Source organism: Lithobates pipiens, unplaced genomic scaffold, assembly GCF_037356315.1.
Source record: "Lithobates pipiens isolate NorthernLeopardFrog02 unplaced genomic scaffold, aLitPip1_a1.2 Scaffold_62, whole genome shotgun sequence".
NCBI classification, from domain to species: Eukaryota; Metazoa; Chordata; class Amphibia; order Anura; family Ranidae; genus Lithobates; species Lithobates pipiens.
Genome location: NW_027507884.1, coordinates 586397 through 874754, shown reverse-complemented (window position 1 = coordinate 874754; position 288358 = coordinate 586397). Strand labels below are relative to the sequence as shown.

General features: G+C 43.9%; 4 protein-coding genes across 4 annotated transcripts; all 4 read left to right on the top strand.

Annotated features, from left to right (window-relative positions):
• Positions 1-51334: 51334 nt before the first annotated feature.
• On the top strand, positions 51335-83657 carry LOC143958850 (Fc receptor-like protein 5). Its single transcript, XM_077467832.1, has 11 exons — positions 51335-51401; positions 60865-60885; positions 63675-63932; positions 66204-66212; positions 68432-68680; positions 69910-70188; positions 71694-71975; positions 72097-72387; positions 75972-76100; positions 80986-81020; positions 83559-83657. The coding sequence occupies exons 1-11, from the start codon at positions 51335-51337 to the stop codon at positions 83655-83657; spliced, it is 1719 nt and encodes a 572-aa protein (XP_077323958.1).
• A 23042-nt stretch (positions 83658-106699) lies between these two features.
• Positions 106700-128578, top strand: LOC143958849 (Fc receptor-like protein 3; the record flags this gene model as incomplete). Its single annotated transcript, XM_077467831.1, has 7 exons — positions 106700-106730; positions 110513-110770; positions 113085-113345; positions 117057-117338; positions 119004-119285; positions 121907-122185; positions 125149-128578. Coding segments are annotated over 7 exons (1491 nt in total), but the record flags the coding sequence as incomplete, so codon positions are not given.
• A 12627-nt stretch (positions 128579-141205) lies between these two features.
• Positions 141206-261378, top strand: LOC143958848 (Fc receptor-like protein 5). The gene is made up of 18 exons (XM_077467829.1): positions 141206-141233; positions 141955-141975; positions 151219-151473; positions 153428-153685; positions 156393-156549; positions 157523-157647; positions 159768-160049; positions 164417-164698; positions 167750-168031; positions 173971-174252; positions 179260-179538; positions 212660-212941; positions 250725-251006; positions 256360-256641; positions 258068-258358; positions 258646-258813; positions 260364-260435; positions 261359-261378. Exons 1-18 carry the CDS (start codon positions 141206-141208, stop codon positions 261376-261378), a joined length of 3648 nt encoding a protein of 1215 aa, XP_077323955.1.
• LOC143958873 (low affinity immunoglobulin gamma Fc region receptor III-A-like) lies at positions 235264-245083 on the top strand. Its single transcript, XM_077467855.1, has 4 exons — positions 235264-235408; positions 239424-239444; positions 241605-241859; positions 244866-245083. Exons 1-4 carry the CDS (start codon positions 235372-235374, stop codon positions 245081-245083), a joined length of 531 nt encoding a protein of 176 aa, XP_077323981.1. The 5' UTR covers positions 235264-235371.
• Positions 261379-288358: the final 26980 nt, after the last annotated feature.

Sequence of the window (288358 nt, the reverse complement as noted above, 5' to 3'; positions counted from 1 at the left end):
AATACCGCATGTGGTCAGAGGTGAGGGGGGACACCGGAGAGCCACAGAAATACTTGGGACAGCTTGGCTGAACTCGGTAAGGCTCGGAAATACTCCATTCCGAGTATTTCCGAACGCCTCTGAACGGCTCCAAACCATTCAAAGTGTTCCTGGCGCCCCCGCACCTCTGGCCAAATGCGGTACTGCCCTGTCCATTAGCTTGAATTCTGCTTGTTTTGCGAGACAACACTCACAAACCGAATCAGAATGAAAAAAAAAAAGTTTCTTGTCTTTCAAAACGCTCGTTAACCGCGTTGATCGTAAACCAAGGTTCCACTGCACTAAGATATCGCCCAGATCCCTTTTGGCTTAAAGTGTATCTAAACCAAAAAACAACAGTTGAATGCATTGCAGCTTACCTTTCCCTAGATGTGGTGGCTGTATTTGTTTAATTTTTTTTTTTTACACTTTTTTTCTTCTTTATTGTCACCTGGTAATCCTGCCAGGAACACACTTCCTGTCCCGGGGCTTGTGACATAGACATGTGCAGAACTGAATTTTTTTCCTCATTTCGGATAGATTCTTAATTTACTAATTTAGTTTAGTTATGGAATTCATTTTGTTTTCAGAAAAGTTTTGTTTAGTTTATACATTTTCTAACAAATTCCAACTTTTCAGAATGATTAGAATTTGTATTGGTCGAAAAACCATCGATTCGACCGCTTCAAATTCTGTGTGAAGAAACAGCTGGTTGTTAAGCAGCAGGCCAGGAAGCCGGCGGCTTCCACGTCCTTAACAACCATGACTTATCATCTGTCAGCAGGCTTCCCCACTGACAGATGAATGTAAAATAAAAACCAGTCCATGTCGTCAGAAGGGGGCAGTGCCACCAGGTGATGTAGACAGGTGGCCCCGCCCCTTCCCTATAAAAGAACTGTCAAATGGAGGAGCCTGCAGTAGGCACAGAGCCTCTGTGTCGGCAAGAGCAATTTTTTTGGGGGGGTCAGCGGGTGGCGTGATTAACTACAAATCTACATTGGGGAGACACTTTTTTATTTTTTAATAAAGGGTTTGTTAAAAACTGTGTCTGTGTTTTTTATGATTTTTTGACACTTTTTTGGTGAATGGATACGAGTACTATGTACCCGTACCCATTCGCATGGGGGGGGGGGGGGATCTGGGGGCCCCCTTGTTAAAGGGGATTTCCAGATTCTGATAAGCCTCCCACCCGCAGACCCCGACAACCACAGCCCAATGGTTGTCAGGAAGAGGCCCTTGTTCTGAAGGATACAGTGATCACAGAGCATGCTGTGCACGCCGCAGCGGCCGCTCAGGGGGCGTAATTCTGGGAGGGTGTTAACAGACACTCTCCCAGAACTGGATGACTTCGCTGTTATTTGGCTATAGCGTGGTGGCCTGGAAATGCCACCCAAGGCAAATGTCTTGTTTACGTAATGGCAGATACATCCCTGAATACTAGTAGAGGATTTCTGGAACTGAAAATTGCCAAGAGGAGGTCTGTCAACTGGAGTTCCAAAACAAGACCCCTTACCTCCATCCCTTCATAAATAAAGAGCAGTGAAAAATATAAAATTAATTATATACAGCTTTACCTATAGTATATAAGGTGAAGACCAGGAGTAAGTGTTCATGCTTGCTAGGCTGCTATCTTGGTACCTGTCCCCTCCGATTGGTACTTGCATAATATCAGTGGGATGGAAGCAGATAGTAGGAAGGGGTAGATCATTGTTAGACCTTGCTGTGATGCTAATTGAATCCATTTCAATGTTTCAGACTGGGTGATCCTGCAGGCTCCTCTCTACATTCATGAAAGTGACAATGTGACTCTGAGATGTCACCATTATCCCGGATATACTGGAAGAAAGAGTATATTTTACAAGGATAACAATCAAATAAGAAGCTGGGGATCTGATCCTGAATTACGTATTATAAACATAATCCTGCAAAGATCTGTTAAATATACTTGTACAAAAGAGGTCTTTAGCCATACAAGTTATGTGAAGTATTTAGGAGAAGCTTCTATTAATGTCAAAGGTAATACTTTCTAGATGTACAAGTAACAGAGAACAGCTTGATGTATATAATGTTATAAATGTGTGTTAATGTCTTAAAAACCTAGCTTTTACCAATATTTTGTAATTATATACAATCTGTACATGGGAAGAAGCCATATTTGCTCATTATATAGTCAGTGCCTATTACAATGGTTGTGCTTTATGACTCTGTTGTATCACAGCCTAGTCCTGTGCTGAAGAGCATGTCCTTCATGTATGCTGCCTGACATATGGGCATATAAGGCACCCCTGGGAGGCCACCAGCCTGGTCTAACGAGCACCACTAGTAGCCTATTCCATACATCCCCAGGCTTTATGGCAATAGTTGCCTCACCCAGCACAAGATTTGTTTTCAGAAGACGTCTTACAATGACATTAGGAGTAGAAAGAGTTCCCTTCCCCTCTCTCTTCCTTCCTTCCCCTTCCCAGGGGTCACATTCCGCCCTCACCTCCAGACCTACCTCCCTCAACCCAACGGCTCTTCCTTACATGTTTCCCACTTGTACCCCCTGTGATCACGCTAGACCTTAAAGGTAGTGCTTGTGCTGGTCACAAACACTTCCAAATTAGCCGATTCCCCTGTAACAAGATCAACCTACACTCTGCCAAATTTCGACACCTGATCATAGCCCTCTGGTGTAAGCTTCATTAGGAAAGAAATTAAGACATTGGCGGAAAAAAAAATTGCTGATTAATATATATTATATTGTGTGTAAGCCTCGATATCCATTTTTGCAACATGTTTTTTTGTCCAGGAAACAATGATACTGTTTCTTGTTTGATAGACCCCTTTGGACATATTTCCATTCCATTCCATTGTTCCATTCCATTCCATTGTTCCATTCCATTCCATTGTTCCATTCCATTTAACATGTTGATATACAACTTGTATATTACATATTATTTCAATCGTGTTACTAGTTAATATTTTTTTTCTTATATTATTGTCAATAAACTTTTGTTTGGAGTCCACCCAAAGACAGCCCTTTACCTCTTACTGAAACATGGTTGATTTACATATTCATGTTTTTTTCAGTCATCTCAACAATGAGGGGACATACCGTAGTTGCAAACAGAAAACAGCAGAGGGGAGGTGGAACAAGAAAAAGCCCATATTTTGGGGGATTTCCCAGAGCCCTACATCTGAGGCCAAAAGAATGTGCAAAGTCCCATAAATCCTGTACCTCTCTTTCCTTGCTTCTACCCTAAAGAGAAGCTCCAACTAGATGAAACCTCAAAGAAAACATCCTTGCACGGTTTGGTCCTTGCACTGCTTCCCATGATCAACTTCACTAGGTAGACTCTCTGAACTCTTTTTATCCAGAACACTTTCTCACTATCTATGGTACACCCCAATCTCTATTCTGGGGACCTCCAGTGGCTACCTAGGATCCCTACACTGCCTATTTTTAACTACAAGGTTCTCAACCCTCACCATGGCGTTGTCTAGTGGCCAATTTGGGGAACTACACCTGTGCCGCCACTATGTTACAGCTCCTTTCAACATTGCTAGACATATTAAAAGCATTGCACTTTCTGTGTTACCATCACAACATTCATTAGCTGCATAGAGCTGATAATGTGGCGAGTACTTGCCCAATCTGTGTGATCTTTGTGTTTTACAGAACTATTCAGAGCTCCTGAAATAAAGGTGACACCAAACCGGGTGCTGGAAGGAGATCACATGACCCTGACATGTGACACGAGTCTTAGCTCACACAGACAGACAGATCTTCAGTTCGCTTTCTATAGAGATCAACTGACTGTTCAGAAGTTCACTTTATCTAACCAATATGGAGTTCAACAGGCTCAGCTGGGGGATTCTGGGGGATATTATTGTGAAGCAAAAACTTTAAACGGTAATGTGAAAAAGAGAAGCAAACCGGTAAATATTCAAATAAATGGTAAGTATAATTCAAGGTTTGAGATACATGTATATGTGGATGGTAGATGTTAGAAATGTGCATGACGGAAACATTTATTTCATTTCGAATTCCTTTGTTAACCACTTCAATACAGGACACTTATACACCCTTCCTGCCGAGACCAATGCTCTCACACTTTGAATGCCAATGCCAAGTTTTTTTTGCAACATAAGTGAAAAAAGAGCAACAATTAAAAAAAAAAAAAAAAACTTTTTTTAGTTTCTGTGATAAAATTTTGCAAATATGTAATTTTTGTTCATAAATTTGGGCCAAAATGTATACCGCTTCATATCTTTGGTAAAAATAACCCAAATAAGTGTACATTATTTGGTCTGTGTGAAAGTTATAGAGTTTACAAGCTATGGTGCAAATCATTGAAAAGTGATCACACCCGATCGCACCTGATGCATCGACGGCATATCTCAATTCTTGAGGCCCTAAAATGTCAAGATAGTATAAATACCACACAAATTACCCTTTCTTGAAAAGTAGACAGTCCAAGGTATCTAGTAAGAGGCATAGCAAGTTTTTTGAAGTTGTAATTTTTTCCCACAATTCTTGGGAAATTTAAGAAATTATTATTATTATTTTACAAAATTGTCATAATAACAAGTTATTTCTCACACACAGCATATGCATACTTCCAATTACACCATAAGATACATTCAGCTTCTCCTCCTGAGTATGGCGATATCACATGTGTGAGAGTTTTTCACAGCATGGCCACATACAGAGGTCCAACATGCAGGGAGCACCATCAGGCGTTCTAGGAGCATAAATTCCACATACAATTTCCTAACAACCTATCACACTTTTGAAGGCCCTGGAGCACCAGGACAATGGAAACACCCACAAAATGGCATTGTTTTGAAAATAAAGCACCCCACCATATATTCTATGGGGCATGGGCTGGTGACAGGTACTCGAGTACTCTGATGTGCTGGTGACTGGTACTCGGGTACTCTGATGGGCTGGTGACAGGTACTTGGGTACTCTGATGAGCTGGAGATAGATACTCGTGTACTCTGATGGGATGGTGACAGGTACCGGGTACTCTGATTGGCTGGTGACAGGTATTCGGGTACTCTGATTGGATGGTGACAGGTAATCGGGTACTCTGATGAGCTAGTGACAGGTACTTGGGTACTCTGATGGGCTGGTCACCGGTACTCTGGTACTCTGATGGACTGGTGACACTCTGGTATTCTGATGGGTTTGTGATGGGTACTCTGTTGGGCTGATGACGGGTACTCTGATGGGCTGGTGACAGGTATTCGGGTACTCTGGATGGTGACAGGTACTCGGGTACTCTTATGAGCTGGTGACAGGTACTTGGGTACTCTAATGGGCTGGTCACCGGTACTCTGGTACTCTGGTGGACTGGTGACACTCTGGTATTCTGATGGGTTTGTGATGGGTACTCTGATGGGCTGGTGACAGGTACTCTGATGGGCTGGTGACAGGTACTCGGGTACTCTGATGATGACAGGTACTTAGGGTACTCTGATGAGCTGGAGATAGGTACTCGGGTAATCTGATGGGCTGGTGGCAGGTACCGGGTACTCTGAATGGCTGGTGACAGGTACTCTGGTACTCTGATGGGCTGGGGACAGGTACTCAGGGTACTCTTATGGCGACAGGTACTTGGGCACTCTGATGGTGACAGGTGCTCTGATGCGACAGGTACTCGGGTAGTCTGATGGTGACAGGTACTGTGATGGCAACAGGTACTCGCTTACTCTGATGGCAACAGGCACTCGGGTAATCTGATGGTGACAGGTACTCTGATGGTGACAGGTATTCTGGTACAGCAGAGCATGTTGTGATTGGCCAAAGCATGCAGGTCAGGTGCATGCTTTGGCCAATCATCAGGCGTCAATGCACCATGACCTCGCAGTGCATTATGGGGCATTCAGCGGCACTCCAATTTTTCGCGAATGCCCTATATGTTCAGTTTGTTTGCGAGCAAATTAATACCCAATGTTCGAGTCAAACTTACGGCTCATCCCTATACAAAACTAAACACATTTATCCATTCTGCATGTCTACTTTTGTTGGTATTTAGGGATGGGCCGAACGAACCCCTGTTCGGTTCGCACCAGAAATTTCTAACACGGCGAAAGTTCAAACCCAAATAACGAACCCCATTAAAGTCAATGGGACCTGAACGTCAAAAATCAAAAGGGCCCATTTTGAAGGCTTATATGTAAGTAATTGGGCATACAATGGTTATAGGGGTCCGGGTCCTGGCCTGGGGGACATGTATCAATAAAAAAAAAGTTTGTGAAAAACTTCATTTTTAAAGGAGCAGTGATTTTTTTTAGATTTTTAAAGAAATGAAAAATTCCTTCCAATATAGTGCCTGGGGGTCCCTTTAGTCTACCTGTAAAGTGGCAGATCTGTACCATGTCTAGAATCTGCTGCAGTGATAACTGCATTAATAAAGCCAAGAAAAAATGAAATTTTCCTCTATTTTGCTCAGAAACATTTGGGAGCCAGTGTGTATGATGAGGTCACAATGTAGTGCACTGGGAACAAGATTAGAGATATTTTGGATACATTCTGGTGTCACTTTGACTTTGGATAGAAGTAACAGGTGCATAAAAATTGGTCTTTGGGTGTCAGTGGTGCCTTCCCTCCCTAACCTTATAGAGGTAATCTTGATAAAAGCAAGAATTAGCCTTGTTGTATAAAATTGCAATGATATGACCCTGTCAAACAGGTGCTGAAAAATTGATCTTTGGTTGTTAATTGTGCCCATGAAACCTATACCAAAAACATTCTTCCAGATTAAATGATTGAAAACCCTCAAAGCTAGGCAGCCTCAAAGTCCTGCAGAGATTCCACATCCCAAAAAGGCTTGATCAGTGAAATCAGCTTCAGGGGTTTCATAGCTGGTAATACAGGACTGATTCATTTTTATAAAAGTCAAACGGTCCACGGAGTCTATGGACAGATGTGTTCTATGATCAGTAACAAAACCTCCTGCAGCACTGAATGCCCATTCTGAAAGCACGCTGGATAGCACAGGCAAACTCACTAAACAGAGGAAATGATGCCCTGCCTGAGGAGTGACCACCACGTCCACCTTTGCCTGTGGACATATTTGTTGCTGGCCCCCTTACAGTGCCAAGGGTACGTCTGCCTCTCCTTGTTGTCCTCCCAGGCATTATTGGGAGGGAGGGGGCGGTGCTTATAAGCAAATGTAAAGAAGAAGATGAAATGTAGATGCACTTCAATCAATGTAAAGAGGTGTTTGGTGCACTTTAAATTGAGTACTCACACTACAAAGACACACTCCACAGATACACTATAATATACTGCAATATATTGCGTGAAACGTACAGTGACATACAGAACTACATGGCGTTAAACTGGCAGTAACACACACGGAACTATATGACGTTAAACTGGCAGTAATGCACGTAAAACTATATGGCATTAAACTGGCAGTAACGCACACAGAACTATATGGCGTTAAACTGGCAGTAACACACACAGAAGTGGCGTTAAACTATCAGTAATGCACAAAACGAAATGGCATTAAACTGGCAGTAACAGACACAGAACTATATGGCGTTAAACTGGCAGTAACGCATGCAAAACTATATGGTGTTAAACTGGCAGTAACACACACAGAAGTAAGTGGCGTTAAACTGGCAGTAATGCACAAAACTATATGTTGTTAAACTGGCAGTAACGGACACAGAACTATATGTCATTAAACTGGCAATAATGCATGCAAAACTATATGTTGTTAAACTGGCAGTAACACACACAGAACTATATGGCGTTAAACTGGCAGTAACACACGCAGAACTGTATGTCGTTAAACTGGCAATAATGCACACAGAACTATATGGCATTAAACTGGCAGTAACGCATGCAAAACTATATGGCATCAAACTGGCAATAACGCACACAGAACTATATGGCGATAAACTGGCCGTAACACACAGAATTATATGGCATTAAACTGGCAGTAACGCACGCAAAACTATATGGTGTTAAACTGGCAGTAATGCACACAGAACTATATGGCGTTAAACTGGCAGTAATGCAATCAAATAGACGGTGTTCAACCGTCACTAAACTGACGCTGTCTGAACTGTCCCTACTCTAGCTGCACACTATGCAAAGCTAAATGATGGTCCTCCTCACTACACTCACACTATCCCTAGACTGACACTAAACTAATATTCTACACTGACAATTGAAGAAAAATTGCACAGTATAGCACACTAACTAACTAACAGCACTGAACAGAGCCCCGTTCTATCTCTCTCCACGCCAAAATCACACTGAAAATGGCTGCCATTGAAAGAATACTTTTATACTGTGGGGCGGGAATGAGCCATGATTGGATAAAGTCATGATGACAGTGTCCAAACATGACTCTGACAGTGCTCTGTGCCCTGATTGGCTAAAGCTTTCACTGCTTCAGCCAATCAAGGCTTGCAATGCACTGTTCAGTGCCACAATGCATTGTTGACGGTTCGGGCAGTTCCATTTGTTCGGCTGTTCGTCGAACTTCCGAACAGCGAAAGTTCAGGCCAAACGTATGCTCGAGCCGGACCGTTCGCCCATCCCTATTTGAAACCACTGGGTTTTTATTTTTTTATTTTATAAATGAAAAAAGACAGAGCATTTTAAATAAGAAAAATCATATTTTCTACTTTGTGTTAATAAACATGTCCAATAAAATCAAATTTCTTCATAAATTTAGGCCAAAATGTATTCTGCTACATGTCTGTGATAAAAACCAAACTTCGTTTTTGGTGACACTATACTAGTAATGGTGGTGATTAGTGATGGCCGAACGGTTCGCCCGGCGGTCGTTTCGCGGCGAATTTCGGTCGTTCGCGGTCCGCTCGTTCGGCGGACTATTGGCGTCATTCGCCCCGGCGGACTTACGTGTTTAATGTGTAAAAGAACTTTGACCTATGATGACACATCCATCATGGGGTACAGGACAGCCAATTGAGACATGACAGCACATGGACACTTGGACATTCCCCCTAACTTATAAATACACCCGATCCGGCGGGCATTTTACATTCTTTCTTCTGTCACTATAGGGAAAGGTTGCTGTTTGGAGCAGGGACAGATAAACCACTAGCTATTTGGTACACGAAAGTTCTTTTCAGGACTGGTATGGGTGTTAGGTGTATATAGGTTTGCTGTGCTACTGATTGTTGCAGCAGCCTGAGTGTCTTTTGTCAGTTTAGATAAAGGGACAGAGCGCTGTGTCTGCTGCTATTTTAGGGACAGCCAGATTAGTCATCATCATCATCATTAGCTGTTACTATCAGGTCCACAAAAGAGCTATTCGAGTAACCAATAATTGTTCCAGTCTCCTCTGTTTTGCCAGTTTGCATAGGGACAGGAAGGAAGCAGTGTGTCAGGCAGTGAGGGTCAGTTTAAAGAGTTGCTGTTACTATTAGTTCCACAAAGGTTCTTTTCAGGACTGGTATCAGTGGTACGGTAATAGGCTTGTACACGTATACTATTCTTTCTTCCAAATATAGAAAGAATATTATACTTGACTGCTGCCCTTCTGCTGCAGTCTGCTAATCATTCACAACTCACTTGTTCCACAAAGCTCTTTATCAGGACTGGTAACTTGGTCTGTGTAGGGTGCTACAGTACATAGGGTTGAGTGCGGTACAGTCTGCTGTTCTGTAAGGACCGCTATCGGTCCACAATACATAGGGTTGAGGTGCACCACTGCTGACCACTGCCCTATACTGCAGCAGTCTTTCAGCAGTATAGGGACTGACGTACAGTCTGCTAATCAGTCACACACAACCTACTTGGTCCACAAAGGTCCTTATAAGGACTGGTAACTTGGTTAAGGGTGTTACAGTACATAGGGTTGAGTGCGGTACAGTCTGCTGTTCTGTAAGGACCGCTATCGGTCCACAATACATAGGGTTGAGGTGCACCACTGCTGACCACTGCCCTATACTGCAGCAGTCCTTCATCGGTATAGGGACTAAGAGTTTTGTCACAGGGTGATTTAAAAAATGACAGGCAGAGGAAGAGGCAGGCCCTTCCGCAGGGGTGGTAGGGGTAGGGCAGGAGCATCAGCCTTGAGCCAAAGTGGGAAGTTGCAGAAGGTGCGTTCAATTACTTTAAAGGACGCACCAGACTTGGTTGAGTGGCTCACTCAGCCTTACTCTTCTGCACCCTCCTCATCCTCTCGATCTGCACCCTCTTCTTCACTCTCTGCTATGTGCACCCCCAAAGACACTACCACCAACAACACCACCACCACCACCACCACATACCTTCCGCTTGAGTCACAGGAATTATTTTCCGATCCATATCAAGAGGACATTTCTGATGCGCAGCCACTCTTGGTATTGGATCAGGAAGAGGAGGTAGCAACAACCGCTACTCAGCAGTCTGACGACAGTACCCAGATCAGCCCAAGGAGGAGGTTGGTCCCCGGTGTTGTTGCCTACTCAGAGATCTCTACTTATAGCGGTGGGGAAGGTGACGTTGATGATGACGTGTTTAGTGATGTCACATGGGTGCCCACAAGAGAGGAAGAGGAGGGGAGTTCAGAGGGAGATATGGACCAGCAGATAGGGAGGAGAAGCAGGAATAACTTACATTGCACAGGAGGGACAAAGCAGACTGCAAATGTATCAGGAGCGAGTCATCGACCATCTCCGGTCACATCTGGCGCTCCCAGGATACCGGCACATGGCTCCGCAGTGTGGGCTTTTTTTAACGTGTCCGCTGCTGACAATAGCGTTGCCATCTGCAATCTTTGCAGTCAACGCATTAGTCGCGGGAAGCCCAACACTCACCTAGGGACGGCTGCCTTAAGAAGGCACATGGGCAGCCATCACGAGCCGAGTGGGAGCAACGGAACACACAAAGCCACACTGCAGGCTCTCACCGTCCAGCCTCGTCTTCTACTTCTCCTTCTCCTCTCTCCTCACAATTGTCCTCCACTCCACCTTCCATCTCGCCAAGCTCACATTTTCCTGCAAAAAGGCAGGCTTCCGTGGGCCTAATGTTTGAGCGTAAAAAAATGATGACGCCGGATAACCCTCTTGCCCAACGATTGACGGCTGGCTTGTCAGAACTCATAGCCCGCCAACTACTGCCATATAAACTGGTGGACTCTGAGGCCTTTCGCAAATTTGTGGCCATTGGAACTTCACAATGGAAGGTCCCAGGAAGGAAGTATTTCTCAGAGAAGGGCATCCCAGAGCTATATGGCCATGTTCAGCGGCAAGTGAATGTATCTCTGGCACACAGTGTCGGTGCCAAGATACATCTGACCACAGACACGTGGTCTAGCAAACACGGGCAGGGAAGGTATATCACTTTTACTGCCCACTGGGTGAACCTTCTGACGGCCGTCAAGCATGTAACCCGTGGCACCCGCGTAGATTTGGTTTTACCGCCACGGATTGCATGCAGGCCTGACTCTTCTTCTCCTTCTCCTCCTACTCCATCCTCCTCCCTCTCCTCCTCAGCTGCCTCCTCCTTTTCCGCTGCTAGCGTCTCTTCCGCTGCACCGCCCAAGCTCCCCAGAACCTATTCCACATGCCAGGTGAGACGTTGCCATGCCGTGCTGCGTCTGTTGTGCCTGGAAGCCAAGAGCCACACTGGCCCGGCACTCCTTTCAGCTTTGCGTTCACAGGCTGACATTCAGCAGCGACACCATCTGCCGGTCAGACGTCTTATTTGCGATTGCCCGACTCAATGGAACTCAACCTTCTATATGCTTGATAGGCTGCTCCAGCAGAAACGTGCAGTTAACATCTACCTGTATGAACTCTGCGAAAGAAACGGTTCTGGGGAGCTGGGTTTTTTTTCACCGCACCAGTGGTTGCTCATGCGCGACACATGCAGACTTCTGCGGCAATTTGAGGAGATCACCAAACTGGTCAGTCGCAGCCATGGCGCCATCAGTGACATGGTACCTTATGCCTTCTTTATGGAGCGTGCATTGCGTCGTGTCATTGATCAAGCTGTGGAGGAGCAGGAGCGGGAAGATGAGGAAGTCGCAATGCTGGATGAATTCCCAGGGGGGGCTACTCTATCTGAGACAAGTCAACAACAGGAGTCTGATGAGGAGTCAGAGGAGGATGGTCCCGGGGCGGATGAGGAGGAGCAAGAAGAGCATGCTTTAAACCTTTCTGGGATCCCTGTTGTGCGTGGATGGGGAGAGGAGAATGAAGAGGACGACATTATCCTGGATGATGAGCAGGAGCCAGGCCACCACACCGCTTCCACTTTAGTGCAAATGGGGGCCTTCATGCTCCAGTGTTTTAATAGGGACCCCCGTATAAAAAGCATAAGGGTCAAGGACCAGTACTGGGTGGCAACGTACTTAGACCCCCGGTACAAACACAAAAATGGCGGAAATGTTACCGCCGTCGCAGAGGGCTGTCAGAATGCAGCACTTCCAGGCCTTGCTTCGAGAAATGCTGCATTCTGCTTTTGCGTGCGCTGGCAGAGGAGCAATTCCCACTCCCAAAGAAGGAGTTGCGGGTACCAATCCAACAGCGCCTGCAAGAAGAGGCCGGTTTGAAGATGTGTTGGTGACTTCAGATATGAGGTCATTCTTTCAGCCGACCCATCGACAGGTGTCATCCGGATCCAGCATCAGGGAACGCCTAGACCATCAGGTGTCCGACTACATTGAGTTAACGGCCGATGTGGACGCTCTGAGGAGTGATGAACCCCTGGACTACTGGGTGGGCAGGCTTGACCTCTGGCCAGAGCTTGCCCCATTTGCAATCGAACTGTGGGCTTGCCCCTCATCCAGTGTCCTGTCCGAAAGGACGTTCAGCGCAGCAGGGGGGATCGTGACCGATAAGCGTACTCGCCTAGCTCACGACAGTGTTAACTACCTCACATTTCTAAAAATGAATGAGGCATGGATCTCGGAGGAATTCAACACATGTGACCAGTAGACCATGTATATGTCTATAAACAATTTTTTTAATCAAGCACACAGACCTTCTTTCTTCATTTGGCTCACTTCCTTGTCCCAAAAAAGCACACCGTACTATATGCCCCTACCCTCCTCTTTGAAGAGGTTGAGCGGTGTCATATTTCTACTGGGGCTGCTTATGAGGGGATCACACCATCCCTGTGCTGTGCTGACTTCCTCCTGGGGGTTCTTATTATGAGGGGATCACACCATCCCTGTGCTGTACTGACTTCCTCCTGGGGGTTCTTATTATGAGGGGATCACACCATCCCTGTGCTGTGCTGACTTCCTCCTGGGGGTTCTTATTATGAGGGGATCACACCATCCCTGTGCTGTGCAGACTTACTCCTGGGCCTGCTTATTATGAGGGGATCACACCATCCCTGTGCTGTGCTGACTTACTCCTGAACCTGCTTATTATGAGGGGATCACACCATCCCTGTGCTGTGCTGAGTTTATCCTGGGCCTGCTTATTATGAGGGGATCACACCATCCCTGTGCTGTGCTGACTTACTCCTGGGCCTGCTTATTATGAGGGGATCACACCATCCCTGTGCTGTGCTGATTTTCACCTGGGGGTTCTTATTATGAGGGGATCACACCATCCCTGTGCTATGCTGACTTACTCCTGGGGGTTCTTATTATGAGGGGATCACACCATCCCTGTGCTGTGCTGACTTACTCCTGAACCTGCTTATTATGAGGGGATCACACCATCCCTGTGCTGTGCTGAGTTTATCCTGGGCCTGCTTATTATGAGGGGATCACACCATCCCTGTGCTGTGCTGACTTACTCCTGGGCCTGCTTATTATGAGGGGATCACACCATCCCTGTGCTGTGCTGATTTTCACCTGGGGGTTCTTATTATGAGGGGATCACACCATCCCTGTGCTGTGCTGACTTCCTCCTGGGGGTTCTTATTATGAGGGGATCACACCATCCCTGTGCTGTGCTGACTTCCTCCTGGGGCTGCTTACGGTGCTGCTGTCAGTGCTGTATATCACGGTGCTCGTGTGAGTGCTTAATGTCACGCTGCTGATGTCAGTGCTCTCTGTCACGGTGCTGCTGTCAGTGCTGTATATCACGGTGCTGATGTCAGTGCTGTATGTCACGCTTCTGATGTCAGTGCTCTCTATCACGGTGCTGCTGTCAGTGCTGTATATCACGGTGCTGATGTCAGTGCTGTATGTCACGCTTCTGATGTCAGTGCTCTCTATCACGGTGTTGCTGTCAATGCTGTATGTCACAGTGCTGGTGTTAATGCTTTATGTCACGCTGCTGATGTCAGTGCCCTCTATCACGGTGCTGTTGTCAGATGACTCTATCACGGTGCAGGTGTCATTGCTGTATGTCACGCTTCTGATGTCAGTGCTCTCTATCACGGTGCTGCTGTCAGTGCTGTATATCACGGTGCTGGTGATTTTCACCTGGGGGTTCTTATTATGAGGGGATCACACCATCCCTGTGCTGTGCTGACTTCCTCCTGGGGGTTCTTATTATGAGGGGATCACACCATCCCTGTGCTGTGCTGACTTCCTCCTGGGGCTGCTTACGGTGCTGCTGTCAGTGCTGTATATCACGGTGCTCGTGTGAGTGCTTAATGTCACGCTGCTGATGTCAGTGCTCTCTGTCACGGTGCTGCTGTCAGTGCTGTATATCACGGTGCTGATGTCAGTGCTGTATGTCACGCTTCTGATGTCAGTGCTCTCTATCACGGTGCTGCTGTCAGTGCTGTATATCACGGTGCTGATGTCAGTGCTGTATGTCACGCTTCTGATGTCAGTGCTCTCTATCACGGTGTTGCTGTCAATGCTGTATGTCACAGTGCTGGTGTTAATGCTTTATGTCACGCTGCTGATGTCAGTGCCCTCTATCACGGTGCTGTTGTCAGATGACTCTATCACGGTGCAGGTGTCATTGCTGTATGTCACGCTTCTGATGTCAGTGCTCTCTATCACGGTGCTGCTGTCAGTGCTGTATATCACGGTGCTGGTGTGAGTGATTTATGTCACGCTGCTGATGTCAGTGCTGTATGTCACGCTGCTGGTGATCATCTCCTGCACCCTCTTCTTTGCCTACCCTGGTCCCTGACCTTCCCTCTCCTCCATTGCCTTCATGCGCTCCACAGTCCTGAATTGTCAGAACAATTTCCCATATAAAAAAAGAATGCTTGTAGTTATCGATCCCAAATTCACCTCATACATGTGTTATGTGATTGGCCATGTGGTGGGACTATGTTTGCCCAGTTAATAATTATCTTGTGGCTGCAAATTTGACCTAAAGGTTTGCGAAGTTCGCCTCCCATTGAAGTCAATGGGGCCCGCCGCGAACGTTCGGTTTCGCGAACGGTCGGCCTCGTTCGCGGTCCGCGTTCGCGAAACGTCCCATCGGAAGTTCGTCCATCACTAGTGGTGATTAGGGATGAGCTTCGTGTTCGAGTCGAACGTACGTTCGACTCGAACATTGGCTGTTCGTCCGTTCGGCAAAATCCGAACATTTTGGTCAGTTCGCGTCAAATTTGTGTGCGATGGCGCAGTGCATTGCTGGCTCATGATTGGCCAAGCATGCACTGTGACCCCGCATGCTTGGCCAATCGCAGCGCCAGCAGCGAGGAGAGCCATGATTGGCCACAGGCAGGATGCCTGTGGCCAATCATAGCTCAGGCTGTGTAGTGCACGCCCCACACTATATAAGGCCGCCATCGCGGCGGCCTCGTGTAGTGTGTTGGCATCTGAAGCAGTGGGTGTTCTGTGTACCTTCAACACAGTACACACCGATCGTTTTCGGCCGATTTTCTATCTTGCTGTTGTGTAGTGGTTATTGTCTGTGTGCCCTGACCGCAGTATACACCGCTATATTCACCTCACCTATAAAGCTAGTGATCTATCTTTTATAATAGAGCTTGCAGTCAGTAGTGTTAGGAGATAGTGCGTGCTGAGTTAGAGTAGGATTTTGCAATATCAATCAATTGGATCGCTCTGCAAATGCTGTCTCATGTACCCCTTAAATGGACAAAGCCTACTTGATCTTTATGCGCAGCCACTGCGCCCATCAAGCGCAGCCACTGTGCCTATCAAGCGCAGCCACTGTGCCCATCAAACGCAAGTACTGTGCTCATTAAACACAGCTACTGGTGCCACTAGCGGCTGGTGCTCAAAATTTTTGGGGAGGCGCAAACAAACTGAAAAAAGAAAATCAATTGCGGCCATTGTGCCATCAAACTAAGCCACTGTGCCCATCAAGCCCAACCACTGTGCCCATCAAGCGTAGCCCCTGTGCCCAGCAAGTTCAGCCACTCTGCCCATCAAATGCAACCACTGTGCCCATCAACCACAGCCACTGTGCCCATCAATTGCCACCACCGTGCCCATCAAATGCAACCACTGTGTCTATCAAACGCAGCCACTGTGCTCATCAAGCGCAGCCACTGTGCCCATCAAATGCAACCACTGTGCCCATCAAACGCCGCCACTGTGCCCATCAAATGCAGCCACTGTGTCTATCAAACGCAAGCCACTGTGCCCATCAAATGCTGCCATTATGCCCATGAAACGCAGCCACTGTGCCCATCAAAGGCAGCTACTGTGCCCATCAAGAGCAGCCATTGTGCCAACTACCATACCTATCAATTGCTGCCAGTATGCCCATCAATTTCTGCCAGTGTACCCATCAATTGCCGCTCCTGTGCCCCATCAAATGCTGCCAGTGTGCCCATCATTTGCCGCTGCAACTGTGCCCCATCAAATGCTGGCAGTGTGTATCACCCCGGCACTTGCCTGTCTCGCAGCGGGTCAGTGGTGGTGTCCTGCGTGCTCCTTGATGTCTTCTTCTGTCCTCTCTATCAGGCGTCCAATCACAGCGTCTGATGTTTCAGCCAATCAGGTGACAGATAACAGACCCGAGCACCTGATTGGCTGAGAGGTGGTTCAGTGTTAGCAAAGTGAATTCCTTCGCTTTGCTAACAAACAATTGAGTGAGCAGCAAACGCACAGCATTGCACCCGCTGTTCACCTTTTTGGGTGCCTATTAGAGTCTACGGCTCTAATCAGGTGCTTCCAAAAAAAAAAAAACATCACTATAATTCAGGTGCCCAGCACCAGAAAAGGGGCCAGACACCTGAATAGGGGGTGTCAGCGGGTACTATAAATAGATTTATGCTAGGCATGAATCTATCTATGGTGATAGAGCAGTGACAGAAGAGAGGGGGCAGCGCTCCTGCGCCCTTTACGGACGCACTGCCACTGTATGTTATACTTTTCATTTAAAGCCCCTCTCAGAGATAAAATCCAAACCCCTGCCTGTTGTAGCCACTTCCTATTGGATGGGCTATGGTAAAAAAAAGGTGGACGTCAGCAGAGAGGATTGGAGGAGACTGGTGGTCCCCTGGGTCGGTGGTACTCCTTACAGTGGGGATGTGGGATCTAGTTTGGGGATTTACGTGGGTATATCTGGCTTCACACAGTAAGGGGGAAAAGGCCTAATAGAAAAAGATAGTGGGTATTTAAGTCAAATAATGAAGAGGTAGAGAAAACATTTTGGGAGCCCAATGGATCCAGCAAATTATGCATTCTAATTATTTTCCTATTGCATTCTTCTTTCTTTTCTCCAGTACCACTACATTAAACTCCCACTTAAATTAATATTTTATTGCTTCATAGGCAGAACAAATGTCATTTGTAATTATATGGCAGAGGTTGCAGTGTGGTGGCACCAGCACCAGTGCCTAAGGCCCAATTTTTCTGCCCCTGTTTAACAGGGGCGTTTAAGTACAATTTTGGATGCAATGCTTTGCAGCAGGGCTAATTCCTGCAATAAAACTAGAGTATATGGAAGAGGTTGCAGTGTCATGGCACCAGCAGCAGTGCCTAAGGCCAAATTTTTCTGCCCCTGTTTAACAGGGACATGTAATTACAATTCTTGATATAATATTTCACAGGAGGGCCCCTTCCTGTGCCCACCCAGAGTAACGGTGAGGACTTATAGTGTTGTGGCACCAGCACCACCACCACCAAAGGTCAATTTTTCTACCACTGTTCAACAATGGCATGTAATTACAATTCTTGATATAATCGTTCACAGCAGGGCGCTCCAGCGCCCACCAAGAGTCACTTTGAGGGCTTACAATGTTGTGGCAAAACCAACACCTTGTTCCGCCATTTCTGCAGAGCTTATAGGGCAGGCCCCTACTTTCAAACATCCAACTTACAAACATCTCCTACTTGCAAACGGAAGGAGACAACAGCAAGTGAGATGAAAAAAGATGGACGACAAAACAAATTATACAGGGGTGATAACCCTTCCCTATGTTTTCCAAAAAGCGTAAAAATTGTTTTTTGGACTGGAGCTACACTTTAAAAATGTACCAGTTGAAAATTACAAACAGATTCAACTTAACACAACAAACCTACACAGTCCCTGTCTTGTTTGCACCGCCTGTATACTGCTGTTCTGAGTATATAGGGCCTGGGGGCCATACGCATTTCCTTTTTTTAATATGGGTACAGGGTTCCCCTTAATATGCGTACAAGACCCAAATAGGCTGGTAATGGGCAGGGAGGGCTACCCATGCCATTTTTCTCAATGATTTTCAACCATATTGCAGGAACCAGATATAACATTAAAACCGCAAGCAGTTTTAAATGGTGTTATTTCAGTTTAATGTCATTTTGTGCAGGGACTGTTCTAAACACGGGAAAAACGTGGCACTTCACAGGCATACTACAGACACCCCCCAGGCACCATATTCAAAGGAATATTTCACTTTTTTTTTTTCACTTTAATCGTCATTAAAATCAGTGCTCCCGCCAAAACGGCTGTTTTTAAAACTTTTTTTTGCATTGACCCATGTCCCCTGAGGCAGGAGTCAGGTCCCCAAACCCTTTTTAGGACAGTATCTTGCATATTAGCCGTTAAAATTAGCACTTTTCATTTCGAACGTTCGAGTCCCATAGACTTCAATGGGGTTCTAACGTTCGTTCGAATTTGGGGTCCGTTCGAAAGTTCTGGTGCGAACCGAACCGGGGGGTATTCGGCTCATCCCTAGTGGTGATCAGGGACTTATTGTGTGACTGTGATAGTGTGACTAATTGACACTGGCTGGGAGGGACACTAATGGGGTTATTTACTAAAACTGGAAAGTGAAAAATCTGGTGCAGCTGTGCATGGTAGCCATGATTCAGCTTCTCTGGTTGGTTGGTTGGTTTCTATGCACAATTGCACCAGATTTTGTACTCTCTGGTTTTAGTAAATCAACTCCAAACTGATTGACACTGACATTGCTAGTGACACTAATACAGTAATCAGTGATAATACTGCAAATTGTCACTGTACTAATGACACTGGCTGGGTGACAGAACAATCAAAGGGTTAACTGTGAAGAGTAATAAAGGGGTGAAATGTGCCTTAGAAGTATATGTACTGCTTGTACTCACACAGAATCTGGATTTATTTTTTCCCTGAACGAAAAGAGCTCAGGGAGGAAGAAAATGGCCAGATCCTGTGTTTTCTGTTTTGGCTGTAACCTGCTGACAGACTTGAGCTGTGACCAATCACAGCACAGATCAGTGCGGGGAAGCATGCAGCATGCCCAAAAACCAGGAAGTAAGCCACAATGTACCCATATGTCGCTTAGTCTGGAGCTGTCGGGTGGCAAGTGGGTGGGTGGCAAGTGGTTAAGAATTGAAAACCTATACCATGATTGTTCAGAATGAATGGTTACATTTAAGAGACCTCAAAAATCATCTAAACCATGTTTGTGTTGTAAATTTCGCTGACCAGTATTTGTTAATTGAAAAATCAATCCCAAACCCAGTACTATAGATGAGTTTCGAGGTGTTCAGACATGGAGATGATTGGCCCAATACCGGTGACAGCTTCCTGGGGGGCCTGCACTCGTGGGTTCAGATCCTAGTCTAAACATACCCAGACTCATCTCTACCCAGGACATGGCACTCTACTTCCAATCCTTTAGGAAACATCAAACCAAGAATTTTATTTCTATTGCTCTCTTTCAGAACCCTTCACTGACCTGGAAATCAAAGGGCCCCCAAACCCAATAGCAGAAGGAGACAATATTACACTGACCTGTCTCGCTAGCCATAGTCAACTCGAATTAGCCACAGAAGTGGAGTTTGCTTTCCACAGAAATGGACAGAATGTTCAGGAATTTGGTTCTTCCAATAAATATGGAATCCTATTCGCTAAACTGGAGGATTCTGGGTATTATATCTGTGAGGGCAGAAGGTCATCCAATGGTTTACCTAAGAAGAGTAACGACATAAATGTCCAAATACAAGGTGAGAAGGACACGAAGGACACAATATAACAGGAAGAATAAGCTCTAGACCAGTGTTTCTCAACTCCAGTCCTCAAGGCGCCCCAACAGGTCATGTTTTCAGGCTTCCCATTATTTTGCACAGGTGATTTGATCAGTTCCACTGCTTCAGTAATTACCCCAGCTGTTTCATCTGAGGGAAATCCTGAAACCATGACCTGTTGGGGCGCCTTGAGGACTGGAGTTGAGAAACTGCTCTAGACTACTGCCGGCCATACACGGTTCGAATTTCAAAAGAATTTTCTTTGGAAAATCGTATCTAAGAATTTTCGTATGAATTTCGCACCATTAGAGGACTGTAGCAACAGCCAATTTTCGTGTGGAAATCAAATTTGAGAAATTGGACATGTTGGAAATTTTTTTGAAAAACTAACAATTTTCTAAACAATGATGGGAGAATCGGGTGAGAAATGTAATAAGAAAAGAAAATTTACAGAGAGAAAAGAAGATTCCCAGCCACGAAAATTCTTTTCTGTAGCAACATGAGGTGAAATTGAAGGCTTGGTCGGCCGAATTTCGAAAATCAATGGTGGCGCTATCGGATCACAAAAAAAACAAATTTTCTGATTTTGAAAAGAAAATTTGTTCGAAATTCGACCATGTATGGCCTGCATACTCCTCTGCAAAATTCATTCTATTTACCATTGTGTACTGATTTCGCTAAATTATATTAATGTCTACGCAGAGCTCTTCTCTCACCCGGAAATTGTAACAAACCCAGATTTCCCCAAAGAAGGCAACAGAATTATTCTAACATGTAACACGCGTATAAACACATTAAGAAACGACACTGAACTGCAGTTCACGTTCTACCAGAATGAAAAGAAGGTACAGAAATTGAATTCATCACATCAATACATAATCCCATTGGCTCAACTGGAGGATTCTGGAAATTATTCCTGTGAAGCAAGAACTCTATACAATGGGATGAAGAAAAGAAGTTCAGTAGTAAGTGTGGTCATTCAAGGTGAGCATAGTCAGTTATGAACATATCTAATGTCAGTAAAGAATAAGAAGGAATTTTAATGTGAAGCAGGTGTTTTTTTTATGTCAGGATAGATTCTGTGGGGTCTATATATCAATATTTTTACTAAAATTTCACCAAAAATTCACACATTCTCCATTTAAGATCAGAGCTGGATTAAACTGTGTGGAGGCCCGTATACGTAGTCGAATCCTTGGGGCTCCACTGGCAGGTTTATGGAGGTTTTTCGTGCATGAGCTCTAGTAGGATATCATTGAACTAGGTAGTATGCATGTTGGCCGCTAGATAGAGATGACCACCACTGCTGTACATTTCATGTTTGTAGGTTGACCCAAATTTTTTTTTTACAAACTGACAGCTGAAAGAAGATGAGATTTTTGCCCTGGTTCACACCGGTGCGTCTTTAAAATGGCACTGAAGTACATCAGTGCGATTCGCACTGTCAATTTCATTGCGGCTTGTGACTTAAAGTGGTTGTAAACCCTTACAACCAACTTTGACCTACAGGTAAGCCTAGATTAAGGCTTACATGTAGGTCCAAGAAATATCTCCTAAACCTACACGGTTTAGGAGATTTTTACCCGAAGACAGCCACCGCTGTCTACGGCGCACTGGGGCAGGACGCAGATCGCGGCGATATGCCGCGAGTGTCGGCTCCTGTGTGCATGCGCGGGAGTGACGTCATTGCGGCTCCGGCGAATCACAGCACTGGAGCAGCAAGACCCGGAAGTTGCTCCAGGATAAATGGCAGCGGCGAAGAGGAAGATGGAGGACCACTTCGGGGGCTTCGTTCTATGCTATGCATACTAGCTCATTATGCCTTTGCCTTACAGGGTGTGCTTCTTTTTTTTTTTTATTTGCCTTGACTTCCTCTTTAATTTAACAGAATTCTATGCAAGTCACAAGGATATTGGTAAAACGTAGTGCAGGAACGTTTTTCATTATTGCTGCGACATGAGTAATGACCAGTGGCAGCCCGTAATGCCACCCCCTTATCCATGCATCTGGCTCCCTAATCTACATGCGGGGCATGTAGATTATTTATTTTTTATTGTTTGTTTTTTTTAGAAGCAAGTGATTAGAGCCTGAGCCTTTAATATGCTTCAAATAAGGGTTGGCCAGGGGCACAGAGCAATGCACCCCGAGCCCACCCAGTTGTGTGACAATAGCGAATTAATATTAGCTATTGTCTTCCTTATACTCCTCCCCGACAATTAGGAAGCAGGTCCTGAGAACCGTCACCCAATTGGCTGAGAGGAGAAGTGATCCCTTTGGCCGCCGAGGAGAAGGAGGGAGGAGTCGCAGGGGGAGCTGCCATGAAACACCAAGAGGAGGAGACACCGCCCAGAGGAAGTGCTGCACGCGACCTAGATGTGGAAAGTGCAAGGCTGGTGACTGACCGACCGACCTCACCTAGGTGGATATACTCACCTAGGTGGAGGTGGCATCCGTTCCCACGCCACCTCTAATACTGAGAATGATCAGTCATCGGCTCTCTGCTCTGTCCCCCCAGTGCTTACTTGAGTGTGAGACTGTGCAGGAGGCGGGAGAGGCTGGATCAAGCTCTCAGCGGGTCCTTCAGAGGCTGAGCCAGATGGCAGTCAGGCATCTGGATGGATCCTGACAATATTGTCAGAATCCCTACAGAGCCTGGACCTGCTCTTTGATCAACAGCAGACAGCGGGCTTTAGCCCATAGTTCTGCACTCCTGTGACCCACAGGAGAAGTAGAGCCAAAAGAGTTTTGGCCCTTCTTTTCTTTTAATGTAAAAGTTTTATTTCTTCTTCATTTTTTCTATTTTTTTGTAATCAATTTAAGAAAATGTCATAGTAATTTTCTTTTGAGCTCAAATCAATATTATTTTAATCTGTTGTCGCCGGGCCCTTAAATGGTGCAGCACTGACTCTGCCTATTTGGTAATCCAGCACTGCCCAAGATTCAATAAGAAAAATGTGTGGATCATTGGGTAAATATCTTGAGCAAAAACATTAATAAATTTACCCCACATAGTCTATTCTGCCAAAAAGGTCTTTCCCTGGCTTCTAACAAATTTTGCCTAATTGTACACTGACAGCTATATGGTGTAAAATATTGGCATGCTATGAGCGGATGTTGGGAGGTGGGACAAAGTAAGCCCTGTACTCATGCAGGAGAGCTACATCATCCCTGGTTGGCCATTACAAAAAGAGTAAGGACCCATAAGAAAACCTAGATAAGATATCAGGGACAGAGCAGTAAGTGAGAACATGGACATCACACCACTAGATGCTCTTAGCAAAGGAAACTTTGAAAATAAGGTCCATCTACCTCAATGTGAAATTGTGTTCTCTTCTGTCTGTTGGTTTCCACATAGAAACGATGTAGATCAAAAATAGGGCTGTTCTGGCAACACCAGATGTATAATCAGGGCTTTTTTCTCAGAGAATAGATGCAGGAACTCAACCATGCCCGCCACACACATTACCTGCCAAATGGCATCAAATAGTAGCTCTTCCCTCTGCATACAACCCCTTCCCTCCACTACCCTCATTTCCCCCCCTCCTTAAAAGCTCCATATGTCAAATGTCTTACCTTTGTTGTAATATTAAGCTGAAACACCTATCTGGCTGCAGTACCTCCCAGCATACTATACTATACTACAGTCACTTGCAAGGGAGATGAATGAATGAATGAATGAATGACTTATATAGCGCTACCTATACGAACTGAATCGCCTCTGGGCACTTTTTCTTGCCACCGGTGTCCATCTGCAGCTATTTATGTGGTCCTTTAACCTGTAGAGTCCCGACACACTTACAACATTGACATACACATACACATATTATGGCCAATTCTTTTTTGGACAGGGTCTAATTAACCTACCAGCATGTCTTTGGAGTGTGGAAGGAAACCGGAGTACCCGGAGGAAACCTACGCAGGCACAGGGAGAACATGCAAACTCCAGGCAGATAGTGTTGTGGTCGGGATTTGAACCAGCAACCCTATTGCTGCTAGGTGAAAGTGCTAACCACTACACCACTGTGCTGCCCCTGTGAGATCATGCAGTAGGAGCATCAACAACTGGTCACCAGGGAAAAAATGGAGACCACATAGGGTGCAGCCTACCATGCACCCTCTCCTGCCAATGACAGCACTGAACCCTGGGTACCCATTCTGTATCTCCCTTGTCCCTGTCCGTCACTCAGTGGGATCTGCGCAGGAGATATGACCTGTGGTGGGAGCTACTGGGAGATAAGCTATCACTTCTAAATGCAGAAGCTGTTACCAAGTGATAGTGGTGAGCAGGGAGTAGAAGACCTGATCCAGAGGTGGTGGAACTGAGTTACCCTAGTTCCTGCTGAAAAAAAAGCTTCTTACAAGGATAGCCTGCCAGTAAGTGCACTTTCTGTTGCAAGGAAACAATACTAACCAACTTGTGAGCAAGGTGCAGCGTGGCATGGTGGGCACCGAACACACAGAGTCCAAGATAGACAATAGAGTTATATTGTAGGAAGGTTCAACACAACTTCATCAGGCCTGGTGGGTAGGCACATCCGTCAGGAGCTACTTGCGAACTATAATAGCGGTCTGAAGACTTGAATATTCTGACAGTGTCTGCAATGAGGACCGGAATGCGTGAGGCTTCCTAGAGAGAGAAGGTTGTAGTCATTGCACTGTCCTAACTCCTCCAAAACCTTTACCTACCTTTAAGTACTATCCCTGCCAGATGGGAAATCTGTCCCTACACTAGCCACTCACATAAAGTCTGCCAAGCCTGGGAGTCACAGTCTTCAGTAGACTCTGCCTGACTCTAGATGGTCCCTGGAGTCACATGGGAGAGATCTCCTTGTGACCGCAGGAAGTTATAGAGGAACCAAGTTCCTCACAACTTCCTTCCTCTTCTGCATTGCCGCTTTGGTTGAGCACCACCTGTAGTGGAGAATACAGACTGCACCTGCCTACAAACTGCCTCACAATTAGCAGCAGCATTGTCAGCTTGCATCCTAAAGTTGGCCATTGGGCTGTCTATTAGATCCACCAGCTGGGCAACCCAATGGGCAACTCAAGCTGCTTACATTGTAGGCTTACATTACTGCTGCTAATTTGTTTAAGAAAACTGTAAGCAGTGAGGCATGATGTCATTTATACTGAAAAATAGATTTAGGGTTTACCTAAACTTTAAAAAACACACTTTCCATAGAGAAGGCTACTTTGTACTCAAGAACTTGGTTTCACCCTTATGCTTACAACTATTATGTATCTAGTGTCACCAACCCAACACTTTAACAAACACACCTCTCATAAGGAAGTGTACTGTGTACCCAAGAACCTGGTTTCACCTTTATTCTACCATGTATATCTGATGTTACTGGCCCAACACTATTTTAATCTACTCTATTTCTATGTAGAAACCAACCAACAGCATAACGTTGAGATAGGTGGGCCTTATTTATTACGTATTCTTGACCTAAGAACTATAACTACATTCTTAAAGTGGAAGAAAACTCCCCTATCGTTTTCATCCATGGAAGCTGCCATCTTTAACTCTGTTTAATCTTTAGCGGCCACGGTGCTGCACATGTGATCAGTTATGACACCAGCTATTGGGTGGTTTGACAGTTTGGTTGAGAGCACAGCCAATATGCAGTTAGCATTCCCGGCATGCCATTTTTTTTTAAACTGTTTAAATCGATGGGTTTACTTCCACTTTAAGTTGCCAAGCCGATTCAAACTTTCAGAGTTCATCGGTCATTTTCTAGATTTTTTTGTGATGGTGGATCTGGGTTAAAAACAGAAGTTCTTAATGCTCACGCTAAAAATATATCAATTAGTTCATGTATAATTCATTTTTAATTTAATTTGAGAATTTAATCAAATTTAATACCAAATTTTTAATTTCCGGCTCCCTTATTCACCATTTATGGCCTTGTCCCAAGCTCCAAAGGTATTGAGTGGAGTTGGTGGGTACAAATAATGGGCTATTGGAGGTAAATCTTTCAGTTGAACCACTCACTTGTCTATTGAGCTACATTGACTCCTCCTCTTTGGACCCTCATTAACTGACTACTGTTTCACGTGCCTTATTTGTGGCCTGCAGACAAATTGCCCTTAGGTGGACTTTCCCACGTCCTCCTACCATACCTGACTGGATATCAGACCTCTTGTTGTATCTCATTTAAAACACATAGCTACTGTATTTCCTTAGAAACTCAATGAGAATGTTTGATGCAATCTGGCCACAATGGCTTGAGTTTATGTGCCCTGCCCTGGGGTAGGCTCCTTAATTGGTGGGTACAATCAATGGGCTATTGGAGGTAAATTTTTCAGTTGAACCACTCTATTGAGCTACATTGACTCCTCCTCTTTGGACCCTCATTAACCGACTACTGTTTCACGTGCCTTATTTGTGGCCTGCAGACAAATTCCCCTTAGGTGGACTTTCACACGTCCTCCTACCATACCTGACTGGATGTCAGACCTCTTGTTGTATCTTGTTCAAAACACATAGCTACTGTATTTCCTTAGAAACTCAATGAGAATGTTTGATGCAATCTGGCCACAATGACTTGAGTTTATGTGCCCTGCTCTGGGGTAGGTTCCTTAATGCTTAAGTGTAACTGTACAAGTTTTGGTATTTCTTATTGATATCTTTTTCTGGATATCGATGTTTTGGAAGTCAATATGATGTCACAGCAATCACTTAAGTGCCTCTTACTGTATAGGTATGCTCCATGGATATGTTTTCGTTTTTCTTCTTCAATGCCCTGTGTGGCATAATTTTTCAGTCTTGTTTGATAGTTCACGTATAAAAAAACTTTTCCAAATAAAATTTGATTTAAAAAAATAAATAAATAAATATAATGTAATATTTTGGCATGGGACAAAATTAGTTAAGAATGGGAAAATTAGCTAAAATTCTGCCAGGGTTGAACTTCTCTCAGTGATCTCTAAGCCTCTGAGAAGCCCTTAATGAGAAACCTACTTTATACAGGACAACTTCCTCAGTAATGATGGGGGAAATATATAATCAATACAAATATACATAATATATAAATCAATTTTACATTGATGTACTGTCTTTTCACAGGAACCATTAGCATATATCTTCTTATAATTTGCCCGGTAGCTCTTCTTCTCCTCATACTTGCTATCCTGGGGTTTCTCTACATTTTCCGTCAACGTCGTTCTTCTGTAAACAACCAAGACCCAATGAATGGTAATACAGTATAAATAATTTTATCTTGACGTATATGTGAACTTTACATTTTATAGTGGTGCTGGATATAATGTATAGAAAGAAAAGAAAAAATCGCGCTACAGTAATGTGATAAAAAAGATCAATTCAAGTCAGTGCTGCAGTTCTATTATATACCAAAGTATAAATTAGAGTGAAATAAAGCCAAAAGAACCGCGCTCTTCTCAAAAACACCCAATATATGAACACACACCTCACCCCTTGAGACCACAGTCCCAGCCGAGAGGCTATGTATATAATGTAAACATTAGGGATGAGCTTTGAGTTCGAGTCGAACAGTGAACAATTTGGGGTGTTCGCGGCAAATTCGAAAAGCCACGGAACACCCTGTACAAGTCTATGGGAGAAATCTAAAGTGCTAATTTTAAAGGCTAATATGCAAGTTACTGTCCTAAAAAGTGTTTGGGGACCCGGGTCCTGCCCCAGGGGGGTGTCTATAGTATGCCTGTAAAGGGGCGCATTTTTCCCGTGCTTAGAACTGTCCCTGCACAAAGTGTCATTTCTGCAGGAAAAAAAGTCATTTAAAATCACTCGCAGCTATAATGAATTGTCGGCTCCCGTAATACAGAGAACACTCATTGAAAGTCATTGATAAAAAAAAAAAAAAAAGCATGGGGTTCCCCCAAATTCAATTACCGGTCCCTTCAGGTCTGGTATGGATATTAAAAAAAAATTACATGGGGTTCCCCCTAAAAATCCATACCAGACCCTTTTATCCGAGCACGCAACCTGGCAGGAAAAGAGGGGGGACAAGAGCGCCCCCCCTCCTGAACCGTACCAGGCCACATGCCCTCAACATTGGGAGGATGCTTTGGGGTCCCCCCAAAGCACCATGTCCCCATGTTGATGAGGACAAGGGCCTCATCCCCACAACCCTGGCCGGTGGTTGTGGGGGTCTATGGGCGGGGGGCTTATCAGAATCTGGAAGCCCCCTTTAACAAGGGGACCCCCAGATCCTACCCCCCCGTTTGAAATGGTAAGGGGGTACAAAAGAAAGTGTAAAAAATAGTTAAATAAGACAAACACACTTTTGAAAAAGTTCTTTATTAAAAATAAAAAAAAATAAAAAAAGATTCCAGCGGTGGTAATCCACTCTTGCTATCCAGCGACGGATGATCATCTCTCCGGGGTCCAGCGATGGCTGATCTGATCCAGCGATGGATTTTTTTAATTATTATTATACACGATTTATATAGCACCAACAGTTGTATAGGGGGGGGACAAAAAAAAATCGAATTAAATACTGTTTGCATTTGCTGTTATTGGTGATTGTGGGAGGGGAGAAGCTGCATGAGGTTGCCAGTACGATTACTGAAGCAGAAAGTCAGCTGTCCATGGACTCACATAGACTTGACATTGGCTTCAGCTGGTACAGTGTATTTCACTGTAAACCAAACTATATGATCACCATAATTAGCTGGCATGGTGGTCATATGATTAGGAATCATGCTGATTGGTTCCCAGCTGTCAGTAAACTATTTCTTTAAACTGGTTGTAAACTCTGTACAACCATTTTTACCTACAGGTAAGCCTATATTAAGGCTTACCTATAGGTGCTGGAAATATCTCCGAAACCTCCATGGTTTAGGAGATATTTACAAAATATGCATGCGCCAACATCATCAGCGCATGCACACTTTAGAAAGGGCACGGTCATGTCCTTTCTAAAGGGATCATGCGTGGGAGTAACGTCATGCGATTCCGGCCAGTCACAGAGCCGGAGTCCGCGGAAGGAAGAGGGGTGAAGATGGATGCTTCCAGCTAGCGGGGACAGCGGCGACATCGCAGGCTTCGTTTTCAGGTGATGACACATAATGGGCTACTATGCGATGCATAATAGCCCATAATGCTTTACCTTAAACCCATCAGGGTTTACTTCTTCTTTAAACAAATACAAAAGTATTGTGACAACTGCCTTTACACTCACATGAACTTTAATAGCATCCCAGTCTTAGTCCGTAGGGTTCAATATTGCGTTGGCCCACGCTTTGCAGCTATAACAGTGTCAACTCTTCTGGGAAGGCCATCCGCAAGGTTAAGGAGTGTGTCTATGGGAATGTTTGAACATTCTTCCAGAAGCGCATTTGTGAGGTCAGGCCTTGATGTTGGACGAGAAGACCTGGCTTGCAGTCTCCACTCAAATTCATCCCAAAGGTGTTCTATCGGGTTGATGTCAGGACTCTATGCAGGCCAGTCAAGTTCCTCCACCCCAAACTCGCTCATCCATGTCTTTGTGGATCTTGCTTTATGCACTGGTGCGCAGTCATGTTGGAACAGGAAAGGGGCCTTCCCCAAACTGTTCCCACAAAGTTGGGAGCATGAAATTGTCCAAATTGTCTTGGTATGCTGACACCTTTAAGCCCAATACACACTATCAGTTTTTCTGCTGAGTTTTTCCTTCAGGTTTACCAAAACCATGTAGTAGAAGGGTCTGCCTGATTGCATACACATTGAAACTCCTAAGGTTTGACCTCATATTATATGGTTTTGGTAAATCTGAAGGAAAAACTCAGCAGAAAAACTGATAGTGTGTATGGGGCTTAAGAGTTCCCTTCACTGGAACTAAGGGAAAGCCCAACCCCTGAAAAACAACCCCACATCATAATACCCCCTCCACCAAATGATTTGGACCAGTGCACAAAGCAAGTTCCATAAAGACATGGGTGAGAGAATTTGGGGTGGAGGAACTTGACTGGCCTGCGCAAAGTCCTGACCTCAACCCAGTAGAACACCTTTGGGATAAATTAGGTTGGATTCACACCTATGAATTTTTAGTGCTTTTTGCCTTTTGCTGATTTGCACTACAGAACATGTTCCATAGGAAACCATGTAGTGCAAATCTGCAAAATGCAAAAAGCATTAAAATGCATAGGTTTGAATCAGGCCTTAGAGAGGAGACTGCGAGACAGTCCTTCTCCTCCAACATCAGTGCCTGACCTCACAAATGCGCTTCTGGAAGGATGGTCAAACATTCCCATAGACACACTCCTAAACCTTGTGGACAGCCTTCCCAGAAGAGTTGAAGCCGTTATAGCTGCAAAGGGCGGGCCAACTCAATTTTGAGCCCTATGAACTAAGACTGGGATGCCATTAAAGTTAGTGTGTGTAAAGGCAGGTGTCCCAATACTTTTGACAATATAGTTTCGATTAAATTATATTACATAGATTAAAGAGTTTTCTGCTCAGGGCTCGATACTAAGAAATGTTATTCTACAGCTGTGGTTGGGAACCGGTTAAAACAGATCCATTGAAAGCCATTGGGGTTTATTTGCTAAAACTGGAGCGTACAAAATCTGGTGCAGCTGTGCATGGTAGCCAATTGGTTTCCTTGCAGAGCTGCACCAGATTTTGCACTCTCCAGTTTAATTAAACCAGCCCCATTGTGTTAACTTGTTGCACAATTTGCCTAGTTGAGCAGAATTGATGAATACAGGTCAACGTACCACAAAGGCAGCTGTAAAAATGATTTTCCAATGCATCTGAAGGCAATGGTGGTTATTTGTGAATGAGCATGCCCCAGGTAACCCCCCCCCCCCCCCCCCCGTGTTTATCTGTCATTCGGGAATGACACTCTCCCAATGAAGGTAGATACGAGGGGCAGGGGTCATCTAGGCTACGTCACTGGGTAACCTCCACCCCTATTTTTTACCCATTAGATGGCTGGGTCGCTGGGGGGACCACCCAGACAGTTTTTTTTTCCAAATTTTTAATTGTTTCATATTATTTACATTTTAGCTGTCAGTGGGTTTCCCCGCTGACAGCTAAAATGTAAACTAAAGAATTTTTTTTTTAACTTTTTGCTATAATAAATGAAAAAATTTATAAAAAAAACTAATTTCTTTCTCAGTTTAGGCCGATGTGTATTCTTCTATTGGTAAAAAAAAATCGGAATAAGCATATATTGATTGGTTTGTGCAAAAGTTATAGTGTCTACAAACTAGGGGATAGTTTTATGGCATTTTTATTAAAAAAAATTCTTTTTTTATTAGTTATGGCGGCGATCTGCGATTTCTATCGTGACTGCGACATTATGGCGGACACATCGGACACTTTTAACACTATTTTGGGACCATTGTCATTTATACAGCGATCAGTGCTATAAAAATGCAACGATTACTGTGTAAATAACATTGGCAGGGAAGGGGTTAAACACTAGGGGGCGATCAAGGGGTTAAGTGTGTCCTAGGGAGTGATTCTAACTGTGTGGGGGCGGTGGGCTACCACTCACATGACAGAGATCACTGCTCCCGATCACAGGGAGCAGTGGATCTCTATCATGTCACTAGGCAGAACGGGGAAATGCCTCTTTTACAAAGGCATCTCCCCGTTCTTCCACTCTGTGATACGATCACAGGTACCTGGCGGACATTGAGTCTGCGGGACCGGAGCGCCTACAATGCCACGTCTTAAAGGGCACATACCTGTACGACCATTTGCCCAGCCGTGCCATAGTTCCCGACCGGCGCACACCGATGTATGTCGGCAGAATGGCACGGGCAGGCATATTGGCGTACAGGTACGTCCAATTTTAAATGCCTCCCTGCCTGCCGGTCGGGACCCCCGTGAGCCCGGTCGCGGGTCCCACAGACTCGATTGCCGCAGGCATACCCGTGATCGTCTCACGGGGCAGCTGAACTGGGAGATGCCGTTGTAAACAGCATCTCCCAGTTCTTCCTAGCAACAAGTGACGCTGATCTCTGCTCCATGTGATTGGAGCAGAGATCAGTGTTCACTAAAAGAAAGCACAACCCCCCCACAGTTAGTAACACACTTCTAGGAATACTTAACCCCTACACTGCCACCCACTGGTTAACCCCTTCACTGCCAGTGTCATTTACACAGGAATCAGTGCATTTGTATAGCAGTGATTACTGTATAAATGACAATGGTCCCAAAAATGTGTCAAAAATGTCCGATGTGTCCGCCATAATGTCGCAGTCACAATAAAAAAAAAAAATTATTAATAAAAATGTCATAAAACTATCCCCTATTTTACCAAAAATATGTAGAAGAATACGTATCGGCCTAAACTGAGGGTAACATTTTTTTTTTTATATATATTTTTGGGGGATATTTATTATAACAAAAAGTAAAAAATAATGCGTCTTTTTCAAAATTGTCGCTCTATTTTCGTTTATAGCGCAAAAAATAAAAACCGCAGAGGTGATCAAATACCACCAAAAGAAAGCTCTATTTGTGGGGAAAAAAGGAACTCAATTTTGTTTGGGAACCACGTCGCACGACCGCGCAAATGTCAGTTAAAGCGACGCAGTGCCGAATCGCAAAAAGTGGTCTGGTCTTTGGCCAGCAAAATGGTCCGGGGCTGAAGTGGTTAAAGATGCGGCGGCTGGTATTCTTCACACAGAATTCGGATTGGTTGATCATTTTTCGATCTACTTGAATTAGAATAATTCCAAAAATTTGGAATTGGTTTGAAAATAAACTAACCAAAACGAAATTAAACTAAACAAATTCCGAAATGAATCAGTGAAACAAAATTAGTAAAATAACGAATATACCCCAAAAAAAAGAAACATCTTTTTACGTCCTGCACATGTCTAGTAGGGATGACCTCAGGCATGTTCCGATCATAGTCTGAACCCACTTCAGCGATCTCGCCATGAAGCTGTCAATGTACTTGACCAATCATAAGCTGCCAAGACATTCCCTGCCGCACAACTGTACATACACATGCCCCTCCCATATGTGCAGTGTTGGGGTGGGTGTCTCCTTGGTAGGGATTAACAAATGCATGGTCATCCTGCAGTCCACCTCAAACCTATTACCACCGCTCCTATTGTTTTTTAAGGAAATTCCCAAGAGAAATACACATTATACTATTGGTGCCTTTTGGTTTCCTGTCTTTAATGCTGATCCTGCAGTTTCACTTGTGGCATATTAGCATTAAGTCAAATTGGAAAAACTGGATTTCAGGACTGGGCTTTGTTGTTGCGAAAATTCAAAACATCTCTTCACTCAACACCAGTATTGGTGCGTCAAGTATTGAATTCTTATAACTTGTTATTGCTGATCTTATAGGTGCTCCACCGAGGACAGATGAAGGAGAAGTAAATGTGAGTATTGCAAAGTGCCTTGAACAAGGTTGGTAGGTGTTGTCTTGTAGTGGTTGTGGGTGATGAGTGCCCCTTTAAATGTCATTAGTGTGTGACCCCCTAAAATGTTGGTGGTAAGTGGCAAGTGTCCCATTACTGCTGGGGGTGAATGGTATTTTTCTCCAAAACATTGGTGGTCAGTGTGCCCCCTTTATAGTCTATATACTCTGTACCCTCTTGATGCTCAGTGGTGGTCAGTGGCCCCCTTCTTGTTGCTCATATAGTCTATATACCCCAGCCATTCTCAACCTTTTCAACACAGAGGAACCCTTGAAATAGTTCTGCAGTCTCGGGGAACCCCTACTAAAAATTAGAAATCTACAATTCATAATACATTAGTGTGATGGTCAATGGGAAGAATGATCCTTACACTTTTGGTCATTGAGAAGAATGACCTCCTTACAGATAGCTAAAAAGATCAATGGTGTCAGTGGGAACTTATCTGAGAGGCAGAAATGGCCCAATGCTGAAGGAACCCCTAGCAACCTCTGGAGGAACCCTAGGGTTCCACAGAACCCTGGTTGAGAATTACTGATATACCCTGTACCCTCTGGATGTTCAGTGGTGGTCAGTGGGCCCCCCTCCTTGTTGCTCAATGTGCCCCCTTTATAAGTCTATATACCCTGTACCCTCTGGATGTTCAGTGGTGGTCAGTGGGCCCCCCCTCCTTGTTGCTCAATGTGCCCCCTTTATAGTCTATATACCCTGTACACTCTGGATGTTCAGTGGTGGTCAGTGGGCCCCCTTCCTTGTTGCTCAATGTGCTCCCTTTATAATCTATATACCCTGTACCCTCTGGATGTTCAGTGGTGGTCAGTGGGCCCCCTTCCTTGTTGCTCAATGTGCTCCCTTTATAGTCTATATACCCTGTACCCTCTGGATGTTCAGTGGTGGTCAGTGGGCCCCCCTCCTTGTTGCTCAATGTGCCCCCTTTATAGTCTATATACCCTGTACCCTCTGGGTGTTCAGTGGTGGTCAGTGGGCCCCCTTCCTTGTTGCTCAATGTGCCCCCTTTATAGTCTATATACCCTGTACCCTCTGGATGTTCAGTGGTGGTCAGTGGGCACCCCCTTCCTTGTTGCTCAATGTGCCCCCTTCCTTTGGTGGTCAGTAGGAGCAGTTTTACCCACAGGATCACAGGAGAAGAGGAATTCAGAAGATCATCAGAATCGGCAGCAGAGGAAGAAGGGGCAGGCTCTCATTTTTTTTCCCTTTATGTTTGCTGTGATTGGCCATCCCAACAAACCAAAAGGCAGAACCTTAATCAGATTGTCTCTGTACCTAATGGTTGCACTGGCCACCCGTACTTTATTTCTGCAGTGCCATTTAAAAACTGTCACCTTCCTGCCATTTTGATACAGTCCAGCAGAAGGGAGGTGTTTGCATTGTTTTATTATGACAGGTTTATTTATTTATTTATGTTTATTTTTTTTAGAATTTTACCTACTCTACTGTGAGGCCCAAATCTATGCGTCGTTTGGCGGCTGCCCAAGAAATGTCAGATGAGCTAGAAAGCATCTATCAGAACACCTAATCCTCTCCCGTCTTCTACTGGGCCTACCAACTACTAATGTAAATGGACTGACTTATAACAAGTTGGTTTCATGCCTTTTGTTTGACTTTGTGGTGTGTTTTGGATTTTTATAGGATTCATTGCAAAAAGTGGCAGTTGATGAAAGGGAAAACTGGCAGTTGATTGTCAGAGTACGGACAAACATCTGAGTTGTGAAGTTTAACAGCAGATTTGTGCAAGTATTCCGTTCTAAAAGACCACCCAGGAGTTGAATAAAAAAGAGCTGAATTGCACAAAGGAAGCCAATTAGGAGTTAGCTTTCGTTCTTAAGCTACAGTGGACTAAATGATGCTGTCAAGGCTTGAAATTTTCTTTAGTTTAAAGCCAGTTTAATATCATTGCACTTGTCTTTTGTTGTACAATACCTGCAGAAATTTTTTTGTGTTTTATGTCAATTTTAATGTTGTTTTTGGATATTTACAAGTCTATAAACTGATCTTCATTATTATCCCTTCCATCATGTAGGTGAAATGTGTACAAACTTTATTGGGTGGATTTACTAAAGGCAAATAAGACTGTGGCAGTTGCTCTAGAACTTAGTAAATGAGCAGAAGCTCTGCTGACTTCCATCATCCAATCATGTGCAAGAAAATGGTACAATAAATATTATTTTCCCGATGTATTAACTTGTCTATTCCCCTAGTTAGCTAGTCTGTTAAAACTCTGTTCACATGTTACTATTGATATCACAATAATGCAAGGTTAGCTGTGAAACCAAGCACACGGCTTAATAAAACAAAGTCTTATTTATTTCCCAAGAAAATAGGAAACACTAATATGAAAGTACTAACAGATAGTATTCCTCGGCATGGTCTCCTCGGCTGGACTCAAAATGGTGGATAGAGCCATGTGGCTCAGAGACAGAAAGATAGCCAAGTGGCTCAGGTATTTGCCCTGCTTGAACCAACAGCGAAAAAGGGGACGAATTCCTTCCTGTGTGCCCTTAAATACCCATTCATTCAGACCCATTAGTAACCACCCCCACTAGCCTCCTGCCCAATGCGGTATTGCCAAGAGGTAGTCCTTTTAATATCATCTCTGGGTGCCTGTTGATCCTTTCATCTTTGTCGCCCACTATCATCAATCATCCTGGCAGCCATGGCTCTCTTTGAAGATTGCATTATAGCAACAGCCAGTCCGGAGCCAAGAGCTGAGAAAAAACAATCCAGACTGCCCCCCAGGAAACCAAATGCTTGGTTGTAGCAACCAGAAAGAAACTCAAACCTCTACCCTTTAGAACCATGGAACTGCAAGGATAAGCATGGCTGATCTCTGGGAATAGGAAACAGATATGTAGAAACGCCAGAAATATGACATTAGACCATGTTGTCTTCCAATACACGTGATTGGGTATTCTTTGCAAAGTGATGGTTTACCTCATTAACTAAGTTCTGGAGCAACTGCACTTGTAGAGTGCAACTGTACTAGGCAAAGTGGACAGCCTATTTGTCTTTAGTAAATCAACCCATGTGTATAGAAGTGGAGACACCCGAGGCAGGTCTCAAATGGCATTGGAACTGCACATGACTGTGATAGCTGAAACACTGAAGCCCATAATTTATATCAGAGGTCAGGTCACCAAACTTTCTAAACAAGGGGCAAGTTTACTGTCCTTAAGATTTTATTGGGGCCAGACGGTGCCCAGTGGGAGTAAACAATGCTTTGGTATGGGGGGAGAAATAGTCCCCCATCATTGGTGTCAGTGGGAGGAATTATGCCCCATTTGTGGTGTCAGTGGCCAGAATAATGCCTCAAGGGCAAAATAAAGTCAAGTAAAAAGGCCTCATTCGATCCCAGGGCCACAGTTTGAAGACCACTGGTTTATTTTACCAAAAATGTTTACTGCCAGTTACAGTGCCTTGAAAAATTATTCATACCCCTTGAAAATTTCCACATTTTGTCATGTTACAAACAAAAACATAAATGTATTTTATTTAGATTTTATGTGATAGACCAACACAAAGTGGCACATAATTGTGACGCTGAAGAGAAATGATAAATGTTTTAAAAAATGTTTTAAAAGTAAACATGTGAAAAGTGGCAATACTTTGTAGAACCCCCTTTCACTGCAAATACAGCTGCAAGTCTTTTTGGAGATGTCTCTACCAGCTTTGCACATCTAGAGAGGGATCTTTTTGCCCATTCTTCTTTGCAAAATAGCTCAAGCTCTGTCATATTGGATGGAGAGAGTCTGTGAACAGCACATATCAAGTCTTGCCACAGATTTTCAATTGGATTTATGTCTGGTCTTTGACTGGGCCATTCTAATACATGAATATGCTTTGATCTAAACCATTCCATTGTAGCTCTGGGTGTATGTTTAGGGTTGTTGTCCTGCTGGAAGGTGAACCTCTACCCCAGTCTTAAAGGGGTTGTAAAGTGAATAAAAAAATAAATAAAATAACAAACATGTTATACTTACCTCCACTGTGCAGCTCGTTTTGCACAGAGTGTCCCCGAACCTGCTCTTCTGGGGTCCCTCGGCGGCTGTCTCTGCTTCCTCTCACAGGTGCTTCTCACGTTCATGTGAGCTCCCTCGCATGGTGAGAAGCATCTGCGGGCGCGCTCCCGGGATACAGCCGGTGGCTATAGCAGCTCGCTGTATCACACGGCCCCGCCCCCGGCGCTCCGCGTCAGTGGATGTGATTGACAGCAGCGCGAGCCAATGGCTGCGCTGCTTTCCATCCATTCACACCAGCCAATCAGTGGCCAGGCTGAACAGTGGAAAGGACGTCGGGAGACGAGCGAGGGGTGAGGTAAGTAAAAGGGGGGGCTGGGGGCACAGGCACTGTCAGATGTTTTTTCACCTTAATGCATAGAATGCATTAAGGTGAAAAAACATTTACCTTTACAACCCCTTTAAGTCTTTTGCAGACTCTAACAGGTTTTCCTCTAAGATAGCCTTGTATTTGGCTCCATCATTTTTCCCAGCAACTCTGACCAGCTTCCCTGTCCCTGCTGAAGAAAAGCATCCCCACAACATGATGCTGCCGCCACCATGTTTCACGGTAGGTGTGTTCGGGGTGATGTGCCGTGTTAGTTTTCCACCACACATAGCGATTTACTTTAAAGCCAAAAAGTTCAATTTTGGTCTCATCTGACCAGAGCACCTTCTTCCGCATGTTTACTGTGTCCCCCACATGGCTCCTCGCAAACTGCAAATGGAACTTCTTATGGCTTTTTTTTCAACAGTGTCTTTCTTCTTGCCACTCTTCCATAAAGGGCAGATTTGTGGAGAGCACGACTAATAGTTTTCCTGTGGACAGATTCTCCCGCCTGGGCTGTGGATCTCTGCAGCTCCTCCAGAGTTACCATGGGCCTCTTGGCTGCTTCTCTGATAAATGCTCTCCTTGCCCGGCCGGTCAGTTTAGGTGGACGGCCATGACTTGGTAGGTTTGCAGTTGTACCATACTCTTTCCGTTTTCAGATGATGGATTGAACAGAGATGTTCAAAGCTTAGGATATTTTTTTTATAACCTAACCCTGCTTTAAACATCTCCACAACTTTATCCATGACCTGTCTGGTGTGTTCCTTGGCCTTCATGATGCTGCTTGTTCACTAAGGTTATCTAACAATCCTCTGAGGGCTTCACAGAATAGCTCTATTTACACTGATATTCAATTACACACAGAAGAACTCTATTTACTAATTGAGTGACTTTTGAAGGCAATTGGTTCCACTAGATTTTAGTTAGTGGTATTAGAGCAAAGGGGGCTGAATACAAATGCATGCTACACTTTTCATATATTTATTTGGAAATAATTTGGAAAATATAATTTTCCTTCCATCTCACAATTATGGGACACTTTGAGTTGGTCTATCACATAAAATCCCAGTAAAATACATTTACGTTTTTTGGTTGTAACATGACAAAATGTGGAAAATTTCAAGGGGTGTGAATACTTTTTCAAGGCACTGTATCCTCATAGTATTTTACTGTACATACAAAATGTCTTTGCAAAGCACAATGCTGAAGACATCTGACACCGCTTGCTTCCTATACCCACAAACAGGCCTGACTGAGATCTAATCTATCATCACTGGTCACAACAAGACCGGCCTCTATACATCTTCCTTCCTGTTCCAGGTAGAATTCTGAGTCATTAGAAATCTTTGTACTAATCTCTATGCTATGTTATACTTAATTTATTTTTAAAAGCCAAATTCCAGATTAAACTTTTCTTTGGCAAACATGTGCGGTATGTTGTATAATAAATTAAAAGTAGAGTTTTCCTTTAATAATCCTGATTTTGTTTTTGTATTCTATTCCTTTGTGTTACGCTGTCAGTACATTTACCGGACTGGAAAATGTGCGCAAACCCCAAAGGTTAATAAATAAATGAGAGATGGGGCCACCACCTAAGTGTAGCCATTTATTAGTATAAATAGAACATAAAAACGTATATGCACTCACTATATCAATTGAAAAGTGGGCATATAATGACTATCATCCATGCAGACTATGTCCGGGAAGTGGCCAGGGATGGCAGAGTTCAGCTATCATTGCTCGTTGTTGGCTACGACACTGTGATGCGAACAAGGAGCTGGACAACATTATATACCAGTGATGGTGAACCTTGGCACCCCAGATGTTTTGGAACTACATTTCCCATGATGCTCCACTACACTGCAGAGTACATGAGCATCATGGGAAATGTAGTTCCAAAACATCTGGGGTGCCAAGGTTCGCCATCAATGTTACATACCATCTCATATATGTATCAAATGATTACCTTCGTCCATGATTACTATTTTCTGTAAATCTTTCAAAATTAGTAAATGTTTATATCTACTTTGGAGTATATGTCCACCCTAAACATTTTTATTTTTTATTTTTGGATAAAGTAGAGAAAAATTAGAACCACTGTTGGGTTTTTACTGCCGTGTGATTCCATTAGAGACATTTATTACCTACTGTGAAGCCTCGTACACATGGTCGGATTGTTGGCCAACAAAACTGTGGAATTTTGTCCGAAGGGCGTTGGTCCAAACTTGTCTTGCATACACACAGCCACACGATTGTTGGCCAACAATCACGAACATAGTGACGTACTGCGTTGTTTTTCAGCTCTTTAGCACCACCCTTTGGGCTCCTTCTGCTAATTTTGTGTTAGGTAGAAGTTTGGTGAGTGTTGATTTGTGCTTTTCCTTTCGCACTTTCCATTTCGCGCTTTTCAGTTAGTTTCTGAACGGCCGTTCGCCAACCAGCCATGTTGCGGAATCGGAGGAGATAACGTGTTATTTCTTATCGGCCTTGGAGTTATTGCTTTGACATTATTTTTTTGGTTGAATAATGATTTGATTTGGTATATTTTCTATATTTTTGGATGCATAGAATGCACTTTTTGGTTAAGTTCTATTGGCAGATAGCATGTCTAATTTTAATGTGTTTTCTTTTTTTTAATGCACAATAATAAAAATTGTGTAGAATAATACTTGGCTATGTGTTCTACTTCAGGTGACGGTTTGGGAGTAGGCAGCTACATTTAAAGAAATACAATGTAGAATTGACAAGACACACCAACATAGTTGTATATTTGATCTTAAAAACTACGGGATAATGGTGTTGTGGTAACTTGGCAAAAAAAAAAAAAAGCATAATAATATTATTCTTGATATCACTAGAAAAAAAAGCCTTTGAAAATATGTTTGCACTAACTCCATCAGTATCACCAGCAAAGCAGCTTCATTATTATCCCATTAAAGAAGAAGAGAATTGTGCGCTGCATTTCGAGATTTCATAATATGTCGCATCACGAATATTAATTCTCCATTGAACGCTAGTTTACAAAACCGACCGCTTCCGTCTCGTCCTTGCTTCCGAGCATGCATGTTTGTATTTTGGACTTTTATCCAACGGACTTGTGCGTACAAGATCGGAAAATCCCACAACACACATTTGTTGGTGGAAAATGTGAAAAACTGCTAGCCAACATTTGTTGGAGGAAAGTCCGACAACAATTGTCAAATGGAGCGTAAACACAGTCGGATTGTCCGCCAACAGCCTGATATCGAGAAATTTCCCATTACTCGTCTCGCATTACTCTTGACCAAAGTCTGATCCTGACACTTAACCAAATCCCTAAAATGTGCCCTGCTGGATACTTCAGCTGTGAGATCAACTATTTTTGTGTGTTTCAGCTCATAGTTTCATAGTTTCATAGTTAGTAAGGTTGAATAAAGACACCAGTCCATCCAGTTCAACCTGAGTGAGTGTCTACCCCTATCCCTGTACATTGCACACTCACATTGGTCCCTACCCTCAAGGAGCCCACAATCCAAGGTCCTCATTCATATACTAGGGCCAATTTTTGGACAGAAGCCAATTAACCTACCTGCATGTCTTTGGAGCTCCTCCTGTTACTTTTTCTAGAATACACATTAAACATTGATGGGGAGAAGTCATTATAATGGACAGAGATAGTGTTACTGACCTAGGAACTCAGAGCCTCACTAATAGATCTAGAACCTCACTAATAGAATCCAGAGAGATAGAAGAGACTGTCATATGGTTTAACTCTCCATCAACCCACAAACCTCTAAAACACAAAACCTCTAAACCAAACTCTAATCTCTAAACAAAATTATATAAGCCAATTAACCCATTTCCTATTGTATACTTACCTCATCCTCTGCTGGGAGCCTCTGTACTATCAGCATGTAGTGCTGCTCGAAAAGCAATGAAGCATTTTAGATCCATTATTATTATTTAAACGTTTTTAACACCTATTGTGAATCCCAAAAATGCTGTATGCTCAAAAAATGTATATCAATAAAATAAAAAAACCTTCTACATAGTTAAAAAGTCAAACAACTCCTCTGAATCCAATAGTGTAAGCGTAAGTATATGGTATGTTCCATTTATGTCTTGTTTATTTATTACTTATTTTTTATTATGCAATGAGTATTCGCATCCTTATATATATATATATATATAAAATTTCCCAACTTATAATATCTTCTTTTCTAACCTGAGAAAGTAGCCTATTCCAGTTAGCTAGGTGCTTAAAACACTAGAAGCAATGCATAACAATACCTCAAAACAGAACATTTCATATATAGCTCAAAAAAGTTAACTATGGGAGACTCTGAACCTTTTTCTTCCCACAATTCCCTTGGATCCCAGATTTTTTTCAGAGATACCTTGGTTCTGTACTATATAGTTATTAGCATTAGTAGTCTATCTATCCTAAGCCCTTGGTCGGAGAATCCGTCGGAATGTGTCCTATCGGACCGTGTCGTCGGGTAATCCGACTGTGTGTGGTATGCATCGGACTGATTCCGTCTGAATATCCGTCGGACCCAATTTTCCAACATGTTGGAAATATTTCCCGACCAACTGGTTCGATTGGACCTAATCCGATCATGTGTAGAGAATTTTGATCGTACCAAGTGCCACGCATGCTCAGATCAAATTCCTACATCAAAGCTATTGGCTACTAGCCTGAACGTAGTCCCATGTCATCACGTTTTGAATGATCGGATTTTTCGACAACTTAGTCCGGCCGTGTGTATGCAACAGTTTCAGACAAGATCCGACGGACAAAATCCGATGGATATTGTTGTCGAAATCTCCGACCGTGTGTACAGGGGCTAAAACATCATCATTTTTCTTGGGACAGATAGGGCTTATTTGGCAGCTGGCTTGGAGATATATATATATGTGTATATTATTATTTTCTAGGTTTTTGAAACCTCAAAGTGAAAATTCATGTTTTACTTAAGGAGATCTTTATTGCCACCTTCTTTAATTTAAAGTTTAAGATTTTATTAAAGGATTTTCATAGAGCAAAAGAATACATTTCACATCTGGTATAGTAGACATCAAGGTACATACATCATTCTGTGCAATAATATGGAAACTTTTTTTTATTAACATTAACTCTTTATTCAGAATATCACAGTAGTGTTACAGTATATGTGTTCATAGTAAGCCTTCTTGTAAGTCACCGAAGGATGTGTCTGCTGTGAGCGCCTATTTTGGAAGAGATCTAGCCTATAAAAGTCCCATGCTTTTCTCTCATGGAGATCATTCTGCCACATTCCGTAAACCTCCCTGGTGACATGGATGATATCATGAGCTGCTCATACTACATAGGCCAGCTGGTGGAATGGTCATGGGAAGAAGAAGATGAGCAAAGATGTTGGTATTGGAGCTGCCTAGTGATATTAATTAAATCATTTTGTTAAAGATGGTTATTAACCACTTCAATACCGGGCACTTTCGCCCCCCGTTCCTTCCCAGACCAATTTTCAGCTTTCATCACTCTAGCGCTTTCAGTGACAATTGCGCGGTCATGCTACACTGTACCCAAATGAAATTTTTATCATTTTGTTCGCACAAATAGAGCTTTATTTTGGTGTTATTTATTCACGATTCCGTTTTTTATTTTTTGCGATATAAGCGCAAAAAAAGCGGAAATTTGGAAAAAAAACAATATTTTCTTTTTTCTATTTTAAAAGAAATCCAATAAAATCTAATTTTGTCTAAAATTTAAGCCAAAATGTATTCTGCTACATGTTTTTGGTAAAAAAAATTCCGTTAAGTGTATAATAATTGGTTTGTGTGATCACGGACATATGTACGCAAATGATCATGTACATATGTGTGCAGGGGATCACGGACATATGTGTGCACATAATCATTGGGACATGTGATTTTAGTGGGACATATGTAGGGGACATGTTTTTATTATTAGGGACATGTGTTTTTATTATTTGGGGACATGTATGTTTTGGGGACATGTGTGTTATGGGGACATATGTGGGGACTGTGTTTATACTGTGTGGTGTGTTGTGTGTTTACACTAGACTGTTGATCAGTGAGTAAAAAGCTGTAAAAACAGCTCATACTCACTGATCACCAGCCGGCTGCAGTGATCTGCTCTCCTCTCCTCAGCGATGACTTCTGTGTGAGGAGAGGAGGAGCCGATTGCCTAGCAACCGGATGTTTGTTTACATCACATGACGGCCGTGATTGGACACGGCCGTCATGTGATCAGGAGGGCCAATCACAGAGCCCTCCTGCGGATCTGAGATGTGCCGTGTCCGGGTGACACGAGCACATCGGGATCGCGCTCCTTCTGAAGGACGTTCCTGAACGTCCTATCAGAAGTAGACGGCTCCCACCCAGCCTTATATATGCATTGGCCGGGTGGGAAGTGGTTAAGATGGGTGCTACCTGCGTCTTGTGGATGGGGATATGGCTTTGTTAAAAATTAGCTATTCCTCCTTTTTCCATCCACTGCCCACCAATTAGATGGAGAATTCAGATTAATTTTGAGTTCAACTGAACCTACTGAGGTTTATTTACTAAATTTGCGCAGCTCTGTGTAGAAACCAATCAGTTTCCATTATTTATTTTTTTGTCAAAGCTTAATTGAAAAAGCTGAATTAGAAACCTGAATGCCTACCATGCATAGCTGTACCAAATTTTGCTCTCTCCAGTTCAACCCCCCTGAGCTCTCTGGTCTGCCCCCAAACATATAAACACTCACTTCCAGATAGCACCCTAAGCACAATCTCTACTCTAGACATAATCCCCTCTCCTTAACTCTAGTCACCTCTTCATACATGTGTATATAAGCCCTTGTACACATGTTCGGAGATTCCGACAACCAAATCTGTCGGAGTAATTCTGACGGATTAATTCCAGAAGAGGTCCAGAAGTGATGTTGCATACACACGGTCGGACTAAGTTGTCGGAAAATCCGATTGTACATAACGTGATGACGTTATTTCGTTATGACGGGACTATGTTCAGGCTAGTAGCCAATAGCTTTTGACTAGGAATTTGATCTGAGCATGCATGGCATTTTGTCTGTCGGAGTAGGCTGCACATGATCGGAGTATGTCCGATCGGAGCATCTTGTCGGAAAATTTTACCGGCAAGTTGGAAAACTTGGTCCGTTGGCTATTCCGACGGAAACAGTCCGATGGAGACCACACACAGTCGGAATATCCGACAAAACGGTCCGATAGGAAACATTCCGTCGGAATCTCCGACCGTGTGTACAAGGGTCTAGACATCTTAGGTGCTTCTCCTCTCCTCCTGAATTTCCTTCCATTGTCTGTTACTCTTCAATCCTTGACATCTTCAGATGTATCCTTAGGCTCCATGTACATACAGCCTAGGTTGACCGCCGACCAGTGGTCAAAGCGCTCCTATCCTGAACACAATTCTTCTGTGTTCAGGAGGGTGGTTGAAGTTCCCCTAGGCGCAGTAGCTTCTAAATGCTGGTAAAGCCCATGTATACATGGACACATACGCTTTTATAGAGTTGAGTTTAGGAGCTTTGGCAAAAAAAAAGGCCAAAAGCTCCTAAACTCAAGTTAAGGAAGCTGTAATGTACATGAAGCCTTATAGTGGACCTGACAGTAATTTTACAAGTCTTCAGAAATACATTTCTCACATACCACTCAGTGGTGATGTTGGGTGATTGAGCTAGGTCACATAGGAGCAGGGAAGGAGTCCTTAGCGCTATGTCACCTAAAAGTCATGACCTGTAGCTTATCACAGGGCTTCCTTTTCCTTGCTTTCGGTTATGGTTATTTTTGATAGCAATGATAGTATGTGCCTCATCCGCAACAATTCCAACAGTCACATTGGAGAAGGGTATCTTTTTCACATGGTAGATGCTACTGTAGTATACCTAAAGCCGCGTACACACGGGTGGACTGTATGGCCAACTTAGTCCGTCGAAACACATTTCAGCGGACAGTCCGCTCGTGTGTGGGCTTCAGCGGACTTTTTCAGCGTGCAGTCTGGCGTACTAAGTATTTCGGAATTTCCGTAATACTGTCCGTCATACTTTGGTTTCAGCGGACAATCCGCTCGTCAGTAGGCTAGTTCGACGGACTAAGAATGGCGCATGCTCAGAAAGGATTTACACGGCGGAAGGTTGCATTGCTGTGTATTGGACTTCCTATTTCTAGTCCCGTCGTACGTGCTGTACACGTCATCGCGCAAGCTTTCGACGGACTGTTTGTGCATCCGTGTGTGGTCAAGTCCGTTCATTCGACAGTATGTGACGGACTGTCCGTCGGATTGTATGACGGACTAAGTAGGCCATACAATCCGCCCGTGTGTACGCGGCTTTAGAGTCCATCGCCTGTAGATTATGTATTTTGAAAGCATTGCTGTCAGCTTGCAGGTGTATTTCGATATGCATTTGCTGTCTTTTCAGCTTTTGACTGGAGCTAATGAGTCTTCCATATCCCAATTGTAGCAATATAAAAAAAAAAAAAAAAAAATGAGTTTCTTAGTTTTCCACTTTCAGAAAAGAACCACCTGTAGGCAATGTGTGTGGTTAGTCCAGCAGCCGGCTCAGTCTGAGGAAGGGGTTAAATATGTTTGGCTCAGTTCCCGGGCTTCTGGTTTTGGCAGACCCCCTGTGACATAAAGAGGGGGACAGCTAAGCCTGAAAGAAAGAGAGCCAGGAGCTCTGCCTGGTCCCATACATTGATGAGCACGCTCTGTGCAAGTATTACCCCATGTGCATGGGTGCAGTAGACCCCACAAACAACAAGGTGTAGTCAGCAAGGAGGCACTCCTCCTACACACTAACATGAACAAAAAGCAAACTATTGTTAGCATCAATCAAATTAGTCTGAAACGTATATTATAATCTCCCACAACCATGAGGCTGAAATAAATATGAAAAGAAATATCTCCAGAAGGTAAAACGTACAGATAACATGGGAAAAATAATAAATATAAACTACATTTAGCTCACACCTACATAAACTTGTTGGACATCCCATTCTAATACCATGGCTATTAATATAGAGCTGACCCCTCCTTCCCCAACTTTGAAGCTATAACAACCTCAACTTCTTTTTGCAAGATTTTGGAGGGTGTCTGAAGGGATTTGTGTCCATTCAGCCAAAAGAGCATTTTTGAGGTCAGGTATTGATGTTGGATTGATGTTGAACAAGAAGCCTTGATGTGCAATGGACTTTCTAGTTCATCCCCAAAGGTTTTCAGTAGGGTTGAGGCTAGGGTTCTGTGTAGGACACTTAAGTTCCTCCACACCAAACTGTTCCAACCATTTTTTTTATGAAGCTGACCACCATTTGTGATATCAGGTACTGATACTCGATGAGAAGGCCTGGCTTGCAATCGCTGTTTCAATTCATTCCAAAGGTGTTCAGTAGTGTTAAGGTCAGGGTTCTGTGAAGGACACATGAGATATTCCACACCAAACTGGTCAAACATGTCTTTATGGAACTGGCTTTGTACACGGCAAATCCATTCTGGAACAGAAAAGGGTCTTCACCAAACTGTTACCCATAAATGTGTGCAGCCTATTGCATTAGGGTGTGCACCCCAAAGCTCAAACACACGTGCCTTTCTCTGCAGCCTCAGTTGCAAGGGACAGTGAATGAATGGGAAGTTCTCTGTGCTGAGTGGCTCCCTGTTCATTCACGAACTGAAGCATAGTAAACAAAGTTTACTAAAATTACATGTTTACTAGCCCCTTCCCTTGCTCTCCTTCCTGGAACATCCCCTACAGCATCTTAGGCCGCGTACACACGCGGGGAATGTTCGCTCAACTTTGTCCGTCAAACAGTTTCAGCGGACAGTCCGCTCAAAATTAGCATGGACGGACTTGCCCACACACGACGAACGAACAGTCCGCTGAAACCGTGCGCGATGACGTGAACGGCACGTACGACGGGACTAGAAAACGACGTCCTATACACTGCAATGCAACCTTCGGCGTGTAAATTCTTTCTGAGCATGCGCGAGACTTAGTTTGACGAACAAGCCTACACACGAGGGGACTGTTCGCTGAAACAAAGTTTCAGCGGACAGTTTTTCGGAAATTCCGAAAAACTTTGTTCAGCAGACTGTTCGCTGAAACTGTCCGCTGAAAGCCCACACACGAGCGGACTGTCCGCCGAAACACTGTTCAGCGGACAAAGTTGAGCGAACAGTCCCCGCGTGTGTACGCGGCCTTAGTGGAGAGGAGAGGAGGGAAGCCAGCAGGACCAGGGGAGCCAACGGGGGGGGGGGGGGAGCTTGGGCAATCACGGAAATCGGCACATCACATAGTGATTAAAGTTGCCAACAGTCATGGTTTGGCCAGGACAGTCACGGAATTCAGACCCATGTCCAGGTCTAAAAATGTCCCGGCCAGAATCCCGGAAAACTGGCTTTGTCCTGGGAAGGAGTGGACTGGGCCAGGGTGTCTGATCCCCATAACAAAAGTCGCTCAGCTGTCACCCAGTGTCCTCCTGGCTCGCCCACATAGTAAGCTGGGTGGGCAGCTAGTCAGGACAGGGTGATGGAGGGAGAGATGTAGCAGACAACTTGAGTCAGCTACTGGCTGAGCAGGTATCAAGAGACGGGCTGCATTCCAGCCAATCGGTGCACTGTCTGGGATTTTTGTCCCAGCCAATGAGTGCACTGTTCCGGCTTTCTTCCCCAGCCAATGGGTGCGCTGGCACCATTATCGGCCATGTGCATGCAGCTGCTGTGGAGCCGTGTTACTGTCAGGTGAAGTGGTGAGGTGAACAGTACTGAAATCTGTAAAGAACAAAGTATAGTCGAACCTGTATGCAGCAGTGTCTCTCTCCCTCCTCTCTCTCCCTTTCTCTCTCTCACCATCTCTTCCTCTCTCCCATCTCTCTCTCTCTCTCTCTCACCCCCTCTCTCGCCCCCCTCTCTCTTCCTCACCCCCTATCTCTCTCCCTCTCCCCCCTCTCCCTCTCTCTCCCCTCTAACCCCCCTTTATCTCTCTCCATCTCTCCCCTCTTGCTCTCTCTCTCTCTATCTCTTTCCCTCTCTCCCTCTCTCTCCCCTCTCTATCTCTCCCCATCTCTCTCCCCTATCTCCCTATCCCTCTCTCTACCTCTCTCTCTCCACCTCCCTCTCTCTCTATCTCCCTTTACCTCTCTATCTCTCCCCCTCTCTCCCCCTTTTCCCCTCTCCCCCCTCTCTATCTCTCCCCATCGCTCTCTCTCCCTCCCCTCTCTCCCTATCCCTCTCCCTCCAATCTCTTTCATCTCTCTACCTCTCCCTCCCTTCTCTCTCTCCCTTTCTCTCCCTCTCCCCCCACACTCTCTCTCTCCCCCCATTCTCTCCCCTCCCTCTCTCTCCCTCCTTCTCTCCCTCTCCCCCCTCTCTCTCCCTCTCCCCCCTCTCTCTCCCACTGTTTCTCCCTCTCTCTCACCTCTCTACCTCTCTCTCCTCTCTTCCTCCCTCCACCTCTCTCCCACCCCCCCTCTCTCTCTCACGTTCTTCTCCTCTCTCTATTCCTCTCTCTCCCCCCTCCCCACTCACTCTTCTCCCTCTCCATTTATCTCTCCCCCTCTCTCTCTCCCTCTTCCCCCTCTCCCCCTCTACATCTCCCCGCTCTCTCTCCCTCTGCCCCTCTACATCTACCCCCTCTCTCTCCCCCCTCTACATCTCCCCCTCCCTCCCCCCTCCCCCCTCTCCCTCCCCTCTCTTTCTCCCTCCTCTCTCTCTAGCCATTTCCCTCTCTCACCCCCCCCTCTCTCTCCTACTTTCTCACGCCCCCTCCCTGTCTCATTCTCCCCCTCTCTCTCCCCCTCTTTCTCTATCTCCCCCTCTCTCTCCCTCCCTCTCTCTCTCTCTCCCCCTCTATCTCCCTCTCTCTCTCTTCCTCTCTCTACCCCCCACTCTTTCTCCCTCCTTTCTCTAGCCCTTTCCCCCTATCTCTCCCACTCCCCCTCCCTCTCTTTTGCTCCCCCTCTCCCCCTCTCTCCCTCTCTCTCCCCTCCCTCTCTCTCCCCCTATCCCTCTCTCCCTCCACCTCTCTCTCCACCCCCCTTGACTCCCTCTCTCTCTCCCCCCTCTCTCTCTCTGTCTCTCTCCCTCTCTCTCTCTCCCTCTATCTCCCCGATAAGACCCCCTGGACACTGCTAGGACACCCCTTAAAGCCAGGTTGTCATTTGGCCATGGGGTTTTCAAGCTTAAAAGTAATGCCAAGATAACTTCCAGTACACCCAAACTAGGTAGGCAACTGTCTGTGTTCTTGTAAAACTTCCAGCCTAACTGTTCCTCTTTCTCTCTTCCTCCATCCCTCTTTCTCTATTGGGACACATGCCTTTACATGAGAAGGCCTGGCTCACAGTCTCCGCTCTAATTCATCCCAAAGGTGTTCTATCGAGTTGAGGTCTCTGTGCAGGCCAGTCAAGTTCCTCCACCCCAAACTCGTTCATCCATGTGTTTATGGACCTTACTTTGTGCACTGGTCCAAATTATTTGGTGGAGGGGGGATTATGGTGTGGGGTTGCTTTTCATGGGTTGGGCTTGGCCCCTTAGTTCCAGATAAGAGAACTCCTAAGGTGTCAGCATACCAAGACATTTTGGACAATTTATGCTCCCAACTTTGTGGGAACAGTTTGGGGATGGCCCCTTCCTGTTCCAACATGACTGCGCACCAGTGCACAAAGCAAGGTCCATAAAGACATGAATGAGCCAGTTTGGGGTGGAGGAACTTTACTGGCCTGCACAGAGTCCTGACCTCAACCCGATAGAACACCTATGGGATGAATTTGATTGGAGACTGCGAGCCAGGCCTTCTCATCCACTATCAGTGCCTGACCTCACAAATACGATTCTGGAAGAATGGTCAAACATTTCCATAGACACACTCCTAAACCTTGTGGACGGCCTTCCCAGAAGATTTGAAGTTGTTATAGCTGTGAAGGGTGGGCCAACTCAATATTGAACCCTTCAGACTAAATCCTCGTACAGACGATCGGATTTTCGGCAGGGATTTGGTGATGAGAGACTGTTTGCCTAAAATCTGACCGTTAGTACGCTCCATCAGACAATTGTTGGCCAACATTCCGCCAACAAATGTTGGATAACAGGCTAGTAAATTTTCGGCAGGTGTCAGATTTTCCTATTGTGTGTTCACAAGTCCGTCACACAAAAGTCCAAAGTTCAAAGACGCATGCTCGGAAGCAGAAGCGGTCGGTCTTGTAAACTAGCGCTCGTAATGGAGAATTAACATTTGTGAAGCGGCAAATTATGAAATCTCGAAATACAGCGCACATTCTCTTCTTTAATGGGATAATAATGAGGCTGCTTTGCTGGTGATACTGAAAAACTAACTTTCAAAGGCTTTTTTTTTTTCTAGTGATATCAAGAATAATATTATTATGTTTTTTTACAAGATGTTCAACGCTTATGGGGAAGATAAGGCTTTAGTGGCCAACGAGCTCCGGACGTTATTACGCCATGGTGAGTTCAGGGGGCGGGCTGACCATTGGACCACTCAGGCACTGCCCGAGGGCCCTGATCCACTAGGGGGCCCCATCAGGGTTGTCAGCCTCCGTAAAACCAGGGACAGTATGTAAAAATCTGTGTTTTTTTTTACGTCTGTCTCTGAAATGTCCCTTACCGACATCCTTTTTGGCCTAAAAATGTTTGTGTATACTGTGTGGCCCCATAATCTCGGATTACCTGGGGTCCCCATAATCTCCTATTGCCTGGAGGCCCCATAATCTCCTATTGTCCGGGGGCCCCATGAGTTGTCAGTCCACCCCTGGGTGAGTTTTTCTTTTCTGGGTCACCTTTGATCGCCCCTGGAGTTCTTATTGCTCAGGAGAGCCTATTGAATTATTTTCTTTAATCGGTGGAGCGTGGTTCCCTGGCAGGGGCGGACTGTCCCCCTGTGTGCTCCCCACCCCCCACAGTGTCTTCCTGTGTGCTCCCCCCAGTGTCCCCCTGTGTGCTTCCCCCCGCTACAGTGTCCCCATGTGCCCTCTCCTCCTCCCCAGGGTCCCTCTGTGTGCTCCACCCACCCCCCCCCACAGAGTCCCCCTGTGTGCTCCACACCCCCCACAGTGTCCCCCTGTGTGCTCCACATCCCCCACAGTGTCCCCCTGTGTGCTCCACACCCCCCACAGTGTCCCCCTGTGTGCTTCACCCTCCCAGGGTCTCCCTGTGTGCTCCCCCCAGTGTCCCCCTGTGTGCTTCCCACCCTCACCCCCCACAGTGTCCCCCTTTGTGCTCCCCACCCCCCACAGTGTCCCCCTGTGTGCCCCCCACAGTGTCCCCCTGTGTGCTCCCCACCCCCCACAGTGTCCCCCTGTGTGCTCCCCACCCACCACAATGTCTTTCTGTGGGCTCCCCACCCCCCCACAGTGTCTTCCTGTGTGCTCCCCACCCCCCTCAGTGTCCCATTGTGTGATCCCCCCCCCCACAGTGTCCCCCTGTGTGTTGTGCTCCCCCCCCCCAATGTCACCCTGTGCAGGTGTGGCTTGGGACGCAGGGGGCCCCATGATCTTCTATTGCCCGGGAGCCCTATCAGTTGTCAGTCCGCCCCTGTTCCCTGGTGATATCTGCCCTGTCTTTGAGATAAGAGTCCAGGATTGGAGGCACCCGCTATACCTTTCAACTAAAGGCCCTGACCGGGTTTAGGTCACCAGCTCCATTTGCTTGCTAGTTGGTAAGCCTTTATTTCATATGGTGGTCACATATGGTGGTGGATCTGTCACTTTTTTTTTGTGAATATTTGATTTATGAACTTGGATGGTGGTCAAGGAAAGGAATAATTTATTTAGACTTTTCCACATTTAAGAACTTTTTTTTTTTTTTTCCATTTTTTCACTCATATGATTTGTTTAATATTTTTCTATTTTTACACATTTCTGATTTCATCAATTTTCATGAATTTTTATCAGTTTTTCACCTTTTTTTTAAATCTATTTATCAATTGTATTTATTATCAGTTTGATAAATGCATCATTATTATTTGTGGTATCACACTGTTTAAATCATATGGTTATCTTTGACATCTGTGGTATTTAAATATTTTCCAGCGCTGCTACAATTTTTCTTTATTTATTATATGTTCATGTGATTAATTAAGTAAATAAATCCTAATCCTTACATTTTAAAAACAATAAATCTGCAGGTTTTTAAAGCACGTTTCATACTTCCCCATAGCGATTTGACAGAGCACTTGACACCTCCTCCTTCTTCCTTCCTTCATACTACAGACACAACTTTTTATAATTAAATTGGTAAAAAAAAAAAAAAATCTTTTTGCACATTTTTCTGTCAACATGTGTCCGGAATTATCCGTAATATTGGTCTGTAAGTACAGCTCACTATATATACCATTTATATATACCAATCTATACCATTTTCTCGTGTTGTAGCATTACATACATACCTAATTATTAGGAACAAAAATATTCTAGCAATCAATTCATAGTTCTGTCCACACCAAGTTAGTCATAGCAAAAAAAAAAATACTGGTTATGTTTTTTCTATTTTTTTTATTTTTTTACAATTAAAGTAGATGTACGTCTTAATTGAATATCATTTAGCTTTTAGCATTTATTTAAAATAAAATATATGTTTTACCTGTTTATTTTTATTTTTTATCTTTTTATCTTATGTTGCTCAGTGCTGCTGATCTCCTGCAGCCTCTTCACTTAAGGGAGAGAGTGCAAAATCGGTTGCAGCTCTGCATAGTAACCAATCAGCTTTCAGTTTTTTTTTTTTAGTCAAAGCTTAAAAGAACAAGCTGAAGTTAGAATTTGATTGGCTACTGTGCACAGCTGCACTCTACCATTTTTAGTAAATCCACCCCCCCCCTATACTGTCTACCTGCATTCATATTAAGGAGCGTGCATGTATAAATATCCAAACGCACGTGACGTTTCTCAAGTCAGTGTTGAAGTCTGGCATTTGGGCTTAAAATATTGCAGAAATAAAACTCACTGGCCACTTTATTAGGCGCACCTTGCTAGTAAAGGGTTGGACCCCCATTTTGCCTTCAGAACAGGGGCGGACTGACCATTTGGGCACTCGGGCACTGCCCAAGGGCCCCGAGCCACTAGGGGGCCCCATCAGGGTTGCCAGCCTCAGTAAAACCAGTAAAATATGTGTTTTTTTTTACATCTGTCTCTGAAATTGCCCCTTACCAACATCATTTTGGTCTAAAAATCCTGAGATTATAGCTGCCCCACCTCTCCAGTACCTTCTCAGCCAATAGAAACATGTATGTGTATACTGTGTGTACATGTATGTGTATACTGTGTGATTGTATACTTTTTTGTGTGTGTTTGTTTATACTGTGTGGCCCCATAAAATCTGATTGCCTGGGGGCCCCATAATCTCCTATTGCCCGGGGGCCCCATAATCTCCTATTGCCCGGGGGCCCCATGAGTTATCAGTCCGCCCCTGCTTCAGAATGTTGATTACTGGGAATTACATTACTCCTGTCAATTTTAGCAGCAAGCTATGGGGTTTGGTTGTTGTATGTTCTTTGGGTTAGGCTAATAGTTTTTAGGTGTTATGCCTTACCTATTGTGTTGTATTGTTCAAGCCAGGGAATGCCCCAAGGCTCTGTTCTGTAATCTTGTCTTTTAAAACAAATAAAAAGAATTTATAAAAAAACAAAAAAACAAAAAAACAAAAAAAAAAGAACTGCCTTAAAGTGATTGTAAAGGCTCATTTATTGCTTTTTTTTTTAACCACTTCAGTCCCGAGCCTCTTTCTGAGATTTGGTGTTTACAAGTTAAAATAATTTTTTTTTTTGCTAGAAAAGTACTTTTTTTTTAGAACCCCCAAACATTATATATATATTTTTTTCTAACAGCCTAGAGCAGTGATGGCGACCCTCGGCACCCCAGATGTTTTGGAACTACATTTCCCATGATGCTCATGCACTCTGCAGTGTAGTTGAGCATCATTGGAAATGTAGTTCCAAACCATCTGGGGTGCCAAGGTTCGCCATCACTGCCCTAGAGAATAAAATGGCGGGTGTTGCAATACTTTTTGTCACACCGTATTTGCACAGCGGTCTTACAAGCGCACTTTTTTGGGGAAAAAAAAATACACTTTTTGAATTAAAAACAGTAAAGTTAGCCCAATTATATATTTTTTTTAATATTATGAAAGATAATGTTACGCCGAGTAAATTGATACCCAACATGTCACGCTTCAAAATTACGCCCACTCGTGGAATGGCGACAAACTTTGACCCCTAAAACTCTCCATAGGCGTTTAAAAAGTTCTACAGGTTACCAGTTTTCAGTTACAGAGGAGTTCTAGGGCTAGAATTATTGCTCTCACTCTACCGATAACAGTGATACCTCACACGTGTGGTTTGAACACCGTTTTCATATGCGGGCGCGTGAGTTCGCTTCTGTGCGCAAGCTCGTCGGGACGGGGCATGTTTAAAATTATTTAAATTTTTTTTCTTATTTATTTAATCTTTTTTTTTTTTTACAAAAGTTTTTTATTTTTTGAAGAAGGTAAAAAACAAACCAAAAAAATAAACAAAATCATACAATCATGTAACAGTGTATATCATATAAATGATATCTAAAGAATGACATAAAAAAGTGAAATAAAGAACAATCTGAAGCATACAGTAAAAATACCATAGAAAGGGTACATACAAAGGTATCAAGTCATTAAGACATAACAACAACCCTGAACTGCCGTTAGTCCTGTGCTAACAAAATGTGCCTATGAGTTTTCGAGGCGAGAGATGACCAAGGAGTGAATTCGAAGATTGGTGGTGTCGTTAGTTAAAAAAGGGCATATTCTGGAAATGTTGTGGAGGCTGCATTATTTGGATTATTTGGACAGGGATTATATGTGGGCCTGAAAGGACAGTTCAGAGTCTAAGGTTACCCCTAGCACCCTGGCATGTGAGGACGGACTGATAGATGTGCCACTCATCTTGACAGAGAAGTCAGGGCAGGGGGCACGTGGGGGAGGAAATATCATGAGCTCGGTTTTAGATAGATTCAGTTTGAGGAAGTGGTGTGACATCCAGGCTGATATGTCTGTTAGTAAATCAGTGATGCGTGAGGAGATTGATGGGGTGAGCTGAGGGGCAGAGAGATAGATTTGGGTGTCATCAGCATATAAATGGTAGCGGAAGTAATGGGAGGCTATCAGCTGACCCAGGGAGGACATGTGGATCAAGAATAGTAGAGGTCCAAGGACAGAACCTTGGGGGACCCAATGGTAAGAGGAGTTGGAGAGGAGAAACTGAAGGTGCGATGAGATAAGTAAGATTCAAACCAATGGAGAGTGCAGCCATGGAGACCAAGCAAATTGAGTTTTTTGAGGAGGAAGGGGTGGTCAACTGTATCAAAGGCAGCGGAAAGGTCCAAGAGTAAGAGTACGGGATAATGACCGTTGGTTTTGGCTGTTAGTAATTATTTGTGAGTTTTAGGAGGGCGAAATCCATACTGAAGGGGGATCAAGAAGGTTATTCTCAATGAGGTGGTCGCTCAGTCGGTTGTAAACTAAACGTTCAAGGAGTTTGGGGGGCAAAAGGGAGTAAAGAGATGGGTCTTAGGTTGTTAAGATTGGTGGGGTCTAGAGAAGTCTTTTTTGGTATGGGAGTGACTAGCGCATGTTTTAGAGGGTTGGGGAAGATGCCAGTAGAGAGTGAGAGGTTGAAGATATGAGTTAAGGAGTGTAGGATAGAGTCAGATGGTGACCATAGTATATGAGAAGGTACAGGGTCCAGGGTCAGGAGGTTAGATGAGCGTTAGAAAAAAAGTTTGGGTTCCTCCGTAGTAGCTGGGTTAAAAGAGGAAAGTATTGATTGTGCAGGAGGACAAGGAGTGTAAAGTGAGGGAGATATCTGTAGAGTGGAGATCTCGAGACTAATTGTCTCAATCTTATTTTTCAAGTGATTAGCAATCTCCTGGGCAGTGAGTAAGTTAGTGGGTGGAGGTATTGGAGGACGAAGTAGAGTGGTAAAGGTAGAAAAGAGTTGATGGGGACTGCATGAGAGGGTGTTGATGAGAATGATAAAGTAGGTCTGTTTGGCAGTGTGGAGGCAGGAATGGTATTTTTGGAGGGCAGATTTATATTGGCTGAAATCTTGCTGCGACTTTGTCTTATGCCACAGACACTCAAGAGCGTGGCTCTGTTTTTTGAGGCTTCTGGTATTGTCTGTCTGCCAGGGTTGTAGCGGTCGGGGACTGAAGCTGTGTGTAGTGAGGGGGCGAAGGTATCCAGGGTGGATGACAGTGAACTGTTGTAGACAGAAGTGGCCAAGTTGGGGCAGGACAAGGATGAGATTTTGTCGTAGAGACAATCTGTAGCACAAAAAAGAAGAGAAGGGTTAAGATGGCTAAAGGTTTCTACGGGTACTAGTTTGGCAAACAGAACAAGGGTGCACACACCGCTTCAGGCAAAAAATGGACACACCCGATCCAAGGTGCTAATCCCGGCTCATCACCGCAGGCAATATCAAGAAGAGAAGAAAAGGCTGGAGATGTTAAGTGATTTGTTTTAGCAATTTCTGAAGGTTTCTCTGTCAGTGTTGCCAGGTGTTGGGGGAAGGTCACTGTTGAGTACCTGGTGTTGAAGCCCGACTTGTAGAAGGACACCTTTCTTACAACGCTGGTTCAGGAGCCACTGGAATGGGAACAGCGGTCTCGAGAGCACAGTGGGTAGGAGTGCCTGCTGGAATAGGGCCGCTGGGACTGATAGCGAAGAAGAGATCCCTCTGGATGGCTGGACGGCTGGAAGTTGATAGAAGAGCTGAGAAATTCAAGCAGCAGCTACAGGAGCCAATGAGAGGAACCACAGGCACAGCAGAACACTGAACAGGCAGCAGGTTGGAGCAGGGTCGGACGGTCTGGGTCAGTAGGCGAGCAGACAGGTGATAGCAGCAGGCAAGGAAGCGTCGGTAAAACTGGCAGAGGTCGGCAACGGAAACACAGGCAGAAGTAGTAGCAAGGTCAGGCGGGCCGGGGTCGGGTTTGAAGAAGGCAGAGAAGTCAGACGAATCTGGGTCGGTAACAATAGCAGATGATCAGGTTCAGGTTCAGGTAGTCAGATACACAGGAGCTGAGACGAGAATGAGAATGAGACATTGCTGGTAAGTCCCTGACAGTCACCTTCCAGAGGTGTGGGTCTTTTTCCCAGTTGTCAGGGAAGTGGGGTAAGCAGACATCTCTGGGTGGGGGGTATAAAGAATCCCAGCTGGTGACTAGGACATGACATGTCTTTCCCCACCAGTAGCATCCGTCCCATCATGGCTACAGGACGGCACTCTTCTCCTCTTAAACTCGCTGAGCTCAGTTACTATTCCATGTTGCCAGTACAGACACTTCCCCATCCTGGGCTGTTCTCACCCCATGCTCCTCTCCATTCAGGAAAAGACTCACAGCTTTTCCCCAGGCAATGAGAACAGAGGGGTGTGGACCGTGGAAGGCAAAGTGGAAGCCCAGTATTGGAGTATGGCTGTGGGGCCCTTGGGCAGATTAGAGCTGGACTTTGTGGAGGATATGATAATATGACAGGGAGGCTGCAGGGGCCCCCTGGAGCTAGGGTTGCGATTGTGACCCCTGCAACCCCTTATGCTACTCCCATGACCCCAACATTTATATCCAGACAAGGAGTAGAGACACCTTCATCCAATCACCATTGTCTAGATGTCGATTGTCCAAGAACTGGATGGGGGGGTGTGAAAGTTATGGAACCGTCCTGTTCTAGTTACATAATCCCATCCTTGGTGTCAAGAAGGCTTTATATGTGTTAAAGTGGTTGTAAACCCTTGTGTTTTTTCACCTTAATGCATCCTATGCATTAACCACTTCAACCCCGGAAGGATTTACCCCCTTCCTGACCAGAGCACTTTTTGTGATACGGTGCTGCGTCGCTTTAACTGACAATTAAGGGATCGTGCGACATTGCACACAAACAAAAATTATGTCCTTTTTTTCCCACAAATAGAGCTTTTTACTGGTGGTATTTGATCACCTCTGCGTTTTTTATTTTTTGTGCTATCAACAAAAAAAGAGCGTCAATTTTGAAAAAAACACAACATCTTATACATTTTGCTAATATAAATATCTCCAATTTTTTTTTTTTTTAACTATTTTTTTCTTCAGTTTATATTGATATGTATTCTTATACATATTTTTGGTAAAAAAAATCGCAATAAGTGTTATTGATTGGTTTGCGCAAAAGTTATAGTGTCTACAAAATAGGGGATAGAGTTATGGCATTTTTATTATGTTTTTTTTTTTACTAGTAATGGCAGCGATCAGCAATTTTTATTGTGACTGCGACATTATGGCAGACACATCGGACACATTTGACGCATTTTTGGGATGATTGACAATTATACAACGATCAGTGCTATAAAAATGCACTGATTACTGTATAAATGTCACTGGCAGGGAAGGGGTTAACACTAGGAGGCGAGCAAGGGGTTAAGTGTGTTCCCTCGCTGTGTGTTCTAACTGTGGGGGGAGGGGACTGACTAGGGGAGATGACAGATCGGGGTTCCTAGCTATTAGGAACTCCTGATCTGCATCTCCTCTCAGAACAGAACAGGGATGTGTGTGTCTACACACACACGCATCCCTGTTCTGCCTCTCGTGGCCGGCGGTCATCGCGACCGGTGGTCACAAGCATTGGGTGCCAATGCTCGTGACCACCGGTTGCGATGACCCCTTCCCACGCCCGCAGTGCAGCGGCGTGTGCGCGCTCCTCCGGCAGCACACGTGCGTCTGCTATGCTGCTTAAAGAAGCCTACGTACAGCTATGACGGCTTGCGGAAACGTGTCAACCTGCCACAGTATAATGACAGTAGCTGGTCGGCGAGTGGTTAAGGTGAAAATACACATGGCAGAGCCCGCCCCCCCACCCAACATTTTACTTACCTGGAAGTGACCGCCCCGCCACCCACCATTTTACTTACCAAAGCCCCGTATATCTGTCAGCGGAGATGCGCTCTCCCTCTCTCCACAGGGTCCCAGCTCTTGATTGGATAGATTGATAGGAGGACCGACATTGGCTCCCTCTACTGTCAATCAAATTCAATGACGCGGGGGGGCGGGGCCGAGTCCGGCATTCGTGTCTATGGATGCAAATGCTGTACTCGGGAGCGCACCCGCAAGGTAACCCCCCCCCCCCCCTGGGAGAGCTCTTCTCCTAGGGGGTTATCTTACGCAGGGAGGAGCCACGAGAGCAGCCAGGGGACCCCAGAAGAGGAGGTTCGGGGGCCACTCTGTGCAAAACGAGCTGCACGGTAGAGGTAAGTATGATATGTTTGTTATTTTTAAAAAAGAGGGTTTACAATCCCTTTAATCCTTCAATGCCTGAGGTGTGAATTGTTAAAATGCAGGGTAGAGATGGTACAACGGCCTTACATATGGAAGACAGGTGGTGTAAAAGGCCCTCAACCCTGTTCAAGGGTGGTTGTTCCAGTTTGATGTAGATGGCCTCCTTCATGCTTCGTAAGAATGGTTGTCCTCTCTGTCCCTTCCTAATGCTTGTAAACCCACCTGAAAGCCAGGCATGTCTTTACAACACATTATACTAGTATTTCCTGTGGCCGCACACGCCCATGCATGTCTAATATGTAGTGATAATGGCACATCTATTTGTAGCTCTATATAGGAGCGTGCATAGAGGGTGACAATGCTGCCACATCAATCATAGAGTGCATGCAAAGACAGAGGTGTGAGGAAAACACTTTTATAAGAAGGTTTTTTCATTCCTGCACGAGCAGGAGGAAGAGTGGCAAAAAAAGTAGTTGAAAAAAAAGGTAATGCATATTTTTATTTTCAATATGAGGACCTAGACACTTCACTATCCTCTGTGAAAGAAATACTCTAATATTAATTAAAATAATGATATAGTTAGATAGTACAAAGTATACATTTTTTTTTTTACTAATCTCTTTTTGTCTCTTTTACAGTGCTGATTGTGGGGAAAACAGGTAAGTAGACATGATTTGCTGGGATCGTTTCTCCTCTGCCTAGTTCTCAGTGGTCCCTCATTTGGAGGGACTGTCCCGCTTTTTTTAACTAAATCCCTCTGTTTCCCTTTCATGTCTAAATGCCACTCTCTTTTCTCTGGCGTATAGCAATAGTTTTTCCTTTTGCTACAAACCTTTCAATCATTCTTTAGCCTTTCTCAATCTTTTTTTTTTTTCCCAAATGAACACCTAAAATTCATTTTAGGTCTCGAGGAAACTCTATTCAAACCAATTCATCAGCAGTCAGTGGAACAAATGGACCTAGTGTAGGCAGTTTGCCTACAGTATGTTAGTTAGGCAGTTGGCTGGTCCAGCATAGGAAGGGATTAAACTTGCTTCTGTGGTTCCCCAGTCTTTTCTGGGCTCTGCCCTCTCCCTTTCGCTGCAAATAAAAGGGGGGAGGACTCTGTACAGTGGGCTGCTGCTGCCTGCATGGCAGAAAGGCAGGACAAGCCCAAAGATGTGATCTTGAGCTACTCTCCGAAGTTCCCACTCAGGAGAATGTTACAACGTTTGCAGAGGAGGACTACTACGCCTTGCAGTCCGTCGGAAAGCACTGGGAGTTCAAAGATCTGCCAGATCCTGGAGAACACCAAAATAGGGACTACTACCTTAACCATTTTAATATTGGGCACTTTTGCCCCTTCCTGCCCAAAACAATTTTCAGCAAAGTCTGTCGCACTTTGAAGGACAGTTACATAGTTACATAGTTAGTAAGGTTGAATAAAGACACCAGTCCAACCTGAGTGAGAGTCTACAATCCTTGTACATTGCACACTCACATCAGTCCCTACCCTCAAGGAGCCCACAACCCAAGGTCCCCATTCGTATACTAGGGCCAATTTTGGACAGAAGCCACTTAACCTACCTGCACGCCTTTGGAGTGTGGGAGGAAACCCACACAGGCACAGGGAGAACATGCAAACTCCAAGCAGGTAGTGTCATGGTTGGGATTTGAACCAGCAACCCTTCTCACGGCTAGGTGAGAGTGCTACCCACTACACCACTGTGCCACCCGAGTTATGTGATCATGCAATACTAGACTATATAATTCTCTTCCCAAAAACAGAGCTTTCTTTTAGCGGTTTTTTTTGGAAAAAAAATTACGTTTTTCTTTGTTTCTGTCATACAATTTTGTTTTCTCCTTCACTGACGGGCACTGATGAGGCGGCACTGATGGGCACTAATAAAGGGTGACAATGCTGCCACATCACACAGTGCATGCAAAGACAACTGGAGGCACTAATATGTAGAACTGATGGGCACTGATAGACGGCACTGATTTGCCAAGTTGTGTTGGCTCCTGAACTGTGCAGGCCCCACCAAATGGGGGCACAGCTCACGGAACCCCTAGCATCCCGAGCAGGGACCCTGGTTGAGAATGGCTGCTTTCGATTCTTGCATTGGCTAATTCTATATGCAAATATAAAGGAAAATAAACAGTGAAAAAGCCTTGTGGGGTTTTAATGAACATTCTTGCACTTTAATTAGTCATCACGGCATTATCAGGGTACGGCACGAGGTGTGTCCTTTGCCCAAATTTTCTGTGGTTTTCCTTTTTCACATCTTAAAAGGTTGGGAGATATTCCTATTTACCACAAATGAGAAACCATTTGGGACCATCCATTGTCTATTTCATTATATATATATATATATATATATATATATATATATATATATGTATATATGTATATATATATATATATATATATATATATATATATATACATACACATACTTCTTGTCACTAAACTAAATAAATTCAATAAACCTTCTTTTAGGTTAGGTTTAGATGCCCATTGTACCTCCTGTTGTAAAACAGCCTGTGGTGTACAGAATTCAGTAGCTCAAGCTGAAGACATACAAGTAAAGTAGTCAGAGCAATGACTCATCTCCCTACCCCCTCACTTCCTTTAGACCAGGCTTTCTCAACCTTTTAACCCTAGAGGAACCCCAAAAATTATTTTCATGCCTCAAGGAACCCTTATTAAAACCAATTCATCAGGGCTCAAGAGGAACAATGCTTCTTATATTGGTAGTCAATAGGAAGAATGTCCCCCCTTAAAGTAGTGCTCAGAATGCCACCCTTAAAGACAGCTAAAAAGATATTTGGTGTCATGCTGCTGTCTTTGCTAAGTGATGCTGAACCTTGAACTCTGTAGGCACCATCAAATAGGTGGTTCATCAGCCACAGCTCAAGGAACCCCTAGAACCCTTAGCGACCTCTGGAGGAACCCCAGGGTTCCATGGAACCCTGGTTGAGAATGGCTGCTTTAGACATTTCTGGCAGTCAAAGCAAGGCTAAAAACGGTAGGATTCTGCTATGCTGTCTCTTTTTGTAACTCATAGTGCTCTTGGAATCCTTTGTCACGTATAAACAGCATCTATACTCCTAATAATATAATACAATTAAATCAAACACATTATTCTATTTTGGAGGTCATATAATTCCCTTTCGGTATTAGTCAGCTTGCCACCTCCACCCTTCAGCCACTTGTGGGGTTAATTGAACCCAATTCACAGACCCTGCAATAAACTCAGCCAAAAGCACGTTGGTTTAGAGAGCCTATTCAGTCTATACCTTTCCAAACTCATTAGACCAAAACAGATTTATATCATAAAGAGCACAGATGAAAGGATTGGCTGCAGAGAAAATATATTCTACAATCTTTTACAGATCTTTGATTGTATCTTTTTTTTTTCTGTACAGTCTCTTTATTAATTGTCATGTGCAATGTGCTACCTTGTAGGATCTTCGGTGACACCTGTGGTGACCTTCAACCCAAACTGGGTCAGGATCTTCACAACTGAGTCTCTAACAATGACCTGTAATGTGAGGTCACCTATTCCAGCAGGTATGAGCTATACCTGGTACAAGGATAATAACCAGATACACACAGGACAAAGCTTTGTTATCCGAAATGCAAAACAAGATAACGGTGGGAATTACCGGTGTGAAGGCCCCAACATGCAAATAAGTGACCCTGTCAGACTGGAGGTCAGCCATGGTGAGTAAATATTCTGTACAGGGAATTTGTTATGGTTTTGGTCAATGTATTTTCCGTTAAATTCACAAGTTCATAAAAGGATATTTATTTTCGCAATATTTATATACAACCTTAGCTTTACAAACGGGCAACTAATTAACCCAGTGAATCCATCACACTCACTTTGCAAAGCACTCCTGGATTTCTACAAAAAAAAAAAAAAAGTCCAGCACGGGCTGCGTGTTTAACCACTTCAGCCCCGGAAGTATTTACCCTCTTCCTGACCAGAGCACTTTTTTTGCGATTCGGCACTGCGTCGCTTTAACTGACAACGTGGCTCCCAAACAAAATTGACATCCTTTTTTTCCCCACAAATAGATCTTCCTTTTGGTGGTATTTGATCACCTCTGCGGTTTTTATTTTTCACGCTATAAACAAAAAAAAAGACCGTCAATTTTGAAAAAAAAGCTATATTTTTGACATTTTGCTATAATAAATATCCCCCCAAAATATATTAAAAAAACTAATTTTTTCCTCAGTTTAGGCCGATACATATTCTTCTACATTTTTTTGGTAAAAAAAAATATGGCAGTAAGCGTATATTAATTGGGTTGCGCAAAAGTCTACAAAACAGGGGATAGCTTTATGCCATTTGAATTTTTTTTTCTAGTAATGACGGCGATCTGCGATTTTTATCATGACTGTGACATTATGGTGGACACATTGGTCACTTTTTACACTATCTTGGGACCATTGGCATTTATACAGCCATCGGTGCTATAAAAATGCACCAATTACCGTATAAATGTCACTGGCAGGGAAGGGGTTAAACACTAGTGGGCGATCGAGGGGTTAAGTATGTTAAGTGTGTCCTAGTGAGTGATTCTAACTATGGGGGGGATGGGCTTCCACTCACATGACAGAGATCACTGCTCCCGATGACAGGGAGCCGTGATCTCTGTCATGTCACTAGGCAGAATGGGTGAAATGCCTTGTTTACATAAGCATCTCCCTGCTCTGCGACTCCGTAACACGATCGCCGGGAGACTGGCAGACATCGAGTCCAGGATCCACGGGCATGGTCACTCTGTTTGCGGTGGCGCGTGCGCCCGCTAACTCCGCCAATTAAAGGGGACGTACGGGTATGCCCATTTGCCCACCACTGCCATTGTGTCTACGTATATCGGCGTGCGGCGGTCGGCAAGTGGTTAAAGTGATCCTAAACACCCACTGATTCATTTACATTGTCCCTTCTATTTCTGTATGTGGATGATGGCACTGTAATTATTTTCCAAACCGATATTTTTCCCAAAAAAACAGTTTTAATCACTTACGCCCACCCCCTGTCAATATACAGTGGCTTTTTGAAGAGGAATACCGTTGTTATGGCAGCAGCTAGCTGAAAACCACCTTAGTGTGAAAGGGGTCATAATCCCCCCCGCGACCAAATGATTTGGACCAGTGTACAAAGGAAGGTCCATAAAGCCTTATGTCGGGGGGTCCCCACCAGACTCCAACCTTACGTCGGGGGGGGTCCCCACCGGACTCCAACCTTACGTCGGGGAGTCCCCACCGGACTCCACCGGGACCCCAACCTTACATTGGGGGGTCCCCACCGGACTCCAACCTTACATCGGGGGGGGTCCCCACCGGACTCCAACCTTAAGTTCGGGGAGTCCCCACCGGACTCCACCGGGACCCCAACCTTACATTGGGGGGTCCCCACCGGACTCCAACCTTACGTCGGGGGGGGTCCCCACCGGACTCCAACCTTACGTCGGGGGGTCCCCACCGGACTCCAACCTTACGTCGGGGGGTCCCCACCAGACTCCAACCTTACGTCGGGGGGGTCCCCACCGGAAGTGATGTCAAAACGTCACTTCCGCCCATAGCTCTTAAAGGGACATTCCTTTAGTCTAAATATGAGATCTGAGCTCTTTTTTGACCCCAGATCTCATATTTAAGAGGTCCTGTCATGCTTTTTTTCGATTACAAGTAGGGTTGCACTGATACTAGTATCGGTATCTGTATCGGTGCCGATACCGAGTATTTGCACAAGTATCGGTACTCGTGCAAAAGCACCAATACCTGAAACCGATACTTTCAGGCTCAGTTCTTTGAGCTGTCAGCGGGTCTCCCTGGTGTTAAAGAAGTCTGGTAATTGGAGCTGTCCAAAAAAAAAAAAAAAAAAGCAGCCGGCAATGTTTATTAACAACATTGCTCAGCCGCTGAAACACTAAAATAAAAAGAAACATGGTTTCTTTTTGAATCTTTCTGTTTCTTCATCTGCAGATCAAAGGGGTGAGCAAATGTTTCTCTGTTTAAACCCCTTATAAGCCCTTAATTTATTTTAATCAGCCTTAGTTAATTCCCCTTTCTCCTCCATTTAATAATTTTCCTGCTTTTTTTTATTTCTTTTGGTCATGTCTATTTTATAAACGTGATAAACAATTAAAACTTTTTTTTGTTTGCTTTGTTAGTGAATATGTTTATACATATATATTTACACATTTCACATTGAAAAAGCGCAAAAAAAAAAAAAAAAAAGATTTATTTAATTTGTAAATAACTAGGGCCGTGGAAATTAAAGATGAATTCCTCGATTAATCAATTAAACTTTTTGGTCGATTAAAATTCTTTTGAACGGTACTCACATCTCTGCCGGCTTCCGGGTCTTGAGGGAGTTCCGTCGGAGATCCGGTGACGTCACGGACATCGACGTCACCGGACTCCTCCCCCCTTCCCCAAGTGCCTCCATCTGCTAACGAAGGGAAGGGGGGAGGAGTCCAGTGACGTTGAAGTTCTGATTGAACGTAACGTGTACGGGGGGAGGAGCTACGCATGGTGTCACCCGCTGCTGCCCTAAGGAACTAACACGATTGTCAGCTTTACATGCAGTGTTTTTATCATCTTTATGTGTGTAATCTTATACTTAAGCAGTGAGCACTTAAATCTTTTCTTTCTACTCATGACCTGGCAACAGGCGAAAAACAAGCTCTGGACTGCCGCACTCTTCAGAAGACCACTTTCTTTTATTGGAATATCACATCACAGCTCAACAAACACAGCGAACAAGGAAAAATTACTGTAGTTTCGCACTAGCTGTAGTGCTTATTCATTCTTGCTATGAATAAGCACTACAGCTAGTGCGAAACGACAGCAATTTTTCCTTGTTCGCTGTGTTTGTTGAGCTGTGATGTGATATTCCAATAAAAGAAAGTGGTCTCTGGAAGAGTGCGGCAGTCCAGAGCTTGTTTTTCGTCTGTTGCTAGTGGTAATAGCCAGCACCTGTGGCTTCCCAGCCGAAGAGACAGTTTACAGCCTCCATGTGTGCTCCCGGAGCGATGAGATCCCTTCTCCTTCATACTCATGACCTGATGTCTTTGCTGAGATCTAAGGAGACATGAGAGAAGTTTATGGTCCGTGTTAACCCTTTTGATACCCACTTGCATGACCACCTGTTTGCACAGGGGTCCATGCCATAAGGTGAGAGTGATTAGTTAGACCGGAGGTGGAGGGATTGTCACGCTACTGTGGGGAAAAAAAAATACTTACGTCAGTGCTACAGTTTGAATTTATAACGTATTTGTGTGAACTGTGAAGTTGAGTCATGGATTGTGGGAACTAACTAGTTGCATAGTTAGTAAGGTTGAATAAAGACACCAGTCCATCAAGTTGAACCTGAGTGAGTGTCTACAATTGTCCCTATCCCTGTACATTGCACGCTCACATTGGTCCCTACACTCAAGGAGCCCACAATCCAAGGTCCCCATTCATATACTAGGGCCAATTTTTGGACAGAAGCTAATTAACCTCCCAGCATGTCTTTGGAGTGTGGGAGCAAACTGGAGTACCCAGAGGAAACCCACGCAGGCACAGGGAGAACATGCAAACTCCAGGCAGGTATTGTCATGGTTGGATACGAACCAGTGACCCTTTTTACTGCTAGGCAAAAGTGCTAACCACTACACCACTGTGCCGCCCTGCTTAGTGTCTAGTGTCGGGTGATTGTATATAGTGTATACCACATTTACCACTGACCAATGCAAAGTTGCAATGCAAGGAGATCAGCTAAAAGTAGTTGGATCTGTATGTGCGTTATAATTAATCGAAATTAATCGATTAGAAAAAAAAACGATTAATCGAACATGAAAATTTGAATCAGTAACAGCCCTAATAAATAACTTTTCAATGCTTTGTACCATCGCTAACAGCTGAAGTGACAACAAAACAGTTGCAGTAGGTATCGGTAATTGGTATCGGCGCGTACTAAAAAAAAAAAAAAAAAAAAAAAAAAGTATCGGTACTCGTACCCGTAATGGTATCGGTGCATCTCTAATTACAAGGGATGTTTACATTTCTTGTAATAGGAATAAAAGTGTTTTTTTTTTTTTTTTTTAAAAGGACAGTGTAAAAATAAAAAATAAAATCAGACGGATGGAAGGAGATATTGGGAAGAGGTAGATCATCGTTAGACAGACCTCGCTGTAATGTGATTTGGGTATATTGATATGTTTCAGACTGGGTGATCCTCCAGGCTCCTCTCTACATTCATGAAGGTGACGATGTGACTCTGAGATGTCACCATTATCCCGGATATTCTGCAGGAAGGACGATATTTTATAAGGATAACACTGCAATAAGAGACTGGGAATATGATTTTGTATTCCGTATTACAAACATAAGTATTGATAGATCTGGTAAATATACATGTAGAAAAGAAATCTCTGGAGGTCTGGAGGACTCAGAAGTATCTATTTCTGTCAAAGGTAAGTCCTTTTGGTTGGATTTGGGTGGGGGTGTCACAGTGTGTTATGTCCAAGATCTTCCACTAACTAGTTGATGTCCGGTTGGGCTCATCTTTGTGTCAGGTTAGCATTCTCACTGCACCTCCATATTGATTTACCATATTTTCTAATTGTATACAATATCATAGTTGCCAACACTTCCCCACATTTTTAAGGACACTTTTTTTTTCAGAAAGTCAGTGCAGGCCAGGGGCGGACTGACAACTCATGGGGCCCCCGGGCAATAGGAGATTATGGGCCCCCTGGGCAATAGGAGATTTTGGGCCCCCCGGGCAATAGGAGATTATGGGGCTCCCCAGGCAATTGGAGATTATGGGACCCCCGGGCAATAGGAAATTATGGGCTCCCCCAGGCAATTGGAGATTATGGGGCCCCCGGGCAATGGGAGATTATGGGCCCCCTCGGGCAATAGGAGATTATGGGCCCCCTCAGGCAATTGGAGATTATGGGACCCCTGGGCAATAGGTTATTATGGGGCCCCCGGGCAATAGGAGATTATGGGGCCCCCGGGCAATAGGAGATTATGGGGCCCCCGGGCAATAGGACATTATGGGGCCCCTGGGCAATAGGAGATTATAGGCAATCAGAGATTATGGGGCCCCCGCTCACTATCCGCGGGCTCAGCAAGCAGATCAAGGAAGAAGCCATGCTTTTAGCGGTTTACCAGAGCTTTACATCTCAGGCCAAAAGGATGGAAGTAGTCCCGTAAGTCCTGCACCTCTTTTTCCTTGCTTCTCCCCTAAAGAAAAGCTGCCAGAAAATGGAAAACCTCAGATTACATTCCTGTATGCCTCGGTCCTTGCATTGCTTCCCATGACCAGCATTAGTCGGTAGACTCTCACCAGACTCTTTATCCGGAGCTCTTCTTCACTATCTGTGGTACAACCCAGTGACTATTTTGTTGACCTCTAGTGTCTACCTAGACACATACACTGCTTGTTCACTACAAGGGTCCCAACCCTAACCATGGCGTCCTCTAGTGACCAGTTTGGGGAACTACACCTGTGCCACCACACTACAGCTCCTTCCTGCAATACTAGACATATTAAAACAATCTCTGTGTTACTATTACAATATGCATATCGTTAAAAATGTGGAGAATAGTTGCTCAATCTGATAAAACTCTTCTTTTCAGTGACCATCAAGTTAAATTGTTCATTGGTAAAATGCGTGATCTTTTTGTTCTACAGAACTATTCAGAGCTCCTGATATAAAAGTGAAGCCAAACCGGGTGCTGGAAGGAGATGACATGACCCTGACATGTGACACGAGTCTTACCCCACACAGACAGACAGATCTTCAGTTTGCTTTCTACAGAGATCTACTGACTGTTCAGAATTTCACTTCATCTAACCAATATGGAGTTGAAATGGCTCAGCCGGAGGATTCTGGGAAATATTATTGTGAAGCAAAAACTTTAAACAGTAATGTGAAAAAGAGAAGCGATGGGTTGAATATTGAAATAAATGGTAAGTATAATTCAAGATTTGAACTATATTTGGATAGTAGATGTGTATAGATTATTTTTGGAAATTAAGGCTATCATTTAGTGTCACTTTCAAGGTAAATCTCTCCAATGGGACACAGTTGGCAAAGAACGGGTGTTAGTGTTAAACTATTGCTTACACCACCCTGAACTGGAAAATGGCTTTAGATACACTCTAAGTGCTGAAGGTTGTGCCTTTCTATGACTTTGCTGATTTATCACCACCTTAAATGGCTTACTTCTTTCTTCCTTTCAGCTCTCAGCGTAGAGGCAGAGCCCCCTCAGCCCCGAGGGGGAGGGGGGGCCCTCTCTGGCTACACGATACAGCTTCCTCACTCCATCTTCCACCCGACTCCCCTGCTAGCAAGGCTTTACATTATTTAAGGGCTGATGCCCTCCTGCCTGAAAATTGGCCAGATTACCATGAATATTCAAATTAGCACCTCCTAGCCCCCACCCACTAGCTTCCAGAAACGTCCCCATTTTTTTTAGAACGGGGGGGAGGGGTACCAGAGGCCAGAGGCATGACCTGTAGAGCCCTCTAGCCTGGCCTACAGTAACCTGACCTAATTACAAAGATTTACACAATATATCACCCAATTTTTGCCACAGCGCGCTGCTAGTGCTTCACTTTCATTGGGGCCCAAATTATGCTCTTGCATTTAAGTCCACTGGTTTCTTAAAACGTCCCTGGCATACGCATTAGCATTATCGCTCTGTGTGTCAGCAGGGAGATGGGAAATGTATTAAAACATAAAAAAAATTACATTACATTATTTAAGTGTATGTGTGTGTGTGTGTGTGTGTGTGTATCTATATATATATAGATATAGATCTATCTATATATATCTATATATATAGATATATATAGATCTATCTATCTATCTATCTATCTATCTATCTATCTATCTATCTATCTATCTATCTATCTATCTATCTCTCTCTCTCTCTATATATATAGAGAGAGAGTGGAATCGAGGACTATCTTGATACCCAGAAATTTAAACAATATATCAAAATTACAACAAAAAAAAATCTTTATTTATTTGGAAAAATTGTTGCGATTTGTTGCGAAACTAGTAGAGAAATTTCATCAATTTGGACATAAGCTGTTGTACTCCCAGCTTCCCCTCTATAGGAGGCCGGATATCACTTCGTTGTTAACTTGTCTTTTGTTATAAAGCATAAATCTGTAACATGGTTGATTTTCAACAACTGTTTTTAATATAACAAATTTTTCCAAATAAATAAAGATTTTTTTTTTGTAATTTTTATACATTGTTTAAATTTCTGGGTATCAAGATAGTCCTCGATTCCACTGACGGTACATGGTTATCTATTTTTGGAGTAGTCCATGTTAAACCTGTTCCCGTTGTTTCTGTATTGAGTAATGAGGATGAGGATACCAACCAATTATTACTTGCATTAAAACTATAAGGCACTACACTACTTGCAAGGTTTTACTGTATTTCTATTGCTCTCTTTCAGAGTCCTTCACTGACCCGGAAATCAACGTGTCCGCAAACCCAATAGCAGAAAGAGACAATATTACACTGACATGTTTTACCAAACCTTCTCCATTCATATCAGCCACAGAAGTAGAGTTTGCTTTCCAAAGAAATGGATGGAACATTCAGGAATTTGGTTCTTCCAATAAATATGGAATCCTGTTTGCTAAACTGGAGGATTCTGGGTATTTTATCTGTGAGGTCAGAAGGTCAACCAATGGTTTAACTAAGAAGAGTAACAAGATAAATGTCCAAATACAAGGTGAGAAGGACACGATATAACAGGAGGGAGAAGATTAAGATCTAGACTACCCCTCTGCAAAATTTAACTTATTTACCATTGTGTTCTGATTTTACTTACAATTATATTAATGTCTACGCAGAGCTCTTCTCTCACCCTGAAATTGTAGCGAACACAGATTTCCCTAGAGAAGGCAACAGAGTTATTCTAACATGTAACACGAGTATAACATTACATAACACATTACGAAACGACATCGAACTGCAGTTCGCGTTCTACCAGAATGAAAAGAAGGTACAGAAATTGAATTCATCACATCAATACATAATCCCATTGGCTCAACTGGAGGATTCTGGAAATTATTCCTGTGAAGCAAGAACTCTATACAATGGGATGAAGAAAAGAAGTGCGGTAGTAAGTGTGGTCATTCAAGGTGAGCATAGCCATTTCCGAACATATCTAATGTCAGTAAAGCATAAGCAGAGATTTTAAAGCAAAGAAGGTAGTTTTTTTCTTTATGTCAGGATAAATTGCAAGGGGGTCTATATATCAATGTTTTTACGCAAATTTCACCAAAAATTCACACATTTTCTACCAAGATTAGAGCCGGATTAAACCCTGTGGAGGTCCCTACACAGTTGAAACCTTGGGGCTCCTCTTAGCCCTTGTACACACAGTCGGACATTTCGACAACCAAATCCGTCGGATTCTGTCCGTCGGATTTTGTCCGAAACTGTTGCATACACACGGTCGGACTAAATTGTCGAAAAATCCGATCATTCAGAACGTGATGACGTAATTTCATTACGATGGGACTACGTTCAGGCTAGTAGCCAATAGCTTTGATGTAGGAATTTGATCTGAGCATGCGTGGCACTTGGTCCGATCAAAATTCTCTACACATGATCGGAGTATGCCCGATCGAACCAGTTGGTCGGAAAATATTTCCAACAAGTTGGAAAATTGGGTCCGACGGATATTCCGACGGAATCAGTCCGATGCATACCACACACAGTCAGATTATCCGACAACACGGTCCGATAGGACACATTCCGACGGATTCTCCGACCATGTGTACAAGGGCTTACAGGTTTATGGAGGTTTCTCGTGAGCTCTAGTGGTATGTCACTGAACGAAGTAGTGTGCGTGTCAACATCTACATGAAGAGGACCACCACTACTGTAAATTGCTTGTTTGTAGGTTGACCCAAAAGTTTTTACAAGCTGACAGCTGAAAGATGAGCTTTTAAGAGAAAAACTGTGAACCTGATGTCTATGGTTTATGTACTTTAAGTTGTTATTGGGTGAATTTCATTAATACAGTATTTTCTCTATAGAGTCTTTAAAACAGAAGTTTGGGATCTGAACAAAAAAAATATATACTTACCTAGGTGTATGTAGAATCTGTCCCCCGCCACCTCTAAGACCAAGAGTGATCAAAGACCACTCTTTGCTCAGTTCTCAGTTTTCAGTGAGCAGACAGATGGTGCCAATCAGTCACCAACTCTCTGCTCTAGCCCTCCAGTGCTTACTGGAGTGCCAGGCTCTCAGTGGCTCATTCAGAAGCTGAGCCAGCTGCCAATCAGGCATTTAGATGGGTCCCAAAAATATTGTTCGGATCCTTGCCGAGTCTGGCCAGTCCACACCCAAAGGTGAGGCTTCCTAGAGAGAGAAGTTCGTAGTGCCTGCCCTGTCCCTTCTCCTCAGGAACCATTTTTTTTATACCTTTTATACCTTTTTTATAGTACTGTCCCTGCTAGATAGGAAATTGTCCCTACACTACCAACTCGCATAAAGTGTGCCAAACCCAGGATTGTGTCTTAAAGTGGTTGTAAACCCTTACAAACCACTTTGACCTACAGGTACAGTGGTGTGAAAAAGTGTTTGCCCCCTTCCTCATTTCCTGTTCCTTTGCATGTTTGTCACACTTAAGTGTTTCAGGACATCAAACCAATTTAAACAATAGTCAAGGACAACACAAGTAAACACAAAATGCAATTTGTAAATGAAGGTGTTTATTATTAAAGGTGAAAAAAAATCCAAACCATCATGGCCCTGTGTGAAAAAGTGATTGCCCCCTAAACCTAATAACTGGTTGGGCCACCCTTAGCAGCAACAACTGCAACCAAGCGTTTGCGATAACGTGCAATGAGGCTTTTACAGCTTCCTGGAGGAATTTTGGCCCACTCATCTTTGCAGAATTGTCCTAATTCAGTTACATTAGAGGGTTTTCGAGCATGAACGGCCTTTTTAAGGTCATACCACAACATCTCAATAGGATTCAGGCCACTCCAAAGTCTTCATTTTGTTTTTCTTCAGCCATTCGGTGGTGGACTTGCTGGTGTGTTTAGGATCATTGTCCTGCTGCAGAACCCAAGTTCGTTTCAGCTTGAGTACACGAACAGATGGTCGGACATTCTCCTTCAGGATCTCTTGGTAGACAGCAGAATTCATAGTTCCTTTTATCACGGCAAGTCTTCCAGGTCCTGAAGCAGCAAAACAGCCCCAGACCATCACACTACCACCACCATATTTTACTGTTGGTATAATGTTCTTTTTATGAAATGCAGTGTTCCTTCTACGCCAGATATACTTGGACACACACCTTCCAAAGAGTTCCACTTTTGTCTCATCGGTCCACAGAATGTTGTCCCAAAAGTCTTGGGGATCATCAAGATGTGTTGTGGAGAAATTGAGATGAGCTTTGATGTTCTTTTTGCTCAGCAGTGGTTTTCTCCTTGGAACTCTGCCATGCAGGCCATTTTTGCCCAGTCTTTTCCTGATGGTGGAGGCATGAACGCTGACCTTAACTGAGGCAAGTGAGGCCTGCAGTTCCTTGGACGTTGTTGTGGGGTCTTTTGTGACCTCTTGGATGAGTCGTCGCTGCGCTCTTGGGGTAATTTTGGGTGGCCGGCCACTCCTGGGAAGGTTCACCACTGTTCCATGTCTTCGCCATTTGTGGATAATGGCTCTCACTGTGGTTCGCTGGATTCCCAAAGCTTTGGAAATGGCTTTATAATCCTTTCCAGACTGATAGATCTCAATTACTTTCTTTCTCAATTGTTCCTGAATTTCTTTGGGTCTCGGCATGATGTGTAGCTTTTAAGGATCTTCTGGTGGACCTTACTGTGTCAAGCAGCTCCTATTTAAGTGATGCCTTGATTGTGAACAGGTGTGGCAATAATCAGGCCTGGGTGTGGCTAGAGAAATTGAACTCAGGTGTGGACAACCACAGTTATATTATGTTTTAACAAGGGGGGCAATCACTTTTTCACACAGGGCCATGATGGTTTGGATTTTTTTTCACCTTTAATAATAAACACCTTCATTTACAAATTGCATTTTGTGTTTACTTGTGTTGTCCTTGACTATTGTTTAAATTGGTTTGATGTTCCGAAACACTTAAGTGTGACAAACATGCAAAGGAACAGGAAATGAGGAAGGGGGCAAACACTTTTTCACACCACTGTAAGTCTAGTTTAAGGCTTACCTGTAGGTCCAAGAAATATCTCCTAAACCTATACGGTTTAGGAGATATTTGCCCGAAGACAGGCACCGCTGTTTATGGGGGCATGCGCCGGGAGTGACGTCATCGTGGCTTCGTTGAATGACAGCAGCGGAGCTGCGAGACCCACCAAGAAGATGGATGCGCCGGACTACAGGGGACAGCGGTGACTTCGCTGGCTCCTGTGTCAGGTAAGTGACACATAATGGGGTAGTATGCGATGCATAGTAGTCCATTATGCTTTGCCTTTGCAGGGAATGAAAGAGGAAGTAAACCCATCAGGGTTTACTTCCTCTTTAAGAATGGGACAAAGAGACAAAATCTGGTTGTCAGGGTTGAACTTCTCTTGGTGATCCCTAGGTTTCTGGGAAGCCCTTAATGAGAAAAATTTTAAGAGGACTTACTGTATATAGAAAAACTTCAATAAAGAACGGATGGGGGAAGTATATAATCAATACAAAAGTACTGCATGTAACAATCATGATGACGTTGATAAGTATTGACTTTTCACAGGAACCAGTAACACATATCTTCTCATAATTTGCTCGGTAACTCTACTTCTTCTCATCCTTGTTATCCTGGGATTCCTCTACATGTTCCGTCAACGTCGTTCTTCTGTAAACAACCAAGACCCAATGACAGGTAATACAGTAATACAGTATAAATCATCTTATCTTAAAGTACAGGTATATGTGAACTTTACAGGATATAATGTACTGTAGACATACAATCTTAAAACTCTTTAGGTTTTGTAATAATTAAAAAATGTATTAGATTCCTTTTAGGCCGCGTACACACGCGGGGACTGTTCGCTCAACTTTGTCCGCTGAACAGTGTTTCGGCGGACAGTCCGCTCGTGTGTGGGCTTTCAGCGGACAGTTTCAGCGGACAGTCTGCTGAACAAAGTTTTTCGGAAATTCCGAAAAACTGTCCGCTGAAACTCTGTTTCAGCGAACAGTCCCCTCGTGTGTAGGCTTGTTCGTCAAACTAAGTTCCGCGCATGCTCAGAAAGGATTTACACGCCGAAGGTTGCATTGCAGTGTATAGGACGTCGTATTTTTCGTCCCGTCGTACGTGCCGTTCACGTCATCGCGCACGGTTTCAGCGGACTGTTCGTTCGTCGTGTGTGGGCAAGTCCGTCCATGCTAATTTTGAGCGGACTGTCCGCTGAAACTGTTTGACGGACAAAGTTGAGCGAACAGTCCCCGCGTGTGTACGCGGCCTTACATTTTGCTATTATCGGTGATTGTGGGAGGGGAGAAGCTGCCTGAGGTTGCCGGTACCATTACTGAAGCAGAAAGTCAGTCAGCTGTCAATGGGTTTGTTCAGCCTTTACATAGAAACATCGCCTGGCTTCAGCTATCACTGTGCATATCAATGTAACCCAAACCCAAACCATATGATCACCATCATTAGCTGGCACGGTGGTCACATGATCAGGAATTATGTTGATTGGTTCCTGGTTGTCAGTGAACTATTTCTTTTTAAAAAAAAATAGATGAAAGTAGATTAAAGTTCTTTTCAGGGCTCAATGCTAAAGGCCCGTACACACGATTAGACTTTCCGATGGGAAATGTTGGATGTGAGGTTGTTGGCGGACAATCCAACCTTGTGTACTCTCCATCGGACAATTGTTGTCAGACTTTCCGCTAACAAATGTTGGCTAGGATGTTTTACATTTCCCCCCAACAAATGCGTGTCGTCGGATTTTCCGAGCGTGTGTACACAAGTCCGTCGGACAAAAGTTCAAAGTACAAACACGCATGCTCGGAAGCAGAAGCGGTCGGTCTTGTAAACTAGCGTTTGTCATGGAGAATGAACATTCGTGACGTGGCAAATTATGAAATCTCCAAATGCAGCGCACATTTCTCTTCTTCTTTAATGGGATAATAATGAAGCTGCTTTGCTGGTGATACTGATGGAGTTATTGTAAACAAATTTTCAAAGGCTTTTTTTTTCTAGTGATATCGAGAATAATATTATTATGCTTTTTTTTATTTATTTTTTTATTTGTGCAAGTTACCACAACACCATTATCCTGTAGTTTTTAAGAACAAAGATACAACTATGTTGGTGTCCCTTGTTAATTTTACATTGTATTTTATAAAATGTAATTGCCTACTCCCAAACTGTAATTTGAAGTAAAACACATAGCCAAGTATTAGTCTCCACAATTTTTTTATTGTGCATTAAAAAAATTAAATTAGACATGCTATCTGCCAATAGAATTTAACCAAAAAGTGCATTCTATGCATCCAAAAACATAGAAAATATACCAAATAAAATCATTATTCAAACAAAAAAATAATGTCAAAGTAATGTCAAGGCCAATAATAAATATCACGTTATCTCCTCCGATTCCGCAACATGTCTGGTTGACGAACGGCCATTCAGAAATGAACTAAAAAGCACGAAATGAAAAAAAAACGCGAAAAGAAAAGCGCGAATCAACACTCGCCAAACTTCTACTAACACTAAATTAGCAGAAGTAGCCCAAAGGGTGGCACTAAAGAGCTGAAAAACCACGTAATACGTCTAGTACGTCACTAAGTTCGTAATTGTTGGCCAACATTTGTGTGACCGTGTGTATGCACGACAAGTTTGAGCCAACTCCCTTCGAACAAAATTCCATGGTTTTGTTGGCAGAAAGTCTAATCGCGTTTACGGGGCATTCGAGTAGAATGATAGGCATTTTTTTTATTTATTTTTTGGATAGAGCAAAGATGGGTTATATCACCTGTCAGATTTTATTTTATTTTTTTTCACCATCTGTGTCCTATTTCACAGACTTTCCTTCACTTCCTGTCCCATAACCAAACAGGAAGTGAGAGAAAATCCCTACAAATTAAGGGAATTCCTTGGGGAACCCCAGGTCACCAGAACTAGTGTCCCCATTGGACGATTTCCTCTAGATTACTTTTCTGGGGACATCCCAAAATTTGGGATTTTCATTTACTTTCACTTTCAATGATAAAGGTAAACAGGACAAATAGAGAGGGTGAGTCTCCTTAATGGGGGCACAGACAGCAATAAAACCTGAGAAGGATTCTAAATCCTCTCCTCTCTATTTTAGCTTTAGTCGGGAATCAGTTAAAACAGATGCCTTAACATGTACAGTTTCTCAGTTGAGCAGAATTGAAAAAGGTGTCTGTAGCAATTATTTTCCAGTGCATCTGAAAGCAATGTGTTGGTGTAAATTTGCTATACTGAAAACAATGCTATACTGAAAAGGAGACGGGCAGGGGGCATATCAGAATCTGAAAGCCCCCTTTAACAAGGGGGCCCCAGATCCTGCTCCCCCTCATGTGAATGGGCATCAGGTACATTGTACCCCTACCTATTCACCCTAAAAGTGTCAAAAAGTATTAACCACAAGAAACCATTTTTGACAAGTCCTTTATTCAAAAATAGTATCCTGCAATGTAAATCCATTGTCAATCACAATGCCCGACGGACCCGAAAAATAGAAAAAAATAAAAACGTTTCCACCTCCTGGGAGGCCTCCCGCCATATGCCCGCTCTGCGCTTTGACATTTCATATATAGGCAGTGGTCATCCGGCTACATCACATGATGGCTCCTTCAGGACACCTCCCAGGAGGCAAGAGTTTATTTTTAATATTTTTCAGGTCCGGCGGGCATTGTGATTGATCGAGGGACACTATTTTTTTATTTTTTAATAAAGGACTTGTCAAAAACAATTAATTGTGGTTTTTCATTTTTGACACTTTTTTGGTGAATGGGTAGGGGTACGAAATATCCGATACCCATTGACATGGGGGGGGCACCGGGATCAGGGGGCACCCTTTGGTAAACGGGCTTCCAGATTCAGATAAGCTCCCCACCCGCAGACCCCAACAACCACAGTCCAGGGTTGTCGGAAAGAGGACCTTGTCCCCAACAACATGGGGACAAGGTGCTTTGTGGTGGGGATGGGCAGAGCTCCCCTGCCCCAAAGCACCCCCCCCATGTTGAGGGCATATGACCTGGTATGGTTCAGAAGGGGGGAGGGGCACTCACTCGTCCCCTTTCCTTTCCTGACCTGCCAGGCTGCATGCTCGGATAAGGGTCTGAAATGGATTTTGGGGGGGGGGGGGGCATGCCGTTTTACTTTTTTACATTTTGGCGTGGGGTTCCCCTTAAAATCCATACCAGACCCTAAGGGCCTATATGCCTTTTTTCTTCTTTATTTTTTCAATAGCTGGGTGCCGGCAAGTCATTTTAAATGTTATTTGACCTTTTTCTTTCTTTAGAAATGTCATTTTTGATGCAGCATGTTCTATGCATGGTACAGATGCGCCACTTTACAGGCACATTAAGGGGACCCCCCATGCACTATATTTAAATACATTTTTCAATTTTTTTTGTTGCACTTTAAGCATAATTAAAATCACCGCTTCTGAAAAAACGATAATTTAAAAAAAAATCAAAATATATTGATACATGTTCCCTGGGCAGTACCTGGACCCCCATACCACTTTTATGGTCAATTACTTGTATTTAAGCCTTCAAAATGGGCATTTTTCCTGCTCGGCTCCCATAGACTTCAATGGGGTTTGGCGTTCGGGTTAGAACATTACCCCTGTTTGGGAGTTCTGCTGCGAACCCATCCCTAATGCCTATAGACATGTTAATTTATTTGTGAGGGATTGCTAGTAGGGATGAGCTCAGACGTGTTCCGATCCCACATCTGCGATCTCGCCAGGAAGCTGCCAATGTACTTGACCAATCTTAAGCAGCCGAGGCATTCACAACACCACAGCTGCATGTATAAATATCCTATCCCCTGCATATCTGCAGCTGTAGAGTGGGTGTCTCCTTGGTAGGGATTAACAAATAAAACAATACAATCTCCTGCACTCGGGAGCTTGGTCAAATGAGTAGGTGGTGTAGCCAACCTTTTAAAAAAGTGTATGGAATGCCGCAGGTCTGTGGCTCTCAAGAAGAGGGTTCTCCCTCGTAACGCAGAAGCCATTTGTGATGCCATCTGGTTCCCCAAAATATCTGGTCCAGGTTGCAGGCGTATAGAGATACTGCTCGTAATTGCTGGAGTATTGATCAGCCTTGTTTTAAAGCTTGTTTGTGAATATAATTCTTGTTATATTTTATAAATAAATGTTATCTTTGGTAATACACAAGGTCGGTGCGCCCTCCTTCTTTTTTTGTAGGGATTAACAAATGCATGGACATCCTGCAGTCCACCTTAAACCTATTACCACCCTCTTTACTCCTATTGTTATTAAAGGAAGCTCTCAGTAGAAACACACATTATAATATTGCTGCCCTTTTCTTGAAAATGCTGATTTCCTGTCTTTAATGCTGATCTTCTGGTCTACATTGCTGACCCGGAACATGTATGCAGATCAGAAGATCTGGTTTCACTTGTGGCATATTTTGCTCCAAGTCAAATCGGAAAAACTGGATTCCACTACTGGGCTTTGTTGTTGCAAAAAATTCAAAACAGCTCTTTACTGTACACCGTGCATCAAGTATTGAATTCTTATAACTTGTTATTGCTGATCTTATAGGTGATCCACTGAGGACAGATGCAATAGAAGTAAATGTGAGTATTGCAAAGTGCCTTAAACAAGTTAGGTAGGTGTTGTCTTGTAGTGGTTGTGGGTGATGAGTGCCCCTTTAAATTTCAGTAGTGAGTGACCCCTTAACTGTTGATGGTAAGTGGTGAGTGTTCCGTTAATGCTGGTGGCCAATTCTGTTTTCCTTTAAAACATTGGTGGTCAGTGTGCCCTTTTTATAGTCTACATAATCTGTACCCTCTTGCTGTTCAGTGATGGTCAGTGGGCCTCCCTTCTTGTTGCTCAATGTGCCCCCTTTATAGTATATATATATATCCTGTACCCTCTGGATGTTCAGTGGTGGTCAGTGAGCCTTCCTTCTTGTTGCTCAATGTGCCCCCTTCATAGTCTATATATCCTGTACCCTCTGGATGTTAAGTGATGGTCAGTGAGCCTTCCTTCTTGTTACTCAATGTACCCCCTTTATAGTCTACATACCCTGTACCCTCTGGATGTTCAGTGGTGGTCAGTGGGCCTTCCCTCTTGTTGCTCAATGTGCCCTCTTTATAGTCTATATACCCTGTACCCTCTGGATGTTAAGTGATGGTCAGTGGGCCTTCCTTCTTGTTGCTCAATGTGCCCTCTTTATAGTCTATATATCCTATACCCTCTGGATGTTCAGTGATGGTCAGTGAGCCTTCCTTCTTGTTGCTCAATGTGCCCTCTTTATAGTCTATATACCCTGTACCCTCTGGATGTTAAGTGATGGTCAGTGGGCCTTCCTTCTTGTTGCTCAATGTGCCCTCTTTATAGTCTACATACCCTGTACCCTCTGGATGTTCAGTGGTGGTCAGTGGGCCTTCCTTCTTGTTGCTCAATGTGCCCCCTTTATAGTCTATATATCCTGTACCCTCTGGATGTTCAGTGGTGGTCAGTGGGCCTTCCTTCTTGTTGCTCAATGTGCCCTCTTTATAGCCTATATACCCTGTACCCTCTGGATGTTAAGTGATGGTCAGTGAGCCTTCCTTCTTGTTACTCAATGTACCCCCTTTATAGTCTACATACCCTGTACCCTCTGGATGTTCAGTGGTGGTCAGTGGGCCTTCCTTCTTGTTGCTCAATGTGCCCCCTTTATAGTCTATATATCCTGTACCCTCTGGATGTTCAGTGGTGGTCAGTGGGCCTTCCTTCTTGTTGCTCAATGTGCCCTCTTTATAGTCTATATATCCTATACCCTCTGGATGTTCAGTGATGGTCAGTGAGCCTCCCGCCTTGTTGCTCAATGTGTCCCCTTTCTTTGGTGGTCAGTAGAAGCAATTTTATCTAGAGAATGCCTGGAGAAGAAGAATGCAGAAGATCATCAGATCATTTGAGAGGCTCTCAAATGTAAACAGTAGTACTGTTTACATTTGTGATTGGTGTGATTTACCATCACAGCAATCAAATGGCACAGAGTTAATCAGAATGTCTCTGTGCCTAATGAGTGCACTGGTTACGCAAAAAAATGGTGAGATTACTAGACATGTGCATTCGTTTTTTTGTCCGAATGCATTTTCGTCCGAATTTCAGGTATTGTTGTTATCGTTTTGACAAACGACAACGAAAGCACAGAGTCCAAAAAATGAAAGATCCGACATAAATAAATGCTTTATTTTAATTTTCGTTTTGACACAGTTCGATACAGATAGGAGATTCGACGTGACTCTGACAATAACAAAAAACAATCTGTGTCTATTGAACTTGTATCATAACAGTCCATTCACACAGGGGCAACACGACTTCCAGCACGACTTTGGGAGGCAACTTGGACACGACTTGAGTGTGAATCACAGCGCAACTTACAACACGACTTTAATGTAAAATTTTAAGATTTTAAGATAAATGGCGTGGGGGTCCCCCTCAAAATCCATACCAGACCCTTATCTGAGCACACAGCCTGGCAGGAAAAGAGGGGGGACAATAGAGCACCCCCCCTCCTGAACCGTACCAGGCCACATGCCCTCAACATTGGGAGGATGCTTTGGGGTCACCCCCAAAGCATCTTGTCCCCATGTTAACGAGGACAAGGGCATCATCCCCACAACCCTGGCCCGTGGTTGTGGGGGTCTGCGGGCGGGGGGCTTATCGGAATCTGGAAGCCCCCTTTAACAAGGGGACCCCCAGATCCCGGCCCCCCTCTGTGTGAAATGGTAAGGGGGTACAAAAGTACCCCTACCATTTCACCAAAAACGTGACAAAAGTGTTAAAAATGACAGGAGACGGTCTTTGACAAGTCCTTTATTAAAGTCTTCTTTCATCTTCTTTCTTCTGGTCTTCTTCCTTCTTCTTTTCTTCATCCTTCGGTTTCTTCATCTTCTTCCTCCATCTTCTTCTTCCTCCGATCCGCTTCTTCTTGCTCCGGTGTTCTCGTCCGGCGTCTCTTCTTCGTTCTCGGGCCGCTCCGTTTTCTTGTTTACTCAAACTTCTAATAAACATATTGAAATGAAAAACAGCCACCTCCTTACCATTTTGGACAGTCCAGCAGAAGGTTGGTTGTGTTGTTTTATTATGACTTTATTTTATCTATTTATGTGTTTTGTTTTTAGAATCCTATCTACTCTACTGTGAGGCCCAAATCTATGCGTCGTTTGGCGGACACCCAAGAAATGTCCGATGAGCCAGAAAGCATCTATCAGAACACCTAATCCTCACCCATCTTCTACAGGGCCTACCAACTACTAATGTAAATGGACTGACTTATAACAAGTTGGTTTCATGTCTTTTGTTTGACTTGGTGGTGTGTTTTGGATTTTTATAGGATTCATTGCAAAAAGTGTCAGTCGATGAAAGGGAAAACTGGCAGTTGGTTGTCAGAGTACGGACAAACATCTGAGTTTGTGAAGTTTAACAGCAGATTGTTGCAAGTATACCGTTCTAAAAGACCACCAATGAGTTGAATAAAAAAGAGCTGAGTTTCACAAAGGCAGCCAATTAGGAGTTTGCTTTCGTTCTTAAGCTACAATGGACTAAATGACATGTTGTAATTTGATTGGTTGCTGGGAGTAGAAGATGTGCTGTCAAGGCTTGAAATATCTTCTAGTTCAAAGCCGGTTTAATACCATTGCACTTGTCTTTTGTTGTACAATACCTGCAAACGTTTTTCTTTTGTGTTTTATGTCAATTATAATATTGTTTTTGGATATTTACAAGTCTATAAACTGACCTTCAATAGTATCTCTTCCATCATGTAGGTAAAATGTGTACAAACCTTATGGGGTTGATTTACTAAATGCAAATACAGGTAAAACGTCAGGATCAGACAGTTAGTGTCTTTATTGGACGGATGAAGTGGTCTTCAAACTCTTAGCCCTTGTACACACGGTCGGAGATTCCGTCGGAATGTTTCCTATCGGACCGTTTTGACGGATATTCCGACTGTGTGTGGTATGCATCGGACTGTTTCCGTTGGAGTATCCGACGGACCAATTTTTCCAACTTGCCGGTAAAATTTTCCGACAAAATGCTCCGATCGGACATACTCCGATCATGTGTAGCCTACTCCGACGGACAAAGTGCCACGCATGCTCAGATCAAATTCCTAGACCAAAGCTATTGGCTACTAGCCTGAACGTAGTCCCGTCGTAATGAAATAACGTCATCACGTTATGTACAATCGGATTTTCCGACAACTTAGACCAACCGTGTGTATGCAACATCACTACCGGACCTCTTCCAGAATTAATCCGTCGGAATTACTCCGACGGATTTGGTTGTCGGAATCTCTGACCATGTGTACAAGGGCTTAGGGCTGCACTCAAAGAAAACAGGTGAAAGAAAAAAGGCACCTCTAAGTGCAGAATTAAAACTTTTAATATCCCCAAACAAGATTAAAAACATTTACAGAATCAAGGATAAGAAGAGGCATAACATGGATGTATGAAGCAGGTGATCCGGCATCAGGAGGTCCCAGTGTATCATCTCAGCTTTCCAGGGATAACGATATGCAACAGCAGAAGGTCCCAGGATAACCAGCAGGTGAACACCCCAGGCTCTGGGAGCACTGGTGAAGCAATCGCGCCGTCTGAGTCAGCGTGGAGCATGAATCCCGGAAATGGCGGACCTGGCATCAGCAGGAGGGGGCGACAACCAGCATGGACCGTAAACAGGAAATATGTCATCAAAATGGGACGCGTTTTGCAACTACTGATTGGCTCATTCTTCAAGCCAATGACCTAAAGGCAAATACTGTGCACTTTGCAAAATACAATTGCTCCAGATCTTAGTAAGTGATCAGAAGCTCTGCTGCTGACTTCCATCATCCAATCATGTGCAAGAAAAAAAGCTGTTTTTACCTTTATTTTTTTCCTTGCACGTTATTGGGTATTCTTTGAAGTGAAGGTTTACCTCATTTACTAAGCTCTGGAGCAACTGCACTTGTAGAGGGCAACTGTACTTTACAAAGGGCACAGCCTATTTGCCTTTAGTAAATCAACCCCTATATGTGTAAATGGAGACACTTGGGGGGTCTCAAATTCTCAAATGGTATTGGAACGGTACATGACTGTCAATGCTGATACACTGAAAGTGGTTGTAAACCCTTACAACCAACTTTGACCTACAGGTAAGCCTAGATTAAGGCTTACCTGTAGGTCCAAGAAATATCTCCTAAACCTACACGGTTTAGGAGATATTTGCCTAAAGACAGGCACGCATGCGCCGTAGACAGCGTCGCGCAGGCGCACTGAGTGCGCCGCGGTCACCGGCGATATGCCGCGAGTGGCGGCTCCCGTGCACATGCGCGGGAGTGACGTCATCGCGGCTTCGCCGAATGACAGCAGCGGAGCGGCGAGACCCACGAGAAGACGGATGCGCCGGACTACAGGGGACAGCGGTGACTTCGCTGGCTCCTGTGTCAGGTAAGTGACACATAATGAACTACTATGCGATGCATAGTAGTCCATTATGCTTTACCTTTGCAGGGAATGAAAGAGGAAGTAAACCCATCAGGGTTTACTTCCTCTTGAAGCCCATAATTGATATCAGAGGTCACCAAACTTTCTGAACAAGGGGCCAGTTTACTGTCCTTAATATTTTATTTTTGGGGGGGGGAGGGGCAGACTGTGCCCAGTGGGAATAAACAATGCACCATCTATGGTATTAGGTGGAGAAATAGTCCCCCATTGTTGGCATCAGTGGGAGGAATTATGCCTCATTGTTGGTGTCAGTGGCCAGAATAATGCCTCAAAAGCCAGATAAAGGCAAACAATGGGCCCCATCCGATCCCCGGGCCGCATTTTGGAGACCACTGGTTTATATTACCAAAAGTCAGCTTTACTGTCAATTATCCTTATAGCATTTTTCTTGTACGTACAAAAAGTCTTTGCAAAATGCAATGCCGAAGACATGTGACACCGCTAGCATCCTATACCCACAAAGGAGCCTGACTGAGAGCTAATCCATAATCACTACTGGCCATGACGAGACCAAGATGCATCTTCCTTCCTGTTCAAGTTATAATTCTCAGTCAACAGAAATCTGTCTGCTATGTTAGACTTAATTTATTTTCAAAGCCCATCACCAGACAAAACTTTTTTTTTTTTTTTTTTAGCAAACATGTGCATTATGTTGTATAATAAATCAGAAATAGAGTGTTCTTTTAATAATCCTGCTTTCATTTTTGTATTCTACTCCTTTATATCATGCTGTCGGTACATTTACCGGCCTGGAAAAGGTGTGCAAACCCCAAAGATTCATAAATAAAAGAGAGATGGGGCCCCCACCTAAGTGTAGCCATGTATTAGTATAAATAGAACATAAAAACATACACTATATTACCAAAAGTATTGGGACACCCGCCTTTACACGCACATGAACTTTAATGGCACCCCAGTCTTAGTCCGTAGGGTTCCGTATTGCATTGGCCCACACTTTGTAGCTATAGCAGCTTCAACTCTTCTGGGAAGGCTGTCCACAAGGTTTAGGAGTGTGTCTATGGGAATGTTTGACCATTCTTCCAGAAGCATATTTGTTAGGTCAGGCACTGATGTGGACGAGAAAACCTGGCTCACAGTCTCCGCTTTAATTCATCCCAAAGGTGTTCTATCAGGTTGAGGTCGGGACAGTCAAGTTCCTCCACCCCAGACTCGCTCATCCATGTCTTTATGGGCCTTGTTTTGTGCACTAGTCTAAATCATTTGGTGGAGGGGGGATTATGGTGTGGGGGGTTGTTTTTCAGGGGTTGGGCTTGGCCCCTTAGTTCCAGTGAAGGGAACTCTTAAGGCGTCAGCATACCAAGGCATTTTGGACAATTTCATGCTTCCAACTTTGTGGGAACAGTTTGGGGATGGCCCCTACCAGTTCCAACATGACTGCATACCAGAGCACAGAGCAAGATCCATAAATACATGGATGAGCCAGTTTGGGGTGGAGGAACTTGACAGTCCTGACCTCAACCTGATAGAACACTTTTGTGATGAATTACAGCGGAGACTGCCAGCCAGGCCTTTGTGTCTGACCTCACCAATGTGCTTCTGGAAGAATGGTCAAACATTCCCATAGACACACTCCTAAACCTTGTGGACAGCCTTCCCAGAAGAGTTGAAGCTGTTATAGCTGCAAAGGGTGGGCCAACTCAATATTGAACCCTACGGACTAAGACTGGGATGCCATTAAATTTCATGTGCGTGCGTAGGCAGGTGTTTCAATACTTTTGGTTATATACAGTGTATGCACTCACTGCATCAATTGAAGAACGGGCATATCATAAATATCATCCATGCAAAGTATGTCCGGGAAGTGGCCAGGGATGGCAGAGTTCAGCTATCATTGCTCGTTGTTGGCTATGGCACTGTGATGTGAACAAGGAGCTGGACAATATTATATACCATCTGATATATGTATGAGATGATTACCTTCGTCCATGATTACTATTTTCTGTAAATCTTTCAAAATAAGTAAAGGCTTCTGTCTACTTTGGAGTATATGTCCACAATAAAAAAAAAATTTAATTTTTTGGATAAAGTAGGGAAGGATTAGAACCCCTGTTGGGTTTTTACTGCTGCAGTATGTGAGACTTCGGTAAAGATATTTCTAACCCACTGTCAGAGTAACAATGGGCTTCACCCGACCAGTAGGAAAGGTAAATTCTACAAAAAGAACACAAGAAAAAATATAACAGAGGTTCTAACCTTCCATTGCTCTTGACCAAAGCCTGATCTTGACCTAACCTAATCCCTAAAATGTGCCCTGCTGGAAACTTCAGCTGTGAGATCATCCACCTTTGTGTGTTTCAGCTCCTCCTGATACTTTTAATTTTACCAGAATATACACTCACCAGCCACTTTCTTAGATACATCTTGCTAGTACCGGGTTTGACCCCCTTTTGACTTCAGAACTGCCTTCATTCTTGGTGGCATAGATTCAACAAGGTGTTGGAAATGTTCCTTAGAGGTTTTGATCCATAGTGACATACTAGCATCAGGCAGTTGCTGCAGATTTGTCGGCTGCACATCCATGATGCAAATTTCCTGTTCCACCACATCCACCTCCATCCAAATTTGCTCGATAGGATTGAGATCTGGTGAGTGTGGAGACCATTGGATGAGATCTGGTGAGTGTGGAGACCATTGGATGAGATCTGATGAGTGTGGAGACTATTGGAGTAAAGTGACCTCATTGTCCAGTGGTGAGATGATTTTAGCTTTGTGACATGCTGCATTATCCTGCTGGAAGGAGCCATCAGAAGATGGGGACACTGTAGTCATAAAGGGATGGACATGGTCAGCAACAATACTCAGGTAGGCCGTGGTGTTTAAACGTTTCTCAATTGGTACTAAGGGACCCAAAGTGTGCCAAAAAAAAAATCCCCCACGCCATTACGCCACCACCAGCCTGGACCGTTGATGCAAGCCAGGATGAATCCATGCTTTCATGTTTATGCCATATTCTGACCCTACTATCTAAATGTAGCAGCTGAAATCGAGACTCATCATGGTTTTTCCAATCTTATATTGTCTAATTTTGGTGAGTCTGTGCAAATTGTAGCCTCAGTTTCCTGTTTTTAGCTGACAGGAGTGGCACCCAGTTGGGTTACTGTTTGCCTTTCTATCATCTCAAACCAGTTTGACCATTCTCCTCTGACATCAACAAGGCATTTTCATCCACACAACTGCCCTTCACTGGATATTTTCTCTTTTTTCAGACCATCCTCTGTAAACCCGTGAGAGGGTTGTGCATGAAAATCCTAGGAGATCAGCAGTTTTTGAAATACCCAGACTGGCCCGTCTGGCACCAACAACCATGCCATGGTCAAAGTCACTTAGATCCCCTTTCTTCCCCATTCTGATGCTTGGTTTGAACTTCAGCTAGTCTTTACCATGTCTAGATGCCTAGATACATTGAGTTGCTGTCATATGATTGGCTGATTACCAATTTGTGTTACCAAACGATTGGATGGGTGTGCCTAATGAAGTGGCTGGTGAGTGTATATTAAACATAGAATCCAACAAGTATGGTGAGAGATCCTCAATGGCCTCAGAAGGTGTTAATGACCTCAGAACAGAGACGTCACTAATAGAGCCCCGAGAGATAGAAGAGACTGTCATATGGTTTAACTCTCCATCAACCCACAAATCTCTAAACCACAAAACCTCTAAACCAAACTCTAACCTCTAAACAAAGTTATATGAGCTAATTAACTAATTTCCTATGGTAGACTTACCTCACCCTCTGCTGGGAGCCTCTGTATCATCAGCATGTAGTCCTGCTCGAAAAACAGCAAAGCAGTTTAGATCCATTATTATTATTTAAACGTTTTTTAACACCTATTGTGAATCCCAAAAATGCTGTACGCTCAAAGTAAAATATCTTTAAAAAAAAAAATTAATATCAAAAAATAAAAATAATAACACTTCTTCAGGCAGGGGAGGGCGCTGTTAATCCACAAGGCACTTTCCAATAGTAATATACTGTACATAAGACACTTAAAGTAGAACTATAGGCAAAACTTTTATATTTTAATTTTGGATAGAGTAAGTGCCCGTTCACACTACCGCGACTTGTCAGGCGACTTAGCCACCTGACAAGTCGCGATCCATTCTGTACTATGGAATCGTTCTAATAGGAGCGACTCAAGTCGCTCCGACTTAGAAAAAGGTTCCTGTACTATTTTTGGGGTGACTTCAGGCGACTTGCATTGACTTCTATACAGAAGTCGTTTTGCAAGTCGCTGCTGAAGTCGTGTGCAGGTTGCGTCTGTGAGTCGCGCTGCAAGTCGTGCCGCCCCTGTGTGAACCGGCACTAAGTGAGGGTTGTAACTAGGGTTGTCCCGAAACCACTTTTTTAAGTACAAGTGCCGATACTTTTTTTTAAGTACTCGCCGATACCGATTACCAATACTTTTTTTAATGTTATGTGACAGTTTTCAAAGCACAATACAGATTAGGTGGCACGGCTGGCACTGACGGCTGGCACTGACAGCTGGCACTGACAGATGGCACTGATGCCTGGCACTGGCAGATGGCACTAATGGCTAGCACTAACATATGGCACTAACAGGTGGCTGGCACTGATAGATGGCTGAGACTGATAGATGGCATTGACAGGTGATGCTGGCACTGATTAATGGCACTGACAGGTGGCTGGCACTGATAGGCAGCACTTATGGGCATTGGGCACTGATGGGCAGGCACTGTCATGCCATGAGGAAAGGCTGCTGCAAAGTCCATCTTGGTACTCCTTGCACTCGCCCATATTAAAAGCAGCAGAGGCCACCTTGTTACAACTAGCTCGAACTATATGGGCAGGGGTGTAATAAGATGTCTGCTGCTGGCTTACTGCAGCCGAGTGCAGGGTGTACCAAGATGGGCGTCGGGATGTCCAACCGCTGACGTCAACACAGAGCATCACTTCTGCTGTTCCGCCCGCTGACTTCCGGTTGCGCCGAGACGCTTTATTCCTCTCTCCCAGGTATCAGGTGAAGCATCGGGAGCATTCGTGCGAGTACAAGTACTCGCGCAAACGCTCAGTATCGGTACCGATACTAGTATTGGTATCGGGGCAAACCTAGTTGTAACCCCTGTAAGGTTTATTTTTTGCCATTTTTGCTTCATTTCGGAGATTTATCTTAACTTCCTGTCCTGTAGCCAAACAGGAAGTGAGAGGAAATCCCTGCAAATTAAGAGGAATATCTTGGGGAACCCCCCAGGTCACCAGAACTAGCGTCCCAATTGGAAGATTTCCTCTCTATTACTTTTCTACATTTGGGGTTTTCTTTTACTTTCACTTTCAATAAAACAAGAAAACAGAACAAATAGAGAGAGGTGTCCTAATCCCTCTCCACTCCATCCAAAACTAAAAACTAAAAAGTTTTGCCTTTACTGTAGTTATACTTTAACCCCTTCAATACCAGACACTTTCACGCTAGGGTTGCCACCTGTCCGGGATTCAACTTGACAGTTCGGGTTTAGAATTGTGTGTCCGGGTTTCAGACCTCCTGAAACCTGGACACAAAATTCTTAATGGAAACCCGGACACAATATTCATAATGGACTCTGGCTCCCCAAGTAACCGAGTACCACAACCGTCGAGTGCATAGGGGTGTGCACAGGACCCATTACCATACATGGACAGGAGAGGGCTTGATCTGCTCCTCCTTCTCCCACCCCTACAACTCTGACCAGGCACACTCCAATCCCTGGTGTTCTGGTCCTCTGGAAAAGGGATGTGTGGGCCGGAAATCTGAAATTCAGCAACCGGCAGATACATTGTGGATGAAAGGTGTCGATACCTGAGCCTCCATCCTCAGGTGAGTGAGCTCACCATGAAATATCTGTAACTGAAGTCTCTGAATACACTAAGGTAAGAGGGACTCAGATGTAAGGAACGCCCTGTGAACTCTGATTTAGACTGTAATGTGCAAATATTCAAAATGCAAAAAGAACTAAAAATGCATAGGTGTGAATCCAGCCTTAGGGGAATATTTGGGAACCCTGATTTAAGGGGAAATGCTGGGAACCGCTAAAGTGTTCGGCGTTGGCTTGAAGAAAAGGTGGCAACCCTATTTCACGCCCTTCCTGCCCAGGCTAATTTTCAGTTCTCAGCACTCTTATGCCGCATACACACGATCGGAATTCTCATCGGAAAAAGCTCTGATGGTTTTCCCGACGGAATTCGGCTCAAGCTGTCTTGCCTACACACGGTCACACCAAATTCCGATAGTTTAGAACGTGGTGACGTACAACACGTACAACGGGACTAAAAAAAGGAAGTTCAATAGCCAGTAGCCAATAGCTTCCGTCTCGTAGTTGAATCTGAGCATGCGTGATTTGTGGCGTGTCGGAATTGCATACACACGATCGGAATTTCCGATAGATAGTTTTTCCGTCAGGAAAATTGAGAACACGCTCTCAATTTGTGGCTGGCGGGAATTCGGACAGCTAAATTCCGATGGAGCATACACACGGTCGCATTTTCCGATGAAAAGCTCTCATCTGTCTTTTTCTGGCCGGAATTCCGATCGTGTGTACGCGGCATTACACTTTGAATGGCAATTGCGCGGTCATGCAGCGCTGTACACATATGATATTTTTATAATTTTGTTCACATAAATAGAGCTTTCTTTTGGTGGTATTTATTTACCACTGGGTTTTTTATCTTTTGCTAAACAAAAAAAGGTTAAAAAAACATACAATTTTGCAAATAATCTTCCTTCATAAATTTAGGCCAAACTGTATTCTGCAACATTTTTTGGGTGAACATAACACAAATCAGTGTATATTATTTAATCTGCAGGAAAGTTATATTCGCCGGAGCCGCGATGATGTCACTCCCGCGCATGCGCACGGGAGCCAACACTCACGGCATATCGACGCGATCTGCGGCCTGCCCAGTGCGCCTGCGCACAGCTGTCTATGACGCATGCGCCGTAGATAGCGGTGGCTGTCTTCGGGTAAATATCTCCTAAACCTTATAGGTTTAGGAGATATTTCTTGGACCTACAGGTAAGCCTTAATCTAGGCTTACCTGTAGATCAAAGTGGTTTGTAAGGGTTTACACCCACTTTAAGAGTAACTTGGTTTGAGAGTGTTTTGCAAGACAAGCTAAATTTTTAAATACATTTTGACTTGATAAACAAGCGATGTCTTGATATACAAGTAGCGTCACATCACAACTGAGTATAAAAGAGAAGAGAGGGCACCTCTAAGTGTAGCAATATGGTTACATTTAATGAAGGTACAACATTTAACAACTCACATGATTGATGATTAAAACCGGCACATCTAAGTATGCAGGCATCCGGGGTAAAGCTGTCCACATAGACCGTCCTCCGCGCCGCCATCAACGTCATCCTTTCCACGCTGCGCTCCATGAGCGTTTCAAGCCTCGCTTTCAGATCGCTCTACTGCAGGGTAGTCTTCCCGGTCATGATTGCAGACTGATGTCAGTGAGAGCCGGCGGTGTGGAGGATGGTCTATGTGGACAGCTTTACCCCAGATGCCTGCATACTTGGGGTGTGCCTCTTTTAATCATCGACCATGTGAGTTGCTAAATGTTGTACCTTCATTAAATGTAACCATATTACTACACATAAAGGCGCCTCTCTTCTCTTTTATACTCTGGAGCTCCGGCTGGATTTTGCTTCTAATCCCCTTGCGGAGGCTTCCATTTGTGGATGGACATTGTATGGTTACACAGCCTATCACAGCCCTCAAAATTTACAATCGCCTGCTCGCATTTTGCAAGTGAATTTTGAGGGCTGGTGAGGAGGGGCTGTCTGGGATGGAGGGGGGGGGGGCGAGCACTGCCGGCTGGCGAGTCCTTTTCCCATCGCTCACGAAGGGGAAGAGAGAGGACAGAGCCGGCCGGGTGATAAGAGCCCAGGGAACAACACTAGCAGCTTTGATTTCAATTGCTGTGTGTTCCCCGCACTCGCTTTCACACACAGCACCAAATTTGATAGACAGATCACCCATCCAGCATGGGACAAGTGATGTGTATCTACGTTCTCTGGCCAGGGGGCGGGGCTGTACAGGACGCCAAGCGGCGGGAACACGCGGCAATTTAAATCAAAGCTGTTCCAGTAATGTCCTTTGGCGCTCATATCATCTGGCCAGCAATGCTCTTCTTCTTCTCTGCTCCCCTTCATGATGGACACAGGTAGGCTGCATTGGTGGACAAGTTTTAGGCTGCATTGCTGGACAAGTTTGAGGCTGCATTGGTGGACATGGGTAAAGCTGCATTGGTGGACACGGGTGAGGCTGCATTGGTGGACACGGTTGAGGCTGCATTGGTGGACAAGGTGAGGCTGCATTGGTGGACAAGGGTGAGCCTGCATTGGTGGACACGGGTGAGGCTGCATTGGTGGACACGGGTAAAGCTGCATTGGTGGACACGGGTGAGGCTGCATTGGTGGACACGGTTGAGGCTGCATTGGTGGACAAGGTGAGGCTGCATTGGTGGACAAGGGTGAGCCTGCATTGGTGGACACGGGTGAGGCTGCATTGGTGGACACGGTTGAGGCTGCATTGGTGGACAAGGTGAGGCTGCATTGGTGGACAAGTGTGAGGCTGCATTGGTGGACAAGAGTGAGACTGCATTGATGGACAAGGGTGAGCCTGCATTGGTAGACAAGGGTGAGGCTGCAGTGGTGGACAAGGATGAGCCTGCATTGGTGGACAAGGGTGAGCCTGCATTGGTGGACAAGAGTGAGACTGCAGTGGTGGACAAGGATGAGCCTGCATTGGTGGACAAGGATGAGCCTGCATTGGTGGACACGGTTGAGGCTGCATTGGTGGACAAGGTGAGGCTGCATTGGTGGACAAGTGTGAGGCTGCATTGGTGGACAAGAGTGAGACTGCATTGATGGACAAGGGTGAGCCTGCATTGGTAGACAAGGGTGAGGCTGCAGTGGTGGACAAGGATGAGCCTGCATTGGTGGACAAGGATGAGCCTGCATTGGTGGACAAGAGTGAGACTGCATTGGTGGGCACGGGCGAGGCTGCATTGATGAGCATGGATAAAGTTGCTTAATTTTACAAGTGCTTTGGATTACAAGCATGTTTCTGGAACGAATTATGCTCGCAATCCAAGGTTTTATTGTAATTATTTTCTCCACCGTAGATACCATAGTTTGTATACATGAGAACTTTCACGCAAACCAATCTATATACACTTTTTTTTTTTTTATTTTTTTTTTTTTTTACCAAAGACAGGTAGCAGAATAAATTTTGGCCTTAATTTAAGAAGAAATTTGTTTATTTTATTGGATATGATTTATAGCAGAAAAAAAAAAAATGTTCTGTATTTTTTTGTTTATATGTTAAAAAAAAAAAGAAAAATAGAAATTCTCTATTTGTGTGCAAAAATGATAAAAAATGTATATGGGTACTGTGTTGCATGACCGTGCAATTACCAGTTAAAGTAGTACAGCGCTGAAAAGAAAAAAAAATGCCTTGGCCATGAAGTGGGAAACCTTCCGGATGCTGAAGTGGTTAATTTGCAGCATTTTTTCACAGCTGCCTAAAACTTTTACACAGCCGTGTATACACTGTAGCTGTGTAACTACGTACCGTACTGACTGCAGGAGGCCACAGTGGCCAGAAAGACTTCCTCCTCAGTTCTGTATGTAGGTCAAGACCATATGCTGTGCAGAATTCATAAATTAGAACTGGCACGCTAGATTGCATAAGAATATCTTTTCAAAACCCAGACCGGATTTCGTCAGTATGACACCATGATTGGTTAAAATGTACACTACACAGACATCTGACTTACAAAGGACTCCTACTAACAAACGGAAGGAGACAACAGGAAGTTAGAGGAAATCTACCCCTAAGCCCTTGTACACACGGTCGGATTTTATCCGAAACTGTTGCATACACACAGTCGGACAAAGTTGTCAGAAAATCCGATCTTTCAGAACGTGATGACGTTATTTTGTTACGACGGGACTACGTTCACGCTAGTAGCCAATCGCTTTGGTGTAGGAAGTTGATCTGAGCATGCGTGGCACTTTGTCCGATCGGAATTCTCTACACATGATCGAAGTATGTCCGATCGGATCATGTTGTCGGAAAATTTTACCAAAAAGTTGGAAAACTTGGTCCGTCGGATACTCTGACGGAAACAGTCCGATGGAGCCCACACACAGTCAGATTATCCGACAAAACGGTCCGATTGGACACATTCCGTCGGAATCTCCGACCGTGTGTACAAGGGCTAAGAATGGAAATTCACTCCTGTAAGAGTTATTATGGGTAAAACAGAGGCCTGTAGTACGCACCAAAAAGCAATAAATGAAGGGCCGGTGTTCTGCCAAAAACTGTCCCCCCATCGCATAGTGTCTGCCCCGTACTGCGCGGGCTCAGCGCTTGCGCAGTACGGAGGACGAGGAGACTCCGAAAGTCTCCGAAGATGAACGGCGCCTACGCACTGAGTCCAGGTTCAAGCCCCACCATCCAAGTGGACATATGGTAGCACTTAGTGCCAGGGCCCCTCGCGGGCTCGCCACGCTTCGGGCACGGCCTCGCTTCGCTCGGCAATTTTTTATTCTAACTCTATGCCCACTTGGATGGTGGGGCTTGAACCTGGACTCAGTTTTAACCCTTACTGCAACACTTAGTATGAAAACATACACAGAAAAAAAGGACATTATTAAGTACAATATACGCATGTACAGTTGTGCTCATAAGTTTACATACCCTGGCAGAATTTATGCTTTATTGGCCATTTTCAGAGAATATGAATGATAACACAAAAACATTTCTTTCATTCATGGTTAGTGTTTGGCTGAAGCCATTTATTATCAGTCAACTGTGTTTACTCTTTTTAAATCATAATGGCAACAGAAACTACCCAAATGACCCTGATCAAAAGTTGACATACCCTGGTGATTTTGGCCTGATAACATGCACACAAGTTGGCACAAAGGGGTTTGAATAGCTATTAAAGGTCACCATCCTCAAGACCGCAATAGAACCGACACCTGAGCCCTTGTACACACAGATGGACATTCCGACAACCAAATCCGTCGGATTTTGTCCGAAACTGTTGCATACACACGGTCGGACAAAGTTGTCGGAAAAATCCGATCATTCATAACGTGATGAGGTTATTTCGTTAGGACAGGACTACGTTCAGGCTAGTAGCCAATAGCTTTGGTCTAGGAATTTGATCTGAGCATGCGTGGCACTTTGTCCGATCGTAATACTCTACACATGATTGGACAAGGTCCGATCAGATCGTGTTGTCGGAAAATTTTATAGACAAGCTGGAAAACTTGGTCCGTCGGATATTCCGACGGAAACAGTCCGATGGAGACCACACATGGTCGGATTATCCGACAACGCGGTCCGATCCGATTTTTTCCGTCGGAATGTCCGACCGTGTGTACAAGGGCTAAGACTTGCCTATTGGGGGGTATGGAGGGGGGGTGGAGTCCCAAAAGATACCATGGAAGTAGTCATGAGATGCCTATTTCAGGCAAGAAAATGAATCGCACAAAAATGGCAGACACACAACCCCCCTTCTGTGGAGAATTGGGTTGAGACCATCAATTCAACAATTGAGAATGATAGAGTGACATACATCAGGCAGGGCAATTATAGGAAGTTTGAAAGAATGTGGTGACCTTGGTTAAACGAGTTGGGGCACCCTCCATAGAGGGGGAGTGGGTAGAATGTGGAGGAGGGGGAACTTGTTTCTTTCTTCTTCTTCCCCCTATTACTACCAACCCGTGAATTTGGAGGATTTCTAAAGCCCATTGCCTCGGTAGGTCTTCCTGACCCCTGGGAGGGCTCCACCCACCTCTCCGTGCCCCTTGACGGATGTGTAAACAACAGCAGGCAAATATACCGTTTGAGTGCTGTGAGGGAAAGGTGTGGGTGGTGGACGATTGGGTGGGTGGACGTGGGTGGGTAGGGTAAATAATGTCGTTATGCACTGTTAAGTATTACACTATGTATTGTAAAGCTCTATTTTTAAATCTTCTTTTACTGTTTGCGTAATAATTATATTATAAATAAATAAAAATGAATAATAAAAAAAAAAAGGTCACTATCCTCACCTGTGATCTGTTTGCTTGTAATTAGTGTGTGTGTATAAAAGGTCAATGAGTTTCTGGACTCCTGACAGACCCTTGCATCTTTCATCCAGTGCTGCACTGACATTTCTGGATTCTGAGTCACGGGGAAAACAAAAGAATTGTCAAAGGATCTGTGGGAAAAGGTAGTTGAACTGTATAAAACAGGAAAGGGATATAACAAGATATCCAAGGAATTGAGAATCAGCAGTGTTCAAACTCTAATCAAGAAGTGGAAAATGAGGGGTTCCGTTGAAACCAAACCATGGTCAGGTAGACCAACTAAAATTTCAACCACAACTGCCAGGAAAATTGTTTGTGATGAAAAACCCCCCCACAAATAGTTCAGGTGAAATACAGGACTCTCTGAAAACTTGTGGTGTGGCTGTTTCAAGATGCACAATAAGGAGGCATTTGAAGAAAGATGGGCTGCATGGTCGAGTCGTCAGAAGAAAGACATTACTATGCAAATGTCGCAAAGTATCCCACTTATGATACGCCAAACAGCACAGAGACAAGCCTCAAACCTTCTGGCACAAAGTCATTTGGAGTGGTGAGACCAAAATTTAGCTTTTTGGCAACAACCATAAACGCTACATTTGGAGAGGAGTCAACAAGGCCTATGATGAAAGGTCCACCATTCCTACTGTGAAACACAGAGGTGGATCGCTGATGTTTTGGGGATGTGAGAGCTACAAAGGCACTGAAAACTTGGTCAAAATTGATGGCAAGATGAATGCAGTATGTTATCAAAAAATACTGGAGGAACATTTGCATTCATCAGCCAGGAAGCTGCGCACGGGACGTACTTGGACATTCCAATATGACAATGATCCAAAACATGGCCAACAAGGCCAAGTCAACCTGTCATTGACTACAGCAGAATAAAGTGAAGGTTCTGGAGTGACCATCTCAGTCTCCTGACCTCAATATCATTGAGCCGCTCTGGGGAGATCTCAAACGTGCAGTTCATACGAGACAGCCCAAGAATTTACAGAAACTGGAGGCTTTTTGCCAAGAGGAACGGGCAGCTTTATCCTCTGAGAAGATAAAGAGCCTCATCCACAAATGCCCCTCCAACGGACTTCAAGCTGTCATTGATGTTAACGGGGCAATACACGTTATGTAATCTTTTGATCAGGGTCATTTGGGTAGTTTCTGTTGTCATTATGATTTAAAAAGAGTAAACACGGTAGATTGATAATAAATGGCTTCAGCCAAACACTAACCATGAGTGAAAGAAAAGTTTTTGTGTTATCATTCATATTCTCTGAAAAATGGCCAAGAAATTATACATTTTGCCAGGGTATGATGATCAACATATGAAAACAACTGTAGCTTGAATGCTCCAAAGCTGTGTTCTCCAAACTACCTGCCTTTATCCAGCCCTTGAGGAATTATTTTTGTCATTGATACAAGACATCCGTTGGAAAAAATCAGACGGATTTTGTGGTCGGAATGTCCGACTGTGTGAACAAGGGCTTACATGAATTCAATTGTTCATGGAAATTTTTTAGCGCTGCATATTTAAATGTTTTAATTTTTTTTTTTGGTTCATGATCATTGGACTTATGTTTGCTGACAGATATCACTAACTATGTAATATATTGCATATAAGAATTATACTATTTAAGTCCAAGCATCTGCTTTAAATTAATAAATAGGTAAACTTCAATTAGGCTTTAAGGACTTTGTTGCATTGCTCTTTCATAGTTACATAGTTACATAGTAGATGAGGATGAAAAAAAGACACAAGTCCATCAAGTCCAACCTATGTGTGTGATAATATGTCATTATTACATTGTATATCCCTGTATGTTGCGGTCGTTCTGGTGCTTATCTAATAGTTTTTTAACATTATCAATGTCCCCTGCTGAGGCCACCGCCTGTGGAAGGGAATTCCACATCCTCCATCAGACTTTTTCCATTGGAATTTCCAGCACACAAAGTTTGAGAGCAGGATCTAAAATTTTCCGACACCAAAATCCGATCGTTTAAATTCCTATTGTGTGCAGACAATTCCGACGGACAAAGTGCCCACGCATGCTCAGAATAAATTACAAGACAAAAGCTATTGGCTACTGGCCTCTTTATAGTCCCGTCGTATGTGTTGTACGCCACCTTCTTCTGAACTATCGGATTTTCCAACAACTTTGTGCGACCGTGTGTATGCAAGACAAGTTTGGGCCAAAATACAACGGATTTTGTTGTCGGAATGTCTGACCGTGTGTACAGGGCATTCCAATAGAACCCTCTAAGCAGTTTAAGGTTAAACCTCTTCTTCTAATTTTAGTGAATGGCCAGGTGTCTTATTAAATTCCCTTTCGTGGAAACGTTTTCTCCCTATTGTGGGGTCACCAGTATGTTATTTGTATATTGAAATCATATCCCCTCTCAAGCGTCTCTTCTTCAGAGAGAATAAGTTCAGTGCTCGCAACCTTTCCTCATAACTAATATCCTCGAGACCCTTTATTGGCTTTGTTGCCCTTCTTTGTACTCGCTCCATTTCCAGTACATCCTTCCTGAGGACTGGTGCCCAGAACTGGACAGTATACTCCAGGTGCGGCCGGACCAGAGTCTTGTAAAGCGGGAAAATTATCGTTTTATCTCTGGAGGTGATCCCCTTTTTAATGTCAATATTCTGTTTGCTTTGTTAGCAGCAGCTTGGCATTGCATGTCATTGCTGAGCCTACCATCTACTAGGACCCCCAGGTCCTTCTCCATCCTAGATCCCCCCAGAGGTTCCCCCCCCCCCCCCCAGTGTATAGATTGCATTCATATTTTTGCCACCCAAATGCATTATTTTATTATTTTATTTTATTTTACATTTTTCTACATTGAACCTCATTTGCCATGTAGTTGCCCACCCCATTAATTTGTTCAGATCTTCTTGGAAGGTTTCCACATCCTGCGGAGAAGTTCATTTAAATTGATTTCAGCTATCTGATCACGGTATTTTATTGTAGCGTTCGTGTTTTTCACCTAACCTTTGTTGAGAATCAAAAATTGTATTCATTTGTATAATGTTCCATTACACATTGTGACACCTTTAAAAATAAGGCCATCTAGTCTGGCCGCTGTGGTTTTTCTTAAGTACACAAAATGCGCTTTGAACAGGAAGAGATAAAGGTTGTGCAAAGCTAAAAACGTTAAGGCCAATCCTGCTTTATCACAGATCTGCTATGGACCAGCTTCTGAAAGCTTTGGTGTTCCTAGTATGTAAGTCTGCTATTGTTATATACTTGATTGGGGCATAATATGTTATTTACAATATATATATATATATATATATATATATAATCTGAAAATAGGTTGTAGAATTGAATTAGAGCCTGACCATCTCCCTAAAAATATATATTTTTATTTTTAGAGAGATGGTCAGTTTTTACGAGGGGATTTGATGGTCAACCCAAAACATGGTGTTGAAGTTGCAGCTGGTGGTGTTGGAAATTCTCTGGGCAGATAGTCGCTGACTATTCAGTTCTCTATTTAGGAAAGGTAGTGATACTTTGTGTTCTTCTGTTCGTTAGTCAAAACAGGGGGACGATTGAGGTTATGACAGCAAGCAAACCCAAATTCAGGCTGCTTTCTTAATCTATATAGCTCTAGGTGATCTGTCCTCTAAGCTTGGCTATTTGGAAAGTTGAGAATTTCAAACCGAGCATCAGAATGGGGAAGAAATGGGATTTAAGTGACTTTCAACGTGGCTTGGTTGTTGGTGCCAGACGGGCTGGTCTGAGTATTTCAAAAACTGCAGGGATTTTCACACACAACCATCTCTAGGGTTTACAGAGAATGGCCAGAAAAAAGAGAAAATATCCAGTGAGCGGCAGTTGTGTGGAGGAAAATACCTTGTTGATGTCAGAGGTCAGAGGAGAATTGGCAGACTGGTTCCAGATGATTAAAAAGGCAACAGTGACTCAAATAACCACTCGTTACAACCAAGGTATGCAGAATACCATCGTTGAATGCACAACACATCAAGCCTTGAAGCAGATGGACTAAAGCAGTAGAAGACGACCCCGGGTGCCACTTCTGTCAGCTAAAAACTGAGGCTACAATTTTCATAGGCTCACCAAAATTGGACAATAGAAGATTGGAAAAATGTTGCCTGGTCTGATGAGTCTCGATCTCATCTGCGACATTCAGATGGGAGGGTCAGAATTTGGCATACAGAACATGAAAACATGGATTCAACCTGCCTTGTATCAACAGTTCAGGCTGGTGGTGTAATGGCGGGGGGGATATTTTCTTCCCACACTTTGGGCCCCTTAGTACCAACTGAGCATCGTTTAAACACCACGACCTAGTATCGTTGCTGACCATGTCCATCCCTTTATGACTACAGTGTCCCCATCTACTGATGGCTCCTTCCAGCAGGATAATGCACTGTGCCACAAAGCTCCAATCATCTCACCACTGGTTTCTTGACCATGACAATGAGGTCACTGTACTCCAATGGCCTCCACAGCCACTGGATCTAATCAAATAAAGCATCTTTGGGATGTGGTGAAACGGGGCTTCCCATCATGGATGTGCAGCCGACAAATCACCAAGAGCAACTGCGTGATGCTATCATGTCACTATGGACGAAAATCTCTGAGGAATGTTTCCAACACCTCGTTGAATCTATGCCATGAAGAATGAAGGCAGTTCTGAAGACAAAAGGGGGTCCAACCCAGTACTAGCGAGGTGTACCTAATAAAGTGGTCGGTGAGTGTATATACAGTAAAGAAAATTGAACGGGGTGTGTAACTGTACAAAAGGGGAGCAACCCTCTCCCCCATATAACATAGTACTTACATGGTAAATAAGCATACCATGATAATTCTGATGGAAAATACAGATTATATATACTGCATATACATATAATGTGCAAAAGTTTTAGGCAGGTGTGAAAAAAATGCTGTAAATGAAGTACGTTTTCAGAAACAAAAGTGCTGGCAGTTTATTTTTTCCAACAGCAGTAGCTGAGGCGATCGGGTCCTTCTGCTGACTGGGCATGGAGATGAGTGAGGGGAAGATGACCCCCACCCGTCTCCATGACATTGCAGGGCAGAAGCGACGTCAAAACGTCATTTCCGCCCATAGCTCTTAAAGGGACATTTTTTTTAATTCTTTGTTTAACCACTTCCCGACCAGCGCACGACGATGTACGTAGACAGAATGGCACGGGCAGGCATATTGGCGTACATGGACTCGATCGCCGCGGGCATACCCGCGATCGTCTCACGGGACGGCTGAATGGAGGAAATGCCGTGTAAACAGCATTTCTCCATTCTGCCTAGCAACTAGTGACGCTGATCTCTGCTCCATGTGATTGGAGCAGAGATCAGTGTTCACTAAATGAAAGCCCAACCCCCCCACAGTTAGTAACACACCCCTAGGAACACTTAACCCCTACACTGCCACCCACTGGTTAACCCCTTCACTGCCAGTGTAATTTACACAGGAATAACTGCATTTATATAGCAGTGATTACTGTATAAATGACAATGGTCCCAAAAATGTGTCAAAAATGTCCGATGGGTCCCCCACAATGTCGCAGTCACAATAAAAATCGCTGATCGCCGCCATTACTAGTAAAAAAAAATAATAAAAAATTATTAATAAAAATGCTATAAAACTATCCCTATTTTGTAAACGCTATAACTTTTGCGCAAACCAATCAATAATCGCTTATTGCGATTTTTTTTACCAAAAATATGTAGAAGAATACGTATTGGCCTAAACTGAGGGAAAAAAATGTTTTTTTATATATTTTTGGGGGATATTTATTATAACAAAAAGTAAAAAATTATGCGTTTTTTTCAAAATTGTCACTCTATTTTTGTTTATAGCGCAAAAAAATTAAAACCGCAGGGGTGATCAAATACCACCAAAAGAAAGCTCTATTTGTGGGGAAAAAAAGTACGTCAATTTTGTTTGTGAGCCACGTCGCACGACCGCGCAATTGTCAGTTAAAGCGACGCAGTGCCGAATCGCAAAAAGTGGTCTGGTCTTTGACCAGCAAAATGGTCCGGTCTGTAAGTGGTTAAATGGCAATTTTTTTTTTTTTTTTTATTGCATTTTAGTGTAAATATGAGATCTGAGATCTTTTTGACCCCCCATATCTGTCATGTTTTTTTTCTATTACAAGGGATGTTTACATTCTTTGTAATAGGAATAAAAGTGACACAATTGTAAAAATAAAAAATAAAAGGTAAAATAAATAAACGCTCCCCATCCCGCCGAGCTTGCGTGCAGAAGCGAACGCATACATGAGTAGCGCCCGCATATGAAAACTGTGTTCAAACCACACATGTGAGGTATCGACTCGATCGGTAGAGCGAGAGCAATAATTCTAGCCTTAGACCTCCTCTGTAACTCAAAACATGCAACCTGTAGAACGTTGCCTATGGAGTTTTTTAAGGGTAAAAGTTTTGAAGCGTGACATGTTGGGTATCAATTTACTCGGTGTAACATTATCTTTCACAATATAAAAAAAATTGGGCTAACTTTACTGTTGTCTTATTTTTTTATTAAAAAATGTATTTTTCCCCCCAAAAAAAAGTGCGCTTGTAAGACCGCTGCGCAAATACGGTGTGAGCAAGTATTGCAATGAGCGCCATTTTATTCTCTAGGGCAGTGATGGCGAACCTTGGCACTCCAGATGTTTTGGAACTACAATTCCCAGGATACTCATCTACACTGCAGAGTGCAGGAGCATCATGGGAAATGTAGTTCCAAAACATCTGGGGTGCCAAGGTCCGCCATCACTGCTCTAGGGTGTTAGAAAAAAAATGTATACTGTTTGGGGGTTCTAAGTAATTTTCTAGCAAAAAAAAAAAGAGGCTCGGTCAATCCGAAATAAATAATCACAAAAACAACGTATTCATTTGTTTCCATTTGTTTCATTCGGATGACATGATGCATCCAAAATAATGTATCACCAATGATCCAAATTGGTTTGAATCCTTATTTTTTTATTGTTTTTTATTGGATAAAATATAGTCGGTAAATTATGGATAATCATAACTTACTTACAGTGCCTTGAAAAAGTATTCACACCCCTTGGAATTTTCCACATGTTGTCATGTTACAACCAAAAACGTAAATGTATTTTATTGGGATTTTATGTGATAGACCAACACAAAGTGACACATAATTGTGAAGTGGAAGGAAAATGATAAATGGCTTTCAAAAATGTTTTTCAAATAAATATGGGAAAAGTGTGGTGCGCATTTGTATTCATCCCCCTTTCCTCTGATACCCCTAATTTAAATCTAGTGGAACCAATTGCCTTTAGAAGTCACCTACTTAGTAAATAGAAAGAAAAGAGAGTTTGGGACTTTGAATGAGGTGTGTACCCAACAGTCGATGTAGTGAGCATAAAACCATGGCATGAAATGCGTATGCAAAGGTAAATGCACATTGAAGACAATATTTATTAAATTACCCATAGATAATTAATAACTATGTTGCAACATGATTAAAATAATTAATCGCATCAGTTATTACAACAATGATACAGTGTACAATCAAAATCAAGAACATTAATGTACCTGATAAAAAAAAAAAACAGAAGGATTGCAGCACGTTGTGCTCTATGCGTTTCGTGAAAAGGCATGTCCTCAGGAGCAGGCGTAATCCATCTATAAAATAGCTCCCATTGTCGGCACACAATGATCACCCCAAGTATGTCCACCATGGGAACTGAGGGGGCCATGCCAGTGCACAACAAGTTGCAATGTGAGGGCCGCAGAGAAAGCACAAATATCCATATGGGAGCCAATGGTGGCTCAATTAGCCATCCAAAAGGGATTACTGCACAGCAGAAAGTCCTTTTTGAAAGCATATCTCCTCATCGGACTTGTCACCACTTCACCGGCATCAAACAAATAATCCGTCTCTGATTATTTGTTTGATGCCGGTGAAGTAGTAAAAAAAAAAATGGAATCTTCAGTCTAAAATGCCCGGGCCTATTTTCTGTCCCAGTCCAGGCTTACTTAAAATCCTTCTTCTGTCTCTTCGAGTAATCCCAGACAGACTCCATGATGGTGAGATCAGCGCCCTGTGGGGGCCAAACTATCACTTCCAGGACTCCTTGTTCTTCTTTACACTGAAGATAGTTCTTAATAACATTGGCTGGATGTTTGGGGTTGCTGTCCCGCTGCACAATAAATTTGGGGCCAATCACACGCCTCCCTGATGGTTACGGCATGATGGATAAGTACCTGCCTGTATTTCTCAGCATTGAGGACACCACTGATCCTAACCAAATCCCCAACGCCAGAAATGCAGCCCCAAACTTGCAAGGAATCTCCACCATGCTTCACAGTTGTCCGCAGACACTTATTATTGTACCGCTCTCTGGTCCTTCCACAAATAAACTGCCTCCTGCTACAGCCAAACATTTGAAATTTTGACTCCAGAGCTACTGCTGCCATTTTTCTGCACTCCAGTTCCTATGATTTTGTGCATGGTTGAGTCGCTTAGCCTTGTTTCCAAGTCCTATACATTAAAACGTAGGAACAGGGGTGCAGAATAATATTTTTGCTTTGCTTCATAATTTACTGTGGATTTTTAAGAATTCTAAGTGTTGAGCTTACTCAATTTACCATCAAATTATTAAGCTTGAGTTAATTACACTGTTGCTGTTTAATGAGCATATGTTAATATTTTTTTCTTTTTTTTGCAGCCTCTGTACTGGGAATTGTGGGTGAGACTTCTTTTCAAAATATAACATATAAGTCAAAGAGAAAAATGAATAAATAAATAAATAAATATATATATATATATATATATATATATATATATATATATATATATATATATATATATATATATATATATATATAATATTGTTGGCAAGCACAGAGGTCAGACATTTCTTGTAGTTGGTGACCAGGTTTGCACACATCTCAGGAGGGATTTTGGTCCACACTCTTCTTTACTGATCTTCTCTAAATCCTTAAAGTGTAATTTCACCTTTACAGAAAATCTGTAAGGTGAACATACACTGCACTCTGCCGCCATCGCACCCCGTCCAGCCAACCTGGAGAGCGTCAATCGTACATTCTGCCACATCGTATCGCCGCTTTACCAATCAGGGTATTTGAAATCCCAGCGGCTTTCTCTCCTCTTCGCCCACGGTGATAGGATGGGCTACGTGGATCTGATTGGTCGGTGCCGCCCATGTGATGGCACCTAGCAATTAGAATGATCCTAAACATATCTCCTGATGAGGTACGTTTTCTTTTTTTTTTGATTAAGCTGAGGGGATTTCTAAGGCCCGGACTGGTCAGGCGGCTATACGAGGTGTCAGAACTGGAAATTGGCGCACTCCAGTTCAGCATGACCGGGGGGGGGGGGGGGGGGGGGTTGAGATGAGGAGGAGGCCCTGCGTAAGTTCACCTTACCGATTTTTCTGTAAAGGTGAACTTATCCTTAAACGTTTCTTGGCTCTCGCTTGCCAACTCGAAGTTTCAGCTCCCTCCATAAATGTTCTATAGCATTAACGTCTGGTGACTGGCTAGGCCACTCCATGATCTTAATATCCTTCTTCTTGAGCTAGTCCTTTGTTGCCTTGGCGGTATGTTTTGGGTCATTGTCATGCTGGAAGACCCATCCATGACCCATCTTCAGTGTTCTGGCTGAGGGAAGAAGGTTTTCATCCAAGATTTTACAATACATGGCCCATCCATTGGCTCCTCAATGCGGCAAAGTTGGTCTGTACCTTTAGCAGAGAAATAGTCCTAAAGCATAATGTTTCCACCTCTGTGCTTGACTGTAGGAATAGTGTTCTGAATTCATAGTCAGCATTTTTCTTCCTCCAAACATGGCAAAGCCCCCTCCTCAAGAAGGCACACATACAGTCATGCCAACATCTAAATGATTCAGAGAAGGATTGGAAGAAAGTGCTGTGGTCAGATGAAACCAAAATTGAGTTATTTGGCATTAACTTGGCTGGCTGTGTTTGGAGGAAGAAAAATGCTATGACCCCAAGAACGCCATCCTTTCAGTCAAGCACAGAAGTGGAAACATGCCGCTTTGGGGCTGTTTTTCTGCTAAAGGTAAAGGCTGACTTTGTCTGGGGCCAATGAACAGGGTCATGTATTGTAAGATCTTGGACGGGAACCTTCTTCCCTCAGCCATAACAGATGGGTCGTGGATGGGTCTTTCAGCATGAAAATGACCCAAAACATACCACCAAGGCAACAAAGGAGTGGCTCATGAGAAAGCACATTGAGGTCATGAAGTGCCCTAGTCAGTCTCCAGAACTTAATCCTATAGGAAATTATTGGAGAGAGCTGAAATTTTGAGTTGCCAAGAGACAGCCAAGAAACCTTAAGGATTTAGAGAAGATCGGTAAAGAAGAGTGGACCAAATTCCCTCCTGAGATGTGTGCAAACCTGATCACCAACTACAAGAAGCGTTTTACCTCTGTTCTTGCCAACAAGGGTTTCTCCACCAAGTATTACGTTGTGTTTTGCTGTTGGATCGAATACTTATTTAACTCATTGGCCTGCAACTTAATTTATAGCATTGTTTTATGTGTTTTTTTCTGGATTTTTGGACTTCATATTCTGTCTCTTTCTTTTAAAATACACCTATTAAAAAATGTATAGACCCTTTATTTCTTTGTAAATGGGCAAACTGAGCAAAATCTGCAGGGGATCAAATAATTCTTTGCCCTACTGTGCGTGTGTATATATGTGTGTATATATATATATATATATATATATATATATATATATATATATAGTGGAACCTTGGTTTACGAGCATAATCCATTCCAGGAGAATGCTTGTAATCCAAAGCACTTGCATATCAAAGTGAGTTTCCCCATAGAAGTCAATGGAAACAAAGGTAATTTGTTCCGCATTGATGCCTATTGCATGCAATACTGCATATGACCAGAGGTAGGGGGGGCGCCGGCGAGCCTCGGAAATACTCGGAGACCCCACGGCTGAACTCAGAAAGACTAGGAAACGGCGTGACTCCCAGTATTTCCGTACGGCTCCGAATCGTTTGGCCAACCCCCGCCCCTTTGACCAAATACGGTACTGCACACCCCATTAGCTTGACAACACTCGCAAACCGAGTCAGATTTTTAAGAAAAAGTTGCTCGTCTTTCAAAACGCTCATTAACCGTGTTACTTGTTAACCAAAGTTCCACTGTATATATATTTGTTTTGAATAGAATTTTCAACAATGCTACAATTTATGTATTATAATGAAAAATAATAGAAAATATCATATCTTAAAGTTGTTGTTAGCCACTTTATTGCCTCCTTCCATCCTTTCTGTTTAATAATGTAAGGAGCCCCTGGGTCTGTGCTTTATAAAAAAAAAATGTCGATATATACCTGAATTCAGAGTGCCATTTGGTGCTCTCATGAATGGCCGGCTCTCCCTTCTCCCTAAATGACAGCTGCAGTGGGAGGGCTCGAGAATCCCCCGCTGACGACCCGCTGAATCCCCCGTTGAATCCTCCGCTGAGGAGGAGAGAGGCGGCCAGTCACGTGAGCGCCAAGGGGCACTCTGAAATCAGGTAAATAGCGGCAAGTCCATCCAGTTCAACCCACAGAGAAGCCTTGGAGGGTTCTGTTCTGCAGTGGGCCCCAAGAGAGGGACTCAACTGCTCAGTGGAGTGCACCAAGTGCCAGGCCACCCTTCTTATAGAACCTCCATCACCGGCCACCACTGCTTCTCTCCCAAGCTTACTGCTTTTAATTATTATTACTCCTAACTTCATAACCCAAAATATCAACTTGTAATTGTACACTTTGCTCCCCAGTTCACCAATACACAGTATGAATACAATTTCACTCTCTTCAAGTGAATCAGGCCAGACATTTTCACTTAACCAGAACTTATTTTATTAAAGAAAAGTAGTTGTTCATACAGCTTTCGATGTTTCCAATCAAGTTACCAGAGCAGTACAGTCATGCAAACATGGCATTTCCCATTCCCCTTTTTGTTAAGTGCTTTGCATGGTCTGTGTTGTGGTTCTCATACCTTAAGTTAGGCCTCCTTCCAAAGAATGGGTAACAAAGTTTCAGTCCATAGTCCCATAAGGGGGTCCCACTGAGGGTAACCCCCACTCCACAGCTGATTACAGATTCCCACATGTATGGTCTTTCTCTCAACCTACATAGACCCAAAGACCCTACAAGGTCCTACCTCCTCCTGCCTATATCGCTTATGGAAGTGACACATACAGAGGGAAGGCACACCATGGCACACATTAAACTCTTGCATAACCACACTTTAGCTCTTTTGGCACACAAGGCAAATAACTTTTAGGCACCTGCCTACAAGCACAAGGAGCCAATCAGCTGCAGTGCTCAGGTGTTAATAAGGAGCATACTGATAGGGAGGAGAGTGCACCTTGGCTTTATATGGTCAAATGTATTCTAATGTTGACAATGTACTGTAAATGCTCTACAAGACCAAAGAATTGTTTCCCTATTTTGAGATGCATCTGATGTTTCCTAGGTGCTGCAGCAAAACCAGTGGTGACCTTCACTCCGAACGTGAACAAAATATTTGAGGGAGAGAATATAGTAATGACCTGTAATGTTGAGTCTATCCTCCAAGGTGATGCTGCATACTACTGGTACAGAGATGGTGAGTGGGTGCAGACAAGGAGGATTGCCACCATCTCTTCTGCAGAAATGAGAGACGGGGGGGAATACCATTGTTGGACCAAATATACCAAAGGAAGTGATGCACTTAGGTTGGATGTTAGCAACGGTAAGTTCAGTTCTGATATCGCAATATACACTTATGGTGATACTTTTCCAAATATTTTCTTTTTCACTGCGTTTAGACTCTTGGGTTTGGCATAGCTTGAGCGTTGACTTCAGATGCTTGCGTGCATCATTAAAGGAGCCCTGGAAGCTCTATGCAAGCTGTGACCAATACTAGCAGTACCGCATTTTAGGCCTTACCCCTTGCTAAGTTTTGTCTGCCTTTGAAACAGATGCCCAAGCCTTATTGACTGATAAGCAGGTGTATAGGATTGGCAGGGCAGGTTAGATTGCAGTCATGCAAGGTTTTAAGAAACTCTGCAAAAAACACAATAATGTGTGCAAGCCCCTTACTTATGTCTACTCTACAGACCATGGGTCAATTTTTAAGCTTTGTAGAGTAATTCAATTCAAAAAGTGAAACTCATATATTATATAGATTTATTACACATAGAGTGATATATTGCAAGCATTTCTTTCATTTTAAATTTTGCTGATTATGGCTTACAGCCATAATCACTCAAACACTCAAAGTAACCTATCGTCTGCTTCTATTACAAACAAACTGATTCATCTATGAAAGTCTGTGGAGATCAGAAAACCTACTATACATACATTATATTACCAAAAATGCACATGAACTTTAATGGCATCCCAGGCTTAGTCCGTAGGGTTCAATATTGAGTTGGCCCACCCTTTGCAGCTATAACAGCTTCAACTCTTCTGGGAAGGCCGTCCACAAGGTTTAAGAGTGTGTCTATGGGAATGTTTGACCATTCTTCCAGAAGAGCATTTGTGAAGTTAGGCACTGATGTTGGAGGAGAAGGCCTGGCTTGCAGTCTCCCCTCTAAGCCCTTGTACACACGGTCGGATATTCCGACGGAAAATGTCAGATTGGACCGTGTTTTCGGGTTAATCTGACCGCATGTGGGCTCCATCGGACTGTTTCCGTCGGAATATAAAAAAAAGTTTTAGAGCTGGGCTATAAAATTTTCCGACAACATGATCCGATCTGACTTTTTCCGATCGTTGGTAGAGAATTCCGATCAGACAAAGTGCCACGCATGCTCGGATCAAATTACGAGACCAAAGCTATTGGCTACTAGCCTGAACATAGTCCCGTCCTTACGAACGAACGTCACCACGTTCCGAACGATCGGATTTTCCGACAACTTTGTCCGACCGTGTGTATGCAACACAAGTTTCAGACAAAATCCATCGGACAAAATCCGACAGATTTTGTTGTCGGAATGTCCGACCGTGTGTACAAGGGCTAAGTCGTCCCAAAGGTGTTCTATCAGGTTGAGGTGCAGGCCAGTCAAGTTCCTCCACCCCAAACTCACTTACCCATGTCTTTATGGACCTTGCTTTGTGCACTGGTGTGCAGTCATGTGGGAACAGGAAGGAGCCATCTCCAAACTGTTTCCACAAAGTTGGGAGCATGAAATTGTCCAAAATGTCTTGGTATGCTCACACCTTAAGAGTTCCCTTCACTGAAACTAACGGGTCAAGCCCAACCCCTGGAAAACAACTAGAGTTGCCACCTCATCCCTTTAAACCCGAACACATATTAATTACACAGGTTCTGAGGCTAATTTAATACAGATAAGTGAGTTTCATTACCACCCTAATTTGAACACATATTAATTACACAGGTTCTGAGGCTAATTTAATACAGATAAGTGAGTTTCATTACCACCCTAATTTGCCTCAGAACCTGTGTAATTAATATGTGTTCGGTTTAAAGGGATGAGGTGGCAACTCTAAAAAAAAAACAACACCATAATCCCTCTTCCACCAAATGATTTGGACCAGTGCACAAAGCAAGGTCCATAAAGACATGGATGAGCGAGTTTGAAGCTGTTATAGCTGTAAAGGGTGGGCCAACTCAATATTAAACCCTACGGACTAAGACTGGGATGCCATTTAAGTTCATGTGCATGTAAAGGCAGGTGTCCCAATACTTTTGGTAATATAGTGTACATATATATATATATATATATATATATATATATATATATATATATATATATATCTTAAATGTAACACAGCATGGTACCTTGGTGTCTGCAAGCAGTGATTCCTGTACCACAGGGAACAGCTAATTTGCATCACAGAATTCAAGGAGAAAATGTGTGAGGATCTTCAAAAGGTAAGTTTCCAAACTTCTAGATTGTTTAAATGAATAGGAGTAGGCTAGAAATAACTGGAAATTAGCATATGATTTGATATGTTGACCATAGATATGCTTTAACAGTCTATGTTGTGTTCTTTGAATTAGCTACTTATCTCAGGCCTCCCATGTGTGTGTGTTTCAGATTGGGTGATCCTGCAGGCTCCTTACTATGTTCACGAAGGAGATAACATAACTTTGAGGTGTCGCCATCTTCCTCAATATGATGCGGGACAGACAATATTCTACAAAGACGACGTTGTCGTTCAAGACTGGAGTTATATCGATGAATTCCTTATTGGAAATATGGATGTGCAGAAGACCGGGAAATACGCATGTACAAAACAAGTGCTCCACTATGGCATGTACCACAGACATTCGGATGGAGCTTCCATTTCAGTCCTAGGTACTGCAATTGGCAATATATTCTTTACAGAGCTTAAATGTATTGCCCCTGGAAGAACAAGAATGAGCGGCACACCCAAAAGTATGAGTCCAAGCACTAGGTTTATTCAGTTAAAATAGTCTAAAAAAAAACATAGTGTAACGACACGTTTCAGTAAATGGAAAAATGTACCCTTCATTTGGACTTAGAATTTTGGCTAACGTGAAGAATGAACTGGGATTAGGAGAATAATTTTATAATTCTAGCAAACACGCTCCTTTCTCTAATACATTTCATTCCAAACAGCTCAATCATAGATTCAATGCACAATTGTTATGCCGCGTACACACGGTTGGATTTTCCGATGGGAAATGTTCGATGTGAGCTTGTTGGAAAGTCTGAGCATGTGTAAGCTCCATCGAACATTTGCTGTCGGAATTTCTGCCAACAAATGTTTGGTAGCAGGTTCTCAAATTTTCTGCCAACAAAGCTTGTTGTCGGAAAGTCCGATCGTGTGTACACAAGTCTGTTGCACAAAAGTTTGCGCATGCTCGGAATCAAGCAGAATGAGCCACACTGGCTATTGAACTTCCTTTTTCTCCGCTCGTCGCACGTGTTGTACGTCACCGCGTTCTCACGTTCTGAGTTTTTGGCCAACATTTGTGTGACTGTGTGTATGCAAGACAAGTTTGAGCCAACATGCTTCAAACAAAAATCCATGGTTTTGTTGTCGGAAAATCCGATCGTGTGTACGCGGCATTACAATGCACCAGTTGGTAATTTACCAATGGGAAATATTATTTTCCCAAAGATTTGCCTAGAGATTGAAGTCAAATTATAGGCATTCTCTGCAAAAAGGGTGGGTTTTTGGTGAGATACTTTGACTACTCTCTTATATCTGAAGTGTTGGTGTTCCTTTCCTTATTATAACATTAAGACTGATCAGGCGGTGATTGCATACACAGATTTCCTCATTCTTAAGCCTCATACACACGCTTTGATTTTCGGACGACAGCACGTCCGATTTTTGTGGCATGCTAGTCTCATGTCAAAAGTGAAGAGGTTTCTAATAACACGAGAACTTTCATTTGACAAAATACAACCTCAGAAGTGACGTAACGCGTTGAATAGTTTTGTATGTATTCTTTCATTTCTGAGAACGAAAACCATACTACTGAAACGAAAATCAGACGTTGAGTTTACATCCTGCAAAAATTTTATAGTCTGCATATCCAGCTTTTGTCTGACGAAAAAGAGAAATCGGCTGTCGAAAGTACCGCATTAACAACTGACGTCCGAAAATCAAAGCGTGTGTACGGGCCTTAAATAGTAAAGCATTTTTCTACAGAAAAGTGTACAAATATTCAATAAAATCAGCTAAAATTCTTGTAATGTACATAACTTATCTAAAAAGATTATTGTGTGCAAACAAAATCGGACAATGTTAAATTTTAACCACATTTCATGGATTTGGATGGCCAAATTCAAATGAATTTCAGTATTATTTTGTGTGGTTTAGAATTCCAAAAGACACGTTGGAGTAAGGGACCAATGGCTGCTTTAAAAGCTGTTTCTGCTCTATATGTGCTTCTGCTGTTGCTTGGGCATCCTTAGATTTACTTCCTGTGCCATCAGGTCCCATTCTTCTATTTTAAATCCATGTTATAGGTAAGTGGCTCAGGCTTTCTTTGACCCCATCATCTCATCAGACAGAGTTGCCAGGAGCCTCTCAAACCATCTTGCACACCTTTGCATCATTCTCTTGAAGTTTAAGTTGGTGTCAGAAACCATGAACCAGTCCGAGACAGAAGTACAATTAAATCACACGTGTTTATCCTTAAAAAATAAAAAGGTAAATAGAGTAAGCGTAGTCAAAGCATAGCCAGAGTCCAGTAACTGGATCGAGTAGTCAGCCAGTCCAGAGTTCAATAACAAGATCGGGTAATCAGCCAGGCCAGAAGTCAGGGATCTAAGTGGAGCAACAGCAAGCAGGATAAGGAGCCAGAAGGGATGTCAGCAAGCAAGTCTTTAAACAGAACCGCAGGAGATGGTTTCTTGTGATGTGACCAAGGCAAAGGCAGAGATGAAGTGAGCTGGACAGCTTTAAGTAGGCCGGTCAGATGAGCAAGATCAGGATCATCTGGGTAACTGTGGAGAGAGATGAGAGCTGGCAATTAGCCGACAACTGAGCAGCCAGCCCAGAGAAGGAAGGGCTAAGCCAGCCCTGACAGATGGATCCCATAGGACCCTAATGGGAAAGCCATTGGTAAAACTCTGAAATTTGAAGTTCTTTTCACAATTTCAGAAATTCCCTCATCTCTAGTTGCCTGCATTTACCAACATATTTGCCAACAGCTGCCCACATTTTCCAAAACAGGATTTCTCAGCCTTTTTTCAGTCATGGCACCCTTTCAAAGTAGGCAAAATCTTTAGGCCCCCAGTTTAAAATCTAAAAAAATGTAAATGTTACTTATAAATGGGAAACTTGAGCCTGGCATAATAAACAGAACTGTGTTGTTGAAATTTCACATCACAACCCCCCTCCTCCTTTAAATTCCCCCCACCAAACCATTCCTTCTTCACATCAGAACTTTTTCTTTTTGGCTGCAGCTGAAGAAAGGCAGAGGAGGTATGGAGAAGGTGGCTATCCTCTCCCAGTCTAGAGAAGGTTTGGAGAAGGTGGCTATCCTCTTTAGATCTGGAGAAGGTGGCTTTCCTCTCTAGGTCTGGAGAAGGTGGCTATCCTCTCCCAGTTTGGAGAGGGACTGGAGAAGATGGCTATCCTCTCCCGGTCTGTAGAATGTATGGAGAAGTTGGCTGTCCTCTCCAGGTCTGCAGAATGTCTGGGGAAGGTGGCTATCCTCTCCAGGCCTGGAGGAGGCTTTTATCCTGTCCAGATTGCTGGGGGTGGCCCTCCATGAAACCTCCATCTTGGATGACAGCGTTGTCAATTTAAATTTTGATGGTGATTCATAGTATTTCCATGTTTTCTCCTAAAATGTATAACTTTTTGTTGGATTTTAAATACATGTATGTATTTCCTTCTGTTGTAACCCCATTGTAAGGTCATGTTAGTCTTATGGTTCATAATGCTGGTTATAAGGACAACATCTTTATTGATAAGTTGGCCAAATTCTATAAAGAATGGAGTGCTCCCAAATGTTTTTAATGGTAATCTTTAAAAGCTCCATGCCACCTGCCCTGGTGCAGGATCATGTTTTGCCATGGTGGGGGCAAGCCAGCTGCCAACATCTTAGCAAAAAATTACTTTGGTGGTCAGCCAGCCCATCCACAGCATGACAACTTATGGTGTTGATCCAGGTCAAGCTAGGTCCAGTGTTTCTGGCACCCTGAGGAACCCAATGACACCCCGGTTGAGAAGTTCTGCTCCAGCATATCAACCAGTCTTGGAAGATGAGTGCTTAACTTTATAAATGTTTATAAATGTTTGACTCAAAGTTGTATTTATATACACTATGTTAATAAATAGTGTAGGACAATACGGAAATAACATACATATACTAATGTACATCACGTGAGCATGTATATACATAAACACATTTTTAGTTTAGATAAGAGTAAATGTTATCTGTACAATATTTGAAAGTAAAGCTGGCTGAAAAGAAACCAAATATATCTAACAGATTTCATAGTGAACTGTTTCAAGTCTTTAAAGAGTACAGAATATGATAATTCAGTTGTAACAGAACATTATTTTCCATGTTTTTATAGAACTTTTTTTGAAACCCGAACTTACAGTAACTCCAGATTTGGTGACAGATGGAGATCACATGACCCTCTTATGTACCACCACACTAAGCTGGCATCGGCAGAGGGCAGAACTGCAATTTGCATTCCATAAAGATGGAGAGAACGTTCAAACATTCAGTTCATCTCATCAATATGAAGTCCAGTCCGCTCAGCTGGAGGATTCTGGGAATTATTCCTGTGAAGTGAGAGCGCCAACCAAAAGCGTAAAGAAGAGAAGCAGAGAATTATACATCCACATAAATGGTGATTATTAGATTGAAGTTTATTTAAATATTGCAACAATTTTTTAAATTATCAACCAACTTGTTCAATAAAGGAATCAAGATAACTTATTTCCAAAGCTAATTTAAATTATACTAATGTAATCTTTAAATTTACTAGAAGGGATATACGAAGGCAAATAAATAGCTGTTATAAATGAATTAATTCATAAATAAACATATTTCTATTTAAATTATGAAATGAACATTTTGAATTATACAAAAGAATCTCCAATATTGAACCCTACAGACTAATGCCCCATACACACAGTCGGACATTCTGACCACAAAATCCATCAGATTTTTTCTGACGGATCTTGGCCGAAACTTGTCTTGCATACACACAGTCGTACAAAGTTGTCGGAAAATCCAATCGTTCGGAATGAGGTGACGTACAAAACGTACGATGGGACTACGTAGGGGCCAGTAGCCAATAGCTTTCGTCTCCAAATTTTTTCTGAGCATGCGTGGCACTTTGTGTGTTGAAAATCTCTACACACAATTTGAAAAAGTCCGCTCGGATTTTGTTGTTATTTTTGCTACAGACGACTGAAAAATAGAGGAATGCCACACGATCGGAAATTTGGCCAGCAAAAGACAGATGAGAGCTTTTGGTTGGAAAATGCGACCGTGTGTATGCTCCATCGGACTTTTGCTGGCCGAATTCCCGCCAGCAAAAGATTGAGAGCATGTTGTCAATTTCTCGGTCAGAAAAAGTTTTGATCAGAAATTCCGATCGTCTGTTGCAATTCCAATGCGCATCAACAGCCACTGATTTTAACCCATTTGACTCTTGGTTTATAAAAGCCTGTCTTTATGCTCCTTTGGACATTTAACACTTGGGACTTTTTGCTTATAGTGCGCTGGATTTTCCTCTTTTCCATTTCATCCCCTTGGAAATTGCAAGACAACAAATGGGCAGATAAAAATGAGTTACAGTTGTATCTGTTGCTAAATGTTGTGTTTCCATGGTGAGTCTTGTAGTAATTTATTTTAAATACCACTAAACAGTTTTTTATTACCTGAGTATCATATAAACACTATATATAATTTATGAGGACAAAATAGTAAACTTGACCCAACTATATCTAACATTCTGAACAGAATCCAGTTGTAGGTCTCCCCAAACACCTCACCATGTCTAACTAATGCCCCGTACACACGGTTGGAATTTCCGACAACAAATGTTGGATGTGAGCTTGTTGGGGGAAAGTCCAACCATGTGTATGCTCCATCGAACATTTGTTGGCGGACTTTCCGCCAACAAATGTTGGCTAGCAGGTTTCCGCAAATTTTCCACCAACAAACTTTGTTGTTGGAATTTCCGATCGCGTGTACAAGTGTCCGACGCACAAAAGTTCACGCATGCTCGGAATCAAACAGAAGGAGCCGCACTGGCTATTGAACTTCCTTTTTCTCGGCTCATCGTATGTCTTATACGTCACCACGTCCCCACGTTTGTAATTGTTGTTCAACATTTGTATGACGGTGTGTATGCAAGACAAGTTGCAGGCAACAACCTTCGAACAAAATTCCACGGTTTTGTTGGCGGAAAATCTGATCGTGTGAACGGGGCATAAGGGTTGCAGTCTATAAGAATTTCAGGTCACGTGCACTAACCAAGAAATGTTATCTTCTTCCTTTCTAGAGCCGCTCTTCTATCTATTATTAAAAGCGAACTCGAGTGAATTGGTAGAAGGCGATCGAATGACTCTAACGTGTGACATAATCCCTGGTTCACACAGGCAGACAACAGAGCTGCAGTTTGCATTCTACAGAGGTGGAAGGAATCTTCAGAGATTCGGCTTATCTGATCAATATGGAGTCCAGTCTGCTCAGCTTGAGGATTCTGGGAATTATTACTGTGAAGTAATAACTACAGTTAGCAGTGCGAAGAAGAGGAGCAAAGAAGTCAATATCTATATACAAGGTGAGCCTCAATATAATCATCTGGCTTAGTGATGACCCTCCTCTTCTGTGTAATCCCCCTTAGCAATCTATTTGCTATCGGGGGGGGGGGGGGGAAATAACAAAGCTGCAAACATAAAGCTCCCATACACCATATATGTAAAAATAATAGCGTTACGCTAACATAATAAATTACTGTGAATTGTGACTAATCAAATCTCTTATACAGAATCAATCATTGAAAAATCCAAACAGTGTAAAAAGGACCACAAAAAGTCCCAATGATTAAATCCAGTGAACCCCTTTGAAGTCCTCTTAGGTTGAATTCAACACCTGGTCCATATCACCAACAACCAACACAAAAGCCAGGTGTGATAAGTTATCTGCTTCTTGGATTGACATGACCCGCTTTCTCAAGAGAAGTCATGTATAGCATGTAAAAATTACTCCAGGTGCCATCATTATACAGTATCACCCCAACGTTTTCTTATGCCCTGTACACACGGTTGGACATTCTGACGACAAAATTCGTCTGATTTTTTCCATACGTATTTTGCCCCAAACTTGTCTTGCATACACACGGTCGCACAAAGTTGTCAGAAAATCCGATCGTTCAGAACGAGGTGACGTAAACCACGTACGTCAGGACCATAAATGAGCCAGTAGCCAATAGCTTTAGTCTCGTAATTTATTCTGAGCATGTGTGGCACTTTATTCTAAGCATGTGTGCGTTGTATTTGTCTACACACCATCGGAATTTAAATGATCGGATTTTGTTGTCAGAAAATTTTAGCTCCAGCTCTCAAACTTTGTGTGTCGGAAATTCCGACGGAAAAAGTCAGATGGCGCCCACACACAATCAGAATTTCCGATCGCACATTTTACATCGGAAAGTCCGACCGTGTGTACAGGGCATTAGTCACCTGGAGTCAACCATTAAACATGCCAGCCAAGACTCAAGATGTAGCTAATGATGTAACAATTGACCAACACTGATGGTACTCCATCGGCAGTGGCAGCCGAACCACAGCAGTCTGTGGAGTTTGACTCTCCTGATTCTGGTCTTCCCTCTTCTCGTAACTACTCTGTGACCTCGGGGATACTGTCGAGCATTGATGAATAGTTAGAGGGGTGTTTTTTACCCTAATACAGGAAATACATTAAAACAAAAACACCTAGACCTTACAACCACTTTTAGAGGAGTATGCCTGGTTTCCATGTTGATTTAGCAAAAATGATTGGCCCTAATAGCGTGACTCTTAGTTATCCATAGTAGTTCTGATAGTAAAATGAGAGCTGCCAGAGAGCTACGTTTTCTTGTTCCCCAGACAGGATGGTATGGAACAAAACCACTCCACCCAATTAAAAAGTATAAGGAGTGTATTGTAGGTTTTCTGGCGTGTCATATAATACCCAGATGAAACACCTGTAAGTCCAATTTACCTTGGGTACATCTACATTTCCATATGACTGACCAACCAACCAACCATAAAGTTATACAATATGTAAACCAGTATCATTGAGCATAATAAAATTATGATTTGTTATATGTAACAGGTCTATGTTGTGTACTTCTCTTAGGAGCTCTAATGCTGCCTACACACGACAGGACTTTCGACAGCAAAGTTCAGAAGGAACAAATCCGTTGGACAGTTCGATCGTGTGTGGTCTCCATCGGAACTTTGCTGTCCAAAAATCTGATGAACTTTAGAAATAGAACATGTTTCAAAATTTTCGGCCAGAACTCCGCCGGACCCAGTTCCTATTGAGAAATCCGTTTGTGTGTATGCTAGTCCGACGGACAAAAACCGACGCTGGGGCAGCTATTGGCTACTGGCTTTGAACTTCCTTATTCTAGTCCGGTCGTACGTCATCACATTAGAATCTGTCGGACTTTGGTGTGATTGTGTGTGGCCAAGTCCGTTCATTTGGAAAGTCGTAACTCCGCCGAAAGTCCCTCGGGAAGACCATCGGACCTAGTCCATTGAAAATTCCAGTCGTGTGTATGCGGCATAAGGCGTCTTAGTAGCCCTGTAGATCATGTAATATAGTCATGTTTGATGAGTAACCAAGAGTTGTATCTGCTTCTACAAAAATGTAACCACTTTTAAGGAAGGCAACTCCATTACAGTAGGAATTATGGAATGTGTATGAATATGGGATCTGGGAGTTCAGTTATAGGTCAAACCTAGCCTAACTAGATATGTCCCATTTAAGACTTGGCCATTTACAATGGGGCCTTATCAGAAGTCTTTTGAATACCTGGGACAGTTATAATGCCTCAACATTCCTATGTAGTTGACAGATTTTTTGTCAAGCATGCTGTCTTCCTTGGCTGCTCAAAAGAGACAATTTTAATCTAACCCTCTTAATATCTAACCTTTGGGAAAATGAAGGTTAGATAACAAGAGGGTAAAATTTGGAAAAATGAAGGAGGCATGGTGTTCCACACCACGTTCCCTTCTCTATTCGCTTCCTCTTTGACCCTATGGACTGAGATCATAATACTCTTGCAGATGTTTTCTCCTAGCAATAGGTGACATCTGGTGACAATCAGGATCCTTTCTCAGTAGACTTTTTTTCACAACAGTTCCTGTGTTTCACTATAATAATATATTTGCTTTCATTTGCATTTAATTCCAGAAGTGTTTAAAAAACCAAACATTACTGTAATCCCTTATCCAGTTATGGAAGGAGATGAGATGACCCTGATGTGTGTCACCAGTCTAAGTCCACTCAGACAGGGGACAAAACTACAGTTTGCTTTCTACAGAGATGGATGGATTGTTCAGGAATTCAATTTATATGACCAATATGGAGTCCGGTCTGCTCAGCTGGAGGATTCTGGGAATTATTCATGTGAAGTGAAAGCTTCAGCCAGGCTTGTAAAGAAGAGTTCAGTGGTTTTTATTCAGATAAAAGGTCAGTACTTTAAGGTAATTATGAGTTTCTAGTTATGCTACCGAAGTTTGTTTAAAGCAGCCTTTCTCAGCCAGGATGTTCCTCTAGATGTTGTTAAGGGTTCCTTCAGCACTGAGCAATTTGTATATGTAAAAAACATTACCACTGACACAAATGAAGTTTTCAGCTATCAGTAAGCAGATTTTTTGTTTTGTTTTTTTTGTTTTAAGTGTTGCATCAGTAAGGGGAGCATTCTCATTTCCCACTGTAATAAGAGGCATTCTTCTCACTGATCACCAATGTAAGGAACATTCTTCTCACTGATCACCAATGTAAGGAGCATTCTTCCCACTGACCAGCATCATAAGAAGCATTCTTCCCACTGTCCACCAATATAAAAAGGTATTCTTCCCACTGACCACCAATGTAAGAGACATTCTTCCCACTGACCACCAATGTAAGAGACATTCTTCCCACTGACCACTAGGGATGAGCAGAGGGCCGTCGAGGAGTACCTGTGCGAATACGGCATGGCGACAGGCTCAGAGCAGCAGGAGGAAGAGGAGGAAATCCTTTCCTCTCAAGGCCCACTTTATCCAGACACAGTCAATCATTCCTATGTCACAGAACACACAGGAGCCGAGAGGGGAGGAAGATGAGGAGGAGGATTCTGGCACTTTCATAGGCTTCAAAGAAGAGTAAGATATGCGTCAATCTGTAAGCGATGGCTTTCCAACCCCAGGACCCTTGGGAGTATTACGTGGCTGGGAGGAGGAAGTTCCAGATGCTGTCATTCTGGGTGACCCCGAGGAGTCTGCTTCTCAAGCCTTAACAAATTTGAGGCGCATGGGAAACCTCATGCTTCAAAGCCTGCGAACGGACCCAAGAATACGTGGACTAAAGGAGAAGGATGATTACTGGTTGGCAACCCTCCTTGACCACCAGTATAAAGGGAAGTTCTCAGAACTCACAGAGAGTGCAGAAGATAAAATCTCTTGAGGACACGTCGTTTTGAGTCTTCTGTTGGTCAAGAAAGGAGCGTTGGAGAAGGCGTCCGCCTAAGTGAGGCATTTCTGAATTTTTTAAGTCCTCACTGCCCAGCTTCCACATTCCATTGGCAGCATCTGCATCACAAGGTGGACAATTACCTTAGAGCCAAAACAGATATGGAGAGCTTTCCAGCTGATCATCCACTGACTTATTGGCTCATGAGAATAGAACACTGGCCAGAACTTTCCCAGTATACCACTGAGTTGTTGGGCCACATTGCATCCAGCATGCTTTCAGAACGGGCATTCAGTACTGCAGGAGGTTTCGTTACTGATCATAGAACGCATCTGTCCACAGACTCCGTGGACCGTTTGACTTTTCTAAAAATTAATCAGTCCTGGATTACCAGCTATGAAGCCCCTGATGACGGTGTCACTGAATAAGTCTTTTTGGGATGTGGAATCTCTGCAGGACTTCGAGGCTGCCTAGCTTTGAGGGTGTTCAAACATTTGATCTGGAAAAATGTTTTTGGTATAGGTTTCATGGGCACAATTAACACCCAAACACCAATTTTTCAGCACCTGTTTGACAGTTTGACAGGTGCATATCATTGCAATTTTTTTTGCCTTCATAAAGAATAGGGATGGGTCAACCCCCCCCACGGTTTGGTTCGCATCCAGAAGATATGAACAGGCAAAAAATATGTTCGAGCACGTGAACACTGTTAAAGTCTATGGGACACAAACGTGAATAATCAAAAGTGCTCATTTTAAAGGCTTATATGCAAGTTATTGTCATAAAAAGTGTTTGGAGACCTGGGTCCTGCCCCAGGGGACATGTATCAATGCAATTTTTTCTTTTTTAAACGTCAGTTTTTTCGGGAGCAGTGATTTTTAAAAATGCTTAAAGTGAAACAATAAAAGAGAAATATTCCTTTAGGTCTGGTATGGATTTTAAGGGGGAACCTGCGCCAAAATTAAAAAAAATGGCGTGGGAGCCCCCCCTAAAAATCCTTATCTGAGCACGCAACCGGCAGGCCACAAGAAAAGAGGGAGGAACGAGAGAGTGTCCCCCAAATCACCTTGTCCCCATGTTGATGGTGACAAGGGCCTCATCCCCTCAACCCTTGCCCGGTGGTTGTGGGGGTATGTGGGCGGGGGGCTTGTCAGAATCTGGAAGACTCCCAGATCCTGGCCCCTCCCCTGTGTGAAATGGTAAGGGGGTACAAATGTACCCCTACCATTTCACAAAAAAGTATCAAATTTTTTTTAAAAGACAATAGCCGGTTTTTGACAATTCCTTTATTAATGTCTTCTTCTTTCTTCTTTCCCAACTTCTTCTTCCGCGGGATCACCTGGTTACGTAATTAGCCTGGAGGGCTAGTAAAGGGTCAGCTGCAGCCAGGTGGGTTGGCAGTGCCTGAAGAGGTGCTGCTGGGATCAGTGACCACAGAGAGAAAGTGATGTGAATGTAGATGCTGTGTCACTCTGTTGGTCTACACTCATAGGCACTGTGAGTCCCTGCCTGTAATGGGCTGTTGCTACATTTAACTGGAGCCTGTCAGATCATCACGGAGTGACATAGCTGTCACCCTGATCCAAATTTTTACCCTATAAAAATATAATAAAATCACGAACTGTTCTCTGTCTCTGGAGTGCCTGTGAAAAGTTCCTGGCTGTGCAGGAGAGGGGGGTCCAGTTTATCTGCAGCTCCTTAGGGGGTGCGCTACACATATTATGCTATGTTCTACTGTATTACAGTATATTATACTATAATATCGTATATATTGAAAAAAATGCCTTTTTAAGATTTTTTAAATTAAGTATTATTGTATTATATTGTATTATATTATATTATATTAAATACTGAATATACTGAGTATACTGAAAATGAAGTACACATTTTTGAGGTTGGTAAGCCATGATATTTTTGGACATTAATAGGAACACAGTAAGTGTTATAATGGTAATTTTTGTCTCTTTTGTTTTTCTCAGGTAGGAAACTTGTGGATGTTACATTCTCTAACAAAATTCGATTGATACTGTCTGGACTTGTATTTATAATGATAGTCATATTATTTTGCTGTGGATAAAAAACAGCGAGAGGCTCAAACAGAACGGAGGCCCAAAAAATCCGAAAGATGATGGAAAAGCGCCAAGACTCACATTCTGTGTGTGCTAGGAAAACAAAACGTTGATCCAATGTTGGGGTCCACAATCTGTACCTATAGCCATGCAAACTTCTGAATATATCTGTATATCTACTTTTAGCAAACTTCCACCATCTAGGCCAACCTTTCTCAACCCTTTTACTCAAGGGGAACCCTTAAAACAAAGTTCAGGTCTCAGGGAACCTCTGCTAAAACAAATTCTTGGGGCTTCAGTGGAAAGAATGCCCCCCTACATTGGTGGTCATCCTTACAGACAGCTGTTGGCTTTGTCAAGTGTCTTTGAGCTTGGAACTATTAAGGAACCATCAGATGGGGGGTCAATCAGCCACACCTAAAGGAACCCCTGGGAACTTGTGCAGGAACCCTACGGTTCCACAGAACTCTGGTTGAGAATGGTTGATCTAGGCATTCATGCAAGTATTATACCCCGTACACGCGGTCGGATTTTCCGACAGGAAAATGTGCGATCGGATCATGTTGTCGGAAAATCTGACCGTGTATGGGCTCCATCGGACTTCTTCCATCGGATTTTCCGACACACAAAGTTTGAGAGCAGGATCTAAGATTTTTACGACAACAAAATCCGATCGCATAAATTCCGATCGTGTATAGACAATTCCAACGGACAAAGTGCTAGGCATGCTCAGAATAAACTAAGAGACGAAAGCTATTGGCTACTGACCCGTTTATAGTCCCGACGTATGTGTTTGACGTCACCTTGTTCAGAATGAATGGAAATTCCGACAACTTTGTGCGACCGTGTGCATGCAACACAAGTTTGGCCCAAAATCCATTGGAAAAAATCCGTGGGATTTTGTTGTCGGAATGTCCGACCGTGTGTATAAGAACTCCTTGTGCTGGTACAAGGCATGCCAATGTTTACCTGAGACTGCTATATTTTATAAGTAGCTTTGTAAACTCTTGATTATTTTGGAATAGCTAAAGGTTAATGCCGCGTACACACGAGCGGACTTTTCGACGGACTAGGTCCAACTCTCTTCCCGATGGACTTTCGGCAGAGTTTCTGACGGACTTTCCGAAAGAACAGACTTGGCCACAAACAATCACACCAAAGTCCGATGGATTCGAACGTGATGACGTACAACCGGACTAGAATAAGGAAGTTCAAAGCCAGTAGGCCATAGCTGCCCTAGCGCCGGTTTTTGTCCGTCGGTCTAGCATAAACACGAAAGGATTTTTCGACCGGACTCGAGTCTGTCGGAAAAATTTGAAACATGTTCTATTTCTAAATCCATCAGATTTTTGGACAGCAAAGGTCCGATGGAGCCAACACACGATCAAATTGTCCGATGGATTTGTTCCGTCGGACCTAGTCAGTGGAAAAGTCCGGTCGCGTGTACGAGGCATTAGTGTAAAAGCTCTTATCATAGCATTGCATGCATAAGAATGAGAAGACTCTAAAGACTAGTTTTCCTGCACGCAATTGTAGGTGGCAATTCAGCTTTTAGTCAGCCTTTTGTGATAATGGATTCCTCAATTTTGTATGGCTATAAAACTCTTTATACAGAGGGAGGTGAACAACTACATAATTACTTTGCCCCAGAGGATAGATGCCTACTTCTGCCTAGGTAGTCTCATGATACCATGGTTGAATATAAAGTGCTCCGAATTTATGTATTTATTTTATTCTTGTATATAGTATCTTAAATTTCAGCACTTCAGTCTACACACCCTTAAGCCTCGTACACAAATATATATAAAGGAATCCCCAATATTGAACCCTGCAGACTAAAGCCTCGTACACACGATTGGATTTTACGACGGGAATTGTGTGCTGTTGATGGAAATTCTGACAATTTGTACGCTCTATGGGACAATTGTTGTTGGATTTTCCGCAGACAAATGTTGGATGGCAGGCTTTAAAATTTGCTGTCTGTTGTCGGATTTTCCAAGTGTGTGTACACAAGTCCATTGGACAAAAGTCCAAAGTACAAACATACATGCTCGGAAGCAAGGACGAGCCAGAAGCGGTCGCTCTTGTAAACTAGCATTCGTAATGGAGAATTAACTTTACGAACGCGGCAAATTATGAAATCTCGCACAATTCTCTTTTTCTTTAATAGGATAATAACAAAGCTGCTTTGCTGGTGATACTGATGGAGTTATGGCAAATTAATTTTCAAAGGCTTTTTTTTCTAGTGATATCAAGAATAATATTATTATGCTTGTTATTTTTTTTTTTTTTTGGTGCAAGTTGCCACAACACCATTATCCCGTAGTTTTTAAAAAGATACAACTATGTTGGTATCCCTTGTTAAATTTACATTTTATTTTTAAAATGTAACTGCCTACTCCCAAACTGTCATTTGAAGTAAAACACAGCCAAGTATTATTCTACACAATTTTTTTATTGCATTAAAAAAAAAAATAGACATGCTATCTGCCAATAGAACTTAACCAAAAAGTGCATTCTATGCATCCAAAAACATAGAAAATATACCAAATCAAATCATTATTATTCAACCCAAAAATGTAATAAAAGCCTCATGCATGTGTCCTGCTTCTTAATATAGGGGGTCAACAATGACAAGAGTTGGTGAAAGCAGGGGTCCATCATCCGGAGATAATTCCGAAAATCATCCGGATTATTCTCCTGGAGCTCCCGCAGCAAAGGCATATGACATAATTGGTCCCGATTAATAAAGCAACCAATTTTTGGTCCAATAACTCCTCTTCCTCCTGTTCCTGGACTGGACTTGAGTCAAAGCAATAACTCCAAGGCCAATAATAAATAAAACGTTATCTCCTCTGATTCCGCAACATGGCTGGTTGACGAACGGCCGTTCAGAAAAGAACTAAAAAACGCAAAATGAAAAGCGCAAAATAAAAAGCACGAATCAACACTCACCAAACTTCTACTAACATGAAATTAGCAGAAGGAGCCCAAAGGGTGGTGCTAAAGAGTTGAAAAACCACGTAGTACATCACTACGACAATTGTGTACCGTTTGCAGGCAAGACAAGTTTGGGGCCAATGCCTTTCGGAAGAAAGTCCGAGGTTTTGTCTGTGGAAAATCCAATCGTGTGCACGAGGCTTTGAGTTTTTAGCAGTGTTTCATGTTGGTGACACTTTTGGTTAATGACCATCGTCCTTCATTCACTCATATGAGCCTAGATACAAATCACTAAAGGGGAGCCATATTGTAATAGAACACACAAACCCAATGTGATAGCACTAGTTTAGCTTGTAGCAGCAAGAAATCGCTTCTTGGAGACAAATCACCACACCTCACAAACAGCTGTAGAGTTAGTGATCCCCCCCCCCCCCGACATCAGCCTTTTGTTTTTATACATTTCTGTTTGTTTTTATATTTAATTTGTATTTTTTCATTATGCTGTTGTAAAAATGCAATAAAGTGTATTTTATTATTTATATGTGTGCGTTGCTTTCTATTTTATCTGCACAGTTGTAAATGTTACTGCGCTTAGCAGGGGTTCCCAACCCCCCCTGCCCCTGACATGTCACCGCTGACATCATAGAGGTATGTGGAGCATCCATTCAGGTCCGCTTAAAAGGAATGAAGCCGGAAACGGCTTTGTTCCAGTCTCCTTGATGTAAACACGGAAGTGACGTCACAACATCACTTCCTGTTTAGTCAGCTGCCAATGGCGCCGGATTTAAAAAAAATATACAGTATTCAGATTCGCCGTAAGGTGACACCCCCCAGAGGGGTGACACTGGGGCTGCCACTAAACTCTATAGCGTGCGAGCAGGGCATTCAGCCGTGCGGAGGACGGGGGGAGGCTGCCTAAAACACTCCCCAGCTCCCACTCAGGGATCTCCAATATCTTCCGTGGCAGCTGGATTAGGTGGGCGGAGCTGGGGCTGTGGTTGCCTCCTCCACTCCTCCCACAGACCCCTTCACACCAATCCCACAGCTGAAGGATATAGACCCGAGGACACAACAGCCCTGCCCACCTGCCCGGGTCTTCATCTGCAAGCATGAGTTAATCAGAGGTATGCTATAAGTTAATGCACAGCACACTGTCACACACACTGTCCCTACCTGCCCTGTGCCACCCCAACCTGCACTGTGCCACCCCAAACCTGCCCTGTACCACCCCAACCTGCCCTGTGCCACCCTAAACCTGCCCTGTACCACCCCAACCTTCCCTGTGCCATCCCAACCTGCCCTATGGCACCTACAACTTGCCCTGTACCACCCCAAACCTGCCCTGTGCCACCCCCAACCTGCCCTGTGCCACCTCCAACCTGCCCTGTACAACCCCAACCTGCTTTGTACCACCCCCAACCTGCCCTGTACCACCCTAACCTGCCCTGTACCATCCCAAACCTGCCCCGTGCCACCCCAAACCTGCCCTGTACCACCCCAACCTGCCCTGAGCCACCCCAAACTGCCTGTGTCACCTCCAGCCTGCCCTGTACCACCTCCAACCTGCCCTGGGCCACCTCCAGCCTGCCCTTTGCCACCTCCAACCTGCCCTGTGCCAGCAGCAGCCTGCCCTGTGCTACCCCCAACCTACCCTGTACCACCCCAACCCCCATTGGCATTAATACAGCGATCAGTGTGATTACAATTGCATTGATTACTGTAAAAATGTCACTGGCAGTGAAGGGGTTAACACTACGGGGCAGGGGAGGGGTTAAAATGTATCCTATTTTTTGTTCTAACTGAAGGGGGATGGGACTGTGCAGGGAATACTCTGTATTGACAGATGGTCTGTCAGTTCCCTGCTCAGAGAACCAGAAACGGTGTATTTACACACACAGATCCCGGTTCTCCGTGTGCCCCCTAGTGGCCGTTTATGTTACCAATGTAATATAACGGCGATTCGTGCAGCCAAGCCATGCTGCCGCAGTACATGCGGTTAAAGTGAAACAATAAAAATGAAATATTATTTTAAATATTATGCCTGGGGGGTGTCTATAGTATGCTTGTAAAGTGGCGCAATTTTCCCCGTGTTTAGAACAGTTCCTGCACAAAATGACATTTCTAAAGGAAAAAAAGTAATTCAAAACTACTAGCTGCTATAATGAATTGTCGGGTCTCGGCAATATAGATGAAAATCATTGAAAAAAAGAGCATGGGATCCCCCCTCCCCCAGTCCATTACCAGGCCCTTTGGGTCTGGTATGAATATTAAGGGGAATCCCAAACCAAAATGTTTTAAAAAATTGCGTGGGGGTCCCCCTAAAATCCATACTAGGCCCTTCGGGGTCTGATATTGAAATTAAGGGGAACCTTGCACTAAATTTTTTTTAAAAATGGCGTAGGGGTCCCCCCCCCAAAATCCATACCTGACCCTTCAGGGCCTGTGACCTCAAACCAGGTAGGTGCACTGTAGTGCGGGTAAATAACAGCACATTAGTGTGAAAGCAGTCTAAGCCCTTGTACACATGGTCGGACATTCTGACAACCAAATTTTTGTCCGAAACTGTTGCATACACACAGTCGGACAAGGTTGTCAGAAAATCCAATTGTACATAACGTGATGATGTTATTTCGTTACGATGGGACTACGTTCAGGCTAGTAGCCAATAGTTTTGGTCTAGAAATTTGATCTGAGCATGCATGGCACTTTGTCCGATCGGAATTCTCTACACATGATCGGACAAAGTCCGATCGGATCATGTTGTCGGAAAATTTTATAGCCCAGCTGGAAAACTTGGTCCGATGGAGCCCACACATTGTCGGATTATCCGACAACACGGTCCTATCGGACATTGAATGTCCGACCGTGTGTACAAGGACATAGGGGGCTCAGGACAGTAACAGCTCCTTTACATTTGCCGTTTGAAGGGTGGTAAAACCCAATAGTTCCTTGTGGCTTGGTTACCAAATCACTTAAGTGGCCTTCACTCTTCAAAAGGTTGAGGAGCCCTGGGTTAGAAACTCTGTCAAAGTTATCTTGCTATCCGTGCCTACTCTTGGTAAATTCCTTCTTACATGTTTTTCTACATCAAGGGTGTCTTATGGAGAAAATTGGCGTACATCCAACAATAAAAAAAATATAAAAATAAATGTAGTAAAGTGAGGAAAGGCCACAACCTTCGATTGAATTGTTGTCCATGAGCAAAGCAGAAAAACCCCCATAACAATGACGGGACACACTCTTCCTCGCTCCATCCAAAACGAAAAAAATGGTTTCGAAAAAAAAAGACAAATTACAATGAGATATAAATGCATATATAATATAGCTGTACATTATAGCCAGCTCTGTGTACAGCTCAGGTAGGCAGAGGCTGCAAAGAAAGAGACGGAAATCAACAGCCATTTCCTGTGGACGAGAGACCTATAGATGTTTGGTGGTTGTGGTTTGCATTGTACGTCTCAACAGAGAAAATCTAAATGAAACTCTTTAAGCAACTTTTTCGACCTTATAAAACTCAGCACATTACCCACAACTTTGTCACCCTTTATGTGTATTATAACCCATTAAAGCCTTTTTTTTTAATTAAATTTGCCAACATGACCAGGTGTATTCTTGAAAGCATTGGACTCGGCTCTTAGATCCTGTCTGATATCTCCTGTGGGTTGTCTGCGTCCTTCCTATACGGGATTAGGGATGAGCTTCGTGTTCGAGTCGAACGTACGTTCGACTCGAACATTGGCTGTTCGTGCGTTCGGCGAATTCCGAACGTTTTGGCCGTTCGCGTCAAAATTCGAGTGACGCGCGCGCGGACCACAATGCACTGCGTTGGCGCAGTGCATTGCTGTCCGATGATTGGCCAAGCATGCACTGTGACCCCGCATGCTTGGCCAATCGCAGCGCCGGCAGCGAGGAGAGCCATGATTGGCCACAGGCATCCTGCCTGTGGCCAATCATAGCTCAGACTGTGTAGTGCACGCCCCACACTATAAAAGGCCGCCTTTAAGGCGGCCTCCTGTAGTGTGTTACTTTGCATCTGAAGCAGTGGGTGTTCTGTGTACCTTCAACACAGTACACACCAATCGTTTTTGGCTGATTTCCTATCTTGCTGCTGTGTAGTGGTTGTTGTCTGTGCCCTGACTGCAGTATACACCACTATATTCACCTCACCTATATAGCTAGTGATCTAGCTTTAACCACTTAACAACTGCCCATTGCCGATTAACGGCTTCAGGGCGGTTGTTTAACTCAGAGAGGCCGTTAATTAACGGCCTCCCAGAATTCTGCTCTCGCGTGCCCCGAGGTGTGCGCACTCGAGAGCATCCGTGACCGCCGGGTCCATAGGACCCGGCGCATCACGGTAAACGGCCGCTCATAGCGGCCGTTTACCACGTGATTGCTCCGTCAAATGACGGAGTGATCACTTGGAAACAAACCGGCGTCATGTTATGACGCCTGTTCCTCCCTCCCCTTTCTGTACCGATCGGTACAGCGGAGGGGAAAGAGATCGGTGTCAGCAGCGATGTGGGCTGCATCTGCAGTGCCCACATCGCTGCTCACCGAATTTAACCCCTCAATTCCCTGCCAATACTCTGCAATACCAGTGCATACTCTGCAGTACCCTGCCATTACTCTGCAGTACCCCGCCATTACTCTGCAGTGCAGTACCCCGCCATTACTCTGCAGTGCAGTACCCTGCCATTACTCTGCAGTACCCCGCCATTACTCTGCAGTACCCCGCCATTACTCTGCAGTGCAGTACCCCGCCATTACTCTGCAGTGCAGTACCCTGCCATTACTCTGCAGTACCCCGCCATTACTCTGCAGTACCCCGCCATTACTCTGCAGTGCAGTACCCCGCCATTACTCTGCAGTGCAGTACCCCGCCATTACTCTGCAGTGCAGTACCCCGCCATTACTCTGCAGTGCAGTACCCTGCCATTACTCTGCAGTGCAGTACCCTGCCATTACTCTGCAGTACCCTGCCATTACTCTTCAGTACCCCCCATTACTCTGCAGTAACCCCCATTACTCTGCAGTACCCCCCAATACTCTGCAGTACCCTGCCATTACTCTGCAGTACCCCGCCATTACTCTGCAGTACCCCCCATTACTCTGCAGTAACCCCCATTACTCTGCAGTACCCCCCAATACTCTGCAGTACCCGCCATTACTCTGCAGTACCCCCAATACTCTGCAGTACCCTGCTATTACTCTGTAGTACCCCGCCAATACCCCGCCAATACTCTGTAATACCCTGCCATAAATTGCCATACCCAGCCATACTCAGAGATACCCAGCCATACTCGGTGATACCCTGAAGTACCCAGCCATAGACGCCCCCCACCCCTCACCGCCCTCTGGTGCTTCTACCAACTCGCCAGTACGATCAAAGCCAGAATCTTTTTTTTAATTTTTTATTTCAGGCTTCCCAGCCTAGAGGTGAGATGTGGGGTCATATTGACCCCCCAGATTTCACTGTAAAGAGGACCTGTCATCCCATATTCCTATTACAAGGGATGTTTACATTTCTTGTAATAGGAATAAAAGTGATCAAAAATATATTTTTGGGAAAAAAAATGTCAAACTAAAATAAAGTAAAATGAACAATAAAAAAATAAAATAAAAATTAAAGCGCCCATGTCCCCATGTGCTCGCATGTGCCACACATGTGAGGTATCGCCGAGAATGTTAGAGCGAGAGCAATAATTCTAGTCCTAGACCTCCTCTGCAACTCAAAACATGTAACCAGTAAAAAAATATTTAAAGCGTCGCCTATGGGGATTTTTTAAGTAGCGACGTTTGGCGCCATTCCACGGGCATGTGCAATTTTGAAGAGTGACATGTTTGATATCTATTTACTCAGCATAACTTCATCTTTCACTTTATGCAAACATTGGGCTAACAAGTGGTTAATAATAGAGCTTGCAGTCAGTAGTGTTAGGAGATAGTGCGTGCTGTCTGCGTGCTCTGTACCCAGTACATACCGCTATAATATAGGGCAGGCCCCTACTTTCAAACATCCAACTTACAAACATCTCCTACTTGCAAACGCAAGGAGACAGCAGCAAGTGAGATGAAAAAAGATGGACGACAAAACAAAATTATACAGGGGTGATAACCCTTCCCTATGTTTTCCAAAAAGCTTAAAGATAGTTTTTTTGACTGGAGCTACACTTTAAAAATGTACCGGTTGAAAATGACAAACAGATTCAACTTAACACAACAAACCTACACAGTCCCTGTCTTGTTTGCACCGCCTGTATACTGCTGTTCTGAGTATATAGGGCCTGGGGGCCACACGCATTTCCTTTTTTTAATATGGGTACGGGGTTCCCCTTAATATGTGTACAAGACCCAAATAGGCTGGTAATGGGCAGGGAGGGCTACCCATGCCATTTTTCTGAATGATTTTCAACCATATTGCAGGAACCAGATATAACATTAAAACCGCAAGCAGTTTTAAATGGTGTTATTTCCGTTTAATGTCATTTTGTGCAGGGACTGTTCTAAACACGGGAAACACGTGGCACTTCACAGGCATACTATAGACACCCCCCAGGCACCATATTTAAAGGAATATTTCACTTTTTTTTTTTCACTTTAATCGTCATTAAAATCACTGCTCCCGCCAAAACGGTAGTTTTTAAAACTTTTTTTTGCAGTGACCCATGTCCCCTGAGGCAGGAGGCAGGTCGCCAAACCCTTTTTAGCACACTATCTTGCATATTAGCCGTTAAAATTAGCACTTTCCAATTCGAACGTTCGAGTCCCATAGACTTCAATGGGGTTCTAACGTTCGTACCGAACGCGGGGGTCGTTCGCAAGTTCTGGTGCGAACCGAACCGGGGGGTGTTCGGCTCATCCCTATACGGGATGATGTAGATGCACCTGCTATATTGACTAGGTTCTAGACTAGAGTTAGTATGGTATGTTCCTCAGGGAAATGCACTTGCTTTTTTTTTTTTTTTTGGGTTAAGTGGTGTAGGTTGTATGATGATCGGCTTTGGTTGGCAAGACAGTAAAACAGCCTTTCTGCCTGTTTCTGCCTCTCAGATAAGTTTCCAGTGGCTCCAGTGATCTTTGTAGCCATCTGTAAAAGGGGGGTCTTTTCACTGAACACTAAATTAAGGAGCATTCTTTTTGTTGACCACCAATGTAAGGAGCTTTCTTCCCAATGATCACCAACAAAATAGGCATTCTTCTCATTGACCATCAATGTAAGGAGCTTTCTTCCCAGTGACCACCAATAAAAGGGGTTTTCTTCTCATTGACCATCAATGTAAGGAGCTTTCTTCCCAATGATCACCAACAAAAGGGGCATTCTTCTCATTGACCACCAATTTAAAGAGCATTCTTCCAACTGACCAACAATGTATGTAGCATTCTTTCCACTGACTACCAATAAAAGAGGCATTCTTCTCATTGACTTCCAATGTAAGGAGCATTATTCCAACTGGCCACCAATGTATGTAGCATTCTTCTCACTGGCCACCAATGTAAGGAGCATTCTTCTCACTGATCACCAATGTAAGGAGCATTCTTCACACTGACCACCAGTGTATGTAGTATTCTTCTTACTACCACCAAGAGCAGTGGTTGTCAACCCCTGTCCTCAGAGCCCACTAACAGGCCAGGTTTGCAAGATAACTGAAACACATCACAGGTGATATCATTTGCTGCTCAGTGATTGCAGTATTCTAGTCTGCATCTCCCCAAGGTAATACATAAAACCTGGCCTGTTAGTGGGCCCTGAGGACAGGGTTGATGACCACTGACCAAGAGCAAGAGAGGACAGTGGGAGAACACTGCCGGGCAAGTCTGCAGGATTTCCACCGCTGCAGCCAAGAGGGCTGGTGAGTGTTCACACGGTTGGGAGGGCTGGGAGACATGCCTGAGAGGACTGAGATGAAGTAGTCTGGGATGGGTGCAGAGCCAGTCTGGAGGATTGTGGTGGCATGGGCAGTGGAGAGAAGCAGCTGCAGCAGGGGGGGCTGGCAGTGCCTGAAGAAGTGGTACTGGGAGCAGTAGCCACAGGGACAGCTAGCACTGGATCTTTCGATTCTATTATTTGTGTGCCACCTACCAGTGCCCACCAGCACCACCTACCAGTGCTCACACTACCACCCATCAGTTCCCACAGTATCACCCATCAGTGCCTACAGTGTCACTTATCAGTGCCCACAGTGTCACCTATCAGTGCCCACAGTGCCTCATCACCAGTGTTGCCTATCAATACCACCTACCAATGCCCATCAGTGCCACCTATCAGTGCCCATCAGTGACATCTATCAGTGCTACCCATCAGTGGCACTCATCAGTGCCACCCATCAGTGTCAACCATCAGGGCCCATCAGTGGTGTCTTATCAGTGCCTATCAGTGTCGCCTTATCAGTGCCTATCAGTGTCGCCTTATCAGTGCCACCTTATCAGTGCCTATCAGGGTCACCTTATGAGTGCATATCAGTTTCACCTTATCTGTGCCTATCAGTTTCGCCTTATCTGTGCCTATCAGGGTCGCGTTATCTGTGCCTATCAGTGTAGCCTTATCTGTGCCTATTGGTGTTGCCTTATCAGTGCCTATCAGTGTTGCCTTATCAGTGCCTATTGGAGTTGCCTTATCAGTGCCTATCAGAGTTGTCTTATCTGTACCTATCAGTGTCGCCTTATCTGTGCCTATCGGGGTCGCCTTATCAGTGCCTATCAGGGTCGCCTTATCTGTGCCTATCAGTGTCGCCTTATCAGTGCCTATCAGTGTCGCCTTATCAGTGCCTATCAGTGTCACCTTATCAGTACCTATCAGGGTCACCTTATCTGTGTCTATCAGTGTCACCTTATCAGTGCCTATCGGGGTCGCCTTATCTGTGCCTATCAGTGTCACCTTATCAGTGCCTTTCAGTGTCACCTTATCAGTGCCTATCAGTGTCGCCTTATCTGTGCCTATCGGTGTCGTCTTATCAGTGCCTATCGGTGTCGTCTTATCAGTGCCTATCAGTGTTGCCTTATCATCTTATCAGTGCCTATCAGTGTTGCCTTATCATTGCCTATCGGTGTCACCTTATGAGTGCCTATCAGGGTCACCTTATCTGTGCCTATCAGTGTCGCCTTTTCTGTGCCTATCAGTGCAGCCCATCAGTGCAGCCTCATCAGCGAATATCATTGAAGGAGAAACATTTTATAAACTATGAAACATGTTTTTTTTTTCTACAAAAATTTCTGTGTTTTTTGGTTTGTTTAGCAAAAAATAAAAACCCCAGAGGTGATTAAATACCACCAAAAGAAAGCTCCATTTGTGTCAAAAAAATGATAAAAATGTAATTTGAGTGCAGTTTTGCAAAAGTGCGACAGCGCTGAAAGCTAAAAATTGGTCTGGGCAGGAGGGGGGGTTAAGTGCCCGGTAAGCAAGTGGTTAATGAGAAAAACATCACTACAATGTTTCACCTATTTATTTCCTGTGCTTTATTTTTAGTTATGGTATTACTTTATGAGATCTTTTTTTTGTGGCTTTTATTAGTATAAGCCCTCAATGCTTCCCGGAAAACCAAAAACTTCTTAAGAGTACTTTCTACACTTGCTAAAATCGAATCACAAAACTGAAATGATGGTGAAGTCCACAGCGCTGATGGTCTTCATCTGTGAGTATCTGGCTTTATTACTGTTAATATTTAATATCTACCTATTTTCCTATCTGTTTCCATTTCTACCCTAAATCTTGTTACCTATTCAAGCTACTTAACCATTTAAGGACCGGGCGCCTCTTTCTGAGATTTGTTGTTTACAAGTTTACAAACAGTTTTTTTTTTCTAGAAAATTTCTTAGAACCCCCAAACATTCTACATTTTTTTTCTAACACCCTAGAGAATAAAATGGCGGTCGTTGCAATACTTTCTGTCACACCGTATTTGCGCAGCGATCTTACAAGCGCACTTTTTTTTGGAAAAAATATACCTTTTTTTAATTCAAAAAATAAGACAACAGTAAAGTTAGCCCAATTTTTTTTATATATTGTGAAAGATAATGTTACGCCAAGTAAATTGATACCCAACATGTCACACTTCAAAATTGCGCCCGCTCGTGGGAATGGCGTCAAACTTTTACCCTAAAAAAATCCCCATAGGCGCCTTAAAAAAATTCTACAGGTTGCATGTTTTGAGTCACAGAGGAGGTCTAGGGCTAGAATTATTTCTCTCGCTCTAACGATCGTGGCGATACCTCACGTGTGTGGTTTGAACATCATTTTCATATGCGGGCGCTACTCACGCATGCGTTCGCTTCTGTGCGCGAGCTTGCTAGGACGGGGCGCGTTTAACCAATTTAAGACCGGGCGCCTCTTTTTTTAGATGTGGTGTTTACAAGTTAAAAATTGTTTGTTTGTTTTTTGCTAGAAAATTACTTCGAACCCCCAAACATTATACATTTTTTTTCTAACATCCTAGAGAATAAAATGGCGGTCGTTGCAATACTTTCTGTCACACCGTATTTGCGCAGCGATTTTACAAGCACACTTTTTTTGGAAAAAATACACTTTTTTGAATGAAAAAATAAGACAACAGTAAAGTTAGCCCAATTTTTTTTCATATTGCGAAAGATAATGTAAATTGACAAGTAAATTGATACCCAACATGTCACGCTTCAAAATTGCGCCCGCTCATGGAATGGCGTGAAACTTTTACCTTAAAAAATCTCCATAGGCGACTTTTAAAAAAATTCTACAGGTTGCATATTTTAAGTTACAGAGGAGGTCTAGGGCTAGAATTATTGCTCTCGCTCTAACGATCGCGGCGATACCTCACTTGTGTGGTTTGAACATCGTTTTTATATGCGGGCGCTGCTCACGTATGCGTTCGCTTCTGCGCGCAAGCTCGTCGGGACGGGGCACGTTTAAAAATATTTTCTTTGCGTTCTTATTTATTTTACCTTTTATTTTTTATTTTTACACTGTTCTTTTAAAAAAAAAAAAAAATGGTGTCACTTTTATTCCTATTACAAGGAATGTAAACATCCATTGTAATAGAAAAAAAAAGCACGACAGGGGCCCTTAAATATGAGATCTGGGGGTCAAAAAGACCTCAGCTTTCATATATACACTAAAATGCAAAAAAAAAAACTAAAAAAAAATGTTGTCATTTAAAAAAAATACAAAAAAAATTGGCCCTTTAAGAGCTATGGGCGGAGGTGACGCATACCGCAATGGTATGGGCCATCTTCCCCCTTACTGCCGAGGGCACCGGAGGGCAGCGGGAGGGGGGGCTCTCTCCTGCCGCCAATAAAAGTGATCTCGCTGTGAATCCGCCGCAGAGACCACTTTTATCTTGAAGCGGACTGCCCACTGAAGAAGAGGATACCGGGGGTTATGGCAGCTAGCTGCTGCCATAACAAAAATATTCCTCTTCAGTGTACCAACGTATAACGACGGCGGGCGGTCCGCAAGTGGTTAATCAATCAACAAATAACTAGTAACTTTTTTTTAAACAGAGCTGCGATATGTATATGGATTTACTTGAAGCAGTTAAGGCTCGGTTCACACAGGGGGCGACACGACTTGCCGTGCCGCGACCTGCCGCGACCTCAGCGGCGACTTGCAAATGACTTCTGTATAGAAGTCAATGCAAGTCGCCCGAGGTCGCCCAAAAGTAGTACAGGAACCTTTTTTCTAAGTCGGAGCGACTCGAGTCGCTCCTCTTAGAACGGTTCCGTAGTACAGAACGGGGGCGACTTGTCAGGTCGCGGCGCGGCAAGTCGTGCCGCGTCGTGTCGCCCCCTGTGTGAACCGAGCCTTATTGTTCTCAGTTTGTTGGTAACACAAAACACTTGTTTCCTGATCTGTCCACCTACTGCTGCCTTTATGATGGGGGCCCGCTATCTCTTTTAGGGTTGCCACCTGTCTGGGATTCACCCGGACAGTCCGAGTTTTGAATCATATTTTTTTTTTCAAAATTTTCGATCTTTTTTTGGGGTATGGGAGTGATCAAGACGCTGGTATGAAGTATGGCAGTGCTCAGGACGCTGGTATGGCATATGGGGTGATCAGAATGCTGATATGGGGTATGGTGGTGATCAGGATGTTGGTATGGGGTGTGGTGGTGATCAGGGCACTGGTATGGTGAATAATGGTGATCAGGGCATTGGTATAGTGTATGGTGGTGATCAGGGCACTGGTATGGTGTATGGTGGTGATAAGGGCACTGGTATGGTGAATAATGGTGATCAGGGCACTGGTATGGTGTATGGTGGTGATCAGGGCACTGGTATGGTTTATGGCGGCTATCAGTGCACTGGTATGGTGTATGGTGGTGATCAGGGCACTGGTATGGTGAATGATGGTGATCAGGGCACTGGTATGGTGAATGAAGGTGATCAGGGCACTGGTATGGTGAATGATGGTGATCAAGGCACTGGTATGGTGTATGGTGGTGATCAGGGCACTGGTATGGTGTATGGTGGTGATCAGGGCACTGGTATGGTGAATGATGGTGATCAGGGCACTGGTATAGTGAATAATGGTAATCAGGGCACTGGTATGGTGAATGATGGGGATCAGGGCACTGGCATAGTGAATAATGGTAATCAGTGCACTGGTATGGTGTATGGTGGTGATCAGGGCACTGGTATGGTTTATGGCAGTGATCAGTGCACTGGTATGGTGTATGATGGTGATCAGGGCACTGGTATGGTGAATGATTGTGATCAGGGCACTGGTATGGTGAATGATGGTGATCAGGGCACTGGTATGGTGAATGATGGTGATCAAGGCACTGGTATGGTGTATGGTGGTGATCAGGGCACTGGTATGGTGAATAATGGTGATCAGGGCACTGCTATGGTGAATAATGGTGATCAGGGCACTGGTATAGTGAATAATGGTAATCAGGGCACTGGTATGGTGTATGGTGGGGATAAGGGCACTGGTATGGTGTATGGTGGTGATCAGGGCACTGGTATGGTGTATGGTGATGATCAGGGCACTGGTATGGTGTATGGTGGGGATAAGGGCACTGGTATGGTGTATGGTGGTTAACAGAATGCTGGTATGGCAAAACGCAGTGATTATGATAATGGTATGTGGTATGGCGTTGATCAGAATGCTGGAATGGTGGTGATCAGGACATTGATTGGTGTATGGTGGTTTTGTGAGCTCTGGGATAGGTGACAGGGCTGGCTGCAGTTTTTATTTACTTTCTGGGGGGAAATGATCAGGAACACTGGGGAAAGCCGACACTACAGTTTTTATGAGTGTACAATCAGCCTGACAGGCTGCAGCATCAGTTCTCTCTAGCAGAGATTGCTGATCTTTACTTTCACTCTCTGTTGTTTACAAAGTGATTGCTGTGAATGGACACACCGATCACAAAGTAGAACAACTTCCCTTCACTTGGGCACAACTGTAATTTGATCCGCTGTGGCCGGGTGACATCATGCCGACAGCTGGGCTCCCGGGTGTGCACTCTATAAGCTGCGCAGGAGCCACCGATGCATCGGCGCTACTTCCCGTCCGCCATCTACAGGCCATGGGTGGACAGGAAGTAGTTAATAAATGAAATCATCATTTAAAAACTGCATTTTGTATTTATTTGGGTTATCTTTGTGTAATATTAAAATTAGTTTGGTCTCAAGTTCGACAAATATGCAAAAAAAATAAAAAAAAAGTTAGGAAGGGGGCAAATACTTTTTTCACAGCACTATACATATGGAAAGTTCTTCTCCTAGAAACAATACAGGATTTTGCATAGTCTGCAGTTTGTATTTCAGACGTGTAATTGTTTGCGTCTTATTTTACAGCTACAATCCTGGGACACACAGGTGAGTCTTTATTTTATATCAATCAATCAATCAATCAATCAATCACTATAGTAAAACTCTATAAATAGTAGAATTATAGAGGTAATTCTGGTAGGCACATATTCCAATTAATTTTATCTATACTGAAAACACTGCATAATCCTGATTGAGTGGATATTTTTAGATGATTTTTCAATGCATACATCATGATTCCAGTGAATAGCAGCCAACTGCCCAATGAAAATGTTAGTAATGCCCTTGCTTAACATCATTGCCCTATAGCATAAGGAAATGCTATACAATTAGAAAGCACCTAATATGGAAATGTATATCCTCATTGGGTGGATGACTTTCAAGGGACCCCGTCTTTTTGAATTATAGTGAACTGATAAGCAGTCCTTCAGGGATACATTCTCAGGTTCAATGTTACCCCATTTGGTACCACTATTCCAGAGGCCCCCAACCCCCAGGCCATGAACCGGTGCCAGTCCATGGCCTGTTGGGGACCTCTATTCCAGAGGTCACAGACCCCCAGGCCATGGACCGGTGCCAGTCAGTCCATGGCCTGTTGGGGGTCTGGTCATGTGACTGATGGCAGGCCATGAGTGAGGCTTGATCTGTATTGGTGGGTGCACTCAGTACCACCTGGGCTCCATCTCCTGTGGGGTCGGCAGCATGGGCCCTACTGTGGGCTGTGCGTGTGGGGGGAGATGAATCCTTGTGGGGGTCTAGTGCCTGGTGCTCTGGCAGGAGTCATGGTGCCAAGATGATGAGCCAGTACAACCTGCACTATCATCTTCCCACCACCAGTGGGCCCTTCTCCCACACTATCAGTCCTGTCCTTTTCTGTGGTCACATCACTCAACCAATGGTATATATATATATATATATATATATATATATATATATATATATATATATATATATATATAGATAGATAGATAGATAGATAGATAGATATAGATAGAGATATCTATCTATCTATATATATCTATATATATCTATATATATATCTTTATATCTATCCTATCTATCTATCTATCTATCTATCTATCTATCTATCTATCTATCTATCTATCTATATATATATATATATATATATATATATATATATATTTATGGTCCAGAGCCCTCAGACCGATACGGATAAGGATGACAAACAAGGTTAACATAAACTTGCTTACTTGAAATGGACCTGAAAGTGTGCCCTGGTCTAACGTACGGTATGCCAAAATAAGGGGGCATACCTTAAAATGAAATGAATATGAAATGGGTGAAATGAGTACTCACATGAGGAGTATGCTTAGAGAAATGCCCTGATAAAGGGGATGGGTGGGCGGGTATCGCGCACCGGAACCGACGAGGAAGACGGGCGGACGGCTGGTTATATATTCCACCGGGCTCCTCCCATAATTTCAGGCCACCATACTGGCCTTTCTATTTATGGTCCAGAGCCCTCAGACCGATACGGATAAGGATGACAAACAAGGTTAACATAAACTCGCTTACTTGAAATGGACCTGAAAGTGTGCCCTGGTCTAACGTACAGTATGCCAAAATAAGGGGGCAAAACATCCAGGTAGGGGTTGCACTTTATTGAATCAAGACTGTCACTGGGTGAGTTTGACAAAGGCCTGGGCCATCTCTATTTGCAGATTGGGTATGTAACGGGCAAAACAGGAGGACTTCCATCTACCCAATTTCTTGATAACATGGACCGGGACCCCTTGGCGGGAGGCAGTAGAAGCTGCTTCGATACGGAATGAATGTCCGGAGTAGTGAGCAGGATTGAGGTGAAGGATGCCCAGGAGTATCCTGACATGCTCCATGAACTGGGCTGCGTTGAGAGGTTTCGTGTGAAAAGGCAGAAGCGGGCCAGTTCCTGGTTGGTTGGCCAAAAGGGTCAACAAGCGGATGAGAACAGTGACCGGGCACCAGCGGTTGTTGGTTTTATAGAAGTGTATGTCCATACCCGAGCCAAGCTGCTGCGTCTTGGAGACTGCTAAGTGTAAGATGAAATGGTCTTCGTATCGGACCAGGTGGTGCTTGTACAGCATGCGTGCTGTGAGGCTACTACAAGTAAACTGGCTTGGCCGTAAGAAGCCGTAGAAGGCCAGGTGTATGGCTGCTTGTAAATGCCACTCATGTGGAGACCGAAAGGTGAAGTGGCCAGGATATCTGACATAGTTCTAGAACGTCTCCTGTGAAAGGCGGTGGTTTGGTGCCGGCCATCGGCTGGCGCTTCTGGACACTGCGCATAACAGCCCGAACGGTGTGGTAAGAAAATAAGGAGGGTACGGTAGGGTCCTGGAGGGACGTGAAATGTTGTACACCGGTCAGGTATAGCCGGATCGTATTAACGGATAACACCAACTGCGAGTGGCAGTAGGAAATGAAGGCTACGACTTGCTTGACACGGGACGTCACTGTGCTGTGATACGTGATGAAGCGGTTAAAGGCCCTCCAGGCTGACTGATAGGCCTTGAGGGTATTGCGGGAAAGGGAGTGATCGATAAGTTGGGTAGCCGCTAGGAGGTGAGGGGCTAATCCAGGGTTAGTTGAGACCAGTCCGGGATAGCTGCTGGTGATGGTCCGGCTCCGGGTACCTGATCGGAAAAGAGACAAGGTTAAAGCAGGAGAGGGCGTCCGCTGCCTGATTGAACTTACCGTGGATAAAGGAACAATGGATGTTGAACTGAAACAACAACAAGAGCTGGACCAGTTGACGTAGGAAGGACATAATCAACAGAGAGGACGCCTTGGCGCAGCCAGGAATTGCCAGTAACTGGGGAGGCCAGGGAGCTGCGAGCCGGAGGTGGCCAAAAAACAGCCGCAAGCCCGTGGAGGCCGCTGCGTCGGTCATCACCTGGGGCGAAAGGGAAGACACGGAGGGAATGAACAGGGAGACGCCATTCCCAGACGATAGGAATTCCTCCCGCATAGCAAGGACTGCTATTGCCGCGGGATCCAGGCTGAGGACTTGCTCTGGATCCTGTGAGAGGGACAGTAAGACCAATAGGCGTGACACAAGGCGCGACCCTGAGGGATGATGCGCATAGCGAACTCAACATGCCGTGTAGGGACTGTAGGTGTCTTTTGGACGACTAGACTGGAGAATATGCGAGGATATAATATGCCCCTAAAGATGGCAGTTGTGATGGCGAGCGTTTGCCGTTGGCTATGGGCTGATGCCTCTGGATGCCTCGTGGTGGGGATCTTGCTGTATGGGCCGTAACGACAGATGGCTCTCCGTGCACTGTAAGGATAAGAAATGCTGAACGCTGGCTAGAAATAGCCTGGGCGTGCTACAGGAAGAAGCCAGTTGCGTGTGACAACATGATCCTGGTGCGGGACGGAAGCTGAACTCAACTGTCCTAAGGAAGAGACGGATAGAGAGACAACAGTGAGTGGTTTGTAAGAAAAGCCACAGGAGACGAGTGGCCAATTAAGTGCTGCTGAAAATGACGTGTAGCCAGTTTGTGTGCCACTGAGAACGTGCTTGCCAACGAATGATTGCAAGAAGTTATGCTAAGTCGCGAGCCTTGGCATGACTAAAAGTTGTGTTTAAACATGTGCTTGCGACAATTGCCCGGGAGTTTGTCACTGGAGATGTATACGTAGTGACTGTGAGCAATTCGTGTTACCGCATGTGCACTGCGAAGACTACAGGAGTTGTGCTTGAATGCATGTTTGGATGCGTGCTTGCGATGATTGCAAGATGTTACCCAGGATGCGTGCTTGCCACGACTGCAAGATGTTATGCTAGGATGCGTGCCTGCAACTAATGCAAGGAGTTGTGCCAGGACTTGTGCCTGCAACGACTGCAAGGAATTATGGTAGGCTTCATAGGTAGCCAGGCCGGAAAAGACAGAAGTCCATCCGGTCCAACCAAATCAAAATAAATAAGGTATCACACAACCCGACACACCCAATTCTACGCCCGCAGCTGATCCAGAGGAAGGCAAAAAACCCCCAACAGAGCATAGGCCAATTTGCTACAGCCGGGGAAAAAATTCCTTCCTGACCCCTCGAGAGGCAATCGGATTTTTTCCCTGGATCAACTATACCTATAAATATAAGTACCCCGTAATACAACGTACATTTAGGAAGGTATCCAGGTTTTCCCTAAAGCAATCTATTGAGCAAGCCAGAAGTGCCTGCCAGCAATGACTGCAACAAGTTGTGCCTGGACACCTGCTTGCAACGATTGCAAGAGGTCTATGCTCGAATGCGTGCTTGCCATGATTGCAAGAGGACTATGCTCGAATGCGTGCTTGTAATGAGTGCAAGAGGTCTATGCTCGAATGCGTGCTTGCAATGATCGCCAGAGGTCTATGCTCGAATGCGTGCATGCAATGATTGCAAGAGGTCTATGCTTGAATGCACGCTTGTAATGAGTGTAAGAGGTCTATGCTCGAATGCGTGCTTGTAATGATAGCGAGAGGTCTATGCTCGAATGCGTGCTTGCAGCGATTGCAAGAGGTCTATGCCCGAATGCGTGCTTGTAATGAGTGCAAGAGGTCTATGCTCGAATGCGTGCTTGCAATGATTGCAAGAGGTCTATGCTCGAATGCGTGCTTGCAACGATTGCAAGAGGTCTATGCTCGAATGCGTGCTAGTAATAAGTGCAAGAGGTCTATGCTCGAATGCGTGCTTGTAATGATTGCGAGAAGTCTATGTCTGGATGCGTGCTTGCAACGATTGCAAGAAGTCTACGCTTGGATGTGTGTTTGCAACGATTGCAAGAAATCTACGCTTGTATGTGGAGAAAACAGCGAGACACGCCTAAACGAAGCTGTGTTTTCCCTTTTGAGGCAATCTATAATGAAATGAGGCCGAGGAGCAAGGCCCCTGGCAGGCATCCAAACATTGAAGAATCAACTGGACCCAAGCCGGGAAGCGGTATGTGACAGTGAAATGAGAGAACTTGCCATGACAGAGATCCGGATCGCCATGCCACAACTTGCGACCGAGCACGAAACGGATTCTGGAGCATGTACTGAAATGAGGCCATTCCTGGGGCACGCCGAGACGAATTTGGTACACAGATGTGACTATTCGTACCGGAACGTGATAGGTGAAATGAAATGAAAAACCCATGACAAAGACAAGAATCAGAGGACGAGCCCTTGAACCAAACAGATGAATCCTGTCTTTGGAGCATGTACTGAAATGAGGCGTAGCAGCTGGGCACACCAGAACGAATCGGTGCATAAGGAATGCGACAGGATTCGAATTGGAGCGTAATAAGTGACAGAAATGATATGCCATGACAGAGACAAGATTCAACGACTGGACTGATGGTTACAACAAAGAATCCGTCTCTGGAGCATGTACTGAAATGAGGCGTAGCAGCTGGGCACACCAGAACGAATCGGTGCATAAAAGAATGCGACAGGATTCGAATTGGAGTGTAATAAGTGACAGAAATGATATCCCATGACAGAGACCGGATTCAACGACTGGACTGCAGGTTACGAAAAAAGAATCCATCTCTGGAGCATGTACCGAAATGAGGCGTAGCAGCTGGGCACACCAGGACGAATCGGTGCATAGAAGAATGCGACAGGATTCGAATTGGAGCGTAATAAGTGACAGAAATGGTATGCCATGACAAAGACAAGAATCAGGGACCGTGCGTGAACCTGCGAGTGACTCAGTCTCTGGAGCATGTACAGAAATGAGGCCGAACCCTGGGGCACTTCAAAGCGAATCGGTGCACCAGAGGTGCGACAGGATTCGCGCCGGAGCGCGGCTAGTGACAGAAATGATTTGAAACGGTAGAAATGAGTGGGACTGAAATGACTTGAAATGAGATGAAATGAGATACATAACACAACTGCATGAATGATGAGATATATTCGAACTGGAGCAGACCAACCGATACGTGCGGACTGCTTGCTTTGTCGTAACAAGCAGTCGGCTGTGAGTCGAACGATTCGACCGATACTAATAGAAATGCTCGGGGAGTCGAACGGTTTCGAATGTCGTACCTGCGAATGAATCGCCTGACGTGGCGTGATCGACCGAAGGTGATAACGACTACATCGAAAGTAGAAACAGTGACATGAGTACGAGAGCCACAGTAAAACATCCGAGCGGTTCGTGAGTTCAGGGAATGTTGATGGGACATCGTAATACATGAACCGAAAAGGGGGTGCCGAAGCCCTACCTGCGACAGCCGGCCCGACGTGTAACGACAAATTCGATGGGTAAGACGACACTCCGACGGCGAAACCCACGGACGCTGATGAACGGGAAGACGGTCAAGACGGAGACGAACAACGCGGGAACTCACGAACGGGCTCACTGCGTCTGGTCTAGGATAGTCGGCCCTTGATATCTGACGTATCAGGTATCGCGCACCGGAACCGACGAGGAAGACGGGCGGACGGCTGGTTATATATTCCACCGGGCTTCTCCCATAATTTCAGGCCACCATACTGGCCTTTCTATATATATATGTATATATATATATATATATATATATATATATATATATAGCATTTTAGAATATTTATTTGTAACTGTTTTACTGATTACATGAGCTCAGTCTATTATTATTATTATTATTATTATTATTACGGTAATAAATTATTATGAAAACGACAAATAGAACATTTTATTGGACTTTTTTGCTGACTGCTGATTACTAGTGATGTCTAATATTACATATTCATTTTAATATTTTTTACTTCCAAGAGTGGATACTTTTTGCTTTCAATAAATGCTGATGATTATTATTATTATTATTATAGAAAAAATATCATATTATTATATTTATGTATTATATTATATATTATTATTAACATTTTTGTTATTATTATTGAAAAAAAAATGAATCTTTATTTGCATCTGTTTGGCTGATTACATGAGCTCAATGCAATATTATTAACAATATTAAATAGAGCTCATGTAATAATAATAATTATAATAATATGTTTCTCATAATAATGAGTTAAGCTCATGTGGTCAGGCAAATAAAGATTAAAACATGAATATATGACAGGTGAAGTGGCAGGCTGCACAGTGGCCTCCACAAACCCACCTCCCTTCTCTCCCTGGTCCATGGAGGGGTTGTCTTCCGTGAGGCCGGTCCTTGGTGACGGGGAGGTTTGGGACATTGCTCTATTCTACAAGCACAGAGGACTTTCCAATATTTGCTCATCTTTAATCTTTCACACCCAACACTATTCCATTTTGCTGACCATAAGTCACCTTTTTGGCTTCAGAGCATCTCATAATGCCAACTGGATTGCTGAGATTATGATGGTCAGTTCCAAGGCTACTGAGACTTCCAAGGCTACTGACACATTCAACCACCTTATTACCAGCCTGTAAAGCTCCTTAATTACCAGGATATTTTCAGGATATTTTCGCTCAAGCATCACTGAACCCAAATACATTTTATAATAGTTTATCGGGACACGTAGAGCTTTGGTGGTATTTAATAACTGCTGTTTTTTGTTTTGTTTTTTATTTTACTGTAGAAAGGAAAAAAATACCAAAATGTTGCAAAAAATGAAAAACTCCCCTTCCCCCGTAGAAACTAAGAATAGTAGGTCACAACATCCACATAATACAGTAAAACCTTGGATTGGAAAAGTGTTTGTAATCCAAAGCACTCAAATATTAAAGCAAATTTCCCAATATAAAATAATGGAAACTCAGATGATTCGTTCCATAGCCTTTTATTCTTAAGTCCTTCAGTCTGTAGTCCATATAAAAAGACTATAGCAATGTGACTTCAAGGTAACTTTGAGGCAACCTCCATTAAAGTCTATGGGCATAAGTTGGATAGAAGTCACCTTGAAGTAGTACTGGAACCTTTCCTTAAAGTGGAAGTAAACCCTTCTATCGTTTTCAGGCAAGGAAGCCGCCATCTTGGCCTCTAATGATTCTTCAACTGCCATAATGCTGCACATGTGATCAGTTATGAAACCAGCCATTGGATGGTTTAAAAAGTTTGGTTGAGAGCACAACCAATGTGAAAGTTAGCATTTCCGGCATGCCATGTTTTTTGAAACTGGGTTTACTCCGGCTTCAGTGGTGCCAATTAAGACAGTTCTCATTGGCTAAAATGGGTTTTCCCATCACACGACTTGGAGTTGGATCCCAAGTCGCGGCAGTGTGGTCCGAGCCTAAATGTTGTACCTTCATTAAGGCTGGGTTGACACCATTGGGAATTCACAATAGGAGGAGATTTTGATTGGCTCTCTATGGAGCGGGTTCACATATCCCCGCAGCGGGTCCGGTGCGTTTTGCACAGCATCTTTTGGTCAGTTTCAGGTCCCAATTCAGCCCAAAATTCGGGCTGAAATCGGACCTGAAACAGTGAACCAGCACGCATCAGACTCCTGCGGTGAGCCGCATGCCACTCATATATGAACCCAGCCTGAATAGAGCCATATTGAGACACTAATACCGCGTACAAAGGTTGGATTTTCCAACAGGAAAGGTTAGATGTTAGCTTTTTGTAGGAAATTCCCACTGTGTGTAAGCTCCATCCGAAAATTTTCCGCCAGAATTTCCGACAAACAAAATTTGAGATCTAGATCTCACATTTTCCGACAACAAAATCCGTTGTTCTAAATTCCGATCGTGTGTACACAATTCGGACGCACAAAATTCCACGCATTCTCGGAATCAAGAAGAGCCACGCTGGCTATTGAACTTCATTTTTCTCGGCTCGTCATACGTGTTGTACATCAGAACGTTCTCGGTGATCGGAATTTCTGACAAGATTTGCGTGTATGCAAGACAAGTTTGAGCCAACATCCGTGTTGTCAGAATGTGCGATAGTGTGTACGCGGCATTAGAGGCGCCTCTCTTCTCAGTTGTAATGTGACGCTACTTGTTTTGCAAGACCTCACTTGTTTATCAAGTTAAAATGTATTTTAAAAAAATATGTTTCTCGTCCTGTAAAACACTCGCAGACCAAGTTACTTGCAATCCAAGGTTTTACTGTAATCCCTTTTTGGAAAGTAAAGGCCCCAAGGTGAGCTAATTTTTGCAGAAGCCAAACTATTAGGATAAAAACACAAAAATCAGCAAAAGGGACATATTTTACAGTGTCCCTTGTGCTGATGCCTCTTCTGTGCGGTGCAATCCTCCTTCCATGCCCTAGCCCCACCCCACTCCACCCATGCTTCTATAATTTTCCTGTGTACAGTAAATAGATGAATAAAACTTCTGCCCTTTCCACCCAGTTCCACCATTCATAGAAGCCATACTACCCATTACTTCCACTTTATTCCTCTTCAGGATGGGCAGTGAATCCTGTGGTCACCTTCACCCCAAACTGGAGGAAGATCTTCACAGAAGAGTCTATAAAAATGACGTGTGATGTGGGGATCACTGAAGGAAGAAGTCTGACCTATTACTGGTACAAAGATGGTAAAAGGATACATACAGGAAAAATCTTTACCATCGGATCTGCAGACACTGAGGATACCGGGGACTACAGATGTCAGGCTGGTACAGAAAGAAGCGGCACTGCCAGACTGGATGTTGTCACTGGTCAGTTGGAAATATAAAAAATAATGTGTTTTTGCCATTCTAGACAAAATAAGAGAAATATTAGCAAAGCAGGAGTGATGAGCTACAGGTTTGATCCATGTGATGTCACAGACCAAATAGTTTTTTGTCCATAGTTTGTCAGTATTACCCAGGATACCCTTAATGAGCCCATCTCTCAGCAATATATTTATTAGCATACAGTATAAGTACTGCACCACTGATTAGCTCTTTGTGCTGATTTTTCCTCTCCTGATCTGAGCTCTGCTGCACAAGGGACCATCAAAGGAGAGTCAAATCCAGATACACTACTTGCCTTCAAAAATATGATGTAGCTCAGTAGATTGCTTTAACCACTTGCCAACCAGCCGCTGCAGTTTTACTGTGGCAGAATGACATGGCTGGGCAAAAAAGACGTTGACACGGGACACTGATGTATGCGGGGGCTCTCTGGGGACCCATATCTATGGGGGCTCTCTGGGACCCAGATGTATGGGGGGCTCTCTGGGGACCCTGATGTATGGGGGCTCTCTGGAGACCCTGATGTATGGGGGGGGCTCTCTGAGGACCCTGATATAAGGGGAGGCTCTCTGGGGACCCTGATGTGTGGGTGCTCTCTGGGAACCCTGAGGTATGGGGGGCTCTCTTAAGACCCTGATATAAGGGGAGGCTCTCTGGGGACCCTGATATAAGAGGGGCTCTCTGGAGACCCTGATGTAAGGGGGGTCTCTCTGGGGACCCTGATGTAAGGGGGGTCGGGGGCTCTCTGGGGACCCTGATGTAAGGGGGGCTCTCCGGGGACCCTGATGTAAGGGGGGCTCTCTGGTGACCCTGATGTAAGGGGGGGCTCTCTGGGGACCCTGATGTAAGGGGGGCTTTCTGGGGACCCTGATGTAAGGGGAGGCTCTCTGGGGACCCTGATGTAAGGGGAGGCTCTCTGGGGACCCTGATGTAAGGGGAGGAGGCTCTCTGGGGACTTGTTTACATCGGCAGACCACCGTTAGAATAGATCGGCGGGGCGCGCCGGACCTGCTGATGAGCTCTCGGTGTGTCCAATCAAAGAAGCGCGCAGACCCGCAAGTGCAGAATCAAGTACCTGTGCGTGTTTCTGCTCACAGGAGACGCAGCCCTGCAGTAAATGTACGTGGTTAATGCGAGTTTATTTTTCTTTATTTTCTTAACTCTTTAAACATTTATTTTGAACATACAGTAGAGAAATTCTGTGACCAATGCATGTAATATAGCAGTGCAATATATATACGTGGTGGGCCTTGTGAGGGTGTGGCTTGAGTGTGGCTGGGGGGGGGACAAAGGGGGCCCCATGATCCCCTATTGCCCGGGGGCACCATGAGTTGTCAGTCTGCCCCTGCATGCATAGCAGCAAATAAACAAACACTACAGATTAACCAGGCTGGCTACCACTCAGCATAACTAAAGTTACCTGCAACCCTATTCTAGGACGAGGGTTCTACATTATTATGTACAGTCTGGAGGAAAAGAAGAGAAAGGGGAGACATGATTAAAACCTTTAATTCAATCAAGGGGGTGAATAAGGTTCAGGAAGGCGGTCTTTTTCACTATGAAACCAAAATCAAGAACACGGGGCATGACCTCAAACCAGTGCCGGGACAAGGTCATCCAGAGCCCAGGGCAAAGATGCCAAACTGCGCCCTCCTTTCCCTTAGGTTTAGGGTCAGGGTGCCCCCTACCCCTGCAATAAACCATTGCTCCAGGGGCAGCCGCCCCTCCTGCCCACCCCTTGTCCTGGCCCTGCCTCAAACTAACTGAAGGAAAGTTCAAAACTAATCTTAGAAAAATGGGCAGACTCAATGGACTACTCTGTCTTTTTCTACCATAATTTTTCAGTTTCTATATACTTATATTATAAATGTATTTGGTTGTGGAGCAATACTATGTTACTCATGTAACCTTCATCTTCTCATATGATGTGTTCCAGACCCACTGATCCTGAGGGTTCCTCTCTACGTTCATGAAGGAGACGATCTGACTCTGAGATGTCACCACCGTTCTGGCTTCAAGTCAACATTCATCACCTTTTACAAGGAAAATTCTACCATTCATGATCAGAGATACACATCCGTATTACATGTAGAAACTGTAAACGTGACGGACTCCGGGAGATACAAATGTACGGATAATCATCCTTTGTATACATATGTAAATTTACAAGATGACGTTATCATCTACATACAAAGTAAGTCATAAGATATATCTCAGCTTTAAAGTGGAACTTCATTCTCCATATTAACATTGAGTATTTTTAATCCTCATGCTGCTATCATTAGTAAATAGATTTATTTTTTTCTAATTTCTTCAGTTACTTCCTGGTTTCTTGCCTAGGCCAATTTTGTTATACATCCCAGGAGTCTTAAGGAGGGAAGCAGGGGTTTTCTCAGCTAAGCACATTCTCCTGCACACATGCTTAAACTAAGGGCAGATGCATTCCAAGGAAGTAAATGCTACATGAATCATCAGCCCTTACTCAAGATGGCCGCAACCAGAAATGCTAGGGGGTGTTTTTTTTAAAGTGATTAAATAAAGCATGGAGACATTAATGGATGGGGGATTTTGCTTTGAATATTATAAATGAATTAACCACTTTAGTCCCAGACCAATTTGCAGCCAAAGGACCAGGCTCCTTTTTTGCGATTCGGTACTGCGTCGCTTTAACTGACAATTTGCGCAGTCGTGCGAAGTGGCTCCCAAACAAAATTGGCGTTCTTTTTTTCCCACAAATAGAGCTTTCTTTTGGTGGTATTTGATCACCTCTGCGGTTTTTATTTTTTGCGCTATAAACAAAAATAGAGCGTCAATTTTGAAAAAAATTCTATATTTTTTACTTTTTGCTATAATAAATATATAAAAAAAACATTTTTTTTCCTCAGTTTAGGCCAATACGTATTCTTCTACATATTTTCGGCAAAAAAAAATGCAATTAGCGATTATTGATTGGTTTGCGCAAAAGTTATAGCGTCTATAAAATAGGGGATAGTTTTATAGCATTTTTATTATTTTTTTTTTACTAGTAATGGCGGCGATCAGCAATTTTTATTGTGATTGCGACATTATGGTGGACACATCGGACATTTTTGACACATTTTTGGGATCATTGTCATTTATACAGCAATCAGTGCTATTTAAATGAACTGATTCCTGTGTAAATGACACTGGCAATGAAGGAGTTAACCACTAGGGGGCGAGGAGGGGTTATGTGTGACGTTGTGTGTTTTTTTACTGTAGGGGGGGTGGCTTGGCGTGTGACATCACTGATCGTCTTTCCCTATAACAGGGAACAGACGATCGGTGACAGCCACACAAGGAAGCACGGGCAGAGGTTTGTTTACACAGACCTCTCCTCGTTCTTCAGCTCTGTGACCCGATCGTGGGACACCAGCGGCGAATAGGTCCACAGGTCCCATAGCCCACGGCAGGGCACTTAAAGAACAACGTACCTGTACGTGCTTGTGCCCAGCCGTGCCATTCTGCCAATGTAAATGTGCAGGAGGCGGTCCTTAAGCGGTTAAATCGAGTTTTATTGGTTTGTGGTGTTCACATGCAGTGAAGATCTGCTTTAATTAAGCTAGCAGATTTTTTTTTAAACTTTTGCTTCCATTAAAAAAAAAAAATTTTGCACACATGTTTAAATGCACATTTTAGGTCTGAAGACCAGTTAAACCCCCAAACAGTGTACACTCACCAGCCACTTTATTATGTACACCTTGCTAGTACCGGTCTGGACCCCGTTTTGCCTTCAGAACTGCCTTAATTCTTGGTGGCATAGATTCAACAAGATGTTGGAAACATTCCTTACAGATTTTGGTCCATAGTGACACGATAGCAGTTGCTGCAGATTTGTCGGCTGCACATCCATGATGCCAATTTCCTGTTCCACCACATCCCACAGGTGCTGTATTGGATTGAGATCTGGTGAGTGTGGAGGCCATTGGATGAGATCTGGTGAGTGTGGAGGCCATTGGAGTACAGTGACCTTATTATCCAGTGGTGAGATGATTTTAGCTTTGTGACATGGTGCATTATCCTGCTGGAAGGAGCCATCAGGAGATGGGGACACTGTAGTCATAAAGGGATGGACATGGTCAGCAACAATACTCAGGTAGGCCGTGGGGTTTAAACCATGCTCAATTGGTACTAAGGGGCTCAAAGTGTGCCAAGAAAATATCCCCCCGCCATTACACTACCAGCCAGAACTGGTGATACAAGGCAGGATAGATCCATGCTTTCATGTTGTTTACACCAAATTCTGACCCCACCATCAGAATGTTGCAGCTGAAATCGAGACTCATCAGACCAGGCAACATTTTTCCAATCTTCTATTCTCCAATTTTGGTGGCCTGTACAAATTGTAGCCTCAGTTTCCTGTTCTTAACTGACAGGAGTGGCACCCGATGTGGTCTTCTGCTGCCGTAGCCCATCTGCTTCAAGGTTTGATGTGTTGTGTGTTTGTATTCTGCATACCATGGTTGCAACGAGTGGTTATTGGAGTTACTGTTTGCCTTTCTATCATTTCAAACCAGTCTGCCCATTCTCCTCTGACATCAAAAACGCATTTTCCTTCACACAACTGCCGCTCACTGGATATATTCGCTTCTTCGGGACCATTCTCTGTAAACCCGAGAGATGGTTGTGCGTGAAAATGTGCTGCAAGTTAACAAGACTTACAATTCAACACTGCCACAAATTTGTGGCAAGTTATCCATGGTATCTGGGGTACTACTTATGCCCATGGCAGTGATAGGGTTAAATAAAAGAGGGTGCTCTGAGCAAAATAAAAACACCTGCAGCAGCCCAAGTTGTTCAGGTGCGTTTGAATTCTGCACTCAGTAGTGATCAATACAAAAGGTACACTACTAATACCGTTTGTCGATATCATTATTTTATAGAGTTATATGAAATTCCAAAGATAAAAGTGACCCCGTATCCAGTGGTAGAAGGTGATGAGATGACCCTGACATGTGACACTCGTCTCAACCCGCTCAGACCGAGGACACAACTGAAATTAGCTTTTCACAAAGATGGACGGAATGTCAGAGAATTCACTTCATATACCGTATATACTCGAGTATAGGCCGACCCGAATATAAGCCGGGGCCCCCAATTTACCCCCAAAAAACTGGAAAACTTATTGACTCGTGTATAAGCCGAGGGTGAGACATGGCTGTCCATCCCTGTGTGTCCGTCCATCCCTGTGTGTGTGTCCGTCCATCCATCCCTGTGTGTGTGTCCATCCATCCATCCATCCATCCATCCCTGTGTGTGTGTCCGTCCATCCATCCCTGTGTGTGTATCCATCCATCCATCCATCCCTGTGTGTGTGTGTGTGTGTGTGTGTGTGTGTGTGTGTATTCATCCATCCATCCATCCCTGTGTGTGTGTGTGTGTGTGTGTGTGTATCCATCCATCCATCCATCCATCCCTGTGTGTGTGTGTGTGTGTGTGTGTGTGTGTGTGTGTGTGTGTGTCCGTGCAGCCTTGTGTGTGTGTCCAGCCTACCTGTGTCCCAAGCCTCCGTCCCGAGCCGCCGTCGTCCCGAGCCTCCTCTGTCCCGTGCCTCCTCTGTCCCGTGCCTCCTCTGTCCCGTGCCTCCTCTGTCCCGTGCCTCCTCCGTTCCGTGCCTCCTCCGTCCCGTGTCGTGCCGATGGATCGCCGCTCTTCTCGGCGGCCATTCTACAATTCAAAAGCCGCGCCTCTGTCCTCCGCCTGTGATAGGCGGAACACTCAATTTCCCAGCAGCCTGTGTTCCGCCTATCACGGACATCCTCTCATACTCGTCCGTAGTATGAGAATGAACGGATGTCCGTGATAGGCGGAACACTGACTGCTGGGAAATTCAGTGTTCCGCCTATCACAGGCGGAGGCGGAGAAGGAGGCGCGGCTTTTGAATTTTAATGTCCGCCGTCTGTCTGCTCGATACGCTGATCGAGCAGTCAGACAGCGGTGACTCGAGTATAAGCCGAGGGGGCACTTTCAGCCTCAAAAAAGAGGCTGAAAATCTCGGCTTATACTCGAGTATATACGGTAATCAATATGGAGTTCAGTCCGCTCAGGTGAAGGACTCTGGGAAATATTCCTGTGAAGTGACAACTGCAACCAACAGTGTAAAGAAGAGGAGTCAGGAGATATTGGTCGAGATAAACGGTGAGTCAGTCATAGGACCAACCGAGGGATTAAATAACATTTCATGAACCCAATTCAGCATTTAATAATTCATGAATTAATGAGCCATCGTCTAACTCCAAACTTTCTTAGTAATGATGCCCAGTCTGAGCTGTATTAGTCCCAAAATAAACACCAGATGGCCAAACCTCTTTGTAGCACCCCCTCACCTGTTAAAGGAAGTTAGGGATCCCCAAGTGGCTCGCTGGACTGACATTTATGCTCAAGGTTGGATCATTGACTTATGGGGTGGAAGAAATTGCCTAATGTTCAAATTTGTTTACCTAAGATTACCACTAAAAGCAGCTCTTAACACTCAGTGCCAGATTTAGAAGGGGGCAAAAGGGACAATTGCCCCAGTTCCCCATGTCAGAGGGGGCTCTAGACTTCCATTAAAAAGAAAAAAACTATTTTTACCTCAAGACTTTAGTATTATGTCTGTTGAGGAGATTGTCCAGTTTGATGCCTTTGCCAAGCTCCATTTACACTATATTGTCAAAAGTATCGGGACACTTGCCTTTACACGCACATGAACTTTAATGGCATTCTAGTCTTAGTCCGTAGAGTTTAAAATTGAGTTGGTTCACTCTTTCACAGCTATAAGCCCTTGTACACACGGTCGGACATTCTGACAACCAAATCCGTTGGATTTTGTCCGAAACTGTTGCATACACACGGTCGGACAAAGTTGTCAGAAAATCTGATTGTACATAACATGATGACGTTATTTCGTTACAACAGGACTACGTTCAGGCTAGTAGCCAATAGCTTTATTCTAGGAATTTGATCTGAGCATGCGTGGCACTTTGTCCGTCGGAGTAGGCTACACATGATCGGAGTATGTCCGATCGGAGCATTTTGTCGGAAAATTTTACGGACAAGTTGGAAAACTTGGTCCGTCGGATACTCCGACGGAAACAGTCCGATGGAGACCACACACAGTCGGATTATCCGACAAAACGGTCCGATAGGACACATTCGGTCGATATCTCCGACCGTGTGTACAAGGGCTAACAGCTTCAACTCTTCTGGGAAAGCTGTCCACAAGGTTTATGAGTGTGTCTATGGGAATCTTTGACCATTCTTCCAGAAGCGCATTTACACGCACATGTGTATATTGGAAGTTAAAAAAATTACATAAAAATGTAAGTCCCAGTGAAAACATTGAGTCTATGCAAGGAAGAGTCACCCTAGAAGATCACCACTGTAAGTAAAGAGTGAAGGCTTACCAGATATTGTTGACCCTCCCATAGAAAGAGTCTCAAATCTCATATAGTGATCCACATACAACTGCACACTTGTTCCAGGGGTCCCAAAAAGTAAAATCAATGCATCCCACAACTTCCAAGCTTCCACACAGCACTCCAGGCAAAGATGTTATATAGGGAAATAAAAGACACCTTCCATAGTATAAAATTGTATACACAGCAACATTTAATAGAAAAGAATGCACTTACAAAGTCATAATGTTATACAAGCCATTAAGGTCCACGTGTATCCCGTTTTCCCCAAACTAAGATGGCCACAGCTCAATCGCGCATGAGCAGTGGTGTGTGTTCCGGCTCCGCCCTATGAGTTTTGTCATATGTGATCGTCAGGAACAACTGTGCGGTTGTATGTGGATCTTTATACGTGCTGTGAGACCCTTCTTTGGGAGGGTAACAATATCCGGTAAGCCTCCACTCTTAAGTCATGGTGGTGTCTTCTGGGGTGACTCTTTGTTACACAGACTAAATATTTTCTCTGGGACTTTATCATTTCAAACCAGTGTGCCCATTCTCCTCTGACATCAAAAAGGCATTTTCCTCCACACAACTGCCGCTCACTGGATATTTTCTCTGGTTGTGCGTGAAAATGTGCAGCAAGATAACAAGACTTACAATTCAACACTGCCACAAATTTGTGGCAAGTTATCCATGGTATCTGGGGTACTACTTATACCCATGGCAGTGATAGGGTTAAATAAAAGAGGGCGCTCTGTGCAAAATAAAAACACCTGCAGCAGCCCAAGTTGTACAGGTGCGATTTGAATTCTGCACTCAGTAGTGATCAATACAAAAGGTACATTACTAATACCATTTGTCGATATCATTATTTTATAGCGCTATATGAAATTCCAAAGATAAAAGTGACCTCGTATCCAGTGGTAGAAGGTGATGAGATGACCCTGACATGTAATACTAGTCTCAGTCCGCTCAGACTGAAGACACAACTGAAATTTGCTTTTCAAAAAGATGGACGGAATGTCAGAGAATTCACTTCATATAATCAATATGGAGTTCAGTCCGCTCAGGTGAAGGACTCTGGGAATTATTCCTGTGAAGTGACAACTGCAACCAACAGTGTGAAGAAGAGGAGTCCGGAGATATTGGTGAAGATAAACGGTGAGTCAGTCATAGGACCAACCGAGGGATTAAATAACATTTCATAACCCCAATTCAGAATTTAATAATTCATTAATTAATGAGCCATCATCTAACTGCAAACTTTCTTAGTAATGATGCCCAGTCTGAGCTGTATTAGTCCCAAAAAAAAACAACGGATTGCCAAACCTCTTTGTAGCACCCCCTCACCTGTTAAAGGAAGTTAGGGATCCCTAAGTGGCTCGGTGGGCTGACATTTATGCTCAAGTTTGGATCATTGACTTGTGGGGTGGAAGAAATTGCCTAACGTTCAAATTTGTTTACCTAAGCTTACCACTAAAAGCAGCTCTTAACACTCAGTGCCAGATTTAGAAGGGGGCAAAAGGGGACAATTGCCCCAGTTCCCCATGTCAGAGGGGGCCCTAACTTCCATTAAAAAAAAAAAGTTTTTTTACCTTGAGACTTTAGTATTATGTCTGTTGAGGAGATTGTTCAGTTTGATGCCTTTTCCAAGCTCCATTTACACTATATTGTCAAAAGTATTGTCGCCTGTCACTACACACACATGGACTTTAATGGCATCCCAGTCTTAGTCCGTAGGGTTCAATATTGAGTTGGCCCATCCTTTTGCAGCTATTAAAGCTTCAACTCTTCTGGGAAGGCCGTCCACAAGGTTTAGGAGGGTGTCTATGGGAATCTTTGACCATTCTTCCAGAAGCTCATTTACACGCACATTTGTATATTGGAAGTTAAAAAGATTACATAAAAATGTAAGTCCCAGTGAAAACATTCAGTCTATGCAAGGAAGAATCACCCTAGAAGATCACCACTGTAAGTAAAGAGTGAAGGCTTACCAGATATTGTTGACCCTCCCATAGAAGGGTCTCAAATCTCATATAGTGATCCACATACAACTGCACAATTGTTCCAGGGGTCCCAAAAACGTACATCAAGGCGTCCCATAACTCCCAAGATTCCACTTAGCACTCCAGCCAAAGATGTTATATAAGGAAATAAAAGACACCTTCCATAGCATAAAACTGTATACACAGCAACATTTAATAGAAAACAATGCACTTACAAATTCATAATGTTATACAAGCCATTAAGGTCCACATGTACTCCGTTTTCCCCGAACTAAGATGGCTACGGCTCAATCACACATGAGCAGTGGCGTGTGTTCCCGGCTCTGCCCTACGTGTTTTGCCATTTGTGATCGTCAGGAACAACTGTGTGGTTGTATGTGGATCACTATATGTGCTTTGAGACCCTTCTTTGGGAGAGCAACAATATCAGGTAGGCTTCCACTCTTCAGTCATGGTGGTGGTCTTCTGGGTTGACTCTTTGTTGCACAGACTAAATATTTTTACTGGGACCTACTGTACATTTTTATGTAATCTTCTGCACTGTATTAATTCAAATGTTTTCTTTGGAACCTAACTTATATTTTTTTTAAATAAATGTGGTTTATCATTTACTTCAGTTCACTTTTATATTTCTCATATAATTCAATCATGGTGGTATCTTCTGGGGTGACTCTTTGTTGCACAGACTAAATATTTTCACTGGGACATACATTTGACTTGAAGTGTCTCGGGCCCCTCCAAGGTCTAAATACTGCACCTCCTTCCTTCCAACTCTAAACATTTAACTCTTAATCTGTCCTTCAATATTTAACCTCCAAACCCTTCCATGTACAGTACATCTAATCCTAAACCCTTGTACACATGGTCGGAGATTCCGACGGAATGTGTCCTATTGGACCATTTTGTCGGATAATCCGACTGTGTGTGGTCTCCATTGGACTGTTTCGGTCGGAGTATCCGACGGACCAAGTTTTCCAACTTGTCCATAAAATTTTCCGACAAAATGCTCAGATCGGACATACTCCGATCATGTGTAGCCTACTCCGACGGACAAAGTGCCACGCATGCTCAGATCAAATTCCTAGACCAAAGCTATTGGCTACTAGCCTGAACGTAGTCCCGTCGTAACTGAATAACGTCACCATGTTATGTACAATCGGATTTTCCGACAACTTAGTCCGACTGTGTGTATGCAACAGTTTCGGACAAAATCTGTCGGACAAAATCCAACGGATTTGGTTGTCAGAATGTCCGACCGTGTGTACAAGGGCTTAGAACAGAAACTCTAAATGCAATTTACCAGTCCTTAGATGTGGAGGCTGGTGGCAGTGGCTTCCATCTATATAAAGGAGATAAGGAATAGATTCTGATTGTGTAGTCCAAATCCGAAGAGTAGCCTAAGGTGACAATGCTGCTCCTCCATAAATACAGTAGGGCAATTTAACATTGTCACTCTAGGAAAGAAAGTGTGTTATTGGCAGGATTAAAAAGGTTAAAATAATAGGTAAAAAAAAATCTGAAAAAAATAACGCAGCCACAAAATCCAAGGACTGGTAAGCTGCAATATATTATTCTTTGTATGTTTTGCGTTTAGATATGATTTATCCTTACCCCTATTAGATGAGTCCTTAACATTTAACCTCACCATATAATCCCCAAAAACTGAACCCCAAGCCCAGCACAAACCAACAAAACCTCTAAATTAAACCATGACATTAACTGCTGTGCCTTGAAAAAGTATTCATACCCCTTGACATTTTCCACATTTTGTCATGTTACACCCAAAAAACGTAAATGTATTTTATTGGATTTTTTTTTTTTGTTCAAGTAAATATGTGAAAAGAGTGGCATGTATTTTATTCAGCCCCCTTTACTCTGATAGCCCTGACTAAAATGCAGTGTAACCAATCGCTTTCAGACGTCACCTAATTTGTAAATAGAGTCCATCTGTGTGTAATTTAATCTCAGTATAAATACAGCTGTTCTGTGAAGCCCTCATTGGTTTGTTAGAGAATTATAGTGAACCAAAAGCATCATGAAAGCCAAGGAACACACCAGACAGGTCAGGGATACATTTGGAGAAGTTTAAAGCAGTGTTAGGTTATAAGAAAATATCCCAAGCTTTGAACATCTCACAGAGCTCTGTTTAACCACTTTCAGACCGGACCATTTTGCTGGTCAAAGACCAGACCACTTTTTGCGATTCGGCACTGCGTCACTTTAACTGACAATTGCACGGTCGTGCGACGTGGCTCCCAAACAAAATTGACGTCCTTTTTTTCCCACAAATAGAGCTTTCTTTTGGTGGTATTTGATCACCCCTGCGGTTTTTATTTTTTGCGCTATAAACAAAAATAGAGCGACAATTTTGAAAAAAACGCATTATTTTTTACTTTTTGTTATAATAAATATCCCCCAAAAATATATATAAAAACATTTTTTTCCCTCAGTTTAGGCCGATACGTATTCTTCTACATATTTTTGGTAAAAAAAATCGCAATAAGCGATTATTGATTGGTTTGCACAAAAGTTATAGCGTTTACAAAATAGGGATAGTTTTATAGCATTTTTATTAATAATTTTTTATTATTTTTTTTTTACTAGTAATGGCGGCGATCAGCGATTTTTATTGTGACTGCGACATTGTGGGGGACCCATCAGACATTTTTGACACATTTTTGGGACCATTGTCATTTATACAGTAATCACTGCTATATAAATGCAGTGATTCCTGTGTAAATGACACTGGCAGTGAAGGGGTTAACCAGTGGGTGGCAGTGTAGGGGTTAAGTGTTCCTAGGGGTGTGTTACTAACTGTGGGGGGGTTGGGCTTTCATTTAGTGAACACTGATCTCTGCTCCAATCACATGGAGCAGAGATCAGCGTCACTAGTTGCTAGGCAGAATGGAGAAATGCTGTTTACAACGGCATTTCTTCATTTGGCCGCTCCGTGAGACGATCGCGGGTATGCCCGGGGCGATCAAGTCCACGGGTCCCGCGACCGGACTCACGGGGGTCCCGACCAGCGTGGGAGCTCGCCGCCGCCGGCACGCTCCCGATGGCAGGGCGGCAAATTTAAAGGGACGTAAATGTACGCCCATTTGCCTGCCCGTGCCATTCTGTCGACGTACATCGGCGTGCGCTGGTCGGCAAGTGGTTAATCTATCATCCGAAAATGGAAATAGTATGGCACAACTGAAAACCTACCAAGACATGGCCGTCCACCTAAACTGACAGGCCGGGCAAGGAGAGAATTCATCAGAGAAGCAGCCAAGATGTCCATGGTAACTCTGGAGGAGCTGCAGAGATCCACAGCTCAGTTGGGAGAATCTGTCCACTGCCATGGACATTCTACTTATGCCCATGGCAGTGATAGGGTTAAATAAAAGAGGGCACTCTGTGCAAAATAAAAACACCTGCAGCAGCCCAATTTGTTCAGGTGCGATTTGAATTCTGCACTCAGTAGTGATCAATACAAAAGGTACACTACTAATACTGTTTGTCGATATCATTATTTTATAGCGCTATATGAAATTCCAAAGATAAAAGTGACCCCGTATCCAGTGGTAGAAGGTGATGAGATGACCCTGACATGTAACACTAGTCTCAGCCCGCTCAGACCGAGGACACAACTGAAATTTGCTTTTCACAAAGATGGACGGAATGTCCGAGAATTGTTTTCAAATAATCAATATGGAGTTCAGTCCACTCAGGTGAAGGACTCTGGGAATTATTCCTGTGACGTGACAACTGCAACCAACAGTGTGAAGAAGAGGAGTCCGGAGATATTGGTCGAGATAAACGGTGAGTCAGTCATAGGACCAACCGAGGGATTAAATAACATTTCATAAACCCAATTCAGCATTTAATAATTAATGAATTAATGAGCCATCATCTAACTCTAAACTTTCTTGGTAATGATGCCCAGTCTGAGCTGTATTAGCCCAAAAAAAACAACAGATGGCCAAACCCCTTTGTAGCACCCCCTCACCTGCTGGAGGACGTTAGGGATCCCCAAGTGGCTCGGTGGGCTGACATTTATTCTCAAGGTTGGAGCATTGACTTGCGGGGTGGAAGAAATTGCCTAATGCCGCGTACACGCGATCGGACTTTCCGGCAGACTTGGTCCGGCGGACCAGAATCCATTGGACAATTCGATCATGTGTGGGCTCTATCTGACTTTTTCTTCCCAAAAATCTGATGGACCTAGAAATAGAACATGTTTTAAATCTTGGTCCGACGGACCAAGTTCCTATCGGGAAGCCCTTTCGTCTGACCAAATACAATGCAAGGGCAGCTACAGCACCTGCCCACGAGAATGTTTCCAGCGTGATCCTATCACGCTGGTTCTCAGCTGCAGGATACTGTACATCTCACGCTCACTGCAATAAGAAAAACACATTATCCTATCGCAGTGTGCACGAGGGGGAATGCCCCTCCAGGGGCATACCAGGTCCTTAGACGACTTATATAGGCACAAGGGGCGGGGTCACCGGGTGATGTCACCCGGTGACCCCACCCCTTATAACGTCACAGTCCCGGGGCATGCTGGGGCTGTGACGTCATAAGGGGTGGGATCCCCCCAGTTGACATCACCTGGTGATCCCACCCCTTATGCCTATATAAGTCTTTGCACACCTTGTCAACGATATTACAGCTGGAGAGAGCATTGTTTCAACATCGGAAGAACAGAAGAAGGAAGAAGAAGACAGCGATGACGACCACGAAGGAGAAAGCCAGGCCACTGCTAGCAAAAGAGTGACAAAAGAGCAGAAGATAGTGGAGGAGCCCGGGAGAAGAAACGCAAAGCGCAGAGAAGTTGGAAAAAGACACCTGGAGCTGCCTAATAAACTACTTTAAAAACCTGTGTAGTGTGTTTTTTTATTGACACTTTTTCCCCCAGGTGAATGGGTAGGAGTACAAAGTACCCCATAATTATTCATATAGGGTGGTGGGCTGGGATCTGGGGCCCCCTTATTAAAGGGGGCTCCCGGATTCCGATAATCCCCCTCCCGCCCGGAGTCTCTGACAACCAACGGCCAGGGTTGTCGCGAAGAGGACCTTGTCCTCATCAACATGGGGACAAGGTGCTTTGGGGTGGGGGGACCGCATGGTGCCCCCTTCCCCAAAGCACCCACCCCCCCATGTTGAGGGCATGAGGCCTGGTACGGTTCAGGAGGGGGCGCTCTCTCGTCCCCACCCCCTTTCCTGACCGGCCGGGCTGCGTGCTCGGATAAGGGTCTGATATGGACTTTGGGGGACCCCCACGCCATTTTTTTCGGCATAGGGGGTTCCTCTTAAAATCCATAGCAGGCGATGGGGCTCTCAAGGTGTCAATCTCACCGATGAAAGCTGCAAGATTGACTTCCCTTTCTAGCCCCATCATACCTGGAGTCACGTTCAAAATTAACAGACTTTAGTCCATGTGTGGGCAAGTCCATTTGTTTTGAAAGTCGGGAAGTCCGTCAGACCTAGTCTACCAGAAAGTACGTTCATGTGTACGCAAGTCAGCTTGTTTGGAAAGTCCGTCGGACATCCACCGAAAGTCAGTCGAAAAGTACGGTCGTGTGTGCACGGCATAATTCTCGAATTTGCTTAGCTAAGCTTACCACTAAAAGCAGCTCTTAACACTCAGTGCCAGATTTAGAAGGGGGTAAAATCAACAATTGCCCCAGGCCCCCATGTCAGAGGGGGCCCTGACTTCCATTAAGAAAAAATGACTTTTTTTACCTTGAGACTTTAGTAGTATGTCAGTTGAGGAGATTGTTCAGTTTGATGCCTTTTTCAAACTCCATTTTCCCTATATTGTCAACAGTATTGGCGCCTGCCATTACACGCACATGAACTTTAATGGCATCCTAGTCTTAGTCCGTAGGGTTCAATATTGAGTTGGCCCACCCTTTGCAGCTATAACAGCTTCAACTCTTCTGGGAAGGCTGTCCACAAGGTTTAGGAGTGTGTCTATGGGAATGTTTGATCATTCTCTCAGAAGCGCAGATGAGTCCTTAATATTTAACCCCACAATGTAATCCCCAAAAACTGAACCCCAAGCCTAGTACAAACCAACAAAACCTCTAAACTAAATAAAAAACGTAAATGTATTTTATTGGAATTGTATGTGATAGACCAACACAAAGTGGCACATAATTGTGATGTGGAAGGAAAATCATAAATGGTTTTCAATTTTATTTACAAATAAATATATGAAAAATATGGCGTGCATTTTTATTCAGCCCCCATTACTCTGATACCGTTAAATAAAATTTAGTGGAACCAATTGCCCTTAAAAGTCACCTAATAACTAAATAGAGTCCACATGTGTGTAATTGAATCTCAGTATAAATACAGCTGTTCTGTGAAGCCCTCAGAGGTTAGTTAGAGAACCTTAGTGGACAAACAGCATCATCAAGGCCACGGAACACACCAGACAGGTAAGGGATAAAGTTGGAGAAGTTTAAAGCAGGGTTAGGTTATAAAAAAATATCCCAAGCTTTGAACATCTCATGGAGCTCTATTCAATCTAGCATCCAAAAATGGAAAGAGCATGGCACAACTACAAACCTTCCAAGACATGGCCGTCCACCTAAACTGACAGGCCGGACAAGAAGAGCAATAATGAGAGAAGCAGCCAAGAGGCCCATGGTAACTCTGAAGGAGCTGCAGAGATCCACAGCTCAAGTGGGAGAATCTATCCACTGCCAAGGGTATTCTACTTATGCCCATGGCAGTGATAGGGTTAAAAAAAAGACCTGCAGCAGCCCAATTTGTTCAGGTGCGATTTGAATTCTGCACTCAGTAGTGATCAATACAAAAGGTACACTACTAATACCATTTGTTGATATCATTATTTTATAGAGCTATATGAAATTCCAAAGATAAAGGTGACCCCGTATCCAGTGGCAGAAGGTGATGAGATGACCCTGACATGTGACACTAGTCTCAGCCCTCTCAGACCGAGGACACAACTGAAATTTGCTTTTCACAAAGATGGACGGAATGTCAGAGAATTCACTTCCAATAATCAATATGGAGTTCAGTCCGCTCAGGTGAAGGACTCTGGGAATTATTCCTGTGAAGTGACAACTACAACCAACAGTGTGAAGAAGAGGCATCAGGAGATATTGGTCGAGATAAACGGTGAGTCAGTCATAGGACCAACCGAGGGATTAAATAATCCCAATTCAGAATTTAATAATTAATGAATTAATGAGCCATCGTCTAACTCCAAACTTTCTTAGTAATGATGCCCAGTCTGAGCTGTATTAGTCCCAAAAAAACCACCAAATGGCCAAACCTCTTTGTAGCACCCCCTCACCTGCTGGAGGAAGTTAGGGATCCCCAAGTGGCTCGGTGGACTGACATTTATGCTCAAGGTTGGATCATTGACTTGTGGGGTGGAAGAAATTGCCTAACTCTCAAATTGTTTTAGCTAAGCTTACCACTAAAAGCAGCTCTTAACACTCAGTGCCAGATTTAGAAGGGGGCAAAAGGGACAATTGCCCCAGTTCCCCATGTCAGAGGGGGCCCTGACTTCCATTAAAAAGAAAAAACTTTTTTTTACCTCAAGACTTTAGTATTATGTCTGTTGAGGAGATTGTCCAGTTTGATGCCTTTTCCAAGCTCCATTTACACTATATTGTCAAAAGTATTGGCACCTGCCATTACACACACATGACTTTAATGGCATCCCAGTCTTAACCCTTGTACACACGGTCGGAGATTCCGACAACCAAATCCGTCGGATTTTGTCCGACGCATCTTGTCCGAAACTGTTGCATACACACGGTCGGACAAAGTTGTCGGAAAATCCGATCTTTCAGAACGTGATGATGTAATTTCGTTACGATGGGACTACGTTCAGGCTAGTAGCCAATAGCTTTGATGTAGGAATTTGTTCTGAGCATGCGTGGCACTTTGTCCGATCGGATTTTTCTACACATGATCGGAGTATGTCCGATCGGAGCATTTTGTCGGAAATTATTTCCGGCAAGTTGGAAAATTTGGTCCGACGGATATTCAGACGGAAACAGTCCGATGCAGACCACACACAGTCGGAATATCCGACAAAACGCTCCGATCGGACACATTCCGTCGGAATCTCCGACCCTGTGTACAAGGGCTTAGTCTGTAGGGTTCAATATTGAGTTGGCCCACCCTTTGCAGCTATAACAGCTTCAACTCTTCTGGGAAGGCCGTCCACAAGGTTTAGGAGTGTGTCTATGGGAATGTTTGAATACAAAGAAGGGGAAGGCGCACTGACCTAGTGCATTACCATAAAATAGCTTTATTTAAAATTGAATCAAATAGCAAAATGGCTACTCACAAACGAGTATTGATCACAGGCAAAATCAATACAAATAAGTCCATCGCACCAAACGTTTGGCGACTCCAGACCAGATGTCCGAGGAATTTGATGAGTACCTCTACGGAAATGGCTAATGCGGTACTCATCAAATTCCTCAGACATCTGGTCTGGAGTCGCCAAACGTTTGGTGCGATGGACTTATTTGTATTGATTTTGCCTGTGATCAATACTTGTTTGTGAGTAGCCATTTTGCTATTTGATTCAATTTTAAATAAAGCTGTTTTATGGTAATGCACTAGGTCAGTGCGCCTTCCCCTTCTTTGTATTCTCTCTTTTTAGTATTTGAACACCCAATGTTCTAAAGGAGGGCTGCAAGACGTAGTGACTACACCATTCCAAACTGTTTATATCACATTTAAAGACCAAGAAACCAGAGCGCAGGAGAATTTGCTGTTTTTGTACTGTTTGTTTTATGGGAATGTTTGACCATTCTTCCAGAAGCACATTTACATGCACATGTGTATATTAGAAGTTAAAAAGATTACATAAAAATGTAAGTCCCAGTGAAAACATTTAGTCTATGCAAGGAAGAGTCACCCTAGAAGATCACCACTGTAAGTAAAGAGTGAAGACTTACCAAATATTGTTGACCCTCTCATAGAAGGGTCTCAAGTCGCATATAGTGATCCACATACAACTGCACAATTGTTCCAGGGGTCCCAAAAAGTTACATCAATGCGTCCCACAACTCCCAAGATTCCACTCAGCACTCCAGGCAAAGATGTTATATAGGGAAATAAAAGACACCTTCCATAGCATAAAACTGTATACACGGCATCATTTAATAGAAAATAATGCACTTACAAATACACAATGTTATACAAGCCATTAAGGTCCACATGTATTCCGTTTTCCCCAAACTAAGATGGCCACAGCTCAATCACACATGAGCAGCGGCATGTGTTCCGGCTCCACCGTACGCGTTTTGTCATATGTGATCGTCAGGAACAACTGTGCTCTTGTACGTGGATCACTATATGTGCTTTGAGGGAGGGCAACAATATCCGGGAAGCCTCCACTCTTCACTCATGGTGGTGGTCTTCTGGGGTGACTCTTTGTTGCACAGACTAAATATTTTCACTGGGACTTACATTTCACTTGAAGTGTCTCGGGCCCCTCCAGGGTCTAAATCCTGCACCCCCTTCCTCCCAACTCTAAACATTTAACTCTTAATCTGTCCTTCAGTATTTAACCTTCAAACCCTACCATTTAGAGTACATCCTAGAAGATCACCACTGTAAGTAAAGAGTGAAGACTTACCAGATGTTGTTGACTCTCCCATAGAAGGGTCTCAAGTCGCATATAGTGATCCACATACAACTGCACAATTGTTCCAGGGGTCCCAAAAAGTTACATCAATGCTGCGTCCCACAACTCCCAAGAATCCACACAGCACCCCATGCAAAGATGTTATATAGGGAGATAATAGACATCTTCCATAGCATAAAACTGTATACACGGCATCATTAAATAGAAAATAATGTACTTACAAATACACAATGTTATACAAGCCATTAAGGTCCACATGTATTCTGTTTTCCTCAAACTAACATGGCCATGGCTCAATCGCGCATGAGCAGTGGAGTGTGTTACGGCTCTTCCCTGCGCGTTTTGTCATATATGAACGTCAGGAATAACCATGCAGTTGTATGTGGATCAGTACATGTGCTTAAGACCCTTCTTTGGGAGGGCAACAATATCCGGTAAGTCTCCACTATTCAGTCATGGTGGTGGTCTTCGTTGCACAGACTAAATATTTTTCACTGGGACTTAAATTTGTATGTAATCTTCTGCACTCTATATATTCAAGTGTCTTCTTTGGAACCTAACTTATATTTTTTTAAATAAATGTGGTTTATCATTTATTTCAGTTCACTTTTTTATTTCTCATATAATAAAATTTCTACATTGAGGGTCCCCCGACTTGAAGTTTCTCGGACCCCTCCAGGGTCTAAATGTTGCCCCCCCAGTTTCTCCCAACTTCTCCAAACTCTAAACATTTAACTCTTAATCTGTCCTTCAATATTTAACCTTAAAACCCTTCAATTTATAGTACATCTAATCCTAAGAACAGAAACTCCAAATGCAATTTACCAGTCCTTAGATGTGGAGGCTGGTGGCAGTGGCTTCCTTCTATACTGTATATAAAGGAGGTAAGGAGAAGAGGAGGATTTTGCAGTCCAAATCAGAAGATGACAATGCTGCTCCTCCATAAATACAGTAGGGCAATTTAACATTGTCACTCTAGGAAAGAAAGTGTGTTATTGGCAGGATTAAAAGGTGAAATTAATAGGAAAAAGTCTGAAAATCCAAGGACTGGTAAGCAGCAATGTATTATTCTTTTTATATTTTGTGTTTAGATATGATTTATCCTTACCCCTATTAGATGAGTCCTCAAAATTGAACCTCACCATGTAATCCCCAAAAACTGAACCCCAAGCCCAGCACAAACAAACCAAACCTCTAAACTAAACCATGACATTAACTGCCGTGCCTTGAAAAAGTATTCATACCCCTTGAAATTTCCCACATTTTGTCATGTTACACCCAAAAAACGTAAATGTATTTTATTGGGATTTTATGTGATAGACCAACACAAAGTGGCACATCATTGTGAAGTGGAATGAAAATGATAAATGGTTTTCAATTTTTTTTTTTACAAATAAATATGTGAAAAATGTGGTGTGCATTTGTAATCAGCCCCATTTACTCTGATACCCCTAAATAAAATCTAGTGGAACCAATTGCCCTTAAAAGTCACCTAATAACAAAATAAAGTCCACAGGTGTGTAATTTAATCTATGTATAAATACATCTGTTCTGTGAAGCCCTCAGAGGTTAGTTAGAGAACCTTATTGAACAAACAGCATCATGAAGGCCAAGGAACACACCAGACAGGTCAGGGATAAAGTTGTGGAGAAGTTTAAAGTGAGGTTAGGTTATAAAAAAAAGTACCCCAAGCTTTGAACATCTCATGGAGCTCTGTTTAATCCATCATCCAAAAATGGAAAGAGTATGGCACAACTGCCAACCTACCAAGACATGGCCGTCCACCTAAACTGACAGGCTGGGCAAGGAGAGCAATAATGATAGAAGCGGCCAAGAGGCCCATGGAAACTCTGGGGGAGCTGTAGAGATCCACAGCTCAGGTGGGAGAATCTGTCCACAGGACAACTATTAGTTGTGCTCTCCACAAATCTTTCAGCAGGACAACGACCCAAAACATACAGACAGAGCTACAATGGAATGGTTTAGAGCAAATCATATTCATGTGTTAGAATGGCCCAGTCAAAGTCCAGACCTAAATCCAATTGAGAATCTGTGGCAAGACTTGAAAATTGCTGTTCACAGACGCTCTCCATCCAATCTGACAGAGCTTGAGCAATTTTGCAAAGTAGAATGTGCAAAAATGTCCCTCTCTAGATGTGCAAAGCTGGTAGAGACATCCCCAAAAAGACTTGCAGCTGTAATTGCAGAGAAAGGCGGTTCTACAAAGTATTGACTCCGGGGGGCGCTATACAAATGCACCCCCCACACTTTTCACGTTTATTTGTAAAAAAAAAATTGAAAACAATTCATCATTTTGGTTCCACTTCACAATTATGTGACACTTTGTGTTGGTCTATCACAGTGATGGCGAACCTTGGCACCCCAGATGGAACTACATATCCCATGATGCTCTGGTAACTACACTGCAGAGTGCATGAGCATCATGGGAAATGTAGTTTCAAAACATCCGGGGTGCCAAGGTTCACCAATCACTGGTCTATCATATAAAATCCCAACAAAATACATTTACGTTTTTGGTTGTAAATTGGCAAAATTTGGAAAATGGCAAAATTTGGAAAATGCCATTATTATTGCTTTTTAAAGCCACTGTAAATCCTTGTTGCTCTACATCAGCCTTTCTCAACCTTTTCAACACAGAGGAACCCTTGAAATGGTTCTCCAGTCTCTGGCAACCCCTGCTAAAAATTTGAGATCTGCAATTCATGATAAATTAGTGTGATGGTCAGTGGGAAGAATGGTCCTTATACTTGTGGTCATTGGGAAGAATAACCTCCTTACAGATAGCTAAAAAGATCAATGGAATCTTGAGAACTTATCTAAGAGGCAGAAATTGCCCAATGCGGAAGGAACCCCTAGCAACCTCTGGAGGAACCCTAGGGTTCCACGGAACCTTGGTTGAGAATCACTGGTCTACATGGTCACCTCACCCTGTGTAAGCCCTTGTACACACGGTCGGAGATTCCGACAACCAAATCCGTCGGATCTTGTCCGCAACTGTTGCATACACACGATCGGACAAAGTTGTCGGAAAATCCGAAGTGATGACTAATTCCGTTACGACGGGACTACGTTCAGGCTAGTAGCCAATAGCTTTGGTGTAGGAATTTGATCTGAGCATGCGTGGCACTTTGTCCGATCGGAATTCTCTACACATGATTGGAGTATGTCCGATCGGAGCATTTTGTCGGAAAATTTCCCCAACAAGTTGGAAAACCTGGTCCGTCGGATACTCAGACGGAAACAGTCCGATGGAGACCACACACAGTCGGAATATCCAACAAAATAGTCTGATCGGACACATTCCGTCGGAATCTCCGATCGTGTGTATAAGGGCTTAGCATGCTGGTTTCTCCTGTTTCACCTGTTGTATTTTTACATAGAAAAGCATTTATATGTTCCTCCTTGGTTTCCTTTTCTGCAGAGCTGTTCATGAATCCAAGAATCATAGGAATCCAATATCATACTATAGAAGGAGATCAAATGATCCTGGTATGTAACACAAGTCTCAGTCCACTCAGACAGAGGACAGAACTGTGGTTTGCTTTCTACAGAGATGGACGGAATGTTCAGCTATTCAGCTTATCCGATCAATACGGAGTCCAGTCCGCCCAACTGGAGGATTCTGGGAATTATTCCTGTGATGTGAGAGCTTTGAATGGCAAAGTGATAAAGAGTAGTCACCTCATCCCTATTACGATAAAAGGTAATTCATTCCTGAACAGATCACAAATGTACCACCAGCTTTTAGGTACATGGTGTTCTGTGCAATTACAGACTGTCGCCCAGTATGCACTTTAAGGCTGGGTTCACACCTAAAACGGCCGCAGATCGCACAGGAAAGCTGTGCATCCCTGTTCTCCATTTCAGACAGGGGCGGACTGACCATTCGGCCACTCGGGCACTGCCCAAGGGCCCCGGGCCACTAGGGGGTCCCATCAGGGGTGCTAGCCTCTGTAAAACCAGGGACAGTTTGTAAGAATCTGTGTTTTTTTTACATATGTCTCTGAAATGTCCCTTACCGACATCCTTTTGGTCTAAAAATCCCAAGATTATAGCTGCCCCACCTCTCCAGTACCTTCTCAGCCAATAGAAACATGTCTGTGTATACTGTGTGTACATGTATGTGTATACTGTGTGATTGTATACTGTGTGTGTGTGTGTTTGTGTATACTGTGTGGCCCCATAATCTCTGATTGCCTGGGGGTCCCATAATCTCCTAGTGCCCAAAGGCCCCATGAGTTGTCCGTCCGCTTCTGGTTTCAGGGACAGATCTTTGCCTGAATTCGGCCCTGAAACTGAGCCAAAGATGCACAGTGTTTCTGTGCAAGCCGCACCACAGCCGCCCCGGAGATATGTGAACCGGCTGTCAGAAACCATGAAATCAGACCGAGACAGAAGTACAATTAAATCGCAATTGTTTAATAATAAAAGTAAAAAGAACAAACATAGTCAAAACATAGCCAAAGTTCAGTAACCAGAACTCATAGTCAGCCAAGCCAGAAGTCAGGGATCAATGTAGTGGAACAATAAGCAGGATCTGGAGCCAGAAGGAATGTCATCAAAGCAAGTGTTTAACCAGGGATACAGGAGAGGCTCTGTGATGTTGACCAAGGCGAAGGCAGAGATCCTTTGGGCTGGATGGCTTAAGTAGGCAGGAATGACAAGCAGGATATCATCAACATCTGAGTAACTGTGGCGAGATAGGTGCTGGCAATTAGCCGACAGCTGAGTGGCCAGCTCTGAGAAGGAAGGGCTGAGCCCAACCCTGAGACTGGCTTCAATGAGAGCTGGTCACATTATCCTGTCATGCGAATTGGATGCAGAGAAAACCACATCCAATTCACATAGGCCGCGTACACACGCGGGGACTGTTCGCTCAACTTTGTCCGCTGAACAGTGTTTCAGCGGACAGTCCGCTCGTGTGTGGGCTTCAGCGGACAGTTTCAGCGGACAGTTTGACGAACAAAGTTTTTCGGAAATCCCGAAAAACTGTCCGCTGAAACTTGGTTTGAGCGGACAGTCCCCGCGTGTGTAGGCTTGTTCGTCAAACTAAGTTCCGCGCATGCTCAGAAAGAATTTATACGCCGAAGGTTGCATTGCAGTGTATAGGACGTCGTTTTCTAGTCCCGTCGTACGTGCCGTTCACGTCATCGCGCAGGGTTTCAGCGGACTGTTCGTTCGTCGTGTGTGCTAATTTTGAGCGGACTGTCTGCTGAAACTGTTTGACGAACAAAGTTGAGCGAACAGTCCCCGCGTGTGTACGCGGCCATAGATGTGAACCCAGCCTAAGACTTGCATCTTTTTGCCCCCTTCCCCTGACCTACCCTAACCCACCCTCCCCCTCCACAGATGCATTGGTTCAGCTGTTCCATTACATCCAGCGATATGCAGATTTGGCTGGTTCAGTATTAGTGTACCTGATGCCGCGTACACACGATTGAATTGTCCAGCGGACTTAGTCCACCGGACCGCATTACGCCGGACAATTCGATCATGTGTGGGCTCCAGCGGACTTTTTCATCATTCTTAGAAAGTAGTTTTGACTCAAAATTTGTCCGCCGGACTTGGCTTTCAGCGGACAATCCGTTCGTCAGTGTGCTAGTCCAGCAGACTAAGAATGATGCATGCTCAGAAGCAAGAACGAGAAGGAAGCTATTGGCCACTGGCTATTGAACTTCCTTTTTCTAGTCCCGTCGTACGTGCTGTACGTCATCGTGTTAGAAATCGCCGGACTTTCAGAGTGTCCGTGTGTGGCCATGTCCATTCGTTAGAAAGTCCGGCGGATTGTTTGCCGGATTGTTTGCCGGAACTAAGTCTGCCGGACAATTCGATCATGTGTACGCGGCATTAGACTTCTATGGGGATAAGTCTTGAGGCCGGAGACTATCAGCGACATCCCCATAGAAATATTCTGTCGTAGCCAGGACAGCGGAGATTTGAGGTGCTGGTTGTAAACAAACTTGCTGTGGAATTGAGGTAAGTATCTATGCATCTGTGGAGAGGTACAGTAGGTTAAGTCAGGGGAAAGGAGCAAAAAGGATAAGTGAACCTTGTCTTTAAAGTGCATTTATCCTTTACTCTAATAGAAATTTATAGTGATGAGCTGCAATTTCAATTGTTTTGAACATTCTTTGAAATTCAGTCCCCTAATTGACTCCAGAACTAATATTGCCTTTGTGGACGGGGTCATCTGTGCTCATGCATTTGGGGGTACATTTTGAGCGGTCATGTGAAGAATCTAACATTAAGGCAGTTTCCCAACTTAGAGATGAGCCTTCACTGTGTGCAGTAATAAAGTGCAGAGTTTCTTAGAAAGGTAACTTGTCCCATGTCACTAAACACTGTAACTTGTGTGTTTGTATTAGGAGCAAAGGCGGACTGACCATTCGGGCATTTGGGCAGTGTCCAAGGGCCCAGGGCCATTAGGGGGTCCAATGAGAGGCTCATGGCTGTGCCAGGGGGGAATTTTTTTTTGCCAGCTGTAGTCCCTGGTGGAGTGATGTGCAGGGAAGGAGGAGGGAGCGAGGCAGACAGCGGGGAGAGGGGATTGAGCCTACTTTACAGCTCTCTGGTGCTGGCATCTCCACCTCTGGCAAGAACTTCACACTATACAGTGGAGGGGAAGGAGCCTAGCGGGCACCAGTTTTAGTACATACTACACAAGTGAGAGAGCTGCCGATCAGTAGTGCAGTAGAGTTTTGTGTGTGTGGGAAGGGGGCAAAGATATACAAGTGGGTACAGAGATATACAAGTGGGTACAGAGGGGTTTTAGTGGTTTAAGGGGTGCAGAGGTTTGTAGTGGAGCACAAATATATGCTGGGGGGGTGCAGAGACTTGCTAAGGGATGCAGAGGTGTACTAGGGACACAGAAGTGGGGGGGGGTGCAGAGATGTGTGGTGGAGTACATGGATGTATGGATGTGCCAGGGGTTACAGAGTCATGCTGGGGGTTACACATGAGGTGTACTGGGGGATATATAGGATGCTAGGAGATAGAGGTGTGTGGGGGTGCATGGTGGGGGAGACAGAGATGTGCAGCAGAGTACATGTGCTGAGGGGTGTTGAGGATATGGCAGCATGCTGAAGGATACAGTGGATTCTGGGGGTGCAGAGGTGTACAATGGGGTACAGCAGTATGCTGGGGGTGCAGATGCATGTTGGAGGGGGTGCAGAAGCCTGCTAGGGGTAAAAAAGGCTTGCTGGGGAGTGCAAAGGCATGCTGGGGGTGCAGAGGTGTGTGGCAGGCTGTAAAGGTGTGCTAAGGGTATACTTTGGATACTGAGTATTCTGAGGAGTGCAAAGGTGTGTGAAGGGTATAGATATGTGCTGGGGGGCTGTAAAGGTGTGCAAAGGGGCTGCAGAGGTGTGCAAGGGAGTGCAGAGGTATAATGGGGGTATTTGCCATTTTTTGGGGATATGGAGATGTGCTGGGGCACATAGGCATGCTAAGGGGTTCAGAGGCATTCTGGGGGGTGCAGAGATGTGCAAATGGGTACAGAAGTGTGCTGGGGTACAGAGATATGCTGGAAGGTACGGAAGTGTTCTGGGGCTTCAAAGATTTGCTGAGGGGCTACAGAGGTGTGTTAGGGGCACAAAGATGTACTGGGGGTTTTGAGGTGTTCTGGGAGGGGGGTTATGGGGTGTTTTGGAGCTGCAGAGATGTGCAGGGGGATATGGAAGTGTGCTGCTAGGTATGGAGGCATGCTGTCCTAGTAGTGGAGAAACTGTAATATTTGTGGAGCACGCTGCAGTATTTGTGGTGGAGCAACGGGGTGGGGATTGCATTGTGCAGGAGAAGGGGGCGGTGGGAGGCGGGCTGCAAAATGCACCTTTGCCTGTGTAGGCAAAAATCCTTGCATCGGCCCTGACTTCTGGTACCTTTATTGGGTCACCAGCTTTAAGTGTCCGCTTCTCTGGACCCTCGACCTCCTCAGCCCCGCTCCTCCCTCTTCAGCCTATTGCAATTCTCCCAGTTTTGGTCCTCTAGAGGATCCTCGTGACCTGGCCATAGATCTCCAGAACGAGGGGTTAGAATCTGGTTTCTATTGAATACCAACCACTAGAGACAAAGACCCCCACTCTTGCTTGTAGCTTGTTCCTTCACTTGATAACCCATAGCAACTACATTCCTCTTCTTGTCTTGCCAATTTAACCTTTTGTAGTGGTGTTACTTCATACCCCTTTGTGCTTTACAGACCCTGGTTCTTTAAATAGGCCAAAACCAACCTGCACCCCTTTGAATAATTTCAGACCAGGCTCATAACAGTTAATGTAACTTTACTGAACAAATGTGGCAGAACAGTTCAATACGAACAACGCCCTTCCCGTAATCCGAACTAGAATAGTGTAGTGGCCCAGGCATACCTCCATGAGGTGAGAGTCCATAACGGCTTTGTCCACCGCTTGGATGCCTTCAGCAGCTGTAACTCCCTGGACCCACCAGAACCCGGTACTCCTGGACCTCAGGTGTCCCCTTTTTATAGCACAGATGGGCTGGCTAGGACCAAAAGCCTCGGAACTGAGCAGAAAACATTTAACCATTTCCCCAGCCTGGGCCTGCCACTGGCTCACTATACTATATACAATTCAACCTGCCTACACCTTCGTTAAATTTTTTGGACATTTTCGGTAAAATGTATTGATATTAATTAAAGACATACACATTTCATCAATATTTCACATATTTTTTTTTTAATCATTCATTTTTTTAGAACTGTTTTTCACCCCAGTGCTAAATGTAAGCACTATCAAAGTCTTAGAAGAAATCAACTTGACCCTGACATGTGACACACATCTGAGTCCATTCAGACAGAGGACAGAACTGCATTTTGCCTTCTACAGAGATGGACAGAATATCCAGGAATTCAGTTTATTTTATCAATATGGTATCCGATCTGCTCGGCTGGAGGATTCTGGGAATTATTCCTGTAAAGTGAGGTCTGCATCCAACATTTCTAAGAAGAGCGAGGATGTGTTTGTCCAGATAGAAGGTGAGTTTTTCAGTGATTGTAAAGCTTTTTTGAGATAGAGGAGAGAGCTGTTGCTTTTGTGCACGGTGCTGGATCAAGAATGGGCTCAGGTAAGTATAATGGGGGGGGGAGGGTTGGGGGGACTGATCCCTCCTTAAAGGTATAAGGCCGCACAGGACACCCAGCAAGGGCACAATGGCAGTTGAAGATACCCGCACTAATACACAAACTACAAACAACTTGCAACCACCCCAACCAATAACTAGGCACAGCAAGGAGCTCATAGAAGGGCAACACACAACAAAAACCAAGAAAAAATTTCCCAGCTCACTTACCAGCCAGCCTGCAACAAAACCAAGTTGGTCCTGTCTAACAGTTCACATTAAAAACAAGGATTTTAGCGTATGTCACAGTGGCCACATCAAGGCACCCCACTTTACTGCGGTCCTAACTCTATCATTCTGAGAGTCTCCCAAATTGGAGCACATATAGTATATAGCAGTTGGATAGATTAAGGACAGGTGAGCCTGGAGGGAGCCCACCCCTTCTTAAACGTAAAGGGAAGCATGGAGGGTCCCTATACCTATTCTATGTGTCCCTATACCTCTAGGAGGGCTGGCATCCCTCCAGACACATCTGTACCTTAATCTATCCAATTGCTATAAATATGCTCCAATTTGGGAGACTCTCAAAATTATAGCATTAGGAACGCAGTAAACTGGGGTGCCTTGACGTAACAACTGTGGCTTAGACATATGTTAGCAAATGTGTGTGTCAGAAACCATGAAATCTGGCCGAGACAAAAGTACAGTTAAATCACATTTGTTTAATAGTAAAAAGAACAAACATAGTCAAAACATAGCCAAAGTTCGGTAACCAGAATGGATAGTCAGCCAAGCCAGAAGTCAGGGGTCAATGTAGTGGAACAGCAAGCAGGATCTGGAGCCAGAAGGGATGTCAGCAAAGCCAGTCTTGAATAGGATCACAGGAGATCGTTTCTGTGATGTTGACCAAGGCAAAGACAGAGATCCTCTGGATTGGACGGCTTAAGTAGGCAGGACTGACGAGCAGGATATCATCAACAGCTGAGTAACTGTGGAGAAATAGGAGCTGGCAATTAGCCTACAGCTGAGTGGCCAGCTCAGAGAAGGAAGGGCTGAGCCCAGCCCTGACAGTGTGGGACTAAACCCCTTGCTTTGTTTTGTTTTTTTAACGTTACATTTTATTGAAATTTTGATAATACAAAGTAAGAATAGCAGAATGTGCGACATGCTGAACTGTGAGAAGGAGAATTTGCATCTCAAGGATTACAAATAAGGTTTCTAACAGAAAAATAGGAACCTATGAAAAAACAAAAAAGGTTCTGTGAAACCCTTGTTTTTAACGTGAACTGTTAGCCCTTGTACACACGGTCGGAGAATCCGTCGGAATGTGTCCTATCGGACCGTGTTGTCAGATAATCCGACTGTATGTGGTATGCATCGGACTGATTCCATCGGAATATCTGTCGGACCCAATTTTCCAACTTGTTGGAAATATTTTCTGACCAACTGGTTCGATCGGACATACTCCGATCATGTGTAGAGAATTTTGATCGGACCAAGTGCCACGCATGCTCAGATCAAATTCCTACATCAAAGCTATTGGCTACTAGCCTGAACGTAGTCCCATCATAACAAAATTACGTCACCATGTTTCCGACCGTGTGTACAAGGGCTTAAACAGGGCCAATTGGTTTTGTTGCAGGCTAGCTGGTAAGTGAGCTGGGAAATGTTTGTTTTTGTATAGTATTCAGTATTCCCTTTTACATTAGAGGCCAGTTAAATAGTCCACTTTACATTAGATTTAAGAGTGACCACCCGCTTTTCATTAGAGTAAATATGAATTGTCCACTTTACAATTAGCATTCGGAGGAATCCTCTACTTTTCTTTTCAAACATTTTTATTGAAGTTCAGATAACAACATAGTCATTGTAAATACAGTAATAGCAGTCAAAACCATATACAAATTTAATAAGCAACTGTCCTCCTAAACACAGAAATATCAGTATATCCTCTATTGCTTTTTTTATCTTGTATTAATACTGTATATTATATTGTAGACCGATTGTTTAGGACGTGTTATAGACAGAAGAGTACAAAATGTTGTAGACTTTAAATGATAGGCAACTAATTGTAAGTCGGGTAGGGGACTAGCGAGTCCAGAAATCCTCTACTTTTCATTGGAGTTCAGAAGAATTAATCACTTTACTTTACTTTAAAGCCATCATTTTTTGGGAATTTGGAAGGGGGTCCACACAAACTCCATGCAAATATAGTCCTTTGCAAAAATGGAACTAAGGACCTCCCAGCTTAAAGCTTATGTATGTCAAAAACTTTTTTTTTTAGTTTTGGGTAGAACTGGGGAAAAAAAAAAACTTTTTCTAGTCTTGTATATGGGGTATATATATATATTTCATATGCTCCTTTTTAATGCTTTGTAGGTGGCAAGGACATGGATTACACGTTACAGAACAAAATTCGACTGTTGGCATCTGGGATTTTATTACTTTTAATGGCCTTTTTTTCTACTGGAATATGAAGATTGCTTGGTTGGCCAAAACTAAAGATGACAAAGATGCTTGGATGGAGAGAGTGGGAAAACACCAATTGTCATCTCAATGACCCTATGGCACCAACCATATTTTGACAGTAACAGGGGGTTATAGGAAAGAAGTTGGATGGTTTAGCTGGTTTATTCCTAAAGCTGATTTCTAGGCAAACATAAAATACACAAATTAATGCAGCTCTATTGTCATTAATACATTGTCAAATGCATTTTTAAACGACAAACAGTGTAAGTTCCCAAATGTGACCCAATATCAGCCTCTTATAGCCCATGTACAGAGTGTGAGAGGAAGAGCGGCACATGGAGAAAATGCGTTAACTTGCTGACATGAAGTATGCTGATAGGGGCAAAGCAGAGTTACGGAAGGATGGCCTTTCACTGTCCAGTCACAGGTTGGGGGCTGGTCCGGGATGCCTTGGGCTCAGAGGAAGTGGTTTGAATGATGTTGGCCATGACTGAGGACATTTATCAGCAGAAAATAAGTACTGAGGTGAACACTGAAAGGGTCATGAAAAAAAAACCCTTGTAATTTGTATTCTGATACACGACTGTTCCTTTTAGCCCTTGTACACATGGTCGGACATTCCGACAACAAAATCCGTCAGATTTTGTCAGATGGATTTTGTCCGAAACTTGTGTTGCATACACACGGTCGGACAGAGTTGTCGGAAAATCAGATCGTACGTAACGCAATGATGTTATTTCGTTACGACGGGACTACGTTCAGGCTAGTAGCCAATAGCTTTGGTCTAGGAATTTGATCTGAGCATGCGTGCCACTTTGTCCGATCGGAATTCTCTACACACAATCGGACAAAGTCTGGTCGGATCATGTTGTCGGAAATTTTCATAGCCCAGCTCTAAAACTTTGTCCGTCGGATATTCCGACGGAAACAGTCCGATGGAGCCCACACACAGTCGGATTATCCGACAACACGGTCTGATTGGACATTTTCCATCAGAATGTCCAACCGTGTGTGCAAGGGCTAAAAGTTATCACTTTGCTGATTAAGTAAAAAGTATGTGTTGTTGTATAAAGGGGTCTTGTGTTGAAAACAAAACCAGACATAGGAAGTTACGTATGTGTAATGCAATGTCTGCATTTAAATCAGACATAATAATAATGTAACATGATGGGTTTGCTTAATGACTGTGATTGGTTGTATGTTAAAAGGGAAATGTGTCAACAATGGCAAAAGGCACTCAACGTCACATATGCGTCAGCCAAAAGCGTAAACCTATGGGAGTTAAACCCAAAAATTCTTACTTAGGTGGTATTTACCCCCTATAGAATTTCACGCTTCTGCCGCAGTACCTCTGCGACTTGTTGGGAAGCATAGGCACGTTATACCATACAATTTTGGTCAGCAGTATCCAGGCTGCTCACGCAAATATTAATGATTAGAACAACACTAGAACTCTGTTATCATTAACCATAGAATAATTTCCAGTAGAACTCAGGACAATAGCCACCCATATTCTATTGAGCGCAAGACTAGTGATAGTACGCCATTGGAAAGACCAGGAACCTCCCTCGTTCCAAGAGGTTTGGACAGTTGTGGAGGCAACATGGACTCTCGTGGTACGGTATAAACTTACAACAGTCAATTTACAAAAATATATAAATTTATTATGCACACATCATAAAAAGCCTTCTATAGTAGATAAATTACATTAGATGATGCTAATCATGCAGCATCCACTTGTCTGACACAAATTGGAAGAACTTAGATTTATATATAATAATCCTGCACTGTTTGACCCCTTTCACACGAACGGACCGTCTATCCATTTTTCTTCCATCCGTTAACGGAAGACCAATGCATTCCTATAGGCAAATGGATGACCATCCGTTACCATCCATTAACCTCCACTAGTTTTTATCCATTTTTTTTAACGTACATGGCTACGTCCAGATCGGATAGCAACTGACGTTAACGGACAATGTCCGTCAACGTCTGATCAGTTAAGATCCATTTTGAAGAAATAATTTTTTTTGTTTATCTGTATGGGAGGAGCAATGCTTTCTGGGTAATTTCCTTAAAGGCACAGAAACTTCTGTAAACAGATCTAAGCGGATACAAAAACGGATGAAAAAACGGATGTAAACATGTACATTAATGGATGAAAACAAAGATTAATGGAACGGAAGACGGATGAAGCAATGGATAAGAACTTATACGTTTTTAACGTGGCTAAACTGGCTAAACTGATGGTGACTATGTGAAAGGGGCCTTACACACGGAGATTTGTTCTTCCAGTTACACACTCTACATGTTTCGGGGGTTACTCCCTTCTTCAGGAGTATATTAGGTCAGAAAATGATCCACAAGAAAGCAAATACCGTATTTATCGGCATATAACACGCACAGGTGTATAACACGCACATTCATTTTAAGAGGGAAGTTTCAGGAAAAACTTACATTTTTGTATTGGCGTATAACACACACACGCTATTTGCACCCGATTTTCATGGTGGAAAAAGTGAGTGTTATATGCCAATAAATACAGTAAATCAAATATACAGTAGAATTAAAAACACATAACTAATAACCATCCTTTATGGTATACTGTCATGTAGAATGGATGTATACAAAGTTTTCCAAAGGATTAATTTCCCTCTAAATAATAGAAAACCAGCCTTACTAATACACACTGTGGTGAAGAGTCGTACATAGTTACTTTTCTCTACTACAGTTCAGAATTAGGTTTATCTTTTCTGCGACAACTACCCAGATTTCCCAAATGTTAATGTTGACATATTATTATTATTATTATAATACAGGTTTTATATAGCGCCAACAGTTTGCTCAGCGCTTTACAACATGAGGGCAGACATTACAGTTACATTACAATTTGGTACAAGAGGAATCAGAGGGCCCTGCTCGTTAGAGCTTACAATCTAAAAAGGAAGGGGCAATTGATACAAAAGGTAATAGCTGTGGAGGGATGACCTGATGGAGGAAGTAAAACAGTGTTAGTTAGAAGCAGGATAGGCTTCTTTGAAGAGAAGGGTTTTCAGGGATCGTCTAAAGATGGATAGATTAGGGGACAGATTGGGGTAGGGAGTTCCAAAGGATGGGAGACGCTCTGGAGAAATCCTGGAGGAGAGTATTGGAGGAGGTGACAAGGGAGCTATAGAGCAGGGGGTCTTGGGAGGACCGAAGAGAGCGGCTTGGTTGGTATTTTGGGACTAGGTTAGTGATGTATCTGGGAGCAGAGTTATGGATGGCTTTGTAAATTATTGTTAGTACTTTGAATTTTATTAGTTGGGTGAGTGGAAGCCAGTGCAGGGATTGGCAGAGAGGGGTGGAGGACACTGAATGGTTGGTAAGGTGGATGAGTCTTGCAGCGGCATTCATTATGGACTGAAGGGGGGATAGTCTATGTAAAGGTAATCCAACGAGAAGTGAGTTGCAGTAGTCGAGGAGAGAGATGACCAGGGAGTGAATTAGAAGCTTGGTGGTGTCTTTATTTAAAAAGGGGCGTATTCTGGAAATGTTGCAGAGGCTAAGGTGGCATGATTTGGACAGGGATTGGATGTGGGCCTGAAAGGACATTTCGGAGACTAAGGTTACCCCTAGCACCCTGGCATGTGGGGACGGACTGATAGATGTGCCATTGATCTTGACAGAGAAGTCAGGGGAAGGGGCACGTGGGGGAGGAAATATTAAGAGCTCAGTTTTTGATAGATTAAGTTTGAGGAAGTGGTGTGACATCCAGGCTGATATGTCTGTTAGTAGATCAGTGATGTGTGAGGAGATTGATGGGGTGAGCTGAGGGGCAGAGAGATAGATTTGGGTGTCATTAGCAAAAAAAAGGTAGTGAAAGCCATGGGAGGCTATCAGCTGACCCAGGGAGGATGTGTAGATCGAGAATAGTAGAGGTCCAAGGGCAGAACCTTGGGGGACCCCAACGGAAAGGGGAATAGGAGAAGAGGAAGTGGAGTTGTAAGACATATGATGACAATACCAACAGAATAAACTTGATGTTCATGTCTATGGGCAACAACCTTGGGTCCTCGCCCTCCAAGGCACATGTTGTTCCCCTTGGGGCATCAGGAGAGAGGTGACCCATCTAGATAAGTATAAAAAGACTTAAGCCCCATACACACTATCAGATTTTCTGCAGATTTTTTCCTTCAGATTTACCAAAACCATATAATATGAGGTCAAACCTTAGGAGTCTCAATGTGGATGCAATCAGGTAGGTCCATGCACTACATGGTTTTGGTAAATCTGAAGACAAAAATCAACAGAAAATCTGATAGTGTGTATGGAGCGTAAGTCATATTTCTCTGCTCTATGTCACCGTGATAGCATTTATGTCTCTGAACAATTACCACTGCTTAAGATTCAACTAGTGATGCATTATTCACTCCTGAGATAGTGGCTGCTATATCCTTGCTTTCTTTATTATTTTTTTCTGTTATCACCCAATTTTTTTTTTCAATAAAAACGTATTGAAATTAAAAAGGAAATGTGTCATTTGAATATGTTCCCCTTATTGGTGGAAGGTGGCCGGTAACGCCCATGTTTTATCCATACTTAACATCATGTCGGGGATAATAAAAGTGGAACAATGTATCGTAGAGCAACGTGTCTTGTGTCAATCATTGAGTCCCCTATATGTAGAGATAGACTTGGATATAAAAGCAACGGAATCGGCCAATGAAGGGTAATTTATTATAATTAGATAAGAAGATGATAGTCAGAACTAGTGTTTCAAGGTGAAAATGCACCTTTCAAACACTGTAAGAAAAATATTATTTTTATTTTATCTGTTATTGGGCTATTCAATTATATCTTGTCATTTTTGGTTGGTGTTACGCTTTACCAAGTATAATTATAACAGTTTCTGCTCTTGACAATATCTAGTAATATATGACAATGTAGGTTTATATAGTCACAAATACATTTTCAAAAAGGCAAAAACTTTAATTCTCTTAAGCCATTGCTTACCTCATACGTGGCAGTGTAGACACAGATTAGTGTGGAAAAATGTTGAGGAAAAAAAAAAAAGGGTACTCGAAGAGTAACCAAAGGTAGGACTTTAAGGGCATTGAAACAATGGAGAAGTATAAAAAATAACAATATTTATTGAAAAAAAAAAGTACATAATATAATCGCAGTGTTCACGAGTGTTAAAAATCATGTAAAATTATACAGTTTGTACAGTGAGCCCTTGTGCGGCTACATGTTTCACCGTTAGTCTTCTTCAGGAGTCAGGACACGATCCAGGTTCAAAAAAATAACAAAAAGAGAGAACAAGTCTCACTGTCTTGTTAATAGACCAAGCCTCACATACAAAAAAAAAAAAAAAAAAAAAATATATATATATATATATATATATATATATATATATATATTCTTTTAACGTTTCATATATATATATATATATACACTACACTAATATATATATATATATATATATATATATATATATATATATATATATATATATATATATATACATATATATATATATATATATATATATATACATATATATATATATATATATATATATACATATATATATATATATATATATATATATATATATATATATATATATATATATATATATATATATATATATATATATATATATATATATATATATATATAGATAATAAACTATATCTTTATATACACACACACACACACACATATATATATTTATATATATATATATATATATATATATATACACACACATACACACATATTCATATATATATATATATATACAAAGCAAAGAAGGAGGAAGTTATTGCTTGGGGGCTTCACATGCCCACAACAAAAATGACATTGGCCGATCATTAAGGATATAAATAAAAATTTTAAGCAAAAACGGCCATGCTTCAGTGAGAAATCAAAGAAAAGTAAGCTTTTTTATTTAAAAACAGACATTTTAAAGCGTAACCAAGAAAAAAAAAATGTCAGCAGTGCAGAACCGCTTTAAAGGGGTTGTAAAGTCTCAGTTTTTTTCACTTTAATGCATTCTACGCATTAAGGTGAAAAACTTCCTGTGCTGCAAATTGCCTCCCAGAGCCCCCCTTTTACTTACCTGAACCCAATTGTTCCAGCATCGAGAACGAGCACAGCAGCTCCAGCCGCTGTCTCGATTCCTCATTGGATAGATTGACAGCAGCGGGAGACAATGGCTTCTGTGGCTATTAATCAAATCTGGTGAAACGGGAGCCAGGGGGCGGGCTGAGTCCTGCTGTCTGTCATTTGGATCAAGCAACCAATGTCATTTGAAGTAAAACACATAGCCAAGTAGTATTCTACACAATTTTTATTTATTGTGCACTAAAAAAACCAAAAAAAAACAAATACAATTAGACACGCTATCTGCCTTTAGAACTACAAACCAAAAAGTGCATTCTATGCATTAAAAAATATAACAAATCAAATCATTATTTAAGCAAAAAATAACAGCCTCATGCATGTGTCCTGCTTCTTAATATAGTGGGTCAACAATGCCAAGAATTGGTGAAAGCAGGGGTCTATCATCCGGAGATAATTTCAAAAACATCCGGATTATTCTCCTGGAGCTCCCGCAGCAAAGACATAATTGGTCACGATTAATAAAGCAACCAATTTTTGGTTCAAGAACAACTCTTCCTGTTCCTGGACTGGACTTGAGTCAAAGCAATAACTCCAAGGCCAATAATAAATAACATATTTTCTCCTCTGATGCTGCAACATGTCTGGTTGATGAACGACCGCTCAAAAACTAACTGAAAAGTGCTAAATGAAAAGAGTGAATCAACACTCGCCAAACTTCTACTAACACGAAATTAGCAGAAGGAGCCCAAAGGGGGTGGCATTAAAGAGCTGAAAAACCACGTAGTACGTCACTTCATTCATGTTTGTTGGCTGACAATTCCTTGCTGTTTGTATGCAAGACAAAATCCAGGTACACACCTTCGGACAAAAGTCCAGGGTTTTGTCTGAGGAAAATTTGAATGTGTGTACGAGGCTTTAGAGTCCTTTTTTTAGCAAGCCAATAGTGTGTCCAGCTTTTAAACAATTAAATATCTGACATTGTTGCTTCCTGTATTTAAACCTGGCTCTCCCCCATATCACTTTAGAAAGAAGCGCGCATGCTCTGAAACGCGTTGTACTTTGCAATCCTCTCGGTTACATCATACGCCGCCTGGTGCTGCGTTCCAAGGCGCTCTCCTCCATCCACAAATGGAAAGGACTTGGACTTGCCAGTCAATGTCCCAAACATCTCCCTGTCACACAGTGGTACTCCGCCACCTTGGACTGAAAGCGCTGGACACGCACCCTTACTGGTTATCACCAACAGATGAGCCTTTTATCTTTTTAACCCATGTGAGTTTATAATTGATGGTACGTTTAAGCTACAATAAATACACTTAGAGGCGCTCTTCTGTTTTCCTTTTATACCATTCTTGTTGAACGTCCTGTAACCGAGTCCAAGCCTCTTCATTATGGGATCCCTACAATGGTTTGGGGATATGTATAAAGTCCCACACCATGTCATCCCACTATGCACGAGAGTCCTCGATGATGTCCATGATGTGTTGTGGGACATAAGGATAATCCAAATGGAGCCACAGAGAATAGCGCACATATACACACAAAAAACAGTTGTTTTCAAATCTTGTAAAGCCTCATACACACGATAGGACTTTGTACAAACTTTCCCTTGGATTTTTGTACAAAGGGCGTTGGCTCTGAACTTGTATTGCATACACACAGCAGGACTTTTTCAGCCAACTTTCACCAAATCATGTGGTTTTTCTGCTCTTTACCGCCACCTTTGGTCAACTTCTATATTGTTGTCTGATCTTTTGCATTGGTTCTGAGCATGCCTGTTTGTACTTTGTACAAAAGTCCTATGGTGTTCTGTACACACGATCAGACTTTGCTCCATCGGACTTTTGTTGCCAGAAAGTTTGTCCATTCGCACAGCCAACAAAAGTCAGATGAAAACCAAAAAAGTTTGTCCGATGGAGCGTACACACGGTCGGATGTTGCTCCAAAACAGCTAATTTGCATGTTTGTTGTCAAAAAGTCTGATCGTGTGTATGGGCCTTAATGGTGATGCTGCTATGAGGAGCAATACACAAATAGAGCCTCAGAGAATAGTGCGCACATACACAAAAAAAAGGTTGCTTTTAAATCTTGCAAGGTTACTTAAGGCCCATACACACTATCAGACTTTTTGACAACAAACATGCAAATTAGCTGTTTTGAAGCAACATCCGACCGTGTGTACGCTCCATCAGACAAACTTTTTTGGTTTTCATCTGACTTTTGTTGGCTGTGCAAACGGACAAACTTTTTGACAACATAAGTCCGATGGAGCAAAGTCCGATCGTGTGTAAGCAAAAGCATCGGACTTTTGTACAAGGTACAAACACGCATACTCAGAACCAATGCAAAAGATCAGACTACAATACAGAAGTTGACCAAAGGTGGCGCTGGAGTCATTGAACGTCCTCTTTTGAAGTGTCATCAGTACGTTGAAACGTCACTACGTTCATGTTTGTTGCCTAAAAAGTCCTGCCGTGTGTATGCAATACAAACTTGTGGACTACGCCCTTTGTACAAAAGTCCACGGGAAAGTTTGTACAAAGTCTGATCGTGTGTATGAGGCTTAATATGAATGCATAATTAGTGGTGGGCTTAAGCACAGTATGGCCATATAGTGTGATTAAATCCCCATATTTACTCAATATCGGATGTTTTTAAGTAGCCTTGCAAGATTTGAAAGCAAGGCTTTTTTTATGTATGTGTGCACTATTCTCTGTGGCTCTATTTGTGTATTGGTCTTTATAGCAGCACCAACCTTAGAAATGTATGTTTAGGGTGTGCCCCCCAACCCTTTGTTACATAAGGATAATCCAGGCTCCATTCTAGCTGCACCTCCATCTGAAACTGGGAAGAACGTTGGACGCTCCTGTGGTTTTTCTTTCCCAGGAAAGACACAGACATGGGGGGACCTCACTACTTCTGGTCTGAGTCTTGGATGGTTGGTTCTGGAACCAGTGTCGGACACAGATAGGGGTCTGCAAAGATCTTTTGGCCCTCCTCAGCTGGCTCTGGCACATCTGACACCTCTGAAAGCACCTCCACATCTTCCTGAGGGTCTCCCCACTCCCATTCTTCTTCTGAGCTGCTATGTGATGACCATTCTTCCCAGTCGGTATCTATGGGTCCGAATTCTGCTTGCAGTCAGTAGTGATGGACGAACTTCCGACGGGACGTTTCGCGAAAGCGAAATGCGAACGGACCCAAACGTTCGCGAAACCGAACGTTCGCCGCGGGCCCCATTGACTTCAATGGGAGGCGAACTTTGCAAACCTTCATGTCGAATTTGCGGCCACGTGGTAATTATTAGGGGGTAAAACGTAGTCCCACCATCTGGACAATGACATAATACATGTATGAGGTGAATTTGGGATCGATAACTACAAGCATTTTTATTTTATTTGGGAAATTGTTCTAACAATTCAGGACTATGGAGCTAATGAAGGCAATGGAGGAGAGGGAAGGTCAGGGACCAGGGTAGGCAAAGAAGAGGGTGCAGGAGATGATCACCAGCAGCGTGACATACCGGAATGACACATGCACCGTGATAGAGGCATCTGACAGCAGCACCGTAATACAGAGCACTGACAGCAGCACCGTGACATACAGCGCTGACAGCAGCACCGTGACATACAGCGCTGACAGCAGCACCGTGACATACAGCGCTGACAGCAGCACCGTGACATACAGCGCTGACAGCAGCACCGTGACATACAGCGCTGACAGCAGCACCGTGACATACAGCGCTGACAGCAGCACCGTGACATACAGCGCTGACAGCAGCACCGTGACATACAGCGCTGACAGCAGCACCGTGACATACAGCGCTGACAGCAGCACCGTGACATACAGCGCTGACAGCAGCACCGTGACATACAGCACTGACAGCAGCACCGTAAGCAGCCCCAGGAGGAAGTCAGCACAGCACAGGGATGGTGTGATCCCCTCATAATAAGAACCCCCAGGAGGAAGTCAGCACAGCACAGGGATAGTGTGATCCCTTCATAATAAGAACCCCCAGGAGGAAGTCAGCACAGCACAGGGATATCATAAGCAGCCCCAGTAGAAATATGACACCGCTCAACCTCTTCAAAGAGGAGGGTAGGGGCATATAGTACGGTGTGCTTTTTTGGGTCAAGGAAGTGAGCCAAATGAATTAAGAAGGTCTGTGTGCTTGATTAAAAAAATAGTTTATAGACATATACATGGTCTACTGGTCACATGTGTTGAATTCCTCCGAGATCCATGCCTCATTCATTTTTAGAAATGTGAGGTAGTTAACACTGTCGTGAGCTAGGCGAGTACGCTTATCGGTCACAATCCCCCCTGCTGCGCTGAACGTCCTTTCGGACAGGACACTGGATGAGGGGCAAGCCAACAGTTCGATTGCAAATTGGGCAAGCTCTGGCCAGAGGTCAAGCCTGCCCACCCAGTAGTCTAGGGGTTCATCACTCCTCAGAGCGTCCACATCGGCCGTTAACCCAATGTAGTCGGACACCTGACGGTCTAGGCGTTCCCTGATGCTGGATCCGGATGACACCTGTCGATGGGTCGGCTGAAAGAATGACCTCATATCCGAAGTCACCAACACATCTTCAAACCGGCCTCTTCTTGCAGGCGCTGTTGGATTGGTACCCGCAAATCCTTCTCTGGGAGTGGGAATTGCTCCTCTGCCAGCGCACGCAAAAGCAGAATGCAGCATTTCTCGAAGCAAGGCCTGGAAGTGCTGCATTCTGACAGCCCTCTGCGACGGCGGTAACATTTCCGCCATTTTGTGTTTGTACCGGGGGTCTAAGTACGTTGCCACCCAGTACTGGTCCTTGACCCTCATGCTTTTTATACGGGGGTCCCTATTAAAACACTGGAGCATGAAGGCCCCCATTTGCACTAAAGTGGAAGCGGTGTGGTGGCCTGGCTCCTGCTCATCATCCAGGATAATGTCGTCCTCTTCATTCTCCTCTCCCCATCCTCGCACAACAGGGATCCCAGAAAGGTTTAAAGCATGCTCTTCTTGCTCCTGCTCATCCGCCCCGGCACCATCCTCCTCTGACTCCTCATCAGACTCCTGTTGTTGACTTGTCTCAGATAGAGTAGCCCCCCCTGGGAATTCATCCAGCATTGCGACTTCCTCATCTTCCCGCTCCTGCTCCTCCACAGCCTGATCAATGACACGACGCAATGCACGCTCCAGAAAGAAGGCATAAGGTACCATGTCACTGATGGCGCCATGGCTGCGACTGACCAGTTTGGTGATCTCCTCAAATGGCCGCAGAAGTCTGCATGTGTCGCGCATGAGCAGCCACTGGCGCGGTGAAAAAAAACCCAGCTCCCCAGAACCGTTTCTTTCGCAGAGTTCATACAGGTAGACGTTAACTGCACGTTTCTGCTGGAGCAGCCTATCAAGCATATAGAAGGTTGAGTTCCATCGCGTCGGGCAATCGCAAATAAGACGTCTGACCGGCAGATGGTGTCGCCGCTGAATGTCAGCAAGGCGAGCCATGGCCGTGTAAGATCTTCTGAAATGGGCCGAGATTTTCCTTGCCTGCCGCAAGATGTCCTGGACCCCAGGGTATTTGACAAGGAATCGCTGCACGACCAAGTTTAAGACGTGTGCCATGCACGGCACGTGCGTGATTTTGCCCTGTTTCAATGCGCTAAGCAGATTGGCACCGTTGTCACACACCACTTTACCAACTGTCAAATTGAGCGGTGTTAGCCACTCATCTGCCTGTGAACGCAAAGCTGAAAGGAGTGCCGGGCCAGTGTGGCTCTTTGCTTCCAGGCACAACAGACGCAGCACGGCATGGCAACGTCTCACCTGGCATGTGGAATAGGTTCTGGGGAGCTTGGGCGGTGCAGTGGAAGAGACGCTAGCAGCGGAAAAGGAGGAGGCAGCTGAGGAGGAGAGGGAGGAGGATGGAGTAGGAGGAGGAGAAGAAGAGTCAGGCCTGCATGCAATCCGTGGCGGTAAAACCAAATCTACACGGGTGCCACGGGTTACATGCTTGACGGCCGTCAGAAGGTTCACCCAGTGGGCAGTAAAACTGATATACCTTCCCTGCCCGTGTTTGCTAGACCACGTGTCTGTGGTCAGATGTATCTTGGCACCGACACTGTGTGCCAGAGATACATTCACTTGCCGCTGAACATGGCCATATAGCTCTGGGATGCCCTTCTCTGAGAAATACTTCCTTCCTGGGACCTTCCATTGTGGTGTTCCAATGGCCACAAATTTGCGAAAGGCCTCCGAGTCCACCAGTTTATATGGCAGTAGTTGGCGGGCTATGAGTTCTGACAAGCCAGCCGCCAACCGTTGGGCAAGAGGGTTATCCGGCGTCATCATTTTTTTACGCTCAAACATTAGGCCCACGGAAGCCTGCCTTTTTGCAGAAAAATGTGAGCTTGGCGTGATGGAAGGTGGAGTGGAGGACAATTGTGAGGAGAGAGGAGAAGGAGAAGTAGAAGACGAGGCTGGACGGTGAGAGCCTGCAGTGTGGCTTTGTGTGTTCCGTTGCTCCCACTGGGCTTGGTGATGGCTGCTCATGTGCCTTCTTAAGGCGGTCGTCCCTAGGTGAGTATTGGGCTTACCGCGACTAACGCGTTGACTGCAAAGATTGCAGATGGCAACGCTATTGTCAGCAGCGGACACGTTAAAAAAAGCCCACACTGCGGAGCCATGTGCCGGTGTCCTGGGAGCGCCAGATGTGACCGTACATGGTCGATGACTCGCTCCTGATACATTTGCAGTCTGCTTTGTCCCTGCTGTGCAATGTAAGTCATTGCTGCTTCTCCTCCCTATCTGCTGGTCCATATCTCCCTCTGAACTCCCCTCCTCTTCCTCTCTTGTGGGCACCCACGTGACATCACTAGACACGTCATCATCAACGTCACCTTCCCCACCGCTATAAGTAGAGATCTCGGAGTAGGCAGCAACACCGGGGACCAACCTCCTCCTTGGGCTGATCTGGGTACTGTCGTCAGACTGCTGAGTAGCGCTTGTTGCTACCTCCTCTTCCTGATCCAATACCAAGAGTGGCTGCGCATCAGAAATGTCCTCTTGATATGGATCGGAAAATAATTCCAGTGACTCAAGCGGAAGGTATGTGGTGGTGGTGGTGGTGGTCGTGTTGTTGGTGGTAGTGTCTTTGGGGGTGCACATAGCAGAGAGTGAAGAAGAGGGTGCAGATCGAGAGGATGAGGAGGGTGCAGAAGAGTAAGGCTGAGCGAGCCACTCAACCAAGTCTGGTGCATCCTTTAAAGTAATTGAACGCACCTTCTGCAACTTCCCACTTTGGCTCAAGCCTGTTGCTCCTGCCCTACCCCTACCACCCCTGCGGAAGGGCCTGCCTCTTCCTCTGCCTGTCATTTTTTAAATGACCCTGTGACAAAACTCTTAGTCCCTATACCGATGAAGGACTGCTGCAGTATAGGGCAGCAGTCAGCAGTGGTGCACGTCAACCCTATCTATTGTGGACCGATAGCGGTCCTTACAGAACAGCAGACTGTACCGCACTCAAGCCTATGTACCGTAGCACCCTATACCAAGTTACCAGTCCTTATAAGAACTTTTGTGGACCAAGCAGGTTGTGTATTAGTGTTTAGCAGACTGTACGTCAGTCCCTATACCGCTGAAGGACTGCTGCAGTATAGGGCAGCGGTCAGCAGTGGTGCACGTCAACCCTATCTATTGTGGACCGATAGCGGTCCTTACAGAACAGCAGACTGTACCGCACTCAAGCCTATGTACCGTAGCACCCTATACCAAGTTACCAGTCCTTATAAGAACTTTTGTGGAACAAGCAGGTTGTGTGTTAGTGATTAGCAGACTGTACGTCAGTCCCTATACCGCTGAAGGACTGCTGCAGTATAGGTGAGCGGTCAGCAGTGGTGCACGTCAACCCTATCTATTGTGGACCTATAGCGGTCCTTACAGAACAGCAGACTGTACCGCACTCAAGCCTATGTACCGTAGCACCCTATACCAAGTTACCAGTCCTTATAAGAACTTTTGTGGACCAAGCAGGTTGTGTATTAGTGTTTAGCAGACTGTACGTCAGTCCCTATACCGCTGAAGGACTGCTGCAGTATAGGGCAGCGGTCAGCAGTGGTGCACGTCAACCCTATCTATTGTGGACCTATAGCGGTCCTTACAGAACAGCAGACTGTACCGCACTCAAGCCTATGTACCGTAGCACCCTATACCAAGTTACCAGTCCTTATAAGAACTTTTGTGGACCAAGCAGGTTGTGTATTAGTGTTTAGCAGACTGTACGTCAGTCCCTATACCGCTGAAGGACTGCTGCAGTATAGGGCAGCGGTCAGCAGTGGTGCACGTCAACCCTATCTATTGTGGACCGATAGCGGTCCTTACAGAACAGCAGACTGTACCGCACTCAAGCCTATGTACCGTAGCACCCTATACCAAGTTACCAGTCCTTATAAGAACTTTTGTGGACCAAGCAGGTTGTGTATTAGTGTTTAGCAGACTGTACGTCAGTCCCTATACCGCTGAAGGACTGCTGCAGTATAGGGCAGCGGTCAGCAGTGGTGCACGTCAACCCTATCTATTGTGGACCGATAGCGGTCCTTACAGAACAGCAGACTGTACCGCACTCAAGCCTATGTACCGTAGCACCCTATACCAAGTTACCAGTCCTTATAAGAACTTTTGTGGAACAAGCAGGTTGTGTGTTAGTGATTAGCAGACTGTACGTCAGTCCCTATACCGCTGAAGGACTGCTGCAGTATAGGGCAGCGGTCAGCAGTGGTGCACGTCAACCCTATCTATTGTGGACCGATAGCGGTCCTTACAGAACAGCAGACTGTACCGCACTCAAGCCTATGTACCGTAGCACCCTATACCAAGTTACCAGTCCTTATAAGAACTTTTGTGGAACAAGTGAGTTGTGAATGTTTAGCAGACTGCAGCAGAAGGGCAGCAGTCAAGTATAATATCCTTTCTATATTTGGAAGAAAGAATATTATACATGTACAAGCCTATTACTGTACCACTGATACCAGTCCTGAAAAGAACCTTTGTGGAACTAATAATAACAGCAAGTCTTTAAAATTACCCTCACTGCCTGACAACACTGCTTCCTTCCTGTCCCTATACAAATTGGCAAAAAAAGAGAACGATTAGTGGTTACTGGAACAGCTCTTTTGTGGACCTTGATAGTAACAGCTAATGATGATGATGATGATGATGATGATGAAAGACTAATCTGGCTGTCCCTGTAGCATACACCGTCCTTTCCCTTTCTCTAAACTAACAAAAGACACTCAGGCTGCTGCAAGAATCAGCAGCACAGCAAACCTATCAACACCTAACACCTATACCAGTCCTGAAAAGAACTTTTGTGTACCAAATAGCTAGTGGTTTATCTCTCCCTACTCCACACAGGAACCTGTCCCTATCGTAACAGAAGAAAGAATGTAAAATGGCCACCGGATCGGGTGTATTTATAGGTTAGGGGGAATGTCCAAGTGTCCATGTGCTGTCATGTCTCAATTGGCTGTCCTGTATCACATGATAAACGTGTCACCAAAGGTTAAAGTTCTTGTATACATTAAACACGTAAGTCCGCCGCGGCGAACGACGGAAAAAGGCGTTCGAACGTGCGGACCGCGAATGTCGGAAATTCGCCGCGAAACGACCGCCGGGCGAAACGTTCGTCCATCACTAGCAGTCAGGTTGACCCCCCCCCCCCAGTCTATTGCCCTACCACTCCCTTCAGGCCCTACCACTCCCTTCAGGCTCACCTGAAGATGAGTTGTCTTCACATGCTGGCTCCTTACAGGTGGGCTTGACTGGGTGGATGGATACAGCCGGCCTTCTGCGGATATTATGACACCAAAATTTCTTTCTGGTTCCAAGCATTGCAGACAGTCATATAAAAATGAAATGACGGCATTTTTAAAATTTTGCTAATTTATTTTTCATCAAATATATGTTCTATTATTATTTTATTCCAATAATAAAGAAATAGTAAATTTATGATTACAATTGGTAAGGAAAATAAACATATCTCTAGAAATTAGATGTAATGAAAATGAGAGTAATTGTCAATTGGTGTTCAATATACAGTATCTGTAAAAAAGTGAGTACACCCCTCAAATTTTTGTAAATATTTTATTATATCTTTTCATGTGACAACACTGAAGAAATGACACTTTGCCACAATGTAAAGTAGTGAGTGTACAGCTTGTATAACAGTGTAAATTTGCTGTCCCCTCAAAATAACTCAACACACAGCCATTAATGTCTGAATCGCTGCCAACAATAGTGAGTACACCCCTAAGTGAAAATGTCCAAAGTGTGGCCACAATTATTTTCCAGCACTGCCTTAACCCTCTTGGGCATGGAGTTTACTAGAGCATCACAGGTCACCACTGGAGTCCTCTTCCCCTCCTCCACGATGACATCACGGAGCTGGTGGATGTTGGAGACCTTGCGCTCCTCCACCTTCCATTTGAGGATGCCCCACAGATGATCAATAGGGTTTAGGTCTAGAGACATGCTTGGCCAGTCCATCACCTTTGCCCTCAGCTTCTTTAGCAAGGCAGTGGTCATCTTCGAGGTGTGTTTGGAGTCGTTACCATGTTGAAATACTGCCCTGCGGCCCAGTCTCTGAAGGGAGGGGATCATGCTCTGCTTCAGTATGTCACAGTACATGTTGGCATTCATGGTTCCCTCAATGATCTGTAGCTCCCCAGTGCCGGCAGCACTCATGCAGCCCCAGACCATGACACTCCCACCACCATGCCTGACTGTAGGCAAGATACACTTGTCTTTGTCCTCCTCACCTGGTTGCCGCCACACACGCTTCACACCATCTGAACCAAATAAGTTTATCTTGTTCTTATCAGACCACAGGACATGGTTCCAGTAATCTATGTCCTTAGTCTGCTTGTCTGCAGCAAACTGTTTGTGGACTTTCTTGTGCATCATCCTTAGAAGAGGCTTCCTTTTGGGACAACAGCCATGCAGACCAATTTGATGTGGTGTGCGACGTATGGTCTGAGCACTGACAGGCTGACGCCCCACCCCTTCAACCTCTGCAGCAATGCTGGCAGCACTCATATGTCTATTTCCCAAAGATAACCTCTGGATATGACGCTGAGCACGTGCACTGATCTTCTTTGGTTGACCATGGCGAGGCCTGTTCTGAGTGGAACCTGTCCTGTTAAACCACTGTATGGTCTTGGTCACCATTCTGCAGCTCAGTTTCAGGGCCTTGGCAATCTTCTTATAGCCTAGGCCATCTTTATGTAGAGCAACAATTTTCAGATCCTCAGAGAGTTCTTTGCCATGAGGTGCCATGTTGAACTTCTAGTCACCAGTATGAGAGAGTGAGAGCGATAACACCAAATTTAACACACCTGCTCCCCATTCACACCTGAAACCTTGTAACACTAATGAGTCACATGACACCAGGGAGGGAAAATGGCTAATTGGGCCCAATCTAAACATTTTCACTTAGGAGTGTACTCACTTTTGTTGCCAGCGGTTTAGACATTAATGGCTGTGTGTTGAGTTATTTTGAGGGGACAGTAAATTTTCTACAATGTAAAGTAGTGAGTGTACAGCTTGGGAGTCTCCCACATACCTTTTCGCAAATTCAATACATGCCATTTTGTTTTTTTCTGAAAGTAATGGCTTTCTTCTGGCCACTCTGCCATAAAGCCCAACTCTATTTATAGTCGTCCTATGTACAGATACTCCAGTCTCTGCTGTGGAACTCTGCAGCTCCTCCAGGGTTACCTTAGGTCTCTGTGCTGCCTCTCTGATTAATGCCCTCCTTGCCCGGTCCGTGAGTTTCGGTGTGCAGACGTCTCTTGGCAAGTTTGCTGTTGTGCCATGTTCTTTCCATCTTGTTATGATAGATTTGATGGTGCTCCTAGGGATCAACAAAAATTGGATTTTTTTTTTATAACCTAACCCCGACTTGTACTTCTCAACAACTTACTTGTTCGGTGAGTTCCTTGGTCTTCATGGCAGTGTTTGGTTAGTGGTGCCTCTTGCTTAGGTGTTGCAGCCTCTGGGGCCTTTCAAAAAGGTGTGTCTATGTAATGACAGGTCATGTGACACTTAGATTGCACACAGGTGGACATCATTTCACTAATTATGTGACTTCTGAAGGTAATTGGTTGCACCAGAGCATTTTATGGACTTCATAACAAAGGGAGTGAATACATACGCACATGCCGATTATAATTTATTTATTTCTGAAAAATTTGTTTTATGTATATATTTTTCTAATTTTACTTCACCAACATAGACCATTGTGTTCTGATCCATCACATATAATTCAGATTAAAAAAAAACATTGAACTAAAGGCTGTATTGTAACAAAATAGGTAGAAAGCCAAGGGGGGTGAATGGTTTTGCAAGGCACTGTAAATGCACATTTAGCTTTAAAAAAAAATTCATCTTTCATTCACCACATCTCTAGTGGGTATTTCCTGTGTTTTATTTTTAGTTATGTTATTCATTTCTTTGATCTCTTTTGTGGGTGCTAAAAACATGAGCCCTCCATAGGTCCCGGAAAACCAAAAGCATTTTAAAAGTAATTTGTTCCTTCTACACTTACTAATACTGAACCGCAAATCTGCAATGACGGTCCAGTCCACAGCTCTGATAGTCTTCATCTGTAAGTATCTGCTTCGATTTTTTTCACTATTTTATTATCTTCCTATTTATCCATATATTTATTACTTCCTATCTATTTCCATATCTGAAATGCTATTGCTTATTCTAGTTTCTTAATCAATGAACAAATAACGAGTGACTTTTTTTTTAACCGAGCTGCAAAATCTAAAAAAAAATTTATTTGAAGTGGCCGGTCGTTGTCAGTTTTTCGGTAACGTAAAACACTCGAGCTCCCAGATCCGCCCACCTACTGCTGCCTTTATTATGGGGTCCCACTCTTTATTTACACGTCTAATTCAGCATATTATGGAGAAGTGGGGACACCTCTGTTGTAGTATGAGGAGTGAGACGACAAAGTGAAAACAGGGAAAAAAAAAAACTTTAGTTTAGAGATGTCACTGTTGGAGAAAAAAACCCCAAAAAACATGGGGTTATACAGTTGACCGGACTACTTTACCGCGTTGACCACCGTTTTTACCTCCTTAGGACCATGCCATTTTTTGCACTGCGCTAATTTAACTGATAATTGCGTGGTCATGCAAGACTGTACCTAAACAATTCAGTAAAACCTTGGATTGCGAGCATAATTCATCCCAGAAACATGCTTGTAATCCAAAGCACTTGTATATCAAAGAAAATTTCCCCATAAGAAATAATGGAAATTCAAAGGATTTGTTCCACAACCATTTATTCATAAGTCCTTCAGTTTATAGTCCATATAAAAAGATTTAAGCCATGTGATAGGTTGTGTAACCATAAAAAAAAGTTATATTGTATTGTATAGATGTATACATGTAGTGTGAGTTTATATGGCCATCTGTCAGCAGCTAGTTTAAGCACCCTTCAATGGGTTTTTGGTGGTTTTGCTGTTTTTTGCTGTGCTCAGGGGTTGAAAGAATGTGTCGACTAGCTTGCTGTGCAAACTCATGCCCTGATGAAGGGGATGAAGATACAAACATGTTATCATTGGAATACACTTGTGTATGGACTTGAATTCTTAATTACTCTTAATTATTAATAAACTCATAATTATTAATTCGATGTGCAGAATGAAAAAAAAAATTTTGTTTAGTTTCGACAAGTTATTTACATAATTTTAAATTAGTTTAACCCGTCTATTCGTATTCATATTGTTTCGTTTATTCTTATTCTAATTATTTTGAATTTTCTGAATTCGATTTTGAATCAATCCGAACAGTTTTCCAATCAATTTTGAATAGTTTTCAAATTCGAAAAATGTTATAGAATTCGATTCGTTTTCAAATTCGACTTTGAAAAGTTTTCCAACTCAAAAGGATTTCAAATTGGAATAGTTTGCGAATTCAAAAAAGTTTTCCAATTTCCAAAGACAAGAAAATATAATAGAAAAGAATACAACAGAAAATAAAAGAATATAATAGAGTAAAACAGAGCAAAATAGAATAGACAATAAAATAACTAAAATAGAATAGAATAGAAACAAATGGATTAAATTAGAAAGAATATATCTTCCTATTCTAATCTATTCTTTTAGATGCTATTCTTTTCATTTCAATTATTTTCTATTCCATCCTATTCCATTATTTTCTATTCAAATGTATTCTATTTGAAATTAGAATTTTGGAATATGGTTATATTCTTTTTATTCTATTGTTTTTTTTCTATACTATTCTGTTATTTTCTGTTCTATTATAATCTATTCTATTATTTTCTATTCATTCAAATTGATTCTATTTTGTATAAAAAATGTTTTTATTCTTTCTATTTTATTCTATTTTTTTATTCTATTCTTCTCTATTCAATACTTTTTTTCTATTTTTTTTTCTATTTTGTTCTGTTTTACTCTTATTATATTCTACTCTTTTATTTTTTGATATATTATTTTCTATTCTATTCTAATTTTTTTCTGTTCTGTTCCTCTATTTTGTATTCCATTTTATTCTCTTTGAAAAGTTTTCAAATTTGAATAGTTTTAAAATTTTCAAATTCGAAAACTATTAGAATTGATTAAAATTAAAATTCCATCTGAATTTATTTTTTTCGTCATTTCAGATTTGTTTAAATTTGGCACTATTGTAATTTGGTCATACGAATACATCTGAATTTCCCAAAAAATTTAATTTGTCCGTAATTCAATTCGGAACGAAACAAACTGCACATGTCTATTATAAATACATCCTACATTTATATTAATATATGTGAGATTTATTAAAGCTGTAGAGTGCAAAATCAGGTGCAGCTGTGCATGGTAGCCAATCAGCTTCTAACTTCAGCTTGTTCAATAAATTGGTTCCTATGCAGAACCGCACCAGATTTTGCACTCTCCAGTTTTAGTAAATCTCCCCCATTGAATAGCTCTTTCCAAAAACAATACAGTGTTTTTGCATAGACAGTTTGTATTTCAGACACGTAACAATTATTTATCTTATCTTACAGTCACAATGCTGAGCCACACAGGTGAGTCTTTATTTTAGATCTGTCATTCAATCAATCTATCAATCAATCAATTGCTATAGTAACATTCTAGAAATAGCAAAGTTGTAGAGGGAATTCCAGTAAGTAAATATCCCAATTCATCTTATATACACTGAAAATACTGGATTCTCCTGATTGAGTGTATATTTTTGTAATTGATCTTCACATTTGTACATCATAATTACAGCACATAGCCACCAGCTGCCCAATGGTGCCACCAGCTGCCCAATGATACCACCATCTGCCCAATGTTAGTAGAGACCTTGTGCTACATCATTGCCCTTATAAGGAAATCCTACACTATAAGAAAGCACCTGGTATGGAAAGGTACTCTATCCTTATTATGTGGGTGGTTTTCCAGGGACCCTGCCATTCTACATAATAGGGAACTGGTAAGTAGTCTTAAAAGCATAGCATCTGCCCACCACCACAGGCACCAGTCTATTCACTCCGGCTCCAAGAACACAGCCTAGGGGATGTCTTTTTAAGATTTATTTCTTGAAGAAACTCTAAACGAGAGAGGGGTTAGGGCATGGCATACTCCAAAAATGATTAGTACAAAGCAATTAGAGGACAATCTTCTCCTTAAGAAGACCTGAAGGTTGGACAGTGTAGATCCCATAGCTGAAGACCATGAGATAACTTTTTGAACAGACTAAACCCTCACAACTGAAGACCATGAAGACCATGAAGCAAGTTTCTTTGGCATCTGGTAGCCTTGCTCCTATGCACAAATAATGTTAGCCATTGTGATTTCCAGAACACTGCTCAGCCCCAGGGATCAGTTTAGGGGCTTTACTCACAAGAGTTTCCTTGTGGTGAGGTCCCGCAATGGGCTTCTTCCTCAGCCATGTCCATCATATTGATTGGACCCTTGGTAAAACATTTTCTTGTCCCACCCCCCCACCATGCAATATTGCTCTCCACCCCTACATCCCAAAAAACAAACAAACATAGACTTATCTATAAAAAAAAAACTTTAATAATGTAAAGATAAAGAACTGGTCCACAGTCCAAACCCGCTGATTGGTCCAGGCTTACTGTTTGTTGCTAGAGCAAGCAATGGGTGAGTGGTAATGATGTGCAGTAACCTCTAGTAACCAATCAGTGAGCAGTAAGGATGGGTGTTACTGCACATCCTTACGTCTCACTGATTGGTTTCTAGAAGTTACTTCACATCATTACTGCTCACTGATTGGTTACTAGTGGTTACTGCACATCATTACCGCTCGCCCATTGCTTGCTAGAGGTTACTGCACACAATTACTGCTCACTAATTTGTTGCTAGAGGTCACTGCACATTATTATTGCTCACTGATTGGTTGCTAGAGGTTACTGCGCATTATTACCACTCACCCACTGGTTGCTAGAGGTTACTCTGTGTGTTTGATTTCTGCACTGCTTCCCGGAGAAGAGAGGTGAGCATGAGGAACACAGATAGATGCTCTGTCTCACTTCCTGTCACAGTTACTCCAGTCCTGGCAGAGGGAGAATCAGGATGAGCGGGCTCTAACTCATACAGGCTACAGAGGCTGTGCCTCTCCCCTTTCACAGTGTTGCCGCTTGTATCAACCAGGCCAGAGAGCATATACTGTATATGTGGGCAGCTTTGAGCCCCACAATAATGACTGGGCCCAGGGCAATTTCCCTTTTGCCCTGCATAAAAGACGGCCCTGACATCACTGAGGCCTCAAGAACAGCTATAAAGTCCATGGGCTGCCGGAGGGTAGCAGCACCCTCAGGCTCTGGAACCCTCCTGGGGAAAAGGGACCCACTTTTCCAGTGCTTCAGACTTATCATCACCTTTCCAGCCCCCTTCTGGACAATCAAGGGGTACAACTTACAGTCAGTAGGCTATGTCTCTTGTGCTGATGCCTCTTCTTCTCTGTTCATGCCAAACCCCCCAACCCCCACGACTGTAAGTTGTGTTCCTTCTGCTGATTTTTGTGTTTTTTGTTTTGATTGCAGTTAAGCTTTAAGGAAAATTCAGAGGCAAGAGGTGAAGGGGTTAATGTACAGGCTACTTATAACGGGAAGACTAATATGAAGGGGTTAATATAAAAGTCACAGCAGAGACGCAGAAAACCAGATAATTCTCTTCAGAAAGCAGCCACAGCCTGAATGCCAGCATGCTGTGAAGAAGGACCCTTGTTCTCTGTGTGGAAGCAGTGGTCTCTCTGCAGAAGTGAGCCTTGAGCCGAGTCATGTTTATGGCTCTGCAAGCAGAAGAGCGCAGGTCTCCTGAAGACTGGAAAGCTATAGGTCTGACTCAGCAGGGGGCTTGTCTTCTGCAGAGAGACCACTGCTTCCACACACAGAGCAGGAGTCATTCTCTGCAGCATGTTGGCAGGGGACAACCTTTTAATGAACTATGCACATCCTTTGTTTTGATATACCTGGAAGTCATTTAGCTGAATCAGTTGACCTAGTTGTATAACAATATGTTATACTCTCTTAGCCCTTGTACACACGGTCGGATATTCCGATGGACAATGTCCGATCGGATCGTGTTGTCGGATAATCCGACTGTGTGTGGGCTCCATCGGACTGTTTCCGTCTGAATATTCGACCGACAAAGTTTTAGAGCTGGGCTATAACATTTTCCAACAACATGATCCGATCGGACTTTGTCCGATCGTTTGTAGAGAATTCCGATCGGACAAAGTGCCACGCACGCTCAGATCAAATTCCTAGACCAAAGCTATTGGCTACTAGCCTGATGTAGTCCCATCGTAACTAAATAACGTCATCACGTTCTGAACGATCGGATTTTCCGACAACGGATTTGGTTGTCGGAATGTCCGACCGTGTGTACAAGGGCTTAGAACATATTACATTTTACTGTTTCAAATGAACATGACAGAAGTTAATCCTACTTACCGCACTTTGAAGCGCCCTCTTGTGTTGCTTTACACTCTTAGAATACACTACTTTTTTTTTGTTTGAAATCAGCCAGACATAAATTAGAATTTCACTTGATTCTTCTTCAGGATGGGCAGTGAGCCCTGTGGTCACCTTCACCCCCAACTGGAGGAAGATCTTCACAGAGGAGTCTATAACAATGACGTGTGATGTGGGATTTACTGGAGGAGGAGATCTGACCTACCTCTGGAACAAAGATGGTAACTGGGTACATGCAGGGAAAATCTTTACCATCGGATCTGCAAACACTGAGGACAGCGGGGACTACAGATGCCAGGCCGGTGCAGAGAGAAGTAACACTGCCAGACTGGACGTCGTTATCGGTCAGTTCATCGTGCCACATTTGGAAATGTGATAGTTAATGCGTTCTTTGCCAGTTTAATAAGCGAAACGTTATGAGCTGCTCATTCGGTCCGATCCCCTAGGATGTCACTGACTGGCTTTCCGGTGTCCGTCCTGGGAGTGTGCACTCAGCACGGTTTCATGTTTAAATAAGGCCGCATATATGCGCCCGCTCGGCATGAATGCCAACTCATCGGGAGGCCTCATATCTGCATTCGGCCAGCGGCAAGAGGTTACTCAAGCTTGGCAAATTCCCTGTGTGTATGTGTTGATTTTTGATTTGCTTTAACCGCTTGCCAACCGCCTCACGACGATGGAAGCGCTCGTACATGCAAACGAACGTACCTGTAGGTTGCCCTTTAACCGCTCAACCCCCGGACCATTTTCCAGCTAAAGGACCAAGCCCCTTTTTGCGATTCGGCACTGCGTCATTTCAACTGACAATTTGGCGGTCGTGCGCCGGGGCTCCGAAACAAAATTGGCGTCCTTTTTTCCCACAAATAGATCTTTCTTTTGGTGGCATTTGATCACTCCTGCGGCTTTTATTTTTTGCGCTATAAACAAAAAAAGAGCGACAATTTTGAAAAAACTCATTATTTTTTAAATTTTGCTATAATAAATATCCCCCAAAAATATATATAAAAAACATTTTTTTCTCAGTTTTGTTTTTCAAAAACACTCCCCGCCTCAGTAATTCAGGCGCATGGCACCCAAAAAAGGGCTGTACGCCTGAATGGGGGGTGGCCGTGGCGGCCATGTATAGATTCATGCAATGCATGAATCTATACATAGTGCACAGAGGGGGTGGCAGGAGAGAGGGGGGCAGCACCCATGCTCCCTTAATGCACAGGCCGCCACTGTCTCCCACGCTGCACACCACATGTGACATTGCTAGTTTCTCCTCCTCTGGCCCCCCAGCTCTGCTGATCCTCTGCTGCTTAGTCCTATCTCTCTCCGTTCTCTGCTCACCTTCTGCTATAGCCTTCCCATGTTGCACACCACGTGTGTCATCTGCTAGTTCCCCCTCTATGGTCAGGACCCTGCTCTCCTTCCTGCTGCTCCACGCTGCACACCAGATGTGACATCTGGTTCTCTTGTTGGTTTCCCAGTGCCTGATTGTGGAACTATTACTATATTTGTCCTGTAACCTTCATCTTCTCATTTGATGTGGCTTTGTGTTCCAGACCCGGTGATCCTGAGGGTTCCTCTCGATGTTCATGAAGGAGATGATCTGACTCTGAGATGTCACCATCGTTCTGGCTTCATGTCAAAATTTATAACTTTTTATAAGGACAATTCTGTCATTCATGACCACAGATACACATCCATATTACATGTAGGAATTGTAAACATGACGGACTCTGGAAGATACAAATGTACAGATGAATATCCTTTGTATACAATGTTTGTAACTTTACAAGATGAAGTTATCATCGACATACAAAGTAAGTCATAGGATGTTTACATAATATATATATATATATATATATATATATATATATATATATATATATATATATATATATATATATATATAATATTTTACAGTATCTCACACAGGTGAGTACACCCCGTACATTTTTGTAAATATATTATATTATAACTTTTCATGTGACAACACTGAAGAAATGACACTTGTCTACAATGTAAAGTAGTGAGTGTACAGCTTGTATAACAGTGTAAATTTTCTGTCCCCTCAAAATAACTCAACACACAACCATTGATGTCTAAACCGCTGGCAACAAAAGTGAGTACATCCCTAAGTGAAAATGTCCAAACTGGGCCCAATATTTTGTCAATATTTTGTGTGGCCACTATTATTTTCCAGCACTGCCTTAACCCTCTTGGGCTCTTGGGCATGGAGGTCACCAGAGCTTCACAGGTTGCCACTGGAGTCCTCTTACACTCCTCCATGGCAACATTGCGGGGCTGGTGGATGTTGGAGACCTTGCGCTCCTCCACCTTCCATTTGAGGATGCCCCACAGATCCTCAATAGGGTTTAGGTCTGTAGAAATGCTTGGCCAGTCCATCACTTTTACCCTCAACTTTTTTGCAAGGCAGTGGTCATCTTGGAGGTGTGTTTATCATGTTGGAATACTGAACTGAGGCCCAGTCTCTGAAGGCATTGTGTCTACATGTTGGCATTCATGGTTCCCTCAATGATCTGTAGCTCCCCAGTGCCGGCAGCACTCATGCAGACCCAGACCATGACACTCCCACCACCATGCTTGACTGTAGACAAGACACACTTGTCTTTGTACTCCTCACCTGGTTGCCACCACACACGCTTGTCACCATCTGAACCAAGTAAGTTTATCTTGGTCTCATCAGACCACAGGACGTTGTTCCAGTAATCCATGTCCTTAGTCTGCTTGTCTTCAGCAAACTGTTTGCAGCAGGCTTTCTTGTGCATCATCTTTAGGAGAGGACGACAGCAATGCAGACTAATTTGATGTAGCGTGCAGCGTATGGTCTGAGCACTGACAGACTGACCCCCAACCACTTCAATCTCTGCAGCAATGCTGGTGGGACCCATATGTCTATTTCCCAAAGACAACCTCTAAATATGACGCTGAGCACGTGACCTCAACTTCTTTGGTCGACCATGGGGAGGTCTGTTCTGAGTGGAACCTGTCCTGTTAAACCGCTGTATGGTCTTGGCCATCGTGCTGCAGCTCAGTTTCAGGGTGTTGGCAATCTTCTTATAGCCTAGGCCAGAGCAACAATTCTTTTTTTCAGATCCTCAGAGAGTTCTTTGCCATGAGGTGCCATGTTGAACTTCCAGTGACCAGTATGAGAGTGTGAGAGCGATAACACCAAATGTAACACACCTGCTCCCCATTCACACCTGAAACCTTGTAACACTAATGAGTCACATGACACCAGGGAGGGAAAATGGCTAATTGGGTGCAATTTGGTGTGTTGAGTTATTTTGAGAGGACACAAATTAACACTGTTATACAAGCTGTACACTCGCTACTTTACATTGTAGCAAAGTGTCATTCTTCAGTGTTGTCACATGAAAAGATAGAATAAAATAGTTACAAAAATTTGAGGGGTGTACTCATTTTTGTGAGATACTGTATAAACATACATTCATACCCTTGACATTTTCCACATTTGGTCATGTTACAGCCAAAAACGTAAATGTACTTTATTCAGATTTTTTATGATAGACCAACACAAAGTGGCACATAATTGTGAAGTGGAAGGAAAATGATAAATGGTTTCCAGAAAAATATGTGAAAAGTGTGGGGTACATTTGTATTCAGCCCGCCGGAGTCAATACTTTGTAGAACCACCTTTTGCTGCAATTACAGCTGTAAGTTGGACTTGATGACTTTTCGAAACCTCACCTACTATGTAACTATGTAAGTCTTTTTGGGGATGTCTCTACCAGCTTTGCACATCTAGAGAGTGACCTTTTTGCCCATTCTTCTTTGCAAAATAGCTCAAGCTCTGTCAGATTGAATGGAGAGCGTCTGTGAACAGCAACTTTTAGGTCTTGACGCATATTCTCAGTTGAATTTAGGTCTGGACTTTGACTGAACCATTCTAACACATGGATATGCTTTGATCTAAGCCACTCCATTGTAGCTCTGGCTGTATGTTTCGGGTCATTGCCCTGTTGAAAGGTGAACCTCCGTCTCAAGTCTTTTGCAGGCTATAACAGATTTTCTTTTAAGATTGCCCTATATTTGGTTCCATCCATCTTCCCATCAACTCTGACCAGCTTCCCTGTCCCTGCTGAAGAAAAGCATCCCCACCACATGATGCTGCCACCACCATACTTTATGGTGGGGATGGTGTGTTCAGGGTGATGTGCAGTGTTAGTTTTCTGCCACACATAGCATTTTGTTTTTGGGCCAAAAAGTAAAATTTTGGTCTCATCTGACCAGAACACCTTCTTCCACATGTTTGCTGTGTCCCCCACATGGCTTCTCACAAACTGCAAACTGGACTTATTATGGATTTCTTTCATCAATGTCTTTCTTCTTGTCACTCTTCCATAAAGGGCAGATTTGTGGAGAGCACGACTAATAGTTGTCCTGTGGACAGATTCTCCCCCCTGAGCTGTGGATCTCTGCAGCTCCGCCAGAGTTACCATGGGCCTCTTGGCTCTTCTCTGATGAATGCTCTCCTTGCCCGGCCTGTCAGTTTAGGTGGACGGCCATGTCTTGGTAGGTTTGCAGTCGTGCCATACTCTTTCCATTTTCCCATTAAGAATTGAACAGAGCTCCGTGACATGTTCAAAGCTTGGGAATTTTTTTTTTTTTTATAACCTAACCCTGCTTTAAACTTCTCCACAACTTTATCCCTGACCTGTCTGTCTTAGTTAGGGGTATCAAAGTAAAAGGGGCTGAATACAAATGCACACCACACTTTTCACATATTTGTTGTGATATGGCTGAACCAGAGTGACTCCGTCTTTATAAGTTCACATAAGATTAACTGGGGTTAACCTATTAGTTAGCTTAGACTCTGTATCTGCAGACTATGGCAGGTTTTCTGTGGACATGCATATAAGAAAATATAGCTTGCATAGCCAGTTTTATTCTGTACTGTCTGAATAAAGAAATTGTGTCACAATATGTCTGGGCCACATATCCCATGACTGTGATTCAGAAGCAGGTGACATAATTAATGATATGTAATGATATGTAATGATGATATGTAATGTACGCCTCTGTATTAACCACACCCATGTTCTATACAATGATTGGCTGATAAAGGTGCATATAAAATGCAGCCCCTCCCACAATACACTAGACAACTGCTGAACTGTAATCTTGACTCATCCCTTCCTGTTGTCTCCTTAATACTGCAGTGTTAAGTAAAGGGTTTCGTGAGCATTGTAATTGCGTTAGTTATACCTCTAGCTGGTCTTTGTCAGGTATATAGAAATACCATTTTAATCACAACAATATTTATTTGTAAAATAATTTGGAAACCTTTTTTTCTTACACTTCACAATTATGTGCCACTTTGTGTTGGTCTCTCACATAAAATCCCAATAAAATACATTTATGTTTTTGGTTGTAACATGACAAAATGTGAAAAATTTCAAGCGGTATGAATACTTTTTCAAGATATTGTAATACCGTATATACTCGAGTATAAGCCGAGATTTTCAGCCTCTTTTTTGAGGCTGAAAGTGCCCCCCTCGGCTTATACTCGAGTCACCGCTGTCTGACTGCCCGAACAGCGTGTCGAGCAGACAGACAGCGGCCATGCTACCTTTCAAAAGCCGCGCCTCCGCCTCCGCCTCCGCCTGTGATAGGCGGAACACTCAATTTCCCAGCAGTCAGTGTTCCGCCTATCACGGACATCGGCTCATCCTCGGATGAGCCGATGTCCGTGATAGGCGGAACACTGACTGCTGGGAAATTGAGTGTTCCGCCTATCACAGGCGGAGGCGGGGCTTTTGAACAGGGGAATGGCCGCCAGGGCGCCGACGAAGAGCGGCGATCCTGGCATGGGACGACACGGAGGCTCGGGACGGGACGACACGGAGGCTCGGGACGGGACGACACGGAGGCTCGGGACGGGACGACACGGAGGCTCGGGACGGGACGACACGGAGGCTCGGGACGGGACCGGACGGGACCGCTCGGGACACAGGTAGGCTGGACACACAAGGCTGCACGGACACACACACACACACACACACACACACACACACACACACACACACACACACGGATGGATGGATGGACACACACACACACACAGGGATGGATGGATGGATGGACACACACACACACACACACTCACACACACACACACACAGGGATGGATGGACGCACACACACACAGGGATGGATGGATGGACACACACACAGGGATGGATGGATGGACACACACACAGGGATGGATGGATGGACACACACACAGGGATGGACGGACACACATGGATGGACGGACACACACAGGGATGGACAGGCATATCTCACCCTCGGCTTATACACGAGTCAATAGGTTTCCCAGTTTTTTGGGGGTAAATTGGGGGCCTCGGCTTATACTCGGGTCGGCCTATACTCGAGTATATACGGTAGATACATTACAGTTTAAATATGTGATTTTTTTCAGAACTACTTGAAATTCCAGAGATAAAAGTGACCTCGTATCTAGTGGTAGAAGGTGATGAGATGACCCTGACATGTAACACTAGTCTCAGCCCGCTCAGACCGAGGACACAACTGAAATTAGCTTTTCACAAAGATGGACGGAATGTCAGAGAATTCACATCATATAATCAATATGGAGTTCAGTCCGCTCAGGTGAAGGACTCTGGGAATTATTCCTGTGACGTGACAACTACAACCAACAGTGTGAAGAAGAGGAGTCCGGAGAGATTGGTCGAGATAAACGGTGAGTCAACCTCAGGACCAACCAAAGGAATGAGTTATATTTCATAAACCCAAATCAGAGGACTCGGCATTTAATAGTAAATTAACCACTTAAGGACCGGAAAGGATTTGCTCCCTTAATGACCACGACACTTTTTTTTGCTATACGGCACTACATCGCTTTAACTGACAATTGCGCGTTCGCGCGACTCTGTACCCAAACAAAATTTACGTCCTTATTTTTAACCAACAAATAGAGATTTATTTTGGTGGTATTTGATCACTTCTGCGGTTTTTATTTTTTGCGCTATAAATATAAAAATATTTTAAATAAAAACAAAATTTTTAAATTTTTAGCTATGATAAAAGTTATAGTATCTACAAAATAGGGGATAGGTTTATGGCATTATTCTTATTTTTTTTTTTACTAGTAATGATGGTGATCAGCAATTTTTAGCATGACTCCTACATTGTGGAGGACGCATCGGTCACTTTTGATACTTTTTTAGGACCATTGACATTTATACAGCGATCAGAGCTACTGATTACTGATTAAATATCACTGGCAGGGAAGGTGTTAACACTAGGGGGCGATCAAGGGGTTAAATGTTCCCTAGGGAGGTGTTTCTAACTGTTGGGGCAGTGTAGTGAACAGAAGATCTGTCTATCCCCCCTGAAAGAACAGGGATCTTTCTGTTTACATTGACAGATCCCCGTTGTTTCTCTCAGGAGCGATCGCAGGTGGCCCGCGGCGTCATGCCCCCTAGTGGTCTTAAAGCGGCCGATGTACCATAATGGCGATTTGCCCAGGAGAGCCAACCTGCTGCAGTACCACTGCGGTGGCTGGTTCTTTAAGTGGTTAATGAGTAATCATCTAACTTCAAATTTGCGTAGTAATGATGCCCAGTCTGGGCTGTTATAGTTCCTAAAAAATAACAGGTGGATAAACTTCTTGGGATGTAGCATCCCCTCATCCCACTGAGGCAGTTTGGCCCCCCAAATGGCTTGGTGTGCTGACATTTCACCTCAGGGTTGGATCATTGACTTATTTTGGGGTGTGAAGAAATTGGCTGCCGGCTACTTTAGGACAGTTCAGTAGAGGATAAAATGGAACTTCGCCCAATAAACATTGATTATTTTGAATCCTCATGCTGCTAGCCTTAGTAAGTATATAGAAAGTATATCATATTTACTTGTTTTAAACTTTTTTTTTGTTTTACATTTCTTCAGTTACTTTCTGGTTTATTGCCTAGGCAAATTATGTCATACATCCCAGTATGTCAGTCTTCAGGAGGGTCAATGCTGGGTTAAGACTTTTTAAGTAACCCAAGAGTCTTCAGGAGGGGAGGAGGGGATTTCTCAGTTTAGCACATTCTCCTGCATGCATGCATGCCTAAGCTAAGGGCAGATGAATTCCGGGGAGTAAATCCTACATGAATAATTGGCCCTTACTCAAGATGGCCTCGGCCAGAAATGCTAGGGGTTGTTCAACGTGATTTCTCAACGAAATAAATCAAATAAACATGGATGGATGGGGAAGTTTGCTTTAAATATTAAGGCTTCATGTACATGAGCAGTTTAGGAGCTTTGGTGTTTTTTTTTTTGCCAAAGCTCTTAAAAGCCTAGGCTTTTAGTAGAGTTTAGGCACTATAGGGAGGTATAATGTGCATGGCATAAGTAGCTTGGGCTCCTGTAGTCCAGCTGGGCAGTGATGGTGGTCAGCAGTTCCCATAGTCTCTGGTGGTTTCCAAGGCTGAAGACGGTCACACAACAAGCACGTCAGCGCTAAAGGATGGGAGGCATGGTCAAGCTCATGTTCGGAGCATGCATGCTCCTTCATCAGGTGTCTTCAGTCTCGGAACCAAAATGGAACCTAGGACCTCATAGGTTTAAAGATTATCAATTTTTTTTTTTACATTTTGTGTAAAGCTTCTAGCATTTCACAACTTAATTTAAGACCCTACTCCAGTCATTTAAAAAAAATCTACCCTAGCAGTGAGGTCCCCCTGCACTACATGGGCTAACTGCTCCCTATGTTTAGGGGTACAGAAACAGGCAGGTTTACTTACCCTATGGTCCTCCACGGCTGGCTCCAATGTTGCCTCTTTTCTCCAAAGCTCCATTCTCTGGTTGTCATCTTGTACAGTGCAAAGCAATTAATCCCATATTGTACATAGTGGTGGTGGGTAGGGATGAGCCGAACACCCCCCGGAATCTGTTTGTAATTTGGAACAGGTACATTTCGTAAGTGTAGCTCCAGCCAAAAAATCTATTTTTACGTTTTTTGGAAAACATAGGAGAGGGTTATCACCCCTGTAACATTTGTTTTTCTGTCTGTGCCCCTATTCAGAAGATTTCACCTCACTATCTGTCCCAATGACAATTGGATTTTGAAAATTTTGGGTTTTTAGGGAAACAAGGATTGGTGATAAAGCATCCCATATTAACTCTTACAGGAGAGAATATCCCTTCCTAGGGGTAGATTTCCTCTCACTTCCTGTTGTCTCCCTCCATTTGTAAGTAGGAGTCGTTTGAAAGTCAGATGTTTGAAAGTAGGGGCCTGCCCTATATACTCTACAGAAATTTGGGCCTCAGGGGTTGGTGGTACCAGAATACTGTAAGCCCTCACAGTTACTCTTGGTGGGTGCAGGAATGAGCCCTGCTGTGAAATATTGTAATTACAGGCCCCTGTTGAACAGGGGCAGAAAAATTGGGCTTTAGGCAATGGTGCTGGTGCCACAACACTGCAGCCCCTCACAGATACTCTAGTTGAGCGCAGGAATAAGCCCTGCTGCAAAATATTACAGCAAAAATTGTAATTACACGCCCATGTTGAACAGAGGTAGAAAAATTGGGCTTTAGGCACTGGTGCTGGTGCCACAACACTGCAACCCCTCACAGATACTCTAGTAGAGCACAGGAACAGGCCCTGCTGCAAAATATTACAGCAAAAATTGTAATTACACTCCCCTGTTAAACAGCAGCAGAAAAATTTGGCCTTAGCCACTGGTGATGGTGCCCAGAACCAAAAATTTTCTTGCAAGCTATCAACATGAACATTGAGGAGGGATAGGATAGTCACTCAGCATAACAGTATAGTCACTCAGCATCAGCATAAGCAGTCTTGAAGGGGTATCGCATTCATAAAAAAATTATTCGGTTACATCAGTGTAAGGTGGTTGGTAGCTGGTGATCCAAGACTGATCCATTTTTATGAAGGTGAGCCGATCAACCGAGTTGGTGGACAGGCGCAATCTGTGATCAGTTACAAAGCCTCCAGCAGTACTGAATGTGCATTCTGAAAGAACGCTGGATGCAGGACAGGCCAGTAGCTCAATTGCATACTGTGCAAGCTGTGGCCAGTAATCCATCCTCAAGACCCAGTAACCCAGAGGATTTTCGGTTGGAAAGGTCTTCAAGTGTGATCTTACCCCTAGGTATTCCTGCACCATGTAAATCAGACTCTGACGATGGTTGCTGGTACCGATCAGACCTTGGGGCTGCGGACTAAAAAATTGTCTGAACGCATCTGTCAGATGGCCACCTTCTCCACTGCTCCTTCTGTGACTGACCGAAGCCTCAGAAACACGTTGTCAAGGACCAGGTATTTGTACCCTCCCAGGCTCTGGAAATGCATTGCACAAACCTTTCTGCAAGGCCTCCTGAAGATGTTTCATCCTCTGCTCCCTCTGCGACGGCAAGATAAGTTCCGCAACCTTACCCTTGTAATGTGGATCAAGGAGGGTTGCCAGCCGGTAATGATCTCTCTCCTTGATACTACGAATCCGAGGGTCCTTTCGCAGGCTTTGCAGGATCAAGGTAGCCATGCATCGTAGGTTTGCTGAGGTCTGGGTCACTAAGAACGACCTGATCCGCAGCCACCTCCTCCTAGCCACGTACAAGTCCATGGGTTTCTGGTGACTATAAACGATCCCTTGAAGACTGCTGCTGATGCTGAGTGCTAGGCTCCACCTCCATGCTGACAAAATCCTCCTCCTCCTCTTCCTGTGTGATCGGAGGAACACTGTCTGGATAAAGGGGGCCTTGAGAAGTAAGGAAGTCCTCCTCTTCCTCCCTCTGTTCTGCCTCAAGTGCCCTGTCCATTATTCCATTAGTCCATTATTATGTCCAGGGACAGTATCACGGATGCATGCACTGTCACTGCTCACCATCCTCGTGGCCTCCTCAAATGGTGACAGGACAGTGCATGCATCCTTGATCATGAGCCACTGGCGTGGCAAAAAAAAAGCCAAGCTCCCCTGACCTTGTCTTGGTGCCATAGTCGCACAGGTACTCATTGATGGCCTCTGCTGCGTGTGCAGCTGCTGCAGCATGGCCAACATTGAGTTACATATGGTGGGCATGTCACAGATTAGGCGGTTCTTTGGCAGGTTGTATTTCTTTTGGAGGTCAGCCAGCCAAGCACTGGCATTATATGACCAGCAGAAATGCACACAGACTTTCCTGGCCTGCCTCAGGAGATCTTGTAAGCCCGGGTACCTGCACAAGGACCGCTGCACCACCAAATTAAGGACGTGAGCCAAATAGGGAACATAGGTGAAGTGTCCCTGTCAGAGGGCGGAGAGGAGGTTGGTGCCATTGTCGCAAACCACCCTTCCTGCCTGAAGCTGGTGTGACGTCAACCACCTCTGAGCCTGCCCCTTCAGAGCTGACAGAATCTCTGCCCCAGTGTGGCTCCTGTACCCTAAGAACACCAGCTCAAGCACCGCATGGCAACTTTTTGTGTGCTTGCATAGCCCCTTGAATACCTCTGGAGCACCGCTGGTTCAGAGGACAAATATATAGAGGAAGAGGCCATGGAGGAAGAAGAAGAGGAGGGGTGGAGGAGAGAGGTGTTTCAGAATCACCACTGGTAGCATTTTGGAGGCATGGTGGCAGAACAAGCTCCAACAATACTGCACCCTGTCCTGCATCCTTCCCAGCTGCCAGCAGGGTCACCCAGTGCACCGTGAAAGATAGGTAACGTCCCTGTCCATGCCTGCTGCACCATGAGTCAGTGGTATTACCGCTGAACGCCCTGTCCAACGAGGCCAAGACATTGCCTTCCACATGCCGGTAGAGAGCCGGAATAGCTTTCCGTGAAAAAAAGTGGCGTTTGGAAACCTGCCACTGAGGTAGCGCACATTACACAAATTCACAAAAGGGGGCAGAGTCTACCAGCTGAGAAGGCAGCAGTTGGAGTGCTAACAATTTAGCCAAGCTAGTATTCAGCCGCTGGGCATGTGGATGACTTGGACCAAATTTATTTCACCGGTTTAGCAACTGGGGTAGGGAAATTTGCCTGCTACAATTGGACGTTAGTGTAGTGATAGCAGATTGCCCACAAGTACTTGACACACCTAATTCTACACCTTCATTCCTCTGAGTGCAGGTTTCTGGGGGAACTGAAGGTATAATGGGGTTGGAGATCCCAGCTGATGAGGAGCAAGGAGAAGTCCGCCTTGTTCTTTGGTGTTGGCCTTTTAAGTATACTTGCCAATGGACTGCATGGGAGTTCGACATATGTCTGGTCAAGCATGTGGTGCCCAAGCGGCTGCTCTTTTGGCCACGCTTGATACGCTTCAGACATATGTTGCAAACGGCAACGGTGCAATCTGCTGCACACGTCTCAAAATAGGCCCACACCAAAGAACTTTTGCAAAAAAATGCACGGAGTAAGCAGCGCCCTGCACATGCGGAGCTCTGCAGTGTGATGCAGTCGAGTGGCTGCCCTTAAGCTGGCCCCTGGAGGACATCCTGCCTCATTGGAGATGTGTCTCCTCCTCCCTCCTATCGTAGAGTCAGTGAACTCATCATCCCCTCCCTCCTTGTCACTAGAGCAAACCTGGCAGTATGCTGCAGCTGGGGGAACATGACTGCCAGTTTGTTGTCCTTCTTGGGCACCCCCTCTCTCTGAGCTCATGTTACTGCCTTCCTCAATCTGGGTACCATCATCGCAGCCTTCAAAACTCTGCGCATCCTCCTGAAGCATGTACTCAATACTGCGGTTGAACAGTCTGGGGGACTCCTCAGGGCATGATGGTGGGCCTAAGGAAGGAGTGACTGATGACATTGAGCCGATGGAAGAGGCCACTTTGGCAGCTGCATTGGCAGGCAAAGGACAAGCGTGCCCCATGACCACGGTCTGAGAATGGACCGTGTCCATGACCAGCAATGTTGGCTGTAGACACAGACCCTGCGCCGCCGTCTTTAAGTGGCCTGTGAGCGTCTGCCTCTCCTTGTTGGCCTTCAAAACATACTGTATTTGATGTATTTGTAATGTATTTGAATAGGTACACCAGGAGATGTAGCTGCACGAAGCTGGGATGTAAATATATATATATATATATATATATATATATATATATATATATATATATATATATACACTGAATATACTGCAGATAACTGAATCAACGGTCTGCAGTGAAATCTAACTGCACAGGATACAGTACTCAATATATACTGCAGCTAACTGAGTCACCTGCCTGTAGTATATTAGGAAGAGAACAATAGGAACGGTCTGCAGTGAGATCTAGCTGCACAGGATACTGTACTGAATATACTGCAGCTAACTGAATCAACTGCCTGCCTGTATTATATTAGGAATAGAACAACAGGAATGGTGTGCAGCGAGATCTAGCTGCACAGGAAAAAGTACTGAATATACTGCAGCTAACTGAATCAACTGCTTGCCTGTAGTATATTAGGAACAGAACAACAGGAACGGTCTGCAGTGAGATCTAGCTAAACTGGATACAGTATACTGAATATACTGCAGCTAACTGAATGAACTGCCTGCCTGTAGTATATTAGAAACAGAACAACAGGAACGATCTGCAGTGAGATCTAGCTGCACAGGTTACAGTACTGAATATACTGCAGCTAACTGAATGAACTGCCTGCCTGTAGTATATTAGGAATAGTACACCAGGAACACTCTGCAGTGAGATCTAGCTAAACTGTATATAGTATATATATATATATATATATATATATATATATATATATATATATATATATATATATATATATATACAAAGCCTGGAATGTATATATATATATATATATATATATATATATATATACTAAATATACTGGAGCTAACTGAATCAACTGTCTGCTCAATCTATCTAAATGAAATTAAATGACACTCTCTCTCTCTCTCTCTCTCTCAACACCGGAACACACTACACACGGCCTTATATAGTGTGTACTTAATCCCCTGAGCCATAATTGGCCAAAGGCACCCTGCCTTTGGCCAATTATGGCTCTGTTTGCTTACGGCGCTGTGATTGGTCAAAGCATGCGGGTCATAGTGCATGCTTGGCCAATCATCAGCCAGCTAACCACTGCAATGACGCAGTGCATTATGGGCCGTGACGCGCTGCTTGAATTTGGCGCGAACGGCCCATAATGTTCGTTCTTCGTCAAACAATCAAACAGCCAATGTTCAAGTCGAACTCGAAGCTCATTCCTAGTGGTGAGCATGCAACAGCAGCTAGGAGCAACAAAGAGAGCCAAGGGATCCCACGAGTGGAGCCTCTTATGGCTCTTATGGCAGTAGCCATAGATCCACACATCCTGCCTCCTGCTTTCTGTCCTGAGGCTTCCTGGTCACCCCAGCTACCACACTCCACTCTTTGCAGCAGCAGCTCCATCTTGGGATCCTGGATGCCTCCTATTGTGTGCTGGATCCATCTCTCTACCTTGCTGCCCTTAGATTGGCACCCCCTTGCTGTCTTTCTTAGCTATTGCAGGTGTCATCCAGACCATGTCCATTGTGACAGTTTTCTTGGTGTCATTCCCAGTTGCGAATCCTTTTGAGAACCATGATAAGCATAGTTCGTTTTACTTTGTGTGAGTTGCAAATTGTCTTTATTTAATAAATGTCTACACACCCACTACACTTAGTCTGTGCATGACATACGAAGGACATATACCTCCAGTTTTCCTACCAAACCTCTTATCCCATAACCTCCAAACCGCCATTTACCCAATAAATGACGTGACAAGGTTTTGGAGTAAAATGGCTTGACGGCCTTTTATTTAAACAATTAACATAACTTAAATAGATAACATTGAAAATAACCATCAACCAAAACTTCTCAATACTTTGGTGGTCTTTGAGGGAAACGACACCAACTTGGTCACTGCAACCAACTTCTTATAAAACTTAGGCCTCCAGTCGCAAGTCACCAACTTGGAGACGGAACTTGACATATGCAGTGACCTACCATTTTTTAACCCCTTCCTGTTTAAACCCCTCATTAACCAGAAGGTACCCGGGAAACCCATACCACAGATGGGTCCCAACCACCTTGTATACCAGCCTTCTTCTCTTCCTCCAAAGACCCACCACTGCCGGGCTGGCCAGACACCCCAACTGTAATATTGACCAAACATTGGGAGGGTAGGTTGGAATCTTCACCCTCTCTGCTCTCGACTGACGTCACTTCCTGTTCCTCCTGAACACTTCCCCTAGGATCCTCCCGGCTCTAGACCACCAGCCTTTTTTTAAAGGGACCCTACTTATATCAGCCATTGCCTGTCCTTGCTGTCCACTTTTGTCATGCCTTCCCCGCGCCCATGCATTTTATTACATTACTGTTTAGAGAGCTCTTCGGTCTTTCAGAAGGGCTGTGTTAAGTGTGCTGGATTGGATTCTTTAGCGGGTTCCTAAAGCCATCGGTTTTATCCTGAAGGATCTAGACTGCACTGTACTTTCAATCAATGTAGTTTGTCTCACCCATCGTGCCATATTGACAATTGACCGATGGCAGTAAAACCTGAGAATAGTTCTATTCCCTTTTATCTGCTCTATGTAGTGATGGCCGAACGGTTCGCCCGGCGGTCGTTTCGCGGCGAATTTCCGACTTTCGCCGTCCGCGGGTTCGAACGCCTTTTTCCGTCGTTCGCCCCGGCGGACTTACGTGTTTAATGTATACAAGAACTTTAACCTTTCGTGACACGTTTATCATGTGTTACAGGACAACCAATTGAGACATGACAGCTCATGGACACTTGGACATTCCCCCTAACCTATAAATACACCCGATCCGGTGGCCATTTTACATTCTTTCTTCTGTCACTGTAGGGAAAGGATCCTGTGTGGAGTAGGGACAGAGAAAACGCTAGCTATTTGGTACACAAAAGTTCTTTTCAGGACTGGTATAGGTGTTAGGTCAGCAGCCTGAGTTTCTTTTGTCAGTTTAGATAAAGGGACAGAGCGCTGTATGCTGCTATTTTAGGGACAGCTCAGCCAGATTAGTCTTTCTTCATCATCATCATCATCATCATCATTAGCTGTTACTATCAGGTCCACAAAAGAGCTGTTCCAGCTAATCGTTCCAGCCTACTCTTTTTTGCCAATTTGTATAGGGACAGGCAGGAAGCAGTGTGTCAGGCAGTGAGGATAATTTTAAAGACTTGCTGTTACTATTAGTTCCACAAAGGTTCTTTTCAGGACTGGTATCAGTGGTACGGTAATAGGCTTGTACACGTATAATATTCTTTCTTCCAAATATAGAAAGAATATTATACTTGACTGCTGCCCTTCTGCTGCAGTCTGCTAATCATTCACAACTCACTTGTTCCACAAAGCTCTTTATCAGGACTGGTAACTTGGTCTGTCTAGGGTGCTACGGTACATAGGCTTGGGTGCGGTACAGTCTGCTGTTCTGTAAGGACCGCTATCGGTCCACAATACATAGGGTTGCCGTGCACTACTGCTGACCGCTGCCCTATACTGCAGCAGTCCTTCATTGGTATAGGGACTGACGTACAGTCTGCTAATCACTAACACACAACCTGCTTGGTCCACAAAAGTTCTTATAAGGACTGGTAACTTGGTATAGGGTGCTACGGTACATAGGCCTGAGTGCGTTACAGTCTGCTGTTCTGTAAGGACCGCTATCGGTCCACAATACATAGGGTTGCCGTGCACTACTGCTGACCGCTGCCCTATACTGCAGCAGTCCTTCAGCGGTATAGGGACTGACGCACAGTCTGCTAAACACTAACACACAACCTGCTTGGTCCACAAAAGTTTTTATAAGGACTGGTAACTTGGTATAGGGTGCTACGGTACATAGGCCTGAGTGCAGTACAGTCTGCTGTTCTGTAAGGACCGCTATCGGTCCACAATACATAGGGTTGCCGTGCACTACTGCTGACCGCTGCCCTATACTGCAGCAGTCCTTCATTGGTATAGGGACTGACGTACAGTCTGCTAATCACTAACACACAACCTGCTTGGTCCACAAAAGTTCTTATAAGGACTGGTAACTTGGTATAGGGTGCTACGGTACATAGGCCTGAGTGCGTTACAGTCTGCTGTTCTGTAAGGACCGCTATCGGTCCACAATACATAGGGTTGACGTGCACCACTGCTGACCGCTGCCCTATACTGCAGCAGTCCTTCAGCGGTATAGGGACTGACGTACAGTCTGCTAAACACTAATACACAACCTGCTTGGTCCACAAAAGTTCTTATAAGGACTGGTAACTTGGTATAGGGTGCTACGGTACATAGGCTTGAGTGCGGTACAGTCTGCTGTTCTGTAAGGACCGCTATCGGTCCACAATAGATAGGGTTGACGTGCACCACTGCTGACCGCTGCCCTATACTGCAGCAGTCCTTCAGCGGTATAGGGACTGACGCACAGTCTGCTAAACACTAACACACAACCTGCTTGGTCCACAAAAGTTTTTATAAGGACTGGTAACTTGGTATAGGGTGCTACGGTACATAGGCCTGAGTGCGTTACAGTCTGCTGTTCTGTAAGGACCGCTATCGGTCCACAATACATAGGGTTGCCGTGCACTACTGCTGACCGCTGCCCTATACTGCAGCAGTCCTTCATTGGTATAGGGACTGACGTACAGTCTGCTAATCACTAACACACAACCTGCTTGGTCCACAAAAGTTCTTATAAGGACTGGTAACTTGGTATAGGGTGCTACGGTACATAGGCCTGAGTGCGTTACAGTCTGCTGTTCTGTAAGGACCGCTATCGGTCCACAATACATAGGGTTGACGTGCACCACTGCTGACCGCTGCCCTATACTGCAGCAGTCCTTCAGCGGTATAGGGACTGACGTACAGTCTGCTAAACACTAATACACAACCTGCTTGGTCCACAAAAGTTCTTATAAGGACTGGTAACTTGGTATAGGGTGCTACGGTACATAGGCTTGAGTGCGGTACAGTCTGCTGTTCTGTAAGGACCGCTATCGGTCCACAATACATAGGGTTGCCGTGCACTACTGCTGACCGCTGCCCTATACTGCAGCAGTCCTTCATTGGTATAGGGACTGACGTACAGTCTGCTAATCACTAACACACAACCTGCTTGTTCCACAAAAGTTCTTATAAGGACTGGTAACTTGGTATAGGGTGCTACGGTACATAGGCTTGAGTGCGGTACAGTCTGCTGTTCTGTAAGGACCGCTATCGGTCCACAATAGATAGGGTTGACGTGCACCACTGCTGACCGCTCACCTATACTGCAGCAGTCCTTCAGCGGTATAGGGACTAAGAGTTTTGTCACAGGGTCATTTAAAAAATGACATGCAGAGGAAGAGGCAGGCCCTTCCGCAGGGGTGGTAGGGGTAGGGCAGGAGCAACAGGCTTGAGCCAAAGTGGGAAGTTGCAGAAGGTGCGTTCAATTACTTTAAAGGATGCACCAGACTTGGTTGAGTGGCTCGCTCAGCCTTACTCTTCTGCACCCTCCTCATCCTCTCGATCTGCACCCTCTTCTTCACTCTCTGCTATGTGCACCCCCAAAGACACTACCACCAACAACACGACCACCACCACCACCACCACATACCTTCCGCTTGAGTCACTGGAATTATTTTCCGATCCATATCAAGAGGACATTTCTGATGCGCAGCCACTCTTGGTATTGGATCAGGAAGAGGAGGTAGCAACAAGCGCTACTCAGCAGTCTGACGCCAGTACCCAGATCAGCCCAAGGAGGAGGTTGGTCCCCGGTGTTGCTGCCTACTCTACTTATAGCGGTGGGGAAGGTGACGTTGATGATGACGTGTCTAGTGATGTCACGTGGGTGCCCACAAGAGAGGAAGAGGAGGGGAGTTCAGAGGGAGATATGGACCAGCAGATAGGGAGGAGAAGCAGCAATGACTTACATTGCACAGCAGGGACAAAGCAGACTGCAAATGTATCAGGAGCGAGTCATCGACCATGTACGGTCACATCTGGCGCTCCCAGGACACCGGCACATGGCTCCGCAGTGTGGGCTTTTTTTAACGTGTCCGCTGCTGACAATAGCGTTGCCATCTGCAATCTTTGCAGTCAACGCGTTAGTCGCGGTAAGCCCAATACTCACCTAGGGACGACCGCCTTAAGAAGGCACATGAGCAGCCATCACCGAGCCCAGTGGGAGCAACGGAACACACAAAGCCACACTGCAGGCTCTCACCGTCCAGCCTCGTCTTCTACTTCTCCTTCTCCTCTCTCCTCACAATTGTCCTCCACTCCACCTTCCATCACGCCAAGCTCACATTTTTCTGCAAAAAGGCAGGCTTCCGTGGGCCTAATGTTTGAGCGTAAAAAAATGATGACGCCGGATAACCCTCTTGCCCAACGGTTGGCGGCTGGCTTGTCAGAACTCATAGCCCGCCAACTACTGCCATATAAACTGGTGGACTCGGAGGCCTTTCGCAAATTTGTGGCCATTGGAACACCACAATGGAAGGTCCCAGGAAGGAAGTATTTCTCAGAGAAGGGCATCCCAGAGCTATATGGCCATGTTCAGCGGCAAGTGAATGTATCTCTGGCACACAGTGTCGGTGCCAAGATACATCTGACCACAGACACGTGGTCTAGCAAACACGGGCAGGGAAGGTATATCAGTTTTACTGCCCACTGGGTGAACCTTCTGACGGCCGTCAAGCATGTAACCCGTGGCACCCGTGTAGATTTGGTTTTACCGCCACGGATTGCATGCAGGCCTGACTCTTCTTCTCCTCCTCCTACTCCATCCTCCTCCCTCTCCTCCTCAGCTGCCTCCTCCTTTTCCGCTGCTAGCGTCTCTTCCACTGCACCGCCCAAGCTCCCCAGAACCTATTCCACATGCCAGGTGAGACGTTGCCATGCCGTGCTGCGTCTGTTGTGCCTGGAAGCAAAGAGCCACACTGGCCCGGCACTCCTTTCAGCTTTGCGTTCACAGGCAGATGAGTGGCTAACACCGCTCAATTTGACAGTTGGTAAAGTGGTGTGTGACAACGGTGCCAATCTGCTTAGCGCATTGAAACAGGGCAAAATCACGCACGTGCCGTGCATGGCACACGTCTTAAACTTGGTCGTGCAGCGATTCCTTGTCAAATACCCTGGGGTCCAGGACATCTTGCGGCAGGCAAGGAAAATCTCGGCCCATTTCAGAAGATCTTACACGGCCATGGCTCGCCTTGCTGACATTCAGCGGCGACACCATCTGCCGGTCAGACGTCTTATTTGCGATTGCCCGACGCGATGGAACTCAACCTTCTATATGCTTGATAGGCTGCTCCAGCAGAAACGTGCAGTTAACGTCTACCTGTATGAACTCTGCGAAAGAAACGGTTCTGGGGAGCTGGGTTTTTTTTCACCGCGCCAGTGGCTGCTCATGCGCGACACATGCAGACTTCTGCGGCCATTTGAGGAGATCACCAAACTGGTCAGTCGCAGCCATGGCGCCATCAGTGACATGGTACCTTATGCCTTCTTTCTGGAGCGTGCATTGCGTCGTGTCATTGATCAGGCTGTGGAGGAGCAGGAGCGGGAAGATGAGGAAGTCGCAATGCTGGATGAATTCCCAGGGGGGGCTACTCTATCTGAGACAAGTCAACAACAGGAGTCTGATGAGGAGTCAGAGGAGGATGGTGCCGGGGCGGATGAGCAGGAGCAAGAAGAGCATGCTTTAAACCTTTCTGGGATCCCTGTTGTGCGAGGATGGGGAGAGGAGAATGAAGAGGACGACATTATCCTGGATGATGAGCAGGAGCCAGGCCACCACACCGCTTCCACTTTAGTGCAAATGGGGGCCTTCATGCTCCAGTGTTTTAATAGGGACCCCCGTATAAAAAGCATGAGGGTCAAGGACCAGTACTGGGTGGCAACGTACTTAGACCCCCGGTACAAACACAAAATGGCGGAAATGTTACCGCCGTCGCAGAGGGCTGTCAGAATGCAGCACTTCCAGGCCTTGCTTCGAGAAATGCTGCATTCTGCTTTTGCGTGCGCTGGCAGAGGAGCAATTCCCACTCCCAGAGAAGGATTTGCGGGTACCAATCCAACAGCGCCTGCAAGAAGAGGCCGGTTTGAAGATGTGTTGGTGACTTCGGATATGAGGTCATTCTTTCAGCCGACCCATCGACAGGTGTCATCCGGATCCAGCATCAGGGAACGCCTAGACCGTCAGGTGTCCGACTACATTGGGTTAACGGCCGATGTGGACGCTCTGAGGAGTGATGAACCCCTAGACTACTGGGTGGGCAGGCTTGACCTCTGGCCAGAGCTTGCCCAATTTGCAATCGAACTGTTGGCTTGCCCCTCATCCAGTGTCCTGTCCGAAAGGACGTTCAGCGCAGCAGGGGGGATTGTGACCGATAAGCGTACTCGCCTAGCTCACCACAGTGTTAACTACCTCACATTTCTAAAAATGAATGAGGCATGGATCTCGGAGGAATTCAACACATGTGATCAGTAGACCATGTATATGTCTATAAACAATTTTTGGAATCAAGCACACAGACCTTCTTAATTCATTTGGCTCACTTCCCTGACCCAAAAAAGCACACCGTACTATATGCCCCTACCCTCCTCTTTGAAGAGGTTGAGCGGTGTCATATTTCTACTGGGGCTGCTTATTATGAGGGGTTCCCACCATCCCTGTGCTGTGCTGACTTCCTCCTGGGTGTTCTTATTATGAGGGGCTCCCACCATCCCTGTGCTGTGCTGACTTCCTCCTGGGGGTTCTTATTATGAGGGGATCACACCATCCCTGTGCTGTGCTGACTTCCTCCTGGGGCTGCTTACGGTGCTGCTGTCAGCGCTGTATGTCACGGAGCTGCTGTCAGCGCTGTATGTCACGGAGCTGCTGTCAGCGCTGTATGTCACGGAGCTGCTGTCAGCGCTGTATGTCACGGAGCTGCTGTCAGCGCTGTATGTCACGGAGCTGCTGTCAGCGCTGTATGTCACGGAGCTGCTGTCAGCGCTGTATGTCACGGAGCTGCTGTCAGCGCTGTATGTCACGGAGCTGCTGTCAGCGCTGTATGTCACGGAGCTGCTGTCAGCGCTGTATGTCACGGAGCTGCTGTCAGCGCTGTATGTCACGGAGCTGCTGTCAGCGCTGTATGTCACGGAGCTGCTGTCAGCGCTGTATGTCACGGTGCTGCTGTCAGCGCTGTATGTCACGGAGCTGCTGTCAGCGCTGTATGTCACGGAGCTGCTGTCAGTGCTGTATGTCACGGAGCTGCTGTCAGCGCTGTATGTCACGGAGCTGCTGTCAGCGCTGTATGTCACGGAGCTGCTGTCAGCGCTGTATGTCACGGTGCTGCTGTCAGCGCTGTATGTCACGGAGCTGCTGTCAGCGCTGTATGTCACGGAGCTGCTGTCAGCGCTGTATGTCACGGAGCTGCTGTCAGCGCTGTATGTCACGGAGCTGCTGTCAGCGCTGTATGTCACGGAGCTGCTGTCAGCGCTGTATGTCACGGTGCTGCTGTCAGCGCTGTATGTCACGGAGCTGCTGTCAGCGCTGTATGTCACGGAGCTGCTGTCAGTGCTGTATGTCACGGAGCTGCTGTCAGCGCTGTATGTCACGGAGCTGCTGTCAGCGCTGTATGTCACGGAGCTGCTGTCAGCGCTGTATGTCACGGTGCTGCTGTCAGCGCTGTATGTCACGGAGCTGCTGTCAGCGCTGTATGTCACGGAGCTGCTGTCAGCGCTGTATGTCACGGAGCTGCTGTCAGCGCTGTATGTCACGGAGCTGCTGTCAGCGCTGTATGTCACGGAGCTGCTGTCAGCGCTGTATGTCACGGTGCTGATGTCAGTGCTCTGTATTACGGTGCTGCTGTCAGTGCTCTGTATCTCCTGCACCCTCTTGTTTGCCTACCCTGGTCCCTGACCTTCCCTCTCCTCCATTGCCTTCATTAGCTCCATAGTCCTGAATTGTCAGAACAATTTCCCAAATAAAAAAAAAATGCTTGTAGTTATCGATCCCAAATTCACCTCATACATGTATTATGCTATTGTCCAGGTGGTGGGACTACGTGCTACCCCCTAATAATTACCCCGTGGCCGCAAATTCGACCTAAAGGTTTGCGAAATTCGCCTCCCATTGAAGTCAATGGAGCCCGCGGCGAACGGTCGTTTTCGCGAACGTTTGTGTCCGTTCGCGTTTCGCGTTCGCGAAACGTCCCGTCGGAAGTTCGTCCATCACTAGCTCTATGCAAACTTAGGTAGAATCATGCTAAAGAAAGAACAGAAGCCACCATACCCCTATGTTACCCATTAATACATGAAGGAAAAGGGGAGTAATGTAAGTAATATGTAGACATTGTTAGACTTGGCACACTGCACTTTAAAGTATAACTAAAGGCAAGACTTTTTTTTTTGGCTGCAGTGGAGCGGGATTAGAGCACCTGCCAGTTTTTATTGCGGTTTTTGCCCCCATTAGGGAGACTCACCCTCTCTATTGGTCCTGTTTACCATTATTATTGAGAATTAAAGTAAAAGAAATTACCCAGATTTTGGGTTGCCTCCCGAAAAATAGAGGGAAAATCTGCCAATAGGTATACTAGTTCTTGTGACTTGGGGGTTCCCAAGAAATTCCCTTGATTTACAGGGATTTCCTCTCACTTTCTGTTTGGCTATGTGATAGGAAGTGAAGGGAAATTTCCGCAATAGGACACCGATGGCGGAATTTTTTTTAACACGGGTTATGTTCGTCCCTTGCTCTATTAAAAAAAAAAAAAAATGTGCCTATAGTCTTACTTTAAAGCTAAAATCTAATAGTGCTGACCAGTGACCACTGATATACCATGCTGCAATATAAAAATTACTGTTAAGGTTTTCCTTACCACTATTTTTTTGCTGATTGTGATAGATATTTCACATGTTCCTTTTTAATTTTTTCAGGTGTCAAGGATACGGATTACACGTTACAGAACATAATTCGACTGTTGGCATCTGGGATCTTATTACTTATAGGGGTGTTTATTTTCTACTTTAACATAAAGACTGGAAGGTCGGCCAAGACTAAGGATGACAAAGATGCTGAGGACAGAGTGGAAGAGGACCAATTGTCATCTCAATGACTCTTTGACGGACACCAACCATATGTTGTCAGTAACAGGAGGTTATGGGAAAGAAGATGGAGGTAGAAGCCATGATTCTTTAGCATTCTTAACCCCTTCCCGACCAACCGCTGCAGTTGTACTGCGGCAGGTTGGCTCCCCTGGGCGAAACAATGTTACCTTACTTAGCTTCGCCTTTTAACCACTAGGGAGTGCGCGCATGCCGCCGGAGCTGACGCGATGACCGTCGGGCACCCACGATCACTCGTGACAGAGCAAAAACCCTGACCTGTGTGTGTAAACACACAGATCTCAGTTCCCTCAGGGGAGAGGAGACAGATTATGTGTTCATAGTAAGTATGAACACCAATCTCTCTCTCCTCCTGGACAGTCCCACCCCCCCCCCCCCCACAGTTAGAACACACACTGAGGGAACACGGTTAACCCCTTGATCACCCCTAGTGTTAACCCCTTCCCTGCCAGTGACATTTATAAAGTAATTAGTGCATTTTAAAGAGGAAGTAGACCCTGATGGGTTTAATCCCTCTTAATCCCTCTTAGTCCCTGTACACACGGTCGGAGATTTCGACAACCAAATCCTTCGGATTTTGTCAGTCGGATCTTGTCCGAAACTGTTGCATACACACGGTCGGACTAAGTTGTCAAAAAATCCGATCTTTCAGAACGTGATGACGTAATTTCATTACGATGGGACTACATTCAGGCTAGTAGCCAATAGCTTTGATGTAGGAATTTGATCTGAGCATGCGTGGCACTTTGTCCGATCAAAATTCTCTACACATGATCGGAGTATGTCCGATTGAACCAGTTGGTCGGGAAATATTTCCAACAAGTTGGAAAATTGGGTCCGACGGATATTCCGACGGAATCAGTCCGATGCATACCACAAACAGTCGGATTATCCGACAACACGGTCCGATAGGACACATTCCGACGGATTCTCCGACCGTGTGTACAAGGCTTTAGTCTCCCTGCAAAGGTAAAGCCCTTACCTGACACAGGAGCCAGCGATGTCACCGCTGTCCCCTGTAGCACGGAGCATCCATCTTCTTCCAGGTATAGCTGCTCCGGCCACTCACAGCGCCGGAGCAGCAATGACGTCACTCCCGCGCATGTGCACGGGAGCCGCCACTAACGGCATGCGCCATAGACAGCGGTGCCTGTCGTTTGGTAAATATCTCCTAAACCGCTTAGACTGATAAACACTTGTGCACCCCAATGGACTTGACTCATAATGTATGCACTTCTTTTTCTCTTCATTTCTTACGAGAAATGGTTTACGTCACTTTCTTGTGACATTAAGCGGGAGCGTGAGTGCCCCAATTTGTTGTCCTTGTGATGTAATAAGACAATAACCTGGCATGTTAAGTCATATTTTTGTTGTATGTTTCTCTTCTGTTTAATAAAAAGATATTGAACAAAAAAATGGTCCAGACCTAAATCCAATTGAGAATCTGTGGCAAGACTTGAAAATTGCTGTTCACAGACGCTCTCCATCCAATCTTGAGCTATTTTGCCAAGAAGACTGGGCAAAAATGTCCCTCTCTAGGTCTGCAAAGCTGGTAGAGACATCCCCAAAAAAGACTTGCAGCTGTAATTGCAGAGAAAGGCGGTTCTGCAAAGTATTGACTCAGGGGGGCGCCATACAAATGCACACCACACTTTTCACATATTTATTTGTAAAAAATGTTGAAAGCCCTTTATCATTTTCCTTCCACTTCACAATTATGTGCCACTTTGTGTTGGTCTTTCACATAAAATCCCCAATAAAAACCATTTACGTTTTTTGGTTGTAACGTGACAAAATGTTGAAAATATTAAGGGGTGTGAATACTTTTTCATGGCACTTTTTCATGGCACAATGTAGGGTCTATATAAACATAAATACATTTTAAAAAGGCAAAACTGTAGTTTCTCGTCAGTCATTGCTTACCCCATATGTGGCAGTGTAGACCACAGACTAGCGTGGAAAAATGTTCAGACAGTGGTAGACCACGTATTTGTTCTTACCTTAATAACGTTTCTTTCTCATCAAAGCCTACAAGTATAAAAATATAACATATCTGTACATAGAGAATAATTTTGTTTTATTCCGGGTACAGGAAACTGTGTGACCACTAAGAGCTACAGTATAATTTTGTAAAATATGCGAATAAAGCTTTTATCTAAAGAAACTGTATTGTTGCTTTGATATGCACCGAGGTTTTAAGTCCAACCCTATCCAAAACGTATTTAGTCCAAGAAACAGTTTGTAAGGTTTAGAACCTCTTTCAAATTTTTATTATCACTTTTGTCCCTATTTAGGAGATTTCTCCTTACTTCCTGTGTGCTTAAATTATGTCAGATAGGACAGGATATAAGAGGAAATCATCCTCTACAGGGCACAGGCAGCAATTAAAACATTTTCCATTATAGTATGCAAGGGTTAAATTGAATTTTATTGTTATCTGTGCTCTCACGAGGAAAATTTCTGCTCAATTCTTGTTCAGGTAACAAAGTGGAGACAAAGTGGAGACAGCTTTTGTAAAATTTTTGGTTTGGTTTGACCACCTCCCACCCGTTGTAGGGTGAATTAATGGGTGCAAGGTGGCCCTCTCGTTCTGGGACGACGTCATATGACATGGCCAGGGCAAGACTTAGGGTGGTGGGCGCCTCTGGGCTTGAGTCACTTTGGGGCCCTACCTTCTATACATTACCGTATTTATTGGCGTATAACACGCACCCCAAGTTTAGGAGGGAATTTTAAGGAAAAAAACTTTTAGGAGGGAAGTTTAAGGAAAAAACTTACATTTAAATGTCCATCAATGCAGCCTTATCAGTGTCCATCTGCAGCCTTGCCAATCCATCTGCAGCCTTGTCCAGTGTCATAGAAGCCAAACATGTACAAATTTACCTGCTCTAAATAAAAAAAAACTATCTGCACTCCTAGCACACCAGAGGGTGCTACATATAATATAACTCTTACTAAATCCTTTTATACACAAACATAAAACACATGACATGACACATAAGGGGAGACAGACTGACAAGGGTACAAATCCAAATAATCCTTTATACCTTACCAAATAAACTACCTACTTCTTATTAAGCTTAGCTTAAACCTGACTGCTCACATTTTCTATTGCCAACTTGTGGGCTAGGTGCAGCCTGGTGCAGTGGCAGTAATCACATTGAGGCCCAATTAGCAGAAACCAATGCACTAAAGAATTTGCAAAACAGTGCAGCAGCCTGGCGGGGAGGCCAACCGACTCACAGTCCATGCAGCAAAGAATCAGTGGAAGTAGGCCCGAATTGTAGGAAGTACTTTCCAAGGGAGGTGGACTGGGGCATGGAGTGGGGCATGGGTCCAACCCAAGAGGGAGTTTGTGGAAGTGCAGATGTAGGCTCTGCTCTTTCCCTACTCCTCCAGAACAGCTCCCTACAACTAGTGCTGTCCCTAGCATACCGGTGTTCTCTCCCTACACTACCCACTTTGCAAATGCGCACCAGAACCTGGGGGCAGGGACTGAAAAAGTCTCTGCTTGACCCAAGATGGCTGCCAAAGTCACCTGCATGCAGCGTAGCCAACTGGACCACTGCTCCAGGGGACCAAGGAAATCATAGAGAAAACAAGGTTCTTTTGACTTCCTCCCCAGCTGCAGTACCACTCAGGTCAAGCACCACCTACAGTGAAGAAAACACACTGCACATGCCTACAAGCTCACCCTTGACCCCTTTACACACCTCTAACTTATATCTCTCAATTGTTGATTCCCTGTACCATTAACCTACTAACCCCCCCCCCCCCCCCCCTCCTTTTACAATCTGGATGTCCTCTTTCTCACCTTCTATCACCATCCTATCCCATCTTCTATCAACCAAATCATGTGGATTGGGATATTCTCACCCTAGCATCAAAACTAAACATGGGGGGGGTGGTGAAGCTGACCCTCAGTCTCCTTCCTAGTTTCTCAAATAGCTTCCTTTACTTCAAGTAAAGGAGTATAACTCATTTTAGTTTATAATTTGTGTAGGCTGGGAACTTCTCCTCCTGGACAGGAACAGGGTTTCCCCAGGCCCCAAACAATTTATGTACTCCCCAGCCACCTACTGGACACTCTCACCCCTGGGATCAGCTGATACTGTATAAATATTCAGTTCCCTGATGTGCCATTTCCAACCCACTACATTATAGAATCCTCCATAAGGTAGGGGGAAACAATCAATCCTGTAGCCAGTGCAGCCCAGAACAGCCCAAAGCAATCACAAACTGCTCCACTGATTACAAAGGACCCAAAAAGAACTACATTTACAAAATCACCCTTGCAACCTATCTAAGAGGGTGCTATATCTGGGAGAGATATGAAATGCTCTCTAACACTAAGTAAATATATTTTCCATAGAACAAAGAGATAAGTGGGAACAGGAAAAAGGTAAGGTGAGGTAAGTGGGTATCCCATCCTTTTCAAGCTTGTTTTATAGAATCAGAGGGTCTCTGTTGAAGGTAGGTGGAAAAAAAAAAAGGTCAGTTAACGGGTACAGATAGCCTCAAATTTATTCATAGTATCCGATTTTGCACATTTTTAATACAACAGTAACAAATATAGCTAACAAAATTAATACAAATTTTAAAAATAGCAGAAAAATAATAGCTAAAGAGGGAAGGAGGATAGGATTAATTAGGATAGAGTAGGGTTAGCTAGGAGGATGATAGATTTAATTAAAAAAAAACAAAGAAAAAAAAACTTTGGGTTGTTGGTAGGTCCTCATTGTCCTTAGGACTGCTGGCCTTGAAATTTCCTTGATGATGTCACAGTTGGGGGACTTATGGAGTGGAGAAGCCTGTGGGAGCAAGGAATAAGGCAAGTATAACTGCTTGCTGGCATCCACCTAGACAGAAAATAGCATTTATCCCTCGTCATTTGGGGTAAAGCCAATGCAAAGGTCGATTTTATTTTTTATTTTTTTAACCATACTTCAGCTTTAGAGAAAGAACATCACTACATTTCATTTGCTTATTTCCTGTGTTTTACTTTTAGGTATGCTCTTCGTTTCTTTGATCTTTTTTGCTAATACCATGAGCCCTTCACACGTCACGGAAAACCAAAAACGTCTTAAAATCCTCGTACCTTCTACACTCACAAAATTGCAATGATGGTCCTGTCCACAGCTCTGATAGTCTTCATCTGTAAGTATCTTCTTTTACTATTGTCAATATTTAATTATCTACCTGTGTACCTATCTATTTCTATATCTATTTTAAATGTTACTTATTCTAGTTACTTATTCAATGAACATGTATCTAGTAACTTTTTTCAATAGAGCTGCAAAAATAGAAAGTTTTATTTGAGGTCCCCAGTCATTGTCAGTTTGTCGGTAACATAATACCCTTGAGTTCCCAGATCTGCCCATCTACTGCTGACTTTATTATGGGGTCCCTCTCTCTTTGTGCATTTGCAAAGTGGGTAGTGTAGGGAGAGTACACCCGTATGCTATGGACAGCACTAGTGGTAGGGAGATGTTCTGGAAGAGTAGGGAAAAAGCAGAGCCTACATCTGCACTTCCACAAGCTCCCTCTTGGGTTGGACTGCCCTTGCCCCACTCCACCTAATGTAGAAGTAGGAACAGCTCTGTTGTAGGATTAGGAGTGAGACATCAAAGTGAAAAAAGCAAACAACTTTAGTGGGGAGAGGTCACTGCTGGAGGCTCCAAGAAGAAATCTGGGGCAATACAGTTGACCCGATTCTTTAAAACGGAATTCTAGTAGCTTTGATGCCAAGGAGAATGGGCAAAAACGTCACTCTCTAGATGTGCAAAGCTGGTAGAGACATCCCTAAAAAGACTTGCAGCAGAAGGTGATTCTAAAAAGTATTGAATACAAATGTACGCCACGCTTTTCACATATTTATTTGTAAAAAAAATTGAAAATTATTTATCATTTTCCTTCCACTTCACAAGCATGTGCCACTTTGTGTTGGTCTATCACATAAAATCCAAATAAAATACATTTACGTTTTTGGTTGTAACATGACAATGTGGAATATTTTAAGGGGTATGAATACTTTTTCAAGGCACTGTAGTTAGCCTAAGGCCTGGAACAGAGGCGTAATTGTCCTAGAGGAGGAGATCCCTTCTGGGAAGACCTGCCATGTGTCTGCTACTCATCAAGGCCCCAGCTGGGGACCTACCTTTTCTGCTGAATTTTGCTGGAGCTGACTGAGGGACTTGTTTCTGGGGATTTGGTTTGAAGACTTCACAGGAGAGGTGTCTGGAAGATATTTGAAGGAGGCATCCAATTACCCAATGACATTAGTGAGTACCGATTGGTGTGATCCCAGTGACAGTGTGCTGTTGCTATCCTTCTTGTGCTAATGTCCATGTTTCCTAACCACTTCTCCTTAGGTGGACGTCATATGATGTCCTGGAGTTTAAGTGGTTAAATCTGAATGATCTCTGTCATGTAAAACCAATCATAGCGGCTGTTAACTTGATTGTTTTTACAGGCGGCAGGAGGGGACACCCCCCCCCCCCCTGCGCCGCCCTCCGGTGCTTCTACCGACTCGTAGCATGAGATCGGAGATTCAGAGAAGGAAACCACCGGTGGCAGAAGTTTACCATAGAGCTCACCGAGGGCCAGATAATCCCAGGTCATCTTTATGACGTCACGTCCGGCCCACGGCAGTTGAAAGCGCTGCCGTGTATTTGGCTGGAGAGCCCTTAAATCATTTTTTTTTATTTTTTTATTTCAGGCTTTCCAGCACTTTCAACTGCCGTGTATTCGGCTGGAGAGCCCTTAATTCATTTTTTTTTTATTTCAGACTTTCCAGCCTAGAGGAGAGATGTGGAGATTTATAGACCCCACATCTCCCCATAAAGTGGACCTGTCATTCCCAATTCCAAGGGATGTTTACATTCCTTGTAATAGGGCTAAAAGTGATCAAAGCCTTTTTTTTTAAGAGAAAGTGTCAATATAAAAAATCAAAAGTGAAATAAACAATAATTTTTTTTTTAAAGCACCCCCATCCCCACGTGCTCGCACGCAGAAGCAAACACATACATACGTCGCGCCCGCATATGTAAATGACGTTCAAACCACATATGAGGGAGTATTGCCACGAACATTAGAGCAAGAGCAATAATTCTAGCCCAAGACCTCCTCTGTAACTCTAAACAGGTAACCTGTAAACATTTTTAAAGCATCGCCTATTGAGATTTTAAAGTATCGAAGTTTGGTGCCATTCCATGAGTGTGCGCAATTTTAGAGCATGACATGTTAGGTATCTATTTACTCGGCATAACATCGTCTTTCACATTATATAAAAAAAAATATAAAAAATCAGGCTAACTTTAATTTTTCTTTTTTTTAAATCATGAAAGGTTTTTTTTTCCCAAAAAAAAGGCGTTAGAAAACCATTTTATTCCCTAGGGTCTCTGCTAAAAAAATATATATGTTTGGGTAATTTTCTAGCAAAAAATTATTTTTACATGTAGGAGAGGAGTGCCAGAATAAGCCCAGTATGGAAGTGGACATTGTACTTGGATTCCTGGTGAAGCTCAGCACATTTTTTGCTGCTGAAATTACTGTGCTCAGATTCTTAGAAGGAAGATTTGTGTGCTCAAGTCACTTCTTAATGTGGCTGGCACAGTTACCCAGCACCCATACAAATTCAAGTTCTGCAATAAAGCGTCAAATGTTATTAGTATATTCCTAAACTGATTACTGAGCCAAAAAAGTGACATTGACTCTGTGCCTAGCTGCTAGTGCATCTACTGGGAAAGAGTCGAGGGATCTAAACAGCAGGCTCTTTCGGGGGTGAGCACTATAATTAATACATCAGGAGCACCCTCTAGTGTGTGCTAGATGTGGTGAGTAGAATAATAAAACCATTCCTTGACTCATATTGTACAATTGTGAGTCTTGGGTCAGGGTTATTAGAGGTTAGGGCTGGATGACTCATCCTGGAAGCCCTCTAGTGCCTCCCCCTGGTGTCTGAAAGGTTGGAGAACCTTCTATAATTAGTGGGTGGGGGTTAGGAGGAGCTGCCATATGTATTTATGAGGCCTCTGCCAATCCCCAGTATTAGCCTGGCAAGGGACTGAGTTGAGCTCATTAATAGACTTGGGCCATAACAGTGGGGCAGTCGGTAGAAGATGGAGATGTAGTGTTTAGGAGGCTGTTAGTGGCCCTGAGGTGTACCCACTTGTTTGGGGGGGGGGGGGGTGATCTGCCTTGGCCTGGGGCTTGGGTGCTGGACATATCCTGCCAAAGACACAAGAAGGAATCTTTCCTGGAGGCACAGGAGCAAGCAGAGAACAGAGTGAGTAGTTCAACTGTGGGCTTAAGTCTTCAGTCCTTCTCCTGAGAGATCTTCTGAGAGTCAGTCGGGTGGACTGGTGTGAAGAGGTAGCCAGGAGGGCTAGTGAGGCAGCTGCAGCCAGGTGGCCTGCAGGGCCTGAAGAGGTGGTGCTGGGATCAGTGACCACAAAGGAAGCAGAAGGAAAAGTTATATGCTGTGTCACTCCACGTGTGCTACTGTTAAGGGACTGCGAGCTCCTGCCTGTAATGGGCTGCTAGTGAACTGACAAGGAGACTGTCAAGTTTCCCCAGGAGTGTACCAGCAGAGGGCGAGCAAGAGAGAAGCCAAGTGTGTGAGGAAAGTGAAGAGAAGACTGTATATACCTGTATATAAGAAGTTGTCCCTGAAGTTTGTTGCAGTCAAGTGGGCATCCCATAACTTCCCATCTCTATCCAAGGTATATAGTCCAATAAACAACAAAAACAAAGCTACAGACTGTTTTCTGACCCTGTGAAGATTTGGTGTGTCCGATTGTGCAGGACAGGGGGATCCCTTTCATCTGAAGCTCCTACGTGGGGCATGCTACATTTGGGGGCTCGTCCGGGATATTGCCCAAGATAACCTGCACAGACTTTGCCCCTAGCAACCAAGATTCATCAAGCCAGAGGACTACACTTTGTTGCTGGGACCACTAAGGGGGTGAAACAGGAAGACAGAGTTATATGTATTGCCAGACTGGGGGAGTAGGGGATCCCTTTCATCTGCAGCTCCTACGTGGGGTGTGCTACACATCATATACAGTATTTATGATATTGAATAGTTCCTTTTCTAGAAACAATACAGTATTTTTGCATAGACTGCCGTTTGTATTTCAGACATGTAACAATTTTGTGTCTTATTCTACAGCCACAATCCTGGGACACACAGGTGAGTCTTAGATCTGTCATTCATTCAATTAATCTATCACTATATTAGAATTATAGAAATAGCAGCATCACAGAGGGAATTCCAGTAGGTACAGTACATGTTCCAATTCATCCTATCTACACTGAAAATACTGCATACTCCTGACTTTTTGGATAATTTTTTTCTTTCACTTAGTTTTTATTTAAAAAGCTAAATAAACACACAACCAGTATACGTGGAATGTTTGTATAAGATACAAATGTAGATGACCATTGTACAAAGTAACATACGGTAAGTGCTAAAATTTTATATGCTCTACACACCGACAGAGTTAGCAAGGGCTGTTGAAAAAGGTGAAGTTAAATAAATAACACATCAGTTAGTAAAAATTAACAGAAACGCATTAGTCCCAATGCTTTGGAACCAAGAGGAACAGCTAGGAAAATATCGCAAGAAAGGCCATGGACATATTAGGAAGCAAAGCTACAGTAAAGCACATATCTAATTGGCAATGTGTGATCGATTGGGAAATGTAAACACTTGCCTGTGGTCACCCATAAGTAAGTGAGGGTATGGAAAGATATTAAAAAGGTTTAAAAAAAAATAAAAAATGAACGCCCCCCCTCCAACCTAGTTGAGGGAGCCTGGCGTTATCCATCAAGAATGGAAAAGGAAGAAGACAAAAAAAGGAAAGGACAGAGAAAGAGAGAGAGAAAAATGGGGCAAGAGGGGGACAGGGAAGAGTAATAAAAGATGAAAGAAGAGATAAAAGGGAAGGGGAAGGAGAGACCGCAGAGGCCCGTGCTGACCGCGGCAGAAGAAATTACATATATAATCAAAGCTCCAGAAAGCGCACAGCCAATTGAGAGGATGGGAAGTGATGGAGCCAAGGCTGCCAGGTAGGTAAAAATGTATCATGGGTATCATTAAGAAGTGTCATAAGCTTTTCAATAATGTACTTAATGTTTTATCTTGTCGAACCTGAGAATCTGTGATTTCCACGTTTTCGCTATAGTCTGTTTTGTCGCCATGCAAATATGGGTAATTAACGTACATGCTCTACGAGTAACGTGTTCGATCGGTTGATGAAAGGGCGCTTCCCAGGGGTTCTTTCAGAGGTTAATAAAAAGTATCATATTGACCATAGCGTATACTTGTGTCCACGATCTCCAAACTTTAGGACACGTCCACCAGATGTGCTTCATATCTCCCAATTCCAGGTAACCTCAGAAATAAGAGGAAGAATAAGTAGGTAGACAACGTGCTATACTGGCATGAGTGTAATACCATTGAGACATAACTTTAAAGGAATTCTCCAAGGCCAGGACAATCTCCTTAATTGCGTAGTAAATCATATCAAAAAAAAATGCCAGGTCACAACTAACACCCCCAAAATAATCAGTTTTTGGAAAGTAGATATCCCGAGGTGATCTAATTATTTGCTACAATTGTTTGGGGAATTAGAGCTTAAGAACAGCCAAAAATGTTTTTTTTTTAAAAACCCACAAAAATCAACTCAGGGGATATAACTTACAACCAGTAGCAAATGTCCCTTGTGTTGATGTCTGCCACCCCCATCCGTCCCTTCTCCTGATTTTTGTGTTTTATGTTTTGGTTGCACATAAGCTTTAATGAAAATGCAGAGGAGGGAGGTGAAGGGGTTATTGCACAGGCTACATATAATGGGAAGATTGATATGAAGAGTTTAATATACAAAACACAGGAAATCAGATCATTTTCTTTAAAAATCTGCCACAGGCTAAGTAAAAGATCCTGCTCCCTGCCAGCATGCTGAAGAGAGGGACCCTTGCTCTCTGTGTGGAAGCAGGGGTCTCTCTGTGGAAGTCTGACATGCCTTGTGCTGAGCCACGTCTATGGCTCTGCAAACACAAAACCTCAGGCTTCCTGAAGATTGGAAGGCTATAGCTCTGACTCAACAGGGGGTATGTCAGATCTTTTGCTGAGAGACCACTGCTTCCACATACAGAGCAAGGGTCCTTCTCTGCAGCATGTTGGCAGGGGATAGGCATTTCAAAGAAATGTATAACTTTGCACACTTTATGTTTTGATGCACCTGGAATGTATTTACCAGAAATAAACTGAATCAGTTGAATTATAACCCTGTTGTATTGTGTGAAAATACCATGGCAGGAGTTAGAATTTCACTTTAATCTTCTTCAGGATGGGCAGTGAGCCCTGTGGTCACCTTCAACCCAAACTGGAGGAAGATCTTCACAGGAGAGTCTATAGCAATGACGTGTGATGTGGGGTCCTCTGGAGGAGAAGATCTGACCTACATCTGGTACAAAGATGGTACATGGGTACATACAGGAAAAATCTATACCATTACCTATGCAAACACTTGGGATAGCGGAAACTACAGATGCCAGGCCGGTTCAGAAAGTAGCTACATTGCCAGACTGGATGTTGTTGTTGGTCAGTTCATTGTGCTACCTTTGGAAATGTAACATTTAGTGCGTTCTTTGCTAGTTTAAGACCAAATAAGCTGCTCATTTGGTCTGATCTTCTAGATGTCACCAACCAAATTTGGGTGTGTTTTTATGTAGCGCTCAACCCGTAGGAGCCGCAGGAATGTTGCCTAGGTCTTCCCCAGATAGTTTGCACCACAGCCAGACACACAGGCTCATTCACTCGTCTAGGGTGTTGTTTTTCTTTTTGCAGAACTTGGATAGGGTTGAGGGAATGAGTGGGTTGCTCCAAAAACAAGAACTATGTACACTGGAGGACTTAGGTATTCTTCAAGACAAGCTATGTTAAAGTCTGTGCTTGAAACAAACAGTAGACTAACTTTGTTTAAGTAGCAGACTGAGCAGAGTCCCTTAAAGTAGGAGATGTTCTGGACAAAGCTCTTCAGGACACCAGCTAGCATCCCCTTTGAATAGGCCCACAGATGGCTATGTAGCAGCAGAGAGGTGGCAATAGAACACAGGTCCCCAAGATCTCTACAAAGTGTCTGTACTCACAAGGCCCAAGGACAGCTGGTAGCCTCCTCCCAACTTCCAATCGATATCCTCCAGTGATACCAGACTAAATCTTCAGCAGGCAGAGCCCCCCCCCCCCCCAGTAAGCTTTTCTTAGCCCCAGGCTCTCAGCATCCAGGTCCTCAGTTTGCCCACCTGAGGCCTCAAGGCAGCAAACACTGTCTGGGAGGCAAAGTGCCTTCACAGGCTGGACTAATCCACTCCAGGATGCCATCAGAGCCTGCCTTTCTGGGATAGGCCAGGTCTATATCATATTCATGCTGCCATCTGCAACTCCACACCTATCATCCAGAAACATCCATGCTGGATACAGAGGAAGCTATAAACTAGACTGGCATCAGCTGAGCACACAGAGCAGACATAACTAAATTACCATAGCTCACAAGTACCATGAGCTAGCTATGCTTTTACCTAACAACACTGACTACAGAATGGCAACTATGTACCCATCAAAATACACACTAATTCTATTTGACTATCCTAGCACCTACTGAGGAGGGTGCTACATCCATTCAGTCAATAGCATCATCTGAGAGACCCCTGAGGAGCTCATCTCTCTCTTCTCCTATCAACAAGATCCTTTTTAGCATATGATCACTGCAGCATAACTGATTAGCTCTTTTTGATGCGTTTTCCCTCCCCCAGTCTGAGCACAGTTGTACATCAGGTGCATACAAAGTCAATACAAAGTCAATAGGTGGACACAAAGTCAAATTCAGGTACTTACACTAAATAGAATCATTTTAACTATGCATTTCTGAAAAGAAAGTTGCATTCATTTGTTCCTTTTATATCTGCCTATGACACCATTTTTGGAAAATTGCACTTATTGCTCTGCATCAAGATGGAAGCAGCCCACAAATTGACTCTGCAACTAGTAGGATAAAACATTTGAGGCAGAAAAACCTCTTATAAAAGAAAATGTTGAATACTTAGTGTAGAGTGGTTGGAGTTTGGTCATAAGGGCCGATAAGGACCATACACTGGGACTTGTAGTGTTACAACTTAGTGGGGTAACCCTTGGCAGAACCCTGGAATGGGACTGTCAGCTTGCCACATTACATTGTAATGCTAAATGTATGAGACACCACAGCATAGCCCAAAATCCTGCCCAATGTAAAAAAGGAGTGCTATCACCTTGAAATGTTTTGCATTGCCATTTGATTAATGGAAAACTGCTGAAGAGGAGCTATACAATTTTGACAACTTTATTCAGTAAACTGAGTTGCTGGTTTAGTGAGTTGTCTGGTCTGATTTAATGGGAATACAGAGTGAGAATTAAATCCTACCGTGTATGGGGGATGAAGTGTAAACCTTCATATTAACCTCTTAGGTACTGGAGAGAGACAAGTAAAAGAGGAGGTAGTGGTGACTGGTGATGGAGGTTCTGTTGGAGGGGTGGAGGGGTGGATAGGTGGAGGTATAGTATGGTCTACCATTCTAAGCCCTTGTACACATGGTCGGACATTCCGACAACCAAATCTGTCGGATTTTGTCTGACAGATTTTGTCCGACAGATTTTGTCCGAAACTGGTGTTGCATACACATGGTCGGACAAAGTTGTCAGAAAATCTGATCGTTCCGAACGTGATGACGTTATTTAGTTACAACGGAACTACGTTCAGGCTAGTAGCCAATAGCTTTGGTCTAGGAATTTGATCTGAGCATGCGTGGCACTTTGTCCGATCGGAATTCTCTACAAATGATCGGACAAAGTCCAATCGGATCATGTTGTCGGAAAATTTTATAGCCCAGCTCTAAAACTTTGTCGGTTGGATATTCCAACGGAAACAGTCTGATGGAGCCCACACACTGTCGGATTATCTGACAACACGGTCCGATCGGACATTTTTCCGTCGGAATGTCTGATCTAAGAGGCAGGGACCTAAATTAGGGCCCACTGCATAGCAGAACCCTCATAGGCTAGACCACGAGTGTGTGAGGCCTCCCAAAGTATACAGCAGCTTCTCTCCATGCCCTCAGATTGAAGAGCAAGTGTAAACAGTAACGTGTGTAAAGAACTGGTGGAGGAAAAGCAGTGTTTCATGCTATCTCTCTCAAAATGACTATAGTCAGTGCCAGCATAGATGTCACTGGCAGGTGAAAAGACGTTATCCTTCCAGTGGGCGGCGTGGTATAGTGCTTTGGCCTCTGGCCACAAGGGGTGCTAACTCACACCTAAGAACAATTCCTTCATGCTAACACTTGGTGAAAGTAATTATAAAAAATCAATGGCCTGCAATTGCCCCATGCAAGCAAGGTAGTGCGCCTTGCTGAGCCCTAGGGCTCCCCAAAATGAGGCATATATTATAGAAGTCATGGGGGTTCAGCACAAAGGCATTCACTATATACCTATACTACAAATCTACCTGGTTGTGCAGGCAATGCTATGTCTGTCTTGTAACCTTTATCTTCTCATGTGATCTTCTCTGTGTTCCAGGCTGGTTGATCCTGAGGGTTCCTCTCAATGTTCATGAAGGAGATGATCTGACTCTGATATGTAACCATCATTCTGGCTACAAGGAAATCTATACTATATTCTACAAGGATGATTCTGCTTTTTCAAGCCGAAAATACACATTTGTATTGCCCTATAGGAATTGTAAACATGGGGGACTCCGGGAGATACAAATGTACAAAGGAAATAACTTTATATAAAGATGCCACTTTCACAGATGAAGCTTTTATCTCCATACAAGGTAGGTTAGAAGATATTTGCATATTTACTCTTTAAAGGGGTTGTAAAGGTTTGTTTTTTATTTTCTAAATAGGTTCCTTTAAGCTAGTGCATTGTTGGTTCACTTACCTTTTCCTTCGATTTCCCTTCTAAATGTTTTTTTTTTCTTTGTTTTCTTTGTCTGAATTTCTCACTTCCTGTTCCTCCTCAGTAAGCTGTTCTGGCTGACTAAACACCGCTCGGATGATGGTGAGAAGTTTACTGAGGAGAAACAGGAAGTGAGATATTCAGACAAAGGAAAAACATTTAGAAGGAAAATCGAAAGAAAAGGTAAGTGAACCAGTAATGCACTAGCTTAAAGGAACCTATTTAGAAAATAAAAAAACGAACCTTTACAACCCCTTTAACCACTTGCCGATCACCTACCGCAGATGTACTGCAGAAGGTTGGCTCTATTGTGCAAAATGACATACCTGTGTTGTCAGTTCATGCAACAGCCACTGGGAGGAGCGAATGTGCCACCGGAGGCATGACCACTGATTGAACACAGGGGATGCTAATCAGCAGGTCCAGTGGACCCGATGTCCACTGGCTAGCCGCGATCGTTCCCCAGAGAGGCAGAATGGCAATCTGCCTATGTAAACGAGGCAGATCGACATTCTAACAGAGAAGATAGAGATCAGTGTTCCTGCTTTGCATCTCTGTCTTCATCCAGTCAAAGTAATCCCCACACAGTTAGCAAGCACCAGCTAGGCACACATTTAACCCTTTGATCACCCCCTGATGTTAACGCCTTCCCTGTCAGTGTCATTAGTACAATAACAATGCATATTTTTAGCACTGTAATAATGTCACTGGTTCCCAAAAAAAGTGTCAAAATTGTCAGGTATCCGATTTGCCGCTGCAATGTCGCAGTCATGCTAAAAAATCGCTGATCGCCACAATTACTAGTAAAAAAAGAAAGAAAAATGCCATAAAAATATCCCATTGTTTGTAGACGCTATAACTTTTGTGCAAACCAATCAATATACGCTTATTGGGAATTTTTTTTTACCAAAAATATGTAGCAGAATAAATATTGGCCTAAATGAATGAAGAATTTTTTTATTGGACATGTTTTGTAGCAGAAAGTAAAAAATATAGTTTTTTTTTCTTCAGATTGGTCGCTCTTTTCTTGTTCATAGTGCAACGAAAATAAAAACCGCAGAGGTGATCAGATACCACCAAAAGAAAGCTCTATTTGTGGGGGAAAAGGGACCCCCCGTGCTCCCGTGCTGGTCGGGACCCCCGTGAGTCCGGTCGCGGGTCCCATGGACTCGATCGCCGCGGGCATACCCACGATCGTCTCGCGGGCGGCCGAATGAAGAAATGCCATTGTAAACAGCATTTCCCCATTCTGCCTAGCAACTAGTGACGCTGATCTCTGCTCCATGTGATTGGAGCAGAGATCGGTGTTCACTAAATGAAAAGCCCAGCCCCCAACAGTTAGTAACACACCCCTAGGAACACTTAACCCCTACACTGCCACCCACTGGTTAACCCTTTCACTGCCAGTGTCATTTACACAGGAATCACTGCATTTATATAGCAGTGATTGCGGTGTAAATGACAATGGTCCCAAAAATGTGTCAAAAATGTCCGATGTGTCCGCCATAATGTCGCAGTCACAATAAAAATTGCTGATCGCCGCCATTACTAGTAAAAAAAAAATTATTAATAAAAATGCCATAAAACTATCCCCTATTTTGTAAACGCTATAACTTTTGCGCAAACCATTCAATAATTGCTTATTGCGATTTTTTTACCAAAAATATGTAGAAGAATACGTATCGGCCTAAACTGAGGGAAAAAAATGTTTTTTTATATATTTTTGGGGGATATTTATTATAACAAAAAGTAAAAAATAATGTGTTTTTTTTCAAAATTGTCGCTCTATTTTTGTTTATAGCCTAAAAAATAAAAACAGCAGAGGTGACCAAATACCACCAAAAGAAAGCTCTATTTGTGGGGAAAAAAGGACGTCAATTTTCTTTGGGAGCCACGTCGCACGACCGCGCAATTGTCAGTTAAAGCGATGCAGTGCTGAATCACAAAAAGTGGTCTGGTCTTTGACCAGCAAAATGGTCCGGGCTGTAAGTGGTTAATATAGCTTGAAGTGGATGTAAACCTAAAAAAAAAAAAAAAAAAAACATTTTTAATGAAGACTTCTACCTGGTAAAGTAGAGGATGTCAAGTCACCCGTACCCAGTCTTGCCATGAAGAGTTAATCCAGCTCTGAGCAATCCTCTTGTCTTTTTGTAGTAAGATAAAAAACGACACACAGATCAGTTTGTTGTCGCAACATCCCCCACTGCTGCGACTGACATCTCATATCTTTATCTCATGCTGAGATAGAGAGATAGAGAGAGAGAGAGAGAGAGAGAGTTACGATTCCAGCTTCACATCCCTCCTCCTTTCTTCTTCAGCTCTCCCAGGATTGGCTGCTCCACACCTCAGCATGATTGGGCACGCTGAAGTCATGCAGTGGATTTTCTTGAGTTTTGACTGGATGTTACTCACAACTCAGGAATAGGAGAGTGTAGAGGTGGGCGTGGAGTCCCGTGACATCACAACTCCGCCCACTAAGCCCCCCCGGCAAAGAGACCCTCCCACCGATTCCAGAATTTTTGTTGGGCTCCTACTGCTGAAGTGAGTGACATTTGCAAATTAGGGATACATGCAGGAGGCGTGCATGTATATATATATATATATATATATATATTATATATATATATATATATACAGTGGTGTGAAAAAGTGTTTGCCCCCTTCCTCATTTCCTGTTCCTTTGCATGTTTGTCACACTTAAGTGTTTCGGAACATCAAACCAATTTAAACAATAGTCAAGGACAACACAAGTAAACACAAAATGCAATTTGTAAATGAAGGTGTTTATTATTAAAGGTGAAAAAAAATCCAAACCATCATGGCCCTGTGTGAAAAAGTGATTGCCCCCCTTGTTAAAACATACTATAACTGTGGTTGTCCACACCTGAGTTCAATTTCTCTAGCCACACCCAGGCCTGATTATTGCCACACCTGTTCACAATCAAGGCATCACTTAAATAGGAGCTGCTTGACACAGTAAGGTCCACCAGAAGATCCTTAAAAGCTACACATCATGCCGAGACCCAAAGAAATTCAGGAACAATTGAGAAAGAACGTAATTGAGATCTATCAGTCTGGAAAGGGTTATAAAGCCATTTCCAAAGCTTTGGGAATCCAGCGGACCACAGTGAGAGCCATTATCCACAAATGGCGAAGACATGGAACAGTGGTGAACCTTCCCAGGAGTGGCCGGCCGCCCAAAATTACCCCAAGAGCGCAGCGACGACTCATCCAAGAGGTCACAAAAGACCCCACAACAACGTCCAAGGAACTGCAGGCCTCACTTGCCTCAGTTAAGGTCAGCGTTCATGCCTCCACCATCAGGAAAAGACTGGGCAAAAATGGCCTGCATGGCAGAGTTCCAAGGAGAAAACCACTGCTGAGCAAAAAGAACATCAAAGCTCGTCTCAATTTCTCCACAACACATCTTGATGATCCCCAAGACTTTTGGGACAACATTCTGTGGACCGATGAGACAAAAGTGGAACTCTTTGGAAGGTGTGTGTCCAAGTATATCTGGCGTAGAAGGAACACTGCATTTCATAAAAAGAACATTATACCAACAGTAAAATATGGTGGTGGTAGTGTGATGGTCTGGGGCTGTTTTGCTGCTTCAGGACCTGGAAGACTTGCCGTGATAAAAGGAACTATGAATTCTGCTGTCCACCAAGAGATCCTGAAGGAGAATGTCCGACCATCTGTTCGTGTACTCAAGCTGAAACGAACTTGGGTTCTGCAGCAGGACAATGATCCTAAACACACCAGCAAGTCCACCACCGAATGGCTGAAGAAAAACAAAATGAAGACTTTGGAGTGGCCTAGCCAAAGTCCTGACCTGAATCCTATTGAGATGTTGTGGTATGACCTTAAAAAGGCCGTTCATGCTCGAAAACCCTCTAATGTAACTGAATTAGGACAATTCTGCAAAGATGAGTGGGCCAAAATTCCTCCAGGACGCTGTAAAAGCCTCATTGCACGTTATCGCAAACGCTTGGTTGCAGTTGTTGCTTCTAAGGGTGGCCCAACCAGTTATTAGGTTTAGGGGGCAATCACTTTTTCACACAGGGCCATGATGGTTTGGATTTTTTTTCACCTTTAATAATAAACACCTTCATTTACAAATTGCATTTTGTGTTTACTTGTGTTGTCCTTGACTATTGTTTAAATTGGTTTGATGTTCCGAAAACACTTAAGTGTGACAAACATGCAAAGGAACAGGAAATGAGGAAGGGGGCAAACACTTTTTCACACCACTGTATTAATACTGTGCCATTCGTTTATACTGGGTGAGTGGTGGGTTTACATCCACTTTAAAGGTTTATATTTTTTTGCACAAAGGCCTGAAGATTAATTAAATTCCCAAATATGAATTTTCAGAAAGCAAAGACCCTGTAGAATAAAATGGTGGTAGTTGACATTTTTTGTGTCACACGATATTAGTGCTACAGTTTATAAAACCTATATTTTTGAAAATACTAAGTTAATTTTACACACAAACAATATATTACCCATTTTTTGGAAAGATATAAAAAAAATGGGGTTGTGACGAATAAATAGATACCAAACATGTCAAGCCCTAAGCCTAGACCTATGAAAAGGTGACAGATTTTTCTATCCAAAATTGTCCATAAGCAACCCTTTAAAAGCCTTCACAGGTTTTCAGTTTAGAGGTAATCACCAATGATAGCCCAAGAAATATTGCTCTCTATACAATCATTGTATTTTAACTACTTGCTGCCTGCCCACAAAACATTTACTGCATTATCTAGCCTCTTCCGGGTTTGGGGCGTGCATGCACGTGCCTCTTGCTAACCCGCACTATCAACAGCACGATTTTGTCAGCAGGTCCTGATCAATGATTTATGGCTGAGACCCGCTGATTGGATGTAGCCAATCACAGCACAGAGTCCTGTGTTTACAAACACACAGGGCACTGTACGCGGAGCGATCTGGCTCTTTCTTCTCCCTGCAAAGCATTGAGAACCTGCTCTCAATCTTTTGCTGGTGAAAATGCTGCCAGAAAAAGTCAGATGGAGCATAGACACGGTCACATTTTCTGACCAAAAGCTCACATCTCTCTTTTGCTGGCGGCATTTAAGATCGTGTGTACGCGGCATTACATTCAGCTGAACAGATGTAAAAAGACTGCCTGCTGCTATAGTCAATTTACAAGGCTGTGCTGCCACAGATGTAGTAGTTACACCAATAGAAGTGATAGGATTAAACAAAGGTACTGAGTACAAAACAATACACCTGCAGAATTTTGTACAGCTGTGACGTGAATTCTGCACTCAGTAATAATCAATAAAGATACATTATTGTTACACTTTCTATTTTTGCATGCACGTGACTGGATGATGGAAATCAACAGAGCTTCGCCACATTCACTAAGCCTGGGGGAAAATGAGTGCAACTACACTTGCGAAGTGTATGGTCTATTTGCCTTTAATAAATGTGTATGTAATTATTTTTTAGAGCTATTTGAAATTCCAGAGATAAAAGTGACCCCGTCTCCAGTGGTAGAAGGTGATGAGATGACCCTAACATGTGACACTAGTCTCAGCCCTCTCAGACCGAGGACACAACTGAAATTTGCTTTTCATAAAGATGGATGGAATGTGCAAGGATTCAATTCATATAACCAATATGGAGTTCAGTCCGCTCAGGTGAAGGACTCTGGGAAATATTCTTGTGAAGTGACAACTGCAACCTACAGTGTAAGGAAGAGGAGTCCGGAGAAATTGGTAGAGATAAATGGTGAGTCTGTCATCAGACCAAACAATTCATTGAGTAATATTTTATAACACAAACCAGAGAACTCAGATTTGTGAGGATCGGTATTTATTAATGAATTAATGAGCCATCATCTATCTCCAAACTTACTTAACAATAATGTCCAATATGAGCAATAATAGTCTTTAAAAACCAAGAGATGAACAAACCTCTTGATGTGTAGCAACCCCTCTCCCCTTGGGGGTGAGTTGGGACCCCGAATTGTCTTTGTGGGATTTGACCTCAGGATTGAATCATTGACTGGTGGGATGGAAGAAATTTGGTGCCAGTCACTTTAATGCCGCGTACACACGATCAAACAATCCAGTGAAAAAGTCCAGCAATCTCAAGTCCGCCGGACAATCCGCCCGTGTGTAGCCTCCGGCAGACTTTTTTTACCCAAAAGTACGGCGGGCTTATGCCGCGTACACACGTAGCCGACTATCCGACGGACTTAGTCTGGCGGACTTTCCGAACGGGCTACTTGCCCACACACGGCACTTTCTCAGCGGACTAATACGGCGTACTAAGTATGCCGTACTATACGCCCTATTTTTGAAATGAACGGACTCCCCCACACACGCGGAGGAAAGTCCGCTCATTTCCAGTGGGTCTCCAGGTAGGCGGGGCCCGCGAAGGAGATGTCACTGGCCCCGCCACCTGGTATGGACTTAAAAGGGAACCCCAACGCCGAAAAAAATTGGCGTGGGGGTCCCCCCAGGTCCACATCAGACCCTTGTCCGAGCACGATACCCAGCCGGCCAGGAAAGGGAGGGACGAGCGAGCGCCCCCCCCCCCCCCCCCCTCCATGCCGTACCAGGCCGCAACATGGGGGATGCCTTGGGGGAGGGGGGGCGCGTGGCCCCCCCACCCCAAAGCACCTTGTCCCCATGTTGATGAGGACAAGGGCCTCTTCCCGACAACCCTGGCCGTTGGTTGTCAGGGTCTGCAGGCGGGAGGCTTATCGGAATCCGGGAGCCCCCTTTAATAAGGGGGCCCCCGGATACCGGCCCCCCACCCTATGTGAATGAGTATGGGGTACAATGTACCCCTACCCATTCACCTGTAAAATAAAGTACAAAAAAAAACACAACACACAAGATAAAATAGTTTATTGCACAGCTCCGGGGGTCTTCCGTTTTCGGGGGTCTTCTCGCCAGACTCCGCAATCTTCTTCTAGCTCTTTTGCTAGCGGAGGAGCCCGGCTTTCTGTTTTCGGGGTCTTCTCGCCAGACTCCACAATCTTCTTCTAGCTCTTTTGCTAGCGGAGGAGCCCGGCTTTCTTCCTTGCCGCGGCCTCTTCTTCCGACTTCAGTGGTCTTTTACCCCTCTTCGTTTCTTCTGCCGGGCCACCGCACCTTCTTATAGCTCTTTTACAGGCGGTGGCCCGGTCTTCTGTCGCAGCCGCTGCCTTACGCTCTTCTTCTTCTTCTCCTGGAGATGTTGACTCAACGCTCTCTCCGGCCGCAATACCAGGGACGAGCTGCACGGCGACTTATATAGGGACAAGGGGCGGGGTCATCGGTTGATGTCACATGGGTTGATGTCACATGGTGACCCCACCCCTTACGATGTCACAGTCCCGGAGGATGCTGGGACTGTCACCATGTGACATCAGTCCATGTGACATCAACCAATGACCCCGCCCCTTGTCCCTATATATGTCGCCGCACAGCGTGTCCCTGGCATTGCGGCCGGAGAGAGCGTTGAGTCAACATCTCCAGGAGAAGAAGGAGAAGAAGAAGAAGAGCGGAAGGTGGCGGCGACGACAGAAGACCCGGCCACCGCCTGTAAAAGAGCTATAAGAAGGCGCAGTGGCCCGGCAGAAGAACCGAAGAGGGGGACAAGACCCCTGAAGTCAGAAGAAGAGGGCGGCAGCGAAGAAGAAAGCCAGGCTCCTCCGCTAGCAAAAGAGCTAGCAGAAGATAGCGAAGGAGTCTGGCGAGAAGACCCCCGAAGACGGAAGACGGCTGTGCAATAAACTATTTTAGCTTGTGTGTTGTGTTTTTATACTTTATTTTACAGGTGAATGGGTAGAGGTACATTGTACCCGATACTCATTCACATAGGGTGGGGGGCCGGTATCCGGGGGCCTCCTTATTAAAGGGGGCTCCCGGATTCCGATAAGCCCCCCACCCGCAGACCCCGACAACCAACCGACACCGGCCAGGGTTGTCGGGAAGAGGCCCTTGTCCTCATCAACATGGGGACAAGGTGCTTTGGGTCCTTCCCCAAGGCACCCCCCCATGTTGAGGGCACATGGCCTGGTACGGGCACTCGCTCATCCCACCCTTTCCTGGCCGGCCGGGTAGCATGCTCGGACAAGGGTCTGATGTGGACCTGGGGGGGGACCCCACGCCGTTGGGGTTCCCCTTTAAGTCCATACCAGGTGACGGGGCCAGCGACGCCTCCTTCGCTGGCCCCGTCTACCTGGAGACACGCTCAAAATGAGCGGACTTTCCTCCGCGTGTGTGGGCGAGTCCATTCATTTCAAAAGTACAGCGGATAGTCCGGCGGACTTAGTACGCCGTATTAGTCCGCTGAAAAAGTGCTGTGTGTGGGCAAGTAGCCCATTCGGAAAGTCCGGCGGACTTAGCACATAGTCGGCTACGTGTGTACGCGCCATGCGATTGACCTCAGGATTGAATCATTGACATGTGGGATGGAAGAAATTTGGTGCCAGTCACTTTAAGATAGTTAAACAGAATTTAATATATGACCAAGTAAACTTAGGGACAGAGGGATTGAGGTTCAAGCTACCCAAAGGGCAAAAAATGCAGACTCCCAATTTCTACTCATAGTTAAACAGAAACAGGAACTTTAAGAGAAACAGGAGCTCTCTACTATTCAGACTGTAGAACAGTTACAGTTCAGCCCACCAACCCCTTGGATGAGCCACCAGAGCTTCCTGCAATGTCCTCCTGCAGTAGCTTCTCCCAGGCTCTCCAGGACACTCTTCCACAGCAGTTTTAGTGCTCCAAACTAAGTGATCATCTTCCTGCCTCACGTACAGGAGGACAGAATCACAACCTCCCCCAGCAGAGCCTAGGAGGCAACAGAGCTGGTTACTCCCAAATGTTTATACCTTTCCCTAGCACACACCAGTGGTAATAAGCCACTTAATGGTTGGCCAGGGGAATATAAATATTCATAACTCAAGTTATTGGTTATTAAAGATCAATATTTGTAGAAGACAAGAAAATGATGATATGGTTGTTCTCAGCCTTGGGAGTCAACAGCTGTTGCTGGGATTCAGTGCCAGGTGACGAGATCTAGTTGCCATAAACTAACAACTGACATCTAACAATCTGTCAAGTTATAACATATCTTGAGTCATTGCTGATACACCCAAATACATTAACCTAAGCATACCGCTAAAATCTATTCTTAACACTTCTTAACACTTCCCCCCCCCCCCCCCCACTCTACACACTTTTCTCTTAAATCGTCCTTTAACATTTAACATTACCACTTAAAGAACATCCAAACACTCTCCAGCTATCTTCTTCATTCAGGTTAAAGCTCAAGTTTAGGTATTGCAATTTTTACATATGTTAGTTACACTGTTCCAGCTTGGACCAATAGTAGGTTTCCCGTGGAAGCTGGAAATTACTCTAGTAGGCACAGCTGCATCGTGAACACAGGCACAGGTGGCATTTAGAGAACATTTTACATTTTCTTACCAAATGCAAAGCATTCTGTGATTGGATGAATTGAAGAGGTGAGACAGTGAAGTCCCAATCTCCAACTCGTTCAATCAGAGAACACTTTGCATTAATTGAGGAAATGAAAAATGGCACCCATGCTGAGTAAGCAAACGCCTCTGTTCAATAAGCAGCAGAGTAGCACCTCTGAACAGGATCTGGATGCTTTTAAACAGGGCCTAGACCCTAGGCACCCAATTGGGGGAGACCACGCACACATTCCTTGATGTTATAATTAGTTGTAATATTATAGATAAGCAGGAATGAATAGCAACAATATTTGTAAGCACTGATATTAAACATTATGGCAGTTGGTGTTTACACAGTGGTAGCTGGACCAATGTATATATGTAAAAATTGTCATTCCTAGTGTGACAGACCCAACCAGGACAGGGGCTTTTGGAAGGAACTACGGTCTCGCCTCCTGCCTACTATCTATGGCCCCTGGCATTTGAGGAGGCTCTGTTCTTTGGGAAGTGTGTGCCTGGGGGCACTCCCTTGGTGTAGTTTTACTTTGGATTAAAGTCCATGTCTCCCCGAAACACACAGACTCTGGGAACTGGAGGACCCGGATACAGATTTGGGGCCTCTATGCCCAAACCAGCATTGACTGCCCCAACTCCCTCCTAGAGCAGATGTTAATTTAATCATCCCAAAACAACCTGATGCTGAGGTCTCCTGCTATAATCTGTTTATTAAGGTGTTATGTGTTTATTGTTAAGTGTGTATCTCCAAGTGTGTGCCTTCTAGGTGTGAATTCCCATTGGTAATTTAGTTAATTGAGAAACCTATAGTTTCTGTCTGTTGGCTAATCCTCTTGGAGGTTCCTACATGATGGGATTAGCCTTATGTAAGCTTTACCTAGTTATATAACTATTGTGTGATCTTTTGGGTAAATATTTGGGTTTATTGTTCATTTGGTGGCATCCCTACTTTTGAAGTATATAAAAACCTGTATTTCTGTTCAATAAACAGTCATTCCTTTGGTTCTTATCCCAACATCTTGTCTGTGTACGAAGTTTGGGGTAAAAGGGCTGGTATTAGCTTTCGGTCTGCTGAAAGGGTGTGGAGAGCTGGAGGCACCAGGCATACCGAAACACCTAGAATTTATCTTTAAGTAAATTTTCTGTAAGTACATAAAAATACCCGATGGTTCTGATAGAAATCCCATTTCCTTTTTGAGTACTGAATGGAAATATAAAACACTGTAATCAGCTTTCAAAGCTATCTTCTGTGACTATGTAAAGGAGATAAGGAGCGGAGGAGGATTTTGTGGTCCAAATTAAGAGAGTAGTAGAGATGACAATACTGATCCTTTACACTGATACTGTTGGCAAATTAACATTCTTGCTCCACGTCAAAAATATGTCATTGGTAGGATCAGCAGGTAAAAATAAAGGAAAAAAAATCCCCAAAAAATAATGCAATTACCACATATAAGTTACAGCTTAACCCCAAACCTAATACTAGTCCAAAAACCCTCTAACTAAGCCATAACTCTATTTAACCCTTGTTGCTATGCATATTCACCTCACCTTATGTCAGGAGTTCCATAGCATGCTGGTAGCTCATCTGTTGTATTTTACATTGAAATTTATATATTTTTCTTTTCTCTTGGATTTCCTTCTCTGCAGAGCTGTTCAGAAATACAAGAATCAGAGCAATCCCATATCCAGCAGTAGAAGGAGATCAGATAGTCCTAAGATGTTACACTAGTTACAGTCCGCTCAGACAGAGGACAGAATTGGAGTTTGCTTTCTACAGAGATGGACGGAATGTTCAGGAATTCAGTTCATCCGATCAATATGGAGTCCAATCCGCCCAACTGGAGGATTCTGGGAATTATTCCTGTGATGTGAAAGCTTCAAATGTCAAAGTGAGGAAGAGTAGTATATTCATCCATATTATGATAAAAGGTGAATATGATTTATTCCCAAACAGATCACATAATATACCTCCAGCTTTAAGGTAAAACAGTTACAAGTATGCCAGGCAGATGCTGTTTAAGCTACTAGCAATTTAAAAATGTATGAAATTTCTATGAAATTTGGCCCCCTAATTGACTCCAAAATTGATATTGCAATTGTTAAAATGTTGGGACTTTTGGCAAAATGTATTAATGTTAAAACTGGTTCCAGGTATGGATTTTATTGCATGGTTATATTGGTCCAGCTTGGATCAAAGTATGCATGCAAGTGCCATACCTTTGGAACTTCTGTGGAATCATAATCTGCACTACTAATCGTAATTGGCACTACTACAGGGATTACCACTTTGTTTGGTGTCCGGTGTCTAATGCAACCTTTCTGAAATGGGTTCCCATGGAACCTTGAGGTTCCTCCAGAAGTTGTTAGGGGTTCTTTGAGCTGTGGCTGATTGACCTCCCATTGAATGGTGCCAGCCAGTGGCATTGGGAGGGGGGCTGGAGCCCCGAGTGGATCCCCAAAAAGCCCTGGGTCTCAGGCATGCACAGTTCTGTTATTAGCCCCGAGCGCCGCCGCCGAGCTGGGACCAATCTGACCCCAGGTGCGGCTGAGTGACATAGCAGGTCCTCCTTCTGGAGCCTGCAGCGTCCATGATGGACGTCCCACTGGTCCAAGGGACATGTGACATCCATCATAGGCGCTTCAGGCTCCAAAAAGCAGGAATTACAGTGCGGCTGCCATGCCACTGTGAGAAGACCCCTACTGGGCACTCAGGCGGGCGGCTCTCCTCTCCTGTCCTGTCATGGTTCTGTCTCTGGCTGCCTGGAGTGCCTGCTGTCTACTCTACTGTGATGGGCGTGCCGCACACTACGGCTGAGCTGCAGGAGGAAGTCACGTCACCTGAAGTCTAGTCAGGTAGGTAAGTGTATGTCGGGTAGGTAAGTGTATGTCGGGTAGGTCTGTGTGGGTCAGTGTATGTCAGGTAGGTCAGTGCGCGTCAGGTAGGTCAGTGCACACTAGGTAGGTTACCCCCACCTAACCCCCCGGGTGCTATGCTCGAACTTCGGGCTGAAGCCCCTGGTCTTTTTGCCACTTGACAGAGCCAGCTGCAGGACATCAATTATGACATTCAGAACACCACTTTAAGTGCAGCATTTTGGACGGTGCCCTTGCCAATTGAGCAAACTCCTGTGTTTACAATGCAGCAGGGCACGGGACCCAGAAGAAAGCAATTACCATTGTATCTGTAGCGCTCCCACATGTACAGGATATGAATACTTACATTGGTACAATGCAATAAATCTATACCTGGAGTTCAGCTTTAAATGAAGATTCCTTTTACCAAAATTTCACAACATTTTAAAAACTCATCTTTTCTAGTAAATAAGCTTTTTTTTTAATCTAAATTATTTTTTAGAGCTGTTTTCCACCCCAGTGCTAAATGTAAGTGCCATCAAAGTCTTAGAAGGTGATGCCATGAACATCACATGTAACACAAGTCTCAGTCCACTCAGACAGAGGACGGAACTGCAGTTTGCTTTCTACAGAGATGGTCGGAATGTTCAGGAATTCAGTTTATCTGATCAATATGGAGTCCAATCTGCCCAGCTGGAGGATTCTGGGAATTATTCCTGTGAAGTGAGATCTGCATCTAACATTTCATCTAACATTTCTAAGAAGAGCGAGGATGCCTTTGTCCAAATAAGAGGTAAATTCTAAATTGTTAAGTTATGAAAAAAAGTTAACCTACATAGGTATGTACATCTGGTGCCGGGACAAGGTCTTTCAGTGCCAAGGGTGAATATGACAAACTGAGCCCACCCCCACACTGAGCATCACTACTGTCATTCAGGCAGCTGACAAAATCCCAGCATCCCCTCACATAAAAAATGACTTCCAAGGCAGGTTTCCTTCTTGCCTCTTCCCTTTGCACATCTACTAATATGCAGTATACATTCTCATTAACTAAAATCAGTTCTATTTTTCTTTATGCAGAGAAAAGTGGCAAACACACAACAACAATAATCATTGTGGCTCTTCTGGTTTTGCTCTTGGTTGTCATTTTCCTGCTCTTCAAGTACAGACACAAGCTGCACTGGCCAACCATTGGGTGTTCACATCAACAAAGAGGACTGCAACCGAAGCCTCAAATTTCTTCAACATGTATGACCCTTATCAATGTAATAAAGGTGTATGGTAAACTAGGATGTAGTAAAAAATAGGCTTGTAAGAGCCCAAATGCAGTTTCTCTAATATACGTGACTTAAAGTTGAAACTTAATCTCCTTATGTTTTGCTTTGACTGGTTCCTTATTTCCCTCCACATCAACATGCTAATGGAGATTTTCACATACAACCTTTTCATTTTTCATTTTTATTACATGCCTTATTTTAGACCAAAAGATGTCATTACTGGGTTTGTGTGCTTTTTTTCTTCTTCTCCTCCAGTGTGCTTTCTGCTGGACTGTACAGCACCCACTAGCTGGGTTCACAGGAAGTGGGTTCGGGTTGAATGATGCTTGATGTCAATCAACCTGGAGGCTGAAGATACCGAGGAGTGCTGATGTAGACTGTTTTTGAGGGGGTTCTATTTTATTATTACTTTTTATAAGCTACAATATTTTTTTTTAGCTGGAATTTTGCTTTAAAGTGGTTGTAAACCTCAAACATGAAATATGAACAAAGCAAGCATATCCTTTTATAGTGTGGACTTGTCTCAGTCAAGTGCAATAAGTGTAATTTCTGTTCACTGCCGCATTCCTCTGCTATCATCAAGAATCACTTCTAAAAAGCTTTCCTGACACCAAGAGGCAAATGGTGACAGGGGAGGAACCTCCAGCTGATTGACAGCCCTCGGCTCTGTTCCTGTGTGCTGTGTGAAGGGGGTGTGTCCTTTCCCTCCAATCAGCTCTCAGAGCTCCCCTCACTAATGCCTCCTACACACGATCAAACAATCCGATGGAAAAGTCCGGCAAACTCAAGTCCGCCGGACAATCCGCCCGTGTGTAGGCTCCGGCTGACTTTTTTTACCCAAAAGTCCGGCGGACTAAGAAAGTATTTTCGCACTCCAATATGTCCTCCGGACTCGCATTTCGGTGGACAGTACGGCCGTGTGTGTGCTAGTCTGCCGTACTTTTGAAATGAGCGGACTTTTCCCGCGCGGAGAAAAGTCCGCTCATTTTGAGTGCGTCTCCAGGTATCCGGGGCCAGCGAAGGAGGCGTCACTGGCCCCGTCACCTGGTATGGACTTAAAGGGGAACCCCTATGCCGAAAAATCGGCGTGGGGGTCCCCCCCTAGGTCCATATCAGATACTTATCCGAGCACGCTACCCGGCCAGCCAGGAAAGGGGGTGGGGACTGCAAAAGTTCCGTGTGTGGGCAAGTAGCTCATTCGGAAAGTCCGCCAGACTAAGTCCGCCGGATAGTCTGCTACGTGTGTACGCGGCATAAGTGTAACTTCAGCTCCCCACCCCCTGCTTTTCAGAGCTGAGAGAGATCCTGTGTAAATTATGAACTTTGATTGGCTGTAGGGCAAAGAAGGCTGTAGATAAATAGATAAAATGTGTGTAGGAAGATTGGTTTAATCTTTGTGTATCACCTGAGGCACTTCACTGAGTATAGGTAAGGGTTCACAACCACTTTAAATAAATGTTGCATTCTGCAAATATAATACAAAAGAATGTGTTATTATAATCTAATCTCCCTCCTTCTCAGATGCTGTCGAAGAGTCAGTTAATGACACGGAAGTCACTTACACCAACCTTATTCTGCATTGTGGGCCACAAGGTAATCCTCGTGTAGGAGTTCATTTTATAGTTTTCTTTTTTTTTTTTTCTCAATAAATTTTTATTAAAGATTTTCATTACATTACAAAGAAAAGGTGAACAGAGATGATTGTCTCATAGCACATGTAACATAAATAGTTCCATTGTTCAAATATAAAGAAAAATAAAAATAAACAAAGAAATAACGTCAAAACAGTAGATAACCAAGAAACAGATACCATGGCTCATATGCAACATTGCCGTTACCTGGGTCTAATGGTGTTACCCTAGGGAGTACAAAAAAAAATAAAAAAAAAAAAAATAAAAAAAAAATAAAAAGAGGACTACCGCCTGTTTGTTACCCTTCATGTGTCAAAAAGCTTAGTAATTCCGTGATGCGGTTCAAGTTTCGCAGTGAAGCTTAGTACAGACCTTCATTGTGTTTGGAAGTTGTTCTGTGGGAGAAGTGCAGGAGGAACACCCCACCTGGACACTCCGTATAGGGATCACTTCTGTGTCCCTGTAGGGTGGTCCCCCCCCCTCCCCCCGTTCCGTTAATGGATCTAGAAATCTCTATGCTATTAATCTTATTCAAAGATTTGTGAGAACCTCGGGGATTCGGTCCATTTTATCCATGGTTTCCACATGAGGAGAGTTTGTGATGAGCTCTTATGTGTTGGTGCTAGAGTGGATTCGTGAGTAAAATGTGTCTGTATTGTGTGAAGTACTTCTTGTAGGGTGGGGGGAAGTGGATCTCTCCATTTCCTGGTAAGGTTAAGCCTCGCCGCCAGAAAAATGTGAGCTATAATGTGTCTAATTGGGTTGGGAAACCTGTTCAGTGATAAAGATAGTATGGCCAGAGAAGGTTTTTTTGGTACATCAGATAATGTCACCTCAGTTATAAGTTGGTATACTGTTTTCCAGTATTCTGTGATTTTTGGACAGTGCCAAAGTATATGGAGTAAACTGCCTTTCATTCCACAATTTCGCCAGCATAGGTCAGATATCGCAGAATCAAATTTGGATATCCTGGCCGGGGTCAAGTACCAGCGATACGTTATTTTATATGCTAGTTCCCAGAGGGTGGAGCAACTGGTGGTTTTGTAGACGGATCTACCTGCTTTTTCCCATTCCTCTTCAGTGAAGGAGTGGCCTAGATCTTTCTCCCAGCGGATTAGAGGAGTCGATTTGACAAATGTCGATTTGTGGTTAAATAGTTTATAGAACAGAGATATGCCCTTACTAGGTTTAGAGGAAGAGGTAAGGAACTGCCAAGCTGGGCGGGGAATCATTATGGTACGTTTTTAAGGGAATTAATACAATGTTTAGTGCGAAGGTATAGAAATATATCAGAGCAGGGAAGTTGGTATTGTGCACATAGTTTAGGAAAAGGTATAATGTCATTTTCGCTAACCAGATCGTTTAGGTGATTTATTCCTAACCCTTTCCATCGTTTAAAATCGGATTCTTCGATCAGATGCTGAAGTGTTTCAATGGGGATAGGTACAGTGGAGCAGTCGGGGTCATCAGAGGAAAGTTTTATTAATTTGGACCAGGTTTGGCATGTAGCAAGGATTGGAGGGGCTAGGGTTCGGGTATGTTTGCCTCCTAAAGGGAGGGCCATTAGCCAGGGTACCAGGTCTTTGCCTGGGACTGAGGATCGTTCAATGGATTCCCATAGGGTAGGGGATGGTGCGTTGGAGAACCATGCTTTAGCTTGTGTTAGGATGGAAGCCCAGTAATAATCTTGGAAATGAATATAGCCTAGTCCGCCCGCCATACGATGTTTAGTCAGTTGGGACCCTGCGCAGCGGGGTCTTTTGCCTTGCCACACAAATTTTAATAGGAGAGATTGTAGAGATTGGAAATACTTGGCGGGGATGGGAATCGGGACAGTCCTGAACAAATACAATATTTGGGGGAGATGAAGCATTTTAAACGCCGCTAGTCTACCCAGCCATGAGAATTCAACCGATGCCAGCCTGGTCAGGTCTGTTTGAAGTTTAGTTCGAAGTGGAATATAATTTGCTTCAAATAGAAGTTTCGTTCTAGGGGTAAGTTGGATGCCAAGGTACGTTATACTGAGGATTAGTTTGAGTCGATCACTGGTGTCCTTACTTACTCCCAGATCTAGTATATACGATTTAGTGTCGTTAACCTTGTAATATGATATTTCTCCGAACCAGGCTAGCATCTTTTGGATCTCTGGTAGTGATCTTTCTGGGTCTGTGATTGATAGTATGACATCATCCGCAAAGAGGTTAATCTTGTGTTCAGTGTCTGCTATGCGGATGCCCTGTATGTTGCTATTGGTTCTGATGCTTTCTGCTAGGGGTTCCATAACTAAATTGAATATTAGTGGGGAGAGCGGGCATCCCTGTCTTGTCCCGTTGGTGATATCGAAGGGATCTGATAGGGTGTCTGAGGCAAGTACCCTGGCAGATGGGTTTGAGTAGAGAGCCATTATGTAGTCGTGGATTGGACCTGATAGTCCGAATTTATGAAGCGTCAATGAGATATAGCCCCAGTGCACCCTATCAAATGCCTTTTCGGCGTCGAGAGACAGGAGTAGGGATGGGGTTTTGGTGTGTTCGACATGGTGGAGAAGGTCTATCATGCGTCTAGTGGCGTCAGATGCCTGGCGGCCTTTCGTAAATCCAGACTGGTCTGGGTGTATCAATGAGGGTAGGATGTTATCTAATCGGGTAGCAAGAAGTTTAGCATAAATTTTTATATCAATATTAAGCAGCGATATGGGTCGAAAATTTTTAGGGGAGTCGGGTTCCTTTCCCGGCTTGGGAAGAGCTACTATTCGAGCACTAAGCATTTCAGGGGGAAATTGTGCGGATGTGGCAGCTGTGTTAAAGGTACTACATAGAAAGGGCGCTAAAATGTCCTGGAACATTTTATAATATTCTCCTGTGAAACCATCAGGACCAGGAGATTTTGCTGCTGGGAGGTTATGGATGGCTCGCCTAATTTCCTCTATCGTGAATGGGCTATTGAGTGAAGCGAGTTGGTTTGGCGATACTTGTGGGAGTTGTAGTTTGTCAAGGAAGGATGATATACTCTCCGGGGAGGGCTGTGAGGTGGAGGGGTCTTTAGCAAGGTTATATAGATCTCCGTAGTACGTACTAAAGGCATTGGCGATGTCATGAGGTTTAAGAAGTTTCCTGTGGGAGTGAGGGTGGAATATAAAAGGGATTTTAGTCTTGGTTCTATATCCTTTGATTTTAAGAGACATTGCTTTACCCGCTTTATTGCCAGTGGTGTATGATCTGGCCTTTATTAACCTGTATAGTTTTTCTTGTTTCTCAAGGAGGTGTGACCGCAGGTCATGGCGCAGGGTGAAAATTTGTGCTTGGAGGGCAGAAGAGGGTGCAAGTTTGTTCTGTGACTCAGCCTTCGCTAATGCATTGGTCAAGTCATCTAGTTTCTGTGCTCTAGCCTTTTTTTCTCTGGCACCCAATTGCAAGAAGGTTCCCCTAATTACCGCCTTATGGGCGTTCCACACCACCACCGGGTCCGACACAGCGTCCTGATTGATTGAGAAGTATTCTTCCAGCCGTTCCCTGATATGGGAGCATGAGCTAGGATTACGGAGTAAATAGTCGTTTACTCTCCATATGAAAGACTTTTGGTGGGAGGGGCCGTCAGAAATGCTAATGCTCACTGGGGCATGGTCCGACCAGGTGGCGGTGTGTATATCAGATTTAACTATACGTTGCAGCAATATCTTATCGACTAAAAATAGATCAATTCTCGAGTAAGTGTTGTGACGCGGCGAGAGGAAAGTAAAGTCTCTCTCACTCGCGTGACAGCACCTCCAGACATCATACAAATCCACTGAGGAAAGATAACTCCCTAGCAGGGAGGGGCGTCTCTTGGTGCCAGATGTTGAATCAAGGTCAACATCAGGCACCATGTTAAAGTCTCCACAGAGGATAATATGGCCTTGGTGGATACTCTTAACTTTCCGGACAATTTTTTTGATAAACGCCAATTGCCCATTGTTGGGAGCATAAACAGAGACAAAAGTATACATAACATTGTCAATTGAACCAATCAATATTAAAAACCTTCCTTCCGGATCAGATTCGCAAGTTGCAAGTTGAAAATTCACTGAGTCTTTGATCGCTATTAGCACTCCACGTTTTTTCTTGTGGTATGAGGATGTGAACACCCGTGAGTACAGCCGATGTTGGCATTTAGGGGGAGCTTTCGCAGAGAAGTGTGTCTCTTGGACGCAAATAATGTCGCTATTGTGGGACACAGCAGTTGACCATAAAGACAATCTTTTTGCGGGGTGATTGAGACCCCTTGCATTAATTGAGATGACGTTGATTCCCATATTCGTATGTAGGGAAGGAAGTCTCTAGCACTTATATACGTTAAAGAAAAAAGATAAAATCAATATATAATAATAAGAAAAAAAATGGTCAGACAAAGGCAGGGGAGAAGATTCCTGGGGTCCTGTGGATCCGGGCACTGGTAGATTAGCTGAAATCTAGGATGTGGTAGAAGTAACTTCAGCTCTAATCGGTATCCCCTCTGGCGTATGGAGTCGGCAGTAGTTGTGGAAAAGGCCTGGGTAGACCTCAGATGTCGCCTGGCAAAAGTACTCGTCGCTGGTCCTGGTAACGGCGTTGAAAATATGGGTCTGTGAGCTGTGGTATCAGCAACTGGGAAGCAGGGCGATGAGAACGATAGAAGGTGGGACAACCATGTCCAGCGGGGAAAAAAGGGGAGTAAAAAGAAAAAGATAAAACGACACAAATAAAAAAATGGAGATCCGAGGTGTGCAGTATGCACAATAGATCAGCCAGAAGCCAATTCAGCAGCAAACGCTGACGGGCAGCTGGTCAGGGTGGGGGTATAGTTCAGCAAGTACGATTTGTGTCGCAAACCATTCCGGACGGGTAGTTGTTGAGAGTTTCCCGGGCTCTTTATCAGCGACGGTTATTCTTGCGGGATCCGCGGCCTGCACCAAAGGAGAATGGATTTGGGGACCCTGTGTGATCACGCGTATCCGTTGGTGGGTCTAGAAGGACACCCCAATCTCGCAGCAGTTTCAAGCCTCCTTCCAGGGTGGAGATGGTGTGGGGTATGCCATTGTAGGTGGCCAATATGGTGGCCGGGTGACGCCATTTGTACTGTATTTTGTGGTTATTCATGGCCTTAGTGATAGAGCGGAGTTGTCTGCGCATCTGTAGCGTGTATTGCGACAAGTCAGCCTAGAGCTGGATGTCTGAGTAGGGGGCAGATAGTGGGGACAGTTCTCTCGCTTTCAGGAGGATTTGTTCCTTGGCTTGGTAAAAGTGTACCCTGAGGAGAACATCTCTAGAAACGTCCGCCTCCAGATGGCGTGGTTTAGGGAGTCTGTGGATGCGGTCAATCGTTAGCTCTATAGGGGACAGCTCTGGTAGTAAGCTGGAGAAGAGGGTGCTAGCGAAATTTTGCAGTTCTGTAGGCTGTACAGATTCCGGGATGCCGCGTATCTTAATATTATTGCGCCTTGAGCGGTCCTCAAGGTCCGCGAGTTTAGATTTCATCCATAAGGATTCATCTTTTTGATCATGATATGCATCGACCAGATCATTAATCGTTTCCGTGCACTCTTCCACTTTGGTCTCTATGAATGTCACCCTGTTATCCATGTGTTTCATTTCAAGTGAAAATTTGTTAATTAAAGAGGAAAGATTTGACATGAGGGATGATTGGAGGGACACTAACATGTCCTTCATGGTGGTGTCTAGCACCGGTTGCCCCAGGGTAGGGAACTGAGCGATGGATGATTGTAAGGAGGAAATGGCAGTGTCATTATGTAGGCCTGTACTCACAGTATCTGCGGCCTGTCCTGCTGTATCCATCCGCATCCTTGACTTCGCTGGACTTTGGGTAGCTGGGGTCGCTGGAGCATGGTCTGGTGGTTCTCCTGAGTCCATCCTGTGCTTCATTTCAGATGGATGGTTGAAGGCAGGCTCAGGAAAGGACAGTGAATGGCGCGCTGTGCCTCCGGCGGCGCCATCTTGCCTGGCTGTGTGGGGCTGATAAGCGAACGTTTGGAGGCGCCGTGGGCCCGGTTCCTGCCCTCGTTTTCGGGACATCTCGATCGCTGGTGATGCGGGCAGTCACGGGGGATCTATCGGTGCCGCGGATGCCGGTGTGGGAGCCCGGTAAGTTGCTTTGCCGTCCGGATGATGTGCGGAGCTCTCAGCTCAAGCTGCCATATTCGGCCGCGCGAAAGCCACGCCCCCATTTTATAGTTTTCTGTTTACAAATTCATAAGCTGTTGACCACATAGTGGTAATCTTCTGCCTGTAAGCTCCCTTTGTATGACTGAAACCTCAGACTGAGCCATCTAGTGAAGTAGAGGTCAGTGTTCTGACTCCTTTACCCATGTATGTACATCTTAACTTCAGCTATTGATCCCTGTAGACATAGGCATTTTTCGAACACTGGAATAAAAAGATATGGAAAGTATATGAAAAGGGGTCTGAAGATCTACACTACTATACATGCAGTTATTCATATTTCACTGACTAAATAAAAACATTTCTAAAATGTGAGTATTTTTTAGACCTGACCATATTAAACAAATAAGTAAATAATGTACAAAACTATTATACATTCCATTTAAAAGTCCCATGTTTTTGCTTCTATTTGGCTGCATGCCCTGTGTCAGACAAATTCAATATTTTTTTTATATGGTTTGCTGCTAAACGATAAGAAAAATAAAATTTTTATTATATTTTGCAAGATATTTCATTGTGGGAAGGAACAGGTGAGGCTAAGAGGTCATTAGGATTTGGCAGATGAGGCCTGGGTTTAAAAAGGTTGTGAACTGATGGGGTGAAAGAATCAGTGACCAATAAGGGATGGATTATTTTTTGATCATGGAAAGTAGTCCCTGAAAATCAAAATGTATTTTGTTTATCACCATGATTTTAATTCATACAGTATTTATAGTGGGAGATATACATACAACTGCACTTGAAGAACTATGCATTTCTCATTTTGAACAATTTTTGTTTTTAAGAGTACCAAAAAGTACATTTTCACTTTTGTTTAAGTTATATATTCATAGCCCACCAATGGATATCAGTTTGTCAGAAAGGGCAGTTTTCGATTGAAAAAGCCCATGGCGTGCAAAACACACCCAAAAAACTTCCACCCGATGCATAAAAAAAGTGCACACACATAAAGAGTGACACACTAAAAAGTGCAGACGGGTGTCTGATGTCCTCCCTAGGAAGGACCATACCCTGATCCCCTGGGGCGTTAGGCTCCAGACAGGGACTGAGGTACCAGACTCATCTAGTGGTCATCCAGCCGAAGCCGGACGACCTCCTTTCCCTGGGAGGGCTGCCGAAACAGAACCTCCTAGGTACTTGGTACTATGGGCCTTCCCCGAAGGTAGGCCCCCCAATAGAGGTTGGACCAAGCCAGAAGGCCTATGTCCACCCTCCCACAAGACTTTCAGGATAGGTCCGAGGACCGACAACCTACTCATTAAACGTGAAGTGACAAACGTGACTCACACAACACAAATAAAATAAATAAAAAGTGAGGAAAGGGATAGTGAAGAGGAGAGTAAAAAGGTGGCCATTGTGCAATACAATGACCAGGCCCTCCGGCCAGGAATCAAAAATTCCTCTGGTCCTAGCCAAAAGGCCGTGCCCTAAAGGCAGGTGTAAAAAAGCGTGTATCTGGTGACGTGACCTAATATCAAAGTCGAAGCACAGTGAACATAAGGCACCCCTGGATTCCCACTCCAGGGGCACATCACCATGGGCTTTTCAACAGAAGCATCCCCGACCTCCCAGCCCAGACCACGACAGCCCCCACCCCAGCCAGAAAGGCATGGAGATCCAGGAGCTTGGTGAGACCCTTTGCCATCAGGTCACACCCTCACTCCCATCACTCCTACCTAATTACATTCGGGAAGTACAGGCCGCCCCCCTGCTGGAACAGGAGAACAAACGTTCCCTCCCGAAAAACTGACCGGAGCTAAAGCTGCCACAATCCAAGCCAGAAGGCCAGGGTCCCTTCCCCTGGCACCAACCAGTGGTTCTCCATCCCCATCAGAAGGCTTCCCTTTCGGCTATGAACCGTTCCGGGTCACCTTTACACCAGCAGGCTTTGCATAGCAACCGCCACCCCTGCTCCACCTCGCCGTAGAGCAGGGACGGAAGCAAGCGCCACCTACTGGTAACTGATAAGAACAGATACTACACTTGATCTTAGGCAGTTGGCATCCTTGCTGGACACTTGATAGCCTTAGGCCAATTACAAGGTAGATGACATTGTTTTCATTGCCTCACTATGGTCTGTCTGTTCACTTGTAGTGGAATAAGAAGAGAAGTAAACCAGGACTATTGTGTACATTTATTGTATGTTCATTTTCTAGGGTCTTCAACATTGGCCAGGGTACCTGTGAGTATAACTCAATGTTAAAATTTAAATGTCAAGTTCAGAAAGATAATTATAAGGATTGATGGGCGGTGTAGAGTCCCTAAAGTGGTTGGTGTTTCCACCAGGTGGTATGGAAGTGATGGTAATGTGCAGCATTTTATCACTGGGCTGGCTGTCTTCCCAAACCAAATGGTTTCCAAAGTCACTTTAGACAGATACTGAAAAATAAACATGTGCAGAACGGAAAAATGTGTTTTGTTTAGTTTTGGATAGATTTGTTATGTTACTAATTTTGTTTTGTTTCAGAATTCGTTTGGTTTGGTTTTGGAATTTATTTAGTTTCATTTCATTTTCATTCAATTTCATTTTATTTTGTTTATTCATTTTCTAACAAATTCCAAATTTTCAGAATGATTAGAAATCGGATCTTTTGAAAAGTGATTGACTGATTCTAATTGTGTGTGAAGAATAGCTGATTGTTAAGGTGGCCGCCGCATCCTTCACAACCGATGACTCATCAGCTGTCAGCAGCCTTCCCTACTGACAGCTGGAATAATAAAAAAAAAAAAAACAATGCTGGCAATACAAAAATGTAAAAAAAACAAATAGTGTAGCCCCCCCCCCCCCAATCCATACCAGGCCTTTCAGGTCTGCTATGGATTTTAAGGGGCACCCACTCCAAAATTTAATTTACCCCTACTCATTCACCAAAAAAAGTGTTGAAAATAAAAAAAAACAGAACACAGGTTTTTGACAATTCCTTTATTTAAAAAAATAAAAAAACAATGTCCCTTAATGTAGATCTATCATCAATCACGACACCTACAGCACCGCCAGACCTGAAAAAAAAAGAAGCTCTACCCGCAAGGATGACTGACCATCGAATGCCTCCTCTGCCATTTGACAGTTCTTATATAGGTAAGGGGTGGAGCCACCTGGCGACATCACCTGGTGGCACCACCCCTTATGATGTCACTGACCCAGCATGGACTGGTCGGTGATGTCACAAGGGAGCGGGGCCACCAGGTGATGTCACCAGCTGCCCTGCCCCTTACCTATTTAAGAACTGTCAAAGGGCGGAGGAGGCATTCGGCGGTCAGACATCCTCGAGAGTAGAGCTTTTTTTTTCTTGGAGTCCGGTGGGCATTGTGATTGACGATGGATCTACATTGGGGGACATTGTTTAAGAAAAAACCTGTGTAGAGCACCTCCCTGCTCCAAAGCACTCACCCCCTCCCCATGTTGAGGGCATGTGGCCTGGTATGTTTCAGGAGGAGGGCTTGCTCATCGCCCAACCCCCCCTTTTCCTGGCCTTCCAGGCTGTGTGCTCAGATAAGGGTCTGGTATGGATTTTTGGGGGGACACCCGCCATTTTTTTCATTATCTTTTTTTTAAATAGCTGGGCAATTGCAACCACGAGTCAATTTAAATGTAATTTGACTAGTTTTTGCTGTAGCATGTTCTATACACGGTACAGCTGTGACACTTTACAGGCAGACTAAGGGGACCTCCACAGACACTATATTTGAAGGATTTTTATTGTTTCACTTTAAGTGGGGTTCCCACGCCTTTTTTTAAAAAAATGTTGGCATGAAGTTCCCCTTAAAATCCATACCAGGCCCGAAGGGTCTGCCCACTGACAGCTGAAGAGTCATCGATTAAAGCCATGGCGCTTGGCTTCCTGTCCCGCTGCTTAACAAACAGCTATTCTTCACACAGAATTCAAATCGAGCGATCATTTTTCAACTGATTCGTATTCTAATCGTTCTGAAAAACAAATAAACAAAATTCATTACTATTTCATTCAGAGATTCGGATAAAACCAAATCTCCAAACAACCAAAAATCTGTCCGAATTTGTATTCAGACGCAAACTAATTGCACATGTCTACTGAAAGACGATAAGGACTAGAGTGCCATATCAGCACACTGAACCATCAGTTGTTGATGCGCATGCCTAAAATCCATTCCCTAGATCAGCCTTTCTCAATCTTTTACCCCAGAGGATCCCTTGAACTAATTTTTAGGTTTAAGGAACCCTTTACAGTGGTGTCCTGAATGTCATCCTTGGATAAAGCTAAAAAGATCATTGGTGTCCTGCAAATAACTCTGCCAAGTGGCACTGGCCCCAGAAATATACTTACACCTTCAAATAGGAGGTGCATTACCCACAGCTCAAGGAACCCCTAGTAACTTCTGAAGTAACCCCAAGGTTTCACAGAACCCTGGTTGAGAATGGTTGCCCAAGACGTTCCAAATGTCAATCCCTAATGTTAAGGGCACCTAAAGCCTGCATACATTAAATTTGTGCTGTATTCCTATGTACTGCTTACAACTGGAGATTAGCAACTTTTTCAGAAGTTAAACCAGCTGTGGTTTTAAAGTACCGTACTTAAAGTAAAGTTAGTACTTTAAAGTACTAAAGTAAAAAAATTAGCAAACTTACCACGTTCGCATTTTACAACCCAAAACTCCAATTGAAGTCAATGAGAATCTGTATTAGGCTCAAAAAAAATGTGTATCACAGAGCAAGTTGATGCAAAATTTGAGAAGATTGGTTTGGTGTGCTCTTGGCAGCTCTCCTGATGAGATAAAGGTGGCAAATTAGAAGAACCAGAAACAGTTCCTAGCAGCCCTGAAAGTCCTTATATGTTAACCTCTCTGGAAAAATAAAAATATTTATTTCCATTGCTTTTGGGGGAGGCTGTGACAGCTTTGATTAACTGAAACAGCAGCAGTAGGAATATGTCTGGAATTGGTGTAAGCATAATAAGTTGTGTAAGCCACTTCAAAACTGAAAAATAGATACTAAGATATAAATCAGAATTTGGCCTTGGCAGGTGGCAGGACCTCTGAAGGCACCATAGGGTTCCACAAAATCCTCTTTCGGAACCACTGATTTAGACAAAAAGCCAAAACAAATTCCGTAGATTTGGATTGCCAGATTTTAGTGGTTTAGATTTCCAAAAGGCAACAAACAGGAACCAGAAGTCATTTCAAAATTTGTAAAAGGAATAATATGTTTTACAGATTTTGGGCCTGGCAAAAGCCTTGGGGTGGCAGACTTAGATCAGTAGGCACAGGTTGGTGCACAAGCAGGGTGAGCCTCTCATTAAAAAAAAAATTGTATTAGGAATAGTAATTATATTCTTCAGATTTTGTGCCTGGAGCTAGCCTTGGGGCGGCAAGGTATCTAAGGGCAGTAAGCATAAATCAGTGCACTCATAGGGTGAGGTCCTCATTCAAAAATAACTACAAGGAAAAGTAATATATTTTTCAGATTTGGGGCTTGACAGGATCCTTGCGGTGGCAAGATAACAGGGCACTGACACTTTTTAACGTTTTACGCTTCCTATAGTTAACAGTAATAACTAGGGCGTGTATTGAAAGTTTCAAAATAAAGTCTACAGAAAATACATAAAGTATGTATAACAAAATGACCAATGTCTATAATTCTTGTACTTTTACAGGAAGTTACCTACGCCGCTGTGAAATGCAGAAAAGTGCCATATTAAAGAAGACCTCCGTTGACCTCTGTCTATTATGACCATATAACATCACCCCATTATCATTTTTTAAAGACTAACCCTTGTTTGAGAAATAAATTTACTTTCTATGGTGTTACTATGTGAAATAACTGATAAATAAAACTATTATTTATCATCTATGTATTAATCGTCTAGTCCCTATAGATTAGTTAGTCTATTAAAACTCTGAGCGCATGTTACTGTTAATATCACAATAATACAAAGTTAGCTATGAAACCAAACACACGGTTTAAGATCAATCAAATCTCATTTATTTCCCAAGGAAATAAGAAAGTTTATAGGTATTATTAGAAAATACAAGAGTACATAGCATGCAATCATAATACAATGCAAGTAATATACTTAGCAGGTCCTCGTAGCTGAGCCTCGTGATGGAGTGAGAGGAAGCTCTGTTTCAAACATTCCCTTTTTACAAACACACCTCACCCTCACCGCATCCCATTGCCTGCCCCCCCTTTGCTTGTGGACGAATCAGTGTCTCTGGGGCGTCTCCTCCCCCAGGCTAAATATCTCTGACCGTTCTGCCATAATTGGCCTCTGGGAGGCAGTGTCTGTCCATGAATTGCAACTACTTCGACTGGGGTCAAATCTTGGGTTTCGATCTCCGGTGCCCCGCCTCTGTCTGTTAGGCTCGTCTTTGATTCCCACAGACAGAATTGAGTCAGCATTGTCATGCAGAGTAGCTCTCATAGATAGATGGGAGCCTCTAATCTAAAGTCACAATAGAGGTTTAACTGGTTACATTCCAACCGGGGGAGGGCATCTTGTTCTCCAGGATACTGCACCATTGGCAATGGGAATCAATGCATGGATCCCAGAAGACACTACATGAGTTCATATTGAATCCAATGCTATGTGTATATTAATTATATTGTAATGCTGATATATCCCATGGTTCTTTGCACTGTATGTAAAATAATTAGCATCAGCTCTTGGACGCACCAGAGCTTTCTGTCCCCATCACACTGGGAAGATTTTTATCACCATAATAACCTAGTAGTATGTTTTTTGGTTTGGTAGAGGAAAATGGCAACAAGCATGGGGAGAATATGGAAATTCCCCACAGGTAGTGTTCCAGTGGTATAAACGGGAGGGATAGATATTGTCCTTTTTCTTAACATGTTCAAAGTTAAAAATGAACTTCACTTCCCCTGTTATTTCTTTAGAGAAAAATCTGTAAGGTGAACTTGCACAGGTCCCCCTCCTCGCCCCCCCCCCCCCGTCCCACTGGCCTGGACCGCTGCAATCCAATCTCCGGTTCTAAGCACTGGTATATCCGCGCCAGGAGCCAGAAGTTTTGAAATCCTCTTGTAACGACACCCCGAATATGAAAGGGGTTAAAGCCGTTTAGGACATTCCATACCCGAACACAAAGGCAGCTACCGAACACTCCAATCAGCCGAACAATAAACCCATGCGAATAATTCTCCCCAAGTACGAGACGAGGCTCTGTATTGAGGTTCTGTTACGTACCTTACAGCGGAGTTCGAAATGACGAGGGTGGCCTCTTGTACTGTGAGCCAGGAACTGCTAGGGCAACGGAAGGGTGCAGATGCCTGCAGACAGCTGGATGAAGATCAGGAACACCGGAGCCTTCATAGAGGTGGTGAGACACTGATCACCGGATTAGTCCAGGAAAATTCTAACAGGGTCACTTGCAGAGTCAGGAACAGGCAGGAGTTGGCAACAGGCTGGCAGTGAAGTACACAATCAGAAGTCAGGCTCGTAGTCGGGGACAGGCAGAGGTTGTCAACAGACTGGCAGGCGGGGTACAAGATCGGGAGACAGAACAGTAGTCAGAAGTTCAAGCGGGGTCGATGCAGGTAGCAGAGGCAGACAAGGATGCAGGGATAATCCGAGAGAGTGGTCAAATGAAGCCGGGGGTTCAGGATCAAGATCAATCAAGGCAAAACAGCAACGGGTACACAGGAACGAGCTAAAGACAATCTAGCAGTAACACTCAGTAAGCTCTTCCATTAAATAGGGCGCCGCGCCCTGATTCGTTGGCGTGCATGCGTGCTCACGCACACCTGTTCTTATGGGTGCACCATTGCACATGCTTGGTCCATGACTCGTTTGTTCTTGCCTACTACATGACATACGAACGTACGTATTGGAGGAACGAAGATTGACGGCTGGCATGCGGGAACGAACGTTATTTACCAATGGTTCTCTGACAGGTTCAAATAGTAATGAACTTTTATTGAAACCTAATTAACATGAGCTCATTAACTAATTTAAGTGGCCTGGTCATTGTTATGATAAATCAGGATTTCACTACAGGTCAGACTTGTCACCGAGCTTCACACAGCAGATGATACATTATCATAAGTTTAAACACAGGACTCCTCAGTTACAGGGTTAATTAGCCCAGACAACAATGGTTGAAAGGGAAGCCACACTAGACTCATTTACATTATAGAAAACAACAGACAGGTGACTGGAGTTGATGAGATTAGCATCTAACAGTATGTGTCCCAGCAGTATAAATAAGTCACTATTTATAATATGGCATATACAGGGTTCTCGGAGTCTGTGTGTCTTGGGGGATATGGATCTGAATCCAAAGTAATACCACCTCAAGGGTCCCCAGGCATACAGCTCACAAAGAGCACCATACCCCCAAATGCCCATAATCGGCCAGAATTCAGTCCCCTCCAACAGCCTCTGTCCCGGCTAGGTCTCTCACACCTCTCTCCATTCTTGCGGCTTCTGCATAGCTGACAGGACGGGCTATGCGGCTGCTCATTGGTCGGCGCTGCCCATGTGATGGTGCTGATTAATTAGAATCCTCCAAAACATCGTTTTGGATATTCAGCTCAAGAGGATTTCTAATCCCCGGACACCTGGCGCAGATATACCGGGGCTTAGAGCCGGAGATTGCTCAGATTTTTTGCTAGGTTGAAAATTACTGGGACTTCGGAGGTGCTACATAGATGTATTTAACATACACATTATATTTTATTAAAAAAATAATGATTTTAATAGGATATATTGTGTATGTTGTATACATCTATGTAGAAGTCCCAGTAATTCCTAACCTGTTCAAGAATGTCACTTTTCTTTCAGTAAATCTTCCCTGCAAGGTGCAGAACAGGTTTACAGCACAGCTCAGCATAGTGTAAAAGACAGAGAAGGTCGGTACACAAGAAGCAGACTGCCATAATTCCACTCAGATCTTCAGTCTGCCTCAGGGAGAGCTGTGCTGTATGCTGGGCAGGAAGCAGGGATCAGGGGGTGCACTGCTTACCTCCCAACTTTTTGAGATGGGAATGAGGGACACCTATCAGCAAAAGTATGCAGGCATCGGACACACCCCTTCCCATGCCCCCTTATAGGAGAATTGTACAAAAAACAAGATTGATTAAACCACAAGTGCTTTTTATACCACTACTATTCATTTATATTGGCTTTTGGAATTTACAAATGCAGCAATTTAGAAATCAGGTGAAAGGTTTAGCACTGGAAAACACTTTTTGATAGATAAAGTGCATTTCTATACAACTATATAGATCAGACCAAAATGAGGGACAAATGAGGAGGAATGAGGGACAGAGGGACATTGCTCCAAATCAGGGACAATTGGGAGCTATGGGTATGTGATGATCTCTTCCTGCTCTGCCCAGCTGTACTGGAGCTGTGAAAGCTCCGACTCAGCCAGAGAAACCAATACTGAGGAAAGAGACAGTCTTCGGTTGTCAGCTGTTTTTGTGGCAACAGGAAGCATAGGATGGTGGGCTCTGGTAACCATTAACTCTCGTTAGTACTGCAGCCACTAGCTGTGGAGTAAGCAGTCAGGAATTATCCAATGCTGCCTCTGTAGTCCCGGTGTTCTGTCGGATAGTGCCCGCTATAGAGAAGTGCCCGGGATGTAAGACGAATGCACAGCACAACAGCTGATTTTACGTTCAACTGTTGTGACGGCGAGACGACGCATGTGCACAATAGCCGACGGAAGACATTTGTCTGCCAGATTGTGCCCTGGGCTGCCAATGCATGTTCATGTTGGCGAGGGGTGGATTTGTACATGTTGGGGGTGGATTGTAAAATGATGGTCAGTGCTGCAAAGATGGGGCCGGATTATTAAATGATGCCTCATGTCGGTGAGGGGCGGATTTTTAAAAGATGGGCATGCTCCGCAAGCGTCCAGGGAAAATAGCAAACTAAAATTTGTTTTGCAGCGCTGCCCATCATTTAAAAATACGCCCCCAACATGTACAAATCCGCCCCTCACCGTCATGAACACGCCTCGCCAGCGCCAGGCACAATCTGTCACAAATTTTTTTTCCGCCGGCTATTGTGTGCAGGCGCTGTCTCGCTGTTACAATCAGCTGTGGTGCTGCTCCCTACGGCGCATGCGCCTTTCGTCCCGGGCACTTCTCAATAGTGGGCACTATCCGATAGAACACCGGCTACAGCATCCCTGATAGCAGGTGGCGGAGTGATATTCAGCTGTCAGGAATGCTGTAGCTGGTGTTCTAAAACAATCCACAACCTTGACACTTCCGGTGAGTGTACATCACTATCCAGCTGTTCAATTGACTTGTGCTCATGTGCCAACTGTTTTTTTAGGGTTCAAGGAAAATTATAGACCCGAGCGGCGTGCCGTGCAATGCTGATGCACTTCGTCCAGCCACACCCCCACCACTAACACGCCCCTAGTCTGTTCTAGTAACCCATACCGAAGGAAAGTGGGAGGGGGAGATAGAGCGGTGCTTGGAGAGGCTTATTACTCATGGTGTTAAAGTACAAAAAATGACTGAACAAATGCAATTTTTCTACTATTACCAGTAATAGTTTAAAATAAAAACAAAACAAAAAAAAAACATTTTACTGTAGATAAAATGTTAAATGTTAAACTGTATAATTTGTCTTATTATAATACCATTAAAATTACTTTCTGGCACACAACATTGCAGTCATTTATAAATGAAATTATGTTTTATTTTTCAATTTTGCACATTGTTCCATACAGTTTGTATTACAATTTTAACAGGGTTACATTTAAATAATAAAGAAATAGTAAATATAAGATGACAATTGGTAAGGAAATTAACACATCTCTACAATTGATAGAGTAATTGCCATTTGACGTTCAATTTAAAATATCTAACACACACATAACAAAGAATTGCATTAAATATTACAGAATATTAAAGAGTGAAAAAATTAGAAAAAAATAAACATGGGTTTAGGTTGAGGGTTGAGGGTATGAAGAGAACACCTTAACAAGTATACCCATCTTAGTTTAGGATTTGTGAGGGAACTGAAAAGGCATTAAGTAGAGATAGTCATGGAAAAAAATAAGTGGAAATAGGAAAAAAAGGTAAGGGATGAGTGTAATCCATGCTTTCCAGTTTACAGTCAACAAGTTCTTTTGATTTGCTGGCCATACAATAGTAGGTTTTGGAAAGGGCATTTGTATGAAAATTCTCACATTACATTTGATGAGATGATGAAAAACACTTCAAAAAAAGGTTTGCTTTTAACATTTGGTTTTGGAACGAATGGAATTTCCTGAACAAAAATGTCTTTCACTGTTAGAAATCTGTTCATTTGAGAAAATCAAAATCAAAATTAGAAAATCAAACATCCCTGAATGAAAAATGTTTAATTAAACTATGCTAGTGTATGGCCAGCTTTTTTGTCTTATAGAATTTATAGAATTTTAGAGTCTCTGTTGAAGGTAGGTGGGAAAAAAAAAGATCCTTTCATGAGAATCAGATAAATTGTATTCAAAAGGACCAATTTTGCATATATTTAATGCGCCATTAAAATAAAAATTAAAAAGTTTGCATATCAACAGTTTAAAATATTGAAGTAAAAAAAAATGCAAAACAATAATTGCTAAGGGGAGATGGGGAAGAATTCATTAGGACAGAGTAGGGTTAACTAAGGGTTTCCAAGGGGATAAATAGGAATATATTTTTCTATTCCTATATTTTATACTTATTTTGCTGAAATGCTGATGAGAGTATTGTATAATTGTCACCCCTACTTGTTTTCTCCCACTATCTCATACATCACTACAAGACAAGTTGGCAGGAGAAACCCTACTTGCTGCAAGGGTTAAATGCTTTTTAATCTAGTTGTCCAGCAACTGTCACTTCCCTCTATTGTCTGGTGCTCAGGGATGTGGGTGAGGCCCTCTGCATACTCACATACAATACATGACTGCTGGTCCTTCAAGCGATGGTTTCTGAGAGCTTGCAACCAATGGGACGCCCAACAGAAGTCTGGCCAAGGACCAGTTGCATGGAGAGGTGGAAGCCTGCAGTAGTGAGGTATAAGGTAAGTAAAGGTGCTTTTGAATGATACCCTAGACCAGTGGTCTCCAAATTGCAGCCTGGGGGCCAGATGTGGCCTTTTGTCTGCTTCTATCTGGCCCTTGAGGCACTATTCCTCCCACTGACATCAACGATGGGACACTATTCCCCCCATTGACACCAGTGATGGGACACTATTCCTCCCACTCACACCAATGATGAGACAATATTCCTCTTATTGATACCAATTGATACCATTGATATCAGTGATGGAGCGCTATTCCCCCCACTGACACCCGTGATGGGACACTATTCCTCCCACTCACACCAATGATGAGACAATATTTCTCTTATTGATACCAATGATGGGCACTATTCCTCCCACTAAAACTAATGATGGGGCACTACTCCTCCCACCGACACCAATGATGGGGCACTACTTCTCCCACCGACACCAATGATGGGGCACTATTCCTCCCACTGACACCAATGATAGGCCACTATACCTACACCTGAATATCAGTGATAGGGCATTGTTTACGCCCACTGATGCCAGGACATTTTCTTCTCTCATTGGGCACAGTCTGGCCCCGTAACGTATGAAGGACAGTAAACTGGCCCTTTGTTTAGAAAGTTTGGAGACCCCTGCCCTAGACAATGCAAACATTTATCCTTTGCAATATTGAAGGAGCCCCACTGCATGGGAAGTTTTGGATTTTCTCCAGAGTTCAGCTTTAAAGTTACACTCCAGATACCACAAAAAATTACCTTTGCAGGGGATCTTGCACTGTCAGGATTATACTTACCGTATTCCTTGTTCCTCTAGATGCTGACCCTATTCTTCTCTCTGTGACACTCCAGATTGAGGGTGGACTCCCTATGTCCCTAGGACTGCTGGTCTTGCATTTTCTATGATGACATCAACATGTCTGCAAATGAACGGACGCTGATTAGGGGTCTCTATTGTGTAGTTGGGAGGAAACCTGCAGGAGCAAGGAATAAGGAAAGTATAACTGTTTTTTCTCACCCCCCTACATAAAAACTCACATTTAACTTTTGTAGTTTGGAGGAAACCCACTGTAAGTGTCAACTTTTACCAGAATTTAGCTTTATTGAGTGCACATCTCACGTGGTTATTTCCTGTGTTTTATTTTTAGCTATGTTATCATTTTCTTTGATCTTTTTTGTGGGTTAAATTAATATGAGCCCCCAGACATTCCGGAAAACCAAAAACTTCTTAAAGTTTTTGCTCTTTCTACACTCACTAATACTGAACCACACAACTGCAATGTTGGTGCTGTCCACGGCTCTGATAGTCTTCATCTGTAAGTATTTGCTTTGTTTCTTGCCAACATTTAAATTAATTTAACATCTACCCATGTACCCATCTATTTCCATGTCTTAAATGCTATTGCTTATTCTAGTTTCTTTATTCAATGAACAAGTATCTAGTAACTTTTTTCAACAGAGCTGCAAAATGTAGAAAGTTTTGCTTGAAGTGGCCAGCCTTGGTCACTTTGCCTGTAATATATATATATAACATGGATTTCCAGATCTACCCAACTTTTGCTGCCTTTACTATTGGGATCCCATTTTCTCTTTGCATGAGGAGTGAGACATCAAAGTAGAAGCTGAGCTAAAAACTCTACTAGGGAGATATCACTGATAGAACTGAAAAAAAAACCCTTGGGTGATATAGCTGATTATACTCTTTTTAAACTGTATTATGTATGCTAGTTGCTTTGGGACAACCGAAAAAGACAACAAGCAACAATCTTTTTCAAGTGTTCACTCACTATCTGTCATTTTCCAGTGTAGGTATGCATTTTTTCGGCTGCTGCGAGGCAAACAAAAACATTTCAAGAAAAAGCACTATAATGAAAGTGTCCTCACTACTTGCTATTGATGTGACTGGTTCCAGCACCTCCGATGATAATTTGACTGTACAAGCATAATATGACTCCTTCTGACACCATATCATTAAAGTTGACCTGGACATTAAAGTTGACCTGAAAATGTATTATATGACAGAGAACATCTTAAAATTAATATTATCTTGATATTGACTAGGGGGGAGGTTTGAGTGTGCTGCCTGCTGCAATGTTTGTTTGTTTTTTGGTAGTGTCAGATATGCCTTTACCCTTTTCACCACCATTGGGCATATGTTGGCAGCAATGCTGACATCTACATACATTTTGGGCTGCTTTACCAGCAGAGAGTTTGTCTATATTTTCCCAGCCGACAGTCAACTTTCTTGTCAAGATGTTTTCCACAACCCCTCCATCTATGCCAGACTATCTTGGGTGTCTGGGATGTCCAAGGACCCCAGACCATGTCCACTTTCATTTGCTGATTTTCCCTACCTAGAATGAACCCAGACATGGTGAGCACTGATCACTGATGGGTTTAGAGCTCTCATTCTCTGTCCTTTGTGACGCCTAAAGCTTTAAAATAATGCAGAGGTAACTTTATGGGTCTAATAGATAACTGATGCCTCCTTAACTTCTTCCCGACCGCCGGCTGTCAAATGACGGCCAAGTGGCGGACCTATTGTGGCGGAAGGGCGTCAGATGACGCCCCCCGCTTGAATCGCTTTATGCAAGTGGATAGCATAAAGCTGTCAGGGACAGAGATAGGGAAAGGTTCCAGGAGAAGTAGGGACAGCGCAGGGATTAGGTCTACTTCTTCCATTAAGCCTCCCCTTTGGGTGTGGACCAGCCAGACCACATTCTACTCCTCATGGCTGAAGCTATCGGCATCTTTGAGTCTTCAGAAGGCTGTTTTACCACTGCTAAAGTTTGCAGTTGGGCGTGCCTCCCCGTTGTTTGTAATTGCTGAATTTTCTACAATATATTGCTATTACCAAACTTGGACTCTGTATGCTCACTGCCTGCCGTACTGCTCTGCACCAAGCCCACAAGTTTATAATTGTATATTGTTAATGTGAGTTTGTACAGCAATCCTTCAGCAGCTGGTTTAAGCAAATTTCTTTTTAAACTCACATTAACAATATAAAACAATAAATGGATTTTTGACTCCATGTACTCTACATTGTATCATTCTTTTATGTCCCAGTAAAGAGATTGGAGATACAGCTCCCAAAATGCTTTGACTTTACAAACATTTTATTATTAGAATAAACTGATGTTTGGATCTTTAATATTACCATATGGCACTTCAATTCATAATCACTCACAATTATTATTACATCATATATTTATATATATCGAATAGTTAAATTCTTAGAAAAACAATACTGCATTTTTGCATAGGTTACAGTTTGTATTTCAGACATGTAACAGTTTTTTGTCTTATTTTACAGCCGCCATCCTGAAAAATACTGGTAAGTCTTTATTTTGGATCAGGGGTCTCCAAACTTTCTAAACAAAGGGTCAGTTTATTGTTCTTCAGACATTAGGGGGCCGGGCTGTGGTCAGTGGTAGTTGAAAATGCCTCAGCGTCATTGGGAGCAATAGTGCCTCAGGCTTGGGAGTATGACAATTACATTTTGCAGTTGTCAGAAGGAGGAGCAATAATACCCAATCATTAAGTTAGTTGAAGAAATAGCACTCTAATGATGGTTTCTGTGGGAGGAATATTGCCTTTTCATTGGTGATAAATTGGAGGAATAGTCAATGAGAGGAATAGCGCCCCATCGTTGATGTCAATGAGAGGAATAGTGTCCCATTGTTGGTATCAGTGAGGGGAATTGCACCTCATCATTGTCATCAATGGGAGAAATTATGCTCCATTGTTGGTATCAGTGAGGGGAATTGCACCTCATCATTGTCATCAATGGGAGAAATTATGATCCATTGTTGGTATCAGTTAGGGGAATTGCACCTCATCATTGTCATCAGTGGGAGAAATTATGATCCATTGTTGGTGTCAGTGGAAGTGGGAGGAAATATGTGCCACTGGTGGTGTCAGTGGAAGGAATGGGGCTTCATTGTTGGTGTCAGTAGGAGAAATAGTGCCTTGCATCATTGGTAGGAATGATGCCCAAGGGCCCGGATAGGGGCTAGCAAAGGGCATCATCTGGCCGACGGGCCACAGTTTGGAGAACACTGTTTTAGATCTATCAATCAATCAATCAATCAATCATGTCAAATTATAGAAATAGCAGAATCATAGAGGGAATTCCAGTAGGTACATATCCCAATTCATCCTATCTACCCTGAAAATACTGTATATTCCTTACAAAAAATAAAAATTTTGTTTACAAACTTTTTATTGAAAAAAAAGTAAAATTAACAGTATATGAAAACAAATGCCACAAAGATGACACAGGGATACAAAAAAGTACAGTAAGATTGTAATAAGGTGATGTATATATACTAAGATGCTCAATATATCCGTCAAACAATCTGGATCCCCAAATAAGGGCTGTCCAATGGAAAACAAATCAAAAATCAAAGGGGTATACCTCAATCTATGAATGGACAAAGAATGTGCATCGCATAAGAACTTTATAGCATCTTAAAAGAAAACAACATTAAAAACCAAAAATAAAACACCGTCTGCAAGAGAACAAAAAAAGTGAATAGATCAAAGCATAAATCCATTGCACGAGGACCAACTGTCATGGACCCCGTAGATGTTTTTGAATTGTTGATTGAATTAACTCAATCTGAACAGCAGTAAATGAACCATGTGTGCCATTTTGCATCATAAGAAGGTTTGGAATCATGTAATGTATGAAAAAAAATCCCATTAACATAATTTGGTCAATAAGTGAGATTACTTCCAGTTTAGGGCAATTGCCCATTGCATAGCTACACAGTTATGCCCTTTACACAAGGTCAGATTTTCAAATGGAAAATGTTCAATGGGAGCTTGTTATCAGAAATTCCGAGTGTGGGCTCCATCGGGCATTTTCCATTGGAATTTCCGACACACAAAATTTGAGATCTGGCTCTCAAATTTTCTGACAACAAAATCCATTATCGGATATTCCGACCATGTGTACACAATTCTGACGCACAAAGTTCCACGCATGCTCGGAGTCAAGCAGAAGAGCCGCACTGGCTATTGAACTTAATTTTTCTCGGCTCGTTGTACGTGTTGTACGTCACTGCGTTCTTGACGTTAGGAATTTGTGTGGCCATGTGTATGCAAGTTTGAGCCAACATCCATCGGAAAAAAAACAAGGATTTTGTTGTTGTAAAATCCTGTTGTAAAATCCTATTGTGTGTACAGGGCATTAGTGTGTATGAGTCTCAACAAATGTTTGGGGACATCAGGAATTTTACCAGACAGAAGGCAATGTTCGTGTGTCAGAACAAGATGTCTGCCTGCCAACGTACCAATCAGGGTGAATAAATCATTCCAGGTAGGTTGTAATATATCAAAATCCCAAAATATGTGTAAGAGGGAACCAGTGAGAGCGAAGCAGCCACGAAAGCAGGAGGGGTGGAGACCTGAGGGTAAATAGTATGTAGGCTTCCAGCCTTTATTAATACATTTAATGAGGCCCTCTAAATGGGTTGGCTTCCAGACTCTATGGGTGAGGCCTTTATACCTGAAGTTCAGCTGTATTTTTACTGTGTTCGGCAAAATATCGCAGAACGCTGTATTTGGGAAGACCTTCTTGAACGAACCGTAGGTGCTCACCAAACCTAGCCCGAGTGTGTTGATGGTTCTGCCCACATAGAGCAAACCACATGGGCAGGATAAACAGTATACAACATATGTTGTCGAACAGCTGTAGAACGACTTAATGGTGTAAGTATTCCCATTGGTTATAAAGGCTACAGCATACTTGATCATTTATAGACACTTTTCTGCTCAATTATTTTTCTCCCAAAGTCCATTCTCGTACATGGTCTGACCATAGCTTTAAAGATACCAGTACCAGAATGAAACACCTTGAGGACCTTACCTCCACGGCCAATCAGCAGTGGTGGAATGGGTTCTTCTTAAAACAATATTTTGAATCCATACACACGCTGCTCATAATTGGTGGTGCTCATAAGTAATGGCTTCCTGGCAAGATTGCTCAGTTGAGTTTGGACCAATGGAGTCCCGTCCATAGGGTGCACACTGGCACTGCCCCCCTAATCCATCTGGTCCCTTTTTTTCACAATATTTTTTATTGAAAAGGATTTTAGTTAACAGAACAAGAATAATACATACATCAGAAAATGATTTGACAAGAAAAAAAAAGAAAAATATACAACATGTAGCAGTCGACTGCGGAATTGGACAAGTAACTCAGCATCAGCATTGTTAACAGTAGCATTAAAGTAGAATGGAACATTATAGTATAAATACACTACAGCATTATATACTTAGGAGTGTGGAGGTTCCAACATATGCAATAAGGGGAGAGAGAGAGGACAGGAAGAGGGGAAACAGAAGGAAGAGAAAGAAGGGTGAACAAAGGAGGATGGAGAAGATTGGTAGATAGTTGTTTGGGTAAGTATCGGATGGACCCTTTTTATAACTAGGCATGTCACAAAGGGATCAATCAGTAACATACATTGCATCGAAAGGGAAAATTACAAAATTATAATAAATAGTCTTCAAATTAGTTATGCAGGGAGACTCATGTAGGGAACTGTTCCAACCAAATTTTCCAAAGCCGTATGGCCTTTCCCTCCGACCCCTGCTTCCGGGCGAGGAGGATTTCATATGTGGAAGTAGTTTGAAGAACATGGTATAAATCGGATATATTTGGCGCTACAGCACTTTTCCACTGTTTTGTTATAAGTGATTTAGCAGCTAAGAGTATATGGATAACCACGGTGCGGAGATCGGGAGGGAAAAGCTCTATACCCAAGTTTAGAAGAGCAAGACCTATATTAGGGGGGGTGAGAATTCCAGTGGTTGAGGAGATCAAACGAAACACTGAATTCCAGTAACTATTCAGATTTTTGCAAGACCATAAGATGTGCTTAAGGTTACCTATTTCGCCACAACCTCTCCAACATTGTTGTGAGTGATCGTGGGAGAACTTGCTCAGGCGGTAAGGTGTCAGATACCATCTCAGGACAATTTTTTGATGGAGTTCCCAGTGAGTGATACATCTGGTAGCTTTATACAGGGTTCTAAATGCGGACTGCCACTGTTGATTGGTATAAGTGGTTGCCAGGTCTCTCTCCCATTTAATATGTGATGATGTTTTAGCAAATACTGTTTTTTGTTGAAAAAGCAAGTAAAATATAGATATTCCCTTCTTTTGAGTATGTGTGGAAGTAAGATAATTCCACGCTGGTTCGTGGATATATAATTTATGGGATGGGAGCGACCTAAAGAAGTGGGAAATTTGACTATAAGGATAGTTGTCTTGGATTTGGAACTCATATTGTTTGACGAGATCATTGAAAGATTTTATAGAGTTATCATGGAATAAGTCAGCAACCGTCTCAATCCCCTTATCCCTCCATCTTTTAGTGGGTATATTAGGAATAATATCTGCCAGTATATCTATAGGGACGGGGATATTAATGAAGTTATCGCCTGACGACGGGGCCGCACAGAGAGCTCTCCAAGCTAGCAAGGAGGCCTGTACAGTCAAAGGGAGCTTCTTAAGTGGAAATGGTTTCCACATGTCTATCAAGAGCATGGCTATCAGCGTACTAGTAGGGCTCACTGTTTGTTCAATAGATCCCCATGGTGAGGACTTTGTATCCCGAAACCAGTGCCTAAGTTGGACAAGTAATGAGGCCCTATAGTAATCTAGGAGTATTGGATAACCTACTCCACCTGCATTCCTGTGTTTCAGTAGGTGAGCTTTCGAGCATCGGGGTCTTTTGGATTGCCAGACATATTTGGTAATTATGGCGTCTAGTTTCTTTAGGTGTGTATGAGAAAGAGGTACAGGTAATGTACGAAAAACATACAGGATTTGCGGCAGGAGGAGCATTTTAAAGGATGCCAGTCTCCCCGACCAGGAGAGTTCCACTTTGGATATTCGGGTAGTTTCTGTAAGCAAATGGTCAGAGAGCTGGCGGTAATTGATATCAGCCAACTCAGTTGGGTCAGCAACTATCCGGAGACCCAAGTAAGTTATGCCTACCTCACTCCAGGTGTAAGGGAACAAGGCTTGTAAGGTGTCTCTGAGATTGGTAGGAACATTGATTGGCAAGATTAGAGATTTGGAAAAATTTATTTTATAATATGAAATTTGGCTAAAACTTTGTAAAATAGAGTGAGCAGAGGGTAAAGACCTTGCGGGGGCATTTAAAAATAAGATGACATCGTCTGCAAACAGGTTGATCTTATGGGAAGTGTTTTGAAAGGTGAAACCAACTATATCCGGGTGTGTTCTGATTTTTTCCGCGAGGGGTTCAATAAGTAAATTAAAGATGGAGGGAGAGAGGGGGTACCCCTGTCTCGTACCATTTGTGATTTTAAAAATTTGGGACAATGTGCTTGAAGTATACACCTGGGCAGATGGTGACGAGTAAAGGGCGAGAATAGCTGATAATATGGGTCCAGTGAACCCAAATTTTTTAAGAACCTGAACCATATACCCCCAGTGTATCCTGTCGAACGCCTTCTCCGCATCCAAAGAGAGGAGCAGAGAAGGCGTCCGACAGGATTTCGCGTGTTGGAGCAAGTCGATAACTCTCCGGGTCGCGTCCGAGGGCTGTCTACCAGTTGTAAATCCCGACTGGTCAGGGTTGATCAGGGAAGGCAGAATGTCCAAAAGTCGTAAGGCTAGTATTTTTGCATACAGTTTGACATCAGTATTTAGGAGAGATATAGGGCGGAAATTTGAAGGGGTATCTGGAGTTTTACCAGGCTTGGGAATAGTAACTACATAAGCTCTAAGCATTTCTGGAGGGAAAGAGGCGTTTAAAATTGCTTTGGAAAAAACGTCTTGTAATGTCGGAGATAGCACTGTTTTGAATACTTTATAGTAGTCATTCGGGAGGCCGTCAGGACCAGGTGACTTGCCTAGGGGTAACGTATGTATGGCTGTTTGTATTTCTTTCACAGATATAGGGGCGTTAAGAGATGTCAACTGTGAATGGGACAAGGTTGGGAGATTAAGGGTCTGCAAGAAGGCTTGAATATCATCTTCCAAGGGTTGAACTGTGTCAGGGTCTTTGTCTATATTGTAGAGAGAGGAGTAATACTTGGCAAACGCATCTGCTATACCTCTAGGGTCTGAAATTTTAGTACCGTCAGAAGCATGTCTGATAAAGGGGATTCTACTACGGGTTTTATGTTCTTTTAATTTGTTAGCGAGTAATTTCCCAGCCCTATTGCCATGAGCGTAGTGATTAAACTGCAGAGCTTTGATATATTTGTCATGAGAATTCAAAAGTAAGCCCCTCAGTTCATAACGGAGGGCCGTCAACTTGTCCGCCAGGGGAACCCCAGGAGTGACCTTATTTTGAGCCTCAATGTTTTTAATTTCTTGAAGCAGAGAGTCTAATTTGCTCGATCTCTGTTTTTTAAGCTTGGAGCTGAGTTGTAACAGAATACCCCTCATATATGCCTTGTGGGCGCACCACAGGGTCATAGGATCAGAGACAGAATTTTTGTTGATGTCAAAAAATTCCTGTAGTGTATTTGTTAAAGAGGTCACATATCTGGGTATCCGTAGCAGACTCGAGTCAGCCCTCCATACAAAATCTCCCAATGGGACATCCCTCTCCGCCACCACTACCGAGACCGGCGCATGGTCCGACCAAGATATATCATGGATAGCGGAGGAGGATGTTGCCCGTAACAAACTTCTATCTCCAACAATCATATCTATAC

Excerpts from the sequence above, each read along its gene's own strand:
- LOC143958850 (XM_077467832.1), top strand. The coding sequence starts at position 51,335 with ATGTTCAACGCTTATGGGGAAGATAAGGCTTTAGTGGCCAACGAGCTC. Across the intron at positions 51,402-60,864 it reads CCGGACGTTATTACGCCATG|TGCTGATTGTGGGGAAAACA; the intron begins GTGAGTTCAGGG and ends TCTCTTTTACAG. Across the intron at positions 72,388-75,971 it reads AGTAAGTGTGGTCATTCAAG|GAACCAGTAACACATATCTT; the intron begins GTGAGCATAGCC and ends GACTTTTCACAG.
- LOC143958873 (XM_077467855.1), top strand. The coding sequence starts at position 235,372 with ATGATGGTCCTGTCCACAGCTCTGATAGTCTTCATCT. Across the intron at positions 239,445-241,604 it reads CACAATCCTGGGACACACAG|GATGGGCAGTGAGCCCTGTG; the intron begins GTGAGTCTTAGA and ends AATCTTCTTCAG. Across the intron at positions 241,860-244,865 it reads CAGACTGGATGTTGTTGTTG|GCTGGTTGATCCTGAGGGTT; the intron begins GTCAGTTCATTG and ends TCTGTGTTCCAG.
- LOC143958848 (XM_077467829.1), top strand. The coding sequence starts at position 141,206 with ATGGCAAAACGCAGTGATTATGATAATG. Across the intron at positions 153,686-156,392 it reads CGTTATCATCTACATACAAA|AGTTATATGAAATTCCAAAG; the intron begins GTAAGTCATAAG and ends ATTATTTTATAG. Across the intron at positions 258,359-258,645 it reads TGCCTTTGTCCAAATAAGAG|AGAAAAGTGGCAAACACACA; the intron begins GTAAATTCTAAA and ends TTCTTTATGCAG.